Below are 288,358 nucleotides of genomic sequence, written 5' to 3'. Positions count from 1 at the left end.
GGATATTTATAATGTATTTTAAACATATTTTGTATTCACGAATACACTAAAACTATGCCGGAAATAGGTTCCTGAAATTTTATGCATGGTATTCGATATGTATTTTTAACATTTGCCAATAATAAGTCGCTTAAAGCATGCTTCGAGAATGTGCGTTTCAAACACGTGAAAAAAATATATGCGGTTTTAGAATCTTGTAATTATATTAAAAGTGTACTCTCGTAAATATGACATTATTTAGTCTGAAGTATACTTCAGTTTCAATAAACGGGCCGTCCTTGTTAACAGTATGAAGCACATTTTTAGCTGCTGCAGAACCATCTAGTGCTTGAAATCGCATTTCAGGAAATGGCCTTTGCGTGTTGGTAATGTATTGAAAGTATACTTTCGCAAAGTATACTTCACTTCTAACTAATCTGCTCTCTGCGTAAACATAATTACAGCACGCTTAAAGCTGCGGTTGAACATTTATTGCTCGAAATCGCGTTTCCAGAAGTGACATGCTGGCAATGTATTTAAAGCGTACTTTCGTAAATGCGAAATAAATTCGTCCAAAGTATACATTGCAGCACACTTCAAGCTGCCGTTGGACAGCTAGTGCTCGAATTCGCGTTTCGCGAAATGACATGTTGACAATGTATTTAAAGTGTACTGTCGCAAATACGACATTAATTCGTCAAACGTATAGTTCTGGTCTAACGAAAGAGCTATCCACGTAAACATATTTGCAGCACACTTCAAGCTGTCGTTGAACATTTATTGCTTGAATTCGCGTTTCGGGAAAACACATGTTGCCAATGTATTTACAGCATACATTCGTAAATACGAAATAAATTCGTTCAAAGTATACATTGCAACACACTTAAAGCTGCCGTTGAACAGTTAGTTCTTGAATTAGCGTTTCAGGAAATGACATGTTGACAATGCAGTTAAAGTGTGCTTTCATGAATACTTTGCAATCCGGCCTATGGCTCTCGAACCATCGGCGGCTGGCGCTTAAGGATAGACAGACAGAAAAACTTTATTTGGCAAGGGAGTTTTAGACCCTGCTGGGTCCCTGGGCCACTGCGCGATCCCGCACTGCATCAAGTAGGTCATGTCGAGACATGGCGTCAGCAGCCCGAGTCACCGCAGCAAGCTGCAATGTCGGGTCTGCAGACATGAGCAGGACCTCCCAGGCCTCCCAGCTTGAGATGGCGTGCTGTCCCTGCGGTGGAGAGACAGCAGGGCAGCCGAAAAGGATGTGAGAGAGTGTGGCGTGAAGGTCACAGCTTAGAAAGCATTCAAGGCGAGAGAACTAAAAAGGGTGGATGCAGCTGGCAAAGGATAGGGTTAATTGGAGAGACATGGGAGAGGCCTTTGTCCTGCAGTGGGTGTAGTAGGGCTGATGATGATGATGATGAAAAAGAAAGAGGGGCCAGTAAAAAGTAATAGTCACAACAAACACTGGAAAAAGCAAACAGAAACGAACAGTAATAACTAAACAAAAATAAACGCACAATATTCTACATAGTATGGCAGAAAAAAATTTAAGTTACAACGCGGGCATTACCAACACAAGATACAGGGTAAGTGCAGGTATCCCGCAGAAACCAAAGAAATGCATGACAACAGAATTTTCGGGTGTATAATTAATCATCAGAACAGGTGCATCTTGGGTTTAAAAATGGAAGAAAGAATGGGTGGCACCATTAGCATAGTTGGTTAAATTATTTTTTCACTCAAACCGCTGTCTTGGTCTTGAAATTTATTTGAGTGAGATTTATTACCGATATTTGATAGAAAATTGTTATATTTGATGATCGAACAGGCAACGAATGACTTCGCGGAAAAGAATTTGTGGCACGTGGGGCGCTCAAACCTGTAAGGATGAGCAAGGCGAGGAAAATTCCCGGAACAAATCGTCACGTGGCGGGAAGACAGTTCCCGTAACGAAGTCAGTTCGCGGAGGGAGGGTAGTTTCGGCAACTACAAGCACGTGTTTTTAGTGTTGTGGCACAAATATGGGGTAAGTAGAAGGACTAACTGAAACGCACCGCATGGTTTTGCAACGATTTAAATTATTAGTGATGTAAGCTTGGACAGTATCCCAGATGGCAGATGCGCACTGTATTTTAGGGCGGATCAGAGTGGTGAAGGCAAAATTGTGTGAGCAAGAGCATGGTGAATACTCCGTTTAATAAAGCATAGCGAGCGGTTATCTGCTGCAAGCATGAGATTAATGGGGTGATTCTAGGACAAATCTGACTGGAAATGGTGTCCAAGGTACTTTTATGTATTTGTAAGTTCAACTGACTCAGTGTTAATCCTGTAGGAACTTTGAAACCGGCTTACACGATAGGCAACTGATATAGTTTAAGTTTTAGATAGATTTAAAGCATTAGCCAGGAAGAGCGCCATTCACCTATTGCAATTAGATCAGATTATAAAACGGAGCTGCGAGTGCCACTGAAAGCATTGCGATGCAGCACACAATGATCAGCGAATAGACTAATACGGGAAGAAACACGTGCAGGCAAATCATTATTGAAAATTAAGAGTAACAAGGAACCTGTCTCACTACCTTGATGTACAGTAGACGTTGCAGAGCCAAAATCAAAGTTATAATTGTTAGAAATGGTGATCTGTACTCGATATTAGTCTTTTCTATAATCAGGCACGTGAGTGCGCTGATGAAAACTTATAATTTTTTAGCAGTCGCTGGTGTGGTACACGGTCAACTGTTTTGGACAAGCCTAGAAACATAGCGTCAATCTGAAAGCCAGCTTTTATTGATAAATATATGCCACGATGAAACTACGCGAGCTGTGTTCCAGACAAAAAACTTTCTCCAAAAACCATGCTGGTACCTATGTATGATGGTATATTCTTCTGAGGAGTGAATTACTTAAGTTTGTATTATGTGCACTAATAGCTTGCATACGGCACTTATGAATATTGGGCTCATATTCCCAAGCGCGTACTGAAACACGTGCAGCTCGAAAGCAGCCAGCGTTTCTGCCAGCCTCTTGAGCTGCTCAACCGCTTACGTGGCCTAGCATGTCAGAGACCTGCGTTTGTTCCCTCAACCACTCTGTCCGGCTCCGGTCTCTTAACGTTGCATCTATGATTTTTAATTTCCATGGCCCTCTGCGTTGTCCTAAACTTAAGCTGAACCCTTTTCATTAACCTCCACTTTCCTACACAATAGGTGAATGTCTTAAATAAGCGTCCGTCGGAAATAACATTTTGCAGAATTCTTTCCTACATACAGTGCTCAGTCACTCGCAGGCATTAACTTGCCACAGTATAGGTGGAAAATTTTAAAACAATGGAAAATAACAAGTGATTGCAGGAGATATAACACATGTATTTCATTAAAACAATGAGAACAAAAGGTGATTTGGCATACACCGTGTATTCTTTCGTGAAGTCAAAAATACGTTGAAAATGTTACAATTCGGAAAACTATTCGCCGGTTATATAACTGTTTTCGTCAAATGGGAGAAGGCACATAGTACGCCATATAACCGAGAGGGGTGAGAGGGATGGATTAGGGGCGCTAAAGACTTCTAAGAAATACGGAGATTTGTGAGGGCACGCTGAGACAACGGCGGTTGTGTCTTACAGAGGGTATGTTTCGCAATTCTGTTTGGTAGAGAAATATGTTTCCAGCGGAATTATAACTGATGGAACACAAAAGTAGACTCTCTGTAGGACAAAACTTGGCTAGCCGAAATGGGGCTGCTCGCAGAAAAAAGCTGTTGGTCCATCGTTGGTTGTTCCGGTGCTGAAAAAGCCGGCATGTCTGCATTCCAATAGGCATGCGTTTATTGAAATGGCTGACCGCCATAATGCATGGCCATAATAAGTTACTGTTACAGAGGATTCATGTTATAATTGTAGGCTTCTATACTCCACTACAAAATTTATTCGTCATTGGCTCTCGCTGTCACGCAAAATGCGAAAAACAGTAATGTATTTATTGGTTTGTGGTGATTTTTTATGATGGCTTACGTCCCAAACTGACTCAGGCCATGAGGTGAGGCACAGAGAAGGGCTCCGGGGATTTCAGCAACCCGGGAATCTTTAATGTGCGCTGACATCGCGCAGTTGACATGCCTCCAGTTTATTGCCTCCATCGAGAGGCGACCGTCACAGCCGGGATCGAACCCGCGTTTTTTGGGTCTTGAGCTGAGCGCGATAACTACTGAGCTACCGCGGCGGCTCTACTAATGTACTACTAATCATCAAACTCGCTTGCTTATCTGTTCAGAACTGCGACATAGACGACTGGGCCGCTCTAATGTTTTCTTTTTATTTCAAAACCTCAAATGGCATTTGAACGGGTTTTGCATGAGATATGGCCGTTCGTAATGACAAATGAGTTGATCAATTAAACAGCTTAAGTGGTTTTGATTGCAATCGATAAAACGAGGAGCAGGAAGGTCATTCCAGTCCTTGGGCGCTGTTACAAAAAATGAGGAACGGTGGGCTGATGAACGGGCTGAAGTTAGTACCAGGTCTTGTCAGGGCTGAGGCGGCTCAACTGGCGATGTGCTGTTAAAATAACAAGATTACGAGGGAATTTAAGACATCCTTTATAGAAGAGAGTGATGAGATCGACGTTTCTGTTATTTAGAAGGTTTTGTAGGTTTTTTGCGCTTTGAGTTTAGTAGGGCTTCACGTATACGCTTAACCAGAAAAGAAAAGGCGCGCAGCACGCTTTTGGACGAATGCTATTAAGTTTATGTGATTTTACTGGTGCGTGTCGACTATAGCGCATGCGTATTCGAGCTGACGGCGAATGAAGATGCAGTATGCCTGAAATTTAACGAAAGAAGGCGCTAATGGGAGGATGCTGCGTAAAAAGCCCGGGGCCCGGTTAGCTTCTCTGGTGAGTTTGGTAAGTGAACTATGCATGAAAGGTCGGCAGATAAGGTGATTCCTAAGTACCTTAAAAACTTGCGGACCTGAGGTGCCGCCCCCGCGAAACGCAAATAGAAGACGGCCTTCTAGTCGTTACTGTACGTGGCTTATGCCGATAAAAGCACACGGAATCACTGGCTGCCTTTTTTACCTCGTTTTTTCCTCGTGTCGTGGCTTGGCAAATTCCGCGGCAGTGGAAGTTTTTCACATGTGGTCTTTCACTGATGTGATGGAACCCCCCTTATGTAATGCCCCATTTGGGCTTTTAGGGGAAAATGAATGATGAAGATGATGAGAACATGTCATTCATGCGAAACGTCGTGCTGGCTTGAGCAGTCTTCGAACAAGCAAGTCGGCCGGGACTCTGGCGTCGACAAAAATACATATTGTTGGCCGTTAGCGGGGCAGCCTAGTGTTTGCTTGCGCCGCAGTGAGGAGGGCCCTTTAAGAGCCCAACGAAAGCACGTCTTCCCGAAATGCAATCAGAAGGCAGTGGTGAGAGCAGCGATGACGAGGAGAAGTGAGCGGGCGCAGATTCGTCGAAATAAATGCCGATTGCGGGCTGTCCCTGCTTTCGTCCTGATTTCTTCGGCCGGCTTACATGCCAGAAATGTTTTTTTTTTCTTGTAGCGATAGCTACGTTACGATAGCCTTTCGAGCATTCAGCGTGGCGGCGCGCCAACCTGCAGTGCGCAACCCTGCGGCGGCGCCGCCACACGCTGTCACAGGGTTGGTCACGTGGTGTGGAGCAGCTGCCGGCGGAGCGGCGCCGCGGCAAATAACGAAATTCATCACGTGATTGGTCAGGTGACGAATTTCCACTCGGCCAGCGGTAGCTATAGCGTCACTCCACCTTTAACCAGAGCTAAACCACCGGCAATTTTTATTGCCTTCAAAGTTCAGGCGTCGGCATAGAGTTGTGGCCGCTCGAGCTTCGAGAAAATATGGTAAGCTGCATTTGGCGCCAAGTTTGGATGCTCGAAGATTGTTCTCACCCCACTAACATCGGTTATGTTCATATAGAGCGATGGATCACGCCTTCATCTCTTTATGAATCGATACTTTGGGAAGTTATATGGACGATCATTAATATGAATTAAGTATAGTAGAGGACCGAGCAGTGTGTCTAGTTGCGCGCCTCAGATAAAGGCGGACAAGAGACAGGAGCCATCTTTAGTGCGTACCAATTAGTAAAGGTTAGTTTAAAAGTGTCGTATTCAATTAAAAACTAAGTCATTCAGGGAGAGGTATCATAGCTTTAGGAAGAGATGTTTCAGGGGTAGTTTCCCGAATAGTTCTTCAAAACTAGGCAGAACGATGTGAACCAGGGTGTTGGGGCGAAGGTTACAGATTACATCATTTATAAGAGGGCTAGCTGAGTGGCGTAATTTAATGAGAGGAACCACGTAATGTTAGCACAACGGCGCATTTATATACATGGTTATGGAAGATGAACAATTTGTTTCAGGAATGAAGAAAAAGATGGCATTCAATTTCTGCCATCTAACAATTGGCATTTAAAACAGTAGGATAGATATCAATATCAATGCCAATAAATTTAAAGGAAACAAAAAGGAGGCGCAAAGCATCTTTTAGCACATTGCGGTAGGTAAATACTCAACATCAGCTGCCTCTGGTGCATTGCAAAAACCCAGTGCCAAAAATAAAAGCAAAAAATGGCGGTGGTTTATCTCTGTTTAGACCTGGAGTGAAGCGATAGCTACGGCTGGCCGAGTGGAACTTGTTCACGTGAACAACCACGTGGCGAACCACGTGGTCTGCGTGGCGGTGCAGCCACAGGGTGGCGGCGCCGAGCAGCGTTGAGCCCAGCCACGCTGAAGGCTCGAAATGCTACCGTAATGTAGCTATCGCTACAAAATACCAGCACACGGCATGAAGCGTTTTCCTGTCAGGCGTATTGCTTACAGATTCTCGGCAACAAACCCGACATTTGCTTCCTGATAAATAAAAGCGTAGCCGCGTGGAGCTTAGTTAACAGATTTGCTGACTGAAAACATTTTACGTCGCAGTCCTCAGCATCCAGTTAGTAGCGACGCCGCACCTATTCAATTTTCGTAACCAGAAAAAAGAGTGGAGGAGAACAGTGAACCAGCATTTCGTTTTCACTTGCATTGTCAACTCTCAGCCGTCGACAACAAAATTCGCACCCAATAGCAGCTGGTCCTTCTTCTGAATCGGCGAAAGGTGCTTGTGGCATTAGGACGTTTCAAGAAACAGCTGTAATACGGGGCTAGCATTTCCTTGCGAATGTACTTTCCTGTGTTAGGACATTCCGGGGTAAAATGCTAAATTTACAGAGGTCAGTGACAACCAGCTACTTTAAAAACGCCCATCACTGAGAAAGCGTGAGTGATGTTTGGTAGAAAGTATTGATTTTATTTTAAACAGTACTTTCTAACACATAGAAAACCGTATCCAATACCACAAACAGGAGCGCACAGAGAATAAATGCAAAGAGCTGAACATGAATTTAAAACTAACTCCGAGAAAACACAGAAGGAATGGAAACATACTCGCGCGAAGGTAGAAGTCTTCGGTGGCACGCGAAATTATGTACCAGAGCAGCGCCAGCTTTAAAAGCTGAACATTTTATGGTTACTTTTCCCCTAGATAATCAGTGATGCGACTAAAAATATATTGGCGCGGTTCTATTGAACTCCCTGTCTTTGGTGGACACCTGATAAGTAAATCTAAAGTAAATTGTTGGATAACAGGCAAGGTCTACATCGTTGTTTCATAGAGAAAAGGGTAGACTGTCTTTTTTCATATTTCAGGAAAGCAAGCTAGTTGCTGCATGGCAAAATTCGAGGATATTTAACAATCGTAAGATCTTTATAAATTAACTTAAAGGCTACTATAAAATTGCGCCGAGTCCGGAAACACACACATTAGCAACAGGCGAAAAACGCACACAACATGTGCGACAAATTAAACATGGAGTCCTTATTGCATCCGTAATAAAGTGATTATTAAGCGGCTAACGACTCCTGTGTAAGTCAAGCTCACATTCTTAAGCTTAACGCACCCTACAGCTAGAAGATAATAAAGAAAAAAAAACCTCCTATACGAAAAGCAGAGCGTGTGATCGCCTTTCATTCATTGCATTCGAGTTAGCGAAGTGCCACTTAATCGTGACAGGCAGAGCGACTTAGTTCACGCGCTGAATGCCCTTGCAAGCCTGGAAGTAAGCTATCTTCAACGCATTTCCAAGTTTCCTAACAAAACACATTTCTTACGGTGCAGGCACGCTTCGTCAATCTTTTCTTTTTATGTAACATTTTCAAAGTTAAAATGAAGGAATCGATCACTGCTCAATTTTGCGTGGGTTGCATAGAACTGAACGTATTTCGTTTAGATAAACGCCAAAAAGTTGAGCATTCATATTGAACCGACAGTAAAATAAAGATCACAAGCGTTGAGATTTGGAAGTCCAACGAAATATAAAAACTTCAGTTCAGCTCACTTTAACGCGCCGGGGTCAAATCGAACAACCGGCCGGCGTATGCATGTTGACCTTCGTACAGTAGCGTTGGCAGGGGCAGGTTCTTCGTTCTTCGTACTACAATTGCCTTTATTTCGCTGGACCCGGGTAAAACTTGTTGATTTGTTAATCTGAAATTCAGGAGGCGATATCTCGTTGTGCTTGTTCCTTGGATGAATTTGCGGTGGCTGTCGAACCTTTCGGTCGTGTTTTCCATGAGGTGACTCGGAGCGGACTTTCTTAACAGAACTGTGAAGTGGCAACGAAAGCAGAGAAAGAATGAAAATCACGCCACAATTAGTGAAAATGCACTTTTAAATCATAAGCTTGGCAGACACGCGCACGTTTTGGTCAGTGATCCGACTGTTTTCTCAGGGGTGCAAACATGGAATGTGGCAGCAAAAATAGAGGACCCACGATTCAGCATTGGCCCAAGCACTCGCAGAGTGGGGCTGCATATCTGATAAAGACGCAGTGCTATTTTGAGCGAGGGGAATAATCATAACATTGTTCGAAAATCATGGCCGATGCTTAACCTACTCTGAAGAGTACAATGCGATAGCATTAGACATTGAGTAGATGAGGCGCACAAAACACAGCACACAGGTAAAGAATAACACGAGACAGGTTATTCCTGCAACTGTTTATTGAATTATTTGTAACCAGGAGAAGGCGTGGTGGGAGGGGAGGCAAAAACAATATAACAAACGATAGGTAAATGAAATGTGCGAGGGCAAGGATACTACAATAGAGGGTACAAAAGCGATTCAACTCTTTCTAGACTTATCTAAAACTGTATTTTCAGTCTTATGAATGACAAGAGATGGAGTGCTAATTGAAGAACTCTCGCTTTTTCTAATCCGATGGGCTTCTAGCAATTCACGGGCAGTCTTATCTTTGCTTCTACATAATATCTGAGTGTCTTGGAGCTTCGTTTCACAAATATCTCCTCTTCTTTGCCACAGTCCTAGCAAAGAACGCGCAAATGTGACCCGATACCAGTTCTTAGCGAACGTTTATGCTACATTAGACGTTCATTAATACATCGGCCTGTCTGGCCGATGTACACCTGTCCACAAGTCAGTGGGATGCTATAAATTACCACCACAACACATTTCACATTTGACATTTCAAAAATGTGAAATGTGAAAGTGTCGGAAGGGAACAGCAGTTATCAATTGGTACCGAAGTTGTCGAAATGGGGAGAGAATACGTCTAGTTTGGGCGGGTAGTCCCGGGTGATCCGGATCATGAAAGGAAAATACCTAGAAGAATTACAATGGGGTGGAACGAATATGGCATGTTCTCTCAGATCATGAATGGCAGTTAACCAATATGCCTCAAGTGAAAAGTATGCAGCAGCTGTATCTTATTGGTAAACACCTATGGGCCAGAAACGTGAGGGCTAACGAACTTTTTCATCATAAGTTGAGGAGAGTGCGGCGAGCTATGGAAATAAAAATGATAAGTGTAACGTTAAGCTCTCGAGACCGAAAGCGGGCAGAGTGGGTAAGGGAAGAAACTTGAGTTAATGACTTCTTAACTGAAATTAAGAGAAAGAAATGGGCTTGGGCAGGTCGTGTAATGTCATGAGAGCGTAGCCGCTTGTTCGTAATGGTAACAGAGTGAAGTTGAAGAGAAGGCAAGCGTAGCAGGGGTCGGCAGAAAGTTGGGTGGGTGTGTGAGATCAAGGGGTTGGCGCAGATACGGTGGCCTTAGCTGGCAAAGCACAGTGTTAATTGGAGACACATTTTGGGGGCCTTTGCCTTCCAGTGGGTCTAGTAAGGCCCATGATGATGATGATGATGATGATGATGATGTACTCACCTTTCACGGAGCGCATTCGAAAGATTTTAAGGCGATAGCATTTCAGTTGTCATCTCACCAAAATTGCCGCCTTGTATGTCAAAAAATTCCCTGATTGGCAAAGAGAGGTTACGCTACGTTGTGAAATCACCACAACCTCCCCACTGTTGAGGTGCCAGTAAAATTATTGATTCGCCGACAGATGACACGTGACCTTGTGTTGCTGCGGCAACCTGGCCACTTCGGCACGCGGTAACCCGGAGGGAGATTCACCTGAATATTTCTGTTACTTGGCCTATATATGTTCGAAGCTTTTAAGGAATGGTGGTGTTTTTATTATTCTGCTGGGGGATTCAGATGTCCGCTTACACTTCACCCCAAGCTGAACGTGCCCTTACAAACACAGGTGCGGCGCCGCGGCCACAACCTCGGCGGACTCTCTCCGGCCTGGACAGCTCTTACTAGAAACGTTCAATTACTGGAAGTCACCGTCCCACTCTTCCCCCGTCGAGCGCCCGCCGTCGGTATTTTCTTGCGATAAAGCAGACAAAGGGAAGGTCAATCGCACCGAGCCGAGCGTGGTAGGAATTCCACAAGCTGCTTCCCAGGGAGGCATCCTTCTCTTTGCGGTCGTCGGCCACATGACGCTGTAGAAATTTCCGCTGCTGCGGCCGCCACCGTGGTCATCCCGGTCGATGGAATCTACGCTTCAATCCTATTCGGCTGGGGTGGATCCCGTTCATACCAGCACCAAGTGCTGCTTTTCCAGAGCTTTTACGGGGGCATTTATTAGAACTTACCTCTATCTCTGCTGCCAGTTATGCAGCGCAAATGCAAACAGACATCCAACAGTAGTATCTAGAGCTAGTAAACGCTGTGTGTGCTGTATTTATATTTTGCAGCATCCGAGCTGTCGCTGACATGAGATTCGTGGCATTATCAAAGGAATGACCATGTGTTGAATTCTTTCGTTCGATCTCCGTCTACGAGAAGCAGAACAAAAAAGCAAGAAGGTATTCGAAGATTCTTTTTCTTTCACACACTTGCCGTAAAAGCATAATTTTCGTTCACTGTGTAGTATTGCACATTGTGTAAGGTATCTTCGCGCAGAAACCCCAGAAGGCTCCTGCCCGTATTGTTGCCGGTCAGCCACATGAAGACATCCTCCTCCCTTGTCGCCATTAGACCCACTTGCTGTAAAATCTACGCTTCCTCTTCTCAAATGGTTTGTTTACCGATAAGTGGTAATTTCGTTGGTTCTCCTGGCATTGATAATACTCTGCAACCGTTTAAATTTCCGAGCTTAGAACAAATTCACATTGAAAAATCTACAGGTCGAATATGGTAGTTTCAAGCGGTTCTAAGTTGCATTAAGTACAGCGCACTCGATCGGCCAGGCATATTCGCTCATGCATGGGCTTTGGACCTGCATAAAACTAAAGTGTCAAAACCAATACACTAATTTCGAACGAGCGCATTCCCAATGTGCTTTCTATTCTAATAAGCCGAATCTAAAAAGTACTAAGGCATACTTTCTTGTACAACAGCCTGTCTCATGGAGTTCTGATTCTCCTCTGCTGCTCCTTGTAGCCGTTTGAGTGCTCGCAATTGAGACAACTGTTTAGCACAGACCTCAGGGCAGAGGGTCTTGTTTCGCCGAAGCGTTAGCATAGAAAGACAGGGACAACAGAAACAGAGAAGACAGGAGAAATCACCACACACTGTACGTCCATGTCCAGCCGATAGTTTGCATCCACCAAACAGGGCTAAGACTTTCGAAGGGATTACCTTCTTCCGGATATAGAAACCGGATAGAGAAACGCGTACAGAAAAGGAGGGATAACTGATGCGTTTCATATCTTGACGAAGATGAATTGATGCGTTAGTAAGCCAGCTGTGACGTTTTTCTTCTAGGGAAATGAGCCTCTTGCCCAGTGGACGGCTGTTCACGGATAGCTTCGCACACGTTTTGAAGCGGTTTCGCTGTTTTGAGCAAGTGCATGTGCGTAGTGTTGGTATTGTATTAATTGACGTGCTTACTTCCAATAAAATTATGTCATAGGTTCCCCACTGTGCGTGTGTCTCATCTCGTTCCCTGCCCTGGTGCTGAGGCGCTGTTTGAAAATTGTGAAGAAATTGCGTATCTCCAAATAAACCGCTTTTCTACAGAAATCAAGGTACTTTCACTTACAGGACACTGAAATTATGACGGGGCAACGCGACTAGAATTTTAAGGCATAATACAAACTAACACGCACGAAACTAGAAATACGTCTCAGAGATCACATTATTGCTGCATAGTTTCACCGAACTCTTGGCTTAATATGACAGGGTCAATGGAAACGAACGAGAAGGGCCAGAGGGCAACACCAACTGCACTGCGCGCTTTGGGGCTACATCGCTTTCTGCCGGGCGAAAAACGTTTATTTAAAATTTCGGCGAACGATTGGCAGCCACTAGTGAACTTACATCGAATTTACACCCTATACATTTTTAACTCATAGACATATTGGATTCATGGTCGTTGCGCAAATAGCAAATCCTCTGTTTTCGGTAAAGTTGGCTGCGAGCAAGAATGCCATGTTCGGGTTATGACAAGGGGATTAAGTTCCAGCTGCGTGGTTGTAGTGCTGAACGTGAATAATCGCGTTGCTCCCAAAACTGCTCTCCCTTTACCAGTGTAACATAACAGAGCCGGGAAAAATTATGCTGTTTCAGCAAATTTGAATTCTATCGTTCGGCTTGCACGCCAGCATAGGGTGCCTAGAGTAATTGGGGTAAACTAAGCTTTCTTTTGAGTACAGAGTTTCTCGTCTCCAGGATAATAAAGCCGTATGTATATTCCACATTGCAATAGCGTAAAGAATAACGGTGCTCACGGCTAACCATATTGCCGCGAATATTTGCAGTGTTTATTCGTTTTTCAAATCTGCCACGACACCACCTTATCGCTTTGTTTGCGACGCAAGACGCGACTAGATTTATCTCGATTGATCGCAGCCAGGCAAAGCTGATTATACGTTGTTCCGGAATGTTCTAGTAACTTTGCGCCCTTTATCTCGAATGTTCGCTATCAGCTTTAAATTGAGCACGGCCGACAGCGGCGGGCATTCTGTTCGACGACCGCCGAGCACGCTTGTCGCTTCGCCACCGCCGAGTGATTCAGTCCATTTTGGGTGCAAGTCAGCCCAATAAACAGTTCTTTTAGAAGATCCTTTCGTCGTATTCATCGCTGGTTCGACTGCCGTCACCACTACGTGACATCTGGTGGAGGTGCTGGGTAGCCTTCCATGTTCCGGACGCCCCCTTCAAGTCGTGAAGCCAACCCTGAGCGCTTCGCACCCGAGGACGAGCCAGCAGCTCAGCGAGCCAGCCGACGTCTCCAGGGAGAGGAGCCTGAGTTCGGGAAACTGCCGGACCGCACAAGACAGCGAAAAGACGCGGCTACGAGCACCGCAATCTCGCCGAAGATGTCGACACCGATTATACTGCAGCAGCCGCGGGTGCAGCCAACTTTCAATGGATCCCTAGGCGAAGACACTGAAGAATGGTTGGATCAATTTGAGCGCGTGGCGTCATTCAACAAGTGGGATGATGCGGCAAAGATTGGACACGTTTTTTTCTCATTGGATGGCTCCGCACGCACGTGGTACGAAAACTACGAGTCGTCCCTTACGACATGGGAGCTATTCAAGAGAGAACTATTGAAGGTATTTACCAGCGTCGTGAGGAAAGAAAGAGCCGAACGACTCCTCGAGTCCAGGATCCAGCTTCCGAATGAGCCCGTCCGCAGCTACGTCGAGGAGATGAAGCGCCTATTTCGCCGCGCCGATCCCGGGATGACCGAGGAAAAGAAAGTTCAGTTCTTAATGCGCGGCGTAAAAGAACAACTCTTTGGCAGCCTCGTCCGTCAGCCGCCAAAAACGGTCGAGGAATTCATGCAGGAAGCCTGCACGATTGAGAAGACCCTCGACGTCCGAGCTCGGCAGTACAACCGCCCTTCCTCTGCCTATGCAATCCGTTCGGACACGCCGGCCACCACCAGCGACAGCTTGCGGGACGTTATCCGCGAAATCGTCCGAGAGGAGCTACGCCGATTACTGCCATCCTCCCCACAGCCACAAGCATCGACTCTGATGGACGTGGTACGGGAAGAAGTGCAGCAGGCACTTGGCACCCCGACGGCCACAGAACCCCAGGCCATGACCTACGCCGCTGCAGTAAGGACTGCTCAGCCCCAACGACAACCCCCACGTCCTCCCCGAGATGAGCCACTTGGTCCACAACGCCGCCTCCCAGCCCCCGCCCGCCCAGCCTATGACCGACCCTCAAGCCCCAGGAAATGCGACGCCTGGAGGACTTCCGACAACCGGCCGTTGTGCTTCCATTGCGGTGAGGCCGGCCATATTCTTCGTCACTGCCCGTACCGACGTATCGGTCTTCGAGGATTTGCCGTTAACGCCCCACGACCACGCTTCGGACAACGTCCGCACGAAATAGACGAGTACCTGCGTCGAGAAGAGTACACGCCGAACCGCTTTTCGCGCTCACCATCGCCGTCAACCTCGCGCTTTGCGTCGCCACGCCGCAGCTACGCAGCCGCGGTACGAGGAAGGTCGCCCAGCCCCCGTAGGGGAAACTAAAGGCAGCAACCTCTGGAGGTGAGGTTGCTCACGAGCTAAACGCCGAAGATCCTCCACCGACCACGCCCCATGAAGACGCTGCACCCCCGACGCCGCATGAAGAACCGACACTCGCTGCACCGACGCCGCACACAATGAGAACCTCGACCACGACGCAAGCTACCTTGAAATCGACGCCGCCACCCAGAGGAGCTTCGACCACACGCCCAACCCGTGACTCGCATACGCGACGAAGCCGTGACCCGACGCCGAGAGCGACATGCAATGCAAGAGCCAGGACCTCCGACCTAGAAGTGACTATCGACGGCCGGAAAGTTACCGCTCTAGTCGACACAGGAGCCGATTACTCGGTGATGAATGGAACATTCGCTGCGCAGCTCAGAAAAGTCACAACGGCTTGGGACGGCCCACAAATTCGCACCGCTGGGGGCCACCTCATTACGCCATCAGGACGATGCACAGCGCGAGTGACTGTCAAAGGACATACGTATCCTGCGACCTTTGTTGTGCTACCGCAATGCTCCCGCGAAGTGATCTTGGGTATGGATTTCCTTAATGAGCATCAGGCGATCATCGACCTGCGATCCAAGCTGATCACGCTTTCGACGGACGAAGCCATCGCTACGATGAAAACTCGGGAAAATCACGTTTCCCTAAGTGTCCTGGAGGAAGAAGTGAGCGTCCCACCCCGTTCAAGCGTTATCGTGACCGTAGGCGCCACGAAAGCCATAAACACTGAAGCCATTATCGAGGGGAACATGCAGTTGCTACTAGACCGAGGAATCAGCATCGCAAGAGGCATCGCACATTTCCGCAATGGCCAGGCCGAAGTACTGCTGACTAACTTCAGCGAAGAATACCGGCATATTAACAGAGGAACGACGATTGCTTTCTACGACGAAATATCTGACGTACGAGATTCCTTCGCCCTCTCCGACCCCTCCGCAGAAGATCCGCCTGACCAAGAGAACTCGCCCACTTTCGACATCAACCCAGCCCTGCACCGGAACAGACAAGACCAGATCCGCAATCTGCTTCAAAACTACAGTGAGTGCTTTTCGACATCGCCGAAGGTGCGACAGACGCCAATTGCCAAGCATCGCATTATAACGGATCAACACGTCCGACCTCTCGGTCAAAGCCCCTACCGTGTGTCTCCGCGAGAACGACAAGCCATCCGGGACCAAGTCGAAGAAATGCTTCGCGACGACGTCATCCAGCCTTCAAACAGCCCATGGGTGGCACCGGTTGTTCTAGTGAGAAAGAAAGACGGCGCACTTCGATTCTGCGTGGATTACCGCCGCTTGAACAACATAACAAAGAAGGACGTCTACCCCCTCCCCCGCATCGACGACACACTGGACCGCCTCTGCAACGCCAAATATTTCTCATCGATGGACCTCAAGAGCGGCTACTGGCAAATTGAGGTCGACGAAAGAGATCGCGAGAAGACAGCATTCATAACTCCGGATGGGCTGTTTGAGTTCAAGGTGATGCCATTTGGTCTCTGTTCCGCACCAGCGACGTTTCAGCGAGTAATGGATACAGTGCTGGCAGGCCTGAAGTGGCAGATTTGTCTGGTATATTTAGATGACGTCGTCGTCTTCGCCTCGAACTTTGAAGAGCACCTCAAAAGACTTCGAACAGTACTAGACGCAATCAAGTCGTCTGGCCTAACCTTGAAAGCAGAGAAATGCCACTTTGCCTACGAAGAGCTGCTGTTTCTAGGCCACATCGTTAGCAAGGAAGCAGTACGCCCAGATCCGCAGAAAACAGCCGCTATTGAACAGTTTCAACCGCCGGCCGATAAGAAAGCAGTGCGCAGATTTCTCGGACTATGCGCATATTACCGACGATTTGTGAAAAGCTTTTCGCGCATCGCCGAGCCCCTGACCCAACTGACGAAGGCAGACGTGCCGTTTAAATGGGAAGCGCCGCAAGCAGAAGCCTTCAAGGAACTTCAGCGTCGTTTACAGTCCCCACCGATCCTTGCGCATTTTGATGAAAACGCCGATACTGAAGTTCATACCGACGCAAGCAGCGTGGGACTAGGCGCCGTTCTCGTTCAAAAAAGTGACGGGCTGGAGAAGGTCATCGCATACGCTAGCCGTTCCCTTTCCAAGGCCGAGGCTAACTATTCGACCACTGAGAAGGAGTGCCTTGCCATCATCTGGGCTACGTCGAAATTCCGCCCCTACCTCTACGGACGGCCGTTCAAGGTGGTCAGCGACCACCACGCGCTCTGCTGGCTTGCCAATTTGAAGGATCCCTCTGGCCGACTCGCTCGATGGAGTCTGCGTCTCCAGGAGTTTGACGTCACCGTCGTTTACAAGTCCGGACGCAAGCACACTGACGCCGATTGCCTCTCACGAGCCCCTGTAGATGCACCGCCGCTGGACGGCGATGAGGACGCCTTCCTGGGACCCATCAGCGCAAGCTCTTTTGCTCAGCAGCAACGCTCGGACCCCAACCTAAAAGGCCTCATCGAGTTCCTGGAAGGCAAGGTTTCTTCACCCCCCGCTTCATTCAAGCGAGGACTGTCTTCTTTCTGTGTGCAGAATGAGGTTCTTGTGAAGAAGAACTTTACAGCGAACAAAACAGCCTACCTCCTTGTACCTACTTGTCTCCGCGAAGAAGTTCTACAGGCTTCACACGACGAGCCGACAGCTGGACATCTCGGGTTTACTCGCACCCTCCGCCGCATTCAAGACAAGTATTACTGGCCCCGACTGTCTGCCGATGTCGCACACTATGTGAAAACATGCCGAGATTGTCAGCGACGAAAGACTCCTCCCACACGACCAGCAGGATTTCTGAACCCCATTGAACCTCCCTCAAGACCCTTTCAGCAGATTGGCATGGACTTGCTTGGCCCTTTTCCAACGTCAACATCTGGAAATAAGTGGATCATCATAGCGACCGACTACCTGACCCGCTACGCCGAGGCGAAAGCCCTACCGAACGGAACGGCAGCAGAAGTGGCCAAATTTTTCGTGGAGTGCATTCTTCTTCGACACGGCGCCCCCGATGTGCTCATCACGGACAGAGGAACAGCATTTACGGCGGAACTCACGCAAGCCATCCTGCGCTACAGCCAAACCAGCCACCGGAGGACAACTGCATACCATCCGCAGAGCAACGGACTGACCGAGCGCCTGAACAAAACCATCGCCGATATGCTCGCTATGTATGTCGATGCCGAACATAAAACCTGGGATGTCATCCTGCCTTACGTCGTCTTCGCCTACAACACCGCAGTGCAGGAGACCACCCAGATGACGCCTTTTAGGCTCGTCCATGGCAGGGATGCCACGACCACGCTAGACGCCATGCTGCCCAACGTTACAGAAGAAGAGAACGTCGACGTTGCCGCCTACCTTCAACGCGCAGAAGAAGCTCGAAGGCTTGCCCGATTACGGATCAAAGATCAGCAGCGGTCCGACGCCAGACGCTACAACCTACGAAGACGCAACGCGGAATACAAGCCAGGAGACCAAGTCTGGGTGTGGACGCCCATTCGCCGCCGTGGATTGAGTGAAAAGCTTTTGCGCCGCTATTTCGGCCCGTACAAGGTTCTTCGTCGGTTGGGTGAACTGGATTATGAAGTCATCCCTGACGCAATGACTGCATCCCAGCGACGCCGCGTACGACCAGAAGTTGTCCATGTAGTCCGTCTGAAGCCGTATTATGCGCGCTAAAGGCCGCTGCATTTCCATGCTTTATTTTCGCAAGATCCGTTTTTTTTCCCTTACTAGTCGCATTATTTGTTTTAATGCATCGGGTCGATGCTTCTTTGAGAGGGGAGTAATGCCGCGAATATTTGCAGTGTTTATTCGTTTTTCAAATCTGCCACGACACCACCTTATCGCTTTGTTTGCGACGCAAGACGCGACTAGATTTATCTCGATTGATCGCAGCCAGGCAAAGCTGATTCTACGTTGTTCCGGAATGTTCTAGTAACTTTGCGCCCTTTATCTCGAATGTTCGCTATCAGCTTTAAATTGAGCACGGCCGACAGCGGCGGGCATTCTGTTCGACGACCGCCGAGCACGCTTGTCGCTTCGCCACCGCCGAGTGATTCAGTCCATTTTGGGTGCAAGTCAGCCCAATAAACAGTTCTTTTAGAAGATCCTTTCGTCCGTATTCATCGCTGGTTCGACTGCCGTCACCACTACGTGACAATATATACAAGCCAGGCTACACGCATTTCGCTAGCAACGAAGAGCACGACAAACGCAAAGCTTTTTCTTGCCTCAGCACAAGAACATAATGGTCGACTTTTGACCTCACTAAGAGTGCAGTTCGCTTAGTGTGAGATTACAGGGGACCCCATTTTGGGCTAAGCATAATTGCAGCCGCCTGCAGGGCATCAGATTTTACAGATAACGCCCCACGTGTCTGGAGTGCGGCAGTAGCAGAATGGTATTAAGTGCACCGCGAATAATAACATGTAAATAGGGCCGTGATATTGCACAAGCGCCGCTGCACGGCGGTGAACGCATGGAAATTTGGTAGTGAATACTGCCTGTGCCATTGGTTAGGAATTCTCTCTAAGCCCATCGCATTCTTCATTGTACAGTAAGATGTGCTAGCAACCCAAGGCGCAAAACAGGCTTTGGGGCTCTGCGGTGCCCGCAGCATCGAATTCCAAGAGCGACGGAGATAACTGCCGAAGAGGAGAGCGTGGAGAGGGAGACTACCGGAACTGCCTGCCGAGGCGCGCGGACGCAGCAGTGTAGCTCAAGCAACCTTATCTCGAGGACCCGGACCATGACCCGGAGCGCCGTGCTGGATCACAAGGGTGACATATTCCGAACCTAGCGAATCCCAACGAAAATGCATAACGATCCATTGAAACTGGGGGGAAGTGGAGTCGCCGTTGTGACCACTCCTGTGCCCCTGCCGGGTAGGAGCACCGTCCGCATTCACAAGAAGTTTGGACCTGTGCTCACGCTACGTTAGCGGGAATAAACGTGATCAAAACCAGCATCGCGCATCCAGTTCTTCAGTGGCGAGATAGTCTGGTGCGACGGTTACTCGACTGCTCTCGGGAAACTTCGTTGCCCCACCAGTCGATGTCTCTTCAGCGCGACGCTGGTTAACTATTAAGCGTTTTTTAATCTGGAAACAATAGAGCTCCCTTCGACGCTAAGAGAAACAAACACGCAGCATAGTTGAATAGAAATTGTAGAGCTAAGCTTACCGGCTTACTGCAATAATCATGAAATTTAAATTAATCATGAAATATGTTATACTTTTGGTTCAACTGTATCGCTCCTCTGCATCTGGCCATGAAATCTACATCTCCAGCCTCAAGAGAAAACGTAGCCGTGCTAATATGCGCATAGCAGCAAAACCTGATCTGGCTATCCGTCGCCTCTCTCCATTTTCCCTTTCGCATCTGCACCCTCCCTCCTCTGCTTCTGTCTTTTTACTCTACCTCCTACCAGAGTGTTTGGCAGGTGGTGACTAAAAGCAATTCAATAAAAACAACCTTAAATTTGTACATTCCCTTAGTTAAGGAAATTGGAATGGTCATTAAGTCATGAAAGTCTTAGAGCTGACGCTGTAGCGTTCACGGTACAATGCAATCCTATGTGGCTAAACAAAGGCTATAAACGCGTATGACGCGACAGCGTTAATGAGCCATTCTGATTTGGGAATTAGGCGGAATTGGCTCATTCTCTACATTTTCTTTCGTAGACCCCTGGGAGGCCTCATCCCACTCGTGACACAGCGGTGCTGCGGGTAAATGGTCCGACAGGGCCCTACCACGGCAGGTGCGGCCACTGGTGGAGCTTGAAACACACAATTCACTATTGCCGAGCAACCTTGTGTCACAAGTAATTAACTTACCTGCACAGTGGGCAGCTTCATCACAATCTGGTGGAGAGGTTGCGAGAACATCACAAGGCCACGCGACCTTGGTGGTCAACCGAAGTTGAGCCACCGGGGATTTTTCCTCACAACGCCGACGACGGGTTTTTCTACAGAACGGGAGCCTTGAAGATGTAGCGCCAAAACAATGAGTAGCGGGCGTTAGCGCCCTAAAGATTTATTTATTGATTGATTTCAGGTATCCTAAGGAACCTGCAGGGCATTGCATAGGGGGGGGGGATCTGATGAAAACATGAACATGATCTCAGAAAACGAGAAATTAAGGGGTACAGCATTTTGAGAAAAGAACAATAACGCATATCTAAACACCTTTTAGGAACGAAAATTTCTCAACATGACACATAATTCACGAGTAAGCAACTGCACTAAGATATATACACCTGCATTCACTAGAAGTATTCAGCGCACTGTTAGTACAGATACTGCAAACACACTGCTGGCAAGAGCAGTAACATTCCCGAAAGAGCGAAGGCAAAAAGAAAACATTACAAGAGGAAGAGTCGCGGGTACGAAGAAAAGGTAGTAATGAACATCGGAACTGTGGCAAGTCTGGTATTGCCACCGATGCAACTCGTAGGTTGCCTCTGCATCACTATGCCATGCAAGGCTGCTTTGTCGGGGCACGAATCGAGGGACACTACAATTTAAGCGGGTGTCTCGCATACTTTGCAATCTGTCAAAGCGGTCTTGTCTCCCTGATTCCGGAAGTCTTCAACAGAGTATGCGGGAAAAGCTCTGGCTGATCGACTCGACATCCAAAGAACGCTGCTTTTGTTGTCAGCATTTACAAGCCTTGCATAGGCTTAATATGCAAATAAGCTACTTCCTACGCATGCCGCACGTGTTTGCCTCATAGTGAATCAGCGAATGTGCATTTATTTCTTCTCGAAAAAATATAGCAACCGGAGGATCAGCAGAGCACAATGAAAACTTTACAATTCCACTTGACGAGCTTCGAGTATTTTCGAATGTCCTATATTGACAGGCCAGAGTAAACACAGAGCTCTGAACAATACAAATCGAACATAAATATATATATTAGCTTCTTAATATATAGTGAATCTTAAGCGGCAGAGAAATCTTTCACCATGTAGTTGCGAATGGTAGTTATGTTATTTGTTTCTCCATAAAAATGGTTAAGTAAGGCAGAAACGGCTAGACGAAGCATTTTTTCAGTGAATTTCAAACGCGGAAAGGAGTTTTTTTCAAAACTGAATACTCTGCGTCTTGTAATTCCGTGTTGGAGGGGTCAAGTTTACAAGTTGGCGGTGAGATTCACCTGAAACGTGTTTATCTTTTTATGTTTTGGTTTTGGAAGACAGAATGAGTAATAGTGCATTAAAACAAAGTTATAACTAATTAAGCGTTGAGATAAAGAGCTTAAGGTAAAGGTAAGTCATGGTAATTACCTGCTACTCTCCCTATGGACATGGTCACGTGGCTAGCATCCAAGACCCAAGCTATACTTTGTAAACCTAGACACTAAGAAATTTAACAACGTCTGCAGCTTGAATGCCCGCTCTTTCATAGCTCATAGTTTCCCGACTAATACCTGGAGCCACAAAGACAGTCTAAACATAAAAACAAACCGCGTATGCCTTTCATTATGGCTGTCTCTTATTATGCAATACATTTCTGTGTCCTAAAAACAAAGTTTAAAACGTCATTCAATCAACAATACCATACTAACCATCGTTTATTGACGCCTTATTGCAATATTGTAAGCTTGATGCATCTTTTGCGGCGTTCAAAAGAAAACGTTTTTTTCGCTAAATTGACATCCGGATCAATTTTTTTTCACCAGTATTCGTGTATGAAGCAAAAACACAGGGGCTAACAAAATGTTTGTTAAATCGACTAATGTGGCCACACTTGGAAAATAATATCATAGTGATAAAACTAGGAGAGAAGAAAAGAGCTCAGGGGACTTTGAACGAAAGATAAACAGTAGACATCCAAGCTCAAATAGATCAGAAGGGACCGACATGGGAGAAGAGTGCAACTCACAGGGAAACTATTCAGTGACCTCTTACGGTAAACAAGTGTATTTCAAGAGAAGGCACAGGTAGCAGAGGGCGGCAGAGAGCCTCACGGACGCATAGAAGTACGATGTTTTAAGCAACAAATGGCTGCTGCTTGCACCTAAAGGGGCTGATTTCAGATCTGTAGCCGCGGACATGGTTTTGCATGGAGCGTATTTAGCGTCGCGATGATAATGATTTGAAACCCCTCTCGTGGCACGTAGAATAGCTTATCTAGCGTTCAGCAACAAAACTGGCTATCAGATACTGCGATATGAGATACTTTACAGTTTTTATGTAGTTGCGGATATCTCACGCATCCACGATTAATGTTATCGTGGTGTTAGCGTGAAATGTGTAAGCACTAGAATAAAAATAAAAAATACTGTTTTCAGTAAACTGTTTTTCTTTAGATTTTGGTAGCACAGTGATGTTCAGTTACGCCTCCTTTAGCTCTCTAGAACAGATCAGCATGTGTGCGAGCCTTGTGAGGGCACCAAAGGTTGTGCTTGTCCGCTCATGGCGCAGAATGCCTTATGCCTTTTGGTCGGATGCTCCACACAGTGGCAGACCTCTGTGCGTAGAGACCGCGTATGACGAGGTCGACACTGAAAAATAAACCCATCATGCCTGGGCAAACTGAATGTGAGTAGTCTTTAAAGCCAAATGTATAGACTTCTTTAGCGTAAGCAAATGATGATGAAACACGATTTGTAAGAAACATGGAAGTACTTTTCAATCCATCGAAGCAGGTGCGAGTAGCGCAAACAGATATGAACAGACAGGGAAGTGACGAACACAGCGATGGTTTACAACTGAGCTTTATTGAAAAACATTGGTATATGTATACACATATTTTGTTTCGTGTGATGCAGTCAAAGTCAAAACATCATGAGACATGGGCCGTCCTCTACTATCCACAAGAAAAAAAAACAAAATCACTGAAGCGCGAACCGCGAGATAACACTTGCGTGAACACGCCTAAACAATCAACAAGAACAGGATGGAATCAGTCTAGGATAAACTGGGTTAAACTGTATAAGGGCTTCTGTTGTCAGAATGTAAAAGTTAAAAGTAAAAATGTTTCGAACCTAAGAAAACATAAAAAGACATTATTGAAGCATGTTTGCTGGCACCATTAAGGAAACCTGCAGAAATAATCCCGCAAAGCACCCACGTAACTTCACGTTCTGTTTGCGTAACCCTACGCTGCCTGCAGGAACAAAAGTTCTTTCTCATGGAGCAAGACCGGCGCTGCGCTGACGCACAAGTCCCTTTTCTGTTTGATGGCATTTGCCTCCAGAATCTTTCTTGTTATCTGACTGTTGCTTATACCTATTATCTTCCTTTAGCGAAAAATAACGCGTTTGTAATATACGGCGGGATATTTATAATGTATTTTAAACATATTTTGTATTCACGAATACACTAAAACTATGCCCTAAATAGGTTCCTGAAATTTTATGCATGTTATTCGATATGTATTTTTAACATTTGCCAATAATAAGTCGCTTAAAGCATGCTTCGAGAATGTGCGTTTCAAACACGTGAAAAAAATATATGCGGTTTTAGAATCTTGTAATTATATTAAAAGTGTACTCTCGTAAATATGACATTATTTAGTCTGAAGTATACTTCAGTTTCAATAAACTGGCCGTCCTTGTTAACAGTATGAAGCACATTTTTAGCTGCTGTAGAACCATCTAGTGCTTGAAATCGCATTTCAGGAAATGGCCTTTGCGTGTTGGTAATGTATTGGAAGTATACTTTCGCAAAGTATACTTCACTTCTAACTAATCTGCTCTCTGCGTAAACATAATTACAGCACGCTTCAAGCTGCGGTTGAACATTTATTGCTCGAAATCGCGTTTCCAGAAGTGACATGCTGGCAATGTATTTAAAGCGTACTTTCGTAAATGCGAAATAAATTCGTCCAAAGTATACATTGCAGCACACTTCAAGCTGCCGTTGGACAGCTAGTGCTCGAATTCGCGTTTCGCGAAATGACATGTTGACAATGTATTTAAAGTGTACTGTCGCAAATACGACATTAATTCGTCAAACGTATAGTTCTGGTCTAACGAAAGAGCTATCCACGTAAACATATTTGCAGCACACTTCAAGCTGTCGTTGAACATTTATTGCTTGAATTCGCGTTTCGGGAAAACACATGTTGCCAATGTATTTACAGCATACATTCGTAAATACGAAATAAATTCGTTCAAAGTATACATTGCAACACACTTAAAGCTGCCGTTGAACAGTTAGTTCTTGAATTAGCGTTTCAGGAAATGACATGTTGACAATGCAGTTAAAGTGTGCTTTCATGAATACTTTGCAATCCGGCCTATGGCTCTCGAACCATCGGCGGCTGGCGCTTAAGGATAGACAGACAGAAAAACTTTATTTGGCAAGGGAGTTTTAGACCCTGCTGGGTCCCTGGGCCACTGCGCGATCCCGCACTGCATCAAGTAGGTCATGTCGAGACATGGCGTCAGCAGCCCGAGTCACCGCAGCAAGCTGCAATGTCGGGTCTGCAGACATGAGCAGGACCTCCCAGGCCTCCCAGCTTGAGATGGCGTGCTGTCCCTGCGGTGGAGAGTCAGCAGGGCAGCCGAAAAGGATGTGAGAGAGTGTGGCGTGAAGGTCACAGCTTAGAAAGCATGCAGGGGACGTGCCAGAACAGTGGGATAAAAGCTGAGAGCATGACAGAGAGCGGGTCTGGAGAGATCTGAAGAGGATCTGTTGGGAGTGCGCAAGAAAGGGGTGGGTAGGGGGGTAAGTACGACGGTCCAAACAGGGTATTTGTGTGAGCTCCGCAAAGGTGTGCAGCCGCTCCCTCGAGAATCTTGGATCGAGACTGTCCTGAGCACGGCAAATCAAACCTCTTCCGGCAGCCTCGTTTCCAGTGTTCCCAGAGTGAACCGGCACCCACTGGAGCTCTACCCTGCGCGGTAAATTTTGGGTAGGGGTGTTCAACAATTGCCAGGCAGGGTGTGAGTCCTGCCCCTCGCAAAGTTGGACAGAGCCGTATTGGAGTCGCCGAAGATGTATTGGGGCGTACGAATGTGAATAAGAGCTAGGGCGATAGCGGTCTCCTCTGCCTCCTCGGATGTAGAGCCCGAGGGAAGACGGTGAGTTAGGGGTGGGGTAGGGTTTGATTGTAGGCAATTTCTACCGCTTTATTCGCTGTACATGCGGCGTCTACCAAAACTGCATCGTGGGCTTGCCCGTAATACTTAAGGAGGGTATTAGCGCGAGCTACGTGGCGAGGGATATGATATTGGGGATGGACGTTTCGAGGAAGGGCTTTCACAACAAGAGGTGTATGTATGTGTCGAGGGATGGCAATAAGGATTAACTTGGCATGTTGATGCGAAGGGAGGAAAGTATATGGCGGCCAGTGGCGCTCGTGGCAAATCTAAGGTACTGTGTCTGAAGGTGCGCGTCAACTTGTTCCTGAATGGCGTTATGCATGAATAGTCCAAGGAGTTTGGCTGTGCTAGTGCTACGAGGTAGGTTTAGGGCTGCCTTAATCCCAAGGCGGATCATGGCGTTCACGCGTTCGGTTTGAGTGTGGTTCAATTTCAGATATGGGGTTGCGTATAGAATGCGGCTAATTAGAAAGAATGCGGACTTAGAGGGGGAACATTCGAGCCCGATGGATGACGCGTGAGAGAAGATTGTGTCTGCTGCTAACTGAACAGTTTCATCAATTTCCCCGTCAGAGCCATGAGTGGTCCATGTGGTAATATCATCAGCGCACAGGGTATGCTTTAGGTGTGGGATTAGAGCCGATTTGTGAGCTAGGGGCATGAGAGCAACGTTAAAGAAAAGGGGAGAAAGGACCGCGCGTTGAGGGGTTCCGAGCTCTCCGAGTGTATAAAAGGATGTGGTAATCTGATCTGTGTGCAGGAAGGCAGTGCGCCCGAGAGAAAGGCGCGAGAGTAGTTTTATGTTTTAGGGCCTACCTGTAGCGCCTGCAGTTCCCGTAAGACGGCATCGCGTCGAATTCTGTCAAATGCCTTGGTGAGGTCAACTGCCAGGATAGCTTTAGTGTGGTGGGGGATATTATCATCAAGCACGTCTTGAGTAATTTGAAGTAGGGCGTCCTGCGCAGATAGATGCGCACGAAAGCCGAGCATACTGGTGTGGGGGGGGGGGGGGGGGAAGGTGGTTGTCTTCTATGTAAGTTGTTGAGCCGAGCACAAATCATGTACTCGAAGACCTTGCCTAGACAGGATGTATGAGAAATTGGGCGGATGTTTTCTAGGGTGATAGGCTTGAGGGGTTTTGGAACAAAGATGAATTTTCTATGCTTCCAGGAGGCAGGGAGAGTACCTGCCTCCTAACATTCGTTAAAATAGTTGACTAAGTCAGAGATGAAAGATTTCGGATAGCTGCATTGGTAATTTTATCTTCTCCGGGAGCGGTATTCCGCAATTTCAACAGGGCGGCGCGAAATTGATTCTGCAATAAGGGCGTCAAGCTCGGGCTGGGGTGGGCCCCGCATAATCGGGGGTATTTCCAAGGGAGAGACCGGGGGTGGTATAGGTGCATTTCACCTGCGCGAGGAAGGCGTCGGTGTCCTGTCGATGGTTGTGTGCGAGGCGGCGAATGCTAAGGCGCGTCTGGGATTTCGATTGCGTGGGGTCTAGCATGTGCCGTAACAGGTGCCAAGCGCGGGTAGAGTGGGAATACTTAATGTCATTAGGTTGGAATGACATTCGCCATTGAATGAGTTTGGGGAACTCATTCGCATTCGATCTCGAACCGAATGTGTACCCTGGACACCAGATACGCAGCAAAAACACGCGACACAAAAAATAGCATGCGCACTGCTAAAGTTAGAAATTGTATTTATTTAGTTATGCTAAGAAATGTTAATTTTGGTGCGAACCTCTTGACACTAGAAGCTGTCGTGGATAGTTGTTGCTCTCAGTCCCAGCAGCAGCCAAAGGCAGCGGCCGACAAGCACGGCCTTTCTCGCGACCCCCAATCATTTGGGCTGCGTGTTCCTTGTTCGTTGGCGTTTCATGTTCGTTTAGCTCTGATGTTGGGTCACATGTTGGGTCACACGTTGGGTCACACGCGCCGGTCGCGTATACAGCGCGCTATGCATGTGGCGTAGTTTTTGTGCGGTTGCGTGGCGACTGCCATGATGCGAATGAACTGGAAATTGACGATACGTGGTTGTTTCGCTTGTGGCAGCAATGTTCTGTCAGTTTTGAATGTTTTTTTTTGCATGATGCAGTCGCTGTGAATGTCCGCCGATCGAAAGGTTATGACTGGCCGCTGCGTTCCCCACTCACTGGCTACACCGAAAAAGAGCCTGCGGTTATTGGCGCCTCCTTTGTAGTCATAATTTACAGTATCAGGGTCGCCGAATGCTGCTGGATTATGCTACATTTGCTGTTCTAACGTAAAAACTGTTTACTAGATCCCAAGACTCTCACGTATGCCAGCAGCGCGGAGAATGACCTGCCGAACATAACTATTTTTTGCGTGGTTAACACCCGCTTGTCCAACATTAACTGGGATCACTTTGTCTTATTACTCCTCCATATGTAAGGGATTCCAAGCAGTGAAGGGCAATTTCTTCTCCAAATGATCCGTTGCCACACTCTTCTGGGGCGGACAACTGAGGACATGTCTGAAACAATACGTTCACATTTTCTCGTTTGCTAAAGGCTTGTTCCGCAATAAAATTATGCACATCGTCAGAGTTTCCCACTGTATAGTTTTGAATAGACGTTGATCGATAGTACGATGCGACACCTTGCTGATTATTCAGCAAGACATCTGTCGTTTTTATTGGAAGGAATTAAAAATAAACGGTTCAGTGAAATTTGTAATTGAATAAGGCAAAATAGCAACAAAAAATTTCAGTTGCTAAGCATACAAAAACGTTAGTTTTTCATTCTGTTCAAAGCACGAAGGAAAAACAATAAAAGCGACCAATTCACAAAGAAACCTGAAAAATTCAACTCTATATTACGGTTTCATTTCAATGCCACTATTCACGCCAAACTCAACTAAGGGGAGTCGGAGCAACTCAGGCCGCCTTTCTCGCTTCAGCGGAATTGTCTGCTCCAGTTGCCAATAAAAGACGCTGGCTTACCGCCTTACTCCATAGTCGCTGGCTAAGGCATTAGACCTTTCATTAGGTACTGGTCCGGGCTAGTTGTAGTAAGTGGTTTTGTTAAAATAATAGATAGCAGACAGAATGGAGAATTGAAATGAAAGAGGTGAAGGGACCAGAGGAGAGGATTTGACTCATGTTGAGCAGAAAGACGCGCGGCATGCAAGGTGTCATCCCCGCTGCTGTCATCGAGAGAAAAAAAAAGTAAGCTGCAGGACATGCCTGCCCAGAAGCACGCTTGACGAATTTTACTTATCTCGTGGCTATACGTGACGGCAACCAAAGTAGCATATTTTCCCCAGTAGGAATTTACTGAAAAGCGATACCAAAAATAAGGCGCCTCTTCTTGACGAGTGTAATTCGTCACGCATGCTCTCTCCCAAAACTGAAGTCAAAATTTCATCGCAAATAAGCAGTGGTTGCTATCACGCTCTTGTGCAAAGTGGATCGTACACACGTACAAGTTAATTGTAGACTACGAAAGAAAACCACGCAGTAGCGGATTCAACAAAGGTGACCGTTTCACACATTTCTTGACAGCAAGACAAATTATGAAATAATGTGATTCAATTTTGTGCTGCCATTAAACAGTGAGACACCTACACAGTTCACTGGTCAGTTTCAACAACACCCCAAACACGAGGTGGACAGTGTATGTCAAAATCTTCTGACAGTTGTTGTGCTTTCATGTATTTATCTCTTATATACTGCCACTGATTTGTCGCAGCAGCAACAGAGGACCAAGTTAATGCGCAAACATCCTCGAAACTGTCGTTGACAGCAAAGCTTGATATTCTCATTAGAACTGCCCGAGTGGCAGTGTTTGGCGATTATCAAACTCCAGCTCTAAATAAGCAATTCTGACTGTTGGAAAAGCAATCTAGATGTAGAGTGTCCGGGTGTATGGTAGCGCTGGAAATATTACAACCGCTGTAAGGATGTAACGAATGTTCGCAAGGCGCCGAATTTCTCAGCAGATGAGCTGCGAAACATGACATATTTTAGCTTAACTCCGATGAACTGTTTGAAACATCTCTGGTACCACCTTTTCTTGTTAGAACAGCAGGTTCGCGGATTTTCACGCGGTAGTGGCAGTTTTATCTTCCGAACGGTCACCCGCCACATTGCGCTCTATGCAGCCGAACCGGAGAGCGTGACCAAACATGTTGCCGTCGCGGGCGGTGTCCTCACCCTGAAAGCGGAGGCTAACGGGCATCGAGGCACCCTAGTTTTCCGAGCTGCGCCACCGGCTGCGTGTTGTATACCACTTTTGCTCACGACTGTACATAAACGTGTACGATGTGCATGTAAGCGTTTAAGAGCGATGTCTGGATGCATATATTACGACTAGGACCTGCGCCGCCACAGGAGCATTAAACTTGCCGTGTTAAGTAATAACGATAAAAAAATTCAGCAAAACCTTCAGCGGATGCAAAAGACAACCATTCAGGCGATCAATGCGTTGGCTCGAAGAGGCGGAGAGCTGAGCGGCTCACCGCGATATGCAGTCCGATCACGTTTTCACGCCTCAAGTGTTTAAATTAGGGCTCTCACACATCCTTCGAAGCCTTGGCCAAACCATAGTGTCGTCTTCCCACTCCTTTACGGCCGTATTAGCCGAAACACTGCCTGTCGGAGCCGATCGCCACCAGACGCAGCAGCCGTAGCGCTACAGTGAAATAGAAGCGGAGAGGCGCGCGCCGAGCAAGCAGGAGGCGTGTAATGGCGGCCTCATCACGTGATCTAAGATGGCAGTCCCCATGACACGGCGCTGCAACCGCTCGCCTTGGGAGAAGGCGCAGTGGGAGAAGATGACGCGGATGGTGCCAGCGTGTGTAGCAAGCGGAATCTTCGAGCCTACGGGAAGCTGCTTCTTCTACCGACCCCAAAGTCAAAGCCTGGCGTGAGGCTGACGGCCTACGGAAGAATGAAGCGCGGAGAGCTAAGCGCGTACCGGAGAAGCCACGTGAAAAACGTCTCGCCGTGCGTCTTCACCTGCCACAAGACGTGTCTTCTTCCATTGCGTCTTTTCCCAAGGCTGAAAACTGAAAACAAAACATTTTTACAGATTTGCCTGTCTGGGTGGGTTTGAAGACTTATAAACTGCACATCTCCAACCAAAAATTTTAATTTTAATCCAACGTTTCGAAGCCGACTGGGCTCCTTCATCAGGGGTGACTAAGGGCAGTAGCTAGCGTCTTCAAGTATTGAGGGGACGAGGGGGTCAAAGGAACGAAAGTTGTGTTTCGAAAGCCGTGGGGGAGGGGGAGGAAGGGGGGTTAAATTGTTAGTCACGCTGTCACACTGTGGGGAGGTGGTCAATGGCGACTTTTTTTCGTTGAGTTGAAGAGCCAAGTCCCTGGGCAGGATTCTTTTTGTGCGGTTGATGTTGTTCGGGGTGATTTGGATGTGCCAGGATTCCAGAAGGAGCTTTTATGGTAACTTGTTTCGCTTCCGAGGATGCGGGTTTCTTCGAAGTTGATTCCATGGTCCGAGTCCTCGGAATGTTCGGCTAAAGGATTGCGCTCTCTTGCGAAGCTGTGGACGTCGTTTTTATGTTACGGAATTCTTTTTTGAGATTTTTGGTTTCGCGATGTAGCTTGCATCGCAGTCAGCGCAAGGAATTTTCTTTGCGCTGACTAAGAATTCGGCAACAAGTGAAGCTCTGGTAACGCAGCGGAAATATTTATTCCAAGAAAGAAGAAACATAAAACCAGACGCTATAGCTCAGCGCCAAAAAAAGGAAATAACACAAAAAGATGCGATAAATATTAGAGCACCAAGCAGTCCTGAAACGACACTTAATCACAGAGATCACTGAGTCACTCATCTGGTAACTACAGATAAATACAAAATAAACGAAACTTGCGACACCAAATCACCGAACACTGTACACGAACAAGATGAATTTTTTTGCACTCAGCAATTATCACAACTCACATTAACGAAATTCTAGTGGTGGCTGTATAGAAATATCACCTCTAATTTTTCTTGTACTCTACGATAAATGCGACGCTTTGGAGGAACTTGACTCCACATTTAACTTAAACGTCAAACACGAATAAACTTCAAGCACAGGACAGCCAGGTTCTATAGTGCATATCGCAAAAATTTCGAGAAAACGCCAACCACCTGGGACATCTACAGTACGTCTAATGACACAACTCACAGATCCTTCCAGAAGACATTCAGTCTACTGAATGACAAATTCAGAAGATCAAATGGTACAATGACACACCTGTCAGACAATCTCTTAATCACACGACCGGAATTTCAGCTCTGTACCTTAACATTCAGTGAAACTCAACCAGTGGTGACAATCTTGCACTATTATACTTTACCATAATCACGACGCCTTTGAAAGGCCTTAACACCAACCCCCCAAAACCACAAAACCCAAGAATCAAGGCAAACTTGCCGTTCACTCAATGGCCTGTAATGGGGGCATCTTGCAAGCACCAATTTTAATTTCCAGTGGAAATTTTAAGGCTATTTAACCCAGCAGCAAACTCTGCAGCCCAGCCTACAACCCACACCCTCTGGGAACTTACAGAGCACACAAACGCATCTCCCCTCATAGCCGCTTGTAGATCCCCATGAGTAGCCACTCCTGAAACTGAATCAGAACGCGGCGTGTTTGCACAGAAATGACTTAAGAGATCAACAACCATAGCACCGCAGTAATCAATAGGGGCTCAGCATGCACTCTGGTGAAGCTTGGCCTGTGACAAGCTGATGCTTCGAACTGTTCACTTGAGATCAGCACAAACCAGAAGTTGACAGGGTTCATGCGAGATCAGCACAGGCCAAAGGTTGATATGATGGCACAAATTGAGCGCAATGTTTGCCTCCTATAAGGCACTGAAGTGGCAAGAAAACTAGGAAAGCGTTCCAGAAACAACACCCAGTGTGAGGTACCTGTGCACAGCGACCTGCCACCTACCAGTCATCTGGGCTTGACAAGGGGCACCAATACAGTGATCACCAGGCTGGAGCTGGTTTCTTGGTCCCTCAAAAATAGCTAATGACTTGGCAGTGCTAGGACGACTATCACAGACCAAGACGACATGACTATTATAGATGCAGATATTCCGCTGTACACGCATTTTGTGTGCCATACTGGTAGCCTACCTGCCAAAAGTAAGGAGAAAATCTTTTCTAGAAGCAATATCACAGTATAAGCGCAAGATAAAATCTCTCATAGAAATCATGCACAGTCCGGGAGTCCAGGTTTCCGGGATTCCAGGTACAAATTGGCAGTTGCTGGGTTATCACAGTGGGTTGATGCGACAAGATCAAGGCTTTGCGAGTCGGCCATTAATGCTGGCGGCTCCTGTACGGGGCATTCTTGAAACCAGGAGGTTAGGACACAGTCAGAGATGCGCCCAGCACCACTGCGGCATAAGAGCGCCGTCACCACGAAAAGGGGCAGACAACGCACAAAGTTTCTAATGTTGCTTAGTTGCACAGGCTTCATGAGTTTTTCAGGCGCTTTAAAATCTTGACACCCCCAGATGCTCGCAGAAGAACTTCAACAGGTTGTTCAGTAACAAAAATTCATGAAACACTGGATGGTATGACTAGGTCGTAAAGGAGAGTGTGAAAGTCGGCCGTAATGAAGTGTGAGCGTGCAGCAGTGTTGCAATTTTCCTCAGCGCAGCATTTCAGATGAGAAGCAGCATTGGTTGTGCGGGGAAAAGACCGTCGTGAGGCCACGTGGAGGAACGGAGCCCGTTGGTGATGCGGTCCCTCAGACACCTTGGCGACCGCCGCGCACCTTTGCAGGGTCGTAGTAGATGCCCTGGCCGGCACGCTCCACCTTGGTCCATTCGCCCAGCAGGAATGCAGCCACCGTATCTTCTTCGGCACACTCGGGAACCGCCTTTAAGGGAAGGGAAAAGCGTGCAGATTTAGGATATTTGATACGTCAAAGCAATACCAGAAACTAGTTTGAACAAACTGACCACCACTGACCAAGTTAAAGGTAAAAATTCCGAGATGTTTTAACTGCATACAGGTCCCTTCATCATTGACAGGACCAAGAGCATGTCGCCACTCAAGTGCAAGAGAATTTGACCTAATGGCTGGGAGTATAATAAATGTCGTTGCAAGCAGTGGTCCTCTAGGAACCATCAGTGAAAAAGATATGTGCATGCATTCTTTAAGCTTCTCAGAATGTTTGCCTTTGACTTGGCTAATAGTAGTCAATTTGTTTGGTATTGCACCTGAGAAGAAAAACTTGACATATCCTCAACTACGCCAACTGGTTCACATGTTTTGCAAGCACAATGGCACAATGGGATGTCTCAGAGTAAGGCAAGACAACGCTTTCATATCACTGTTTTGTCGTCTCGCCCTGTGCCATTCCGTAGCCTTTAAGAACCATTTGATGTCAAATAGTTTAAATCACAGAAAACAAGCTCAGCAAGCATATACTTGGCCAATTTGCAGCAGCATTCATCAAGTTCAAATAAGAGAGGGCACCGCACTTAACCCATCTCCACATCAGGCAGTAATGACACAGTGCCACATCAAACAACCCACGCTAAAATGAGGACCGCAATCTGAATACGAAGGTAACCCTTGGCAGCTCCTCACCGGCACACTGATCATTTGCGCTGAAAACAGTCTCAGAGCTGCTCACACAAATCACAGCGGTAAACTTTTTAGTGCTCAAACTACAGGCATCAACAAATTGATCATACCCATCAATGCCAGATGCCCGAAGGCATCGGTGGTAATTGCGCAAAAAAAGAAGAGGGGGGAAGGGAGGAACTTCAATGGCAAATGAGCCAGCTGTCTCAACATTGCTCACTGCCACCAAATAGTATATGGCAATTCCTGTTCAATTAATGGCAGCACTCCGAGATGTACAGCCGCTGTTTTGCAATGTACTCGTATCAAGCTCAACTGCTAGTCGGGTAGTTCAGTGTGCCTTCAGGTAAAGAAAAACTGGTCAAACACAAAGCTGGTTTCGCTGGAAGGTTTCTAATGTAGGAATGGATTGTAGAGCTAGCTTGTTACATACTCACAGCAAAACTTTTGCGTCCGCACTGCAGAACTCTCTTGAATAACAATGAAACTCTAAACTCAGCTGGATAATGAAGAGCACCCACATCTCCGTAAGCGTACACCACGTAAATGACCACACAGGAAAGAGTACAGGTTGTGCAAGTTATCCAACGAAACTTGTAAAAAGACGAAATTGAAGAAGAGGGAAAACAATGATGACTGTCTAGATATTACATCGGGTTCTACAGGAGCTCAATCTGAAAGAAAAGTTGCGGTATTTAGTAAAACATCTACGGCACAATCGGTCAGAATATTATGCATTTCTACAACAGTTGCACCCAATGTTTCACTAGTGCACCCATGTTTCTCTTTGTGCAATAGCTACTTTTAAGTAGCGCATTTTCCGGGCTAGAGTTTGCACCTAGTCTGCAAGAAAAATTTCAGCTTAAAATAAAAGGTTTTTGCTTAGATAGCCTGTACCTGGTGTATAGTCCGTAGGAAGGAATTTTGGCTGAAAATAAGATTTATTAGATTTTTCGCAAGTAGTGTACAACAGGTACACAAAACTTCCATTGTCAAGGAGTAAAACTCTGCGCCTTTCATAAGACCAACTAGAGATCAGTTTTCAAACCTGTCAAAATGACTTTCTCAGGGGCTGTCGGAATAAATAAAAAAACTAAGCCTGTTTTATTCTACAAATCACTCATCAGGGTCTTCGTCTTCAGAATCCTACATCTCTGTTACAGTCCAAATCTGTACTTATACCATCGAAGTCAACTTCTTTCGCTGCTGCTCACATTGTCTTTGGTCCTTGCGCATGCTTGACTATACTGAGCTTGAATGCTGCTGTGAAGTCTATTCAACAGTTTTTTATGCCATTGTAACTGTTCACGGACTGCGCCGCCCTTGGTGTGGCTTCTACCTTTAAGAGTTCAATATTTATTCATTTATTTATATTCACCAGCGTTTTGCGCATGTGCTCACTAAACCAAGCACTCGAAGCTAATTGTCACAATGTGATTTAGCATGGTACAAAGCTGCAGGCGCAGTCATGTGACTTTCTTTTTCTATCTGACAGCCATTCTAGGCTTCTTTGGCTCAAAAGATCTTAAAAAATCTTCACGTATATATAGTCCGCGCCCATAAATTGTTCACATTGCGCGAAATTTAAGCTTTCAAAACATGTACACCCCGCGGACTACACTCCAGAAAATATGGCAAGAGCACCTAGGATATGGCAGCGGCCATTTTTGTATTTTCTTTCCTCAGTTACAAATATGTTCATTGGTTTTTATTTTCTTCCCTTCGCACTAGCCTAGCCTGAAAATGCATTCTGTACTCTGGGACAGCTTTCTGTGGCTATGCAGTGGTAGCTACGAGCCTGAGACACTGGCTTCCATGAGCGCACTGCCCGTACTCACGCGGGCACGGCCCAAAGACACAGGCCTGAGAGCTAGTGGTGCACGCTCATAGCTTCCACTGCCACAGGAAGCTGTCCCTGAGTGTAGTCTGAAGATATTGAAATATGGCTTAGCGAAACAAGTAACCTGACAAAACCACGCGAGCCCCGCTGAAGACACAGTTCACATACCCGAACCTCCGGGGTCCTCTGAGCTGGCTGGGCAGCTGCCGTCGCGGCTGGCCGGGGGTGGCGGCACATGCTTGTCACTGGATGCTGGCTTTGGCAGCACGGCCGACTGCCAACCGCAGCTGTCGCCTCTGGTGGCGGGCCCACTGGGGTCGAGACTCCCGACTTGGAGACGGTGTGCACCCTGAGCTGCTCAGCTGGCGATGTGTGCAGGAAAAAAAAAATCTGTCTGGACGAGTTCGTACGGAGGCAAGCCCACTTCAAAGTGAGATTTGAATGATTTATTTGTAAAGCCTAACCTGAAGAACAGTCAGACACATTTATGTTCACGACGGATGGTTGCGACGCAGGACAGGAATTAAATAAACCATGCAGGGCTGCGGTGGCTACAGCAAGTGGGCGCTGCCGTGTGCCCCTTACAGGACTGTTCATCACTCCATTCATCCACCAGATACCTGAGTATGGTTCCCGTGCACTTCACGGTACCTCACCTGCGCCGCTGCCCTTGAGCGCAATCCGGTGAGGATGTTCTGCGCCTGCTGCGATGAATATCCTCGCTAGTATTGCAGCGTTCGGGGGTGGGTCGATTATTATGCTGATTATTTTGAATTAAACGGTAAAAGAAAATTGTACGCTGCAGTTGCTGACTGTGTGAAGAAGTCGCAAGCACCGAATGCTATTCAGCTTTTGTCCCCCCCGTCTGAAACAAGATGCTTACACAATATGCCACAAAGCGGATCTGAGAAATTACAGTCCAACTTTCACATGCCTGTATTCTGCAGCTGCGGTTGTAGCCATTGCAGGCCACATGCCAAGTATTCGCGCTTTCGAAGAAACTCCCTGTCCTGTATGCGCAGTCAACTACAAGACACCATGTCGACTCTTTTATCCTTTCCCAATGACACGTGAGCAAACGATATTTCCTGTATCTGAGCCTGGTGGCGAATTAGGTGGGCCACTTAACTTTCATGGGCCTTCAAACAGGACGGTTATCCATCACGAATAGGTGGCGAGGGCTGAGAAAGGCAGTAAAATCGACCGAATAAAACGGTTTAGGGCCGCATCATGGGCCCAGACATTGAGGGATCAATTCATCGATTCCTCAAATAGCCTTACTGATTATTAATCAATTATCAGTTTTGCAGCAAAAGCTACTTTGGCCACGAACTTGCAGTTTCGCCATGCTCGCATTCCCACCATGGCCGCACCGTACCACGTGACCAACCGCGTAACGAACCACGTGACCAGCCACGGCGCGGGCAGCTGCTCTGCACCACGCGACCAACCACGTGGTCAGTGGTGGGAACCGCTGAAACCCTCGCACACTCATTGAATAAAAAAAACGAACCAGGGCCTTTGGCGTTTGAGGCGGAGACGCTACCACTCCGCCACGACGGCGCACCTAATGAATGCACAGGTTTCATATATTAACTCTTGCGAACCAGATATCACCGCGATTTCGCTGCGTACATCCTGGCCAAGCAGAGCTATGCCATAAAGCGAAGGAATGCGCTAAAAACGACCCAAGAAGACAAACACACACACACACGACACAAGCGCAAACTAACAACTGTTTATTCCTTACGGAATAAGTACCGTAATTTCATAAGGCATCGCACGGATTGAAGAAAGTGGTGAACAAACACCAAGTGAAAGTTGTATTTAGCTCACCAAAAAAGCTGATACGCCTCTGCAGCAAGGTGAATGCGAAAGGAAAAAGTCAAAAGTGCAAAGAATGTGACATTGCCCATAGGGAAAGGTTCATACCATGCCAGAAAGACATCATCTATAAAACAACAATATCATGTGGAAAACAATACATTGGGCAATCAGGTAGATGTGTCAACTCGAGACTTCTAGAGCATAATAATGACTGCGACAAAATTAACCACCCCGGGAATCTGGCGCAACATTGCAGCAGCTGTATGAAGAAATGCGAACCAATTTTCCACAGGACCACAATTGTAGGCAAACAGAAAGAAAGGCTTGAAAGAGAGATAGTCGAAGCATTTTTAATCGAAAAGGCGGAAAATGGAACGTGTGTAAGCACTCCTTCTATTGCACTTACAAAAACTGAAATTGACATAAGTGCAGATGCTGTGTCGTGGTGATGGTCACGTGTTTGATGATGGGAAGGTTGCATTTTTCAAAAAACTCACGTTGTGTATATAAACACATCTTCCGTAAGGAATAAACAGTTGTTAGTTTGTGCTTGTGTCGTGTGTGTGTATTTTTTATCTTGTGTCGGTTTTAGCGCATTCCTTTGCATAATGATCAACCAACTGGCCCTGGTAATAGCTTTGCTAGGCCATAAACAATTTTTCTGCTGAACGATTTATAGATCCATCACCTCTTTCAAATACATTGATTGATCGAGTGATTCATAGATAGATTCTTCAACTGATTTATTGATTTGTTAATTACAACTGTTGTACTGATTGATTCATTAATCTGTCGATCGATTCTCGCAAATGCAAAACCAGGGAATGAACGATTCTCGTTCCCTGGGCGATCACTTACCCATGATCGCAAAGCTCTCAAGGGGAGCGTCACACAGAGCCCCTCCTTCGGCGTAGACTCCAGCGTCCTCGGACTGCTGGGCGGCAGCCTGCGGGAAAACAGGCAACCAATAATGCCAATACCACAATACTACTCGTTTTGCAGGTCCGCGGTATGAGAAAAACTTTTTTTTTTGGTGCACGATCAAACATGCATGCCGGAGTACACAAAATAGCTGCCATGTCGCTGGTGTGGGCGTATATCATAGTAGAGGCATTATCCTATGTCCCCAGAACCAATGACGCACAACCGCATCCTTTAGGACTACAGAACATATGTACGGACAAAACGGCAGCGAGGCTTCAGCTCGAAGGGGACCTACAGGTCGCAGTACAGCTCCTCACTTCAGCATGTAAGTTCCAAATATATCAGTAAATAAAATGTAAGCGCACAAATACAGCCACTTGAGTGACAGGATACAGCAGATTACCTCCAAGTATATCTTTCGGGGTCACCTTGTCATTTGTGTTCTAAATGAAGACGTAGTCTGAGGCGGTCTCTACCAGCGTTGCACGTAACTTTAAGCGAAGTTAAAAAAATGGTGCACAACGCTGCGCGTGCATCAGGCCACCTGCGTATCTTCGGAAGCCGCGCTGTGTAAGTCTGCATTTTTGCATAGCAAGGGGCTGAGTAAAAGACCATGCTGAAGTCCTACAAATTATGCCCGGCCACTTAGGAGAATTAAAAATTTTGAAAACCAGCACAACTCAACCAGAAACATCCTACCTATTTTGTCACAGCAAGATGAGTTTGAAAGTGAACTTCTCATGCACTGTAAAGAAAGCCGCTCCATTGCAAAGAGCCATCAATGGCAGCTCTCTCACTGTGACACAGTTTTCCAGGAGTTTCAGCTCTGGGAAATCCGAGCATATGGCCCGGGGATATTTGTGCCCTTCATATAACTGGAGAGTCCTCGAGCATACTGGGACCCGAACGTGGCACCTTTCACGCACAAAACGCAATGACCAGGCAAATGTATCGCTCATGTTTTACAGCGACAGCTGTTAAGTGCCTGTTCCTGGATGTCGCGTCGTAATAGGATGTCGTCGTCAGTGTAACCAGTGGGTGTGTTGCCATGCACTGTGCAAGGAGGAAGGAGTGTGCACTTTCACCGACCAAGGAGGGAATCATCGGCCACGCTGTGCTTCTAGAACGCGGACTAGAGAGCACGTAAGTGAAAAATGACTATGTGTGGAAAAGTATAAAAAGAGCGCCCTAGAATTATATAAGGTCGCTCTTATAATCACTACAACAAGTTATCATAAAGTATGAATGCATTGACAGCTGTCGCTGAATCTGGTGTTAACCGGTGGTAATCGTCCTGTGAATTTCTTCATTGGTGTTTCCAATTACCCCTCCCCCTACTGTACGGCCCTCGGCAGATCGCGTTAAGTCTACAAAAGCAATAAAAATAATGGCTGTTACGAAACAATAAACGCAGAAAATTAGCACTGCAGAAAGAATTACTCAAGCGGAAAATTGACGAAATGAGGCAGACAGCTAGGGCACTCGTGAACAAGCTCTGCATCCTTAAAAAAAATTGCAGTGTCATCAAGTAAGAGATTAGAATTTGCGTACCTAAGCGTAATCACGCAACCCAACGGGACCATACAAAAAATATCCTCTGGCTTGCGCAAATTCTCTCTGAACAATGTACTGTCGGCTGTGCAAGTGAGCAACAATGTGCGACTTGCTTTTAAGAGCTTGGATCGAACAGCTTGATATGCCCATTTGAAGAAAAGTTCTGCACACCTCCGCCCGCACAAAGCTCGCATACTGCTCTCAGCAGTCAGCTTAGGCGAAAAACATTTCTAAAAGGCTCTTAACATATACAAGAAGGTATTTTTTGGGGTTCAAAATGAGCCAATTCTACATTGACCTGAATGAGGAAGAATCTCGAGACATTTTGCAATAAGTTATTTAAACTTTCAAAACAAGCTAGCAACATGTCACAAAGAAAATATACAGATAAACCTCGTTATAACAAAGTTTAAGGGGTCCAGCGATCACTTCGTTATAGCTGCAGCTTCGTTATTGCCCGTGTTGACCGAGATTCCAAAGCGAATGGTCATTCCTTTTGTTGTTATATCCATTATTTCTTTAGAAACCGTTTGGTTATTACGAGGTTTGACTGTATTACGAGGATAGTTTCGAATTACTGTATACATGATTTGGCTATTATATAAAATAGCATATCTGGCACATCGAAATCTTGTTCCAACATTTTATTTCTTGATCTCCATGTCTTACACAACAAAAGGAAAACTTTAGCGCAGACTTGTGCCTTCAATCTAAAGGGTAAACCTAAAAACATGAAAGGCACATTTCACTTCTATTGGCCTTAGCGAACCTTTTGACTGAAAGCAACCTAGCCCTGGTTTATTTAGGTGAGCAGGGCTCACTGCGAGGAACAGAATGTAAATGTGCCTACCACCAATTGTTTCTCGTAAATTAAAGCAACCTTGGAAAGGATGCTGTGCGCTGGCTCGATGGTTATGGCGTTCCATTACTGAGCCGGAGGACCTAGGCCTAGCCCCAGCCGCTGCTGTTGCAATTCTTCGATGGAGGATAAACACAAAAAAGCACTTGTGTACTCTGCGATATGAGCGCTCATTAAGTACCCCAGGGTGCCTAAATTAATCCAAAGCCCTCCTCTATGGCACACCTTATAGCCCTTGCGTCGCTTCATTATGCAAAACCCCACATTGTGCAATTATTTTTGAACCTGGGCAGGACTAGGTTGGGCCACTATCTTATAAGAATGCCAGTATCATTATTCTCGTCTCTGCTCGGGATGTTAAAAAATACTGCAGCGAAGTATTCTGATTTCATGGCACCCTATAATTCTTTGGGAGGAAGTCATCCAGGGCTTGCAGCACAGAAAATCTTTTGCCATCACGAAAAAAGGCACGTCCTTTAAAATGATGCACATTCATCATCGCCACGACCTATTTCTTCGCACCAGCTTACTTCTGCCGCAAAGTGTGCCCCACAAGCAGAGTAGCCCGCTCCGAACCAAGTATTCATACGACAGATCCAAATCGCAAGCACAACGGGGCGTTCTTTGAAATACGTGAGATTGTAATAATGCTAGAAAGATAACATCACATTACGGTTCACTGAACTTGACTGACATTTACTCGTCGAATACAACTTAAGTCTGTAGCGAGGCTCCGCCCACGTTCAGGGCCGCTGCTCAGAATTCCTGCGCGACAAAAAGTAGTCCGTTGGCGAAACTTTTCTTGTTACCAAAACAAGAAGCTAATCAAAGGAAAAAACATAAGCTCTCAAATTTTGATGTCTGACTTGTTTGATATAGTCAAACAAGAAACAGCTGAGTTGGTTTACTGTTGCAAATGGCCACCGGAGTAATAAAGGACGCCGCGGGGCATTGCCAAATCCTGCTTCTAGTGCGAAACTATTTCACTAGCAATCCGGAAAAAAGGCGAGGTTTGTCTAAACCCTTTCAGCTACCTGAAGAAATAAAACATATATTGCCGCCACTTGGTTTCGAGCCCATGGCAGTGCAAACAGATCAGCTTCACTGCTCACTGCACGAGAGCACTATGCAGCCGATCACGCCTTGTGTTAAACTGCAACACCCTCTTGCACTGCATGTGCATTGCATGTAGTTGTCTTCACCAATTTTGATTTGTGCACAAATGTCACAAAAGGAAATCAAAGGAAACGTGCATAACTGGCTCCCTAACACCTCAATCACGTTTTGAGCTATGTGGCTGGGAGTAGTGACAGAAAGGTTTGCACCGCTTGCATTGCGTTGACAATATTTTGGCAGAAACGTCGCACTGGAGCAATAGGCCACCGGCATTCATTGCGCTCAATGGCGTTGCATTAAAGTTTTAGGTTGTGCTGATTTTGAGGTAAGGAAAGGTACATAACTGACAATGTTACTGCCAGCAATAGGCCATCGGCGTTCATTCGGTTCAATGGCGTTGACATTTAAGTTTTAGGCTCCGTTGATTTTGGGGAAAGGGAAGGCGCATAACTGGCTCCCTGGGCCAGTGGACATATCTATCCTCCTTTTAGGTATGTGGCGGCGTGGCGGTGGTGTCCGTCTGCAAAACCCCGCTTCCACACACTATTTTCTGCTTAGCAATGCGAAACCACAAGCAATTTTTTTCAAAATTTATCCTACTATATAATTGGCTTTCTACTGCCGCGATAAAAAGAGATGCGAATAACCCGATGCTCACACGCTCCGCTGTTTCAATTTCTTTTCACAGGACAAAACGATAGCAGAAAGATAGCTTGGGTGATAGCAAAAAGACCCTAGACTCGCCCATGATACATTATAGTATGACTCTAATGTCTCTTTAGTGCCACCCAGGTAAAAGCGCGATGACAATAAATTCCAACAGAGGGGCATGTTGGCGCCATGTTGATCGCGTTTCTTTCCATTGAGGTAGTACTCGGCTTTTTCTGCATGATTATTAAAGCATTCCTAAAGGCGTGGTGTACTTTCTTCCTTATTTTGACCTGACGGTCGTGCTGGTCACCTTTGGGCGCATATCTCAAGCTTGGATATATAAATATAATACCAGTCGGGGGGTACGGATGCATACAACCCAGATATTTTAAACTATTGGCTATATTGAGAACACATTAAGCGATTGCCTCTATTTATAGCGTACTGGTACATAAATAGACTATCTTTTGATAGGCCTGTTCCATAGCGCAGTCGGTTTTACTGCGGAGCAGGTTACAGCTAGCAACGCCTAGTAAGCGGTGCGCCTCCAGCACGTTTCGTGTGCGCCCCATCCCTGCAATAAGTGCATCGCTAGCGTGGGTGCAATGTATTCTTGCTTCTAGGTTACAGATTAGCTTCTCTATTTCATATTTTGTGTGCGTGTTTTCGCTTTAATGGCGCATAGGCAGCCAAGGCCATCATGCACCAAACACAAGGTATAGCCAAATTTTCTGCAGAATTTTATAAAAAACCGAAAAATGATCGGTGGTGTAGACGGCCTACAACGTTAGTTTTACTGCCAAGTGATGCCAAAGGAAAGACATATAAACTATAAAAAATGACCACTAGTAAAAGTTTTAAAGAAAGGCGGGTAACCTCTGCAACCATCCTTGACTGGGCAAGGACGTCGAGGCACCCAACCAATCGAATAAATACTTTAGCCTTTTACTCATGTATCGAGAGTGTGGCTGAGGTGTGGTTAAAATGTCTGCTTGTCGTAATAAGATGGCCCTATTTAATTAAATATACAATTTGTTTAATGCGCCTGCTATCTTTAAACACTTAAAAAGAACGTGTGAAACTTCAACAAGTGCATGTTCACCAAAGAGCAAAGTTGGATGGAATGAGATGGGTTCGTTGTAAAAAACTGTACAATGCTTTTTCCTCAATGCTTCGAGTTTATCTGGATGAAAATAAAACGTGGTTTACGGTTAGCTGATCTTTGCATAATTCACATTGGGGCTTGTCTTGTTTTGCTAGTAGGATATTATGTGTGAGATGCGTGTGTCCTATACGAAGATGGCAGGTACCGTATATATTCGCATAATGAACCCATTCGCATAATGAACCCGCCCACCTCGCGCCGTCCTCAGCGCAGACCTTTGAAGCGTGCCCCGATAACATCACCACTTGTTTATCTTTCGAAGAGAGCTCCTGCCTAGGGGCTGTGAGAGGGGGGAGGGACGCGGTTCGGCGCACTCGGCGAACTTGGCAGAGCGCCAAGGCATTGTGTTCTGCAAGCTACAGCTTAAACGTTCCCATTACACACTCATCACTGTCATGGGGCGGTGGTGGTGTTTAAAACTTTAATGGACACAAGGGAGTTCAGAACACTTAGGTCCTTGGGCGCCCTCACGGCTTCACTGCACACAAACGTTCATGTCCCGGAGGCTCATGACGATGGCAGCCCGGCCTGTGGCGATGGCTTCCTTGGCCTGGTCCTCGGAGCGCAGTAGGGTCTTCCAAGCCTCCCAAGTAGTAAGGCGCTCCAGGCCCCGCGGGGGAGGATCCGTCGGGCAGAGGAAAGGGATATGATCGAGAGTGGCTTTGGGGTGGTGGCAGAGGGTAGAAGAGGGGTCTGTGTGGATTTGGTGATAGCGCGAGCGTACATAAAGGGAGGGTAAGGTGTATGTTTGGAGCCAAAGTTTTCTGCTGTTTTTTAACCTTGCCTAAGAAATGCGCGGCTGACTTTTGGGCTGGTGTTGAGCATGTTTGCGTTACCTCAACGCAATTCGCGGGCGCCGCCGGCGACCACAAAATTGCCGGATCGCGTCAAAGCGAACGATGCTAAACACCAGTGGCACGAACACGTTAGACCACGTTTGTTTGTTGACGACGGAAGGATGGACGGAGATATATGAAATTAATCTTGACCCTTCGAACGAAATCTGTTGAAACTTTTTTCCACGTAATGGATCCTTGTAATGAGCAATCGCAGAAATCATAAGTATTTGAGCCAAGCTGCAGGCATTGTAGACAAAATCCAGCATGATTTCTGGAACCAGTGGCTGTTTTGGTCCGCGGTGCATGACAGTACGAAAGAATACTGGAGGGGGCTGAAGCCTCATAAGCCCCTCCCTTAGCTGGCTATGTATGCCTTTGCACTTACATCCATAGTCCAGGGTAGAGCGTACTACAGAGTGGTAAATTTGCAAGAGACATGCCCTGTTCGCACCCCAGTGTTTTCGAGACCACTTTAAGTATCTCCAAGGATCAAGAGGTGTTCTTTTTCAACACGTTTATATTAGGTGGGAAAGTGAGCTTTCTGTAAAATATTATGTTTGGAAATTTATGATCATTTTTCACTATTCAGTTTAGGTGTAGGGTGGGATCTGCCTGTACACCTCATTTGAGTGAGAAAAAACACCGCCGATTTCTGTAGAGAAAACCGGAAACCATTTCTGTCTGCCCATGTTGCCAGTTTATTTATTGTTAATTGTGTTTGCCTTTCACATACGTTGGTACATGTGAAGATATGCAAGCTATATGAAGGTCATCCACATAGACTGAATACATAACAGACCTTAGGATCATTTTACCAAGAGTTAATTTTTACAACAAAGAGATTTGTACTTAAAATACACACTGAGGTGCTCTTTTCCTGAATGAAATTCCTCGAAAGGGTTGTATCTAGGCATAAATGGCATGAACAGTTAGATAAGAAATGTTTTAGGCAGTTCAACATTCTGCTTCGGATGCCAAGCTCGGCAAGGTCTTGAAGAATCCAGAACCTCCAGGCCGTGTCGCATGCCATCTCTAAATCGAAAAATACAGCAAGACAGTGCTGTTTATAAACAAAACCTTCTTGGACAGTATTTTCAAGACGAACTAGGTGATCTGTAGTGCGGCATACGTTTTTAAAATCGCACTGGTGGCTGTCAACAAGTTCACAGCATTGAAGGACAAAAGTTAACCTTGTATTCAGGGCACTTTCAAAGGATTTGGTGAAGCAACTGGTAAGGGCCATGGGTATATAACTGCTAGGGAAGGTTGCTTTTTTCCAGACTTCAGGTATTTTCCCTCATACACAAACTTTGTTAAACAAGTGCCTCTACGGCGGGCTGGGTAAGATTGGCCAGCATTTCATAGTGTATTTGGTCGGGTCCAGGAGAAGTTTTTTTGCCGGCAGATAGTACTTTATTGATTTCCTGGAGCGAAAATAATCTATTGTATTGTTCGTTAGCTCCTCGATTTGGGGGGGCCTTTGTTTTTTGGCTATATTTTAGTATTTTTTTAAATTACGGGGTATAATGTACCTGCAACAAAGTGCTCCGTTAACATGTCTGCCTGTTCCCTTGTACTTGTTTGTGTACATGATGTTGTCAAAAGTGGCATTGTGAACGGTGAGACGCTACCATTTAATTTTCTTACGAGGTTGTCTTGTGTGAGGGACCTGTGAAAAATACCCCAAGCTTTATTTTGTTGCTTGTTTTGCATCATTAGAATCTTGTGCCCACCACACTTCGCAATTTTGCAGTACCATTCCCGAAGACTTAGGAATAGACAAGTGTGCGGCGGTTAAGAAACAATCTACTTTTCATTTATCTCATTGATATCAACATTTTCTAAAACTATTTTTTGTAATGTGGCTTTTGGTCTAAACAGTTTGCCAGTCTGCTAAAGGAACCTTCCTACGCGCGGTTTTGTTGGGATGTCTTCTGGCATAGATGTTAAACTGGTTGTTACGGGGAAGTGATCGCTGCCATATGCATTGTCAATCACATCGCACTTAAAGTCGCTAAACACAGACTGTGAACTAAAATACAAATCTAAGCAGCTCATTTTCCCTGAGATTGAAGAGCAGGACGTGGTTTTACCATAGTTCAACAGACAAATAATATCATTGCTTAGAATAAAATCCTCTATAATTTGACCTCGGGTGTGGGAGACCTCTAGGGGGCCGGCGAGTGCGAATGCGCTTTGCATCTGCTCTGTACAAACACGGCGATTTCGTCCGAATTTCGATCCAAACAGTGCCCATCTCTTTACAGCACCGTTCGTAAAGGGGAGCGCTACAATCTGTTCAAATTTGGTGGCCGTTGGTCCCCTCTAAGTGGGCCCACGGGCTGAAAACCACCCTTTGTCGATCAGCTGCAGCATTAGGCCTCGGGCCACCATACGCTAAGCCTAAGCCGCTTCGACCTCCCCTACATCGACAGTGTGGAGGTCCAAGTGATCGGAGAGACCATCAACCCAAAGGACTATGATTCCAGGGACTGGAACCATATCCTGAGCTTACCCACCCGTCAGAAAGGAGCACCGAAAATCCAGGACCAGGTGAACGCCACCACCGGCTCACGACCTGCAGATTCGCAGATTCCGTACACCAAGCGTTCCAGCTGCGCGCGACGCGCAACGCGGCGCAAAGGTCGCAACGCCAGCCGCGGCTGCCTGAGGATGCCTATAAAATATGTTTCGTTCAAACGCAGGACATAAACGACTTTCAACCGCGCCAGCTTCGACTGGCCCTGATAACTGCAGGCAAAGACCTCCAAACCCCAGATGCCACGAACTTGTGTATCCACCCCCTAAACAACACCTGCTTGATGAGTGAACAAGGACGGGGTCCTTATGGAGCGACAGCTCCTCTCTATGAGCTGAGACGTTCAAGTGAACAATGTTTCACTTTGACCTTGAGCCAGGACTCACATGCCTGACGTCATACCACGTGACTGGCCATAGCTAGAGTCGAGCTCCGCTGCGCTGCTCAACGCTGCGCCGACCCTCCGCCATACCAGGTGACATCACCACTTCATTGGCCGTATATGGCGCGCGGCTCGCCGCGCTCACTTCAGTCAGAGCCATTGGGCCTTGACTGGGCGGAGTGATAGAGACCGGTCTTTCGCTCGCCACATTAGCTATAGCTGAGTTAAAGCTCAGCCATTTTATTTCGAGGGCGCTACGACTCGCGCACGACGGGTTCAATAGATATCAGCTGATAATAATAACTCTTCAAGATTAGGCGAAACAAAACGTTTGGGCTGACGAGGCATTTGGTGTGCAGGTTCGTCAATGCCCTCCCGAGAAAGTCAGAGATCGAACAAAGAATATATAGACTAATCAAGCATCGCGGCGGCCTACATATATATTAACCTCCAGAACCCTCTTACGCTACGTATGTCATCAAGGCTGCCAGATTCGAGTTTTGCAGCCTCGAATCTGGCAGCCTTGATGGCATAGGTTGCATAAGTGTTCTCGCACGGCTTCCGCCCTCAGAGTTCGATCACATTCCTACGTGGCACTCGCGGTAATGCAGGATATACTACGTACGCCGCTATGGATGTGTGTGGCAATGGTGAACACTCACAAGGTTAGGTTACACTACACATAAATACCCCCGATAGCTTACACTGCATATAAATACCCTCGAAAGCAGAAGATAGGACAGCTGTCGCCGTAGTTCAGGTGGTAGAGTACCGGACGCGAAATTTGTAGGTCGTGGGTTCAGATTCCACCAGCGGCATGTGGTTTTTTCTTCTGCTTTGGTTATTCTCCCATTCATGAAAAACTAGAAAAAAAAGAGATCCCCTGTGCTCCTTGGTCACGGGGGCGGTTGCTTCTCTTGTCTGCTATGTATATGTATATATACATACATACATACATACATACATACATACATACATACATACATATATATATATATATAAACCGAATATCTCTTATGCTTAAAACGAAATCCTGCGGTACATGGTGTGCTGCCGTTACAGGACAGTGTGCTGTGCTCCTCTGTAATAGTATAATGTATGCATAAACCGAATACCCTTCATGCTTAAAACGAATTCCTGCTCTAAATGGTGTGCTGCCATTACAAGACAGTGTGCTGTGCTCCTCTGTAATAGTATAATGTATGCATAAACCAAATACCCCTTATGATTAAAACGAATTCCTGCTCTAAATGGTATGCTGCCGTTACAGGACAGCATGCTGTGCTTCTCTGTAGTAGTATTGCAGCCACGACCATAATATGGTGGCCTTTTCTGGTTACAAGTATGAGCTATCCCATTGTTGGTTTTAATATATGTAGCTTTACTGCTGTTTACAAAACTAGAAAACGCACTTCTCTGCAATCACCTTTCAGCCCATTATGTCCACATAACCTTCAAGTGCCTTGTTTATTTGAGTTTACGACGACATCAACTACATCCACACTGCGGCAAAAGCTGCGGATGAGCGATGCCACGTAGAATAATCAGCGGATGCTTAATACCGGGTCTAGCTACCAACGGTTCCCAACTGATGGTGCACATATTTGGCATCTCGCCTAACTACGCAAGCCGACCATTTTTTTTTGTCTTACCCACTGCAGACTTCAAGATGATGCACGAACTGGGTGGCCTGGATAAGTTCGGCGGCCTCAAAGACGACATACTCATAAGTTCCCCAAGCCGTGGCAATGGTGCATCTCAGCCGTCCTCCTCTCTGCACCTGCCAAGAGGCCTTGAACTTGAAGATCACGGGCAGTATGCGACCACTACTGCCGAGAGATTTGTCTCTCGATCGTGTCGACCTCCTCTGCGTCACTCTGCTGAATGCCGGATTTCGGTGCATGGTGCGTAAGGTGAGCACCGGAAGATGTGCTAGTGCTGAACTCTTAATTACTAGGGGTGTGCGAATATTCGAAATTTGGAATACGAATCGAATATGTGTGATGTTCTATTCGTATTCGAAAATTGATATTCGTGAATTTCCGAATGTTCGAACATTCCCGGATACTCGCCAGAGATCGGATACTGCGCATACTTTCATAAATTCGACCGTGGCAAAACCACAATATCTGGGCAAATTAGCCGATAATCGAGTTAAAAGTTCCAGGAAAACAATACAGAGGTCCTATCCGCTTCCTTCTCCGCCGTTTATCACGTGGACCGACCGCATCCCGACGCAGCAAGGCTTGACCTCGTGAGGATTTCCCCAAGTGGGCTTTCGCACATATCACCCGTTCTGCGAACATGATGGCCGACGGCCCGCTTCGAGCAATCGCAACGCGAAATCGCGTTATTTTTAATCCTTCGGTAATACGTTACACATTTAATGCCCGCATTAGAAGAATGCGTCCTGTCGCCTTCATACCTCTCCGAGCGTGACTTCCGCCATCCCGTTTTGTAAACTACGCTATGCGGGAAAGCCTACATGCAGAATGCAGCGGGAGCCTCCTGAAGGGGTGCGTCGAGTAGTCACAACTGGGCAAGCGATCCTGTTTAAATCGCGCCTATTGCATGCTGCGTTGTAACTTGCACACCTCTTTAGCGGGCGTAAAAGCAGGCGTGGCAATAATCGGAAGGGCTTTTGCTAGGGCAAAAAAATAGCCTGGCTGCGTAGTTTCGGTTTCTGAGCTTCCCCGCTGCCCCTCGGCAACTTCAAATGTCGGCCCACGCATTCGCCGATAGTCCAATCCACGCTCCGCGCGGCTTATTTCTTTTTCCTTTTTAGAAACCGCCTCGCCGCTCCGATGGCAGTGTGTTCCCGCCCTTGCTTGCATTTGTGTTGTTCTTCCAGCACTCCAAAACGGGTGGCTCGTCACGGGCTTGCAGGTGTTAGCGCGATGGAGCCACCTTATAAGGCCTTACTGCATCTTCAGCATTTTCGGCAGCATTTTTTTTTCAGGGGGGGGGGTTGGGGGCAATTCAATAACAGAGGCCTTCGGATTAACCGGGCATTTCTTCTGGTCCCTTGAACTCCGAATGAATGAGGTTTAATAGTCATCATGTTATTTTTTTGTAGCCAGTGTTGTCATTTTATGAATTTTGTATTGCGTGACCTCATTATAATTTGGATTTTTTATGCTGTCTAATCAAATAGTATACATTTCTGTGCACATCATGTTTTTTATATGGTACTGAGGCAGTCTTGTTTTGTTTAATTTGGTTGCAAAGACCATACACCATTTTGGAAAAAATAAGGGCAACAGCGTTTGCTTGCTCATTTTTTCTGAAATTTTTTTGCACTGAACAGATATTCGATATTAGATTCGATATTCGAAGCCATTTTTTCCTCATATTCGTATTCGATTCGTATTCGAAAATTTCAATATTCGCACAGCCCTACTAATTACTGAAGGCAGGATAACTTCATCTTGTGGAGAATGGTCAGCATGAGTAGCTGGCATGCGTTCCTGATGGCTAGAAGCTCACTGTGGCGTACCAATCTCGATTCGGATCCCAATATTAACCGGCCTCCCACCTATATTATGTGTGGTTTTCTGACTATTCACTGGGCACTGGCTTTCACAGCACTCCTGTCTTTTTTGGTGCCTTAGCTGCAGAACCTCCATGTCGGTAAAACTTGAATGCCATAATTTTGAAAGCGCCGCGCAATTTCTTGAACGCGGATTTTCTGGCTGCGACGCAAAGTGACGCGGCACAGGGCGCATAGGGAAGAAGTGGCTACACGGGATTATGCAAATGCTGCATCATGATCAACATCAGCCTCACTCCACCCACTGCAGGGCAAAGGCCTCTCCCATGTCTCTCAAATTAACCTATCCTTTGGCAGCTGCGGCGAACGTATCCCTGCAGACTTCTTTATCTCATCTGCCTACCTAACTTTCTTCCGATCCCTGCATCGCTTGCCTTCTCTTTGTAACCAGTCCGCTGCCTTTAATGACCAGCGCTTATCTTCCCTTCGCGTTACATGCCCTACACAAGCTCATTTTTTGCTCTTGATTTCGACTAGGATGTCATTAACTCTATCATTTTTCTTTTCATCGCTCGCTGCATTGCATATACAATCAAAACTCGATTTAACGAAACCCAATTTAACGAAAATCTCGATTTAACGAAGGTATCCTAATTCCCCCTCAGACGCCCATAGGGTTCAATGCTTTGACTAACCCGAAATAACGAAACCGATTCCGTGATCTGTCCCGATTTAACGAACCTTTTTTCGACAAATAAAGGTGAAAAGTGTTAATTTTTGTTCTATTTTGTAGACAGCACCCCAAAATCTATTGATTGCGAGTCAGCGGTAACAGCGCGGAGCATCTTCATCCCGTCGCTTTTTTCAAACTGCGCGGCGCAAAACGAGTTTTATTTTGAGTCGAGTTCACGAGATGGCGCCAGCAGTAAAAAAGTTTCGTGCCACATTTCATAGATGGCGCTGTTGCAGTTCGCGTGTTTTTTTTGTGCGTGTTTGTGTGTTGTGCTCTGTGTTCGCTCTTGTGCGGATTTCCCCGTGCCTTTGAACGCACGTCTTCGTCAAGCTCAGCTTGTTAGGCCTCCATCAGTCTAGCCTTGCTATCGTGAACGCGGACGTGGTGTGTGCGAGCAAGCGCGACGCTAACCCTCCTGACTAGCAGATGGAGCCCTGCAAGAAACGAAAAAGGCTTACCCTGGACGAGAAAGCGGACATAATTCGTGCTGTGACAAGTGGACAGAAGAAATGTGACGTGGCTGCATCACATGGCATTCCAGCGAGTACTCTCTCCACAATATTGAAAGGGAAAGATGACATCCTCCGCGCCACTTCGTCGGGGAATCTCTCGCGCAAAAAAACGCTGAAGACCACTCCTCAAAGCAAAATGGAAGAGGCCCTCTTCGCCTGGTTTATGGATTTGCGGGCGAAGAATAGTATTCCCGTGAGTGGAGACCTGCTCCAACAAAAAGCTCGCTCTTTCGCGTGCTTGCTGGGCGACAACGAGTTCAAGGCAAGTCCCGGCTGGCTGTCGCGCTTCAAAGAACGACACGGCATCGTCGGGAAAGTGCTTAGCGGTGAAGCGAGCTGCGTAAGCATGGCTGTAGTCGGCGACTGGCAGTCTGAAAACGTGCCCGACATTCTGGGAAAATATGCCCCCAGCGACGTCTACAACGCCGACGAGAGCGGTCTATTCTACCAAATGCTGCCTAAAAAAACACTCGCCCTGAAGGGGCAGGGGTGCCACGGCGGCAAACACAGCAAACAAAGGCTGACTCTTTTGCTGTGCGTCAACATGGACGGCACCGACAAACGAGACCCGCTTGTCATCGGAAAGAGTGAGAGGCCGTGCTGTTTTAAAGGCACCAAAAAGCTTCCTGTGAAGTACGTTGCCAATTCAAAGGCGTGGATGTCGCGTGCCATTTTCGCTACATGGCTGAAGGAATTTGACAGCGACATGTGTCGCCAGAAAAGGAAAGTGTGCCTGTTGCTGGATAACTGCACGGCCCACTACGTTGCAGAGGTCCAGCTGACCAGCGTGGAGCTCCGCTACTTCCCCCCAAACGCAACGTCCGTGGTTCAGCCCTTGGATCAAGGGATAATTAATAGCGTGAAGTGCGCATACAAGCGTCGAGTCGTCGACAGAGTTCTCCTCAACCTGGAGCTGAAGCGCGAGACGAAAATAGATATTTTTATGGCGGTTGAGATGGTGGCGGCGGCTTGGAGAGCATTGAGGCCGTCGATAATTGTCAACTGCTTCAGGACTGCCGGTTTCGGTACACTAGGCCCTGAAACTGCCGAAGCTGGTCCGGACTGCGCGAGCGCCGTGCACGAGGATGAAGATGCCTGGGAACACCTTCGCTCAGTGGATGAAGTGCCCACAGGCATAAGTTTCTCAGACTACGTGAACGCCGACGCAAACGCAGTCACAACGGAAGTTTTGACTGATGCCGATATGTTGCGGCTTGTAGGAAGCGTGGAGGGAGTGACGGCTGAAGACGCTGCCGACGACCCTGCAGGTGCCGAAGCTCCCGTGCCGACACCAGGTCAGGTGATGGATGCTCTAGATCTGCTGCGACATTTTGCCGGCGCACACGAGGGGACGGAAGACGCGCTGGACGCACTTCAGACCTACGAGAAATCGGTGCGGCCGTTGCTCACAAAGCGCACGCAGGCAAAGATCACTGACTTCTTTGGCGGAAAATAAATTTGTAGTCTCCTCGGGCCTTTCTTGTCGAGTAAGAATTTTTGTTGTTTCTTTTCATATGCGCTAGCGGCGCCGGTCGTGGTGTTGGCGCTACCCACTCGAAAGTAGCGCGGGGGGTCATGACGATGACCATACGGACCCCCAAAGATTGCGCTAGTTGTATGATTACCAACTTTGGCGCCAATTTGTCATTAGCTGTGTGGCTTGCCGTCCCGTCGGCGGTATTTAGGGAAGATTGTTGCGCCGCTAGCCGAACCGTGATTGGGTCGTTGCTACCGGCGTGAATTCGGCACGCGCGAGTGCGAGGAAAAATGAAAATGGTACGTGCTAACCGATACAACCGCGATAAGCTGGTACGGTTTATGCGGATGCAAAATGCATTATGTTCAATGGGTGCTCAGTCGGGGATTTGACTTTACTACTTTTAAAACGAAAGTACTGTTAAAGCGGGTACGTTTTAACGAGGTTTTACTATAATCGAATGTACTGAATTATGTGCCCAAGAAATGCCTCATTCAATTTAACGAAGTTCTCGATTTAACGAAATAGTTCACGGCTCCCCTCAACTTCGTTAAATCGTGTTTTAACTGTATGGACATTATCGCATTATTGCTAACTCAGCAACTTCCATTCGTGAACAGTGAATCTGAACGGCAGAGCCGAAGTGAAAACCGAACTTCTAGGGCACCTAGCTAATTCGCGTCTCGCCGAAAAACGCAAAAGGACCATCATTTTTTTCTCTTATCCACTGCAGACCGCAATATGATGCATGAACTGGGTGGCCTGGACAACCTCTGCGCCTTCGACTCTTGCCCGCCGTCCGCCTCTCACCGATGCTCACGCAATGGTGACTGGGCACAAAAGTGACTACGTCGTGAACTTGGGCAACTGGTACCGGTCGGCAGACAATCTCGTCCTCCAATACGAGCTCAGACTAGAGACGCTACCGGAAGGTTGGGAAAGGCTTCGCGTCTCCAGCCAGGCGCAGTTGAAGAGTCTCATTGCAAGTGCCCCTGACGCTGGAATAGACAACTTGCTCATAGCCCCAGAGGCCTTGCGTACCTTTGTCTCTAGTTGTCCGCAAGTAAGCATCTATCGTTTCTGACATGTTTGGGCATTTTGCGAAATCAGAACCAAAAAGGAAATCAGGTTTATTTAGGATTGAGTTTTGGTTGCTGCTGAGAAGGTGGCACTAGCTGCGGCGCGTTGATAAGTGACGAGAATACGGAGATATGGCACGACGCGAAGATTGGGGGCTTTGCCGCTGTGCCTATACGTAGCAGTTCCTTCGTTGCATACTTTTGCAGTGTATTGACTAGCTAGTTTGGTTTACCTCTTTTTAATGTAATCTAGTTGAAGAACTGGCCATGCACAAACCAGAGTGTCAATTGTTTTTTTCCACTGGTTGTGAATCTAGATCAACACCCATTATCATTCTTTGGGACAGAAGTGGACAGCTCCCGTAAAAGTGAGCGCTCAATAATGCAAGTGATAAAGGAGCCAGAAATTAAACTACGACAATCCTTCTCCACGCAGGCAGTCCATTTTTGTTGAGAATCCTCTACACCATATCCTTATGTGAGGCGTCAGCATTTAAATATAAATATATGCCACTAGAAAAACAATGAGTAGAGCATAACGGTGGGCCCTTGGCGTTGTCGAGAAAACGCGAAGCCAAGTCGATGCGGCAATTGCTTCCTTACAGGGCTATGTGCGATGTGGCGGGATTCGCACGAACTAAGGTCGCTCCTCAGATTTATGGAGACGTAAATTTGTTTTCTGGGAAAATGAGACAACCCAGCAAAAATCAGGAAATGTAGCTGATAATCCGCTTTCAGTGGTACTAATTTACTCGGTTTGGGTTTTGTGTAGACACAGCGCCACTGATGAAGTGGTCAGATGCTAAGCATTTGAGCAAATACACCTGCGATCCATTTGGTTTAAAACTGGTTTGCAGTGCATAAACCGAATACCCCTTATGCTTAAAACGAGTTCCTGCTCTAAATGGTGTGCTACTTGAATGGAGTCTACTTGATAAAATCAAGTTCTATTGGCTGACCTTATCATAAGTGATTGAGCTTTGTACAGCAAAGTCCGTTTACCTGCTTCGCAGAAATGCATTCCCTTTGCGCAGTCTGTTAGATTACTGGACACGTCTGTTCCTCTTTGGCTGCCAAGCACTTTATAAATCGATTCTCATGTCCCGACATGCCCAACGTTCCCGGACAAAAATTTTCAAGATTGAAAAACTGTAAGACACTGTTCTAGAAATATTGAAGGTCATGGTTCCTTTTACTGATGAGTAACAGTAGAACGTTAACGTTTCCATCGATCGCATCGAACAGTGAAGACTAGCATTGAAACACAAAAGGGAACGCTTTTGCCTATAGCAAAAGCGGTAATAGGAAAAAAAAACATTTAAGACTGCCGACGAGTGTTCGGGGGTATACTGATTGTTATACTGGAATCTTATATGAAAAAATTACGTTCATAAACATTTCTCGTTTTAAAATGATTCTGTCCAGAATTGTTGCGTATTGTAGTGGAAGTTTGAGTTTGGACAGAGTGATGTTGAAAAAAGGCAGGATAAATTATGTGTGAGTAAACACTGATAATGCTGATGATGGGTGCTGAGATGCTTCCATTTCTGTAATGCCTGCTACTGCAACGCTGGCGCCTACAACTGATGCGGCGAGAGTTCCTGCTATTCAAAGTGGGTGAGGAGCCACTGCTCCGCACGAGCGAGGAGGGCAAGGAGCTGCTAATCGAAGCCATGCGCTACCACCTGATGCCCGAGTGGCGCGCCGCCATGGCGGGGCCACGCACCTCCGCTAAGCAGCTGGGTAATGAATCGCACTGATATTTTGCTGAGAACGAGGTCATATTACAACCAGCTGACATTTAGCGCGTTTTCTCACCATGATGTTTCCTGCAGCTCCGAGAGATGCAGACACCCATGCACGACCTTCTGGAGCCTGATGATCCACTGCTTAACGCATGGTGTTGACCAGACATCCCTGTTTGCTGACATCGCCAAGCATATTCCTGGGCTTGAGTTTTGATAGTCTTCGTGGTAGGAAGACCACCGTGGAAGACCAGCGATGTGGAAGACCAGCGAAGTAACGCCAAACGTCATGGACCGCGCAAGCAAGCTGTTCTCGGGTGTGCTACGTCTGGAGGTAAGCCAGTCTCCCAATGTTAGCCCTGATATTATAGTGTTGGCATTAAACAAAGTGTACACTAAGGGGGTAATTACTCTTAGCACCACCCGTGCTCAGCCCTTCAAATCGTTGATGCACACGGACCGGCCCTGCCATCTGCTAGGCTTTCAGGTTAGCTGAGATGGTAGACTGCCTGCCGTGGACAGGAGGTGGATCTGGGTTCGATCTTCGCGACAGGACGAATTTCTTCAACTACGAAGTTTCGGAAAAAACTGTTTAGCTTCCTTTTGTAGCTGTATGGCGGCGCACGGCTGGATACTGGTGTGTTATTACTTAGGGATTGCCTTATGCTATCAGTTAAACTTTAAAGTTCGGGCTTGGCCTCAGTTCCAGTTCTTTCATTTGTTTTCTCTCGACTTGCGACCCGTGAGAGAACGACCGTCTCACTCAGCCCCCTACTGGAGTAAAACAGTAAACCAGCGAGTTGAGCTAGTTGGTGAATGGTCACTGACTGCAAGAACGCCTACGGGAACGGAGCTCTTGCCTTTGGTAACGCAGTTTCAGCCCCTAAGTTGAGTGCCAGCGCTGGTTAGGGCAACCGCAGACTTCCCCAAGTCCTCCCCAATTCCGGCTACAGAATTACGTCACTGTGACAAGAAGATAGAGCTGCCGCGAACAAGGACGGGGCCCTTATGGAGCGGCAGCTCCTCTCTCTGAGCTGAGACTTTCAAGTGAACAAGGTTTCACTTTGACCTTGAGCCAGGCCTCACACGCTTGACGTCATACCACGTGACTGGCCACAGCTGGAGTCGAGCTCCGCTGCGCTGCTCAACGCTGCGCCGACCCTCCACCATACCACGCGACATCACCACTTGATTGGCCGTATATGGCACGCGGCTCGTTGCGCTCACTTCAGTCGGAGCCATTGGGCCTTGACTGGGCGGAGTGATGGAGCCCGGTCTTTCTCTCGCCACATTAGCTATAACTGAGTTAAAGCTCAGCCATTTTATCTCGATTCTACCGGGGGCGCTACGAGTCGCATACGGCGGGTTCAATATATATCAGCTGATAATGATAACTGTTCAAGATTAGGCGAGATTAGGCGAAACAAAAAGTTTGGGCTGACAAGGCATTTGGTGCACAGGTTCGTCAATGCCCTCCCGAGAAAGTCAGAGATCGAACAAAGAACATATAGACTAATCAAGCATCGCTGCGGCCTACATATATATTAACCTCCAGAACCCTCTTACGCTACGTATGTCATCAAGGCTGCCAGATTCGAGTTTTGCAGCCTCGAATCTGGCAGCCTTGATGGCATAGGTTGCATAAGTGTTCTTGCACGGCTTCCGCCCTCAGAGTTCGATGACATTCCTACGTGGCACTCGCGGTAATGCAGGATGTACTACGTACGCCGCTATGGATGTGTGTGGCAATGGTGAACACTCTCAAGGTTAGGTTACACTACACAAAAATACCCCCGATAGCTTACACTGCATATAAATACCCTCGAAAGCAGAAGATAGGACAGCTGTCGCCGTAGTTCAGGTGGTAGAGCACCGGACGCGAAATTTGTAGGTCGTGGGTTCAGATTCCGCCAGCGGCATGTGGTTTTTTCTTCTGCTTTGGTTATTCTCCCATTCATGAAAAACTAGAAAAAAAAGAGATCCCCTGTGCTCCTTGGTCACGGGGGCGGTTGCTTCTCTTGTCTGCTATGTATATATATATATATATATATATATATATATATATATATATATATATATATATATATATATATATATATATATATATATATATATATATAAACCGAATATCTCTTATGCTTAAAACGAAATCCTGCTGTACATGGTGTGCTGCCGTTACAGGACAGTGTGCTGTGCTCCTCTGTAATAGTATAATGTATGCATAAACCGAATACCCTTCATGCTTAAAACGAATTCCTGCTCTAAATGGTGTGCTGCCATTACAAGACAGTGTGCTGTGCTCCTCTGTAATAGTATAATGTATGCATAAACCAAATACCCCTTATGATTAAAACGAATTCCTGCTCTAAATGGTATGCTGCCGTTACAGGACAGCATGCTGTGCTCCTCTGTAGTAGTATTGCAGCCACGACCATAATATGGTTGTATCAGATAGCAGCTTATCAGCCCGAGAACGGCGGGCCGCATCTTTCCCTCCCTCGTTCCCCTTCCCCTCTTTCGTTTCGTGGCCTTTTAAAAGGAGAGGAATAAACTGCCGAGGGGCTTTTTTCTTCGTCGGCACAGCACCTTGCTGCAATGTGTGCCTATTCCCTTTAGACGCACGATACATGGTGTCAGAAGTGCCGAAGCCCCGCCGATATGGATATTGTCAAGCCTCCAGAGCCGCTACAGTTCTCCGGAAACCTACGAAGAAACTGGCACACGTTCAAGCAAAAACTGGAGCTTTTCTTCACGGCTACGCCCACTACACCGCCCAGATCGGAAGCCGCCAAGACGGCAATCCTTCTCAGCGCCGCGGGTGAAGAGGCTCTCGACGTCTATAACAACTTCTCCTTCGAAGCAGGTGAGAGCAAGGAAGACTACCAGACAGTGCTGCGCAAGTTTGAGGCGTACTGTGTGGATGAAGGAAACGAAGTTTACGAAAGACACGTTTTTCGCCTCCGCGTGCAGGATGAAGGAGAGCCTTTTGAGCAATATCTGCGGCAGTTAAAGAAACAGGCGAAGCTATGCAATTTCGGCACGCTGGAAGAATCTATGATAAGAGATCAGGTTGTTTTCGGCACTAACAATCCGAAGATAAGGGAGAAAATGCTACGAGAAAAGGACCTAACCTTACAGAAGGCGGAGCAGATGTGCAAAGCGGCCGAGGTCTCGGCGCGGCAAAATGCTGCTTGGTCGAATGACACCCTACAAGTAGACTACGCCCACAAACGGGAGCATGACCGGAAACCTTTTCGATGTCGACAATGCAACAGGGCTCATGCGCAAGGAGACGACTGCCCGGCGTATGGAAAGATATGTTATGCTTGCAAGAAGCCGAATCATTTTGCGGTATGCTGCAGGCGCCGCCAGAGCAGACAGGTAGATGAAGTAAAAGAAGATAAGATGGAGGACGGGTTCGATATTTTAGATATCGGAGTGTGCGGAATCAGCGACGGGGCCGGTGCAGACTGGACGGTCAGCGGAAACATACGCGGCAAAGAAATTAGATTCAAAGTTGACACAGGCTCACAAGCAAACATAGTTCCTGTAACTCTTTACCGTCGTTTGAAAAACACCGCGAGCCTCCAGAAAAGCACTGCAGTGCTGAAGGCGTACAACGGCAGTGCTATCAAGCATGTCGGAGTGGATAGAGAGATCCTTGTTCTCAACGGTGTGGCACACGTTGTGACCTTCTTCGTGGTCAAGAAGGGTCGGCAGGCCATACTAGGGCTGCAGACATGTCAGCAGTTTGGGCTAGTGCCGAAAGCTGTGGATTCGGTGGAATGGAATGAGACAGCACCGGAGAAAGCCTTTCCAGACTTGTTCCAGGGTACGGGGTGTGTTGGACGGCAGTACCGGATGGTCCTGCGGGCGGATGCTGTCCCAGTAGTGCATCCAGCACGAAGAGTACCTTTGGCCCTCCGGGACCCTCTTCGACAAGAACTGGAGCGCATGGAAAAGGCTGCCATTATCAAAAAGGTGGATGAGCCCACAGAATAGGTAAGCCCTTTGGTGATAGCGCGTAAGAAAGATGGAGCGCTTCGTGTCTGCATGGATCCAAGGGAAATCAACAAGAACATCAAACGTGAGCACTATCCAATGCCAACAAGGGAAGAGATTGAGGCAGAGCTGTCGGGTGCAAAGTTTTTTTCCCGGCTAGACGCAAATGCAGGTTTCCATCAAATCCCATTAGACGAAGCTACATCGCGGGTGTGTACTTCTGCGACACCATTTGGGCGTTACCGATTTTTGCGTCTTCCTTTTGGAATTTCATCAGCGAGCGAAGTTTTCCAGAAAACGCTAACTGAAATCTTCGAGGGACTGGAAGGCGTCCGCATATACATTGATGATATTCTAGTGTGGGGTGACAGTGAGAAGCAGCATAACGAGCGCCTCCATGCCGTGCTAACGCGGGCAGCACAGGCGGGCTTGACGTTTAACAGGCAGAAATGCGTGTTTGGGTTGAAAGAAATTGCATTCTTGGGCGACGTAATAGGTGAGCAAGGCGTTCGTCCCGGTCGCAACTTAGTTGAAAGCGTCCTTTCGCTGCCGGCGCCGCAAGATAGGCATTCAGTGCGCAGAATGATGGGCGTTGTTAACTACTTTCGCAAGTACGTCCCGTCACTGAGTGATAAGACAGTCTTACTGCGGACACTCTTAAAAGAAAACGTCATGTTTGAATGGACGGCGGCGCATCAGCGTGAATGGAGAGAAATTTGCGACGCACTGACAAACCCTCCATTACTCGCGCTTTTTGATGAAGCAAAGGAAACCAAGATCACTGCGGACGCTTCGGGGACTGGTTTGGGCGCTGCACTACTGCAGCGATATGGCAGTGACTGGCGACCAGTGTCGTACGCATCAAGGACCCTAACAGATAGCGAAACCCGCTATTCGCAAATTGAAAAGGGAACGCTTGCGGTAGTGTTCGCATGCGAAAAGTTCCATCATTTTGTTTATGGCCGCAGGGTACTGATCGAAACTGACCATAGGCCCTTGCTTGCAATTTCCCAAAAGAACATTGCAGACATGCCTCCGCGATTGCAGCGTTTTTTTATTAGGCTGCTACAATATGATTATACGTTGCAGTTCGTTCCTGGCAAAGACTTGCTGCTGGCGGACATGTCACGTGCACCGGTGCCAACGCAGGCGTCGAGTGCCTCATCGGAAGCAGACTGCGACATCCATGCCGTACAGGTCGTCTCCAGCATCGTAAGCACGCCAATGAAAGAGCGTCTGGAAAAGGAAATCAGGGATGACCCGTACTTAAGCGAGGTGAGACAGCCTGGGAAAACAGTGTCTCAGCGACAAAGACCAGGATAACGACCGCCCGGGAGGACACGCACATACAGACCGACAAAACATGGTGCATCCGACGCACGCGGCTCAGGAGACAGGCCGGGACGTCGACATCTCGCAAGAACAATCTCCACGGCACAGACAGAACATCGAAGATCCAAAAGCCGCTACGCATGAAAACGATCTCACCTCGTCAGGTCCGCGGAAATCAGCCAGGCAACGTGCGGAACCTCGACGACTTCACTATGACTGCACTTTCCGCCAAATATCGTAGTTTGTCTTTTTGTTTTTTGTTTTTTATACAGAAGAGAAGATGTATCAGATAGCAGCTTATCAGCCCGAGAACGGCGGGCCGCATCTTTCCCTCCCTCGTTCCCCTTCCCCTCTTTCGTTTCGTGGCCTTTTAACCTTTTACTTGCCAATGTTCCAAAAGTGGAACATACGATACTTGATTTTTTATTTCCTTCCCCATCTATCGCAGCTTTTTCTTTTTGTTTTCGCATACTCACTGATACTTGTAGAGAACATAGCAATTTTAATTTTTATTATCAGCCTATTTAGAAGCTTTGGATAAATGCTCACAAACAAGCATATTTTGCGTTCCTTCAGCGCTATACGTTTGTTGAATTATTTCGCAGGAAAAATGTAATGTTGCAATGAGCAAACCAGAACCAAAATATCGCCATATAGTTAGGTATTACTGTGAAAAAATATAAAACATGATAAAGACACTCTAGTTTTCAGTTTTTAGAGATTTATGCGAATGTTCCATTTTTGGAACATTGGCGTTTTACGGTGTCAAAAGTAGCGTAGACTCGCGCATGCATTTCGCCGTGTTTTTCTTCTTTTTCGGCATGTTGATGGTGCCCTCTAGGTGTCGTTTTGCACAAACTTGAAGACTATCTTCCCTTGGCATTATTTTGACTGCGCTTTTGCGTGGCACGTGGATGGAGCAGCCTACAACTGCACCGCATAGCTGCTTCAATCGTCGTGAATGTAAGTAGAAAACGACTTCGCGGCTGGTTTTATATTGTAGTACTTTACTTCTGAACGCAATAACTCTCTTTGTAGGTCATGGCACAACGCTTCCTCACACTGGAGGCCGCAATTGACCTTTTCTTCAGCCTTCCCGATGACGAACGCGAAGGTGCGTCTATATGCCAATTGCCGCCTGATGAAGATGGCAATATTACTGATGAGGAGCACGTGAATGAAAATGACTTTTCTGAAGTTGTTCCCGATGATGTTTGCGGGCACGTTGAAGTTATGCAGTGCTGTGATGAAGAAGTTGATTCGCCTACTGCATGTTCGAATCCTGAGCCACGACGAAAGAAACCAGCGCGGAGCCAGTCGACTGCTGGAAAAGGGCGCAAGTCTGCAAACAAGGCTGGAAAAACAAAAACTCCAAAGCGCTCCCTTAGCGCAGTATGGGGTGACCGTGCTACGTTTGACAAAACACTTCCCAGAGAGGACCCTCTGTTGTTGCTAGAGGCATTTCCTGAGCTAGCGGACATGAGCCCATTTATGCTGTTCAGCAAAATTATTTCTCCAGAATATCTTGGTTCACTGGCTGAACTGACTGCAAGGTACGCACTTCAAAAGGGGGAGGAGGTGGACGTCACAGGAGCGGACATAGGTCAGTTTTTCGGTCTCTTACTTTTCAGCGGATATCACTCCGTTCCATCTGAGGACTCGTATTGGAGCACCGCTGAAGACCTTCGTGTGCCTTTAGTCGCGACAGTGATGGCCCGCAATAGGTTCCGGCAGCTGAAAAGGTTTTTTCATGTAGTGGACAACAATCAGTTGAAAGCAGGCGAGAAGATGGGCAAGATTCAGCCGTTTTACGACGAAATCTCCAAATGTTTCCTCCAGTTTGGAGTGTTCCACGAAAGCCTCAGCATTGACGAGTCAATGGTGCCCTATTATGGCCACCACTCGTGCAAAATGTTCATTCGCGCTAAACCTTTTCGATTTGGGTATAAGATATGGATGATGTGCTCTTCGAATGGGTACCCCTATGCAATGGAAATATATTGCGGGAGAAACGAGAAGGACGAGAAGGCACCTCTCGGGCTGAGGGTTGTTAGCAATATGGCATCGGTCCTGCCCGCTCCTGAACAGCACGAAGTGTACTTTGACAACTTTTTCACTTCGCACGGTCTCCTGACAAAACTGGCTGACCAGGGGATTCGAGCGACGAGGACTGTACGAGATACAAGAACCGGTGGTTGTCCACTGAAGAGCTTGAAAGACGTGGGAAGAGAGGAAAGAGGTTCTTTCTACTACAAGTGTGACGGGGTGGTCTACACATGCAGGTGGAACGACAACGCAGTCGTCACAGTTTCTTCAAACCACCTCGGCCATGAGCCTCTTGGAACGGCAAAACGCTTCTCACGACGCGCGAAAAAAAAGGTAGACATTCCTCAACCATATTTGATCAAGAAATACAATGAGGGCATGGGGGGAGTAGATGTTCTCGACCGCCTCCTCGGAAGTTATCGCCCAAGACTTCGAAGCAAAAAATGGTGGTGGAAGCTTTTCAGCAATGGTCTGAACATGGCTGTCGTCGCAGGATGGCTCCTTCACTGCGAGCTTCACAAAGGAACTGATGCCGCCATGACGCACATAGCATTTCGGCGGGACGTCGTCATGTCTTTGCTGCACCTCAAGCAGATAATCACTGTGCGGCCTGGACCTCGGGTTCATCCGAGACGGGAGGATAGAAAAACTGATGGCCACTACATCATCTCAGTAACCCAGGGCAGGTGTGCAGAGTGCAAGAAAAATACCACGAACCAGTGTCAGCAGTGCAAAAAGCGCCTGCACACGAAGTGCTTTGCAGCATACCATGGCTTGTAAAGGGTTCACCGACCTACAGCAAGTAGGATGGAAAAAAGAAATTTTCGCAAGCTTTGTTATAAACATTTATACTTTTGAAAGGCCTTGTATGACTCTAATATTTATTCTTCTGTTAACATGAGTAAGCAATACCCATATAGCAGCCAATAAAAGTTGTTCTAGACAAATTTTGTGTTTTTCATATGGGAAACGCCAATGTTCCAAAAATGGAACATGCAAAAAAACCTACTAAGTCTTTATGAATGCGGCTGTATTTTTTTTCATAGTTAATTTAGAAGGCCAATGCAAATTATCAACATCAATTTCAGTTTTTGAACTATTGCTTCATAGTGCGGCGTTTAAAAGGTTAAAAGGAGAGGAATAAACTGCCGAGGGGCTTTTTTCTTCGTCGGCACAGCACCTTGCTGCAATGTGTGCCTATTCCCTTTAGACGCACGATACAATGGTGGCCTTTTCTGGTTACAAGTATGAGCTATCCCATTGTTGTTTTTAATATATGTAGCTTTACTGCTGTTTACAAAACTAGAAAACGCACTTCTCTGCAATCACCTTTCAGCCCATTATGTCCACATAACCTTCAAGTGCCTTGTTTATTTGAGTTTACGACGACATCAACTACATCCACACTGCGGCAAAAGCTGCGGATGAGCGATGCCACGTAGAATAATCAGCGGATGCTTAATACCGGGTCTAGCTACCAACGGTTCCCAACTGATGGTGCACATATTTGGCATCTCGCCTAACTACGCAAGCCGACCATTTTTTTTTGTCTTACCCACTGCAGACTTCAAGATGATGCACGAACTGGGTGGCCTGGATAAGTTCGGCGGCCTCAAAGACGACATACTCATAAGTTCCCCAAGCCGTGGCAATGGTGCATCTCAGCCGTCCTCCTCTCTGCACCTGCCAAGAGGCCTTGAACTTGAAGATCACGGGCAGTATGCGACCACTACTGCCGAGAGATTTGTCTCTCGATCGTGTCGACCTCCTCTGCGTCACTCTGCTGAATGCCGGATTTCGGTGCATGGTGCGTAAGGTGAGCACCGGAAGATGTGCTAGTGCTGAACTCTTAATTACTAGGGGTGTGCGAATATTCGAAATTTGGAATACGAATCGAATATGTGTGATGTTCTATTCGTATTCGAAAATTGATATTCGTGAATTTCCGAATGTTCGAACATTCCCGGATACTCGCCAGAGATCGGATACTGCGCATACTTTCATAAATTCGACCGTGGCAAAACCACAATATCTGGGCAAATTAGCCGATAATCGAGTTAAATGTTCCAGGAAAACAATACAGAGGTCCTATCCGCTTCCTTCTCCGCCGTTTATCACGTGGACCGACCGCATCCCGACGCAGCAAGGCTTGACCTCGTGAGGATTTCCCCAAGTGGGCTTTCGCACATATCACCCGTTCTGCGAACATGATGGCCGACGGCCCGCTTCGAGCAATCGCAACGCGAAATCGCGTTATTTTTAATCCTTCGGTAATACGTTACACATTTAATGCCCGCATTAGAAGAATGCGTCCTGTCGCCTTCATACCTCTCCGAGCGTGACTTCCGCCATCCCGTTTTGTAAACTACGCTATGCGGGAAAGCCTACATGCAGAATGCAGCGGGAGCCTCCTGAAGGGGCGCGTCGAGTAGTCACAACGGGGCAAGCGATCCTGTTTAAATCGCGCCTATTGCATGCTGCGTTGTAACTTGCACACCTCTTTAGCGGGCGTAAAAGCAGGCATGGCAATAATCGGAAGGGCTTTTGCTAGGGCAAAAAAATAGCCTGGCTGCGTAGTTTCGGTTTCTGATCTTCACCGCTGCCCCTCGGCAACTTCAAATGTCGGCCCACGCATTCGCCGATAGTCCAATCCACGCTCCGCGCGGCTTATTTCTTTTTCCTTTTTAGAAACCGCCTCGCCGCTCCGATGGCAGTGTGTTCCCGGCCCCTTGCTTGCATTTGTGTTGTTCTTCCAGCACTCCAAAACGGGTGGCTCGTCACGGGCTTGCAGGTGTTAGCGCGATGGAGCCACCTTATAAGGCCTTACTGCATCTTCAGCATTTTCGGCAGCATTTTTTTTTCAGGGGGGGGGGGGGGGGGTTGGGGGCAATTCAATAACAGAGGCCTTCGGATTAACCGGGCATTTCTTCTGGTCCCTTGAACTCCGAATGAATGAGGTTTAATAGTCATCATGTTATTTTTTTGTTGCCAGTGTTGTCATTTTATGAATTTTGTATTGCATGACCTCATTATAATTTGGATTTTTTATGCTGTCTAATCAAATAGTATACATTTCTGTGCACATCATGTTTTTTATATGGTACTGAGGCAGTCTTGTTTTGTTTAATTTGGTTGCAAAGACCATACACCATTTTGAAAAAAATAAGGGCAACAGCGTTTGCTTGCTCATTTTTTCTGAAATTTTTTTGCACTGAACAGATATTCGATATTAGATTCGATATTCGAAGCCATTTTTTCCTCATATTCGTATTCGATTCGTATTCGAAAATTTCAATATTCGCACAGCCCTACTAATTACTGAAGGCAGCATAACTTCATCTTGTGGAGAATGGTCAGCATGAGTAGCTGGCATGCGTTCCTGATGGCTAGAAGCTCACTGTGGCGTACCAATCTCGATTCGGATCCCAATATTAACCGGCCTCCCACCTATATTATGTGTGGTTTTCTGACTATTCACTGGGCACTGGCTTTCACAGCACTCCTGTCTTTTTTGGTGCCTTAGCTGCAGAACCTCCATGTCGGTAAAACTTGAATGCCATAATTTTGAAAGCGCCGCGCAATTTCTTGAACGCGGATTTTCTGGCTGCGACGCAAAGTGACGCGGCACAGGGCGCATAGGGAAGAAGTGGCTACACGGGATTATGCAAATGCTGCATCATGATCAACATCAGCCTCACTCCACCCACTGCAGGGCAAAGGCCTCTCCCATGTCTCTCAAATTAACCTATCCTTTGGCAGCTGCGGCGAACGTATCCCTGCAGACTTCTTTATCTCATCTGCCTACCTAACTTTCTTCCGATCCCTGCATCGCTTGCCTTCTCTTTGTAACCAGTCCGCTGCCTTTAATGACCAGCGCTTATCTTCCCTTCGCGTTACATGCCCTACACAAGCTCATTTTTTGCTCTTGATTTCGACTAGGATGTCATTAACTCTATCATTTTTCTTTTCATCGCTCGCTGCATTGCATATACAGTCAAAACTCGATTTAACGAAACCCAATTTAACGAAAATCTCGATTTAACGAAGGTATCCTAATTCCCCCTCAGACGCCCATAGGGTTCAATGCTTTGACTAACCCGAAATAACGAAACCGATTCCGTGATCTGTCCCGATTTAACGAACCTTTTTTCGACAAATAAAGGTGAAAAGTGTTAATTTTTGTTCTATTTTGTAGACAGCACCCCAAAATCTATTGATTGCGAGTCAGCGGTAACAGCGCGGAGCATCTTCATCCCGTCGCTTTTTTCAAACTGCGCGGCGCAAAACGAGTTTTAATTTTGAGTCGAGTTCACGAGATGGCGCCAGCAGTATAAAAGTTTCGTGCCACATTTCATAGATGGCGCTGTTGCAGTTCGCGTGTTTTTTTTGTGCGTGTTTGTGTGTTGTGCTCTGTGTTCGCTCTTGTGCGGATTTCCCCGTGCCTTTGAACGCACGTCTTCGTCAAGCTCAGCTTGTTAGGCCTCCATCAGTCTAGCCTTGCTATCGTGAACGCGGACGTGGTGTGTGCGAGCAAGCGCGCCGCTAACCCTCCTGAGATGGAGCCCTGCAAGAAACGAAAAAGGCTTACCCTGGACGAGAAAGCGGACATAATTCGTGCTGTGACAAGTGGACAGAAGAAATGTGACGTGGCTGCATCACATGGCATTCCAGCGAGTACTCTCTCCACAATATTGAAAGGGAAAGATGACATCCTCCGCGCCACTTCGTCGGGGAATCTCTCGCGCAAAAAAACGCTGAAGACCACTCCTCAAAGCAAAATGGAAGAGGCCCTCTTCGCCTGGTTTATGGATTTGCGGGCGAAGAATAGTATTCCCGTGAGTGGAGACCTGCTCCAACAAAAAGCTCGCTCTTTCGCGTGCTTGCTGGGCGACAACGAGTTCAAGGCAAGTCCCGGCTGGCTGTCGCGCTTCAAAGAACGACACGGCATCGTCGGGAAAGTGCTTAGCGGTGAAGCGAGCTGCGTAAGCATGGCTGTAGTCGGCGACTGGCAGTCTGAAAACGTGCCCGACATTCTGGGAAAATATGCCCCCAGCGACGTCTACAACGCCGACGCGAGCGGTCTATTCTACCAAATGCTGCCTAAAAAAACACTCGCCCTGAAGGGGCAGGGGTGCCACGGCGGCAAACACAGCAAACAAAGGCTGACTCTTTTGCTGTGCGTCAACATGGACGGCACCGACAAACGAGACCCGCTTGTCATCGGAAAGAGTGAGAGGCCGTGCTGTTTTAAAGGCACCAAAAAGCTTCCTGTGAAGTACGTTGCCAATTCAAAGGCGTGGATGTCGCGTGCCATTTTCGCTACATGGCTGAAGGAATTTGACAGCGACATGTGTCGCCAGAAAAGGAAAGTGTGCCTGTTGCTGGATAACTGCACGGCCCACTACGTTGCAGAGGTCCAGCTGACCAGCGTGGAGCTCCGCTACTTCCCCCCAAACGCAACGTCCGTGGTTCAGCCCTTGGATCAAGGGATAATTAATAGCGTGAAGTGCGCATACAAGCGTCGAGTCGTCGACAGAGTTCTCCTCAACCTGGAACTGAAGCGCGAGACGAAAATAGGTATTTTTATGGCGGTTGAGATGGTGGCGGCGGCTTGGAGAGCATTGAGGCCGTCGATAATTGTCAACTGCTTCAGGACTGCCGGTTTCGGTACACTAGGCCCTGAAACTGCCGAAGCTGGTCCGGACTGCGCGAGCGCCGTGCACGAGGATGAAGATGCCTGGGAACACCTTCGCTCAGTGGATGAAGTGCCCACAGGCATAAGTTTCTCAGACTACGTGAACGCCGACGCAAACGCAGTCACAACGGAAGTTTTGACTGATGCCGATATGTTGCGGCTTGAAGGAAGCGTGGAGGGAGTGACGGCTGAAGACGCTGCCGACGACTCTGCAGGTGCCGAAGCTCCCGTGCCGACACCAGGTCAGGTGATGGATGCTCTCGATCTGCTGCGACATTTTGCCGGCTCACACGAGGGGACGGAAGACGCGCTGGACGCACTTCAGACCTACGAGAAATCGGTGCGGCCGTTGCTCACAAAGCGCACGCAGGCAAAGATTACTGACTTCTTTGGCGGAAAATAAACTTGTAGTCCCCTCGGGCCTTTCTTGTCGAGTAAGAATTTTTGTTGTTTCTTTTCATATGCGCTAGCGGCGCCGGTCGTGGTGTTGGCGCTACCCACTCGAAAGTAGCGCGGGGGGTCATGACGATGACCATACGGACCCCCAAAGATTGCGCTAGTTGTATGATTACCAACTTTGGCGCCAATTTGTCATTAGCTGTGTGGCTTGCCGTCCCGTCGGCGGTATTTAGGGAAGATTGTTGCGCCGCTAGCCGAACCGTCATTGGGTCGGTGCTACCGGCGTGAATTCGGCACGCGCGAGTGCGAGGAAAAATGAAAATGGTACGTGCTAACCGATACGACCGCGATAAGCTGGTACGGTTTATGCGGATGCAAAATGCATTATGTTCAATGGGTGCTCAGTCGGGGACTTGACTTTACTACTTTTAAAACGAAAGTACTGTTAAAGCGGGTACGTTTTAACGAGGTTTTACTATAATCGAATGTACTGAATTATGTGCCCAAGAAATGCCTCATTCAATTTAACGAAGTTCTCGATTTAACGAAATAGTTCACGGCTCCCCTCAACTTCGTTAAATCGTGTTTTAACTGTATGGACATTATCCCATTATTGCTAACTCAGCAACTTCCATTCGTGAACAGTGAATCTGAACGGCAGAGCCGAAGTGAAAACCGAACTTCTAGGGCACCTAGCTAATTCGCGTCTCGCCGAAAAACGCAAAAGGACCATCATTTTTTTTCTCTTATCCACTGCAGATCGCAATATGATGCACGAACTGGGTGGCCTGGACAACCTCTGCGCCTTCGACTCTTGCCCGCCGTCCGCTTTTGCCGCCCAGAGTTCCTCACCGATGCTCACGCAATGGTGACTGGGCACAAAAGTGACTACGTCGTGAACTTGGGCAACTGGTACCGGTCGGCAGACAATCTCGTCCTCCAATACGAGCTCAGACTAGAGACGCTACCGGAAGGTTGGGAAAGGCTTCGCGTCTCCAGCCAGGCGCAGTTGAAGAGTCTCATTGCAAGTGCCCCTGACGCTGGAATAGACAACTTGCTCATAGCCCCAGAGGCCTTGCGTACCTTTGTCTCCAGTTGTCCGCAAGTAAGCATCTATCGTTTCTGACATGTTAGGGCATTTTGCGAAATCAGAACCAAAAAGGAAATCAGGTTTATTTAGGATTGAGTTTTGGTTGCTGCTGAGAAGGTGGCACTAGCTGCGGCGCGTTGATAAGTGACGAGAATACGGAGATATGGCACGACGCGAAGATTGGGGGCTTTGCCGCTGTGCCTATACGTAGCAGTTCCTTCGTTGAATACTTTTGCAGTGTATTGGCTAGCTAGTTTGGTTTACCTGTTTTTAATGTAATCTAGTTGAAGAACTGGCCATGCACAAACCAGAGTGTCAATTTTTTTTTTCCACTGGTTGTGAATCTAGATCAACACCCATTATCATTCTTTGGGACAGAAGTGGACAGCTCCCGTAAAAGTGAGCGCTCAATAATGCAAGTGATAAAGGAGGCAGAAATTAAACTACGACAATCCTTCTCCACGCAGGCAGTCCATTTTTTTTGAGAATCCTCTACACCATATCCTTATGTGAGGCGTCAGCATTTAAATATAAATATATGCCACTAGAAAAACAATGAGTAGAGCATAACGGTGGGCCCTTGGCGTTGTCGAGAAAACGCGAAGCCAAGTCGATGCGGCAATTGCTTCCTTACAGGGCTATGTGCGATGTGGCGGGATTCGCACGAACTAAGGTCGCTCCTCAGATTTATGGAGACGTAAATTTGTTTTCTGGGAAAATGAGACATCCCAGCAAAAATCAGGAAATGTAGCTGATAATCCGCTTTCAGTGGTACTAATTTACTCGGTTTGGATTTTGTGTAGACACAGCGCCACTGATGAAGTGGTCAGATGCTAAGCATTTGAGCAAATACACCTGCGATCCATTTGGTTTAAAACTGGTTTGGAGTGCATAAACCGAATACCCCTTATGCTTAAAACGAGTTCCTGCTCTAAATGGTGTGCTACTTGAATGGAGTCTACTTGATAAAATCAAGTTCTATTGGCTGACCTTATCATAAGTGATTGAGCTTTGTACAGCAAAGTCCGTTTACCTGCTTCGCAGAAATGCATTCCCTTTGCGCAGTCTGTTAGATTACTGGACACGTCTGTTCCTCTTTGGCTGCCAAGCACTTTATAAATCGATTCTCATGTCCCGACATGCCCAACGTTCTCGGACAAAAATTTTCAAGATTGAAAAACTGTAAGACACTGTTCTAGAAATATTGAAGGTCATGGTTCATTTTACTGATGAGTAACAGTAGAACGTTAACGTTTCCATCGATCGCATCGAACAGTGAAGACTAGCATTGAAACACAAAAGGGAACGCTTTTGCCTATAGCAAAAGCGGTAATAGGAAAAAAAAACATTTAAGACTGCCGACGAGTGTTCGGGGGTATACTGATTGTTATACTGGAATCTTATATGAAAAAATTACGTTCATAAACATTTCTCGTTTTAAAATGATTCTGTCCAGAATTGTTGCGTATTGTAGTGGAAGTTTGAGTTTGGACAGAGTGATGTTGAAAAAAGGCAGGATAAATTATGTGTGAGTAAACACTGATAATGCTGATGATGGATGCTGAGATGCTTCCATTTCTGTAATGCCTGCTACTGCAACGCTGGCGCCTACAACTGATGCGGCGAGAGTTCCTGCTATTCAAAGTGGGTGAGGAGCCACTGCTCCGCACGAGCGAGGAGGGCAAGGAGCTGCTAATCGAAGCCATGCGCTACCACCTGATGCCCGAGTGGCGCGCCGCCATGGCGGGGCCACGCACCTCCGCTAAGCAGCTGGGTAATGAATCGCACTGATATTTTGCTGAGAACGAGGTCATATTACAACCAGCTGACATTTAGCGCGTTTTCTCACCATGATGTTTCCTGCAGCTCCGAGAGATGCAGACACCCATGCACGACCTTCTGGAGCCTGATGATCCACTGCTTAACGCATGGCGTTGACCAGACATCCCTGTTTGCTGACATCGCCAAGCATATTCCTGGGCTTGAGTTTTGATAGTCTTCGTGGTAGGAAGACCACCGTGGAAGACCAGCGATGTGGAAGACCAGCGAAGTAACGCCAAACGTCATGGACCGCGCAAGCAAGCTGTTCTCGGGTGTGCTACGTCTGGAGGTAAGCCAGTCTCCCAATGTTAGCCCTGATATTATAGTGTTGGCATTAAACAAAGTGTACACTAAGGGGGTAATTACTCTTAGCACCACCCGTGCTCAGCCCTTCAAATCGTTGATGCACACGGACCGGCCCTGCCATCTGCTAGGCTTTCAGGTTAGCTGAGATGGTAGACTGCCTGCCGTGGACAGGAGGTGGATCTGGGTTCGATCTTCGCGACAGGACGAATTTCTTCAACTACGAAGTTTCGGAAAAAACTGTTTAGCTTCCTTTTGTAGCTGTATGGCGGCGCACGGCTGGATACTGGTGTGTTATTACTTAGGGATTGCCTTATGCTATCAGTTAAACTTTAAAGTTCGGGCTTGGCCTCAGTTCCAGTTCTTTCATTTGTTTTCTCTCGACTTGCGACCCGTGAGAGAACGACCGTCTCACTCAGCCCCCTACTGGAGTAAAACAGTAAACCAGCGAGTTGAGCTAGTTGGTGAATGGTCACTGACTGCAAGAACGCCTACGGGAACGGAGCTCTTGCCTTTGGTAACGCAGTTTCAGCCCCTAAGTTGAGCGCCAGCGCTGGTTAGGGCAACCGCAGACTTCCCCAAGTCCTCCCCAATTCCGGCTACAGAATTACGTCACTGTGACAAGAAGATAGAGCTGCCGCGAACAAGGACGGGGCCCTTATGGAGCGGCAGCTCCTCTCTCTGAGCTGAGACTTTCAAGTGAACAAGGTTTCACTTTGATCTTGAGCCAGGCCTCACACGCCTGACATCATACCACGTGACTGGCCACAGCTGGAGTCGAGCTCCGCTGCGCTGCTCAACGCTGCGCCGACCCTCCACCATACCACGCGACATCACCACTTGATTGGCCGTATATGGCACGCGGCTCGTTGCGCTCACTTCAGTCGGAGCCATTGGGCCTAGACTGGGCGGAGTGATGGAGCCCGGTCTTTCTCTCGCCACATTAGCTATAACTGAGTTAAAGCTCAGCCATTTTATCTCGATTCTACCGGGGGCGCTACGAGTCGCATACGGCGGGTTCAATATATATCAGCTAATAATGATAACTGTTCAAGATTAGGCGAGTTTAGGCGAAACAAAAAGTTTGGGCTGACAAGGCATTTGGTGCACAGGTTCGTCAATGCCCTCCCGAGAAAGTCAGAGATCGAACAAAGAACATATAGACTAATCAAGCATCGCTGCGGCCTACATATATATTAACCTCCAGAACCCTCTTACGCTACGTATGTCATCAAGGCTGCCAGATTCGAGTTTTGCAGCCTCGATTCTGGCAGCCTTGATGCCATAGGTTGCATAAGTGTTCTCGCACGGCTTCCGCCCTCAGAGTTCGATCACATTCCTACGTGGCACTCGCGGTAATGCAGGATGTACTACGTACGCCGCTATGGATGTGTGTGGCAATGGTGAACACTCTCAAGGTTAGGTTACACTACACATAAATGCCCTCGAAAGCAGAAGATAGGACAGCTGTCGCCGTAGTTCAGGTGTTAGAGCACGGGACGTGAAATTTGTAGGTCGTGGGTTCAGATTCCACCAGCGGCATGTGGTTTTTTCTTCTGGTTTTGTTATTCTCCCATTCATGAAAAACTAGAAAAAAAAGAGATCCCCTGTGCTCCTTGGTCACGGGGGCGGTTGCTTCTCTTGTCTGCTATATATATATATATATATATATATATATATATATATATATATATATATATATATATATATATATATATATATATATATATATATATATATATATATATATGCAAAAACCGAATATCTCTTATGCTTAAAACGAAATCCTGCTGTACATGGTGTGCTGCCGTTACAGGACAGTGTGCTGTGCTCCTCTGTAATAGTATAATGTATGCATAAACCGAATACCCCTCATGCTTAAAACAAATTCCTGCTCTAAATGGTGTGCTGCCATTACAAGACAGTGTGCTGTGCTCCTCTGTAATAGTATAATGTATGCATAAACCAAATACCCCTTATGATTAAAACGAATTCCTGCTCTAAATGGTATGCTGCCGTTACAGGACAGCATGCTGTGCTCCTCTGTAGTAGTATTGTAGCCACGACCATAACATGGTGGCCTTTTCTGGTTACAAGTATGAGCTATCCCATTGTTGTTTTTAATATATTTAGCCTTACTGCTGTTTACAAAACTAGAAAACGCACTTCTCTGCAATCACCTTTTAGCCCCTTATGTCCACATAACCTTCAAGTGCCTTGTTTATTTGAGTTTACGACGACATCAACTACATCCACACTGCTGCAAAAGCTGCGGATGAGCGATGCCACGTAGAATAATCAGCGGATGCTTAATACCGGGTCTAGCTACCAACGGTTCCCAACTGATGGTGCACATATTTGGCATCTCGCCTAACTACGCAAGCCGACCATTTTTTTTCTCTTACCCACTGCAGACTTCAAAATGATGCACGAACTGGGTGGCCTGGATAAGTTCGGCGGCCTCAAAGACGAAATACTCATAAGTTCCCCAAACCGTGGCAATGGTGCATCTCAGCCGTCCTCGTCTCTGCACCTGCCAAGAGGCCTTGAACTTGAAGATCACGGGCAGTCTGCGACCACCACAGCCGAGAGATTTGTCTCTCGATCGTGTCGACCTCCTCTGCGTCACTCTGCTGAATGCCGGATTTCGGTGCATGGTGCGTAAGGTGAGCACCGGAAGATGTGCTAGTGCTGAACTCTAATTACTAGGGGTGTGCGAATATTCGAAATTGGGAATACGAATCGAATATGTGTGATGTTCTATTCGTATTCGAAAATTGATATTCGTTAATTTCCGAATATTCGAAAATTCCCGGATACTCGCCAGAGATCGGATATTGCGCATACTTTCATAAATTCGACCGTGGCAAAACCACAATATCTGGGCAAATTAGCCGATAATCGAGTTAAAAGTTCTAGGAAAACAATACAGAGGTCCTATCCGCTTCCTTCTCCGCCGTTTATCACGTGGACCGACCGCATCCCGACGCAGCAAGGCTTGACCTCGTGAGGATTTCCCCAAGTGGGCTTTCCCACATATCACCCGATCTGCGAACATGATGGCCGACGGCCCGCTTCGAGCAATTGCAATGCGAAATCGCGTTTTTATTAATCCTTCGGTAATACGTTACACATTTAATGCCCGCATCCGAAGAATGCGTCCTGTCGCCTTCATATCTCTCCGAGCGTGACTTCCGCCATCCCGTTTTGTAAGCTACGCTATGCGGGAAAGCCTACTTGCAGAATGCAGCGGGAGCCTCCTGAAGGGGCGCGTCGAGTAGTCACAATGGGGCAAGTGATCCTGTCAAAATCGCGCCTATTGCATGCTGCGTTGTAACTTGCACACATCTTTAGCGGGCGTAAAAAGCATGCGTGGCAATAATCGGAAGGCCTTTGCTAGGGCAAAAATATAGCCTGGCTGCGTAGTTTCGGTTTCTGAGCTTCACCGCTGCCCCTCGGCAACTTCAAATGTCGGCCCACGCATTCGCCGATAGTCCAATCCACGCTCCGCGCGGCTTATTTCTTTTTCCTTTTTAGAAACCGCCTCGCCGCTCCGATGGCAGTGTGTTCCAGGCCCCTTGCTTGGATTTGTGTTGTTCTTTCAGCACTCCAAAACGGGTGGCTCGTCACGGGCTTACAGGTGTTAGTGCGATGGAGCCACCTTATAAGGCCTTACTGCATCTTCAGCATTTTCGGCAGCATTTTTTTTTCAGGGGGGGGGGGGGGGGGTTGGGGGCAATTCAATAACAGAGGCCTTCGGATGAACCGGGCATTTCTTCTGCTGTCTTGAACTCCGAATGAATGAGGTTTAATAGTCATCATGTTATTTTTTTGTTGTCAGTCTTGTCATTTTATGAATTTTGTATTGCGTGACCTCATTATAATTTGGATATTTTATACTGTCTAATCAAATAGTATACATTTCTGTGCACTTCATGTTTTTTATATGGTACTGAAGCAGTCTTGTTTTGTTTCATTTGGTTTGAAAGACCATACACCACTTTGAAAAAAATAAGGGCAACAGCGTTTGCTTGCTCATTCTTTTCTGAAATTTTTTTTGCACTGAACAGATATTCGATATTAGATTCGATATTCGAAGCCATTTTTTCTTCATATTCGTATTCGACTCGTATTCGAAAATTTCAATATTCGCACAGCCCTACTAATTACTGAAGGCAGCATAACTTCATCTTGTGGCATGAGTAGCTGGCATGCGTTCCTCATGGCTAGAAGCTCACTGTGGCGTACCAATCTCGATTCTGATCCCATTATTAACCGGCCTCCCACCTATATTATGTGTGGTTTTCAGACTATTCACTGGGCACTGGCTTTGACGGCACTCCTGTCTTTTTTGGTGCCTTAGCTGCAGAACCTCCATGTCGGTAAAACTTGAATGCCATAATTTTGAAAGCGCCGAGCAATTTCTTGAACGCGGATTTTCTGGCTGCCACGCAAAGTGACGCGGCACAGGGCGCATAGGGAAGAAGTGGCTACACGGGATTATGCAAATGCTGCATCATGATCAACATCAGCCTCACTCCACCCACTGCAGGGCAAAAACCTCTCCCATGTCTCTCGAATTAACCTATCCTTTGGCAGCTGCGGCGAACGTATCCCTGCAGACTTCTTTATCTCATCTGCCCACCTAACTTTCTTCCGATCCCTGCATCGCTTGCCTTCTCTTTGTAACCAGTCTGCTACCTTTAACGATCGGTGCTTATCTTCCCTTCGCGTTACATGCCCTGAACAAGCTCATTTTTAGCTCTTGATTTCGACTAAGATGTCATTAACTCTATCATTTTTCTTTTCATCGCTCGCTGCATTGCATATATGGACATTATCCCATTATTGCTAACTCAGCAACTGCCATCCGTGAACACTGATTCTGAACGGCAGAGCCGAAGTGAAAACCGAACTTCTAGGGCACCTAGCTAATTCGCGTCTCACCGAAGAACGCAAACGGACCATCATTTTTTTTCTCTTATCCACTGCAGACCGCAATATGATGCACGAACTGGGTGGCCTGGACAACCTCTGCGCCTTCGACTCTTGCCCGCCGTCCGCCTTTGCCGCCCAGAGTTCCTCACCGATGCTCACGCAATGGTGACTGGGCACAAAAGTGACTACGTCGTGAACTTGGGCAACTGGTACCGGTCGGCAGACGATCTCGTCCTCCAATACGAGCTCAGACTACAGACGCTACCGGAAGGTTGGGAAAGGCTTCGCGTCTCCAGCCAGGCGCAGTAGAAGAGTATCATTGCAAGTGCCTCTGACGCTGGAATAGACAACTTGCTCATAGCCCCAGAGGCCTTGCGTCCCTTTGTCTCCAGTTGTCCGCAAGTAAGCATCTATCGTTTCTGACATGCTTGGGCATTTTGCGAAATCAGAACCAAAAAGGAAATCAGGTTTATTTAGGATTGAGTTTTGGTTGCTGCTGAGAAGGTGGCACTAGCTGCGGCGCGTTGTTAAGTGACGAGAATACGGAGATATGGTACGACGCGAAGATTGGGGGCTTTGCCGCTGTGCGTATACGTAGCAGTTTTGTTGAGAATCCTCTGCACCATATCTTTATGCGAGGCGTGAGCATGTAAAGATAAATATATGCCACTAGAAAAACATTGAGTAGAGCATAACGGTGGGTCCTTGGCGTTGTTGAGAAAACGCGAAGCCAAGTCGATGCGGCAATTGCTTCCTTACAGGGCTGTGTGCGATGTGGCGGGATTCGCACGAACTAAGGTCGCTCCTCAGATTTATGGAGACGTAAATTTGTTTTCTGGGAAAATGAGACATCCCAGCAAAAATCAGGAAATGTAGCTGATAATCCGCTTTCAGTGGTACTAAGTTACTCGGTTTGGAATTTGTGTAGACACAGCGCCGGTGATGAAGTGGTCAGATGCTAAGCATTTGAGCAAATACACCTGCAATCCATTTGGTTTAAAACTGGTTTGGAGTGCATAAACCGAATACCCCTTATGCTTAAAACGAGTTCCTGCTCTAAATGGTGTGCTACTTGATAAATGGTGTGCTACTTGAATGGAGTCTACTTGATAAAATCAAGTTCTATTGGCTGACCTTAACGTAAGTGATTGAAATAGGAAACATTGGTTGCGCTTTCTAGACAATCACATGTAAGAAGACTGGACAGGCGCAAACTAACAACTGAGGTTTATTCCAGAAAACACACTTATATATCATACCATACCAGCGCAGGCGCATCAGGGTATCAGCAGCGTAACAAAAGAACAACCCAAAATCAGAAAAAAACCAAGGGCGTGGCTCACCTAAACATACTATCAAGAAAACGTGCCTCCCTATTGTAAAATATGACTGATGTGTCACTGATGCATGATTGTCCCTTCTTTCTTATATAATATGACTCAAGAAGTTCACGTGCTTTTTCATTACTGCACTTGCGCAGGATCTTAACTTGGTGGAGCAGGGGCCTGCATTTATGTTCTAAGTAGTGCATGGGTAAATTACGTTGCTCCTGGTTTTTAATTGATCTTTCGTGTTCTCGGATTCGCACGTTCAAACATCGGCCCGTCTGGCCTATGTAGGTTTTGCCGCATGTCAGGGGAATCTGATAAACAACGCCAACTTGGCAATCTAAGGGCCGTTGTACGATCATTTCGGAGCGCCTTCCGCCTCGTCCGCTTCGCGAGCGGTCCGCCAGTTTTCGGCCGCCAGGCGGACGTGAGGCGGAAAGGTGTTGTACGATCACTTTGGCGCTTGCGAGCGAGGCGGATGGTCCCAGCATTCCGATTGGCGCGCCCGGCAGTGCCTGTCGTCTAATCACGTGTGGCGGTACAGGCATGCATGCTTGTAGAAAAACACGCAGATATCTTGCAGTAGGGATAGCCCGTATTAATTGCGGCGTAATCGAGACATCCGTTCCGTCAACGCTTTTTTTTTTTGCCGCAGGATTTTCGTCGAAGGTACAATCGTGGTCGGCTGTGATATGTATGGGAAACGACATGTAGACCATTTATATCCAAGACACCAAAAAATATCGCGATCGCGAACTCTTCCTCGTTTGATCGCGATATTTTCACAACGGTCGACGATTTGCGAAAATAACAGAAGGCTGCCCCCTCTGAAAGTTAGGCAACCCTCAGGATTTCAGAACAACGACGCAATTCTTATTGCGAATTCTCCATATATATGGTCAGGCCACAGTACAGGCTGCTATCAACCGACCGTAATTATAACCGGGATAATCACGTTTTTCAAATAGTTCAGATTACATACTTAATATTTTAGTCAGTTATCCAAATTGCACACTGCAGTGTTAATGCACTGCTGACAGAGAAAAAAATAATGGCACTTGCAGCCTTTCCTAAGGGGCCTGTCACACTAGTTCGACACGACAACGATGATCGGCCGACCGGGTCGGCACACCGTGTCTGTGGCAGACCAACCTGTCACACTAGGCCGACAACGACACCAACGCGTCCGACGACCAGATGTCTTCGTAGTGTGACGTGCTTTGACGACCGCGACGCCGACAAACCCAGACTGCCGACCGTGTCGACGCGAGATCGGTCGCCGAGCTAAAACATTCACCAGACACGAACACGATTCCGCTCTAGTGCTGTTTGTTTAAGTTCATAACAAGCTCTGGGATAGATGAATGTTCAAAAAGTATCATTACTGAGGATCGTTGGCCAATGCGAATGTGCTGGTTGATGTGATAACTACGATACAAGGAAATTTCAGCCGCCAGCTGCTGCTGAAGGCGTCGCGGAAATCGAGCATAACTTTTTTTATTATGGGACAGGTTGGCAGTAAAGGGGTGACTAGAGAAGTTTCGTTATTACGGCGCTGGCTAGTTCCAAAGCGCCCTGAGCTGCGGCATCGATGCGAAACCAGCTAGGCTTAGCGACGAGCACGGCAGCCGGGAAGCAGCGCAGTTCGTCGCACTGGAGCTGCCGCAGGCGGCGTCGTTGACGAAAGCGCGGCTGTTTTGCAGGCATGCTGTCGTTGCTCGAATATAGCAGGCGGCCTTTCTGATAGCATGGCTGTTTTGTCTTTTTTGGTGCGAACGTGAAGTAAACCGAGCCTGCTCGCCGGCAGGCCAGCCTGGATACCGTACGCCGCCGTAATAAAAATCAGCTTAAGATTGTTTTTGACGTAAGCAATAAACGCTCAGACAGAGAAATGTGCCAAATGTATCATTCCTGAGGATCGTTGATCAACACAGAGTTGCTGGTAAAAGCAACAACTCTGATAGGAGCAAAATTTCTCGCCAGAATCGCCTCGCAAGCTGCCGCTGGCCCGCCGTTGCGGTCCGGCTCGCCTTTCGCCCGCAGCGGTCCGCTGGCTCCGCAGCCGAAGGTGTCGCGGAAATTGACCATAACTTTAGTTTATGGTAAGATTATACTGCTAACAGGAAAGCGATATTAAGAGATATTATAGCGCAGGCTACTCGCGAAGCGGCGTGTGCTGCGCCAGGCAGCAGCGCAGTTCGTCGCCTGGCGCGACCGCAGGCGGTGCCATTGCCGAAATCTCGCTACTAGCGCAAGCATGCTTTGTCGCTGCTCGTGTATAGCAGGCGGTCTTTCTGATAATATTTCTATTTTGTCTTTTATGGTGCGAACTTCAACACCAAGCCAAGCAGTAATCAGACCGCTGCGAGTGGCAAAGCGTACGCTTTGAGCTCGAGTGCTTGAGTCGAGCGGCGCAGCGATGCTTGCTGCTCCGTGTGTCCCTGCTTGCAGTGGGGCTACAATTCGCAAGCAGCGACCGGTGCAGCGCGCCGGCCGAGTTTTCGCACATGGGTCGCCTGCTTTTTAGTTCTATCGTCACACTGCTGAGTGTTTCTTATCAGCACCTCTGAAAACCGCGGATGGCTTTGTGCTCCATGGTGTCGTGGGTATAGCAGTAGTTTCGCATTCCAGAGGTTCCTAGTTCGAATCCGCTTGGTCGGGAATTTTTCTTCTTTTTATTATTTTAGTTTTAAATAATCTCTCCTGCCTTGTTTACCCGCAAGCGACTGGATTTATTTTTCGAGCCATGCCTTTCTGACCCAGCAATAAGTGCCGCTCAGTACTGGGCTGCACTCAATATAGGTTCATATAATCACGAGTGTTAAGAGTTTGTTTTACTATGGTGAGATTTATTTAAAACAGTTAAAAATGCAGCGTCCAGGCCCATGAATTTCGCATAGCAGGAAATGACAAAAGAAGAGTGAGAACGAGAAAGGGCCAAGTCGGCGGGAGGTCTCGCACGTTGTCTCGCTGGTGTGACATGGGAATTGGCGAACCATCGGCCAACTGTCGTCTTGTGGGAGACGTGGCGCCGACGCCGACAGTCGACCGACTGTTTTCGTCGGCGCAGTGTGACATAGAGCCAGACATCACGACGACATGGTTTTGGCAGACCGAATCGGCCGGCTGTTGGCCTGTCTTTTGCACAGTTGTCATTTTAATATGTAAACAAACCCCCCACCCCCAACTACGTATACAGCCAGCTCACTGCTAATGCAAAAGACATGCTTATCTGTTCAATATATAAGTTGTGTGTGTCTGAATTGTGTATGCATTAAAAATTCACATTTTAGCCCACTGCAGTCAAACACAAATGCACATAAGAAATTATGACTTTTCCAGTTGTTTGGAACAGGTAAAATCAGTTCTAATTAAAGCAGTTCTACATTTTACAGAACAGTGACAATGTAACAATAGTGACTTATTTTTGTTGTTTTTCAGTCTATTATTAAAGCCAAAATAGAAATAGCACTGTGTGGCTGCAAAGGGGCTTAGACATGCATCACTTGGTTGTAGTGCAAGGCGCTTTGTTCTCCACAGAGACAGCGGGCCATCAGGTAGTCCTTTAGCACATCTTCATGAGCTGATATTGCCGTTGCACAAGTCAGACTACAGAATTGAAAACAAGTATGGGAAGTTCTGCTGAAGGCCATGTCATTGTTGCCATGTACAAAATAAGCTGGCATATACTTTGTTCAACTCCAAAGCATTCTCAAATGTCGCTGTGAGTGGAAAACAATATGGGTGCCTTTGTATTGCATAAAAGTCTACACATGTCTTTCTATTACTATAAACATAATGAGATGTGGGAGCCAGTAAAGTGGATTACAGGTAGAGGAAATGCAAGAACCAATTTGGAGGGCTTACATTGCAATGGCTCCTGGCTTAGGCTGGGAAAGAATACTTTGTACAGTCAGGGAAACAGGATACAATGACCCTATAATCTGCTTATCTCGCGCAAACACCAACATCTCAAGAAGAATGTGTAAACTTGGATTTCCAGTATGAGGTCTATAATGTTGCACAATAAAATGAAATAAAAATTGAGCCATTTAAGTATGTGACAGGCATATATGCGTATGTTCTCTGATACAACTTTTAAGCAATGTTTAAGAGTTATTTTCACTCATTAGTAAAATATAGACTGATTGAATGTAAAGGTGATCAGTTCACAATCTAGCTAGCAAAAGTGAGCATTGCTCACTGTTAACTGATGTTTATACAACTCAACATGTGTTGAATTTTAAAAAGAGTGTGCTATTAGTTGCTGACTGTCAACATTTTCAGCAAAATATATCTATTTCACTGCAAGTCTGGTTTTGAAAGAATGAAATTAATTGAGGCATAGATAGGCATCAGAAACTTGGAAAAGACCAATTTGAAGTTAGGCCGAAAAAAGCAGAAAAAGAAAACAGAAAAGCAGTGGTTACTTTTGTCTTTACTGGTGCCTCTTTGCTGCAAATTGAAGTTGACGGCTTTTGTGTTCAAGATGAACCAACAGCCCTGTTAACACTATCCTGAATATATAAAAGTCACATGCATAAACATGCATTCGTAGCATTCTCACTGAGCCATGTTATGAAGGCGGTGTGTTGCTTAGCTGAAGAGACTATAAGAGAGAAACCAAGAAAAATCTGACCTAGACAGGCACAGTAATGCATGCGTAGCTTTTGATTGCACACGTTCAGTTTGCTAGACCTAGCTTTTGAACAGTGTGCAAGTAAGCGTAAATGCAACTGTATGCCGTCCAACAAAATTATTGTGTAAATGTGCCCCAATATTACTTGAAATAGATTGTGAGGAAAGTTCTTACGCGTAAGATAACACTGCATTGGCTTGCCGAGCTGAGCAAGCGACTAAGCACTTCATTAGAACAATTTATTTTAACATTTATTATACCTAAATAGTACTAAATGACAATACTTGAGTGGTAAGCTTTGTGTAGAAGTAATCAACCATTAGAATCCAAGCACAGCCATACGGCTACAAAGGAAAGCTTTGTAGCTCTTCTTTATGGCCTTATGACTGCACTTGGGTGGACATTAATGAATATTTACTCCCCTATTTCAAATATTCTCTGCCTTGGGGAAATCACTTTGATCAGTGGATGGACATCATCATTTGCTGGGTGGATTTCTGCAGTGACCAGCTCAAAGGACAAGAGGCTAGTAGGCCTTGTGAGGTGGAAGGCCATTAGAGCCTTTCGAGGCAAAAACAAAAATCAATCTTGAAATGCAGTGGCATGAGCTAACTGAGGCACAACAGTACTTGTGCGGCTAGTGCAGAAGGAAAGATGAGTCAGAACAGATTAGTTGGTTATGTGATGGTAAAGAGTTCAAAAACCCTGCAGTTTCTGCCCGACATGAAGAAATTTGAAGATACACCTTTGGTGCTGTGAAACTGGAGCTTCAACAATAGTCTGAGCAAATAAAACAAGGGCTCAGGTCTGAACTCATTCTAGGATTTTAGTTAAGTTCGGTTTGTGCCATGTGCCAGATGGTGCCACACAGGGGATCTGAACGCAAGTAACTTGGAAGACGGCGATGCTAAGTACATGTTATGGTGTAAATATCCTAGGCTGTGGGAGGGCGTACAAGCATTATGAGGTGAGACCATGCTACTTTGCGAGCCATGTGAACGGCTGAGTATTTCAACCAGTATCCAGTGAAAATACCTTTCTCGGTAAGCCCTTATAAGTAGGCAAAATGTAGTTTTGCTGACAATAAAAAAAGACGTGAGCACATTCTTAGTAACATTAGCAAACAGGCCATTCTAGAGCATGCAAAATGTTGTTTTGGAGAACTAAAACATGGGTATTTATTGCAAGATGGCAGACCCCTTTATATAGCCATCAGTGAAGGCATGTAACAAAACACTGAAGGGAAAGCCATAATGTAGGCAGTAAAAAGCTGAGGCTCAAGGGCAATGCCTTGGGGGATATCCAAGACTGCAGGAAAAGGCAGGATGCTTAAGGATTGGCAAGGGAAATCTGCCGACGGCTGGCTTGGATCTAGTTTAGAGCTATTGGATACAGGTTAAAGCACGACAAAAAAACGCCATACATAAATAAGGGAATCACATGCTTTTTCAAAGCCAAGAAGAAAAGCATCGAAGGGGATATTGCAGTCAAAGTGCATGTCGTGAAGAACAAGAGCAAGTTGGCTATTGCAGGAATGTTTTCTAAAAGCTTGCCAATTTGGATGAAACAACTTAATGGGCCAAAACAATCTAGCAGGGCAAGAGTACAAAATGTGTTTGGTGATTTGCAGCACATGACAATGGCATAAATAGGGCCATAGGTGCTGGGTAATGATGGGTAAGAAACATAGAGGGGCCAAGCTATGATGAGGCAGGAAGCTATCTGCACAGTATGCACTAGATATTCGTACACCGTGCTTCCTGTGCTTCCTGTCCCGTTGATGTTTGCTACAAATTTCACAAAACTTGGTACGGGTGTACTGTCGGGTGAACCGGCAGTAAGTTTGCATATTGAAACTGCGCTAAGGGAGGAGGACAACAGAGCAAGAATTGTTACTATGTGTAGTGGTGCTGTTTTCCGTCGACTTTGTTCCTAACATACATTTACCAGCTCTACAGGGCTCATTTTGCAGTCTGCTGTTTTAAGTGGTGTCAGGTAAAGCCAATCGCTATTCTTCAACCAACAAACTGCTGTGCCATACAACACATCCTTCTAATCATCTTCATAAGTTGCAAGATAAATGTACTTCTTTAGTCTCATATTCCAAATAACACAGATTAATTGCTTGTGTCATCATCAGAAGTAAAAACATTAACCATACTTTCACATATACAGCCATTCCTCATAAGTGCAGTCCTCGTTAATATGGACTCAAACTATTAGCAGCGTTTCTGGGGAAAAAACTTTTTTCAATGCACTTACGCTTTGCTAACATAGAAACTTGCTGATCATAGTGGACAGAGTGAAAATGCGTACGGCCCATTGTTGCATATGTTCTTGTCCCATTAATGTGCAGAGGGGAAAGACTTAAAATTTTGGATTTGAGCAGATAAATCGAACGCTGCCTGAATCATATACCTATCTTGCACACTGGAATTGCCATCACCATGCTTGCCCCACTGTCTGCACAGACTGTTATGCTAACCCGTGGACTGCCAGGCACACTGACTTCTAACCAGCTCACACACTTTCTGGTTGCCAAAGAGCTTCTCTTTCTAGTGTAAAAATCCCTGTCAGGGCTCGGCGACTCAGATCCTGGCTTGGATTGCTCATTGCACAAAATGAAATAACCTGCTTAAAATTAAAACAACAGCATCGCTTGCTTATATTATAACTTCACGTATGCCTACCCGCAGCCCGCAATTCTAGGTTAGCACTTTTTATACTGAGTACACCGCAGAAGAAAAGAAAAATGCAACACTCCTGATTCAGGCATGCGCAGCGGGCAAGAACAGAACTAGGCACCGGTGCAAAGCAGGGAATCTGCTAATGCAAGCAGCAACAGCTATTTCATTCAAGTAAAGGAATGGGTTCAAATTAAATGTGGTCTTTGCCTTGGCAGGTCAGTGGTTCCATTGATACTACAGGACTCTCAGAAACAGGGCGCAGAACCAACCACCATGCAACAATGCTTAGCACATTTCAAAGAACTGAAATAAGCCTTGCTATTGTAGCTTTGAATCTGTGCAGAATTGGCACTGTCGTGACCACACAAATGTGAAAGGATAAGTGGGCCAGACAACCTAGCCGATCACTGGGGAAGGTTCAAATATGCGTCTATATGTCAGCAAATAAACTTTTGTTAGTGTAAAATGTAAGGAGGATTAAGGAAATCTTGGAAGCGTTCTACACTGTCGATACACAGCTGATTGTGCTCGCCATCGCCGTCACTCAGCAGACAAGTAATCATGTCCGTAGCACGCAGTCACAGGCAAATGAAGGTAGCAAGGTGCATGTGCATTCTGACATCACCTTTTCAAGGCTTCAAAACTGTGCTGTTAAACAAACTGGTGCGGCTGTCCCAGGGAGTGCTGCTGAATAACCACTTAACACCAGTAAAGCAGAGTTCACGAGCTGCTCTGCAACAATAGCATTGTGCACACATCCACTTTCGTACCGCTGATCTCCTGATCGAAAGGGACCGTGAGTAAAATCAACAACAAACAGTGTCACGGTTCATGAGGCGCTTCAAGGTCACCGAATTTTTCTGATAACAGAGGAAACCAAGATCCCACTTCAACTTCACATTGCCAAGAATTTGTCAAAGCAAAAAGGTAAAAAAAGCAATGGGGAAATACTTTCTTAATATATATATATATTTTTTTTTCAAGACTTGTTATGCACAACTTGTTCTGTGGACAATTTTTACCCCATAAGTTGCTGCCGGTTATTTTTTTTTTGCATAACAGAATAGAATGCTCATTGAAAAGTAGACTCATGAGTTAACACATATGAGAGATTCTACACTGTGAACTACCCGTGATTTAAATGCGGCAATGATTCTTGTTCGTAATCGCGTAATACCATGTCAACACCTAAACCGAAATGGCTAGAGGAAGTGTTCAGTCACCCATTCATCGCGCAAATATTTATTGCAGACAAATATCCGCACAGCGGGCAGGAAATAAAAAGAAATGACACCCCCAAAGATACATCTGCACTGCACACCCATGTTTTCACACAAGTCACACACTGCCGCCGGCCACTCGTAACCCGAGCACCCATAATCACAAAATATATTGAATCGAGCACCAAGACGCAAAATGATGGCAGCGTAGCTTTTGTCGCCGCGGAAAACAGTCCGACGGCCGTGCAGCAAAGATAGTGTCACGTCGCACACACTGCAGTACTCGAGCACAGCGCCCGCACGAATCGCGGTCAAAATGGTAATGGATACGTAGCAGAAATAACGTAGTGTGGTAGCGATCACTGCAACCATCGCAACGAATGCGACTAGCTGCGCAACGCCACGATCACTTCATCATTCGGAAAGCACAGCGTCCGTCGTGAGCTTTCGCAGGCACACATTTCTCTGCCTTGACGTAAAAGCACTCGCTCCGATCGCAATCACGTTCACTACGCGGACACTTGTCATTGTGCTATGCAGCTCATGCACGCACAAGAAATTCACCGTGACTCGCCGCTGTCCGTGATGATCCTCGCACGAATTACAAACGCTTACAACAACCACAAACAGCTCGAAATAAACACTTCGTGACACCGCCACTGCACAGGCCTTGCATCGGTTTGAAGCGGCGCTCTGTCAACTCCGTCAGCGTAGATGATTACAGAATTCAACTAGTGGAACTATCGCTCGCCACTGCTGAACGCGGCGAAGTTTGCAGTCGCTCTGAACACTGGTGATATCAAGATGTGTACAATATAATATGCTTCGCGACATCGCTGCCACTGCCCAGGCCGCGCTCCCCAGTTCAGTCGACGGATGGCCATCTTGCCCCGGCAGGCCGGGGCAGAGCAGAACCGAGGCGGAGGGAGGAGGGGCTCGGATGTCACTGACGTCACGGGAAAAGCAGCCAATAGCTGCAATCCGGTCCCCGGCCGGATGCGCTCGTCCGCCAGAAAGTTGAAGTTCACCAACTTTCCATCCGTTCGCCGAACGAGGCGGATCCGCCAGCCCCGCTCGCGAGGCGGACGAGGCGGAAGGCGCTCCGAAACGATCGTACAACGGCCCTAAGTAGCGGTTCTTGTGTTTCACGCCGCAGCCACCTTGCTTCGTTCTGGCGTGAAGTCTCCCAATGCGGGCGCAAAGGCGACTCAGCTTGCAGGGAACCGAGAAAACAAGTGGGACACCATGCTTGGTTGCTATCTTCTTCAGATTATGTGCAGTTCTGTGAACATATGGAATTACAACTGGCTTTGAAGCTTTGTTGGCAACATCAGAGTTTACTTTTTGGGGCGCTTTTAGCCTCTTTTCGAGCGTTTCAACCACTGCCAGCACAACCACATCGGGGAAGCCAGCCTCTTTAGCCTGGAAATTTGCATGTCGAAGCTAGCCTGCATGGCATGCGTACATGACTTCTTCAAAGATTGCTCAATAATCTGTTTAGCAATGGCCCTTTTGGTGATTTTAGAGTGGGCTGAATCATATGGTTATAGTTGTTTTTGTGTGCGAGGGCAGAAACAGCTACAAACGTGCTCTTTTCCAAAGGTAAGTTTGAGGTCAAGGAACTGAAGAGTGTTATTAACAGGGAGCTCATGTGTAAAGGTTAGACCTAAGGCATTATTCTCAAAGAGATTTAAAATGTCTGCAATGGCATCGTCAGCAAAGTCCGTTTACCTGCTTCACAGCAATGCATTCCCTTTGCGCAGTCTGTTAGATTGCTGGACACGTCTGTTCCTCTTTGGCTGCCAAGCACTTTATAAATCGATTCTCATGTCCCGACATGCCCAACGTCCTCGGACAAAAATTTTTAAGATTGAAAGATTGTAAGATACTGTTCTAGAAATATTGAAGGTAATGGTTCATTTTACTGATGTGTAACAGTAGAACGGTAACGTTTCCATCGATCGCATCGAACAGTGAAGACTAGCATTGAAACACAAAAGGGAACGCTTTTGCCTATAGCAAAAGCGGTAATAGGAAAAAAAACATTTAAGACTGCCGACGGGTGGTCGGCGGGTATATTGATTGTTATACTGAAATCTTATATGATAAAATACGTTCATAAACTTTTCTCGTTTTAAAATGGTTCTGTCCAGAATTGTTGCGTAAGGTAGTGGAAGTTTGAGTTTGGACAGAGTGATGTCGAAAAAAGGCAGGATAAATTATGTGTGAGTAAACACTGATAATGCTGATGATGGGTGCTGAGATGCTTCCATTTCTGTAATGCCAGCTGCTGCAACGCTGGCGCCTACAACTGATGCGGCGAGAGTTCCCGCTATCCAAATTGGGAAACGCTTCGCGTCTCCAGCCAGGCGCAGTTGGCCGCCATGGCGGGGTCACGCACCTCCGCTAAGCAATGAATTGCACTGATATTTTGCTGAGAACGAGGTCATATTACAACCAGCTGACATTTAGCGCGTTTTCTCACCATGATGTTTCCTGCAGCTCCGAGAGATGCAGACACCCATGCACGACCTTCTGGTGCCTGATGATCCACTGCTTAACGCATGGTGTTGACCAGACGTCCCTCTTTGCTGACATCGCCAAGCATATTCCTGGGCTTGAGTTTTGATAGTCTTCGTGGTGGGAAGACCACCGTGGAAGACCAGCGATGTGGAAGACCAGCGAAGTAACGCCAAACGTCATGGACCGCGCAAGCAAGCTGTTCTCGGGTGTGCTACGTCTGGAGGTAAGCCAGTCTCCCAATGTTAACCCTGCTATTATAGTGTTGGCATTAAAGAAAGTGTACACTAAGGGGGTAATTACTCATAGCACCACCCGTGCTCAGCCCTTCAAATCGTTGATGCACACGGACCGGCCCTGCCATCTGCTAGGCTTTCAGGTTAGCTGAGATGGTAGACTGCCTGCCATGGACAGGAGGTGGATCTGGGTTCGATCTTCGCGACAGGACGAATTTCTTCAACTACGAAGTTTCGGAAAAAACTGTTTAGCTTCCTTTTGTAGCTGTATGGCGGCGCACGGCTGGATACTGGTGTGTTATTGCTTAGGGATTGCCCTATGCTATCAATTAAACTTTAAAGTTCGGGCTTGGCCTAAGTTCCAGTTCTTTCATTTGTTTTCTCTCGACTTGCGACCCGTGAGAGAACGACCGTCTCACTCAGCCCCCTACTGGAGTAAAACAGTAAACCAGCGAGTTGAGCTAGTTGGTGAATGGCCACTGACTGCAAGAACGCCTACGGGAACGGAGCTCTTGCCTTTGGTAACGCAGTTTCAGCCCCTAAGTTGAGCGCCAGCGCTGGTTAGGGAAACCGCAGACTTCCCCAAGTCCTCCCCAATTCCGGCTACAGAATTACGTCACTGTGACAATGAGATAGAGCTGCAGTGAACAAGGACGGGGTCCTTATGGAGCGACAGCTCCTCTTTATGAGCTGAGACTTTCAAGTGAACAATTTTTCACTTTGACCTTGAGCCAGGGCTCACATGCCTGACGTCATACCACGTGACTGGCCATAGCTGGAGTCGAGCTCCGCTGCGCTGCTGAACGCTGCGCCGACCCTCCGCCATACCAGGTGACATCACCACTTGATTGGCTGTATATGGCGCGGTGCTCGCCGCGCTCACTTCAGTCAGAGCCGTTGGGCCATGACTGGGCGGAGTGATGGAGCCCGGTCTTTCTCTCGCCACATTAGTTATAACTGAGTTAAAGCTCAGCCATTTTATTTCGATTCTATCGGGGGCGCTACGAGTCGCGTACGACGGGTTCAATAGATATCAGCTAATAATGATAACTCTTCAAGATTAGGCGAGATTAGGCGAAACAAAACGTTTGGGCTGACAAGGCATTTGGTGCACAGGTTCGTCAATGCCCTCCCGAGAAAGTCAGAGATCGAACAAAGAACATATAGACTAATCAAGCATCGCTGCGGCCTACATATATATTAACCTCCAGAACCCTCTTACGCTACGTATGTCATCAAGGCTGCCAGATTCGAGTTTTGCAGCCTCGAATCTGGCAGCCTTGATGCCATAGGTTGCATAAGTGTTCTCGCACGGCTTCCGCCCTCAGAGTTCGATCACATTCTTACGTGGCACTCGCGGTAATGCAGGATGTACTGCGTACGCCGCTATGGATGTGTGTGGCAATGGTGAACACTCTCAAGGTTAGGTTACACTACACATAAATACCCTCTAAAGCTGAAGATAGGACAGCTGTCGCCGTAGTTCGGGTGGTAGAGTACGGGACGCGAAATTTGTAGGTCGTGGGTTCAGATTCCACCAGCGGCATGTGGTTTTTTCTTCTGCCTTTATTATTCTCCCATTCATGAAAATCTAAAAAAAAGAGATCCCCTATGCTCCTTGGTCACGGGGGCGGTTGCTTGTCTTGTCTGCTATATATATATATATATATATATATATATATATATATATATATATATATATATATATATATATATATATATATATATATAAACTAAATATCTCTTATGCTTTAAACGAAATCCTGCTGTACATGGTGTGCTGCCGTTACAGGACTGTGTGCTGTGCTCCTCTGTAATAGTATAATGTATGCATAAACCAAATACCCCTTATACTTAAAACGAATTCCTGCTCTAAATGGTGTGCTGTCGTTACAGGACAGCGTGCTGTGCTCCTCGGTAGAAGTATTGTAGCCACGATCATAATATGGTGGCCTTTTCTGGTTACAAGTATGAGCTATCCCATTGTTGTTTTTAATATATGTAGCCTTACTGCTGTTTACAAAACTACAAAACGCACTTCTCTGCAATCACCTTTCAGCCCCTTATGTCCACATAACCTTCAAGTGCCTTGTTTATTTGAGTTTACGGCGACATCAACCACATCCACACTGCGGCAAAAGCTGCGGACGAGCGATGCCACGTAGAATAATCAGCGGATACTTAATACCGGGTCTAGCTACCAACGGTAACCTACTGCTGGTGCACATATTGGCATCTCGCCTAACTACGCAAGCCGACCATAATTTTTTTTTCGTCTTACCCACTGCAGACTTCAAGATGATGCACGAACTGGGTGGCCTGGACAAGTTCGGCGGCCTCAAGGACGACATACTCATAAGTTCTTCAAGCCGTGGCAATGGTGCATCTCAGCTGTCCTCGTCTCTGCACTTGCCAAGAGGCCTTGACCTTGAAGATCACGGGCAGTATGCGACCACTACAGCCGAGAGTTTTGTCTCTCAATCGTGTCGACCTCCTCTGCGTCACTCTGCTGAATGCCAGATTTCGGTGCATGGTGCGTAAGGTGAGCACCGGAAGATGTGCTAGTGCTGAACTCTAATTACTTGGGGTGTGCGAATATTCGAAATTTCGAATACGAATCGAATATGTTTGATGTTCTATTCGTATTAGAAAATTGATATTCGCGAATTTCCGAATATTCGAAAATTCCCGGATACTCGCCAGAGATCGGATACTGCGCATACTTTCATAAATTCGACCGTGGCAAAACCACAATATCTGGGCAAATTAGCCGATAATCGAGTTAAAAGCTCCAGGAAAACAATACAGGGGTCCTATCCACTTCCTTCTTTGCCGTTTATCACGTGGACCGACCGCATGCCGACGCCGCAAGGCTTGAACTCGTGAGGATTTCCCCAAGTGGGCTTTCCCACATATCACTCGTTCTGCGAACATGATGGCCGACGGCCCGCTTCGAGCAATCGCAACGCGAAATCGAATTTTTTTTTAATCCTTCGGTAATACGTTACACATTTAATGCCCGCATCCGAAGAATGCGTCCTGTCGCCTTCATAACTCTCCAAGCGTGACTTCCGCCGTCCCGTTTTGCAAACTAAGCTATGCGGGAAAGCCTACTTGCGGAATGCAGCGGGAGCCTCCTTAAGGGGCGCGTCGAGTAGTCACATACTAATCCCACAGAGTTGTGAAAAACATTGGTATCATCCAAAGTGAATAAAACCTGTATGCATAAGCATCAGAAGTTAGGCTCGAATCGAAGATCGATTCGAATCAAGAAAAAGTTCCAAGTATCGAATCGAATATCAAATAGTAACAAACTTATTTAAGGGGGGACGCGGCTTTCAACTCGCGGAAAATGGTCAAAAAAACGATTTTTTGAAATATTTATTTTCTGCTTTTACAAGTCATATTTTGTGTGATTACAAGTTTTCATCGTCGAAAACCATCAAGAAGTGCGCCAAATCATTGTTTTGATGATCAAGGGTGGCGGAAAATTTCTTCCAAGTAGCGAAAAAATGCCGCTTTTCAAGCCCCGATCTCTCGGCAACCGCCCAACGTAGCGCGGCCATCTTGGTCTCTATGGAAAGCGCGTTCCTCCGATTTCAATTTTCCCGCTTCCGCGGTCTCCTCAGAGCGGAAAAAAACGCATAAAAAGCAAAAGTTTCATGGTCGCGCGGTGATTTCCGATTGGCTCCGCAAGTCACGTGACAGTAGCGCGCTGCGCAATTGGTCTCCTTGGCGGGTGCGTCGTCTGCTACGCGTGCCTCTCGACTCTGCGGCTCCGCTGCTCGTCGTGTACGATGGGGTTTAGTCATTTGAGCAGAGAACCTCAGCTCGCCGTGACTGTCTCTTGCGCAGAGCTTAGTTTCGAATACGGATTACGCGGCCGCCATGTTCGTCAGTACGCGCGGAGCATAGTTTCGGAAGCGGCTTTCACTGGCGGTCATGGGTCGACGACCTCTGAAGTACAAGACGGCGCGTGCCTATGGCACCCGTAAGCGAAAATCGCCGATGGTGAAGAAGAAGTCGTCTGCTTCAATTACTTCTGATGTGCAGCGCACTGACTAAGTTATGGGCTCGCAGGCGAGTACTTCGTGCGCGGCTACGACTGTTGGTGGTGCCGCTCCAGAGCCACTGCCGAGCACTTCACACACGGACGAAACATCGTGTGCGAGCACGGAGGACTCTTCCGAACTTTCTACTTCGCGCTCTGCATCGCCGGAAGCATCAAGCGATGAAGGCACCGCGCGTGTCGCGGGTTCTCTTGGCACTCTTCACGCGACGACGGCACGCCGTCCACGAGCACCGGGCGCACCATTCAGGCGCACCTGGAGCCGCATTTTGTGTCGGAAACATCAAGTGATGAAGGCACCGCGCATGTCGCAGGTCCTCTTGGCACTTCACGCGACGACGCCACTCCGTCCACGAACACCAGGCGCACCATTCAGGTCCACCTGGAGCCACGTTTTGTGTCGCCAGAAGCATCGCAGGAAGCCGCTTCAAAAGTGCAAGCAAAGCTGAGTGCCGTGCCCGCGACCGCGCGGAAAATGGAACTGACGGGTGATGGCGAGGCGCTTGCTACTACAGAACAAACGGATGAGTTTGTTGTTGTGCAAGTCACGGCCCTAAACGCGCTTCTCGAGAATGCCAAGTGCCAGCAGTGCTCTCAGCCAGGACTTTCGGTTCAGCTGGGAACAAGGTTTGGGTTGGCAGCACAATTGGAGCTAACATGCGCTTTGTGCGGTACCGTCGCAAAGCAGTGGTCATCACCGCAGAAAGAAGGCCTGCTGCCAAAAGCTAAAAACGCATCTTTGACTGCAACAGAGACAGCTCTCAACGAAGCGGCTTGCAAGTTCAATGCAGGGACCCGCCGTGCTTACACAGAGTACTTCGACACTTGGGCTGCAAACTGGCCAACATGCTCTTCGCAGAGCAGCGGATAAAGGACGCCTTGCGGAAAATAAAGGCAGCGAAAGCACTTCAATCTTGAGGCAAGGCATCCAAGAAGCCCCGTGTTAAAAAGGACACAAAAGACTACAACCCCGGTGCCTTTTGATGAAATACAAGGTGCAACTTTGGAAGCCATTTTCTCAAAACTGTTTTTTTTGTCATTTGCTCTGATTGTTCCGCTGATTTCTTCACGACCAATGGGGCTATTTAGATACGTTTTTTTTCGCTGCATTCCTTGAGAAATGTTTCAGGTCGTGACATTCTTGGTTTTCCGGCATCCCGTTTGCTGACTTACTGATTCGACTAGTTCACTGTTTAGGTGCCCATTGTAATGTCTGCTCATAAAATAATAAAACTAAAAACTTTTACATTGTAAATAAAAAAAAATATAAGAATGTCACGACCTCATCCATTCATTTTGGAATGCAACACACTTTGAAGAAGTCTTCTATCTTATTTTGTAAGTCGCTCAAGCCTGGTACAAGATGAAAAGGAGAGAAATTTTTTAAATAAAAAAGTTGTTGAGATATCAGTTTGAATTTTTTATGGTGATATCACAGAAACATTACCAGTAACCCTGCCAATATTTATCAGAATCCATGAAGAAATAGGAAAGTCGATCCCGAATGCCACGTCCCCCCTTAAACATGTGCTGAAGTGCTTGTAATTTATAAGCTCTCATTTAAAAAAACAGCTGTTGCACATGATCCGGCAACAGCTTTTCTCGCCTGTTGGTGAGAATGTTGCCAGCTGTAGGAAATAGTTTTTCACTTGGAACTTGCGTTGCTGGTATAGCCAGGTATTTCATGGCCATTCTGCAAAGTCCGGGAAAGTTCTGCTTGCCTGTTTTCCTCTAGTATGCAAAAGGGCCTACATCCCTGCTGCAAATTGGCTCTTGAAGGTACCGCCGAAATTCATCATGTTACCTGGTTCACGGTTGTGCCTTTTCCCAGATGACGTTGCAAGTTTGTCGTTATTGTCCCATATGCTGGCACTATGCTGCTTTTGTGCTATAAATATTGAGCGCTCAGCACAGTCACTGAGTGGTGGTGTTGACGAGCTCTGCAGCTCACTCCATGCAAGTTCCCGAAGCATTGTTTCTTGTAATGCTTCAGTACAGAAGATGTTTTTGCATGTTGGGTCACATGCCGTTGCCATGATGTACTATCGCGATTGAAAGTTTACGGCATGCGAGTGTACGGAAGAAAGTTTATTTCGGAGGATTCACGTAATCCACTGGCATGAAATGCCACTAGGTATGAAGGGGCATGCACGCTCTATCCGCTGTAACCAAGCCTGGCTACTGGGTAGAGAGGTTGAGCTGCAGTAAACTTCTTTACAAGAACACGTGTCCCACAATATTTTGATCGTGATACAGTAAAAGCTCGTTAATTCGACAATGACGGGACCGCGAAAGATTGTCGAATTAACCGAATGTCGAAATATCGAATGAACCACAAAAAAAAACATTAAATTTGCCCCAGCATGACATACCTTTATTTGGCAAAGAAGTTTATCGTCGTCTGCTTTTTCGGGCGAATTTGAGCAGCTACAATAGCTCTAACGGCTGCCAGATGCTCCGCGGCACGCGAACCATCCGGAATTTGTTCACAGAAGTCTTCCAGCACGGACAAGGCTTCTGCGGCTTCTTTCACTGTGCGCTTCGGCGTTTGGGGCAGGTGCTCACATACGTCATCTTCTGACGAATCATCGTTGTCGGCGCCTGTCACTTCTTGGATGATTTCGTCCTCGGTCAGCTGACCGGCAATGGCGACACCATCATCGATGGACAAGTAATCCGCGAGCCGCACGGCAGGAGGCAAAACGCTGTAGAAACAGCTGTCGTCTTCTGTGGTTGCGTCAGCTGCTTCTGTCGGCAGTTCCCCACACCGCAGTTCGGTGGCACAAAACCGCTGTGCCGAAAGCAGTTCGCAATAACTGCTGTAGGCATGTTGGCCCATTCGTGCGCCAGAATGTTCAGAGCGCTGAGGAGCGTAAGGTCGTACTTCTTCCCAGCTTCCATACAGAGAAGCATGCGCTGCAATACATGCTTTCTGTACTTGCATTTTATATGCTGGATTATGCACTGGTCCATGGGCTGAAGGGCTGCGGTTGTATTCGGCGGGAGGAACACAAGCTTAATCCATTCCAGGCCCGACACCTTGCAGTGAGCACTGCAATTGTCCACAACCATGAGGACCTTCCGTTTCTCAGCTCGAAAACGCCGATCCATTTGATGAAGCCAGGACTGAAATATGCTGGACGTCATCCAAGCCTTCCTGTTGGCTTGGTATTCAACCGGAAGGCGCCCCGCGTTCTTGAAGCACCTCGGCTTCGGAGCCTTTTCGATCACTAGGAGAGGCAGACGCTCTGTTCCCCTCATGTTGGCGGCAAGTAGCACAGTGACCCTTTCTTTGCTTCTTTTCCCTGCTGTGCAGGGGTCACCTTTAAAGGTGATGTCTTATCCGGGAGTGCTTTAAAGAAAAGCGCTGTTTCGTCGGCGTTAAATATATTCGGAGCGTCGTACGCAGCTAGGTGTTCACGAAGCCCGGTGATCCGCCACTCCTCTATCCTGTCTTCGTCCACGGATGCTCTTTCGCCACACACACTCTTAAAAGTCGGATTGTGACGGCTTCTGAAGCGAGCAAGCCAACCTTCAGAAGCTTTGAACTCTTCAAGGTTCATTTTTGTGGCGAACCTTTCAGCCTGGGCACAAATTAATGGCCCACTCACAGGGAGGTAGGCCTCACGTGCGTTTCTAATCCATCGCATTACGGCTTCTTCTAGTTCCGGGTGGGCCGCAGTCCGCAGTCGTTTCCTTTTGTCACCGTAGGCTTCACTGTCAAACGCCTCCATAATGCTGTTTTCATTCTTCACGTAAGTGGCCAAGGTGGTTCTTTTAACATCATACTTGACCATCACGTCAGAGCGTGAAACACCATCCTTCAGCACCTTCAATATTTCCACTTTCGTGGCTAGGTCCTTCGCCTGGTTGTACTTCGGCCGCTTTGCCGGTGTCGCCATAGGAACAGGACGCGATGGCGAGGCGCGCAGGCACGGCGCGCTACGCACTCAAAAACAGCACAGTAAACACGCTGGCAAAGCACGCAATATCCAGAAAAGGCGTTTTAGGGTTCAATAACCGCGATCGTAGCAGCAAGAAACACTGGGCAACGACGACACATGCCAAAACGAGACTTGCTGAAGATAGGGTTAACACGACGACTGAGCGCGACTGCAAGAGGCAACGAAGCACAAAGAAAGACACCGGGCGCTTCGGCCACTGCTAACCTTGCTTCCCTCGCCCTCTCTCGCACTGCTGATGACGATGACCGTACGGATGGCCTACGCTACATTCTTTTTTTCCAACTTTACAGTAGCGCCGCTCTTGGCGGGCCGTGGAAGTAGGTCGAATTAACCGACGGGCGGTAAAATGTTTCCGAATTAACGAGAGTTTTGCCCCATAGACTCCTATATATAATTGTAGGGACCATGCGTGCAGGTCGAATTATCCGATTGTCCGAATTACCGGGGGTTGAATTAACGAGCTTTCACTGTAGTACTCTTTTTGCTCATTGTGGCTAGGAAATCTTGCCTTCGCACATTTCTGCAAGTTTTCCGCGAACAGTGACTTGTCGACATCCGCTGCAGCACAGTCATTCAGCACTATGTGCGTTCCGTAAAGAATCACTGTAGTGGTATCACCGAAGACAAGGTTGCATACTTTCTGTCTACTCAGGTCTCTTGTTGATGATGCAATTGGCTGAAGGGCCTTGAACAGTCCAGCTACCGTTTCCCATTCCTGTGGTGTCAGGTTGGGTACCACTGTCTCAGAGGTAGCGAGTTCAATGCAAACTGCCTTTTTAAGCTGAAAGAGACATGATAGCATGTCATGCTCGCTATTCCACCTGGTGTCTACATTCTGGACGAGCTCCAGGGGGGGTAGCTCCAGCCACCGCTGGCAGTCATTTAGTCTTGCTGCAGCTTGGGCACTTTGTTTGTAATGGCCCACTATTGCACGCCATTTAAGAATGGCGGGCACTCCTGCAGTTTCTTCCTTGGCACCCTTGCAGGCAATTGCAGTGTATGGCCCAAACGCTGCATGGGGGTACACTCAAAGTCCCGAAGAGCTGCGCGGAAATTTCGAGCATTGTCCATCACAATGCTCGAAATTTCCAAAATAGGTACCTCTTGCAGTGGCAGATCCCATTCACATGTCATTGCTTCCAGGTGTGCTAAGATGTTGCATGCAGTGTGATTGTCAATCACATGCTGGTTGCCCAGTGTGAACGCCTGGATTTCGAAGTTCGAGGTCAAGTAATGGCACACGAGACTAATGTAGCTCTGGTTTGACCTCGATGTACACATGTCACTGGTGAACGACAAAGACTGTACGCCTTCCTGCAGGTCGGCGTGAATTCGGCGCTTGACAGCACTTAGTGTCCCCATACAGGTCGGGGATGATTGTTCTTGAAAAAGTTGTCCGCGAGGGGATCTTGTACAGTGGCTCCTCGTCACGCATTAACTCCTCGAACCCTCGGCTTTCAACCATGGCCGGTCTCGAGGGAGGCGTGCGCTCTTTTATATGGCCTTTGCATTCGCCGTGGAAGCAATGTGTTTTTTTTTCTCCGGGAGTTATGCCGCCCGCCGCCAATAGAGGTGCGACGATCCTACCGATGGCTCCACGCCTGCATCTATGGCGGCGCGCTGTAGCCTGTTGGTTCAATGTGAGCCCAGCACCGAAATCAAAGGAAACTAAATGCTGATGCTTAAGCTGAGTATCTTCAATACAGTCCACATGTGCACAGATTCTTCATCACAAACTTGGCTCAAAAACATTTAGAATGAGGAATCACTCTCCCATTCCTCAGACTGTGTCGAGCATTTGTGATTTTAAATCCAGAAGGAAATACTCTGATCACTTTCTCTCGTATGTCTCATGGTCAGTGATTAAATGACGAGGTAATTCTAAGGGGAAGAGAACGGAAGTTTTGCGCTCGTCCTATAGAAATGTACTATATTTGTTGCACTTAAACCCTCTCCCCCCTTCCCGCTAACATTCACAGCGCAAGACGAACACGGACACGAGGGGAGACACCACAAAGCGCCGACTTCAACAAAAGTTTATTGCTGTGCGAGCGACTATATATGGTGTACAGCGGACATGCGCAGCAACGAAAAGGTACAATCATTCATGAGCATCTGGTAGCGGCGCCACATCGCAAGCGAACACATCATTTTCTGCACACGACAAAAAAGCTAAAAAACCTAAAAAGCAGTACGCGCACTCTCTCACCAGAGCAGGATTTGGCCACCCTGGTGTAGTACATGGCCACAACCGTCTATGATCAAACCAATATACCCCCGGCCCTCAGTCCCCAGAGGCTGCGGAGCAACTCACCACGGCGGCGGTCAGACCTGTGACGCAGCGGAGGGTGCTAAGAATCTCTGGCTCCGGACAAGCCGCCATTGGAATCTGAACCTGGCAACGTTTAGCGCTAGAACTTTAGCTAGTGAGGCTAGCCTAGCAGTGCTGTTCGAGGAACTAGCGGGAAATAAATGGGATGCGATAGGGCTTAGCGAAGTTAGGAGGACAGGTGAGGCGTATACAGTACTAAAGGACGGACACATACTGTGCTATCGCGGGTTAGAGGATAGACGAGAACTAGGTGTGGGATTCCTCATTAATAAGGATATACCTGGCAACGTAGAGGAGCTCTACAGTATTAACGAGAAGGTAGCAGCTATAGCAATTAGGCTGAATAGGAGGTACAAGCTGAAAGTGGTGCAGGCCTACGCACCCACATCCAGCCATGATGACCAGACCGTTGAAAGTTTCTATGAGGACGTAGAATCGGCAATGAATAAAGTAAAATCGCAGTACACTGTACTGTTGGGCGACTTCAATGCGAAGGTGGGCAAGAAGCAGGCTGGCGACCACGCGGTAGGTGACTATGGGATAGGCTCTAGAAATAGCAGGGGAGAGCTATTAGTCGAATTCGCGGATAGAAATAATTTACGGATCATGAATACCTTCTTCCGCAAACGAGAAAACAGGAAGTGGACCTGGAAGAGCCCCAATGGTGAGATTAAAAATGAAATCGACTTCATACTATGCGCTAAACCTGGCATCATTCAGGATGTGGCCGTCCTCGGAAAGGTGTGTTGTAGCGACCACAGAATGGTAAGGTCTAGAATTAGCTTAGACTTGAAGAGGGAACGGAAGAAGCTAGTGAAGAAGACCATTAACAAGTTAGCCGTAAGAGGGAAAGCACAGGAGTTTAGGATAGCGCTGCAAAACAGATGATGTTTGGCGCGTAAGTGGCATCGGCAATGATCTTAATGAAGATCCGAAATAAAACACCAGTGAATGAATACGGGGGGGGGGGGTCTACTCCTCCAGCTTATAATGATCAATATGAACTTTTTCCTAGACCACACAGCGCTACAGCAGAATCAAATCAGACCTGCGCGCTGCCAGCACGTAATTAAGGAGGACACACAGAGCTGTGCCGGCCTGGTTGCACGTCAAGACGTCACCTTTACGTTTCTCGCGGCTCGTTCAAAGATAGGCCAGTGGCGGAACTGATCCCAAGGATGCTGCGCCAATCTTTTAATTTGCGGAAACTGAGGGCAAACAAATACACATTTACGATGGTGCATCGCGGAAGTGAATCGCGCAAGCCGACGAGCGAATACTGATATTGGTTAAAAGGAAAGGTGACTCTCGGTGGACACCTACAACGCGCCGTCAAAAAGACAGAAATTTAGGAGGAAGCTAAGAAAGTTACATCGCCGAGGAGGAAGAGAGGATGCAATAGCTGAAATAGCTGTCCTTTATTATTGTGACTGCAGTCGAGCGGGAAGTGTTTACCACGCAGATTGCCAAAGCCATTTTTAGTGCGTAGTTACTTTTTGCCGCAACCACGGATTTCGCCGATGGAAGTCAGAAACCTGGGCCGGACGGTATAAAGCCTCTCTCGCGTATGTTGTTTGCTTTCAAGCACATAGGCCATCAATACCAGCGCACCACGAATGCCCACTAAAAGCTGGGAATAAACTTGGTTTTTTTAGGAATTAAATGGCATGGTAACTGTCTCACATACCTCGGTGGACACCCGAAGCGCACCGTAAGGAAAATGGATAAAGGAGGGAGTGACAGAAGAAAGGAAGAAAGAGGTGCCGTAGTGGAGGTCTCCGGAATTAATTTCGATCACCTGGGTATATTTAATGTGCACGGACATGGCGCAGCACACAGGCGCCTTTTGCGTTTCGCCTCCATCGAAACGCTGCCGCCGCGGTAGGGTTCGAACCCGGCCACTGTGCAACTCAGTGTTTTTGTCAGCCTTCGTGGCGCCCTTGAGGCGTCCATCGACGTGAACTAGCTATGCTCCTTTCCGTTTCTCAAAACCGAGAGAGGTCTACACGCCGCGAATAAGATTAAACTTCGAGTAGGACTGTCTTATTTGCTACGTGCATGCCGCCCTTACTCTAGCGCTCAGAGGAGGGGGTGGTTGGTTGGTTGGTTCTGATTTAAAATCTGCTACGGGTCCCATTTGGACCCAAGATATTAAATTTATTTTTGGAGCAATGCAATACGAACAATACACGTTACTAGAAATTGCGCCCAGTAAAAAGGGAGACGCAAATCTATTCTGAACTTCTACAGTTCCCCGAAAGACAGAGGTTCAGGCATTCCCGACCTACTGCTTAAAGCCACGCACCTGGCTGCCAGGGCACAACTCCTGGTGGTAGGCGACTTTAACGCCCAACATTCAGCTTGGGGTTATCGCAGAAACAGCCCCAAGGGCACCAAGCTGTGGCAAACGATCCAAAAAATGGGCCTCACCATTCTTGACGATCCCCAGGAAAACACGGGGTCGCAAATAACGTTAGCATAGATACCTCACCGGATCTTAAACTCTCCAAAAACATTTGCGACGCCAACTGGTCCAACACGAAACACACACTGGGAAGCGACCATTACATACTAGCCACGACATTTGACACGAAATTGCACAATCTGCACCCCATGCGCACTCGCATTACCGACTGGGATAGGTTCAGACGCATACGAAAGTAGACTGCCCCTGGTCAGATCAACAACCTGAGGGAGTGGATCGCTGCACTCAAAGACGACGTCAAGACCGCCACGGTCGAGACGCCTACTGAGGAGCCGCATCAAAAGAGAGACTCTAATCTCCTCCACATGTGGGAAGCGCACGCCAGCCTGCTAAATCGCTGGAAGAAACAGAGGCACAACAGAAACTTACGCAAGCGTATGGCGCAACTTGAGCGCCAAATCAAAATATACACGCTAGAACTGCAAGAAAAACACTGGGGCAAAACTTGTGATAATATGAATGGGAAAATGGATGCAAAAAGATATGGCTCTTGCTCCGCCACCTGCTCGACCCAACACACACAAAATCCACACAACGCGACCAACTCACGAGACTAATTCGCCAGTATCAGAGTACAGACGCGGAGCTACTCGCCGAAATGGAAAAACGCTACCTGAACACTACACGCATACTAAGGCCTCCCCAGTGAGACCCTGGACGCGGACATAGTAGATGCCGAGGTCTGGTATGCTCTGGGTCAGCTCCGTACCACCTCCGAGGCGGGACCGGACGGATTGTGGAACAAGACGCTCAGAAACCCATACCCCAAGTCTGTCGCGGCTCTGACAGACATAATGAGCACCTACTGGAGTGAAGGCGAGATCCTCCAAGAATGGAGGCATGCACGGGTGAGCTCCATCCCCAAACCGGGAAAGAAACTCTCGATCGAGAATCTGCGGCCCATCTCCCTCACGTCTTCCATCGAAAAACTCATGGACCACGTCATCCTTAACCGACTACAAATTTACGCGGAAGACCGCGACTTACTTCCTGCCACAATGATTGGCTTTAGGGCTAGCTTGTCCACGCAAGCCGTGACGCTCCAGCTTAAGAAGGACGTGCTGGACCCTCCACGCGGGACTGGGACGAAGGCTGTGCTCGGGCTAGACCTGAACAAGGCCTTCGACAACGTCTCGCATGAGAGCATCCTCACAAACCTCTCTAAAATAGACACGGGAGAACGGACATTCAATTACGTCCGATCATTCCTATCCAAGCAGACCGCACAGCTTGCATTAGGTGGCCTCAAATCAGAGCCCATTCATCTGGGAAGCCGAGGCACGCCACAAGGCTCGGTGCTCTCTCCTTCCCTCTTTAAACTTGCACTCGATCATAACACTACCCCCCAAACTCGCCGCCTTGCCGGGGCTACAGCACTCCATATACGCGGACGACATCACCCTGTGGGTAACCACTGGGAATGACGGCCAAGTAGAACATACCCTCCAGCAGGCGGTTGACATAATCGAAACTTACGCGTCGGAAGCGGGCCTTGAATACTAGCACTCGAAATCGGAACTGCTGGTTCTTAGGGCCAAGCCACGTCCGATCATTCCTATCCAAGCAGACCGCAGAGCTTGCATTAGGTGGCCTCAAATCGGAGCCCATTCATCGGGAAAGCCGAGGCACGCCACAAGGCTCGGTGCTCTCTCCTTCCCTCTTTAAACTTGCACTCGATCATAACACTACCCCCCAAACTCGCCGCCTTGCCGGGGCTACAGCACTCCATATACGCGGACGACATCACCCTGTGGGTAACCACTGGGATGAAGGCCAAGTAGAACATACCCTGCAGCAGGCGGTTGACATATTCGAAACTTACGCGTCGGAAGCGGGCCTTGAATGCTAGCACTCGAAATCGGAACTGCTGGTTCTTAGGGCCAAGCCACGCGGTAGAAACGCAAGCCAGACCCCGCCGACCCCTCTGAATGTATATGTGCAAAGACTACCGGTCAAGGAGGTCCAAACCATACGCATACTGGGCAGGAACATACAGAACAATCGCAAAAACATCGAAACAATCAACAGACTCAAGGCTACAGTCAATCAGATTGTGCGGCTAACCAGACGGATCTCCAGCAAAAGACGAGGCATGAAAGAGAAAGATCTATGTCGACTTGTGCAGGCTTTCGTGCTAAGCAGGATCGTCTACTCCCTCCCTTACCTGCAACTGCAGCTCGCGGCAAGTAGTAGGAGTAGTAGAAAACATTTATTCCTAAAAGGTAGGATAGAGAGGCGAAAATACAGATTTTGGGTGGAGTCCTTATTTCAGGACCCCAATGTCTACCGCAGTTGCTCTTGCTTGGGTTATCAGCGTTCGCTACGTCGCCAAGTCAGAGCTGAGCAGGGCAGACTCCCACTGTTCCTCGGAGTGATGTTTGTCTAGTTCGGGGGGCTTGGGACAGGAGCAGCCCCATGTTACATGATATGTTGTTGGAATTCCGCCACACCAGGGGCAGATTCTGTCATATCTGTCGGGGAAGATGATGTGGTACTTGTGTAGGTTAGGAAAGGTGTTCGTCTGTAGTTGTCGCCATTCCCTCGCCTTTGACACCGTTAGCTTACGGTGTGGTGGGGGATAGACTTGTCTTTGTGTTCGGATAAGGAGGAGGCGCTCGCCGTACGTAGAGGGGAGAGGGGTGAGGTCGAGGAGGTTAGTCGCTCGGTTAGTATATCCTCTAGCTAGACTGTCCGCGGCCTCATTTCCCTCGAGTCCCTCGTGCCCAGGAGTCCAAGTGATTTGGTGCTTGCATGTGGAATTTTGAACTTGTGGGGTAGTCAGAATGGGAGCGACGGAGTGTGGAAGTCTGCCAGAGAGGAAGAGGCGACACGCGGACTGGGAGTCGGTATTAATTTTTAGCTAATTTCCCGTAGCATCGCCGTGCTGGATTGCGAGGGCAATTGCAGCAGTTTCTGCTACTGTGGGAGAGCAGTTTCGTAGGGAGGCGCTGGCGATTTCCTTGAAATTGGTGTCCAAGACGACCGCCACCGCGTTTGTTGAATCGTGGTACATGGCTGCGTCGACGTATACAGCATTTTATGCCTGTCGATGTGTGCGGTGCAGATAGTCCACTCGCGCCTTTCGTCGTCCCTTTTGTGAGTCCGAGTGCATGTTCTTTGGGAGTGGAGCTACATACACGCGAGTTCGCAGAGTTGAGGGTAGGTCTCGGTTGTCCTGGACGGCGCGTATGTCAGCAGGGGGAACCCACTCTTTCTAAGATTTCGCTTCCAGCTTTGGTGGTGAGGAGGCGTTCCTTTTGCGATGCTAGGACGGCTTCTCGAATTTCTTCTATTGTGTTGGTCAGTCCCAGGTACTCGAGGTGGCAACTGGCCGTGTACATGGGGAGGCCTAACGCATGTTTGTAGTCGGTACGGATGATGGTGTCTGCTTTGTCTCGCTCATTCCCCAGAAGTGGTAGGAATGGGAGACCGTATGACAGGCGGCTCATAACTAGAGCCTGTATCAGTCGAATTGTATCCTCTCTCATGCCTTTTCGGTTGCGGGTGATGCGCCTAATCATGCGGGAGATCTGGAGGGCAGTTGTCCGGAGACGCTGTAACGTGTGGTTGGCTTTCCTGTCGCTCTGAAGCCAAAGGCCCAGGATGTGAATAAGAGGGACTTCCTTTATTCTAGTGCCTTCGAAGTAAACCTCGATGTCGCCGGGAGATTTGTAGGCATAGCCCTGAATGCGAATAATTTCGGATTTGTCGGATGCGCAGCGGAGGCCGCAATTTGCTGCTTGTCTTTCTACGCAATTGACTGCCTCTTGTAGGGTGTTTTCTTTGTCGGCAAGGGAACCCCAGGTGAACCAGATGGTAATATCATCGGTGTAGATTGTATAGCCGATGCCTTCAATAGCCTCGAGTGCTTTTGCCATGCCGATCATAGCTATATTGACGAGGAGAGATGATAGAGCCTTGGGGAGTGTCTTTGTTGGGTGTCTGCTCTGTGCATGAGCGGACATCTCCCATGCCAATCGTGGCCGTGCGGTTGCTGAGAAAGTTTTTGATGTAGTTGAAGGTCTTGGGTCCGCAATCGAGGGCGTTGAGCGCCTTCAAGATGACGTCGTGAGAGACGTTGTCAAAAGCGCCTTTCAGATAAAGTGCCATAAATAGGTGCTCGCCGCCTCTCGGGATGTTACTGAGTACTTCTTCCTTGAGAAGGAGGAAAGCGTCTTGCGTAGAAAGACCTTTCCTGAAGCCGATCATAGTGGGTGGAAAGAGGTTGTCCTCTATGTAGTTTTGGAGGCGGGTCTGGATAACGCGCTCGTATAGTTTGCCCAGGGAAGAGGTGGGGGAGATGAGTCGTAATGCTTCCAGGCTTGGTGGTTTGCCTTGGTTTTGGGATAGTAACGATTTCGGAGTGTTTCCACTCCGCAGGGAGTTCTCCCGCCTCCCATAGGGTGTCATTTATGTAGGCAGTGGGGACCTCGATCTGCGACTTTCCCAGGTTTCGAATCATCCCATTTGTGATCTTGCCCGCGCCAGCTGCCATGTTGCGTGTGGCAGATCGAATCGAGCAGCGGCGTAAACCTCGGCAGTGGTGATGGGGGCGTCCAGCCTCTCATTTCGGCCTCCCGTGTAAGAGATTGTGCTGGGAGGATGGGGGGTGCCGATGTATTTGGTTTTGAGGGCGGTGAGGAGGGCCGCGTCGTCTCCGGGGTACAGATGGGCGATTTTCTTAAGTGTACGGTTAGTGGCAGACCGCGATGTTTGCGGATCGACGAGGCTGCGGAGGATCGCCCAGGTGCGGGAGGTTCCCAGCGTGACACGTAGTGACTCGCAAAATTCCTGCCAATTCTGTTGAGAGACGTGTTGTGCATACTCTTGTGCTTCTGCCGTGATCTGTGATATGCGGAGTCTCAGGGCACGATTGAGGCGTTGGCGTTTCCATCTGCGAACCAGAGTCCGTCGGGTCAGCCACAACTTCAGAAGGTGACGATAGACCGCCGGATTATCGGGTGTGCATTGTACTTCGGTGGTGGCCTCCTTGCGTGCTTTCCGAATCTGTTCAGTCCATTCGCTGATTGATTGAATGGGGTCTTCCGGAACGGGCTGTGGACGGTATTTAGTCCAGTCCGTGACTTTGGCTGTTCCCAGGTTGCGACGAATGTTTGCGGAGGTGATAGACGTGCTTACGATGTAGTGGTCGCTACCTAAGCTCTCTCCGAGATTTGTCCACGTAGCGTTATGGATGTTCTTGACGATTCTAAGGTCAGGGCATGAATCGCGCGTGACGCTATTTCCTTCGCGAGTTGGGTATAAAGGATCAGTATTTCCAGGCCCAGGGCATCCCGAGCTCGTACCACGCTCAGACCACGCAGCGAGTTCGTTTTGTAGCCCCATTCCCTGTGTGTGTGGGGTGGGGGGGGAGGGGGGCGTTAAAGTCACCGAGTGCGATAAGCTGATGCAAAACAGCTAGTTGATCTGCCTCTTGAAGTATGTTAGAGAAATCGGGGTGATACACGTTCAGAAAGAAGGTGCTCTTGCGGCCCCTCTTGTTGGGAATGACCTCGATCATGTTGTAGTTGATCTCCTGTTCTCTCAAGGAGTGTTCGACCACCGTGATGTCCTTAGAAACAAGGGTGGCAACTTTTGGCGAGCTCGCGTTGTGGACTGTGTAATATCCTGGGAGAGTCGGCGCCGGGTCGGCTCCTACCTCTTGCAGGCAGATTATATCGAGTCGAATGGGGGTGACACATATGTATTGTTTCAAGGGGCTTTGTTTTCTCCTGAAACTTCGGCAATTCCATTGCCAGATCTATAGGCGGTCAGGAGTGCCTGATGTAGAGAGCGGAGCCATCCTGGTGGCTGGTAAAGCTCCTGACAGATTCGTTGTCGCTACTCATAGCGACCGCCGCGGTCGCGGACCGGTAGGTTTTTGCTCGAGGGTTGTCAGAGCTGGTAACACGTTTTCTGCTAGGGGCTTTGGTGTTTATCAGTGCTTGTAGGGTAACAAATTGGGCGTCATGTGCGTCCAGATGCGCGCCTTTATATTTGTGCGATTTGGGCTGAGAGCTGGGAGGTGAATGTTGTGAGAAGGGGGTTTAAGTTGTTCATAATGCTATTCAAGAGACGTCCCTCTTTCTTCATATTTGTTGGGGAGGGTGGTGGTTGTCGGTTGGCGAGGTGTGGGAGTGGGTGTCGCCACTGGTGGTAGAAGTGGTTTGGGGGAAGTCTCAACGTCCCGGGGCGCGGGAGGTGGGGGAGGTTGGACATGGGGGGTGGTGAGAGGAGTGCACTTGCGGGCTAGCTCCGCTACCTGGGATTGTAGCTTGTCGATAGTGTGTGCCATTTTTGCGCAGTCTGAGCATTTGGGTGGAGTGGGTGTGTTCGAAGGAACAGTGGGAGAGTTCTTAACGAGCTCTGCCAAGCTCACCTTTTTGTCCGTGGCCTTGGCTTGCCCCTGGTGTGGCCGGCTAATTTCCTTTTTTTGCTTGGGTGCAGGCGGAGGAGGGGTTGACCGGTTGGTGGTGACGGATCTCGATCTGCTCCTACTGCTGCAGCTTTCGCTGGATGACTCGTCGTCCGTGCTGAACCAGCGCGGCGTCCGAGTTCGGGCCTGGTTGTCTTTCCTGGACCGGTGTTATTCCTTGATGGCTGGGGTGGAGGATCGGACGGATGGTGGCTTTTGCTTGAGTGGTTTGAACCGATTGGGGCACTCCTTGCTGCCGGTTTCGTGTGTTCCTCCGCTCAGAGCACACTCCGGCAGGCACTGATGTCCGTGAGGAGGATTTTGGGCCCCGCATTTCCGGCAGGCCGCCAGGTCTGGTGTGGGGCACACATCGGAGCGATGACCCGGCTGCATGCACACATAGCAGAATTGTCGTGCTGGGTGGTACAGATGGCAACGAAACTCCGCGCTCTTGAAGCACACAACTTTGGGGGTGGTCGGGCCGTTGAAAGCGATCACCATTGACGATGTTTTTCCCATGCGTCGTACGTCGAGTAAGGTGGTCCCGCGTGAGCGGATGTATATAGGCCCGTCTGGAGAGCTTCCGGTGTCACGTGGTCCGGAATTCCGTGGATTACGCCCCGTCTGTCGTGCTCTGTGAAAGGTATGTAGGCGTTCACGTCATGAGTGAGGTCTCCAAGGGACCGTGTCTTGATTTGTCGAAGTTCGTTGGCAACTTCTGCGTGCGGAGTGCTCGCTACGAGGATATTTGAACCGTAGTGGGGGCGGAGGAGGTACCTTCCTTCCACCTGCTGCGGTTCTGGACCGGCGTTGCTTACTGCTTGAGCAAGATCGAGATTTGAGAAGTTCTTTAAAGGGAGTCTTCGTCGAGGTCGAATCACGATTTTGATGTCCGTTTGCGGTAGAGGCGGGAGGCGGACTCGAAGGCCGCGTTCCTTTGGCGTAGGATGTTTTTGATTTGGTGGGGGGTCCTGGGAGTCGGTGCTGCCCTGCACTTGGTTGTTGGTTTCAGTCCGGGCTGCTTTGCGCAGCTTCCTTTTTTGATGTCTGCTCAAGGCTATCTTCCAGCCTTTGTGCAGAGGGGTAATAGGCGGTGGCGAGGCCGGAGACGAACTGGCCGTCGGACCGTTCTCCGTTCGGTTTTGAGAGTCGTTTAAGTCCATGTCGGAATCCAAGACTTCATTTGTTGTGGGTGGCAGGGACGCCTCCGAGCTCATTTTCAGCGCCGCGCAGCGTGGCGCGGGGCGAGGCGTGGGCTGGAGGACCGCCTTTGTTATGCTAGGCACAACGCTTGTGCTAGGCAAGGAATATGGTCGACGCTGCTATCCGGCACGCCTACAAGGCGGCCCATGGGCTCCCGCACAGTGCGTCCACGGATAGGCTGTTGGCCCTTGGGGTACACAACACACTCGGAGCTGTGCGAGGCGCACCTCCTTTCCCAGCTCGGACGACTCACTCGTACTAGCGCGGGAAGGGGCATGCTATACAGACTAAAGATGTGCGAACAGCTCCCAGAAAAGGGCTCGAAAACGCAGTTACCCACGCACATCAGGAAAGCTCTCTTGGTTAAACCCCTACCCAAGAACATGCACCCCGCGCACCACGAAGGCCGACGCACAGCGAGGACTCGCGCCCTACACACCACACACAACCGGAACGACAATGTGGCGTACGTGGACGCAGCGGAATACCGGAAAACCCAGATAAAAGCGTTTGCACTTGTCGCGGTGAACGGGAACGGCGCCCCGTTGGCGGCCGCGTCGATAGAAACCACCTCCTCCGAGACGGCGGAGGAAGCGGCAATAGCCTTACATATAGCGAACACGCGTGCTGATATTATATTCAGCGACTCCAAAACAGCCATTCGCAATTTCGCAAGGGGCCGTATCACATCTACCTCACTCCGCATCCTTCAAAACACCCCCCTTCCGATTAGAGAAATTGAATTGATCTGGGTCCCGGCCCACTCGTCTAATCCAGGGAACGAGGCGGCTCACGCGCAAGCCCGAGGATTCGTCGACCGGGCAGTGAGCGCGCCCTTCGACCCGAATTTCACGAGGGACGGGTTGATCTCATTTCATGACATCACCCATCACTTTAGGCTGGAGAGGCGCGCATATGCCCCTCCCCACAAATCATTAACACAAGCGCAGGAAGTTACCTGGCGCCGACTGCAAGCACGCTCCCTTCTGAATCCGGCAGTGCTTGCCCTCATGTACCCTGGCCAGTACGACCCAGACTGCCATAAATGTGGTGAAAGGGCCACATACGACCACATTATCTGGAACTGCGTAAATGATCCCCCTCCGGCGGAGTTGATACAGCTCCCTTCTTCCGAGCGGTGGGAGGCCGTGCTGGTCAGCTCGGACCTTAACATTCAAGTACGGGCAATCGAGCGGGCCAATGAGGTCGCCGCCGGCCATGGGCTATCGGCCATCTAGTATGTGTCTCCTGCAACCTGCCCTCGACGCAATAATTGTTTTACAATCCAATACGGAGCCCTCCACTACGGCACCTCTTTCTTCCTTTCTTCTTTCACTCCCTCCTTTATCCCTTTCCTTACGGCGCGGTTCAGGTGTCGGTCGATACCGCGCCATTTGCTTTCCCCAAAAAACCAATGTTCATTTCTCAGGTGCTCAGGTATCTTTAATTTAATCGATGGCAGATGCCTTGGCTAGCAAAAATATTATTTTCCTTCCTTTTTACTATTATTTTAATAAAAAAACCACTACCACCACCACCATTTTTTCTTATATACCGTCGGCGTCCTTTGGTATACATTGGCGTTAGCGTTGACAACATTCTAGAATCCGATAATTTTGAGAAAAGGAAGACGCATAAATGGCTCCCAGGGGCAGTGGATTCCTCAATCGCGCTTTGAGGTACGTGGCCGTAGGGAGAGAGAGGTGTGGGGTGCCTACATTTGCGCTGACCGCAATTTGCAATACATTTGCAATAGGCCGCAGCGTTCATTGGGTGACCAACCTCTCGCGATCAACCATTAATTTGACCTCCACCTGGAACGCACTCAACATTAGAGAGGCCAAGCCGCGTCTACTTGCCTGATACACCACTTCAATATAGTCCTTAATAATAATAATAATAATTGGTTTTGGGGGAAAGGAAATGACGCAGTATCTGTCTCATATATCGTTGGACACCTGAACTGCGTCGTAAGGAAAGGGATAAAGGAGGGAGTGAAAGAAGAAAGGAAGAGGTGCCGTAGTGCAGAACCCAGCCGCGGCGGCTCCGTTTTTATGGCGGCAAAACGCTAAGGCACGCGTGTGCTGTGCGATGTCAGTGCACGTTAAAGATCCCCAGGTGGTCGAAATTATTCCGGAGCCCTCCACTACGGCACCTCCTTCTTCCTTTCTTCTCTCAGCCCCTCCATTATCCCTTCCCTTACGGCTCGGTTCAGGTGTCCAACGGTATATGAGACAGATACTGCGCCATTTTCTCAAACACCAATTATTATCAACGCATTTTGACATTATGTATATTGATACACCATGCACCAATCAAGGTGATGCCATCATACCAGGTGTTCCAGAGAAGACTTTAAAAAATTTTCAAATAGAGGCTTTTCGGGGCAAAAATGTTGCTCTTGCGGCATAGTATTACCGATGTCAGGGACAACAGAATGCTGGTGAACTGTGTTAAGTAGCAAGCTGGTAAACTACTTTCTGATAACTAACTTTTTAGCTATCACAGAGAGGCAACTTGCTGCAATAGATATTTGTAGCCGGTCGATAGTAATAGCGATATCAGTTTCAGAATTTCGAAAATGCAGTTACCGTCGCCGCTGTTTCTGGACAAAATTTGGCTCAATCATGCGAAAATACATGCGCTTTCGAAAGCATGCAGGCAAAGCAGCCCCTCCAGCGCACGTAACTAGTCGAAAAAGCCAAATTTTGTCGAGCCGCAGCTCCAAGGGTATTCGCGTTTTCGAAATTCTAAAAACTGATATGGCTATTGCTAACGACCGGTTACAAATTTCTAATTGCAGCTAGACGCCTAGCTGTACTAGTTAAAAGTTAATGATTAAAAATTGGTTGGTGTATGGTTTATGGGTGTTTAACGTCCAAAGAGACGCCGTAGTGAAGGGCTCCGGGAATTTCGACCACCTGGGGTTCTTTAACGTGCACTGACATCGCACAGTACATAGGTCTCTAGAATTTCGCCTCCATCGAAATTCGACTGCCGCGGCCGGGATTGAACCCGCGTCTTTCGGGCCGGCAGCCGAGCTGATTAAAAATTAGTTAACCAGCTTACTAAAGACGATTCACAGGTTTTTTGATGTCCATCAACACTGGTAATAGCATGCCGCAAAAGCCATAGTTTTACCCCAAAAAGCTCATTTTTGAATATTTTCGATCCGGAGTTCCCGGATCGGCTACTGATCCGGAGTTGCCGGGTTCGAACCCGACCGCGGCAGCTTCGTTTTTATGGAGGTAAAACGCTAAGGCGCCCGTGTGCTGTGCGATTTCAGTGCACGTTAAAGATCCCCAGGTGGTCGAAATTATTCCGGAGCCCTCCACTACAGCACCTCTTTCTTATTTCACTCCCTCCTTTATCCCTTCCCTTACGGCGCGGTTCAGGTGTCCAACTATATATGAGACAGATACTGCGCCATTTACTTTCCCCAAAAGACCAATTATTAAATTATTATTATTAATATTTCCGAAAGTGTTCGCTGAAACACCCGGTATGCAGGGCTGCTACCCCTATTCCCCATCCCCAGTGTAGGGTAGCAAACCGGAGACTCACATCTGGTTAACCTCCCTGCGTTTCCTTTTCATCCTCTCTCTCTCCACATAATTGTGCTGTCAGATTTATGAATCAGTAGTACAAGTTAGCTCTCTGCTACGTTGTGCAATTTAATTCTAACCGGAGGAAAAAGTTTAATAATTCAGTTCTCTCATGGTACCAAAAAAAATAATATTGTTTTCAGTTATAGAGGGGCGTTGCGAGCAGCCGAGGAGAGCGGACGCACTTCACACATGCGCTCTGCAGTTTTCGAGACTTTTGACCCGGTTAACTCGACTGGACTGCCAAAATTTTGATGGGAGGCGGCGCCGAAAGCGAAGCGGGCCACGAGGACACCGCTTTCAAACCGGTGGGTCCAATATTTTTGGATTTATACGGTTTTGAAAATATCCCACGTGGCCGACCGAAGCTAGGCCTGTTAGGAATAACACAGTAGCGGGGCTCTGCGGCCCTCCCGGCCTCGGCCAGCGGTACAGGCGACGGAGCGATGACCCATGCACTAAATCCCAGCGTAGAACGCGCACCGCTAAAAGACCAGACGAATTTTATGGCGGAAACCCAAGAAAATATTGCCGCGAAGCTTGCTTTTTTGTCTGATCTTCTTATCGCGGCAGGCACGCCGCATTATCAATTTTCTGGGACGCGAGACGCGACCAGAGTTATCTCGATTTTTCCTAGCCTCGCGCAAGTGTGCATACTATGTTCTGGAACTTTCCTTGCCGCCTTTAAAATCGAGCACGGCTAAGAGCGGCGGCGGGCATTCTGTTAGTCGACGACCGCCGAGCACGTTCGCTGCTATCGCCGCCGCTGAGTTTTCAGAGCTGTTCTTAGTGGGCGTAAGCCAGCCTATTAAAGTATTCTCTTACGAGCTGCTATGTGCCTTCCTCAAGACCGGACCCCAGTCGGTGCTACGTGACCCCGGCGGAGTTCCCGTCACCACCTCGTGACATCTGGTGGAGGTGCGGGGTACATGCACCCAACCCAACCTGGAAGATCCACCGTAGAGAACGAGAGCCAAGAAGATCCCGAGGTACGACACAGCCGCCGTCTTCAAGGCCTGCAAGCTCAGCACGGATTACTACCGGATCCTACTCGACAACGACAACAAGCTCCAGCGCCCACCATGATCGAGCCAGCGACGTCCACCCCTGTCATGCTCCACCAGCCACGGGTGCCTCCAACCTTCCACGGCTACCCTGGCGACGACCCGGAAGATTGGATAGACAACATTGAGCGCGTGGCTACATTTAACAGGTGGGAAGATGACATGAAGCTCCGCTATGTTTTCTTTTCCCTTGGCGGTCCTGCAAGAACGTGGTACGAAAACCACGAGACTACCTTGAAGACCTGGAAATTATTCAAGTCTGAAGTCGTGAAGGCGTTTACCAACATTCTCTGGAAGGAAAAGGCGCAGATGCTGCTGGACGCACGGATGCAGCACCCAAACGAAACTGTCAGCATGTACGTCGAAGAAATGCAGCGTCTTTTCCGCCGAGCTGACCCGAATATGACGGAGGAGAAGAAAACCGGATATCTAATGCGGGGCGTAAAGGAGTCTCTTTTCGCTGGCTTCGTACGAAATCCGCCCAAGACTGTCGCCGAATTCGCCGAAGAAGCGTCAACGATTGAGAAGACCCTGGACGCCCGCACAAGGCAGTACAACCGAGCACCGCAGGTCTGCTCCAGCTTTCCGGACACGACGACTACAACCAGCGACTTGCGGGAGATCATCCGTGAAATCGCCCGCGAAGAACTACGCCGGCTGCTGCCATCATCTTCACAACCTCAAGTAGCGAGCCTGACGGAAGTCGTCCGTGAAGAAGTGCGGCATGCGCTTGGCTCCCCTTCTGCGACGACTGAACCTCAAGCTCCAGCCATGAGTTACGTCGCTGCAGTACGCAAGCCCGCGCCTCGACGTGCCACCCCAAGCCCTATTCGACGTGAGCCAGCAGTGCTGGACCGCCGCCCTCCGGGCCCCGCCCACCCGACCTACGAACAACGTTCGGGCCCAAGGAAATGCGACACCTGGAGAACCCGTGACAACCGTCCGCTGTGCTTCCACTGCGGTGAAGCCGGTCACGTCCTGCGTCACTGCCCGTTCCGACGCATCGGTCTTCGCGGATTCGCCGTTGACGCACCACGACCACGCTTCGGCCAACATCCACAAGAAATCGACGACTACCTGCGCCGCGACGAATACGTGTCGAGCCGATTTTCCCGCTCACCCTCGCCGCGAGCCTCGCGCTTCACGTCGCCCCGCCACAGCTACGCAGCGGCTGTGCGAGGAAGGTCCCCCAGCCCCCGTAGGGGAAACTGAAAACAGCAACCTTAGGAGGTGAGGTTGCTTCCCGGCAAAAAAACGAAGACCCTCCAACGACGAGAACTCACGGCGACGCCGCACCGACGACGACACGACGCAACTTAGAGACCCCCAGGCCACCGACATCGACAAGCCCCTGCAGCCGCAGTCGCAATCACCGACCAAGCCGTGACCCGACGCCGAAAGTTACGTGCAACGCAAGAGCAAGGACTTCCGATCTAGAGGTGACTGTCGACGGCCGAAACGTTACTGCTCTAATCGACACGGGAGCTGACTATTCCGTGCTGAGTGGTTCCTTCGCCGACCGGATCAAGAAAGTGACGACGACTTGGGATGGCCCGCAGATACGCACAGCAGGCGGACACCTCATCACGCCATCAGGAAGGTGCACTGCGAGACTGACTGTCAACGGACACACATATCAGACAGTATTCGTCGTACTTCAGAAATGTTCCCGTGACGTCATTCTGGGGATGGACTTCTTGACACAGCACCGCGCAGTTATCGACCTCAAGTCCAAGTCCATCACACTTTCGACGGACGAAGCTTTACCTCCGAAAACGACCCCAGAGCAGTCAAAGGCCCTCAGTGTTCTCGATGAAGAACTAACCATCCCACCCCGGTCCAGCGTCATCGTCCCCGTCTGTGCAAGAAATTTCGAAGACGCAGAAGGCATCATCGAGGGAAACACGCAGTTGCTCTTAGACAGACGACTTGGCGTCGCAAGAGGCATCGCTCATTTGCGGCATGGAAAAGCCGAGGTACTGGTCAAGAACTTCAGCGAAGTGTACCGACACCTCAACAGAGGCACAATTGCGTTCTTGGACGAAGCAACTGATTTACTGGACGCCTTCATCATCTCCGACGAACCTGCAAATGACAGCCTAAAGCAAGACCATGCTCCCACGTTCGCCATCAACCCAGCATTACCCCGGGACCGACAAGAGAAAATCACCCTTCTTCTTCTAGGTTACAGCGAATGTTTCGCCTCGTCATCAAAGGTGCGACAAACGACGATAGCCAAACATCGAATTATAGCCGACGAACACACCAGACCTCTCCGCCAAAGCCCTTACCGTGTGTCGCCGCGAGAACGACAGGCCATCCGGGACCAAGTAGAGGAAATGCTCCGCGACGACGTCATCCAACCTTCGAAGAGCCCATGGGCGGCACCGGTCGTTCTAGTGAGAAAGAAAGACGGCGCTCTTCGATTCTGCGTCGATTATCGGCGACTGAACAAGATTACGAAAAAAGACGTCTACCCCCTCCCGAGGATCGACGACACTCTGGACAGGCTCTGCCACGCCAAGTATTTCTCGTCGATGGATCTCAAGAGTGGATATTGGCAGATTGAAGTCGACGAAAGAGACCGGGAAAAGACTGCCTTCATCACACCGGACGGACTGTACGAGTTCAAAGTCATGCCATTTGGGCTTTGCTCCGCACCCGCAACTTTCCAAAGGGTAATGGACACAGTGTTGGCAGGCCTCAAGTGGCAAACCTGTCTCGTCTATCTAGACGACGTTGTAGTCTTCGCAGCGAGCTTCGAGGAACACCTCCGGAGGCTGAAGGCAGTACTCGACGCAATCAAGTTATCCGGACTTACCCTGAAGCCTGAAAAGTGCCGGTTTGCCTACCACGAACTATTGTTTCTCGGCCACATCATCAGCAAGGACGGCGTGCGCCCCGACCCGCAGAAGACAGCCGCCATTGCCAATTTCCCGCAGCCTCATGACAAGAAGGCGGTCCGCAGATTTCTGGGATTGTGTGCTTATTACAGACGCTTTGTGAGGAATTTTTCGCGCGTCGCGAAACCTCTGACCAAGCTCTCCAAGGCAGATGTACCATTCACATGGAATTCGGCACAAGCGGAAGCCTTCAACGAACTTCAGCGTCTCCTGCAGTCTCCACCGGTGCTAGGGCACTTTGACGAAAACGCCGAGACAGAAATCCATACCGACGCAAGCAGCTTTGGTCTAGGCGCCGTGCTCGTCCAGAAAAACGAAGGAGTCGAAAAAGTAATAGCATATGCAAGTCGTTCATTGTCGAAAGCAGAAGCGAACTATTCGACCACTGAAAAGGAGTGCCTTACGATCGTCTGGGCTACATCGAAGTTCCGTCCCTACTTGTATGGACGCCCGTTCAAGGTTGTGAGCGACCAGCATGCATTGTGCTGGCTGGCTAACTTGAAGGACCCCTCTGGCCGTCTCGCTCGATGGAGCTTGCGCCTCCAAGAATTCGACGTCACGGTGGTCTACAAGTCTGCGCGAAAGCACTCCGACGCTGACTGCCTGTCACGAGCCCCTGTCGACACGCCGCCAAAAGACGATGACGACGACGCTTTCCTTGGACTGCTAAGTTCCAGCGACTTGACACGACAGCAGCAATCTGATCCTGACCTACAGCGCCTGCACGAGTATCTTGAGGGGAAGTCTTCACCTCCTGCCCTCTTCAGGCGTGGACTATCGTCCTACTGTCTGCAACAGGGAATCGTCGTGAATAAGAATTTCTCACCGAACAAGGCCGCCTACCTTCTCGTCGTCCCGAAGAGCCTTCGGGAGGAAATTCTGCAGGCTTCGCATGACGAACCAATGGCTGGCCACCTCGGGTTTACTCGCACCCTCCGCCGAATCCAAGAGAGATATTACTGGCCTCGTCTATCCTCCGACGTCGCGCACTACGTTAAGAGTTGTCGTGAATGCCAACGCCGGAAAACGCCACCGAAAAGACCAGCAGGGTTCCTGCAGCCGATTCGACCGCCATCAAGACCTTTCCAGGAGGTCGGTATGGACCTACTTGGCCCCTTCCCAACATCAACGACGGGTAACAAGTGGATTATTGTGGCGACCGATTATCTCACCAGGTACGCCGAAGCAAAGGCCCTCCCGAGCGGCACAGCAGCAGAAGTCGCCAAATTCTTCGTCGAATCCATTCTTTTACGACACGGCGCCCCCGAAATACTGATAACAGACAGGGGGACAGCGTTCACGGCGCAGCTAACCCAGGCCATTCTGCAGCACAGCCATACAAGTCACCGGAGAACAACTGCGTACCATCCGCAGACAAACGGGCTTACAGAACGCCTCAACAAGACCATCGCCAATATGCTTTCTATGTACGTAGACGCAGAACACAAGACATGGGACGTCATTCTTCCCTATGTGGTGTTCGCCAACAACACCGCTGTGCAAGAGACCACCCAAACGACACCATTTAGTCTCGTCCACGGGAGGGAGGCCACGACCACACTCGACGCCATGCTCGACATCAATTTTCTGGGACGCGAGATGCGACCAGAGTTATCTCAATTTTTCCTAGCCTCGCGCAAGTGTGCCTACTATGTTCTGGAACTTTCCTTGCCGCCTTTAAAATCGAGCACGGCTAAGAGCGGCGGCGGGCATTCTGTTAGTCGACGACCGCCGAGCACGTTCGCTGCTATCGCCGCCGCTGAGTTTTCAGAGCTGTTCTTAGTGGACGTAAGCCAGCCTATTAAAGTATTCTCTTACGAGCTGCTCTGTGCCTTCCTCAAGACCGGACCCCAGTCGGTGCTACGTGACCCCGGCGGAGTTCCCGTCACCACCTCGTGACAATATGGACGAAGACTATCAAGACGCTACCGGGGAGACCCTCGCCCACGGACCAGCGACAGCCTTTCAAGCCCTAAAAAGCAGCACCCCAGCGACAACAACGCTACAGGCAAGTCAGAACAAGGTTTTGGACGCGGACTGGGAGATAGCCATGTCCAAGCGGCAAAAGAAACGCCAACGTGGAAGCCAAGCAGGAGATTTGGCGGGAAAAGCGCTAGGGAACGAAAATTCCCTAGGCGCGGCGAAGAGCACAGGTGGCACGCCAGCTGCACCTAAACAAGGAGAGGGGGAAGGAGCGCCGAGGAGAAGGCTGCCTCCGCTTTCCAGGGATGATTTAAAAGAAGTCCTTCGGCCGAAAGTACTGGCAGTGAAGAACCAGCAGACGCACCAAGTGGCGCGGGCGGTGGTCGCGGCTACCGGACACGGATGCAAGGCAGATCTCATCATCCGACTGCGCACCGGCTCGAATATCATAATAATCAGTACCGATAACGAAAGCGCTGCTCAAAAAATCAGGCGCATCACGCAACTGAAGTTTGGAGAACATAGCTACGGAATCAACGCACACGTGGCAGCGCCGGAGGGAACGCTGCGCGGGGTCATCCACGGAGTGGACCCGGGGACCCCGGCCGAAGAACTCAAGGCGAATTTACGAACCCGCACACAAGGGGTGAAGATCCTGGCGGCAAGGATGCTAGGCCGATCGAGCACAGCCGTCATCACCTTTGTTAGCCCCATCCTCCCCAAGCAAGTCTTGTACTACTGGGGAGAGATGTGGTGCAACCCCTATAGGCCGACGCGGCAAATATGCTACGTTTGTTACCAACACGGACATCGATCGGACGTCTGTCCGAACCCGGGAATCAAGGCATGCAGACCATACGGCCAGAAAGATCCGGAAGAACGACATCAATGTACACCCAAGTGCCTGCTATGCGGGGGCTCCCACGCGGTGGGCACGAAGGACTGTGCACAACGACTGAAGCCAATCAACGAACTGCGATGGGCACCCCAGAGCCAGCAGCGACGCGGCCGCAGCCGAAGCAGAGGCGGAGACGGAGACCGCGCTGGTTCCGGAACGAGGACCAGGAGCGGCAAGGTGACTACCGGAGCGAATCCAGGAGTCGCAGCCGGGAGCGCAGCAGCAGCCAGGGCCAGGGCCGGAGCCGGGAGCGGGACGAGTGCTACCCACCCCTGGGCGGCCAGCCGTCCTGGGTGAAGCCGAAGCAGCAACAGAAGAAGAGCGGCGGAGTCAAGGTGAGCTGGGGAGCCGGCCCTCCCAAGACTCTTTTTGCTCCGCACAACAACAATAACACAAACACACAAACAGAAAATGAAAAAAGGCTTACAGCCGAAATTAATAACACCAGGAAGGAACAAGAGCAGACTCGAGAGGAAAACAGACAGCTTAAGAAACAAATAAGCGAATTAATAGCGGAAATGCAAGAGATGCGAAAGGCAGGCTGCTCGCCTGTCGGGGCACCCTCACCCCCACAACAGAGTGTAGAAGGAGAAAACTCAACAATATACGATCTAAAGACATTCATGCAGCAGCAAATGCAGCAAATGCAGCAGCAGATACAGCAACTAAATCAAAAGATAGCCCTGCAAGATCAGAGCTTCCGCAACTATGTAAAGAGTCAAAACACACAGAAGACAGTAAATGACGCTAGGGACCGCCTCTACAATGAGCGCAGGTTTGGATCAGAATCCCAGGGAACAAACAACAGTACAAATACGATAACATGGCAGGACAACAACAACTAGAGATACGGCAGTAGAATTGCCGGAGCTACAGGCGTAAGCAAGGGCTCTTACAGCAATTCATTAACACTAGAGAAAACCCACCAGATCTAATACTTCTACAAGAGACAAATTGCACCCCAACCCTAAAAGGATACTCATGTCAGGAGAACGGAAGAACAGCAACTCTCATTAGCAACAAAATCACAACCATAGCTCATAAGGAGTTTGAAGACACACAGCTAGAACACATATTAACTGAAGTGATTCCCAAGAGAAAAATAAAAGCTAAAAGCACTTCTATAGTAAATTTGTACAGCCCACATAAAAGTAAAGGAGACTTCAATAAGCTTTTTGCGGAAGCAAAGAAGCTTGCAGGGCAGAATACCCTTATAATAGCAGGGGATTTTAATGCAAAAAGCCCACAATGGGGCAGCAGGATCGAAGATAAAAAGGGGCGCGGCATCTGCACAGCAGCGGAAAACATAGGCTGCGAGTTACTCTCAGATGAAAGTCAGCCAACTAGACAGGGTAATAGCGTAAGCGTGGACACATGTCCCGACCTAACCTTTGTCAGGGGCGCTAAGCAAGTCGAATGGGAGAACCTGCAAGAAAATCTCGGCAGCGACCACTACATCATTAGGGTCAGCACAGAGGCAGAAAGCATCAAAAGGAAGATCGGCAAGCAAACCTAACTTACTGGGATGCCTTCCGCACCCACTGTAAACAACTTAAGGACGACATAACTTCGGCAGAAGATTGGAGCCAACAGCTTAGACAAATCAGGGATCTCTACACTAAAGAAGTGGATCGAACAGAACAAGCACCAGAAGTGGACAAGCGACTCCTCAGGCTCTGGGAGGCAAGACGAGGCCTGACCAAGCGGTGGAAGCGCCAAAAGCTAAACAGAAAGCTAAAGAAGATTGCCGAAATCACCAGGCAAGCAGAGGAATATGCAACGCAGCTGGCAAGACAAGGGCGGCAGCAGTTTAGTACCTCGCTGTATGGCACCCTCAGCACGGCTAGAACGTGGCAGATCCTCAGACCACTCATGGATCCGAGCAAAAGCAAGGCGGAAAGCAGCAAATCCATCCAAAGGCTAATTCATCAGTACGAAGGTACAGAAGAACAGCTGCTCCAGGCAGTACGAGATAAATGCTACGGGAAGGACCAGGTAGACGGCTACCAAGGCGACTACCAGGGCGAAGAAAACCCAACCACGGACAGACCCATCACAAGAGAAGAGGTCGTCGAGGCCATAAGGGCAACAACGAAAAATACGGCAACAGGGGCGGACAAGATTCATAACTTGTTAATCCGAAATTTAAGCGACGAAGCAATCAGCCAACTCACCCTATACCTAAACAAACAATGGGAAGAAGGGACGGTCCCAGCGGAGTGGAAACACGCCGTAGTCGTCATGATCCCCAAGCCCGGCAAGAAACTCCAAATTGAAAACCTCAGACCAATCTCTCTAACATCATGCCTAGGCAAGCTGTACGAGAGAATAGTTACCCGACGAATACAAACGCATCTAGAAGATGGAGAATGGTACCCCAACACCATGTTCGGATTCAGGGCAAATTTATCAACCCAAGACATCTTGCTACAACTAAAAGAAGAGGTACTCGAAACAATGCCAAAGAACGGGGAGAACGTTGTCATGGCCATCGATATTAAAGGGGCCTTTGACAATGTATTCCATGCCGCCATTATAGAAGGACTTAACACCACCAACTGCGGGAAGAAGGTCCATGACTACGTTAGAAGCTTTCTCACGGACATAACAGCGACGGTAGGCCTAGGAGACCTGCGGAGTGACACCTTTCAAACGCCATGCAAGGGCACTCCGCAAGACTCAGTAATCTCGCCAATACTCTTTAACATAGCGATGGTCAACCTCGCCAAGAAACTCAGCCAAGTCCAGGGGATTAGTCATGCAATGTACGAAGACGATATCACCATCTGGACCACCCAAGGCTCACTGGGGGAGAAGCAGGAGGCGCTACAAGAGGCTGCCACCTGCATTGAAGAATACACAAAACAAAGAGGACTTAAATGCTCCACGGAAAAATCTGAGCTCCTCAGAGTGGGTAGGCACCCTACGGATGCTCCACTCGAAATAAAACTAGAGGGCCAGAACATCCCGGAACAAAAGATGATCAGAATCCTCGGCATGTGGCTGCAAGGAAGCCGGAAGTGCAGTCATACACTCAGCCTGTTAAGCAAAGCGGCAGGACAAGTAGGCCGGATGGTCAGCAGAGTAGCGCACAAGAGGTATGGCATGAAGGATGAGGACACACTCAGGCTAGTCAACAGCCTAGTGGTCAGCCGGGTAACATATCCATTACCATACCAGTGACTATCAAAGCAGAGAAGGCGCAAGCGGAGACAATACTCCGGAAGGCATACAAAACAGCTCTTCATCTCCCAAGAAATACATCCAACGACAAGCTCATGTAACTCGGAATCAGCAACACCTTCGAAGAATTAAGAGAATGCCAGCTCAAGGCACTAATACGAAGACTTAGCAACACAACGACTGGAAGGGCGCTCCTGACAAAGCTAGGTCGGGAAATAGAAAAGCCACAAAATAGCAGGGCCGCAATACCAGACCCGCTAAGAAAGAAGCTATGCATATAACCTATCCCCCGAAACATGGATCCAAACCTCCATGCTAACAGGAGACAGGTTAGGGCAGAATTTTATGAGAGGAACATGGGGCATCGGGACAACACAGTCTACACTGATGCCTCCCTACACCCCCAAACACACAAAAATAGCGCGGTAGCAGTAGTTGTAAATCACCACGGAGAACACATCACAAGCTTCACAGCCGAAGTATCTAACATAACGGAAACAGAGGAGATTGCTGTCGCCCTGGCAGCGAATGAAGGGTATAGGACAGGGAGATCCCTTAACATCTTAACGGATTCACAAGAGGCGTGCCGGAACTATACTAGAGGCAGAATTAGCAGCACGGCACTCAAGATCCTCAGTAGAGCTCTGCTCCCTGCGGGACGACCAATACACAACATAATCTGGATACCGAGTCACTCAGGGATCAGGGGCAACGAAGGGGCAGACAACCTAGCTCGAGGAATGACCAGCCGAGCAGGAACGTCATTAACACCGGAGGGGCCCCAGATTAATTGCCGGGACAGCTATTCGGAATTAAACCTATATTAAGGGCTAAGATTCCAATACCCCCACCACATAAAGCATTATCCAAGGAGGAAGCCACAGGATGGCGAAGACTGCAAACAGGCTCCTTCCCAAACTTATACATATTAAACAAGATGTTCCCCACACAGTATAGCGCCAACTGTCCGTGGTGCGGAGCAAAACCAACACTATATCATGTCACATGGGCGTGCGGAAGAAATCAAGCATACCACAAACACAAAACACCAAGTGCGGAGCAATGGGAGAGCCGGCTCACCAGCTGCGAGATAGGGGTCCAGAGGGCCCTCATAGCACACGCAAGCGAGGTGGCCCGACTCAGTGGAGCCCTGGACTAGGGGCCCACCCACGGCCAAGGAGGACCCAAGCTTCAAGACGAAGACTTCGTCCTCTACCGCTACTACTTCCTAAAGGAACCAATAAAGTTTTTCATTCATTCATTTCTGTTATACGTTGAATTCTACATTGCCAAGAGACTTCAAGAGCAATATTTTTCAAGTCACCAGCTACGACCAACTTCAACACGCTGACTTCTACCATAGCTGATATAACATGAATAAAATCTGTTCAGCTGAAATGGGAATCGTTTGAGCTGTGGTTGCGGCTGGTTCCATAATCAGTAATCAATCGGCTGTAACTTTGATTTTTGTTGCTTAGTTTCAATTACGTTGTGGTAAATTAACTTTCTCTTGGGTCATATCGATCAAGAACATAGACTTTTAATGACGTGAGAAATCGGCTGTAAATTTATTTTTTATTGCTTGAGTTTTAATTCACTTCATTTTTGTAAGTGCGCGCCGTAAGGGAAGGGATAAAAGAGGGAGTGAAAGAATAAAGGAAGAAAGATGTGCCGCAGTGGAGGGCTCCGGAATAATTTCGAACACCTGGGGATCTTTAACGTGCACTGACATCGCACAGCACACGGGGGGCGCCTTAGCGTTTTGCCTCCATAAAAACGCAGCCGCCGCGGTCGGGTTCGAACCCGGGAACTCCGGACCAGTAGGTCTTTCGTACGCCACTTGCCAATTGAGCCTCGTCTCCGTCCCTCAGAGGCTTCGGCCTCCGCTGCATTGACTGATTAGGCCTGCGTTCCCAACTTCACCGACATGGGTCCTCAGTTTTATAATTAGGTCGCACGGCAAAAGCCGCTGCACAATAATGGCCACTAATATTCCTTGGGTCCTTATGCTTCGGGTGCTACTTCAAGCTTCGTCGGCACAACTTCTACAGCAAATGCGAGTCGTTCGTCATTTTCCTTTGTTCGACTGGACTGAGCGTCGCCCTCCAGCAGGGATCAAAATGATCTATTACAGGGATGATCCGTTTCAAGTAATTTGCTCATCCACATTCTTTTTGACGGAGTTTTTTATTCGTTTTCACGTTTTCGCGGTTGCCTTGGCAGGCATCGTTAGTACTTGGTGGTAACCGCGGTGCGAAGGCATCACTTCGAAATACATGAACATCGGGAAAAAGAGCCGGCTTACAGCATAACCTAGTAAGAGGATATAAAAGGCCTACTGTCTAGCTACAAGTATTTACAGTGGAAACCCCTAAGTTCCGGAATAATTTCGACCACCTGGGGATCTTTAACGTGCACTGACATCGCACAGCAGACGGGCGCCTTAGCGTTTTTCCTCCATAAAAACGCAGTCGGTTTCGAACCCGGAGGCCGCAGATAGCGAAAGCTATTTTTAGTGCATAGTAAAAATTGGAAAATGGGATTTTGGGGAAAGGAAATGGCGCAGTATCTGTCTCACGTATCGGCTATACGGCGTTATATAGGTATACCCGTATATATCACGGAGCCAGTTATTCGCCTCTCCTTTCGTGACTCTCTAAGATGCTCTAAGCAAACAGTCGGTTTTGGCACGGTGGGAGGCTAACAGTGCTTTTGCACCTAGTGTGCAACTCCTACCAGTAATGTGGGTCAGGCTCGACATGCGGAAACCTGCCCCAGTGGTTCGGGTGCTCTGCTACTGAGCCGGAGTACCCAGGTTCGAACCCGACCGCGGCGGCCGCGTTTCGATGGAGGCGAAACGGAAGAAATGAGCCAAAGCGTTTAAACGCTATTTTTTTTCAGCTACCGTTACTTCAAAAAGAGCCCGTTATAATAAAGCGTGTTCGAACAGATCGCGATATGCCGGAATGCAACTCTGGCATCTTATCAGCACATTTTCCGTGGACCATAGCCTCTGCAGTGAAGGTGCAGACTTGCTTTTATCTGATGTGGCTGGTGTCGGGTAGACTAGATCCTCGATTAAACACCAAAGGAAAAAATCCAGGAACGTTAAATCTGTCTATAGGCCGGACTCATGCCGCCCTATCCACTGCTGCTGCGGGAAAACTTCAGCCTAACCACTCGTTCTGCGTTCTGCATCTGCACTTTTCGGCCGCGCTTTCCGCCTTTGTTCAAGCCAGAGGACACTCAGATCCGAACTAAAAATTGTGAGGAAGGATCTTGCCAACAACGGGTACCCGAAAAATATGATAATCACTGCAGAACGCCGCTGTTCACGTCGAAACGCGGAAACAACGGCCACCAAGAAAATCAAGCGAGCAAGCATCCCCTACGCTCCAGGAATGAGCGAGGCCTTAGCCAGGGTCTTCAAGGACTACAATGTCCATATCGCCCACGTGCCACGAAGTAAGCTGAAGCAAAAACTTGTCAGAGTTAAAGACCGGGTTGAAAGAAACAGATTCCCCGGAGTGGTGTACAAGATCCCCTGCAAGGACTGCAAAGCTGCATACATCGGCGAATCAGGCAATTTTATCAGGCGCTTAAAACAACATCAAAATGACGTCGCCAAAGGCCGCACGAAAGAAAATGCCTTGGCTGAACACTATCAAGTTGCATCCCATGCCATCGATTGGAACAACGCCTCAGTCATCGCGACGGAGAAGTATTTATCGTCCCGTTTACTTCTAGAATCACTTCACATCCAAACGACACCAACCGAACGAGGGGTAATCTTCCCGAGATCTACGCATGCTCATTACGTCACCTGCACCGTACTTAAGTAACCACCTTCGCCCATCCGCTGCCATTGTGAACAAGGGACCCGTACGGGCCCCGAAACGTCTTTGTTTTCCCCTTTTTCTTTTTTGGCGAGTGCTCCTCTCTTTCTGCTATTATGTTCCCTCCACGCCAGACGGGATTCCGTCAAACGCTCGACTACACTCGTCACTGTCCTGTTTTTAACCTCGCAGTAAGAAACGGGCGCCTGACCTTCATGGCCGGTGTACAGCACGTCGAACTGAACGATGCTAAAGACTAGCGGCACGAACGCGTCTGACCGCGTGCGTTTATTGATGACGGAAGGACGGACGGAGATATATGAAATCTCGACCCTTCCAAAAATATTTGCTGGAAACTTTTTCCCACGTAATGAGCCCCCCCCCCCCCCCCCCCCAACTGATGTCAACTTTTCTGGAAAAAGTGGGTCCATTGCGCGAGTAAATACGGTAAATACTCGTTAATTCGAGCCCCGTTAATTCGGAAAATTTACGTGCGAAAAACTTTTTTCCCCTTTGCGAGTGTCGTCCATCCTTCCACCCATATCAGTCGCCAACGGAACCACGCGGTCAGCCGCTATCATGACGCCGGCTTTTAGCATCGTCCGCTGCAAAAGGCTGGCTGCTATCGCGCCTTCCAATGACTGAGTGGCAGTAGACGGCGTCCGCCCCAATCGCCCATGGCACGATAAGGCGAACATAGTGAAAACGAGGCTTGCGCAACCGGAGAAGCGCTGGCACTCTGCCAAGTTCTCTCCCCACCCCCCATGATAGAGCTAGGGTCAAAAGGTCGGTGCGCAGCATCTTGGCGCACTGCCAAGTAATGCGTTGTGGACCGTGACGGTGCGAAACGGAGGGAAGCATTAAGGAATGACGCTTTTTTATTTTAAATTCTTAGGCAAAAATCGGCGGTGGGTGGGTTCATTATGCGAGTGGATCGTTACGTCAGTAAATACCGTACAGGTACGGCAATGCAAATGGCTATTGTCAGTTTTTTCGAGGCCATTCGATAATTCGAACATCGGATAATTCTAACATTTTTCCCGGTCCCATGAAGTTCGAATTAGAGCTTTTACTGTATACATATATTGTCACGTAGTGGTGACGGCAGTCGAAGCAGCGATGAATACGGACGAAAGGATCTTCTAAAAGAACTGTTTATTGGGCTGACTTGCACCCAAAATGGACTGAATCACTCGGCGGCGGCGAAGCGACAAGCGTGCTCGGCGGTCGTCGAACAGAATGCCCGCCGCTGTCGGCCGTGCTCAATTTAAAGCTGATAGCGAACATTCGAGATAAAGGGCGCAAAGTTACTAGAACATTCCGGAACAACGTAGAGTCAGCTTTGCCTGGCTGCGATCAATCGAGATAAATCTAGTCGCGTCTTGCGTCGCAAACAAAGTGATAAGGTGGTGTCGCGGCAGATTTGAAAAACGAATAAACACTGCAAATATTCGCGGCATTACTCCCCTCTCAAAGAAGCATCGACCCGATGCATTAAAACAAATAATGCGACTAGTAAGGGAAAAAAAACGGATCTTGCGAAAATAGAGCATGGAAATGCAGCGGCCTTTAGCGCGCATAATACGGCTTCAGACGGACTACATGGACAACTTCTGGTCGTACGCGGCGTCGCTGTGATGCAGTCATTGCGTCAGGGATGACTTCATAATCCAGTTCACCCAGCCGACGAAGAACCTTGTACGGGCCGAAATAGCGGCGCAAAAGCTTTTCACTCAATCCACGGCGGCGAATGGGCGTCCACACCCAGACTTGGTCTCCTGGCTTGTATTCCGCGTTGCGTCTTCGTAGGTTGTAGCGTCTGGCGTCGGACCGCTGCTGATCTTTGATCCGTAATCGGGCAAGCCTTCGAGCTCTTCTGCGCGTTGAAGGTAGGCGGCAACGTCGACGTTCTATTCTTCTGTAACGTTGGGCAGCATGGCGTCTAGCGTGGTCGTGGCGTCCCTGCCATGGACGAGCCTAAAAGGCGTCATCTGGGTGGTCTCCTGCACTGCGGTGTTGTAGGCGAAGACGACGTAAGGCAGGATGACATCCCAGGTTTTATGCTCGGCATCGACATACATAGCGAGCATATCGGCGATGGTTTTGTTCAGGCGCTCGGTCAGTCCGTTGGTCTGCGGATGGTATGCAGTTGTCCTCCGGTGGCTGGTTTGGCTGTAGCGCAGGATGGCTTGCGTGAGTTCCGCCGTAAATGCTGTTCCTCTGTCCGTGATGAGCACATCGGGGGCGCCGTGTCGAAGAAGAATGCACTCCACAAAAAATTTGGCCACTTCTGCTGCTGTTCCGTTCGGTAGGGCTTTCGCCTCGGCGTAGCGGGTCAGGTAGTCGGTCGCTATGATGATCCACTTATTTCCAGATGTTGACGTTGGAAAAGGGCCAAGCAAGTCCATGCCAATCTGCTGAAAGGGTCTTGAGGGAGGTTCAATGGGGTTCAGAAATCCTGCTGGTCGTGTGGGAGGAGTCTTTCGTCGCTGACAATCTCGGCATGTTTTCACATAGTGTGCGACATCGGCAGACAGTCGGGGCCAGTAATACTTGTCTTGAATGCGGCGGAGGGTGCGAGTAAACCCGAGATGTCCAGCTGTCGGCTCGTCGTGTGAAGCCTGTAGAACTTCTTCGCGGAGACAAGTGGGTACAACAAGGAGGTAGGCTGTTTTGTTCGCTGTAAAGTTCTTCTTCACAAGGACCTCATTCTGCACACAGAAAGAAGACAGTCCTCGCTTGAATGAAGCGGGGGGTGAAGAAACCTAGCCTTCCAGGTACTCGATGAGGCCCTTTAGGTTGGGGTCCGAGCGTTGCTGCTGAGCAAAAGAGCTTGCGCTGATGGGTCCCAGGAAGGCGTCCTCATCGCCGTCCAGCGGCGGTGCATCTACAGGGGCTCGTGAGAGGCAATCGGCGTCAGTGTGCTTGCGTCCGGACTTGTAAACGACGGTGACGTCAAACTCCTGGAGACGCAGACTCCATCGAGCGAGTCGGCCAGAGGGATCCTTCAAATTGGCAAGCCAGCAGAGCGCGTGGTGGTCGCTGACCACCTTGAACGGCCGTCCGTAGAGGTAGGGGCGGAATTTCGACGTAGCCCAGATGATGGCAAGGCACTCCTTCTCAGTGGTCGAATAGTTAGCCTCGGCCTTGGAAAGGGAACGGCTAGCGTATGCGATGACCTTCTCCAGCCCGTCACTTTTTTGAACGAGAACGGCGCCTAGTCCCACGCTGCTTGCGTCGGTATGAACTTCAGTATCGGCGTTTTCATCAAAATGCGCAAGGATCGGTGGGGACTGTAAACGACGCTGAAGTTCCTTGAAGGCTTCTGCTTGCGGCGCTTCCCATTTAAACGGCACGTCTGCCTTCGTCAGTTGGGTCAGGGGCTCGGCGATGCGCGAAAAGTTTTTCACAAATCGTCGGTAATATGCGCATAGTCCGAGAAATCTGCGCACTGCTTTCTTATCGGCCGGCGGTTGAAACTGTTCAATAGCGGCAGTTTTCTGCGGGTCTGGGCGTACTCCTTCCTTGCTAACGATGTGGCCTAGAAACAGCAGCTCTTCGTAGGCAAAGTGGCATTTCTCTGCTTTCAAGGGTAGGCCAGACGACTTGATTGCGTCTAGTACTGTTCGAAGTCTTTTGAGGTGCTCTTCAAAGCTCGAGGCGAAGACAACGACGTCATCTAAATATACCAGACAAATCTGCCACTTCAGGCCTGCCAGCACTGTATCCATTACTCGCTGAAACGTCGCTGGTGCGGAACAGAGACCAAATGGCATCACCTTGAACTCAAACAGCCCATCCGGAGTTATGAATGCTGTCTTCTCGCGATCTCTTTCGTCGACCTCAATTTGCCAGTAGCCGCTCTTGAGGTCCATCGATGAGAAATATTTGGCGTTGCAGAGGCGGTCCAGTGTGTCGTCGATGCGGGGGAGGGGGTAGACGTCCTTCTTTGTTATGTTGTTCAAGCGGCGGTAATCCACGCAGAATCGAAGTGCGCCGTCTTTCTTTCTCACTAGAACAACCGGTGCCGCCCATGGGCTGTTTGAAGGCTGGATGACGTCGTCGCGAAGCATTTCTTCGACTTGGTCCCGGATGGCTTGTCGTTCTCGCGGAGACACACGGTAGGGGCTTTGACGGAGAGGTCGGACGTGTTGATCCGTTATAATGCGATGCTTGGCAATTGGCGTCTGCCGCACCTTCGGCGATGTCGAAAAGCACTCACTGTAGCTTTGAAGCAGATTGCGGATCTGGTCTTGTCTGTTCCGGTGCAGGTCTGGGTTGATGTCGAAAGTGGGCGAGTTCTCTTGGTCAGGCGGATCTTCTGCGGAGGGGTCGGAGAGGGCGAAGGAATCTCGTACGTCAGATATTTCGTCGTAGAAAGCAATCGTCGTTCCTCTGTTAATATGCCGGTATTCTTCGCTGAAGTTAGTCAGCAGTACTTCGGCCTGGCCATTGCGGAAATGTGCGATGCCTCTTGCGATGCTGATTCCTCTGTCTAGTAGCAACTGCATGTTCCCCTCGATGATGGCTTCAGTGTTTATGGCTTTCGTGGCGCCTACGGTCACGATAACGCTTGAACGGGGTGGGACGCTCACTTCTTCCTCCAGGACACTTAGGGCAACGTGATTTTCCCGAGTTTTCATCGAAGCGATGGCTTCGTCCGTCGAAAGCGTGATCAGCTTGGATCGCAGGTCGATGATCGCCTGATGCTCATTAAGGAAATCCATACCCAAGATCACTTCGCGGGAGCATTGCGGTAGCACAACAAAGGTCGCAGGATAGGTATGTCCTTTGACAGTCACTCGCGCTGTGCATTGTCCTGATGGCGTAATGAGGTGGCCCCCAGCGGTGCGAATTTGTGGGCCGTCCCAAGCCGTTGTGACTTTTCTGAGCTGCGCAGCGAATGTTCCATTCATCACCGAGTAATCGGCTCCTGTGTCGACTAGAGCGGTAACTTTCCGGTCGTCGATAGTCACTTCTAGGTCGGAGGTCCTGGCTCTTGCATTGCATGTCGCTCTCGGCGTCGGGTCACGGCTTCGTCGCGTATGCGAGTCACGGGTTGGGCGTGTGGTCGAAGCTCCTCTGGGTGGCGGCGCCGATTTCAAGGTAGCTTGCGTCGTGGTCGAGGTTCTCATTGTGTGCGGCGTCGGTGCAGCGAGTGTCGGTTCTTCATGCGGCGTCGCGGGTGCAGCGTCTTCATGGGGCGTGGTCGGTGGAGGATCTTCGGCGTTTAGCTCGTGAGCAACCTCACCTCCAGAGGTTGCTGCCTTTAGTTTCCCCTACGGGGGCTGGGCGACCTTCCTCGTACCGCGGCTGCGTAGCTGCGGCGTGGCGACGCAAAGCGCGAGGTTGACGGCGATGGTGAGCGCGAAAAGCGGTTCGGCGTGTACTCTTCTCGACGCAGGTACTCGTCGATTTCGTGCGGACGTTGTCCGAAGCGTGGTCGTGGGGCGTTAACGGCAAATCCTCGAAGACCGATACGTCGGTACGGGCAGTGACGAAGAATATGGCCGGCCTCACCGCAATGGAAGCACAACGGCCGGTTGTCGGAAGTCCTCCAGGCGTCGCATTTCCTGGGGCTTGAGGGTCGGTCATAGGCTGGGCGGGCGGGGGCTGGGAGGCGGCGTTGTGGACCAAGTGGCTCATCTCGGGGAGGACGTGGGGGTTGTCGTTGGGGCTGAGCAGTCCTTACTGCAGCGGCGTAGGTCATGGCCTGGGGTTCTGTGGCCGTCGGGGTGCCAAGTGCCTGTTGCACTTCTTCCCGTACCACGTTCATCAGAGTCGATGCTTGTGGCTGTGGGGAGGATGGCAGTAATAGGCGTAGCTCCTCTCGGACGATTTCGCGGATAACGTCCCGCAAGCTGTCGCTGGTGGTGGCCGGCGTGTCCGAACGGATTGCATAGGCAGAGGAAGGGCGGTTGTACTGCCGAGCTCGGACGTCGAGGGTCTTCTCAATCGTGCAGGCTTCCTGCATGAATTCCTCGACCGTTTTTGGCGGCTGACGGACGAGGCTGCCAAAGAGTTGTTCTTTTACGCCGCGCATTAAGAACTGAACTTTCTTTTCCTCGGTCATCCCGGGATCGGTGCGGCGAAATAGGCGCTTCATCTCCTCGACGTAGCTGCGGACGGGCTCATTCGGAAGCTGGATCCTGGACTCGAGGAGTCGTTCGGCTCTTTCTTTCCTCACGACACTGGTAAATACCTTCAATAGTTCTCTCTTGAATAGCTCCCATGTCGTAAGGGACGACTCGTAGTTTTCGTACCACGTGCGTGCGGAGCCATCCAATGAGAAAAAAACGTGTCCAATCTTTGCCGCATCATCCCACTTGTTGAATGACGCCACGCGCTCAAATTGATCCAACCATTCTTCAGGGTCTTCGCCTAGGGATCCATTGAAAGTTGGCGGCACCCGCGGCTGCTGCAGTATGATCGGTGTCGACATCTTCGGCGAGATTGCGGTGCTCGTAGCCGCGTCTTTTCGCTGTCTTGTGCGGTCCGGCAGTTTCCCGAACTCAGGCTCCTCTCCCTGGAGACGTCGGCTGGCGCGCTGAGCTGCTGGCTCGTCCTCGGGTGCGAAGCGCTCAGGGCTGGCTTCACGACTTGAAGGGGGCGTCCGGAACATGGAAGGCTACCCCGCACCTCCACCAGATGTCACGTAGTGGTGACGGCAGTCGAAGCAGCGATGAATACGGACGAAAGGATCTTCTAAAAGAACTGTTTATTGGGCTGACTTGCACCCAAAATGAACTGAATCACTCGGCGGCGGCGAAGCGACAAGCGTGCTCGGCGGTCGTCGAACAGAATGCCCGCCGCTGTCGGCCGTGCTCAATTTAAAGCTGATAGCGAACATTCGAGATAAAGGGCGCAAAGTTACTAGAAGATTCCGGAACAACGTAGAGTCAGCTTTGCCTGGCTGCGATCAATCGAGATAAATCTAGTCGCGTCTTGCGTCGCAAACAAAGTGATAAGGTGGTGTCGCGGCAGATTTGAAAAACGAATAAACACTGCAAATATTCGCGGCAATATCATAACAAGCCCCTCCATTCCTTGCCCTAGTGTGTTCTCTAGGAGAGAAGTGGGATTTTAGGCAAGAAATTGGGTTTAACTTGAGTTTTACAAAGTGTGCTTTGGGTGCAAGAATGGGTAAAATCTGGTTTAACCCCAATACGAAAAGCTCTACCTGCATACGGTTACAACACCCGGAACTACCCTTCTTGAAGTAAATGGATAATGATTGGCACAGCAAACAGTACTGGCAGTTAAACAGATTGAAGTGTCCTTATAAAGGCTATTATACAACTGATGAAAATACATGTTTGCCTTCCTTATTTCAGAGTCAAACAGCAATATCAAATGCTTTACGCGACACTGCCAGCAGCCAACACCTTGTCCTCAGAGTCTGTGTGGAGCGAGGAGAGGCTTTATCCTCGCCTCTCACGACCTTCTGGCAGTGCCAGTTTGGCTCCGCCATCTTTGGGGCGAGGATGGTACATTTGGTGTTTTACATGCTCTTGAAAGTGTACGTCATCAGCAATTACTCTCGGCCATGGGTCTTTTTATGGTTTTATGGCCATTTACAACTTTTACGTGTCAATTTCATCAATTTCTGAAGGAATCTTTTTTTCTAATCCTTATCGCTTTCTATTTTATAACCTTTGCATTCCATCGCATTATATATAGTATTTTTTTATCCATGTTGCTTTGTATTGTATAATGTTATTCTCACTGTATGTTCCTTACTGCAAAATTGTTCCATTTACAGCTTTACCTTTACTGTAGGCATGAAGGATCAGTTCCCAGGAGACAGGGTAAGAACCTTGTCATCCTGCTCCTGTATCAGATTTTTGTTCTTACCCATGCATTTGTTTCTGCAATTTGTTTCTGAAATGCTAAATAAACTGAATTCATGAAAAACAGCCAAAGCCATGAAAAGAACATTACACACCATACACAAACAGTACCTTTAATGCAGAAAAACCTCAGACAAGAGACTGCTTTTATGAAAACTGCTTCTGCAGCGTGATCCAAACAATAGGAATCTTCAAAAACACGGGCATGTGCCAGTCTTGTTTTTTGAGAATGAACGCAAAATAATGCAGCAGGTTCTTCCTGAACATGATTTAACAATAACAAATATGATACACTTTTCTGCCAGTGTTTATCGGAACTGAAAGTTGAAACCTCCAGGGAATCCACCAAATCCTGAGTTATGTTGAAAAGAATTGGCATTTGTCGAGAAGGAGAATCCAGGTGTCTCAAAAAAGAATGTCCGGAAAACATGGGGGTTGGGGTCTGTGAAAGTGAAAAAAGCAGTTATTACCAAATGTACAACTAGTATATCTCTCGACACTGCCTACAAAAGCTTCTTCACCATACCTGGAGAACAGCCTTTCATCTCATCCAAGTATCTCCCTTCATCATAACGCATTCGCTTCTTGGGGTCAGAAAGAATGTTGTAGGCCTCGCCAAGCTCTTTGAATTTTTTTTCCTGTTCACGCTTCATGTCCTCGTAAGCATTGGAATGCCGATCTGGGAGTGAGAACAGAATGCTATCAAAAGAAATCCCACCAACAAAAACCTACCACCTATAGCAGGAAAGCCCAAAAACAGCAACACTTGTTTAATAGCACTGTTTTGCATTAAGGTGTTTATACCGCATACTTCATTCACGTTCGCTGTTTTACATTTCTCTTCTTATGATCTTGCAACTTTAAAATGGAGCAACAAGTATGTGGAATTAAAGTAGAAAATTGAGTTTGCAAACAAATCAGATAATCATGCACTCTAGGTTTAACCCACATACACACGAATGAAGCTAGATAAAGAAAAGTTGGTGGATTTAAGCCAACTACTGTAGAATCTCTATAATACGATCACAGCAGATACAATTTTCGGGATGGTACAATGTGTAAAATTCCCTGGCCAGAGTGCAAAAGGAAGTACAACGTGCAGAATTTCAGATGTTACAAACACACTCCATGCCACTACATATGACGTGATTACATGAGCTGTGACACCAATATCACAGACTTGAGCTTTAAATGAATATCGCTGATGCCATGATCGCCAGTTACACAGTACGCACGAGTAGTGAGCAGTGGCATGGCTGTAAATAAACCCAAAACAGCCATAAGATCGGCATAAATGCATTTCTGATAGGGGTGTGCAAATACTCAAATTTGAATCAAATAGCAAATGTTGAAATTATTCGATTCGCGAATCGAATATCAAAAAGTCAGGTGGCCGAATGGTATTCGGGTGACCGTGCCGGTGCAAGATCTGCCATTCCTCCTCCTCCCAATTCTCCAGTGCAGTCATTGGTTTTCTAATCGTGCAATGCACATTTTAAACCTACAGCCGCCACACAGCAGGCGGAAATAAATTCTCAATAGCACAAACCTGACAGCACTCGTGACGCAACCGAATCATGAACAGCTGCAAAAAACCACTTCATGCGGCCGGAACGTCGCTAGCGGAGCAGGAGCGACAGCAACCACAGCAGAACACAAGCCACGGTAGGTGTGCACCTTTAAAGACTTTAAGACGTCATTTATTCTGCTGTTGACACGCGTGAAACTAGTTTTCCTGTGAAATTTTGTGGTGAATGCCAATACGCCGGCCTGTGAGGTCACTATTAGCGACTACGATAAGAGCGCCATCTACTTCTATTCACCATTTTGTTCACAAGCCATCCTACTCCAATAAAGATTCATTCATAAGACAGGCAGTTATGTAGAAATGTTGAGTTTTCAGAAGAGAGCAGCATGCCACAACTAGAAAACAACAGCACTAAACTGAACAAAACAGGTGGTGGTGATGAATGCACGCAGCGCCACCTGTCAAGTGCAAGAAGTTTTCTAATCCTGGTTGTACGCGCACCCACACCGCTGCGCTGTCAGCGCTTCACAGTTCCATGTCTCTATAGTTTTGTTTTCCGCATCTCTGCGCTGTCTAGTTCAGCTCAGTGGACCAAAGGCGCAATAGGATTGTATCTGTATGCAGTGCCTGTCTCAGCAACATGGCTGATCGCACGAAAAGTGCGATCTGGAAACATTTCGTCAAGCATAATCCGCAGGAATCGACATGCAACATGTGCAACGACAAACTTGGGACGCCATTGGGCACAACGACACCGCTGGCAAACCACCTGGGGAATAAACATTACCCTTTGCACAGAGCGTTTTTGGTGGCAAGTGAGAAGTGAACAAGTTTTGGCAGGGCATCGCAGCCTTCTATCAAATGTAAGTTTGACACGGCCAAGGAATTGGCACAGCTCCGAAGACAAATCATGATGCGGATTGCTCGGATGCTGGCACTAGACCTGCAGCCAAACCACTGTTGAAATGCGGCTGGTCTCGAGGGAAGCGCACGCTTTTCTTCTTATGGCCTTCGCAATGGAGTGTTTCCACAACTCATTTTTTTGGCAGTGCGCCAAGATGCTGCGTAGCGACCTTCTGACCCTAGCTCTATCATGGGGGGCGGGGGGGGGGAGAACTTTGTAGAGTGCCAGCGCTTCTTGGGTTGTGCAAGCCACTGGCCCACCCCTCCGCCGCTCTGACCGCCGTTCACATGGAAGAACGCGCGCGCGCTCCTAGTTCGGCCTGCCTCAGTGGTAACCAAGCCTTTATATATTCCACCTCTTGCGCTCTAAGCAAACGCTGCGTAGTCAGCCTCTTTGACACAGGAGAAATCTGAAACAACGGATTAATGTTTGCGCGCTCTCTCCGTTAGCCCGACTGTGTATAGCCGAATATATGCTTCGAGCACAAACGTCAACACAATATACCCTTATAGTCTATTAGCCTCTGTAGTTAGTCTTCCGGCAGGCCTGAACGAGTGTGCAGAATGATATGCACAGCCACTGCCATGATGGTCAGACGAGTCAACGGGATATCGGGAGAGGCAATCTACATCGGTGTGTAACTGACCGGACTTATAGACCACTGTGTAGTCGTAGTCTTGTAGACGTAAAGCCCAGCGATCTAGCCAGCCAGTAGGATCTTTCAGTGAGGAGAGCCAGCAGAGCGCATGGTGGTCTGTGACAACCGTAAAAGGGCAGCCGCATAAAACAGGCGAACTTTTCCACTGGCCCACACGAGGGTTTCCAAGGACCCACACGAGGGCCAAGCACTCGCGTTCCGTGATGGAGTAATTGTGCTCTGATGTAGAGAGGTGGCAGCTGGCGTAGGCGATGGCACGGTCAGCCCCATATTGCCGTTGAGAAAGGACAGCGCCGATTCCTTGACCGCTGGCGTCAGTGCGGACATCAGTGGGAGCGGCCACATCGAAGTGTGCCAAGATGGGCGAGGTGGTGAGCTTCGAGCTTAAAGCGGCAAAGGCGTTTTCTTGTAGGTGTCCCCAGGTGAAAGTCGTCCTTTTTTAGCACATCACCGAGGGTGTGGGCGATATCAGCAAAGCCGGGCACAAATCGGCGGAAGTAGGAGCCCAGCCCCAAGAAGCTGCATACATTGTTGCAGGAAAGCAGCACCGGGAAGTCTTTCACAGCTCGGATCTTAGCTGGATCAGGGTGAGCAGATTGTGATCTGACGACGCGAGAAACGGCATTTGGAGGAGTTGAGCTGCAGGCCGGCATGACGGAAATGTTGAAAAATCTTGGAAAGGTCATCGAGGTGAGAGGAAAAGCTGGGGGAGAAGACAATGACATTGTCGAGATAGCAGAGGCACGTGGACCATTTGAATCCATGCAGAAGGGTGTCCATCGTATGCTCGAAGGTGGCCGGTGCATTGCATAAGCCAAAGGCGTATCTCTGAACTGATACAGCCCATCAGGCGCCAGAAAAGCGGTGTTCTCAGGGTCCTGGCCATCCACTGCTATCTGCCAATAGCCGAAGCGAAGGTCTATGGAGGGGGAGAATTTGGCACCGTAGAGGCAATCAAGGGTGTCTTCGATGCATGGGAGGGGGTTATACATCCTTTTTGGCTATCTTGTTCAGGTGGCGATAGTCAACACAAAAACACCATGAGCCATCCATTTTCTTCACAAGGATGACTGGCGAGGCCCAGTGGCTGTAGGAGGGTTCGATAATGTTCTTATCAAGCATCTTTGTAACCTCAGCACGTTAATGACCTTGCGCTCAGCATGGGAGACTCCTGTATGGTCGACGACGGATAGAAGAGGCATCCCCGGCGTCGATGTGGTGCTGCACAAAGAGGGCTTGGCCCAGTGCAGTTTGGGCGGGACGTAGGTCGGAGGGCATCATGGTCGCAAAGGCGTATGTAGAAAAAGAGGTAGGCTGGGGATGACCTGCGTGATCTTGAGAAGGGGTGGTGTCAAATGTAGCGACTTCACACAGTGTGAGTGGGGAGATCGTAGCAACGCAAATGCCGGATGGAAGAACTTGAGGAGAAAAGCCGAAGTTGACGAACAGCAGAGACAGTGTATTCGCCTTGACCGAGGCGATGATATAAGGCAGAGCAACGTTGCGGGTCAGCAGGAGATCGGTACTAGGCGCAACGAGGTAGTCGCCAACGGGAACAGGGGGAGAGGGTGTAAGTGCAACAAATATAGTACATTTCTATGGGACGAGCACAAAATTTCCATGACTTCCCCTTAGAATTAACTCATCATTTAATCACTGACCATGAGACATACGAGAGAAAGTGATCAGAGTATTTCCTTCTGGATTTAAAATCACAAATGCTCGACACAGTCTGAGGAATGGGAGAGTGATTCCTCATTCTAAATGTTTTCGAGCCAAGTTTGTGATGAAGAATCTGTGCACATGTGGACTGTATTGAAGATACTCAGCTTAAGAATCAGCATTTAGTTTCCTTTGATTTCGGTGCTGCGCTCACATTGAACCAGCGGGCTACAGCGAGCCGCCATAGATGCAGGCGTGGAGCCAGCGGTAGGATCGTCGCACCTCTAGTGGCGGCGGGCAGCATAACTCCCGGAGAAAAAAAAACACATTGCTTCCACGGCGAATGCAAAGGCCATATAAAAGAGCGCGCGCCTCCCTCGAGACCGGCCGTGGTCGAAAGCCGAGGGTTCGAGGAGTTAATGCGTGACGAGAAGCCACTGTAAAAGATCCCCTCGCGGGCAACTTTTTCAAGAACAATCAACAATCATCCCCGACCTGTACCGGGACACTAAGTGATGTCAAGCGCCGAATTCACGCCGACCTGCAGGAAGGCGTACAGTCTTTGTCGTTCACCAGTGACATGTGGACATCGAGGTCAAACCAGAGCTACATTAGTCTCGCGTGCCATTACTTGACCTCAAACTTCGAAATCCAGGCGTTTACACTGGGCAACCAGCATGTGATTGACAATCACACTGCATGCAACATCTTAGCACAGCTGGAAGCAATGACGTGTGAATGGGATCTGCCACTGCAAGAGGTACCTATTTTGGAAATTTCGAGCATTGTTCATCACAATGCTCGAAATTTCCGCGCAGCTCTTCGGGACTTTGAGTGTACCCCCATTGGGCCATACACTGCAATTGCCTGCAAGGGTGCCAAGGAATAAACTGCAGGAGTGCCCGCCATTCTAAAATGCCGTGCAATAGTGGGCCATTACAAACACAGTGCCCAAGCTACAGCAAGACTAAATGACTGCCAACGGTGGCTGGAGCTACCCCCCCTGGAGCTCGTCCAGAATGTAGACACCAGGTGGAATAGCGAGCATGACATGCTATCATGTCTCTTTCAGCTTAAAAAGGCAGTTTGCCTTGAACTCGCTACCTCTGAGACAGTGGTACCCAACCTGACACCACAGGAATGGGAAACGGTAGCTGGACTGTTCAAGGCCCTTCAGCCAATTGCATCATCAACAAGAGACCTGAGTAGACAGAAAGTATGCAACCTTGTCTTCGGTGATACCACTACAGTGATTCTTTACGGAACGCACATAGTGCTGAATGACTGTGCTGCAGCGGATGTCGACAAGTCACTGTTCGCGGAAAACTTGCAGAAAAGTGCGAAGGCAAGATTTCCTAGCCACAATGAGCAAAAAGAGTACTACAGTGAAAGCTCGTTAATTCAACCCCCGTTAATTCGGACAATCGGATAATTCGACCTGCACGCATGGTCCCTACAATTATATATAGGAGTCTATGGGGCAAAACTCTCGTTAATTCGGACAAATTTTACCGCCCATCGGTTAATTCGACCTAGTTCCACGGCCCGCCAAGAGCGGCGCTACTGTAAAGTTGGAAAAAAAGAATGTAGCGTAGGCCATCCGTACGGTCATCGTCATCAGCAGTGCGAGAGAGGGCGAGGGAAGCAAGGTTAGCAGTGGCCGAAGCGCCCGGTGTCTTTCTTTTTGCTTCGTTGCCTCTTGCAGTCGTGCTCAGTCGTCGTGTTAACCCTATCTTCAGCAAGTCTCGTTTTGGCGTGTGTCGTCGTTGCCCCGTGTTTCTTGCTGCTACGATCGCGGTTATTGAACCCTAACATGCCTTTTCTGGATATTGCGTGCTTTGCCAGCGTGTTTACTGTGCTGTTTTTGAGTGCGTAGCGCGCCGTGCCTGCGCGCCTCGCCATCGCGTCCTGCTCCTATGGCGACACCGGCAAAGTGGCCGAAGTACAACCAGGCGAAGGACCTAGCCACGAAAGTGGAAATATTGAAGGTGCTGAAGGATGGTGTTTCACGCTCTGACGTGATGGTCAAGTATGATGTTAAAAGAACTACCTTGGCCACTTACGTGAAGAATGAAAACAGCATTATGGAGGCGTTTGACAGTGAAGCCTACGGTGACAAAAGGAAACGACTGCGGACTGCGGCCCACCCGGAACTCGAAGAAGCCATAATGCGATGGATTAGAAACGCACGTGAGGCCTACCTCCCTGTGAGTGGGCCATTAATTTGTGCCCAGGCTGAAAGGTTCGCCACAAAAATGAACCTTGAAGAGTTCAAAGCTTCTGAAGGTTGGCTTGCTCGCTTCAGAAGCCGTCACAATCTGACATTTAAGAGTGTGTGTGGCGAAAGAGCATCCGTGGACGAAGACAGGATAGAGGAGTGGCGGATTACCGGGCTTCGTGAACACCTAGCTGCGTACGACGCTCCGAATATATTTAACGCCGACGAAACAGCGCTTTTCTTTAAAGCACTCCCGGATAAGACGATCACCTTTAAAGGTGACCCCTGCACAGCAGGGAAAAGAAGCAAAGAAAGGGTCACTGTGCTACTTGCCGCCAACATGACGGGAACAGAGCGTCTGCCTCTCCTAGTGATCGGAAAGGCTCAGAAGCCGAGGTGCTTCAAGAACGCGCGGCGCCTTCCGGTTGAATACCAAGCCAACAGGAAGGCGTTTTCGAGGTGAGAAACGGAAGGTCCTCATGGTTGTGGACAATTGCAGTGCTCACTGCAAGGTGTCGGGCCTGGAATGGATTAACCTTGTGTTCCTCCCGCCGAATACAACCGCAGCCCTTCAGCCCATGGACCAGGGCATAATCCAGCATATAAAATGCAAGTACAGAAAGCATGTATTGCAGCGCATTCTTCTCTGTATGGAAGCTAGGAAGAAGTACGACCTTACGCTCCTCAGCGCTTTGAACATTCTGGCGCACGAATGGGCCAACACGCCTACAGCAGTTATTGCGAACTGCTTTCGGCACAGCGGTTTTGTGCAACCGAACTGTGGTGTGGGGGAACTGCCGACAGAAGCAGCTGACGCAACCACAGAAGACGACAGCTGTTTCGACAGCGTTTTGCCTCCTGCCGTGCGGCTCGCAAATTACGTGTCCATCGATGATGGTGTCGCCATTGCCGGTCAGCTGACCGAGGACGAAATCATCCACGAAGTGGCAGGCGCCGACAACGACGATTCGTCGGAAGATGACGTATGTGAGCACCTGCCCCAAACGCCGAAGCGCACGGTGAAAGAAGCCGCAGAAGCCTTGTCCGTGTTGGAAGACTTCTGTGAACAAATTCCGGATGGTTCGCGTGCCGCGGAGCATCTGGCAGCTGTTAGAGCTATTGTAGCTGCTCAAATTCGCCCGAAAAAGCAGACGACGATAAACTTCTTTGCCAAATAAAGGTATGTCATGCTGGGGCAAATTTCATGTTTTTTTTGTGGTTCATTCGATATTTCGACATTCGGTTAATTCGACAATTTTTCGCGGTCCCATCAGTGTCGAATTAACGAGCTTTTACTGTATCACGATCGAAATATTGTGGGACACGTGTTCTTGTAAAGAAGTTTACTGTAGCTCAACCTCTCTACCCAGTAGCCAGGCTTGTTTACAGCGGATAGAGCGTGCATGCCCCTTCATACCTAGTGGCATTTCATGCCACTGGATTACGTGAATCCTCCGAAATAAACTTTCTTCCGTACACTCGCACCCCGTAAACTTTCAATCGCGATAGTACATCATGGCAACGGCATGCGACCCAACATGCAAAAACATCTTCTGTACTGAAGCATTACAAGAAACAATGCTTCGGGAACTTGCATGGAGTGAGCTGCAGAGCTTGTCAACACCACCACCCAGTGACTGTGCTGAGCGCTCAACATCTATAGCACAAAAGCAGCATAGTGCCAGCATATAGGACAATAACGACAAACTTGCAACGTCATCTGGGAAAAGGCACAACCGTGAACCAGGTAACACTGATGAATTTCGGCGGTACCTTCAAGAGCCAATTTGCAGCAGGGATGTTGCCCCGCCGCGGTGGCTCAGTGGTTAGGGCGCTCGACTACTGATCCGGAGTTCCCGGGTTCGAACCCGACCGCGGCGGCTGCGTTTTTATGGAGGAAAAACGCTAAGGCGCTCGTGTGCTGTGCGATGTCAGTGCACGTTAAAGATCCCCAGGTGGTCGAAATTATTCCGGAGCGTTCCACTACGGCACCTCTCTCTTCCTTTCTTCTTTCACTCCCTCCTTTACCCTTCCCTTACGGCGCGGTTCAGGTGTCCAACGATATATGAGACAAATACTGCGCCATTTCCTTTCCCCCCAAAACCAATTATTACTAAGCAGGGATGTAGGCCCTTTTGCATACTGGAGGAAAACAGGCAAGCAGAACTTTCCCGGACTTTGCAGAATGGCCATGAAATACCTGGCTATACCAGCAACGCAAGTTCCAAGTGAAAAACTATTTCCTACAGCTGGCAACATTCTTACCAACAGGCGAGAAAAGCTGTTGCCGGATCATGTGCAACAGCTGTTTTTTAAATGAGAGCTTATAAATTACAAGCACTTCAGCACATGTTTAAATAAGTTTGTTACTATTTGATATTCGATTCGATACTTGGATCTTTTTCTTGATTCGAATCGATCTTCGATTCGAGCCTAACTTCTGATGCTTATGCATACAGGTTTTATTCACTTTGGATGATACGAATGTTTTTCACAACTCTGTGGGATTAGTATGTGACTACTCGACGCGCCCCTTCAGGAGGCTCCCGCTGCATTCCGGAAGTAGGCTTTCCCGCATAGCATAGTTTACAAAACGAGATGGCGGAAGTCACGCTTGAAGAGTTATGAAGGCGACAGGACGCCTTCTTCGGATGCGGGCATTAAATGTGTAACGTATTACCGAAGGATTAAAAAAAAAACGCGATTTCGCGTTGCGATTGCTCAAAGCGGGCCGTCGGCCATCATGTTCGCAGAACGGGTGATATGTGGAAAAGCCCACTTGGGGAAATCCTCACGAGGTCAAGCCTTGCTGCGTCGGGAGGCGGTCGGTCCACGTGATAAACGGCGTAGAAGGAAGTGGATAGGACCCCTGTATTGTTTTCCTGGAACTTTTAACTCGATTATCGGCTAATTTGCCCAGATATTGTGGTTTTGCCACGGTCGAATTTATGAAAGTATGCGCAGAATCCGATCTCTGGTGAGTATCCGAGAATTTTCGAATATTCGGAAATTCACGAATATCAATTTTTGAATACGAATAGAACATCAAATATATTAGATTCGTATTCGAAATTTCGAATATTCGCACACCCCTAGTAATTAGAGTTCAGCACTAGCACATCTTCCGGTGCTCACCTTACGCACCATGCACTGAAATCCGGCATTCAGCAGAGTGACGCAGAGAAGGTCGACAAGATCGTGAGACAAAACTCTCGGCTGTAGTGGTCGCATACTGCCTGTGATCTTCAAGGTCAAGGCCTCTTGGCAAGTGCAGAGACGAGGACAGCTGAGATGCACCATTGCCACAGCTTGGGGAACTTGTGAGTATGTCGTCCTTGAGGCCGCCGAACTTGTCCAGGCCACCCAGTTCGTGCATCATCTTGAAGTCTGCAGTGGGTAAGACAAAAAAAAAATTATGGTCGGCTTGCGTAGTTAGGCGAGATGCCAAATATGTGCACCAGCAGTTGGGTACCGTTGGTAGCTAGACCAGGTATTAAGAATCCGCTGATTATTCTACGTGGCATCGCTCATCCGCAGCTTCTGCCGCAGTGTGGATGTGGTTGATGTCGTCGTAAACTCAAATAAACAAGGCACTTGAAGGTTATGTGGACATAAGGGGCTAAAAGGTGATTGCAGAGAAGTGCGTTTTCTAGTTTTGTAAACAGCAGTAAGGCTACATATATTAAAAACAACAATGGGATAGCTCATACTTGTAACCAGAAAAGGCCACCATATTATGGTCGTGGCTACCATACTACTACAGAGGAGCACAGCATGCTGTCCTGTAACGGCAGCACACCATTTTGAGCAGGAATTCGTTTTAAGCATAAGAGATATTCGGTTTACACACACGCACGCACGCACGCACGCACACACACACACACACACACACACACACAGCAGACAAGAGAAGCAACCGCCGCCGTAACCAAGGAGCACAGGGGATCTCTTTTTTTTGTAGTTTTTCATGAATGGGAGAATATTAAAAGCAGAAGAAAAAAGCACATGCCGCCGGTGGAATCAGAAACCACGACCTAAAAATTTCGCGTCCGGTACTCTACTACCTGAACTACGGCGACAGCTGTCCTATCTTCTGCTTTCGAGGGTATTTATGTGTAGTGTAACCAAACCTTGAGAGTGTTCACCATTGCCACACACATCCATAGCGGCGTACGTAGTACATCCTGCATTACCACGAGTGCCAAGTAGGAATGTGATCGAACGCTGAGGGCGGAAGCCGTGCGAGAACACTTATGCAACCTATGGCATCAAGGCTGCCAGATTCGAGGCTCCAAAACTCGAATCTGGCAGCCTTGATGACATACGTAGCGTAAGAGGGTTCTGGAGGTTAATATATATGTAGGCCGCAGCGATGCTTGATTAGTCTATATGTTCTTTGTTCGATCTCTGATTTTATCGGGAGGGCATTGACGAACCTGTGCACCAAATGCCTTGTCAGCCCAAACTTTTTGTTTCGCCTAATCTCGCCTAATCTTGAATAGTTATCATTATCAGCTGATATATATTGAACCCGCCGTATGCGACTCGTAGCGCCCCCGGTAGAATCGAGATAAAATGGCTGAGCTTTAACTCAGTTATAGCAAATGTGGCGAGCGAAAGACCGGGCTCCATCACTCCGCCCAGTCAAGGCCCAATGGCTCTGACTGAAGTGAGCGCAACGAGCTGCGTGCCATATACCGCCAATCAAGTGGTGATGTCGCGTGGTATGGCAGAGGGTCGGCGCAGTGTTGAGCAGCGCAGCGGAGCTCGACTCCAGCTGTGGCCAGTCACGTGGTATGACGTCAGGCGTGTGAGGCCTGGCTCAAGGTCAAAGTTAAACCTTGTTCACTTGAAAGTCTCAGCTCAGAGAGAGCAGCTGCCGCTCCATAAGGACCCCGTCCTTGTTCGCTGCAGCTCTATCTTCTTGTCACAGTGACGTAATTCTGTAGCCGGAATTGGGGAGGACTTGGGGAAGTCTGCGGTTGCCCTAACCAGCGCTGGCGCTCAACTTAGGGGCTGAAACTGTGTTACCAAAGGCAAGAGCTCCGTTCCCGTAGGCGTTCTTGCAGTCAGTGACCATTCACCAACTAGCTCAACTCGCTGGTTTACTGTTTTACTCCCGTAGGGGGCTGAGTGAGACGGTCGTTCTCTCACGGGTTGCAAGTCGAGAGAAAACAAATGAAAGAACTGGAACTGAGGCCAAGCCCGAACTTTAAAGTTTAATTGATCGCATAAGGCAATCCCCAAGCAATAACACACTAGTATCCAGCCGTGCGCCGCCATACAGCTAAAAAAGGAAGCTAAACAGTTTTTTCCGAAACTTCGTCGATGAAGAAATTCGTCCTGTCGCGAAGATCGAACCCAGATCCACCTCCTGTCCACGGCAGGCAGTCTACCATCTCAGCTAACCTGAAAGCCTAGCAGATGGCAGGGCCGGTCCGTCTGCATCAACGATTTCAACGGCTGAGCACGGGTGGTGCTAAGAGTAATTACCCCCTTAGTGCACACATTGTTTAATGCCAACACTATAATAGCAGGGCTAACATTGTGAGACTGGCTTACCTCCAGACGTAGCACACCCGAGAACAGCTTGCTTGCGCGGTCCACGACGCTTGGCGTTACTTCGCTGGTCTTCCACATCACTGGTCTTCCTACCACGAAGACTATCAAAACTCAAGCCCAGGAATATGCTTGGCGATGTCAGCAAACAGGGACGTCTGGTCACCACCATGCGTTAAGCAGTGGATCATCAGGCTCCAGAAGGTCGTGCATGGGTGTCTGCATCTTTCGGAGCTGCAGGAAACATCATGGTGAGAAAATGCGCTAAACGTGAGCTGGTTGTAATATGACCTCGTTCTCAGCAAAATATCAGTGCGATTCATTACCCAGCTGCTTAGCCGAGGTGCGTGGCCCCGCCATGGCGGCGCGCCACTCAGGCATCAGGTGGTAGCGCATGGCTTCGATTAGCAGCTCCTTGCCCTCCTCGCTCGTGGGGAGCAGTGGCTCCTCACCCACTTTGAATAGCAGGAACTCTCGCCGCATCAGTTGTAGGCGCCAGCGTTGCAGTACCTGGCATTACAGAAATGGAAGCATCTCAGCACCCATCATCAGCATTATCAGTGGTTACTCACACATAGTTTATCCTGCCTTTTTTCAACATCACTCTGTCCAAACTCAAACTTCCACTACAATACGCAACAATTCTGGACAGAATCATTTTAAAACGAGAAAAGTTTATGAACGTAATTTTTTTATATAAGATTCCAGTATAACAATCAATATATCCGCCGACCACCCGTCGGCATTCTTAAATTTTTATTCTTCCCTATTACCGCTTTTGTTATAGGCAAAAGCGTTCCCTTTTGAGTTTCAATGCTAGTCTTCACTGTTCGATGCGATCGATGGAAACGTTAACATTCTACTCTTACACATAAGAAAAATGAACCATTACCTTCAATATTTCTAGAACAGTCTCTTACTATTTTTCAATCTTAAAAATTTTTGTGCGAGAACGTTGGGCATGTCGGTACATGAGAATCGATTTATAAAGTGCTTGGCAGCCAAAGAGGAACCGACGTGTCCAGCAATCTAACAGACTGCGCAAAGGGAATGCATTTCTGCGAAGCAGGTAAATGGACTTTGCTGTACGAAACTCAATCACTTATGTTAAGGTCAGCCAATACAACTTGATTTTATCAAGTAGACGCAACCACAGAATTCACTCCAAACCAGTTTTAAACCAAATGGATCGCAGGTGTATTTGCTCAAATGCTTAGCATCTAACCACTTCATCAGCGGCGCTGTGTCTACACAAAATCCAAACCGAGTATATATTAGTACCACTGAAAGCGGATTATCACCTACATTTCCTGATTTTTGCTCGGATGTCTCATTTTCTCAGAAAACAAATTTACGTCTCCATAAATCTGAGGATTGACCTTAGTTCGTGCGAATCCCGCCACATGGCACACAGCCCTGTAAGGAAGCAATTGCCGCATCGACTTGGCTTCGCGTTTTATCGACAACGCCAAGGACCCACCGTTATGCTCCACTCATTGTTTTTCTAGTGGCATATATTTATCTTTACATGCTGACGCCTCGCATAAGGATACGGTGTAGAGGATTCTCAACAAAACTGGACTGCCTGCGTGGAGGATTGTCTTAGTTTAATTTCTGCCTCCTTTATCACTTGTATTATTGAGCGCTCATTTCTACGGGAGCTGTCCACTTCTGTCCCAAAGAATGATAATAAATGGGTGTTGATCTAGATTCAGAACCAGTGGAAATAAAAAAACTAACACTCTGTTTTGTGCATGGTCAGTTCTTCAACTAGTAGATTACAATACCAAGAAGTAAACCAAACTAACTAGCCAATACACTGCAAAAGTATGCAACAAAGGAACTGCTACGTATACGCACAGCGGCAAAGCCCCCAATCTTCGCGTCGTGCCATATCTCCGTATTCTCGTCACTTAATAATGCCCTGCAGCTAGCGCCACCTTCTCAGCAGCAACCAAAACTCAATCCTGAATAAACCTGATTTCCTTTTTGGTTCTGATTTCACAAAATGCCCAAGAATGTCAGAAATGATAGCTGCTTACTTGCGGACAACTGGAGACAAAGGGACGCAACGCCTCTGGGGCTATGAACAAGTTGTCTATTCCAGCGTCAGGGGCACTGGCAATGAGACTCTTCAACTGCGCCTGGCTGGAGACGCGAAGCCTTTCCCAACCTTCCGGTAGCGTCTGCAGTCTGAGCTCGTAGTGGAGGACGAGATCGTCTGCCGACCGGTACCAGTTGCCCAAGTTCACGACGTAGTCACTTTTGTGCCCAGTCACCATTGCGTGAGCATCGGCAAAGAACTCTGGGCGGAAAAGGTGGACTCGAAGGCGCAGAGGATGTCCAGGCCACCCAGTTCGTGCATTATCTTGCGGTCTGCAGTGGGTAAGAGACCAAAAATGATGGTCCGTTTGCGTTTCTCGGCGAGACACGAATTAGCTAGGTGCGCTAGAAGTTCGGTTTTCACTTGGGCTCTGCCGTTCAGATTCAGTGTTCACAGATGGCAGTTGCTGAGTTGGCAATAATGGGATAATGTCCATATATGCAATGCAGCGAGCGATGAAAAGAATAATGATAGAGTTAATGACATCTTAGTCGAAATCAAGAGCTAAAAATGAGCTTGTTCAGGGCATGTAACGTGAAGGGAAGATAAGCGCCGATCGGTAAAGGTAGCGGACTGGTTACAAAGAGAAGGCAAGCGATGCAGGGATCGGAAGAAAGTTAGGTGGGCAGATGAGATAAAGAAGTCTGCAGGGATATGTTCGCCGCAGCTGCCAAAGGATAGGTTAAGTCGAGAGACATGGGAGAGGCCTTTCCCCTGGAGTGGGTGGAGTGAGGCTGATGTTGATCATGATGCAGCATTTGCATAATCCCGTGTAGCCGCTTCTCCCCTATGCGCCCTGTGCCACGTCGCCTTGCGTGGCAGCCAGAAAATCCGCGTTCAAGAAATTGCGCAGCGCTTTCAAAATTATGGCATACAAGTTTTACCGACATGGAGGTTCTGCAGCTAAGGCACCAAAAAAAAAAAAAAACAGGAGTGCCGTGAAAGCTAGTGCCCAGTGAAAAGTCAGAAAACCTCACATAATATAGGTGGGAGGTGGGTTAATAATGGGATCAGAATCGAGATTGGTACGCCACAGTGAGCTTCTAGCCATGAGGAACGCATGCCAGCTACTCATGCTGACCATTCGCCACAAGATGAAGCTATGCTGCCTTCAGTAATTAGTAGGGGTGTGCGAATATTGAAATTTTCAAATACGAATCGAATACGAATATGAAGAAAAAATGGCTTCGAATATCGAATCGAATATCGAATATCTGTACAGTGCAAAAAAAAATTTCAGAAAACAATGAGCAAGCAAACGTTGTTGCCCTTATTTTCTTCAAAATGGTGTATGGTCTTCAAAATGGTGTATGGTCTTTGCAACTAAAATAAACAAAACAAGACTGCCTCAGTAGCATATAAAAAACATGATGTGCACAGAAATGTATACTACTTGATTAGACAGCATAAAAGTATCCAAACTATAATGAGGTCATGCAATACAAAATTCATAAAATGACAAGACTGGCAACAAAACAATAACATGATGACTATTAAACCTCATTCATTCAGAGTTCAAGGCACCAGAAGAAATGCCCGGTTCATTCGATGGCCTGTTATTGAATTGCCCCCAACCCCCCCCCCCCCCCCTGAAAAAAAAATGCTGCCGAAAATTCTGAAGATGCACTAAGGCTTTACCAGGTAGCTCCATCGCGCTATCACCTGTAAGCCCGTGACGAGCCACCCGTTTTGGAGTGCTCTAAGAACAACACAAATGCAAGCAAGGGGCCGGGGAACACACAGTGCCGTCGGAGCGGCGAGGCGGTTTCTAAAAAGGAAAAAGAAATAAGCCGCGCGGAGCGTGGATTGGACTATCAGCGAATGCGTGGGCCGACATTTCAAGTTGCCGCGGGGCAGCGGTGAAGCTCGGAAACTGAAATTACGCAGCCAGGCTATTTTTTTCCCCTAGCGACAGAGGCCTTCAGATTGTTGCCACGACTGCTTTTACGCCCGCTAAAGAGTTGTGCAATTTACAACGCACCATGCCATATGCGATATTTTAACAGGATCGCTTGCCCCATTGTGACTACTCGACGCGCCCCTTCAGGAGGCTCCCGCTGAATTCCACAAGTAGGCTTTCCCGCATAGCGTAGTTTAAAAAACGGGATGGCGGAAGTCACTCTCGGAGAGTTATGAAGGCGACAGGACGCATTCTTCGGATGTGGGCATTAAATGTGTAACGTATTACCGAAGGATTAAAAAAAACGCGATTTCGCGTTGCGATTGCTTGAAGCGGGCCGTCGGCCATCATGTTCGCCGCACGGGTGATACGTGGGAAAGCCCACTTGGCGAAATCCTCATGAGGTCTTGTGGCGTCGGGATGCGGTAGGTCCGCGTGATAAACGGCGGAGAAGGAAGCGGATAGGACCTCTGTATTGTTTTCCTGGAACTTTTAACTCGATTATCGGCTAATTTTCCCAGATATTGTGGTCTTGCCACGGTCAAATTTATGAAAGTATGCGCAGTATCCGATCGCTGGCGAGTATCCGGGAATTTTCGAATATTCGGAAATTCACGAATATCAATTTTCGAATACGAATACGAACAGAATATCAAACATATTCGATTCGTATTCGAAATTTCAAATATTCGCACACCCCTAGTAATTAGAGTTCAGCAATAACACATCTTCTGCTGCTCACCTTCCGCACCATGCACCGAAATCCAGCATTCAGCAGAGTGACGCAGAGGAGGTCGACACGATCGAGAGACAAAACTCTCGGCTGTAGTGGTCGCATACTGCCCATGATCTTCAAGGTCAAGGCCTCTTGGCAAGTGCAGAGACGAGGACAGCTGGGATACACCATTGCCACGGCTTGGCAAACTTATGAGTATGTCTTGTTTGAGGCCCCCCAGTTCGTGTATCATCTTGAAGTCTGCAGTGGGTAAGACAAAAAAAATCATGGTCGGCTTGCGTTGTTAGGCGAGATGCCAAATATGTGCACCAGCAGTTGGGTACCGTTGGTAGCCAGACCCGGTATTAAGCATCCGCTGATTATTCTACGTGGCATCGCTCATCCGCAGCTTTTGTCGCAGTGCGGATGTGGTTGATGTCGTCGTAAACTCAAATAAACAAGGCACTTGAAGATTATGTGGACATAAGGGGCTGAAAAGTGATTGCAGAGAAGTGCGTTTTGTAGTTTTGTAAACAGCAGTAAGGCTACATATATTAAAAACAACAATGGGATAGCTCATACTTGTAACCAGAAAAGGCCACCATATTATGGTCGTGGCTACAATACTACTACAGAGGAGCACAGCACGCTGTCCTGTAACGGCAGCACACCATTTAGAGCAGGAATTCGTTTTAAGCATAAGGGGTATTCGGTTTATGCATACATTATACTATTACAGAGGAGCACAGAACACTGCCCTGTAACGGCAGCACACCATTTAGAGCAGGAATTCGTTTTAAGCATAAGGAGTATTCGGTTTATGCATACATTATACTATTACAGAGGAGTACAGCACACTGTCCTGTAACGGCAGCACACCATGTACAGCCGGATTTCGTTTTAAGCATAAGGGATATTCGGTTTATACACAAATATATATATACATAGCAGACAAGAGAAGCAACCGCCCCCGTGACCAAGGAGCATAGGGGATCTCTTTTTTTTAGTTTTTCATGAATGGGAGAATAATAAAAGCAGAAGAAAAAACCACATGCCGCCGGTGGAATCCGAACCCACGACCTACAAATTTCGCGTCCGGTACTCTACTACCTGAACTACGGCGACAGCTGTCCTATGTTCTGCTTTCGAGGGTATTTATGTGTAGTGTAACCAAACCTTGAGAGTGTTCACCATTGCCACACACATCCATAGCGGCGCACGTAGTACATCCTGCATTACCACGAGTGCCACGTAGGAATGTGATCGAACGCTGAGGGCGGAAGCCGTGCGAGAACACTTATGCAGCCTATGGCATCAAGGCTGCCAGATTCGAGGCTCCAAAACTCGAATCTGGCAGCCTTGATGACATACGTAGCGTAAGAGGGTTCTGGAGGTTAATATATATGTAGGCCGCAGCGATGCTTTATTAGTCTATATGTTCTTTGTTCGATCTCTGACTTTCTCGGGAGGGCATTGACGAACCTGTGCACCAAAGGCCTTGTCAGCCCAAACTTTTTGTTTCGCCTAATCTCACCTAATCTTGAACAGTTATCATTATCAGCTGATATATATTGAACCCGCCGTATGCGACTCGTAGCGCCCCCGGTAGAATCGGGATAAAATGGCTGAGCTTTAACTCAGTTATAGCAAATGTGGCGAGCGAAAGACCGGGCTCCATCACTCCGCCCAGTCAAGGCCCAATGGCTCTGACTGAAGTGAGCGCAACGAGCCGCGTGCCATATACGGCCAATCAAGTGGTGATGTCGCGTGGTATGGCGGAGGGTCGGCGCAGTGTTGAGCAGCGCAGCGGAGCTCGACTCCAGCTGTGGCCAGTCACGTGGTATGACGTCAGGCGTGTGAGGCCTGGCTCAAGGTCAAAGTGAAACCTTGTTCACTTGAAAGTCTCAGCTCAGAGAGAGGAGCTGCCGCTCCATAACGACCCCGTCCTTGTTCGCTGTAGCTCTATCTTCTTGTCACAGTGACGTAATTCTGTAGCCAGAATTGGGGAGGACTTGGGGAAGTCTGCGGTTGCCCTAACCAGCGCTGGCGCACAACTTAGGGGCTGAAACTGTGTTACCAAAGGCAAGAGCTCCGTTCCCGTAGGCGTTCTTGCAGTCAGTGACCATTCACCAACTAGCTCAACTCGCTGGTTTACTGTTTTACTCCCGTAGGGGGCTGAGTGAGACGGTCGTTCTCTCACGGGTTGCAAGTCGAGAGAAAACAAATGAAAGAACTGGAACTGAGGCCAAGCCCGAACTTTAAAGTTTAATTGATCGCATAAGACAATCCCCAAGCAATAACACACTAGTATCCAGCCGTGCGCCGCCATACAGCTACAAAAGGAAGCTAAACAGTTTTTTCCGAAACTTCGTAGATGAAGAAATTCGTCCTGTCGCGAAGATCGAACCCAGGTCCACCTCCTGTCCACGGCAGGCAGTCTACCATCTCAGCTAACCTGAAAGCCTAGCAGATGGCAGGGCCGGTATGTCTGCATCAACGATTTCAACGGCTGAGCACGGGTGGTGCTAAGAGTAATTACCCCCTTAGTGTACACTTTGTTTAATGCCAACACTATAATAGCAGGGCTAACATTGGGAGACTGGCTTACCTCCAGACGTAGCACACCCGAGAACAGCTTGCGCGGTCCACGACGCTTGGCGTTACTTCGCTGGTCTTCCACATCACTGGTCTTCCTACCACGAAGACTATCAAAACTCAAGCCCAGGAATATGCTTGGCGATGTCAGCAAACAGGGACGTCTGGTCACCACCATGCGTTAAGCAGTGGATCATCAGGGTCCAGAAGGTCGTGCATGGGTGTCTGCATCTTTCGGAGCTGCAGGAAACATCATGGTGAGAAAATGCGCTAAACGTGAGCTGGTTGTAATATGACCTCGTTCTCAGCAAAATATCAGTGCGATTCATTACCCAGCTGCTTAGCCGAGGTGCGTGGCCCCGCCATGGCGGCGCGCCACTCGGGCATCAGGTGGTAGCGCATGGCTTCGATTAGCAGCTTCTTGCCCTCCTCGCTCGTGGGGAGCAGTGGCTCCTCACCCACTTTGAATAGCAGGAACTCTCGCCGCATCAGTTGTAGGCGCCAGCGTTGCAGTACCTGGCATTACAGAAATGGAAGCATCTCAGCACCCATCATCAGCATTATCAGTGTTTACTCACACATAATTTATCCTGCATTTTCAACATCACTCTGTCCAAACTCAAACTTCCACTACAATACGCAACAATTCTGGACAGAATCATTTTAAAACGAGAAAAGTTTATGAACGTAATTTTTTATATAAGATTACAGTATAACAATCAATATATCCGCCGACCACCAGTCGGCATTCTTAAATTTTTTTTCTTCCCTATTACCGCTTTTGTTATAGGCAAAAGCGTTCCCTTTTGAGTTTCAATGCTAGTCTTCACTGTTCGATGCGATCGATGGAAACGTTAACATTCTACTCTTACACATAAGAAAAATGAACCATTACCTTCAATATTTCTAGAACAGTCTCTTACTATTTTTCAATCTTAAAAATTTTTGTCCGAGAACGTTGGGCATGTCGGTACATGAGAATCGATTTATAAAGTGCTTGGCAGCCAAAGAGGAACCGACGTGTCCAGCAATCTAACAGACTGCGCAAAGGGAATGCATTTCTGCGAAGCAGGTAAATGAACTTTGCTGTACGAAACTCAATCACTTATGTTAAGGTCAGCCAATACAACTTGATTTTATCAAGTAGACGCAACCACAGAATTCACTCCAAACCAGTTTTAAACCAAATGGATCGCAGGTGTATTTGCTCAAATGCTTAGCATCTAACCACTTCATCAGCGGCGCTGTGTCTACACAAAATCCAAACCGAGTATATATTAGTACCACTGAAAGCGGATTATCACCTACATTTCCTGATTTTTGCTCGGATGTCTCATTTTCTCAGAAAACAAATTTACGTCTCCATAAATCTGAGGAGTGACCTTAGTTCATGCGAATCCCGCCACATGGCACACAGCCCTGTAAGGAAGCAATTGCCGCATCGACTTGGCTTCGCGTTTTATCGACAACGCCAAGGACCCACCGTTATGCTCCACTCATTGTTTTTCTTGTGGCATATATTTATCTTTACATGCTGACGCCTCGCATAAGGATACGGTGTAGAGGATTCTCAACAAAACTGGACTGCCTGCGTGGAGGATTGTCTTAGTTTAATTTCTGCCTCCTTTATCACATGTATTATTGAGCGCTCATTTCTACGGGAGCTGTCCACTTCTGTCCCAAATAATGATAATAAATGGGTGTTGATCTAGATTCAGAACCAGTGGAAATAAAAAAACTAACACTTTGGTTTGTGCATGGTCAGTTCTTCAACTAGTAGATTACAATAACAAGAAGTAAACCAAACTAACTAGCCAATACACTGCAAGAGTATGCAACAAAGGAACTGCTACGTATACGCACAGCGGCAAAGCCCACAATCTTCGCGTCGTGCCATATCTACGTATTCTCGTCACTTAATAATGCCCTGCAGCTAGCGCCACCTTCTCAGCAGCAACCAAAACTCAATCCTGAATAAACCTGATTTCCTTTTTGCTTCTGATTTCACAAAATGCCCAAGAATGTCAGAAACGATAGCTGCTTACTTGCGGACAACTGGAGACAAAGGGACGCAACGCCTCTGGGGCTATGAACAAGTTGTCTATTCCAGCGTCAGGGGCACTGGCAATGAGACTCTTCAACTGCGCCTGGCTGGAGACGCGAAGCCTTTCCCAACCTTCCGGTAGCGTCTGCAGTCTGAGCTCGTAGTGGAGGACGAGATCGTCTGCCGACCGGTACCAGTTGCCCAAGTTCACGACGTAGTCACTTTTGTGCCCAGTCACCATTGCGTGAGCATCGGCAAAGAACTCTGGGCGGAAAAGGTGGACTCGAAGGCGCAGAGGATGTCCAGGCCACCCAGTTCGTGCATTATCTTGCGGTCTGCAGTGGGTAAGAGACCAAAAATGATGGTCCGTTTGCGTTTTTCGGCGAGACACGAATTAGCTAGGTGCGCTAGAAGTTCGGTTTTCACTTGGGCTCTGCCGTTCAGATTCAGTGTTCACAGATGGCAGTTGTGAGTTGGCAATAATGGGATAATGTCCATATATGCAATGCAGCGAGCGATGAAAAGAATAATGATAGAGTTAATGACATCTTAGTCGAAATCAAGAGCTAAAAATGAGCTTGTTCAGGGCATGTAACGTGAAGGGAAGATAAGCGCCGATCGTTAAAGGTAGCGGACTGGTTACAAAGAGAAGGCAAGCGATGCAGGGATCGGAAGAAAGTTAGGTGGGCAGATGAGATAAAGAAGTCTGCAGGGATATGTTCGCCGCAGCTGCCAAAGGATAGGTTAAGTCGAGAGACATGGGAGAGGCCTTTCCCCTGGAGTGGGTGGAGTGAGGCTGATGTTGATCATGATGCAGCATTTGCATAATCCCGTGTAGCCGCTTCTCCCCTATGCGCCCTGTGCCACGTCGCCTTGCGTGGCAGCCAGAAAATCCGCGTTCAAGAAATTGCGCAGCGCTTTCAAAATTATGGCATACAAGTTTTACCGACATGGAGGTTCTGCAGCTAAGGCACCAAAAAAAAAAAACAGGAGTGCCGTGAAAGCTAGTGCCCAGTGAAAAGTCAGAAAACCTCACATAATATAGGTGGGAGGTGGGTTAATAATGGGATCAGAATCGAGATTGGTACGCCACAGTGAGCTTCTAGCCATGAGGAACGCATGCCAGCTACTCATGCTGACCATTCGCCACAAGATGAAGCTATGCTGCCTTCAGTAATTAGTAGGGGTGTGCGAATATTGAAATTTTCAAATACGAATCGAATACGAATATGTAGAAAAAATGGCTTCGAATATCGAATCGAATATCGAATATCAGTACAGTGCAAAAAAAAATTTCAGAAAACAATGAGCAAGCAAACGTTGTTGCCCTTATTTTCTTCAAAATGGTGTATGGTCTTCAAAATGGTGTATGGTCTTTGCAACTAAAATAAACAAAACAAGACTGCCTCAGTACCATATAAAAAACATGATGTGCACAGAAATGTATACTACTTGATTAGACAGCATGAAAGTATCCAAACTATAATGAGGTCATGCAATACAAAATTCATAAAATGACAAGACTGGCAACAAAACAATAACATGATGACTATTAAACCTCATTCATTCAGAGTTCAAGGCACCAGAAGAAATGCCCGGTTCATTCGATGGCCTGTTATTGAATTGCCCCCAACCCCCCCCTCAAAAAAAAAATGCTGCCAAAAATTCTGAAGATGCACTAAGGCTTTATCAGGTAGCTCCATCGCGCTATCACCTGTAAGCCCGTGACGAGCCACCCGTTTTGGAGTGCTGGAAGAACAACACAAATGCAAGCAAGGGGCCGGGGAACACACAGTGCCGTCGGAGCGGCGAGGCGGTTTCTAAAAAGGAAAAAGAAATAAGCCGCGCGGAGCGTGGATTGGACTATCAGCGAATGCGTGGGCCGACATTTCAAGTTGCCGCGGGGCAGCGGTGAAGCTCGGAAACTGAAATTACGCAGCCAGGCTATTTTTTTCCCCTAGCGACAGAGGCCTTCCGATTGTTGCCACGACTGCTTTTACGCCCGCTAAAGAGGTGTGCAATTTACAACGCACCATGCCATATGCGATATTTTAACAGGATCGCTTGCCCCATTGTGACTACTCGACGCGCCCCTTCAGGAGGCTCCCGCTGAATTCCACAAGTAGGCTTTCCCGCATAGCTTAGTTTAAAAAACGGGATGGCGGAAGTCACTCTCGGAGAGTTATGAAGGCGACAGGACGCATTCTTCGGATGTGGGCATTAAATGTGTAACGTATTACCGAAGGATTAAAAAAAACGCGATTTCGCGTTGCGATTGCTTGAAGCGGGCCGTCGGCCATCATGTTCGCCGCACGGGTGATACGTGGGAAAGCCCACTTGGCGAAATCCTCATGAGGTCTTGTGGCGTCGGGATGCGGTAGGTCCGCGTGATAAACGGCGGAGAAGGAAGCGGATAGGGCCTCTGTATTGTTTTCCTGGAACTTTTAACTCGATTATCGGCTAATTTTCTCAGATATTGTGGTTTTGCCACGGTCAAATTTATGAAAGTATGCGCAGTATCCGATCGCTGGCGAGTATCCGGGAATTTTCGAATATTCGGAAATTCACGAATATCAATTTTCGAATACGAATACGAACAGAATATCAAACATATTCGATTCGTATTCGAAATTTCAAATATTCGCACACCCCTAGTAATTAGAGTTCAGCAATACCACATCTTCTGCTGCTCACCTTCCGCACCATGCACCGAAATCCAGCATTCAGCAGAGTGACGCAGAGGAGGTCGACACGATCGAGAGACAAAACTCTCGGCTGTAGTGGTCGCATACTGCCCATGATCTTCAAAGTCAAGGCCTCTTGGCAAGTGCAGAGACGAGGACAGCTGGGATACACCATTGCCACGGCTTGGCAAACTTATGAGTGTGTCGTGTTTGAGGCCGCCCAGTTCGTGTATCATCTTGAAGTCTGCAGTGGGTAAGACAAAAAAAAATGATGGTCGGCTTGCGTAGTTAGGCGAGATGCCAAATATGTGCACCAGCAGTTGGGTACCGTTGGTAGCCAGACCCGGTATTAGGCATCCGCTGATTATTCTACGTGGCATCGCTCATCCGCAGCTTTTGTCGCAGTGCGGATGTGGTTGATGTCGTCGTAAACTCAAATAAACAAGGCACTTGAAGATTATGTGGACATAAGGGGCTGAAAAGTGATTGCAGAGAAGTGCGTTTTGTAGTTTTGTAAGCAGCAGTAAGGGATAGCTCATACTTGTAACCAGAAAAGGCCACCATATTATGGTCGTGGCTACAATACTACTACAGAGGAGCACAGCACGCTGTCCTGTAACGGCAGCACACCATTTAGAGCAGGAATTCGTTTTAAGCATAAGGGGTATTCGGTTTATGCATACATTATACTATTACAGAGGAGCACAGAACACTGCCCTGTAACGGCAGCACACCATTTAGAGCAGGAATTCGTTTTAGGCATAAGGAGTATTCGGTTTATGCATACATTATACTATTACAGAGGAGTACAGCACACTGTCCTGTAACGGCAGCACACCATGTACAGCCGGATTTCGTTTTAAGCATAAGGGATATTCGGTTTATACACAAATATATATATACATAGCAGACAAGAGAAGCAACCGCCCCCGTGACCAAGGAGCATAGGGGATCTCTTTTTTTTAGTTTTTCATGAATGGGAGAATAATTTAAAGCAGAAGAAAAAACCACATGCCGCCGGTGGAATCCGAACCCACGACCTACAAATTTCGCGTCCGGTACTCTACTACCTGAACTACGGCGACAGCTGTCCTATCTTCTGCTTTCGAGGGTATTTATGTGTAGTGTAACCAAACCTTGAGAGTGTTCACCATTGCCACACACATCCATAGCGGCGTACGTAGTACATCCTGCATTACCACGAGTGCCACGTAGGAATGTGATCGAACGCTGAGGGCGGAAGCCGTGCGAGAACACTTATGCAACCTATGGCATCAAGGCTGCCAGATTCGAGGCTCCAAAACTCGAATCTGGCAGCCTTGATGACATACGTAGCATAAGAGGGTTCTGGAGGTTAATATATATGTAGGCCGCAGCGATGCTTGATTAGTCTATATGTTCTTTGTTCGATCTCTGACTTTCTCGGGAGGGCATTGACGAACCTGTGCACGAAATGCCTTGTCAGCCCAAACTTTTTGTTTCGCCTAATCTCGCCTAATCTTGAACAGTTATCATTATCAGCTGATATATATTGAACCCGCCGTATGCGACTCATAGCGCCCCCGGTAGAATCGAGATAAAATGGCTGAGCTTTAACTCAGTTATAGCAAATGTGGCGAGCGAAAGACCGGGCTCCATCACTCCGCCCAGTCAAGGCCCAATGGCTCTGACTGAAGTGAGCGCAACGAGCCGCGTGCCATATACGGCCAATCAAGTGGTGATGTCGCGTGGTATGGCGGAGGGTCGGCGCAGTGTTGAGCAGCGCAGCGGAGCTCGACTCCAGCTGTGGCCAGTCACGTGGTATGACGTCAGGCGTGTGAGGCCTGGCTCAAGGTCAAAGTGAAACCTTGTTCACTTGAAAGTCTCAGCTCAGAGAGGAGCTGCCGCTCCATAACGACCCCGTCCTTGTTCGCTGTAGCTCTATCTTCTTGTCACAGTGACGTAATTCTGTAGCCGGAATTGGGGAGGACTTGGGGAAGTCTGCGGTTGCCCTAACCAGCGCTGGCGCACAACTTAGGGGCTGAAACTGTGTTACCAAAGGCAAGAGCTCCGTTCCCGTAGGCGTTGTTGCAGTCAGTGACCATTCACCAACTAGCTCAACTCGCTGGTTTACTGTTTTACTCCCGTAGGGGGCTGAGTGAGACGGTCGTTCTCTCACGGGTTGCAAGTCGAGAGAAAACAAATGAAAGAACTGGAACTGAGGCCAAGCCCGAACTTTAAAGTTTAATTGATCGCATAAGGCAATCCCCAAGCAATAACACACTAGTATCCAGCCGTGCGCCGCCATACAGCTACAAAAGGAAGCTAAACAGTTTTTTCCGAAACTTCGTCGATGAAGAAATTCGTCCTGTCGCGAAGATCGAACCCAGGTCCACCTCCTGTCCACGGCAGGCAGTCTACCATCTCAGCTAACCTGAAAGCCTAGCAGATGGCAGGGCCGGTCCGTCTGCATCAACGATTTCAACGGCTGAGCACGGGTGGTGCTAAGAGTAATTACCCCCTTAGTGTACACTTTGTTTAATGCCAACACTATAATAGCAGGGCTAACATTGGGAGACTGGCTTACCTCCAGACGTAGCACACCCGAGAACAGCTTGCGCGGTCCACGATGCTTGGCGTTACTTCGCTGGTCTTCCACATCACTGGTCTTCCTACCACGAAGACTATCAAAACTCAAGCCCAGGATTATGCTTGGCGATGTCAGCAAACAGGGACGTCTGGTCACCACCATGCGTTAAGCAGTGGATCATCAGGCTCCAGAAGGTCGTGCATGGGTGTCTGCATCTTTCGGAGCTGCAGGAAACATCATGGTGAGAAAACGCGCTAAACGTGAGCTGGTTGTAATATGACCTCGTTCTCAGCAAAATATCAGTGCGATTCATTACCCAGCTGCTTAGCCGAGGTGCGTGGCCCCGCCATGGCGGCGCGCCACTCGGGCATCAGGTGGTAGCGCATGGCTTCGATTAGCAGCTCCTTGCCCTCCTCGCTCGTGGGGAGCAGTGGCTCCTCACCCACTTTGAATAGCAGGAACTCTCGCCGCATCAGTTGTAGGCGCCAGCGTTGCAGTAGCTGGAATTACAGAAATGGAAGCATCTCAGCACCCATCATCAGCATTATCAGTGTTTACTCACACATAATTTATCCTGCCTTTTTTCAACATCCCTCTGTCCAATCTCAAACTTCCACTACAATACGCAACAATTCTGGACAGAATCATTTTAAAACGAGAAAAGTTTATGAACGTAATTTTTTCATATAAGATTCCAGTATAACAATCAATATATCCGCCGACCACCCGTCGGCATTCTTAAATTTTTTTTCTTCCCTATTACCGCTTTTGTTATAGGCAAAAGCGTTCCCTTTTGAGTTTCAATGCTAGTCTTCACTGTTCGATGCGATCGATGGAAACGTTAACATTCTACTCTTACACATAAGAAAAATGAACCATTACCTTCAATATTTCTAGAACAGTCTCTTACTATTTTTCAATCTTAAAAATTTTTGTCCGAGAACGTTGGGCATGTCGGTACATGAGAATCGATTTATAAAGTGCTTGGCAGCCAAAGAGGAACCGACGTGTCCAGCAATCTAACAGACTGCGCAAAGGGAATGCATTTCTGCGAAGCAGGTAAATGGACTTTGCTGTACGAAACTCAATCACTTATGTTAAGGTCAGCCAATACAACTTGATTTTATCAAGTAGACGCAACCACAGAATTTACTCCAAACCAGTTTTAAACCAAATGGATCGCAGGTGTATTTGCTCAAATGCTTACAATCTAACCACTTCATCAGCGGCGCTGTGTCTACACAAAATCCAAACCGAGTATATATTAGTACCACTGAAAGCGGATTATCACCTACATTTCCTGATTTTTGCTCGGATGTCTCATTTTCCCAGAAACAAATTTACGTCTCCATAAATCTGAGGAGTGACCTTAGTTCGTGCGAATCCCGCCACATGGCACACAGCCCTGTAAGGAAGCAATTGCCGCATCGACTTGGCTTCCCGTTTTATCGACAACGCCAAGGACCCACCGTTATGCTCCACTCATTGTTTTTCTAGTGGCATATATTTATCTTTACATGCTGACGCCTCGCATAAGGATATGGTGTAGAGGATTCTCAACAAAACTGGACTGCCTGCGTGGAGGATTGTCTTAGTTTAATTTCTGCCTCCTTTATCACTTGTATTATTGAGCGCTCATTTCTACGGGAGCTTTCCACTTCTGTCCCAAAGAATGATAATAAATGGGTGTTGATCTAGATTCAGAACCAGTGGAAATAAAAAAACTAACACTCTGGTTTGTGCATGGTCAGTTCTTCAACTAGTAGATTACAATAACAAGAAGTAAACCAAACTAACTAGCCAATGCACTGCAAAAGTATGCAACAAAGGAACTGCTACGTATACGCACAGCGGCAAAGCCCCCAATCTTCGCGTCGTGCCATATCTCCGTATTCTCGTCACTTAATAATGCCCCGCAGCTAGCGCCACCTTCTCAGCAGCAACCAAAACTCAATCCTGAATAAACCTGATTTCCTTTTTGGTACTGATTTCACAAAATGCCCAAGAATGTCAGAAACGATAGCTGCTTACTTGCGGACAACTGGAGACAAAGGGACGCAACGCCTCTGGGGCTATGAACAAGTTGTCTATTCCAGCGTCAGGGGCACTGGCAATGAGACTCTTCAACTGCGCCTGGCTGGAGACGCGAAGCCTTTCCCAACCTTCCGGTAGCGTCTGCAGTCTGAGCTCGTAGTGAAGGACGAGATCGTCTGCCGACCGGTACCAGTTGCCCAAGTTCACGACGTAGTCACTTTTGTGCCCAGTCACCATTGCGTGAGCATCGGCAAAGAACTCTGGGCGGAAAAGGTGGACTCGAAGGCGCAGAGGATGTCCAGGCCACCCAGTTCGTGCATTATCTTGCGGTCTGCAGTGGGTAAGAGACCAAAAATGATGGTCCGTTTGCGTTTTTCGGCGAGACACGAATTAGCTAGGTGCGCTAGAAGTTCGGTTTTCACTTGGGCTCTGCCGTTCAGATTCAGTGTTCACAGATGGCAGTTGTGAGTTGGCAATAATGGGATAATGTCCATATATGCAATGCAGCGAGCGATGAAAAGAATAATGATAGAGTTAATGACATCTTAGTCGAAATCAAGAGCTAAAAATGAGCTTGTTCAGGGCATGTAACGTGAAGGGAAGATAAGCGCCGATCGTTAAAGGTAGCGGACTGGTTACAAAGAGAAGGCAAGCGATGCAGGGATCGGAAGAAAGTTAGGTGGGCAGATGAGATAAAGAAGTCTGCAGGGATATGTTCGCCGCAGCTGCCAAAGGATAGGTTAAGTCGAGAGACATGGGAGAGGCCTTTCCCCTGGAGTGGGTGGAGTGAGGCTGATGTTGATCATGATGCAGCATTTGCATAATCCCGTGTAGCCGCTTCTCCCCTATGCGCCCTGTGCCACGTCGCCTTGCGTGGCAGCCAGAAAATCCGCGTTCAAGAAATTGCGCAGCGCTTTCAAAATTATGGCATACAAGTTTTACCGACATGGAGGTTCTGCAGCTAAGGCACCAAAAAAAAAAAAACAGGAGTGCCGTGAAAGCTAGTGCCCAGTGAAAAATCAGAAAACCTCACATAATATAGGTGGGAGGTGGGTTAATAATGGGATCAGAATCGAGATTGGTACGCCACAGTGAGCTTCTAGCCATGAGGAACGCATGCCAGCTACTCATGCTGACCATTCGCCACAAGATGAAGCTATGCTGCCTTCAGTAATTAGTAGGGGTGTGCGAATATTGAAATTTTCAAATACGAATCGAATACGAATATGTAGAAAAAATGGCTTCGAATATCGAATCGAATATCGAATATCAGTACAGTGCAAAAAAAAATTTCAGAAAACAATGAGCAAGCAAACGTTGTTGCCCTTATTTTCTTCAAAATGGTGTATGGTCTTCAAAATGGTGTATGGTCTTTGCAACTAAAATAAACAAAACAAGACTGCCTCAGTACCATATAAAAAACATGATGTGCACAGAAATGTATACTACTTGATTAGACAGCATGAAAGTATCCAAACTATAATGAGGTCATGCAATACAAAATTCATAAAATGACAAGACTGGCAACAAAACAATAACATGATGACTATTAAACCTCATTCATTCAGAGTTCAAGGCACCAGAAGAAATGCCCGGTTCATTCGATGGCCTGTTATTGAATTGCCCCCAACCCCCCCCTCAAAAAAAAAATGCTGCCAAAAATTCTGAAGATGCACTAAGGCTTTATCAGGTAGCTCCATCGCGCTATCACCTGTAAGCCCGTGACGAGCCACCCGTTTTGGAGTGCTGGAAGAACAACACAAATGCAAGCAAGGGGCCGGGGAACACACAGTGCCGTCGGAGCGGCGAGGCGGTTTCTAAAAAGGAAAAAGAAATAAGCCGCGCGGAGCGTGGATTGGACTATCAGCGAATGCGTGGGCCGACATTTCAAGTTGCCGCGGGGCAGCGGTGAAGCTCGGAAACTGAAATTACGCAGCCAGGCTATTTTTTTCCCCTAGCGACAGAGGCCTTCCGATTGTTGCCACGACTGCTTTTACGCCCGCTAAAGAGGTGTGCAATTTACAACGCACCATGCCATATGCGATATTTTAACAGGATCGCTTGCCCCATTGTGACTACTCGACGCGCCCCTTCAGGAGGCTCCCGCTGAATTCCACAAGTAGGCTTTCCCGCATAGCTTAGTTTAAAAAACGGGATGGCGGAAGTCACTCTCGGAGAGTTATGAAGGCGACAGGACGCATTCTTCGGATGTGGGCATTAAATGTGTAACGTATTACCGAAGGATTAAAAAAAACGCGATTTCGCGTTGCGATTGCTTGAAGCGGGCCGTCGGCCATCATGTTCGCCGCACGGGTGATACGTGGGAAAGCCCACTTGGCGAAATCCTCATGAGGTCTTGTGGCGTCGGGATGCGGTAGGTCCGCGTGATAAACGGCGGAGAAGGAAGCGGATAGGGCCTCTGTATTGTTTTCCTGGAACTTTTAACTCGATTATCGGCTAATTTTCTCAGATATTGTGGTTTTGCCACGGTCAAATTTATGAAAGTATGCGCAGTATCCGATCGCTGGCGAGTATCCGGGAATTTTCGAATATTCGGAAATTCACGAATATCAATTTTCGAATACGAATACGAACAGAATATCAAACATATTCGATTCGTATTCGAAATTTCAAATATTCGCACACCCCTAGTAATTAGAGTTCAGCAATACCACATCTTCTGCTGCTCACCTTCCGCACCATGCACCGAAATCCAGCATTCAGCAGAGTGACGCAGAGGAGGTCGACACGATCGAGAGACAAAACTCTCGGCTGTAGTGGTCGCATACTGCCCATGATCTTCAAAGTCAAGGCCTCTTGGCAAGTGCAGAGACGAGGACAGCTGGGATACACCATTGCCACGGCTTGGCAAACTTATGAGTGTGTCGTGTTTGAGGCCGCCCAGTTCGTGTATCATCTTGAAGTCTGCAGTGGGTAAGACAAAAAAAAATGATGGTCGGCTTGCGTAGTTAGGCGAGATGCCAAATATGTGCACCAGCAGTTGGGTACCGTTGGTAGCCAGACCCGGTATTAGGCATCCGCTGATTATTCTACGTGGCATCGCTCATCCGCAGCTTTTGTCGCAGTGCGGATGTGGTTGATGTCGTCGTAAACTCAAATAAACAAGGCACTTGAAGATTATGTGGACATAAGGGGCTGAAAAGTGATTGCAGAGAAGTGCGTTTTGTAGTTTTGTAAGCAGCAGTAAGGGATAGCTCATACTTGTAACCAGAAAAGGCCACCATATTATGGTCGTGGCTACAATACTACTACAGAGGAGCACAGCACGCTGTCCTGTAACGGCAGCACACCATTTAGAGCAGGAATTCGTTTTAAGCATAAGGGGTATTCGGTTTATGCATACATTATACTATTACAGAGGAGCACAGAACACTGCCCTGTAACGGCAGCACACCATTTAGAGCAGGAATTCGTTTTAGGCATAAGGAGTATTCGGTTTATGCATACATTATACTATTACAGAGGAGTACAGCACACTGTCCTGTAACGGCAGCACACCATGTACAGCCGGATTTCGTTTTAAGCATAAGGGATATTCGGTTTATACACAAATATATATATACATAGCAGACAAGAGAAGCAACCGCCCCCGTGACCAAGGAGCATAGGGGATCTCTTTTTTTTAGTTTTTCATGAATGGGAGAATAATTTAAAGCAGAAGAAAAAACCACATGCCGCCGGTGGAATCCGAACCCACGACCTACAAATTTCGCGTCCGGTACTCTACTACCTGAACTACGGCGACAGCTGTCCTATCTTCTGCTTTCGAGGGTATTTATGTGTAGTGTAACCAAACCTTGAGAGTGTTCACCATTGCCACACACATCCATAGCGGCGTACGTAGTACATCCTGCATTACCACGAGTGCCACGTAGGAATGTGATCGAACGCTGAGGGCGGAAGCCGTGCGAGAACACTTATGCAACCTATGGCATCAAGGCTGCCAGATTCGAGGCTCCAAAACTCGAATCTGGCAGCCTTGATGACATACGTAGCATAAGAGGGTTCTGGAGGTTAATATATATGTAGGCCGCAGCGATGCTTGATTAGTCTATATGTTCTTTGTTCGATCTCTGACTTTCTCGGGAGGGCATTGACGAACCTGTGCACGAAATGCCTTGTCAGCCCAAACTTTTTGTTTCGCCTAATCTCGCCTAATCTTGAACAGTTATCATTATCAGCTGATATATATTGAACCCGCCGTATGCGACTCATAGCGCCCCCGGTAGAATCGAGATAAAATGGCTGAGCTTTAACTCAGTTATAGCAAATGTGGCGAGCGAAAGACCGGGCTCCATCACTCCGCCCAGTCAAGGCCCAATGGCTCTGACTGAAGTGAGCGCAACGAGCCGCGTGCCATATACGGCCAATCAAGTGGTGATGTCGCGTGGTATGGCGGAGGGTCGGCGCAGTGTTGAGCAGCGCAGCGGAGCTCGACTCCAGCTGTGGCCAGTCACGTGGTATGACGTCAGGCGTGTGAGGCCTGGCTCAAGGTCAAAGTGAAACCTTGTTCACTTGAAAGTCTCAGCTCAGAGAGGAGCTGCCGCTCCATAACGACCCCGTCCTTGTTCGCTGTAGCTCTATCTTCTTGTCACAGTGACGTAATTCTGTAGCCGGAATTGGGGAGGACTTGGGGAAGTCTGCGGTTGCCCTAACCAGCGCTGGCGCACAACTTAGGGGCTGAAACTGTGTTACCAAAGGCAAGAGCTCCGTTCCCGTAGGCGTTGTTGCAGTCAGTGACCATTCACCAACTAGCTCAACTCGCTGGTTTACTGTTTTACTCCCGTAGGGGGCTGAGTGAGACGGTCGTTCTCTCACGGGTTGCAAGTCGAGAGAAAACAAATGAAAGAACTGGAACTGAGGCCAAGCCCGAACTTTAAAGTTTAATTGATCGCATAAGGCAATCCCCAAGCAATAACACACTAGTATCCAGCCGTGCGCCGCCATACAGCTACAAAAGGAAGCTAAACAGTTTTTTCCGAAACTTCGTCGATGAAGAAATTCGTCCTGTCGCGAAGATCGAACCCAGGTCCACCTCCTGTCCACGGCAGGCAGTCTACCATCTCAGCTAACCTGAAAGCCTAGCAGATGGCAGGGCCGGTCCGTCTGCATCAACGATTTCAACGGCTGAGCACGGGTGGTGCTAAGAGTAATTACCCCCTTAGTGTACACTTTGTTTAATGCCAACACTATAATAGCAGGGCTAACATTGGGAGACTGGCTTACCTCCAGACGTAGCACACCCGAGAACAGCTTGCGCGGTCCACGATGCTTGGCGTTACTTCGCTGGTCTTCCACATCACTGGTCTTCCTACCACGAAGACTATCAAAACTCAAGCCCAGGATTATGCTTGGCGATGTCAGCAAACAGGGACGTCTGGTCACCACCATGCGTTAAGCAGTGGATCATCAGGCTCCAGAAGGTCGTGCATGGGTGTCTGCATCTTTCGGAGCTGCAGGAAACATCATGGTGAGAAAACGCGCTAAACGTGAGCTGGTTGTAATATGACCTCGTTCTCAGCAAAATATCAGTGCGATTCATTACCCAGCTGCTTAGCCGAGGTGCGTGGCCCCGCCATGGCGGCGCGCCACTCGGGCATCAGGTGGTAGCGCATGGCTTCGATTAGCAGCTCCTTGCCCTCCTCGCTCGTGGGGAGCAGTGGCTCCTCACCCACTTTGAATAGCAGGAACTCTCGCCGCATCAGTTGTAGGCGCCAGCGTTGCAGTAGCTGGAATTACAGAAATGGAAGCATCTCAGCACCCATCATCAGCATTATCAGTGTTTACTCACACATAATTTATCCTGCCTTTTTTCAACATCCCTCTGTCCAATCTCAAACTTCCACTACAATACGCAACAATTCTGGACAGAATCATTTTAAAACGAGAAAAGTTTATGAACGTAATTTTTTCATATAAGATTCCAGTATAACAATCAATATATCCGCCGACCACCCGTCGGCATTCTTAAATTTTTTTTTTTCCCTATTACCGCTTTTGTTATAGGCAAAAGCGTTCCCTTTTGAGTTTCAATGCTAGTCTTCACTGTTCGATGCGATCGATGGAAACGTTAACATTCTACTCTTACACATAAGAAAAATGAACCATTACCTTCAATATTTCTAGAACAGTCTCTTACTATTTTTCAATCTTAAAAATTTTTGTCCGAGAACGTTGGGCATGTCGGTACATGAGAATCGATTTATAAAGTGCTTGGCAGCCAAAGAGGAACCGACGTGTCCAGCAATCTAACAGACTGCGCAAAGGGAATGCATTTCTGCGAAGCAGGTAAATGGACTTTGCTGTACGAAACTCAATCACTTATGTTAAGGTCAGCCAATACAACTTGATTTTATCAAGTAGACGCAACCACAGAATTTACTCCAAACCAGTTTTAAACCAAATGGATCGCAGGTGTATTTGCTCAAATGCTTACAATCTAACCACTTCATCAGCGGCGCTGTGTCTACACAAAATCCAAACCGAGTATATATTAGTACCACTGAAAGCGGATTATCACCTACATTTCCTGATTTTTGCTCGGATGTCTCATTTTCCCAGAAACAAATTTACGTCTCCATAAATCTGAGGAGTGACCTTAGTTCGTGCGAATCCCGCCACATGGCACACAGCCCTGTAAGGAAGCAATTGCCGCATCGACTTGGCTTCCCGTTTTATCGACAACGCCAAGGACCCACCGTTATGCTCCACTCATTGTTTTTCTAGTGGCATATATTTATCTTTACATGCTGACGCCTCGCATAAGGATATGGTGTAGAGGATTCTCAACAAAACTGGACTGCCTGCGTGGAGGATTGTCTTAGTTTAATTTCTGCCTCCTTTATCACTTGTATTATTGAGCGCTCATTTCTACGGGAGCTTTCCACTTCTGTCCCAAAGAATGATAATAAATGGGTGTTGATCTAGATTCAGAACCAGTGGAAATAAAAAAACTAACACTCTGGTTTGTGCATGGTCAGTTCTTCAACTAGTAGATTACAATAACAAGAAGTAAACCAAACTAACTAGCCAATGCACTGCAAAAGTATGCAACAAAGGAACTGCTACGTATACGCACAGCGGCAAAGCCCCCAATCTTCGCGTCGTGCCATATCTCCGTATTCTCGTCACTTAATAATGCCCCGCAGCTAGCGCCACCTTCTCAGCAGCAACCAAAACTCAATCCTGAATAAACCTGATTTCCTTTTTGGTACTGATTTCACAAAATGCCCAAGAATGTCAGAAACGATAGCTGCTTACTTGCGGACAACTGGAGACAAAGGGACGCAACGCCTCTGGGGCTATGAACAAGTTGTCTATTCCAGCGTCAGGGGCACTGGCAATGAGACTCTTCAACTGCGCCTGGCTGGAGACGCGAAGCCTTTCCCAACCTTCCGGTAGCGTCTGCAGTCTGAGCTCGTAGTGAAGGACGAGATCGTCTGCCGACCGGTACCAGTTGCCCAAGTTCACGACGTAGTCACTTTTGTGCCCAGTCACCATTGCGTGAGCATCGGCAAGGAACTCTGGGCGGAAAAGGTGGACTCGAAGGCGCAGAGGATGTCCAGGCCACCCAGTTCGTGCATTATCTTGCTGTCTGCAGTGGGTAAGAGACAAAAAATGATGGTCCGTTTGCGTTTTTCGGCGAGACACGAATTAGCCAGGTGCGCTAGAAGTTCGGTTTTCACTTGGGCTCTGCCTTTCAGATTCAATGTTCACAGATGGCAGTTGCTGAGTTAGCAATAATGGGATAATGTCCATATATGCAATGCAGCGAGCGATGAAAAGAATAATGATAGACTTAATGACATCTTAGTCGAAATCAAGAGCTAAAAATGAGCTTGTTCAGGGCATGTAACGTGAAAGGAAGATAAGCGCCGATCGTTAAAGGTAGCGGACTGGTTACAAAGAGAAGGCAAGCGATGCAGGGTTCGGAAGAAAGTTAGGTGGGCAGATGAGATAAAGAAGTCTGCAGGGATATGTTCGCCTGAGCTGCCAAAGGATAGGTTAATTCGAGAGACATGGGAGAGGCCTTTCCCCTGGAGTGGTTGGAGTGAGGCTGATGTTGATCATGATGCAGCATTTGCATAATCCCGTGTAGCCGCTTCTCCCCTATGCGCCCTGTGCCACGTCGCCTTGCGTGGCAGCCAGAAAATCCGCGTTCAAGAAATTGCGCAGCGCTTTCAAAATTATGGCATTCAAGTTTTACCGACATGGAGGTTCTGCAGCTAAGGCACCAAAAAAAAAAAACAAGAGTGCCGTGAAAGCTAGTGCCCAGTGAAAAGTCAGAAAAACACACATAATATAGGTGGGAGGTGGGTTAACAATGGGATCAGAATCGAGATTGGTACGCCACAGTGAGCTTCTAGCCATGAGGAACGCATGCCAGCTACTCATGCTGACCATTCGCCACAAGATGAAGCTATGCTGCCTTCAGTAATTAGTAGGGGTGTGCGAATATTGAAATTTTCAAATACGAATCGAATACGAATATGAAGAAAAAATGGCTTCGAATATCGAATCGAATATCGAATATCTGTTCAGTGCAAAAAAAATTTCAGAAAACAATGAGCAGGCAAACGTTGTTGCCCTTATTTTCTTCAAAATGGTGTATGGTCTTCAAAATGGTGTATGGTCTTTGCAACTAAAATAAACAAAACAAGACTGCCTCAGTACCATATAAAAAACATGATGTGCACAGAAATGTATACTACTTGATTAGACAGCATAAAAGTATCCAAACTATAGTGAGGTCATGCAATACAAAATTCATAAAATGACAAGACTGGCAACAAAATAATAACATGATGACTATTAAACCTCATTCATTCAGAGTTCAAGGCACCAGAAGAAATGCCCGGTTCATTCGATGGCCTGTTATTGAATTGCCCCCAACCCCCCCCCCCCCCCCTGAAAAAAAAATGCTGCCGAAAATTCTGAAGATGCACTAAGGCTTTACCAGGTAGCTCCATCGCGCTATCACCTGTAAGCCCGTGACGAGCCACCCGTTTTGGAGTGCTCTAAGAACAACACAAATGCAAGCAAGGGGCCGGGGAACACACAGTGCCGTCGGAGCGGCGAGGCGGTTTCTAAAAAGGAAAAAGAAATTAGCCGCGCGGAGCGTGGATTGGACTATCAGAGAATGCGTGGGCCGACATTTCAAGTTGCCGCGGGGCAGCGGTGAAGCTCGGAAACTGAAATTACGCAGCCAGGCTATTTTTTTCCCCTAGCGACAGAGGCCTTCCGATTGTTGCCACGACTGCTTTTACGCCCGCTAAAGAGGTGTGCAATTTACAACGCACCATGCCATATGCGATATTTTAACAGGATCGCTTGCCCCATTGTGACTACTCGACGCGCCCCTTCAGGAGGCTCCCGCTGAATTCTACAAGTAGGCTTTCCCGCATAGCGTAGTTTAAAAAACGGGATGGCGGAAGTCACTCTCGGAGAGTTATGAAGGCGACAGGACGCATTCTTCGGATGTGGGCATTAAATGTGTAACGTATTACCGAAGGATTAAAAAAAACGCGATTTCGCGTTGCGATTGCTTGAAGCGGGCCGTCGGCCATCATGTTCGCCGCACGGGTGATACGTGGGAAAGCCCACTTGGCGAAATCCTCATGAGGTCTTGTGGCGTCGGGATGCGGTCGGTCCACGTGATAAACGGCGGAGAAGGAAGCGGATAGGACCTCTGTATTGTTTTCCTGGAACTTTTAACTCGATTATCGGCTAATTTTCCCAGATATTGTGGTTTTGCCACGGTCAAATTTATGAAAGTATGCGCAGTATCCGATCGCTGGCGAGTATCCGGGAATTTTCGAATATTCGGAAATTCACGAATATCAATTTTCGAATACGAATACGAACAGAATATCAACATATTCGATTCGTATTCGAAATTTCAAATATTCGCACACCCCTAGTAATTAGAGTTCAGCAATAACACATCTTCTGCTGCTCACCTTCCGCACCATGCACCGAAATCCGGCATTCAGCAGAGTGTACACTTTGTTTAATGCCAACACTATATTAGCCGGGCTAACATTGGGAGACTGGCTTACCTCCAGACGTAGCACACCCGAGAACAGCTTGCTTGCGCGGTCCATGACGCTTGGCGTTACTTCACTGGTCTTCCACATCACTGGTCTTCCTACCACGAAGACTATCAAAACTCAAGCCCAGGAATATGCTTGGCGATGTCGGCAAACAGAGACGTCTGGTCAGCACCATGTGTTAAGCAGTGGATCATCAGGCCCAGAAGGTCGTGCATGGGTGTCTGCATCTCGCGAAGCTGCAGGAAACATCATTGCGAGAAAACGCGCTAAACGTGAGCTGGTTGTAAGATGACCTCGTTCTCAGCAAAATATCAGTGCGATTCATTACCCAGCTGCTTAGCGGAGGTGCGTGGCCCCGCCATGGCGGCGCGCCTCTCGGGCATCAGGCGGTAGCGCATGGCTTCGATCAGCAGCTCCTTGCCCTCCTCGCTCGTGCGGAGCAGTGGCTCCTCACCCACTTTGGATAGCAGGAACTCTCGCCGCATCAGTTGTAGGCCCCAGCGTTGCAGCAGCTGGCTTTACAGAAATGGAAGCATCTCAGCACCCATCATCAGCATTATCAGTGTTTACTCACACATAATTTATCCTGCCTTTTTTCAACATCACTCTGTCCAAACTCAAACTTCCACTACAATAAGCATAAATTCTGGACAGAATCATTTTAAAACGAGAAAAGTTTATGAACGTAATTTTTCAATATAAGATTTCAGTATAACAATCAATATACCCGCCCACCACCAGTCGGCAGTCTTAAATCTTTTTTTTGTCCTACTACCGCTTTTGCTACAGGAAAAAGCGTTCCCTTTTAAGTTTCAATGCTAGTCTTCACTGTTCGATGCGATCGATGGAAACGTTAACATTCTACTCTTACACATAAGAAAAATGAACCATTACCTTCAATATTTCTAGAACAGTATCTTACTATTTTTCAATCATAAATATTTTTGTCCAAGAACGTTGGGCATGTCGGGACATGAGAATCGATTTATAAAGTGCTTGGCAGCCAAAAAGGAACCGACGTGTCCAGCAATCTAACAGACTGCGCAAAGGGAATGCATTTCTGCGAAGCAGCTAAACGGACTTTGCTGTACAAAGTTCAATCACTTATGTTAAGGTCAGCCAATAGAACTTGATTTTATCAAGTAGACGCATCCACAGAATTCACTCCAAACCAGTTTTAAACCAAATGGATCGCAGGTGTATTTGCTCAAATGCTTAGCATCTGACCACTTCATCAGCGGCGCTGTGTCTACACAAAATCCAAACCGAGTATATATTAGCACCACTGAAAGCGGATTATCACCTACATTTCCTGATTTTTGCTCGGATGTCTCATTTTCTCAGAAAACAAATTTACGTCTCCATAAATCTGAGGAGTGACCTTAGTTCGTGCGAATCCCGCAACATGGCACACAGCCCTGTAAGGAAGCAATTGCCGCATCGACTTGGCTTCGCGTTTTATCGACAACGCCAAGGACCCACCGTTATGCTCCGCTCATTGTTTTTCTAGTGGCATATATTTATATTTAAATGCTGACACCTCACATAAGGATATGGTGTAGAGGATTCTCAATAAAACTGGACTGCCTGCGTGGAGAAGGCTTGTCGTAGTTAAATTTCTGCCACCTTTATCACTTGTATTATTGAGCGCTCACTTTTACGAGTGCTGTCCACTTGTGTCCCAAAGAATGATAATAAATGATCTAGATTCAGAACCAGTGGAAATAAAAAATTAACACACTGGTTTGTGCATGGTCAGTTCTTCAACTAGTAGATTACGTTAACAAGAAGTAAACCAAACTAACTAGCCAATACACTGCAAAGGTATGCAACGAAGGAACTGCTACGTATACGCACAGCGGCAAAGCCCCCAATCTTCGCGTCGTGCCATATCTCCGTATTCTCGTCACTTAACAAGGCCCTGCAGCTAGCTCCACCTTCTCAGCAGCAACCAAAACTCAATCCTGAATAAACCTGATTTCCTTTTTGGTTCTCATTTCGCACAGTGCCCAAGAATGTCAGAAACGATAGCTGCTTACTTTGCGGACAACTGGAGACAAAGGGACGCAAGGCCTCGGGCTATGAACAAGTTGTCTATTCCAGCGTTAGGGGCACTTGCGATGAGCCTCTTCAACTGCAGCTGGCTGGAGATGCGAAGCCTTTCCCAACCTTCCGGGAACATCTGCAATCACAGGTCGTGGTGGAGGACGAGATCGTCTGCCGATCAGAACCAGTTGACCCAGTTCACGACGTAGTCGCTATTGTGCCCAGTCACCATTGCGTGATCATCGGCGAGGAACTCTGGGCGGCAGAGGTGGACGGCGGTCAAGAGTCGAAGGCAACACAGGCAGCAAAAATGGCCGCAACGACGTGGTCTACCGCAGAGGATGTCGCAACCAGGGGCAAAACTCTAGGCTGTAGAATGTGGTCTTCTAAGCCGCAGAAGTGGCCCAGGCCACCCAATTCGTGCATCATCTTGACATCTGCAGTGGGTAAGATAAAAAAATGATGGTCGATCAGCGTAGTTAGGCGAGATGAGAATTAGGTGTGCTAGCAATTCGGTTTCCACTTCCATTCTGGTTTTCAGATAGAGTGTTCACGGATGGCAGTTGCTGGGATAGCGATAATGGGTTAATGTCCATATATGCAACACAGCGAGCCATGAAAAGAAAAATGGTAGGTGTAACGTTAGTAGTGGCCTGAAGAGGGCAGAGTGCGTGAGGGAACAAACACGGGTTAATAACACCCTCATCGAAATCAAGAGGGAAAAATGGGCTTGTGTAGTGCATGTAATGCAAAGGGAAGATAACCGCTGGTCCTTAAGGGTTACGGAGTTGATTCCAAGGGAAAGCAAACGCAGCAGTGAGGCTGATGGTGATGATGATGCAGCGGTTGTCTAATCCCGTGTAGCCACTGCTCCCATATGCAAGAGAAGGCAAGGGATGCGGGGATCAGCAGAGTTGGGTGGGCAGGTGAGATTAAAATGCTTGCAGGGATAATGTGGGCGCGGTTAACGCAGGGCTGGTTTAATTGGAGAGTAATGGGAGGTCCTTGCGCTGCGCTTGGCATAGTGAAGCTGATGATGATGACGTTGATTATTATTATTGTTATTATTATTATTATTATGGCATAGCATATGCAGCTAAGTAGCGCTTGCCGGCTTGTTATGCGATGAGAATGGGCATTACTGGGAATTGCAATGAGTGCGGACACGCAGATGATGTTTGTAGAGGAAAGAAGCAAAGAAAATAAACATATGCACGCTGACTACTCTCAGAAGTAAGAACTAGAGCGCAGCGCCTCTAAGGGCGTCTTACAGCTTGTCGGGATGGCGCGTCGGCTAGGAAGACTGGCGACGGCAAGGCAGCTCTCAGTGACCACAGTACGCAAATGCTCGGTTCGTGAGCCCTTTAGACGGATTGCAATACAAAATAGGAATACTGTTGTGTTGTGTGCCCATATACCGTCCGCACTCCTAACCATTCCGTTGAGTCATGCTCAGAACGGATAGTGTCTCTGAGTGATATCCCCGTTCGGCTGGCATTCTCTCAAAGGTGAGCTGAATGCCTGCACTGTAAAAAATTTCACACCTTTAAAGGGTCCCTGAAATGCTTGCACTATGTTGAGTACAGGACACCAAGCGCCCGTGCCGCGTACCAGACCTCAAAAGTGAACGGAAAATTTACAACACATTTTTAAAAATACCCGCTTTCACACCTGGTGGCGACACGCAGTGCCAGGCTTTCGTGCGAAAATATGGCATTCAGCATCACGTCATGCAACTGAAGTCAGGAGCTGGGGGTTCTCATTGCTTCACAGCGCCAAACTCTTTTTCAGACGGCACGCAGTACTGCGGCAGCAGTGACTCGGCGCGCGCCGCAGCTGGTGGAGGTAGGGCAACACCCTCAAAAGAACTAAATGCCTGCTGGCTCTTCCTTCCCCGCTGAGCTATGTCACGGAAAAGAGGCCTACATAAAGTTTCATGCAGCACATTCCGAAGCTACGAGCGAAACAGGAGTGTTGCAGATGAGGCCAGGAAGGTATACTATGGTTAACTCCATCTATTCAGAGAAGTCGGAGTGGGGGACGACAGAAACGACAATGCGATCAGTTCCGCAAACACGTGACGTTCCTTTGATTACCTCGGGGAAAGCAAAGTCGTGGCACGTTGCGACACGTTTCCGAACACACTTTTTTTCTATACACTGACAGTGCATGTAGAGTCGACGCCTTAAGCTGCGCTTGCGGTTGTGTGTCCGTCGAGGTGATGTGGTAGTGCCTTCATTGGAGACAAGTGCTGCGTGCCCAATTGTCAGATTAAATGCAGATCGGGGCCCAAACACCACGTTTTGAAGTTTCTCTGGGTTGAAGAACAGAACAACTGGATTAGGGCTATACCACGTGGAAATTTCGTTGTCACCGCACTCTGAGGCAAGATGTTTGGAACGTTTTCAATTATAATAGTCTCTTCTGAAAAACAGGATTGACTTGGCGCTACACTTTAGAAAAGTGTCTGTAAACCAGGAAGCTTGTTCCAGTCATAAGCAGTGAATCCAGCACTTTAGGAGATAGCTGTCTTGCCATGCTACAGCTATTTAAACAAAATTAAACTTCCCTCTAGGTTTGCGAACTTCACTCGTGCGAGAGGTCTACCCCATCGCCGAGCTTACAGAGAGCACCACAACTGCGCTGCTTTCACACGGCCACAATCCCAACTAAGTTTCCAGAATGCCCGTCTGGTCTTTCTAAGCCATGCACCTCAAGTGATGTCCTCAAATCGAAGCGATGCCGTCTTGAGTCTGCTACTTTGAAAAAAGCGCTTGAAGAGTCTGCCGAAGTATTCCGCAAAGAGCAAGAAGTGGATGAGATTCTAAACTTGACAGAATATGTAACCGGCAAGATAGATTCTGGCATATTATCTAATGAAATGAATGTCTTATTTACTGCCCATATTGAAGACCAAGCTCCAGAACTTGCAAAAGATAAATGTTTTTACACATGGCTGAAACTTTTTTGCATAAATAAAAGATGTGCTTTCATATCCAATAAATTGAACTCACCTTCTGTATTTATGTTTTAAATATAAAACATAAAAGATACAAAAATATGGAAATTTGAAATTTTTTATGCAATTTATGTTCTTATAGTAGTCATTTGAACTATATTTCTGAGGTATCAAAAGGCAAAGAAGGTGATCAAAATGTTTTAGAAACATCCCCAGGATTCTGGACCATGCGCCTCGAAAAACCGGTCGCGCCATCTCGCGACAGCCGGCGGCGCGGCGGCGCGTAACTCAATGGCGACGAAAAATAAAAATTGATATTTCGTCGCGCATAACAGTTAGAAATTAGCTCTCTCGCCTAGATGTTAAATGCATCTTAAATTTTCATTTAGTCGAGTTTCATCGATGTAGCTTACATATTGCGTTTGCCATGAGCAATGATCTATGACTGCATGGAGCCTATGGCGAGGTCCTGAAAAATACCCCACTTGACTTCAATTTATCGCTCACTACAGCCCTATTTTAAAATATATCGACAAGCTCTAGCAGGTTCAGTAGGGTAATGTCCTACCTTTAAGGAAGTATAAGGTATTTTACATTTCAATGGCGTAAAAGTCTTCCTGCGCTATTTCACTATTGATCATGCATCATCAGCTTTTTCATGAAACGTGTGGCGCCCTCTCTCGGTGCGTTGGAAAGGCACACGTCCCTGCTCGCGGCCGGGCTCGAGTAGCGGAGGCGGCTCGATTCCGGCCGTGCCCTGCTACAGTGTCCCTGCTTTGGTAGGTTGCTTTGGGAGGTTGAGCCTGCCGTACGAATGCGCAGTTTTATAAAAATTGCCCCCATCGGAGGGAGGCTATGGCCATGGGCTGCTACATAAAATGCTACAAGAAAGCGTGTGCCTTCTATGAGGTATATAGAGGAAATTATAAAAAGACTCTTTTGCTTGACAGGTACATTTTTCATTAAGCGCGTACAGTGACCACACCGGCATAGATGATAGTGGAATTGCGTACACAATAACAGTGCAAAGCAATGAAGCTTCTAGGTACTTTCGTTCAAGCAGTGAAATTTGTAATTCCCGGACACTCATACTTAGAGCTCACTCACCGATACTTGCATATGGTTCTTGCACTGTGCATTCAAAATTGTAAAATCGTGTCTTAATGTCTACATTTCAACACTCATGTTATTAGCCTCAATAGCAGAAAGCTCTTCCAATCTTTTGTCGATGTGGTGCAAGTGCACCAAGGATGCGTTGAAGTGAATGTTGCATGTGTTGCACATAAGAGGCGGCAAACCTGATGCTGCGTTTTATGCCAGTAGGTTATTTGTCCAATGTAACAATTAGTAGTGTTGTAGTTCACATTTTTGTCTAGGTTGGTAAAGTGCTTCTCACGATTCGATCGTTCGCCGTCGAGAAGGGGTTTACCATTGCTGTAATCGATGCTTGGTTCGGCAATTCTGTCAAAGATGTACGTGAAGGATGAACCGCTAACGAAGACTTCATAGAGTGGCATGCTGGGAACTATTCTGAAGAGTGTGCCATCAGTTCGGCAAGCCAGTAACTACGCCGTTACCCAGAGCAGCAATCAAGAGTCAAACTCTAGTTAAATGTTCTTGATTATAATTTAAATCTGCTAAGAAATGAACAGAAGTTATTGTCGGATAACACGATGTTTAAAAGATTACTGGTTTTCTCCAGTACGGTGACTCGGCGCTCCACCCAACCCGTTTGTGCAATGCGCCGCTAGCGCGATTCATTAGCGACAGGACGCTACATGCTCGCGGCCCTGAATATGCAGTGAATTTACCGTGTTGCGAATATGTGCAACAATACCCATAAGCACTTTCGCACGAGTGGCGCGAACATATTTTTTTTTTGCTTAAGTTCCAACCTACCGTCGTTTTTTTTTTCTGCAGCTCTCCTATCTACGTTTCGCTGTCCTCTCTCTTTGCTTTTAATTCCACCGGTTGCAGTTCCAGTGCTTGAGGGATATCATAGCAATCGCTGGGCCGGCAACATTTTTAGCTTCCTTTTTGTATTCTCGTCAGTTGTTGTTGCCTCTGAAGCTCTTGGCACACTACTACTTCTTGGATGTGTGACTGCCGGGGAGTTAGCGCGGCTTTTTAAGCGCACAAACCGCGGGAGTCAGAAGAGGGAGCCGTTTCCACGGAACGATCCAGCGACTTTTAAATGTGCCATGCATCTCCATGTTCCTGGTGCTGGCTCCCTTCCCCTGTCGAGCGGACGGAGAGAATTTCAAGCCGTGGAGAGAAGGGGTTGGGGGGCGATGAAAGAACAACTTAAACCGCGAAGAAAAGTTCGGGGAACCTGAAATAGCTTCAAGCCATGAAGAGCCACCGAGAGCCCGGCGATCCTTCCATTGTTATAAACCGGACCCCCCTTCCAACGCGTACACGAGCGCCCGCGCGCTGATGCCGACATCTAGCACGGACGCCTCACCTAGGCTTGCTGGCGTCTCCTGCAGTGTGCATGCGCAGACCGGTTTCGGCTTACGCTAAGAGCGCGGACGCTGAGCGCGTACGCCCAGGAAGGGCCATTTGAGTTGGCGCCTCTAGCCCTTTTTTGGGGTGGGATGACTGTCTTTGAAGTGGCACAGGAGGCCTCCGATAATGATGTCCGGCTTGTGTGTAGTTTGCATCCCTTCCTTTCTGAGAACACTGGCCAAGGTTTCGCAGACACCCTTTACGTACTAACTGCATACGCGTTCTTGCCACCAGCGTGTCCTTAGCATAAGCATATCGAGTTGTTTTCGTTGCATCCTTTTCAGTTTTAGATGATACATCGAGTGAAGAATCTTGGGTATCCATTGCCTAGAAATGTTTTCTTTTGCTGATGATGAGTTTTAATGGCGCACTGGCAACCTCGCACCAAGCGCAATGGGTTGAAGTGTTTTCTTCAACACAATGTTAGGTGGAAGACCATTTTCCGAGCACTTCAACTCAAAGAAACCAAGCGCCAGGCTTCGAGAAAACTTCTACCCATTGGAAATCATTGGGTACACGGCGACACTGCGGAACGAATCACACACCGTCCTCGAGCCGCATGCTCAAAGCGATGTGTCATTGCTGTTGTCGCTGATTTTAAAACAAATATGCAAGAATTGGGAATCGTCTTAACCAAGACTTGCTTGAATTCCACCATTCCCTTAGGGCACAATTTTCAGCACTGTTCCTCCCAAAAAGGCTACGGGAACAAGACGCACAACACGCAGCATCAAACGGATGAAGAACGTGGAGAGGCGGTAACGGAAAGGGCCAAGGATGATTTGAGCAGGTGCATAGGTACGGAGAAATTCTTTTTCAAGAGCTACACGGGCAGCCGGTAGCAGGGTGGTAAGAGGGAGGAAGAAAAGGACAGTGGGGAGGGGTCTCCTGCTGTGCCTTTGCCTGCCTTTCTTGTTTTTTCTCCTTTTACTTTTCCTCGAATCGTGGAGCGCAGTCCATGGTTGCTTTGGATGCGCTATGTTTCTGTTCCCTATGGTGCGAAGCACGAGCTGCACGACATAGTCGGCGCCTCTGCGAAAACGGCCCGGAAAGGTCATGGACGCACTCTTGCCTCCAGGCTGTCACAAAAAAAAACTTACAACCACTAATGTGTCAGTCCTGGCAAAGGGTTTCTCCACACGCAGACAAAAATCTCCCAAAAAAGACATCAGAATTTCTGCAAAAGATTCTTTACTGCCTTCCGCCAAACTAAGGAATTCCACCAGCCTTGTTAAAAGCACAGCGCATGACACAGGTAGACAGTGCCACCAAAATCAATTTCGGACGAGTTAGCGTGGTTACGCCAGTTGCAACTAGGAGTGCTAGCACTTCGGTTTTCAGTGCTGTTTCAGTGTTCGGTTCCGTTGCGCACAGATGCAGCTGATGAAGACGACGATATCCAAAATACAGCGCAAGAGACTGGTATTTTATGACGCAGAATGTTCGGCTGCGGCGGTGTGGCAGTCGACGGCGGCAAAAAAGCGCTCCGCTGCCGCCGACGCCGGCGAATCGCCCGGAAAAACGCTCCATGCGGGCCACGCTTAAAGCCCGGGATACATGCGACGTTTTTTCCGACGATGTTCGCGCGGCAGAAAACGGCGCGGCGGCGCGACGCCCGGCCGGAGATACATGGAGGGAAACAGCGGCAGCCCGCCGCCGCGTATCTCTCAGCGCGAAAGCAATATGATCAACAAGTGGCAAATACCATTGAGCGAGGAGCTCTTTGAGAGCAGCGACGCTGACTCCTTATTCAGAATAACGAAATTGTTCATTTAGACAACACTGTACTGATTGCAGCACGCGTGCATAGATATCTACAAGGTTTTCTGCGCTCGAATGCATGCGGTCGCGTACCTTTCGATGCCCGCTCAGCCGTGGCTACCATCGGCTGCGGTTTTATTCGGCACCTTCGCTTCAGGGAGGAAAAGCGGGCATTTCGATCCAAGATTCTGCCGTGTTCTCCAAAAAAAGTGACATTTCATGTCTCGTGAAGCGTTTATTTTCACGATAACAACATTTTCGTGCAATAAACACAGGAGAGCTCGTCGGCCATGGCGGCCATGTTGGCGGCGGCGGCGGCGGAGGCAGCCAAACCGGAAGAGCGGGCTTTCTGCGCTGCTATTGGCTTGCCCCGGCTGCCGCTTCTGGTCTCTCCGGACGCCGCGCGTCAATATCTGGCGGGGCCAGATCGGCGGCGGCGGGCGTTTTTTTCGAGACCGGGCGTCAAATGCGCGCCGTCGGGCGAAAATCGCCCAAAAAACGCTCCATGTATCCCGGGCTTAACGCAGTAACCAGCAAAACGTATGCGTTCTCGCCGCCTCGGGTTCGAAACTCACTCGCGGCCGTAAAACATTTTCGATTATTTTATTTCAGGTCAAGTAAATTTCAGACATACAAAGAGGCCACGTCGAAATCCAAAATTGAAGCCTCAGTGCTGCAATGAAAAATGCGACCCCGTTAGCCCGCTGTTCTACCAGCTTGTGGAGGCAACGGTTGGTACCAATGCGGCCACTCGATGGAACCGCATCACCGAGTGGCCGTGGCTCTCATTTGCTCACTCACTGAAAAATGCAGCGCGTTGGAAATGTTTTCCTTAAGCCCCATCTCGATGGGCACATCCTAGGCGTACGGCAGAGCGCCTGCGCGCCCAGCCCCGCGCCGCGACGAGGCAACACAAAGCGGACGTCCGACAAACGAACCGTGGCCGCAGCGCTGCGGCCGAACACTGCGAGGCATGCGACCACCGAATGGACGTTGACGGCACTAATGTACTGGAAACCGAAGCTAACCCGCACAGGAGGCTTCTACTTGAGAAGTGGCACATCCAACAGACAGGGAAGAATGTTAATTGCTCCCTGGGGACACTTCCCGCTTCTTACATCCATGGTTTGCAGCCACTGACCCGGATGTCTTCAACACGAGGGCTTAAAAAGCCGAGGTTCGAACCATCCGAGGGTTTGTCGACAGCCCGGCGCCGAGATGCGGCGATTTCCATGTTAATCCCCGTCAGCAGGAAGCGTGCATGGCGAGGCAAGCGGGCGTAGACCGGCGAAGGCAAAGACCGAGCCAGAGGAAAGGAGCCAAGACGTTTTCCCGAAACCGCCCGCCCCCCTTCGCCCGTCTAAGGAAACCACCGCAGTGATAGCGTAGCATAGCGCATGGTCAGCGCGGACGCGGCAAGCAGACGCCGCGTCCGCCGCGACGGCGTCGAAGTCAGAGGATGGGGCATACCAACGGGTCCCGAGAAGCGGGCCTGCTTAACGAAACGCTGAAGCGTGTTCAGAGGCAGCAACGACAGGCTGGCGCCTCTTTCCAGATTTTGCGGGGACGCCTGTCAACAGTCGTCCCGAAGACGAGTAGTCTACTACTCGCAGCGGTAGCGATCGGTTGAATATCGGTAATTGGCGTAAAGCTGGGAGCCGCATGGGAATGTTTTGATGTATTTTCATATGTTTCTCTTTTTACTTTTTAAGGGAGAGAGTTTGAGTAATACTGTGGAAGAATGGGGCGTGGCATGTAAACCTGTTGGCCCAAGCATTTCGAGGGTTCATTCCCGGAATTACATTTTCTTATAGCAATTTAGATGTGCTGTGTATTTCAGGGAGAGGGTTTGAACCTTGCCGAAATTGGAGGGCGTGCCATGAAGTTTTTAAACCAATGATGGGTTAGTTTGCTGTTGATTGGGCGATGCAAGAGGTGGGCCGGGTTTCTAGGTCTTTAAAACCAGGGTCCGGAGCCATGGGAGATCGTTCTGAGCTAGATTTAGATCCCTTGCATCTTCGGCGGTGCCAATGAAGGAAGATTTTCTCTTAGCCAGTTCCATGTAACCGCCATCGCCCCCCCATACACCTTGCCCTCGTCTCCCGCATCCTTTAAGCTCCTCAGGACCTGGCTGTCTCGCTACTGTCTGTCATCAGCTGCAACTGGTTAGCCAGTTCCCTGCGTCCATTGACTTTCTTCTGCTGAAGTTTTGATGTACCACCTGGTCGAGAGAGTCATTGCCAAAACGGTAAGCAACAACCTTCCCAAGCCATTTCTTTAAGCACCTCGGTCCATGTTACGTTTTGTGTTTGTTTGCATGTCCTGATTACACAATTCAGGGCGGTCTGTAGAGCTTGTTGGTAACTTTTTTTTAATTCCTACAGCATGACAAGCGTAGAGCTTACATGCGTGTGCAGTCACTGTGGACTTGGTTTGTGTGGAAGGATTGTCACGGAAATTCAGTGTGGGGTCATCGTTTCGATTAAAGAAGATAGGAGGCTTAGGTAGAATTCGACACAACCACTAGGTTGCGAACCAAACGCGCTCGAGGCCACAAGCACGCTTTGGTGTTTTGGGGAAAGGAAATGGCGCAGTATCTGTCTCGCATATCGGCGGACACCTGAACCGCGCCGTAAGGGAAGGGATAAAGGGGGAGTGAAAGAAGAAAGGAAGAAAGAGGTGCCGTAGTGGAGGGCTCCGGAATAATTTCGACCACCTGGGGATCTTTAACGTGCGCTGACATCGCACAGCACACGGGCGCCTTAGCGTTTTTCCTCCATAAAAACGCAGCCGCCGCGGTCGGGTTCGAACCCGGGAACTCCGGCTCAGTAGTCGAGCGCCCTAACCACTGAGCCACCGCGGCGGGTAATGATCTGGGAACAAGAACAAACAAAGGACGCGTCTTCGTTTGGAGCTATCCACGAGGGCCACGATTAAACATTAATTCTTTCGCATTCCATGATTTCACAAGCAGTCTTCAGTGTCCTCAAAATTTCTTCGTTTTTTTCTGACATATAACTGCGAATTTGTAAAGCTAATACTTGTACATAGTTCCTGACCACTCTCCCTCCTATAGTTTATGGCTATAGTTATTTCATTTCTCTAATCTGCCTGATATCCCTTTATTTGCGCTGCCCCAGCTCAAGTGCTCGCAGCAGGAAAAATCTTTCCCTTCTTTTCTTTTATTATTTGGATAAAATCACCGCTACTACTACTACATAGAATTGCCACCCATCACAGTTAGCATTCAACATTGCACATGCGACACGTGACACGCCGCCGCGGTGGCCGAGTGGTTATGGCGCTCGTCTGCTGGCCCGAAAGATGCGGGTTCGATCCCGGCCTCGGCGGTCGAATTTCGATGCAGGTGAAATTCGAGAGCCCCGTGTACTATGCGTTGTCGATGCATGTTAAAGAACCCCAGGTGGTCGAAATTTCCCAAGCCCTTCACTACGGCGTCTCTCATAGCCTGAGTCGGTTTGGGGCGTTAAACCCTCATAAAACAACGACCATAAAAAATGTACACAACGACCGGTCGTTCATGTTTATAGCATGCAAACAGCTTAAGGCCCTTGCTTACATGGTGCTAATTGCGGTTTACGTAGTGCTCTCATATTTTATTAGGTAAAAAGCAGTACAGGGAGACGTCAGAGCAAATGTATTATTATTCCAAAGGATATGCAAGGCACTGCAGATAATTTAGCGAAGCTTAAAGAGATAACATGCAAAGGTTCGAATAATGCAGAAATACAGCAGGCGCCTTCTGCTGGACATAATATTTCTGAAGTACGCAATTAACAAGTAGCGCTATCTCTCTTGTTATTCATAACTTCAGCTCAACATTTTCAACATAAATGTAGACCAAGTGAGGACTTTATTTACTAATGTACGCATGCCAGTGTTACCGGATACGTTGTCATTCACAAGTAGACATGATGCAAAGCATGCAAGGCGAGCGAATTAAAGAGGAATCGCTCGTGGGCGATGTAAAACGGTATAGCATACCTACTGACAGAGGAGTGAAGCGGCAAGATTTGACACATAAAAAAAAACATGCAGCTGGTTCGCTTTCCCATCTCGAGGAATAAAAATAAGCGCACAACAATATGTTTGGATAGAACAGATGACAACCTAAACCTTGCAAGTGCAGAATATTTGCAGCGCGCGCATTTGTTCCTTCAAGCTTTCCTTAGCATTAGCTGAGCGACTCTGAATACCAGGTGTTACCTGGAAGACGTTTCAAAAATATGCGTTTTGGCTTTAAAATATGGCTTTTACGGCACAGTATTACCAGTGTGAATTGTTTCCGGTGAATTGTTTTAACTATTCAGCTGGTTAACTAGATTTTAATAATTAACTTTTAACAATTGCAGTTAGGCGCTTAGTCGTAATTTTAGACTTGTAGCCGGTAGTTAGTAATAGCCATATAAGTTTTTAGAATTTCCAAAACATGGTTACCTTTTGCCATATGGATCGACAAAATTTGGCTGTTTCGACTAGTTGCGCGCACTGGAAAGGTTTCTTTGCTTGCATGCTTTCGAAAGCGCATGTATTTTGGCGCTAACTGGTTCTTGAAAATTGGCTTTTGAGGAGAGGAAATGACACAGTAACTGTCCCGCCTATCTCGGCGGGCACCCGAATTGCACCGTAAGGGAAGAGATGAAGGAGGGAGTTAAAGAAGAAAGGAACAAATAGGTGCCGTTGTGGAGGGCTCCAGAATAATTTCGACCAACTAGGGATCTTCAAAGTGCAGTGATATTGCACAGCGCATGGGTGCCTTTTGCGTTTCGCCTCCATAGAAGCGCAGCCGCTGCGGTTGAGTGCCAACACGGGTACTCCGGCTCAGCAGATGAGCACCTTAACCACTGAGCCATCGCATGATGTAGCCAAATTTTGTCGAGCCACTGCGATGAGGGTAATCGCGTTTTCGAAATTCTAAAAACTGATACGGATATTAGTAACCTACCTCTAACTGCAACTAGGCGCCTATATAATAGTTAAAAGTTAATATCAGAATTAGTAAACCAGCTTCCTCCCGGTTTACTGCCTGTTAACTACTGGGTAACTACCGGTTAGCTACAGTTTGCGGGCACTGGTATACTATGCCGCAAAATCCATATTTTAAAAGCGAAAGCTTCTCCTGCTTTCGTCGGAGCGATTTCGCCGTCACCTCACGTTTGATCTTGAACGTCCTTGCTGCGCCGCTGCCATAGCAACCCAGCAAGTGACTTCGCCGCGCCGCAAAGCCTAGTCTTCGCCGTCTCTGCGCAGGGGCTCCACAGCCGTGCAGCGGCTGCTGCCTGACCACGTTATCTAGCCGAGTATCAGCTGGATAAAAAAATATTAGCTGTTGCTCAACTACTGCTGAACCTTGTTAGACAGGGAGAGCTGTGATGTATCGTGCAAGCAGACGGGGCTTAGCGTCTGTAGCGTTGAGTGCGTTCCGCACACTGGATGAGCAGTGCGCGCAACCTGCCACCCTGGCAGGTGGCATTTGAATTAATGGCTGATCGCGAGAGGTTGGTCAGGCTGCGGCCTATTGCTGCAGTGCCGCGTCTCTGCCACAACGTTGTCAGCGCTAATGCATGCAGCCCACATCTTTCTCTCACCACCATCACGTACCTCAAAGCGCTATTGAGGCGCCCACTTACACAGGTGGCCAGTTATATGCGCCCTTCCTTTCCACAAAATCACCAAGAAAGTTGTCAACGCCAACACCAATGAACACAATGAACGCCGACGACTTTCGCTTTGTTAGCTGAGCTAATCCGAGAAAGCTTAATTTTGATGATGACTTAGTCTTCTCTGTAACACCTGGTATGTGTTACTGCTGTTATCTGTATAAGAGAGCCCAGAAAAATTCAAACCTTTTTCTTTTGCATTTGTTTATTGATGTTTGAAAAAATGTTGTTAGCTTGCATATAAATAAGCTGCGAGGAATATAAACTTAAGAGGTGTCTTGATCACGTTTTCTTTAGGTTTTTAGGTTTTCATTGACTAAAATGTGTTAGAGAAATTGGTAAAATTGCACAGTAGGAGGCCCCAAAGCGCGGCAGTCAGGGAGACTTTCTATAACAAATTCTCTCCGCAATTGGTATACCGCCAGTTTTCACTCGGACTCACAAAAGGGACGACGAAAGGCGCGAGTGGACTACCTGCGCCGCATACACCGACAGGCACGAAATGCTGTATACGTCGACGCAGCCATGTACCCCAATTCCACGAACGCGGTGGCGGTAGTTTTGGACACCAACTTCAAGGAAATCGCCAGCGCCTCTCTACGCAACTGCTCTCCCACAGTAGCAGAAACGGCCGCAATCGGTTTCGCCATCCAGCACGGCGATACCACGCGAAACGGACTAAAAATTGTTACAGACTCCCAGTCGGCGTGTCGGCTCTTCCTCACTGGCAGACTTCCACACTCCATCGCTCCATTCTGACTACCCCACATGTTAAAAATTCCACATGCAAGCACCAAATCACTTGGGCTCCTGGGCACGAGGGGCTCGAGGGAAACGAGGCCGCGGACAGTCTAGCTCGAGATACACCAACCGAGCGACTAACCTCCCCGACGTCACCCCTCTTCCCTCTATGTACGGCGAACGCCTCCTCCTTCTCCGAACGCAAAGGCAAGTCTATCCCCCACCACACTCGAAGCTAACGGCGGCAGAGGGGAGGGGCTGGCGACAACTACAGACGAACACCTTCCCAAACCTACACAAATACCATATCATGTTTCCCGATAGATACGACGGAATCTGCCCCTGGTGTGGCGGAATTCCAACAACATACCATGTAACATAGGGCTGCTCCGGTAGCAAGTCCCCCGAACTAGACAAACATCAATCCGAGGAACAGTGGGAGTCTGCCCTGCTCAGCTCCGATTTGGTGACCCAGCGTAGCCTGATATCCCAAGCAAGAGCAACTGCGGTGGACATTGGGGTCCTGAAATAAGGACTCCACCCAAAATCTATTTTTTTCCCGCCTCTTTATCCTACCTTTTTATGAATAAATGTTTTCTACTACTACTACTACTACTACCGCCAGTTTTGAACACTCGACTTCCAAACTTAGTGATGATGCCAGAGACAAAGCATTTTTCATAAATATATTTTTTCGCGCTAAGCGGGCAGCCTGAGTCCAGTAAGGTAGATAACGCGGTCAAGATTTTGAGCATACCCTTCAATCCCCAGTAACTTAAGTCCTCTAAGGCACTCATTTCGTCACAAATGGATATGTTAACATTTGCATAAATTACCATTCATGTTCATTGGCTCTTCATTTCGTAGTGACATATCTTTCCTTTGTCTTTTCTTTGGTTCACTTGTGCTTCGTTTTGTCGTTCCTCGGCGTGTGTGAGTTTTCTTGCGCTAAATGTTTCACCATGCCATCTTTTTTTACAGAGCAAGGGATACCTTATAAAATGGAAAGGATATTCCAAGTGGCATTGCTCCGTTGAACCAAGAACCAATCTGAACGGCGCCTGTCTCCGGGAATTTAAGCACCCAAGCAAGCCATCGCCACAACGACTGGAAGCTGCTGCTGAGGAATTAATTTACGCTGTGCAAAAGAAACTTTCCAACAGCCGTCGATCCAGCGGGCGTGTCAAGGTGAACATAGACCTGGACATCTTTAGAGGGGTTTTCAGTAGGAAAGAAAGGCCGCTCGAAAGGGGTTGGATTGTTTGCAATGAGTCAGACTTTTCAAAGCTGAATCTTCTCTTTGGGTGGCATACTCGAGAAACGAAACTTGGCACTGTAGTGGCAATTGAGTTCCCAGTGCGTGTGAAGGCTGCTGTGACACGACAGAAAGCTTGCAAGCTCTTTCCAAACGGCTATTCTGTGGAAAGTCTGCAAATGTTCCTTGTGTCAAAGGTTGTTGCATGCAGAACCTAACCCACAGAAATAGTGAGCCTTCCGCCTTTCACATATATGTTGCCAGCAAACGTTTTGGAACTTTGTTTTTTTTTTCGATATAGTATTGATTCTTGCATTTCAATTTGTGTTGTTTAGAATTTCTTAAAAATGAGTTCGGGAGCTTTGCGCTTAGAGATTTCTGAATTTGCAATTTCATTTACATTGACAAATAAGACAGTTCTGGAAATCTTTAGCAACAAAACGGTTTTGGAGAAATCTTATTTTGAGACAATAACATCTTTTATTCCACTTGGCATGTCCATCCCAGAGAGTTTAAAGGTTGCAGTAGAGACAAGATTTAGAAGCCTCTGCTCCTCGGTAGATACTCAGTAAAGAAAAATTAATGGCCGAGCAAAAGAGGGGTTCCTTAAAAAAGAGCGCCATGTAAAAATTCCCTTCGATAAGGAAAGTTCTGTTCAAAATTCAAATAACAGTATCAAGGACATCATTATTCAAGCTTTACAAGAAGAAGTGAAGCGAATGGAGGGTGTATCAGAACGGTCTCTTTCTGAACTACGCAAGTCCATTCAGGATTTTGAGGCGAAATGCCTTCAGCTGCCAAAAGGAAACAAAAGCCTGTCATCACAGGCAAAAAACTGCCGCTTGCTCAACAACTGCAGAAAAAGGGTCGGGGAAGGTTCGAAAAGCACCGATAGAAGAAAGCTGCATCTGTAGGCAAGCGTGATAGTTCAAGGGCTAGAAGAAATTTTGAAAGCTATGGCTTGGACTTATGCCAGTTGGTTGTAGAAGACCTTCGAGGGCTACTGCACAAAATCACTTTTTCTGACATTGACGGAATCTCCGTGGAGCGAGGAATCAAAAAAGAATACCGCAGTAATGATAAAACTGACTATCGGGGATCTTTCTTCCCCCGAGATGGCTGTGTAGTCAGCACACGAACAAGCAGGAGAACTCTATCTTTTCTCCTGATTGACAGCAGCCGGAGGCTGCAGAGCCATACCTTACATCGCCTGCTCGCAGTCGTCGAAGTCTCTGAAAACTATTTTCAGATTAGAGAAAGTTTGAAGGATTTGATAGACGAAGTTAACAGTGTTGTGAAAGGGGCAGTGTCAGCTTGGAAGGACAGGAAGTTCCCGTCATAGTCTGTCTGGGCTCAGATCTAAAATTCTTGCTCATGGTTCAAGGATTGCAGTCAGCGTCTTCTAGGCACCCATGTCCTTTCTGTCGTATTAATTTAAAGGAACGAAGCAGAGCTGGGCCAACACAGAGGAGTGTAATAAGCCGCCTCTCTGCGCACTCTAAAAAACATGAGGGAGGACGGCATTGTTGAAGAATTCGGAATGAAAGTCGTTCCCCTATTCAACATTGAACCTGCATTTGTGGTTCCAGACATTTTACACATGCGCATTCGAGTCGTTAATCGCCTGGTTGATGGATTGATTGTCGAAGCAATGGACAAAGACAACCGCGATAAAGTTACGTTAAACACCAAGAGCACTCACGTGGAAGCAATTGTGCAGGCAATTAATAGCTGTGGTGTAAAATTTGAACTGTTGGCAGGACGAAAGAAAAGGAAAACATTTCACCTGTATTCAAGGAGACTCCTGCGAGAACCTGCTCGAAATGCTGCCAGAGAGCTCACTGGAAAACTCAGCCCGGAACAGAAAAAAAAATCATCTCACTTTGGAAAATGCTTAGTCGCATTTTTGATCATTTTGAACATAACACGACCGGCGAAAGCATCGAGCAAGAAATAGCCAAATTCCATAAAACGTACTTAGAACTTGGAGAACGAGGGCATAAGGGTTACGGGGCTGAAAGAATGACGCCATATATGCATATTCTTGTCTGTCATGCCTCAAATAAGCATAAAGAATTCAAGTGTTTGGGGTGGTTTTCGAGCGAAGGCATTGAGAAAAAGAATGATATTCTGAAGCATTTGCATCATGCAAGATCCAATAAATGGAATGTGGCCGCCGATGCGCTGAAGCTGGCAAAACGCCTTGAGAATAGCGCGCACGTCACAACAAGTCGAGCGTACAAAAAACCACGATCGTTCATACTGGGTTGAGGGTAATGATTGAAGAGAGTCGCACAAATAGGGCTCGAAGCGCTCCTGAAATGGAGCGCGAGGATACACCTCCCGCTTGCATCGAGGATATGGACGCGGTTGAACTGCGGACCGAATTGAAAGCTGCTGGCATTTCAACGAAAGTAAAATCAGTTCCCAAACTGCGTGAAATGATTCGCAAAGAAGAGAAAAACGATGTTTTCAGCAGTCGACTTGACTTCTATTAGCCAAAATGGCCTGCAATTAGCAATTGCCTGCTCGCGATGTTCCACAAGTCTGTATGCCTCAGTTTTTATCATTTCTTAGTTTTTTAATGAAATATTCATCAAAAATTTTTGTAGTGCAGTATGTGCACACTTGCAGCTTGAACGGTTTACTATGTCTCTTCACTCAATGCTAAATCTCGCATTCTCGCTGGTACGACTAAACGAGAATGAAATGCTTTGTTTGTGCTTGTGGCGACTTATATGTGCAGTAAATGTTCTTCGTTCTTCGCCATATTTGTGATAATCTTCCTTGATGTGCAATATTTACACGCTGCTATCTGATTCCATGTATGATATGTTTATATTTTTTGTGTCACGCCACGCTGTGTTGTTTGTGTTTTTTTGGGTTTCATCAAGATTAGGCAAATTGTGTTTTATAATTACTGCAGTGCACGCTTGAAATGCCTTCGCAGTGCACCTCTGGCTGCTATGTTCCCTGCGAAACGGCGCGGTTCATGTGGCTGACTCATTGTAGCGCGAATTGTTGCACCTCTCCTTTCCTCACAACCAGCCTAGTGATGTGTGGCGGTTGCAAGTGGTACACGTCTATGTAGAAGGTGTAAAGTTTTGCCATACTTAATATTTACTACCGACACTTTCTCAAGCTGGTTCTGTGCATAAGTGCATTGTGTATTTCTAGCAAACGGTCGAAATGTATCGTTTAGACTTTTTCTGCGCCATGATGTGATGCGATAATAAATGTATTCGGTCATGTCAAGTAAACTGCCGCTTTGATTTTTTGTACGAGTTTTTTTGTAGCGATTATTACGGCAGCATTTCGAGCCTTCAACGTGGCGGCGCCGTGGTGGTGGCGGCACCGCCACCCTGTGGCTGCGTTGACACCCTGTAGATGCGCCGCCACCCCTGTCACGTGGTTGGTCACGTGGTGCGGCTGATCACGTTGTTGGTCACGTGTTTGGTCACGTGACCAAGTTCCACTCGGGCAGCTGTAGCTATCGCGTCACTCCAGGTTTAACCAAAGCTAAACCACCGTTATTTTTTTTTTTTGCAACTTGCACAAAAGGACAGGAACAAAGAATTGAGCAAAACACTCAACAGGTTAGGAATTCGGTAGCTGAAGAAGTTAAACTGAATGTACGCATTGCTAAATTTAATTTTCGCTATTTTCAACTTCACTCCTGACCTAATATGGCCTCCTTTTGGTGATTCTCATTTGCGATGGCATGTTCTATCTGCGGCGCCTCAGCATTCACAGTTGACGGCGAGAGGACCGAATTCCCGGGGTATTCAGCGTCGGTAGTAATCGAGTCACGTCACCATGCTGGTGAGTAACGTCATGTAGATCCGGGCGTCAGGGTACGTTAGTAAATTTCAGCTTTAACATAAGTGATGTGTCTCCACTTGGATCCCAATTTAGATTAGTACGAAAAACAACAGAAGGAACGAAGAGGACCGGGTGGGACGCATTGCTGCCGTTATATGATCTCTAATCGTCCTTTGAACATTTGGTCAGGCAGTGCTTTCAAATACGTGAAAAGGTATGTTTGGCGCATCACAGCTCCAGCTGCCGCTGAGCGAGTTCTTATAAACGTGAAAAAGCAATGCTTGCTTTCCGATCCCTCATATTTATGTCACACCCAAAAATAATTGTGGAATCTCCTTCATCACGCTTTTCCATAAGCCGTATAATATTTCCATGCGTTATGGTGATGGTTTATCGTCCCAAAGCGACTCAGGCTATGAGGAACGCCGTAGTGAAAGACTCCGGAAATTTCGACCAGCTGAGGTTCTTTAACATGCACTGAAATCGAACAGTACACGGACCACTATCATTTCGCCTACATCAAAATCCAAGCGCTCCATAACGATCGCCAAAGTACAACATTGATGACTTGACTACACAACTCCTCATTGCGGCAGCACTATGAGCAGTACTTTTGAACAAAGAAAAGAAATCGCGCTGAAATTAAGAAATTTGGGGAACACTTAGCTCCGCCTTGTTGGTATGATGCTATAGCAGTAACAGGTCTTTTCTGCGGCTTGGTGTCCTCTGCATATTTTGTATTCGAAATTTCAGGCTATTCCGCATGGTCTCATGACGTAACATTTAGCCCGGCGAGCAATGAGCACTCGACCGTATACCAGCCAACAGCCACCCGCTAGGTGCACCTCCCATCTCGGACATGTGACGGCGCTTGGTCATGTCGCCAGGTATCGTAATCTAGTATCTTAACCCCGCTCAGCCACAGCGTTTAATGCCGGGATGCATGAGGCGTTTTTATGGCGTGAGGCCGGCGATTTTCACCCGATGGTGAGCGCCGCCACCAATGTGGACCTACCGATAATTTTCGCACGTCGTCCGACAACGGTTGATGAGGCGGCGGCTGACGCGAGCGAATAGGTGCGCAGAAAGCCCGCTCTTTTCCGATATGACTGCTTGCGCACGTCGCCGTCGACGAGGCCGCCATGGCCGACGAGCACGTGGCGACTTGGGGGGCGGGCATAGAAACGTGACTGTCTTGACGATAAACGATTCATCAAGCATAGCATGTCTTTTTTTTATGGGGACATGAATTACTGTCGTATGAAAATGGGCGCGCGCGTTTCCTCAAGGCCGGTGGAAGAAAACCACGCGCGCAAAAAGCCTGTGTTGTCTCGAGCGTGTGGTTCTCGATATCTGGACATGTTCATGCGGAGTAATGTGATAAAAAAAAATCCGAGGGATCTGGTTGCATGTTACATTCTCGAATTTCCTGTTTACATTATCCCTACGTCATAAGACAGGCCGGTGATCAGCCATGGAACTTAAAAGCTTCACATCCTGAGCCGGCCCTCGCCCTCCTAACCAAGCCAAACTTGCGACAAGCCAAGTGGGAGCTCCGCGTTTTTGCGTCACTGCATGCAATGGACTCTACCGTGGCGCGCGCGCGCACACCCACACACTCAGCCCAACACACACACACACACATGCAGAAAAAGGCAGTGAACTAGGGCGCCAGAAAGTCACGTGCATGCAGGTACAATTCCTATACAAGCGCATCCCGAAAATGGTTACACGTTTAAATGGTATTATTCAATAATTTGTACGCTGAGCAACCTGTCACCATACTTCTGTATAAATGCGGGAAACATGTTGTGTGCAAGCAGCCTAGGTAAAATGATCAGCGCCGTTCGTAAGTAGAAGGCAGCATATTTTCATTTTGCGAAAGCATAGCAGCTCATAAGGAGGAAAATCAGGCGTTGTCCTCCCCAGAGGTTTGGAAAAACCACGTGACCTAATCAGAAAAAGAAAAATTAAGTTTCGTAAATAAAATACTTTCCGAAGTGGGTTCCGCACCCACGAAGGGAACCCGCCGCATTGGCTCAGTGGATAGGGCGCGATGTCAGTGCACGCTAAACATCCCCAGGTGGTCTAAATTACTCCAGAACCCTCCACTACGGCGCCTTTTTCTTCTTTTTTTTTCACTCCCTCCATTTTCCCTTTACCGCGCGGTTCAGGTGTCATCCGATATGAAAGACAGATACTGCGCCATTTCCTTTCTCAAAAAACCAATTTTCAATTTTTACTTTCAAGGTTAGTTTCTAACATTGGTATTGAGGAAAGGAAATGGCGCATTAACTGTCTCACATATATCGGTGGACGCTCGAACCACGCCGTGAGAGGACCGACCTCTGGCCCACTTGAAGGTCAAAACCGTAAGCACCGCGAAATCGTTACGAGGTAGCATAGTGAAGCTTTCGCATCAAAAGTGAAGGAAAATAATGTTGCCGGCCGTGGCAATTGCAATCTAATATCTTAACCACCCGAGCTGCAGCCGGCGGAGGAGAAAGGGAAATGATATCGAGGAGAAATATAAAGGGGAGCGATAGCAAGGAAGCACAGGATCGAGTATTCGGGTGTGGCTAAATCCCCGGTCCGCTTTCGAAGGGGGATGCTATTCACATACCTGGCTTAATATCTCATATAGGCCCTTGAGGCTTGGGTGTTACGCATATTTTTGAAAGTATGGCGGAGTGCTTGGCGTAACGCACTCTGGCACAGGTCAGCCCGGTATTGCACTGCCTCCGGGATTGGCCCGTGGCCTACGGGCTATTGCGCGCGCTTTTCTTCTGTCTCTTTACTCCCATCTTTCACCTCCTACTATCAGCACACAGGCAGCTGGGCGTGGCTCCGCACTGAGCCAGTAAGCAAGCCCGTGCTTTTCCTTTCGTCCTTCGGTCGACAACTCAACTCAACTCGAAAAAAGGAAGCACAGGGGCTCGAGCTGGGTTTGGGTATCGTCGCCTTCATCAACTTCCATTCGGGCGGCGTGAACTGATCAGCTTGGCTGGCCATTGCATTAGAGCAGCACGCCATCGCCGCAGCCGAACACCACGCTGCAAGCTTTCTCCTTCACAGCTCGTCAGTAGACTTAATTGTTGTCAGTAATTTTTTTCCCCGTTGCGAAAAACTTGACAATTATGGTGAGTCAGGTTATAACTGCAACCTCTTTCGAAAAAATAAAAACACTGACGTGTAAACAAATGCGCAACACAAGGTTCTTACTGATGCTTATACGGCCGCTAGTTCTGTTCTGTCACCATTCATCAGATTTTCTGTACAGCAAAACACCATTTACCATGAAGACACAGACCGTCCCACGGGGAGAAGTTGGGTGCAGCGCTAAAAAAATTCTATTCCACGCATTATGCTCTGGACTCACTGAGTGATAGCTGGGCCTTGGCACAATTCTGGAACGTTTAGCCATATCTTGTGTGATGTGCATATATACCGCCAGTAGTTTTTGACAAATGGCCCCTCAAAGTCGGACAAAGACGGGGCGTGTACACCGCTTCAACCCCAACCCGACTTCTTTCTTTTCTTGCACCGCAGTAAAGGAACAGACTAGGGGAGCCGCACAGTCAGCCCGTTTCGAACACGCTGGGTGGAAAAAAAAACAGAAACGCGAAGGGTGCCCCCCTCCCGAGGAGCTTGGCTTGAGGGGAGGACACACAAAGCGGACAATGGGCGAAGCTTACTAGCGTCTCTCTCTCAAACCGGGAGGAAGAATGTAAGAGAAGGAGGAGGAGCTCAACTTCATGCGGCCCGTGGTGGCGGCGTTGTGAACTAGGAGCGGATGAACCAGAATCCTGGCCATGTTTGCAAAATTGTGAACTCCAATAAACTCTACCAAGTCCTTCCACTAACTTGTTTTCTTTGGTTTTTGAGGAAAGGAAATCGCACAGTAACCATCTCACATATCTCAGTGGACACCCGAACCACCCCAAGAAGGAAGTGATAAAGGAGGGAGGGAAAGAGGAAAGAGAAAACAAAATTGAAAGTTGGATTTTGAGGAAAGGCAGGTGGAACACCTGTGGCTCAGTGCTACTAGTGGGGCATGCACAGTAGTGGGTAGAGAGCGAAAGACAGAAATGCCATGTGTCATTACTGCTCCACGTGCTCTCCAGGAATCATGCAAAATTGCTCAACCTGTGGCCAGTAAAGCTTTCACTTTAAAAACAATATTTCATACGCTGGCAACAAAACACTCGGCCGCCGGCGTACAAGTAGTTAACTCCAAGGCTAAACCTGACGACGCACCAATTGCTTGAGCCACCTTTTATCCAGGTGAGACTAAGGCCCTGAACCTCACAGAAGAAACTGTGAAAATTGAAAATTGATTTTTGGGGAAAGGAAATGGCGCTGTATCTTTCTCAAATATTGGCAGACACATGAAACACCCTATAAGGGAAGGGAAAACGGAGGGAGTGAAAAAGGAAAGGATGAAAGAGGAAAGGAAGAAAGAGGTGCTGTAGTGGAGGGCTCCGGAATAATTTCAATCACCTGGGGATCTTTATTGTACACTGACATCGCAAAGCACAGGGGTGCCTTAGCGCTTCGCCTCCATCGAAATGTATTGCAGCTGCCCGGTCTGATTCGAACCACTCATTTAAGTACGGTCTTTACATCACAAACTTCGGTTTTAAATTTCAGCCACTCGCCTTGTCCTCCTCATTGTTGACCAAGGAACCCGTAGCGGTTCCGAAGCGTTGTTCTCGATCTAGGCATTGTCAGCAGCTAAATCTTACGTTTCACTTCCAGAGCGCCCTATACGTCATGCACTACCACGATGCTTGCTACCCACAGCACTTTTCAGCAGTAAAAACTAAGCCCTGTAGTCGGCTGGAACTCCAGAAAGAAGCGACGGATGCACTTCAAAGGACGCCATGCAGCCTACGGCGTCGGCCGATTCTCCGGGCGCCGCTGTCAATCTGATCAAGCGGTGGTTCATATCCTTTCATATGCCACTCCCTGAGATGTCACACAGGTCCAAGAGGATTGAGTAACCATGACGTCAGGGGAACCAGTCGACGCCATTGGCTGGAGGGCCTCTATCGAGAGGCACATGCTGCTTCTTTCTTCAGTTGTATTATACCGGAGTTCGGTTCTCGTACCGTCCACTTAAGTCGATGTTTTGGAGAGGTGAGGTTTCCTCTTGCCTTGAAGCTAACAGCTGAACCTCTTTGTAACGAAGCGGTTTAATACGAAACAACTTATATAACGAAGAAATTATGATTGCACGTGGAAGCTCGGCCATCAGGGGCTATAACGAAGCTACAGCTATAACGAAGTAACCGCCGGAAACTTTCAACTTCGTTGTAAAGAGGTTCAAATGTATTTGGACCGCTGGCATAACGAGATGCACAGCATGGTTTATAACGAAATAATGAATATAACGAAGGAATTACGATTCCCCTCGGGAGCTCCTTCAACAGTGCATATAACGAAGCAACAGCCGTGAACGAACTTTCAGCTTCCTTATAACGAGGTTAAACGAACTACATGGCATAGCTCAAGATGAAGCCCTTTTCGGAAAACAGTACGCACCTTGATCCTGACATCGTCGCCTGAAGTGGCCTGGTCGCCAGCTGCGGGGGTCTGCTGTGTCACCGCGACGGGCGGCGTGCTTGGTGGCGACGGTGGTAGGGCAGCTGCTGCCGGCTGAGTGCCACTCACGGCGGCTGCTGCGGATGCAGGCCGGGGGCTGCTGGAAGCTACCTTGGCGGAACCCGCGGCGGCGGCGGCCCCGTAGCTGGGACGGGAGGCGCTGGGCTGAGCGGTGGGGTGAGCGCTGGGATCCGCGGCCGTGGTCGGGCCGCCGCTGACGGCGCGCGGCTGCGGGCTGGCCGCGGCGCCCTGCTGGAGTGCTTGCGCGAACGAAACCCACGAGGGACCGGCGGGCGACGGAGCAGGAGGTGTGGCTTGGTTGCCACCGCTGGCCGAAGGCACTGCTGCGAGCCGAAAATGCCCATTTAACGCCGGCTCTATATATCGGCTGCGTTTGCGATCATATCGATCGTTACGACACGCATATATACACTGCCGAAAGCAGAAGACTGGACAGGCGTCGCCGGAGCTCCGTTGGTAGAGCACCGGACGCGAAATTCAGAGGTCGTGGGTTTCGGATCCCTCCGGCGGCATGTGGTTGTTTTTCTTCTGCTTTTTAATGAATTATCTTTAAAAAGTTTCGCTTTTTATGGGGGTTTAAGGTCGCAAAGAGACTATTTAAAAAGTCATTGCCATATTAAGCCCCCACTGATGAACACCACAAAATATTTTTTTTTAAATTTCCCTATGCTCCTTGGTTCGGTCACTGTTGGCTTGCGTCATGTATTTCTTAACGAGCCCCTCTCGTCCCTTCCCTTGTCTGCTCAACGGGAAAAAACAGCTGGTATAGAGTACTTAGTCGATGGTTTGATGGAATGCCGTCTGGTCAGGTCAGCAGATTGAATCTTCGGTTTACTGACCATGTGAAAGTGGTCAGCTGACTGCAGTTAACATAGTTGACATGGTCAGTGACCGAAAACTCAGTATACTGTGGTCGAGAGAACAGGTCGGAACAGCCGTCCCAACTCAGACAGCTGTGTAAGCCGATAATGGCATGCTCCGTGACTAAACGCGACTAAACATGCAGCTCCCCCAAACAGCGTCGTATAGCCCTTGCACTGAAGAACTTAGTGCGAGGCAATAGCTGTCGCGCAGGGTCTTAATTTTCAGACAAAAGTGATCAGCCCTCCCCCCACAGCAACGAAGAAGCGGCAAACGACAAACCCCGGCGCGCATTCAATATACTTGAGACACACGCGCACGCTTTTCGTCTAGCTGTATACGTGAGAATAAAAACAATTTTCTAAAACAACAAAAAAAACAACTTGGCTAACCCTGGAATTCAGCGAAAAGCAAGGACGCTTGCAAAGTGCCTCAGGCTCGTCCATGGCAGCGCCTGCATTCACGGCCGTTCTATATTATATACACACATGACATGGCTTAGACGTAGTATCACCCAATGTCAAAGAGCAGAGGTGAACTAAAGGTCATGGGTAAAGGGTCAAGAGCGACGCCATAACTGTACCACGTACGGTCATACACGGCTAACGTGGTTGGGCTGAAGGTCGCCCAAGGTTATTCTCCGGCCTATGCGATGAATGCTTTACCAAACGTGGTGAAACTTTTCGCTTCGTGTTCAACTGCAGTGACTTCTTCAGTTTCATTCCGTTTAGGGCGCAGCTCGCCCGTCCCTGCGTTCCGCATCGTAGTCGCTGTAACATGCTACCTGACAGATGACGTGTTACGGAGTGTGACAGGTGACGTGTTGGCACGTAGTAGCAGAGCGAAGCGCCACCTGACACGGCGAGAGGAATGGACAGCCGGAAGGCGGCTGCTACGGGACGATGCCGGAGGGGGGCTAGCAACGTAACACGACACCTGCCAAGCGGTAGCTGGCGGCTTGCGGAGACCTGGGCTGAACTTTCGAATTACCGTACGTCGAATCAGCCTTCAATTTTTTTCATTTATATATCGGGCGTAAAGAATGCACGTTTCTTGCCGCGGATAACGCTTGCTGTCACGGAGAATGTCAGCACATGCTCGCTGTGGGAAACGCGCTTCCCCAATTCCCTTCCTTTCTTCAAAATCGACGGAGTCCGCAACATCGTGAACGACAATGCCAATGATCACAATGAACGCGACGGTGGCGGCTGAGTGACGTCATAGCTCTCACATGGTTTCTCCTCGGTTCAAGGTCAAACTCGTCAAGCTGTTAAGCCGCCTTGACTTCACCCGGCAGCCCCCCCCCCCCCCCCCAAAAAAAAAACAACAAAAAAAAAACACGCAGTCGCGAGAAATAGCGACCACAATCCGGGGAGAGGTATTTTTTGAAAATTGGCTTTTGAGGAAAGAAAATAACGCAGTAACCGTCTTGCATATCTCGGTGGACACCTGTACCACGCCGGAAGGGAAGGGATAGAAGGAGCGAGTGAAAAAAGAAAGGAAGATAGAGGTGCCGTAGTGGGGTCTCCGAAAAAGTTTTGACCACCAGGAGATATTTAACCTGCACTGACATCGCACAACACTCGAGCGCCTCTGCATTTCGCCTCCATCGAAACGCGGCCGCCGCTGTCGGGTTCGAACCCGGGTACTCCGGAACAGTAGCCGAGCACCCTAATCACTGAGCCACTGTGACGGGTAATGCGGATAGCCCAAGCCAAAAATGCGGCGGTAACAGAGTAATGAAGCAGAAACACGATACCCGAAAGACGCGGGTTCGGTGGCCGCGGCGGTCGAATTTCGATGGAGGCGAAATTCATGAGGCCCGTGTTCTGTGCGATGTCAGCGCACGTTAAAGAACCCCCAGGTGGTCGAAATTTCCGGAACCCTTCACCACAGCGTCCCTCATAGCCTAAATCTCTTTGGGACGTTAAACCCAAATAAACCATAAAGGAATCGTAAATGCGCTGAGGGGACTGGGGTGCGGAGCTGCAGAGAGGTTGCTGTGCACCAAGAAGAACGGGCTAAAACGAGACAGCAGCGGTCGGAAACGTGCCGTGGATCAACTGACCAAGCTGAAGAGCGTTCCACAGCACCCATCCCGTGTCAGGTCAGCAGCATGGACGGAACACACAGGCGCACGGGCGACGCGTGCAGCAGCGCGTGCTCGAGGAGCGTCGAGACGAACAGTGCGCGTGCGCAAGGCGAACGTTCGGCAAGGCATTCACGGCAGGAACGCGCCGCCGGTCACAAATGTGCGGCTCGGCTGGAACCCCTTTTATGGGTCCTCTCAGAAAAAATTAAAAACAAAAGATGACGTGAAGCGAAGCGACGCGATCTTTTGTATTGGGTTATGCGCTTCTCTTGGGTATTTCACATAACCTGTTAGCACTGACGTTCGTAGCATGCCTGGAATTTGGTAATTTTCTTCATTCCGCATACATTCTATCGTATAGCAATGCTACCGCAACATCAAGTATTCCCGAGACTGCAGCATCAATGCAAAACGTTGGTTGTCATAACAAAATAGCCTAATATTAATGATATCTAAAGAGTGCATTGTCCACAACGCAGGTTGGAGCTTGAGCAAGCTGAAGGCTTCGCGATTTCACTAAGCGTGCGGGCTTTGTTCGAACAAAGCAAGGCTATTGTCACAGCCTGAGGGCATCGAGCCCAATACTGGCGTTGCATATGGCGACACTGTACGAACCACGAGGACCGGAGACGCGAAGTCGTACGCAGTCCAAAGGCCACTTCACATAGGAGCGGAAACGCTAGCAATTTGTGCCGCCGCGGCGCACAAAGCCGTTTCGAGCGGTCGCGGCGCATCGAACGGCCAGAGGAAAGAGGTTCAATAAATGTGCAAATTCTTCGATGCAACGCGCCGCTCTATCGCTCTGCTCGCTCATTTGCTTGCACGTGAACCCACCTTAACGCGATTAGAAGGCTGCCGAGGTCGCTTCGGCTCAACCGAACCAGGTTCTTTTTTTCTCTCAAGTCACGGTCACTCACGCTCACGTAAAAACGATGGTGCATAATAGCGAAAACAAACGGGTAACGAAGCTCGTGCATTTCGTTCAGCCTTCTCGCAAAAATATGCTTTAGAACACAATCATCGTAGCCCACGAGGTTAGGCCTAAAGCGACCACTATGTGACGCCAGATGAACAAAGGGATCGAGCACCCAAACGAGACAGCGGCGGAGGCCACAGAACCGGAAGGAAATTCGCTACGCACCTGGAGGTCCAGCAGCTGAGTCGTTTTTCTTCTTGTCTTTGCGCTTTCCTTTCCCCATTTAGAGAGCGGGGCCACAAACACAACTGGCAATCAACGGAACGGACGTCTTGACTGCCTGTCGAGCCCCTAGAGAAAGGCAAAATGGCTGCGCTGTTTCTCTTTTATAGAGGCCTTTTCCGCTCTGCGATTGGCTCATATGCGACGCCACGAGCTGCACGTGTTCCGCCGTCATTGGCTACGCTTGGAGACGTCATGCGCGTGCCGGCGCTTCTGCCTCCATGTACGCATAAAGAAAAAAAGACTGCATGGAACCAAAGGGAATTGTACGATAACGCTTTACCACTGCTCCTTATGGGAACGCAAGGTCCCGGCGCGTCTCGAACACGCGCGCTGAGGAAGTCGAAGACAACAAGTGAAGGGTGACTCCGCTTCGAAACCCAATTATTCCTAGAAGCTACTTTGCTCAGAGGGTGGTGGTGGTAGTGGTTTTATTAAAAATAATAGTAAAAAGGAAGGAAAAGTTTTTTGCTAGCCCCGGCATCTGCCATCGATACTGAAGCACCTGAGCTGGGGCAGCGGAAATAAAGGACAGCAGGCAGAATGAAGAAATGAAATGAAAGAGGTGAGGGGACAGGAAGAGAGGATAGGGGGAGAAGTAATATGTACAAACTATATACACAATAAGAATTCTGTCCAGGTTGTGCGCGTGATTAGTTCATTTTAGAGGAATTAAATGACACACGCGCACATCACTGTGTTGGTTACAACTGGAGTGGGGCGTCCAGTTATTAATCGTTCAATGTAGAACTTGCGGAGCGTTCGGTCACTGCGTGTAACTACCTGACGGAGAACAGACGGGACGTAAAGCCCGTGTGTTCGCTCACGAGTGCGCGCACTGCCCTACGGCCACAATAGCGTCTTGATGGAGTCAGGTAGTATGCCCTGCGCCCTATAGGCCGCGAGCATATCGCGACGAGCATCGGCGAACGCGGCACAGAGAAGGAGCAGGTGTTCTAGTGTTAGCACCGCATCCGTCACACACAACACTCGTCGCGATTCTGTGATGCACCCGTCGTTCCCCGGGCCACTCGCAGCCAATGCGCGCGCGGAGGATCATTGCACGTTTTGACCGTGTAAGTGCGCGACAGCCGGTGACACTGTCGACGCGCTCACCTCCCGCGATGCGTGGGTCGGGGTGCTGCTTTCGGAGATGGTCGTGGATGGCCGCACGCACGTCCTCCAGCGCAAGGGGCAGATCGCTGGCAGGTAGTTGGTGTGCAGCGGTCGCGAGGGCGTCAGCTTCTTCGTTGCCGGCGATGCCGCAGTGACCGGGCACCCACTGTGCACGCACAACACAACCTCTCTGCGCGAGGCGCTCGATGCGCAAGCGAATTTATCGCACTAGTAGGGTACCGCGGCCGTTAGATTGCAGGCGGCTGAGGGCGGCGCGGGAGTCGCACAGCAGAGCACTCCTGGGCGGCGGAGGGCCGATGGTGAGCAGCAGGTCCAGCCCGAGCCGGATCCCCATCAACTCCGCCGTGGTGGAGGAGCCCAGGAAGGCTGCGTGTTGCTGGCTGTGCAGTCGCAGGGCGGAGATGGTGGCCGCAGCAGCAAGGGAGCAGCTGTCGTGGGCCACTGAGCCGTCGGTGTACACGAGGAGATGGTCCTGGAGCTCCTCGTGTATGACGTCTCTGGCCAGCTGCTGCAAAGCACAGAGGGGTGTGCTCCGCTTTCCCGATATGCCAACGATCTCTCGCTGTACCTCCGAGGCAGCAGGCCAGGGCGCGCAGGAGCCGTAGGGGGGGTGGGCCTTGGGTCAATTGCTCATACTCGAGCAGCGCCGCGCCCATTCGTGAGCGCGGCTGCGAGCGCATACACTGCAGCAGCAAGCCTCCGTCCGGTGCGCGGTGAAGCCAAGCGACACTGAAAAATTTTTTTGGGGGGAAAAGAAATGGCGCAGTATCTGTCTCACATATCCGCGGTCCCCTGAACCGCGCCGTAAAAGAAGGGATAAAACATGGACTAAGCGAATCATTGAAGAAAGAGGTGCCGCAGTGGAGGGCTCCGGAATAACTTGGACCAACTGGGGATCTCTAACGTGCACTGACATCGCACAGCACACGGGCGCCAATCTCAGAGTTTATGTCCTGTCGTTGCGGTGGCCATTGCTCTCAAAGGAGGCCCCGATGCGCGATTCGCGGTCACAACCTTAGCACTCGCTCGATAAAGAGAAGCCGCCACACTTTGACGTCCCCCTGAGTGCGAGACGACAAAAAAAAATCAAGTCGGCGACGCTAGCCCAGGCTTAGCTCAGTCGGAATAACTAATACGCGTCTCGCTGGCGATCTCCGACATCGGCGTTTGGTGGTATTGTAAGATTATCGCAGACATCCATGTCTGAGGATATACATTCCCTAAGGTTTCCATGTTGTTGCGATTACAGGATGATAGAGGAAAGTGCACGGGCCTGCCGACGGGCTCCAGCTATGCCTAACCACTGCCGCGTGCAAACAAAGGGCAGTTCAGAGTGTTGTCAGGGAAACTACTGAGAGGAAAATGGTTCGCTGCATCAACTGCGTCCCCAGAAGCGGCAACGGCTGCATCTGCAAAAGATCCTCCTTTTCATCCCTGCTCTTCAATGCCGGAAACAGCTGTGGTGTAGGGCGTTTGGAACACTGTAGTGCTGCGTTTGTATCTAGTGTATCGGCGCCCCTTGGATTGTTACGCTGTTCAATCGAGTAACTATAATTATTTCGGACACCTCAGGGGCTGTTTATATCGAAAAACGCCCGTGTGCTGCACAACATGAGTCCTCGTTGAACAACGCCAACCGATCGAAATTACTGCGTAGCCGTCAATTACGCTGCCTCTTTTGCACTTCTTTATTTTTCGCTTCCTCTTTCGTTCCTTCGCTTACAGCGCGGAGAAGCCACGGAGGAGTGTGTTATCTAACCGTTCCCTTTCCCAGCCTACGCTAACTATACCGACACCCTGCCTGTTCAGAATAGTATAGCGGGGTTATGCGGCCACAGAAGTTACAATCTCCGAGGCACCGTTTGCCAGGGCCACGGGTCACTTTATCGCTCAAGGACATGTGGATGTTCCCTGGTCTGCAACTTTCCTGTTATCCAATATTGCGCCGACAGCAACACCGTTTGCGCAAAGGATAGCCCTCCACAAATCTACAGCTGAAAACACCCACCACACATGCGATCCAGAGAAAAACCAAGAGGGAACAGCACGGCATTCGAAGCTAGGGATGACGGGTAGAATTGAATCTGAACAGTGTTGCGGCTACTGCGAGAGATTCGAAGAAACGCACAGTTTAAAGTGGCGTACTGTAGGTTTAACGAACCGGATGACGGGATACCTCTCGGGAGCGGACGCCCCCGCCGAGGCGCCTCGCCGTACGCGGAGATTACAAACTTTCATCGCGGGCTAAGTTGCACGTATCCCGCTCTTCACCCCGACCTGGACAGGGCGCAAGCCACACTCAGACGCCTACAAACAAAGGCCATTCTTGGCCCCTACCGATTACGTTTAATCACCAACGGTGAATATGACCCTGCATGCCCGCACTGTGGCGACGGGACGCATGCCACACAAGACCATATATTATGGGAATGCGCTAGCAACCCCGCTCCGACGACACTCTTGCCTGCCTCCTCGGCGGATGAATGGGACAAACACTCGACCAGTTCAGGAAAAACAACGCAGCTGGCCCTCATCACGCGAGCTCAAGAGGTCGCCCTCGGCTTGCTGCCACCCTGGGCTCGCGCCTGCCCCAACTAATCCCTTCCATTTTGTGGCAATAAAGTTGTAACCACCACCTTATTGTAGTAGAACCCACGCTTCCAACGGTACCAACGCTTCTAGTTTCGAATGGACGCTGGATTGAAAGCGGGTTGTTCCACCGAGAAGTGAGATGATTCTTGAGTAATAATTATTGCGTTCTTTTTTTTGGGGGGGGGAGGAAATTGTGCATTATCTGTCGCTTATATCGTTGGAAAAATGAACTGCACCGTACGGGAAGAGATAAAGGAGGGAGTGAAAGACGAAAGGAAGAAAGAGGTGCCATAGTGGAGGGCTCCGGAATAATTTCGACCACCTGCGGATCATTAACGTGCACTGACATCGCATAGCGCACGGGCGCCTTAGCGTTTTTCCTCCATAAAAACGATTACTTCACCATTTCCTTTGTGGTGGTAGTAGTTTTTTATAAAATAATATAAAAACGAAGGAACAGATTTTTGCCAGCCCCGGCATCTGCCATCGATACTGAAGCACCTGAGCTGTGGCGGCGGAAATAATGGATAGCAGGCCGAATTGAAAAATGAAATGAAAGAGGTGAGGGGAGAGGAAGAGAGTATAGGGGGACCGTTTCCTATCGTCAAAAACAATTTTTCATAGCGGCATAGGGTCTCAGCACCTTGCGAACTACACGACATTCGAACAGGAACCGTCTGGAAGGGTGTTGCGGCAGCACAATGCTGCGCCATTGGAGTTCCACCCTTATGTAGCGTTCCTAACGTCAAAATTAAAGCAAGAAATCAACACTGCGGCAATGATGTTCCACCATAATCTATTGTTCCTAACATTTAAAACTAAAGAAAACTTCGTCACATGGCGCTTCCTTGAAGCTGGCTTTGCTGTAGTAGGCAGGAGTGTTGGATCAAGCTTCATCTCTTTCCCGAAAACGAGCGGCCGAGTCTGCGAGCTAATTTCGACCACCTGCGGATCTCTAACGTGCACTGACATTGCATAGCACACGGGCGATTTAGCGTTTTTCCTCCAGTGTGCTTTTTCGATGTCAGTGCCCGTTGAAGATCCCCCGGTGGTCGAAATTATTCCGGAGCCCTCCACTGCTCTCTGTGCTCATCTCTGTGCTGATAATAATTTGTTTTGGGGGAAAGGAAATGGCGCAGTATCTGTCGCATAAATCGTTGGACACCTGAACCGCGCCGTAAAAGAAGGGATAAATGAGAGAGTGAAAGGAGAAAGGAAGAAAGAGGTGCCGCAGTGGAGGGCTCCGGAATAATTTCGACCACCTGGAGATCATTAACGTGCACTAACATCGCACAGCACACGGGCGCCTTAGCGTTTCTCCTTCATAAAAACGATTACTTCGCCGTTTCCTTTCTGGTAGTAGTCGTTTTTTTATTACAATAATAGTAAAAAGGAAGGAAAAGATTTTTGCTAGCCCCGACATCTGCCATCGATGCTGAAGCACCTTAGCTGAAGCTGCGGAAATAAAGGATATTTGGAGGAATTGAAAAATGAAATGAAAAAGGTGAGGGGAGAGGAAGAGAGGATAGGGGGACGGTTTCCATTCTAAAATTTTGGATTGAATTGGAAAACGTTTATTATCGTCTTGAGTTATAAATCGGTTTGTTGATCTTGTTAGGTGGCCGTCAGTGGAGGCTGGCGGCGACCTCTTCGGCTCTCGTCACCACCTGTACTTGGGTTTCCAGGTTAGAGCTGAGCAACAAGGTCTCCCACGGGCCCGGGAGCGCGAGCCTCTTGAGCGATATTGGTTGGGGATCTCTCGGACAGTCCCAGAAAATGTGGTCTACGGTGGCTTTGTCGCCGCATTTGCTTCACTCCGATTTATATCTATCCAGGTACACATGGCTTAGGACAGCTGGATTAGGGAGAGTTTTTGTTTGAAGTTGTCTCCACAATACCTCCTGTTCTTTGTTTATGCTTTTATGCGGAGCAGGGAAGGTTAGCCTTTCTAGTCTATAATGCTGAGTAATCTCATGGTAAGTATTAAGACCATCTCTCGTGATTTCGACGTCCGAGTTAGCCTCCACAGCTCGGCCGATAGATTCTCGAGCTTTATCGTGGGCTGCCTCGTTCCCCGGGTTTGACGAGTGAGCCGGTACCCAAACCAATCACACGTCTGTCCTGTCTTCCGGGTAATTCCTGAGAATTCCCAAGGAGATGGGAGATATTCTGCCCTTGGCGAAATTGCCAATGGCTGCTTTTGAATCCCTGGCAATCACTTCTGCTCGCGGGTTTGTCAACGTCAAGGTGATTGCCGCTTCTCCGGCTATTTCTGAAGAAAATTTTTCATAGCGCCATAGCACTATTCGAACAGAAGCGGTCTGTAAGGTTGTTGTGGCAGCCCAATGCTGCGCCATTGGAGTTCCACCCTTATGTAGCGTTCCTAATGTCAAACATAAAGCAAGAAATCAACGCTGCGGACAGGAGTCCCACCATAATCTATCGTTCCTAACATTTTTAAAAAATAAAGAAAAAGTTGCCCCGTGGCGCTTCCTTGAAGGCGGCGTTGCTGTGGTCGGTAGCAGTATTGGACCCAGCGTCGCCTCTTTCCCGAACACGAGGTAACGCCCGTGTGCTGTGAAATTTCATTGCTCGTTAAAGATCACCAGTTGGCCGAAATTATTCCTGGCGGCTGCGTTTTTATGAAGGAAAAACGCTAAGGCGCCCGTGTGCTGTGCGATGTCAGTGCACGTTAAAGATCCCCAGGTGGTCGAAATTATTCCGGAGCCCTCCACTACGGCACCTATTCTCCCTTTTTTCTTTCACGCCCTCCTTTACCCTTCCCTTACGGCGCGGTTCAGGTGTCCAACGATACATGAGACAGATACTGCGCCATTTTCGTTTCCCCCCAAAAACCAATTATTATTATTATTAAATTATTCCGGAGCCCTCCACTACGGGCTTTCTTTCTTGCTTTCTTTTCTCAGTCCCTCCTTTATCCCTTCACTTAAGGAGTGGTTCTGGTTTCCGCCGAGATTTGATACATACTGCACCATTTCCTTTCCCCAGCAGCCAATTTTCAATTTTAATGGATTGGATTGGATTCTAAAACATTTACCCGCCGCGGTGGCTAAGTAGTTAGGGAGCTTGGCTACCGATCCGGAGTTCCCGGGTTCCTTCCCGACCGCGGCGGCTGCGTTTTTATGGAGGCAAAACGCTGAGGCGCCCGTGTGCTGTGCGATGTCAGTGCACGTTAAAGATCCCCAGGTGGTCCAAATTAATCCTGAGCCCTCCACTACGGCACCTCTCTCTTCCTTTCTACTTTCACTCCCTCCTTTATCCCCTCTCTTACGGCGATGTTCGGGTGTCCGCCGATATATGAGACAGATACTGCGCCATTTCATTTCTCCAAAAACCAATTATTATTATTATTATTATTATTATTATTATTATTATTATTATTATTATTATTATTTATATTATTATTATTATTATTATTATTATTATTATTATTATTATTATTATTATTATTATTATTATTATTATTAATATTATTATTATTATTAAAAACATTTATTGCGTCGAGGGCAGATTGCAGGAGACACATACTAGATGGCCGCTAGCCCATGGCTGGCGGCGACCTCATTGACCCGCTCGATTGCCCGTACTTGAATCTTGGGATCCGAGCTGACCAGCACGGCGTCCCATCGCTCGGGAGATTTAACTGTATCAACTCCGCCTGAGGCGAATTATTTGCGCAGTTTCACAGAATGTGGTCGTATGTGGTCCTTTCACCATATTTATGGCAGTTTGGGTCGTACTGGCCAGGGTCCTTGAGGGAAAGCACTGCCGGATTCTGAAGGGAGCGTGTTTGCAGTCGGCGCCAGGTAACTTCCTGCGCTTTTGTTGAAGATCTGTGGGGAGGGGGATATGCGCGCCTCTCCAGCCTAAAGTGATGGGTGGTGTCATGAAATGAGATCAACCCGTCCCTCGTGAAATTCTGGTCGTAGGGCGTCCTCACTGCCCGAATGCGATAGCCCACCCTCTTCGATGACATTATTGCAACCTCCCTCGGCGGAGGAATGGGACAAGCTCTTGGCCAGTTCAAGAAAACAACGCAGCTGGCCATCATCACGCGAACTCGAGAGGCCGCCCCCGAGTGGAGGTCACACTGCCTCGCACCATCCCCAAATAATCCAGGCTTCCATTTTGTGGCAATAAAGTTGTAACCACCACCTTATTGGGGCAGAACGCTACGGCGGTGCCAGCGCTTCTATTTTCGAACGGGCGCTGGTTTGAAAGCGGGTTGCTCCGCCGATAAGTGAGACCATTACTTCGCCGTTTTATTTCTTGAAAACAAATTTTTCGTAGCCCAGCGCTACGGCATCATATCTCATACTTTGCGAACTACACGACATTCGAAAAGAAGTGATTTTGAAGACTGTGGCGGAAGCACAACGCTGCCCTAACGGAGTTTCGTAGTCATCTAGCGTTTCTAACATAAAAAAAAACAAATAAAACGTTGTTTGGTTTGTTTTAAGGTGTCCAACGTCCCAAAACAACTGAGACTATGAGGGACGCCACAGTGAACGGCCTTTGGCAAAAGTATCCAAGAAACTCAGTTTGTTTCTAACACGTGTGGTGGAGCACTTGTGACGTCCTTTCAGCTCTAATTTAGTGCAATGACGACCCTATTCTCACCTTTTGCGGACTTTTTTCGTCTGGTGGTACCCTAAGAGCTTCAATATGACGCTGAAAAGCAAACCCCTTTCCTTAGTTATACACCTCTGGCTAAGAAGACATGTCTGCAGCGAAGCTCTTTGCACGGCCTGTGTGTGTGTGTGTGTGTGTGTGTGTGTGTGTGTGTGTGTGTGTGTGTGTGTGTGTGTGTGTGTGTGTGTGTGTGTGTGTGTGTGTGTGTGTGTGTGTGTGTGTGTGTGTGTGTGTGTGTGTGTGTGTGTGTGTGTGTGTGTGTGTGTGTGTGTGTGTGTGTGTGTGTGTGTGTGTGTGTGTGTGTGTGTGTGTGTGTGTGTGTGTGTGTGTGTGTGTGTGTGTGTGTGTGTGTGTGTGTGTGTGTGTGTGTGTGTGTGTGTGTGTGTGTGTGTGTGTGTGTGTGTGTGTGTGTGTGTGTGTGTGTGTGTGTGTGTGTGTGTGTGTGTGTGTGTGTGTGTGTGTGTGTGTGTGTGTGTGTGTGTGTGTGTGTGTGTGTGTGTGTGTGTGTGTGTGTGTGTGTGTGTGTGTGTGTGTGTGTGTGTGTGTGTGTGTGTGTGTGTGTGTGTGTGTGTGTGTGTGTGTGTGTGTGTGTGTGTGTGTGTGTGTGTGTGTGTGTGTGTGTGTGTGTGTGTGTGTGTGTGTGTGTGTGTGTGTGTGTGTGTGTGTGTGTGTGTGTGTGTGTGTGTGTGTGTGTGTGTGTGTGTGTGTGTGTGTGTGTGTGTGTGTGTGTGTGTGTGTGTGTGTGTGTGTGTGTGTGTGTGTGTGTGTGTGTGTGTGTGTGTGTGTGTGTGTGTGTGTGTGTGTGTGTGTGTGTGTGTGTGTGTGTGTGTGTGTGTTGTGTGTGTGTGTGTGTGTGTGTGTGTGTGTGTGTGTGTGTGTGTGTGTGTGTGTGTGTGTGTGTGTGTGTGTGTGTGTGTGTGTGTGTGTGTGTGTGTGTGTGTGTGTGTGTGTGTGTGTGTGTGTGTGTGTGTGTGTGTGTGTGTGTGTGTGTGTGTGTGTGTGTGTGTGTGTGTGTGTGTGTGTGTGTGTGTGTGTGTGTGTGTGTGTGTGTGTGTGTGTGTGTGTGTGTGTGTGTGTGTGTGTGTGTGTGTGTGTGTGTGTGTGTGTGTGTGTGTGTGTGTGTGTGTGTGTGTGTGTGTGTGTGTGTGTGTGTGTGTGTGTGTGTGTGTGTGTGTGTGTGTGTGTGTGTGTGTGTGTGTGTGTGTGTGTGTGTGTGTGTGTGTGTGTGTGTGTGTGTGTGTGTGTGTGTTCTATCCTCCTCTCTTTGTCTCTCTCGCTCGCTCTTGATCCAGCTCTGGACAGCGTAACTATAGGCTAGCTCCGTGGTTTAATCTCCCTTCCTGATCCTCCTCCATTCCAGTTACATTATACTTATTGCACTGGCAAGTAAGTATAGCCTTCAGTACACCATGGAATGCATTCTGAGCACAGAGATGATGTCAACGCCGCGGTGGGTCAGTGATTATGCGCCAGAAAACTGATCCGGAGTTCCCGGTTTCGAACCCGACCGCGACGGGTGCGTTTTTATTGATGAAACACGCTAAGGCGCCCGTGTGCTGTGCGATCTCAGTGCATGTTAAAGATCCCCAAGGGGTCAAAATTATTCCGGAGTCCTCCACCACGGCACCTCTTTCTTCCTCTCTTCTTTGAATCTCTCCTTTATCCCTTCCCTTACGGCGCGGTTCAGGTGTCCAAAGATATATGAGACAGATACTGCGCCATTTCCTTTCGCCCAAAACCAATTATTATTATTAGCACAGAGATGAGCACAGAGAGTAGTGGAGGGCTCCGGAATAATTTCGGCCACCGGGGGATCTTCAACGGGCACTGACACCGCACAGCACACTGGAGTAAACACGCTAAAGCGCCCGTGTGCTGTGCAATGTCAGTGCACGTTAAAGATCCCCTGGTGGTCGAAATTATTCCGGAGCCCTCCACTACGAAACCTATTTTTTCCTTTCTTCTTTCAATCCCTCCCTTATCCCTTTCCTTAAGGCGTGGTTCAGTTGTTCAACGACATATGAGAGAGATGCTGCGCCATTTCCTTCCCCCAAAACCAATTATTATTATTATTATTATTATTATTATTATTATTATTATTATTATTATTATCGCAGAGATTCTCAAGAATACCTGTAGAGTCAAAAATGGCGTTGCGGTAGATCGCACAACGTACACGAAACATTGTATTTTTCTTGGCTGGATACTGGCCGAGAAAACGAGGATTCAGTAGGAAGAACTAGACTCCTTGAGACAACGCACCTGGCAATACGCTGGTAATTTCCATGCACGGCTGGTACCAAACCTCTGGTCACATTAAAGGACCCCAGGTGGTCGAAATTTTCTCAGCCCTTCACTGTGGCGTCTCTCATAACCTTAGTTACTTTGGCACGTTAAAAACACCCATAAAAAACCATACCTTTGCTTACAATAAATTATAAAAGGACTGAAAGACGTACAAGTGAGATAGTTTCATCTGTCCTCTCGGCAGCACCGAAGCGCAGCTGTGTTTAAGGAGCCGGCTCGATCGCTTCGGCCAAGCACTAGCCAAGCCTAGTACGGAGTTCATATTTCCCGACGTCCCCTAGGTGCATGTTATCAGACGTCAGCGTCTCTTTTCTCTTACGGTAGTGATACTGAGAAGCTCCGTGATTTCGGCTGCTGGCTGTGTCTTGGAAGCAGGCAAACCCTCTCTGCACATAGGCAGGCCTGCGCCAGGATGGCGGGTCGTGCTTCTGGGAGGGCCAGACGGCCGACGGAGAGGCTGTCTTGGTCTCCCGGCTGAGGGCGCTATTCCTCCGGCGCCAAGCAACGTACCCGAACTGTGCGCATGGGGCGACGCGGCCAACGCGGTAGACAGGCGGACGAGGAATCCGTACGACACCCGCAGGAGTCCCGGAGGGAGTAGCGGCGGGCGGATCTGGTATGCCACGGCGTTCTTGTTATTATTAATGCGAAAGCATTAGATGGTTATGTGGCGTGTTTCGTGTCAGCAAAACATTATCCGCACGATTACTTCGTTCTGTGAACATGGATGTGCAAAAGTTTGGTAATGTTAGAGAGTAAGTGATGAGGTCTTGCTGTGGAAAACATTTGGTTGACGAATTGTGATTAGTTAATTAGCTACACTTCGACGACGCGATAGACACGTACGGACGCCGACATAGCACCTGGGCGAGGAAAGTAAATTAAAGTAAAAATAAAACAGAATAAGAACAGCAAAAATAAAAATATTTTAAAATAAAATAAAATAAAAGTACAAATAAAAAGGAAAATAAAAACGGCCGTGGCTTAGCTTGGTTACGCCTGGTGATTGCGAAGCAATAGCGTGTCATTCTCGGATAAGCTGGTAGTGTGGCTGGTGGTAGTCTTGGGTTACGCTAGTGTTACGGCTTACAGAGAATCATCTAAGAGGAAGTCATCCCTCGAATCCGTGTATGCCGACAAGCATTTCCCTCACCAGCGTGCCCATTACAAAATCTTCCAGCATCGATTGGCCGACGGTGCGGTAACACTCCATTTTCTCCGCGTAGTAAGATATGCCCACTCGGTGCTTGCAGTAGCTTTCGTTAAAGTACGGTAGCGTTACGCCGTAATAAATGTTGGGGTTATTGTCCCCGTCCAAAATGCGATACAGTTTCTTCTTCTTCTTCTCCTCAAGTAATATGGCACATACCCACGTGGGGGGATTGGCCAAGGTATAGAGTAGAATGCCAATGAAGCATTTGCGCGGGGAAGGAAACGTCAGAAGACTGAATCAAGATTAAAAAAATTGGAAAAATAAAATGAATTCAAGAGGTATGAGTCATCCGGAATAGAATCAATCTAGCCTTTTTTGGACATTCGAAAGAATTTTGTATATAGCTAACAAGATAATCGATTAGTTGCACTTATGTAATCGTGAAGGTAGCCGCATACACTGCTTAACGGGAATCCCTTGGCACTCGCACCGAACGATAGAAGAACTGTAAGAGACAGAGGCAGTCCTAGTCTCGAGAGAGGAACCTCCAGATATTGCTTTCTCTGAACCGCGAACCGCCGGCAAGAGAGGAGAAAATGATCGATTGATTCAACTTGCCCGCATGATACACAAAGGTTTGTGGCAGCGAACCCGCACCTGCATTAATACAAGTTTAAGTGAGGGATTCGACATCGAAGGAGCGTCATGGACACTTCACAAAGCCTTGACTTACACCACCGGATATTCCATGGGTACTTTAGGTGTTGAAAGTCCACGGTATTGAGCAACGGATCACTCAAAGTCGCTGAAATATGTTAGAACCGCTGGAAACGTGAAGCTGCTAACAGAATGAGGTGAGGGACGGGATATATTACAGGTGCGCTGAGAGGTGACCTTGCCAATAAATCAGCCACCTCGGTAAAATAGACGCCTGAATGCCCAGGTACCCAGACCAAACGGATCTCGCGCACTGTGCTCGGAACAAAAAACCTAAGTGAACGAGTCAAGAAAGATTTTTCCTAATTTTGGAGAGAGACAATAACTGAAAGGCAGTCTGTAAGAATAAGAACCCGTGCGACATGTCTGAGAATTTTGAGAAGAGCCAAACCAATGGCCAAAAACTCTGCGAAGAATATAGGAGTATAATCAGGGATACAAACGGAGTAGCTCCAAGCTAGATCCTGCGAATATATGCCAATCACCGCCTTCTCACAGCTGCCGGAGGCATCAGTGGAGAGACCAGTATGATGTGGAAAATTCTGTAGGTGTTCAGAAAGAAGACCATTTAGGGTATGTGCGGGCATATGCTTCGCATGGGACGGGAAAATAAAGTCGTAATAGAAGACGGGATCAGCCTGCGTGTCAGCAACTCGTTGCAAGGAGATCAGATCAACCTGAAGCGGAGCTAACAGATTCTGCGTGAAACTAGCTTGCGGAAGCTGATAACGTGGCCAGTGATTAGTCAAAAAAGGTGTGGTTGGGATACAAAAATTGGAATACTAACGCCTGGGGCCGGGTCAAAAGACTTGAGGAAAGTACGCACTGTTAGAAGTTGGAAGCGGGAATAGAGGTTGGGGATACGGGCTTCCAGATAAAGGACAGCGTTGGAAGTTGATTTTGGGAGCCCAAGGCATAGCCGTAGGGCACGCCTTTCCAGTAAGGCTAATGACTGCAGCTTGTAGTTCGCTCTACCAGAGAACAAGGGGCAACCAAATTCCAAAATCGGTCTCATATAAGCCTTATAGAGAAACAGTAGCGTGTCACGACGCATGCCAAACTTTTTATTGCCAACTCGGGTCAAACGGCCCAGTGCACGTTCCCCTTTAATAACATTATTCTTAATATGGTGTCGCCAGTCCAAATTTTGGTCATAAGTAACACCTAGGTATTTAACCGACTCCACCTGCGGAATTGGAGTGGAGCGGTAGGCTAGCGAGATGTACATAGGAGCGTCGGGTGGAAATACCAGCACGCCACATTTGGTGACATTAAGTGATAAATTGATTTGGTCCAACCAGACTTCAAGAGCATTCAGATACACCTGCAAATACCCGTAGAGCACATGAATATCCTTTGCTGATGCGAAAAAAGCTATATCATCTGCGTATACATGAACTGTAACGTTAGGATGAATGGGGATGTCCCGAACTAATATGTTGAAAAGCAGCGGAGAAAGAACAGAGCCTTGCGGCACACCTCTTGATTGACCATAGGTATTAGAACAAAAAGATCCGTCTGTACAGAAGAAAAATCTATCTTTTAGAAATTCACAAATCCAGGCGTAGAGGTAATGCGGTGGTTGTAGTTGAGCAAGCTTGTTAATGAGGACTGTGTGCTCCACGCTGTCATAGGCCTTCGCAACGTCAAGCGTCACCAAGGCCGAAACTTCTCTCTGGCGCAAACGAGAGCGCCCAAACGAGAGCGGCGGAGGCCACAGAACCGAAAGCAAATTCGCTACGCACCTGGAGGTCCACCAGCTGAGTCGTTTTTCTTCTTGTCTTTGCGCTTTCCTTTCCCCATTTAGATAGCAGGCCACGAACACAAATGGCAACCACCGGAACGGACGTCTTGCCTGCCTGCCGAGCCACTGCAGAAAGGCAAAAAGGCTGCGTTGTTACTCTTTTATAGTGACCTGTTCCGTTCCGTGATTCGCTCATATGCTTCTCCACGAGCTGCACGTGTTCCGTCGTCCTTGGCTGCGCTTGGAGACGTCATGCGCGTGCCGGCGCTTCTGCCTCCAAGAACGCATAAAGAAAAAAAAACTATGGAACCAAAGGAAATCGTCGTACGATACCGCTTTTCCACAGCCCCTTATGGGAACGCAAAGTCCCGGCGCGTCTCGAACACGCGCGCTGTGGAAGTCGAAGACAACAAGTGGAGGGGGACTCCGCTTCGAAACTCAAGTAGTCCTAGAAGCTGCTTTGCTGAGAGGGTCTAGTTCAGAAAATACAGAGGCGCATACCAAGTTCACGGGCGTAGAAAGTGAGAAAATGGGACGATGCTGCTAGCATTCATTTCCCATTTTGTCCAAGTCCGTGGTTTCAGCTCAGAGATCCACATAAATGAGCCACCAGAATGCGGCAAATAAAGAGCTGTAGCGATTTGTCAACATTTCTGGCTTTTACCTATGTCTCTATGTATTTGTTATTGCATCCGTTTAATTCATTTTATTCCCACGTGCTAGCGTGGATAAGCCCCGGAGTAAGGAGTATGTTTTACTGCCCACATGTGAGGCGACAGTCTGAAAAATCGGATTTGGGGGGAGGGGGGGGGAATGGCTCAATATCTGTCTCACATATCCGCGGAACCCTGAACCGGACCGTAAGAGTAGGTATAAAGCAGGGACTAAGAGAATGAAGGAAGAAACAGGTGCCGTAGTGGAGGGCTCCGGATCAACTCGGACCACCTGCTGATCTCTAACGTGCACTGACATCGCACAGCATACGGGCGCCAATCTCAGAGTTTATGTCGAGTCGTTGCGGTGGCCATTGCTCTCGAAGGAGGCCCCGATGCACGGTTCGCCGGTCACAACTGTAGCACTCGCTCGGCAAAGAGGAGCCGCCAAACTTTGACGTCTCCCTTTGTGCGAGGCGAAAAAAAAAACTCAAGTCGGCGACGCTAGCCCATGCTTAGCTCAGCCGGAATATCTGATACGCGTCTCGCTGGCAATCTCCAACGCCGGCGTTTGGTGGTATTGTAAGATCATCGCAGGCATCCATGTCCGAAGTTATACATTCCATAAGCTATCCATGTTGCGATCACAGGTAGAGGAATGTGCACGGGCCTGCCGACGGGCTCCAGCTATGCCTAACCACTGCCGCGTGCAAACAAAGGACAGTTCAGAGGTGTGAGGGGAACTACTGAAAGAAAAATGTGCTTTGCATCAACTGCGACCGTAGGAGCGACGGTGGTTCTGGTGGGGAGCTATCTGTAGAGTCAGTTGTGTGGCGTTTGCAAGACAGCGACAGCACGCGTCACAGCACTCATGTAAGGATGGTGCCGAGCGTGTCTTCGTGATCAGGCGTTAGGTGCCTTAGCCAGAGGACGTGGGAACAAAGCCTGACAGCGACGGCCCCGTTTCGATGTATACGCGAAATTATTTAAAGAACCCTGTGTGTTCGAAGTTACTGCAGTACCCCTCTATACGACGGCCACGTTTGACTTCAACCTGTGTTTAATGCTGGCTATCAAATTCAGGCAAAGCGCCGAGTAGAATGGCAATGCAGTCGCCACGTTTCACTTGATGAGCGCGGACGGCAATTGTAGTTTAAATATTTAGCTTAAACGCTTGTCGTTACCTCGTGTTCGGGAAAGATGCCACGCTGGGTCGAACACTGCTGCCTACCACAGCAACGCCAGCATCAAGGAAGCGCCACGTGACAAAGTTTAGCCGCCGCGGTGGCCCAGTAGTTACGGCGCTCGGCTGCTGACCCGACAGACGCGGGTTCGATCCCGGCCGCGGCGGTCGAATTTAAATGGAGGCGAAATTCTAGATGCCCGTGTACTGTGCGACGTGAGAGCACGCTAAATAACCCCAGGTGGTCGAAATTTCCGGAGCCTTCACTACGGCGTCTCTCATTGTCTGAGTTGTTTTGGGACGTTGAACCCCTCACACCAAACCAAACAACGTTTTCTTCCTTTTTTTGATGTTAGGAACGCTAGATGATCATTGAACTCCGTTACTGCAGCGTTGTGCTGCCGCCACACTCTTCATGGGCGCTTCTGATCGAATTTCGTGTAGTTCGCCAAGCGCTGAGACCCGATGCCGCAGCGCTGGGCTACGAAAAATTGGTTTCGAAGAAAGGAAACGGCGATGTAATTGTCTCGCTTCTTGGTGGAACAATCCGCTTTGCAAACCAGCACCCGCTCGATAATAGAAGCGCTGGTATCACCGTAGCGTGCTGCTACATTAAGGTGGTGGTTACACCTTTATTGCCACAGAATGGAATTGATTAGTTGGGGCTGGTGCGAGGCAGTGTGGCGTCCAGTCGGGGGCGGCCTCTTGAGCTCGCGTGACGATGGCCAGCTGCGTTGTTTTCTTGAACTGGCCAAGAGCTTGTCCCACCATTCCTTCGCCGAGAGAGGTGGCAAGGATGTCATCGAAGAGGGTGGGCTATCGCATTAGGGCAGTGAGCGCGCCCTCCGACCCGAATTTCACGAGGGACAGGTCATCTAATTTCATGACATCACCCATCACTTTAGACTTGACAGGCGCGCTTATGCCCCTCCCCACAAATAGTTAACAAGAGCACAGGAAGTTACCTGCAGCGCCGACTGCAAACACGCTCCCTTCTGAATCCGGCAGTGCTTCCCCTCAAGGACCCCCGGCCAGTACGACCCAAACTGCCATAAATATGGTGCAAGGGCCACATATGACCACATTATGCGAAACTGCGCAAATGATCCGCTTCAAGCGGAGTTGATACAGCTCGCTTCTCCCGAGCGGTGGGACGCCGTGCTGGTAAGGTCGGACCCCAAGATTCAAGGATGGGCATTCCAGCGAGCCAATGAGGTCGCCGCTAGCCATGGGCTAGCGGCCATCTAGTATGTCTCCTGCAATCTGTTCTCGACGCAATAAAAGTTTTACAATCCAATCCATAAAAATTGAAAATTGGCTGTTGGGGAAAGGAAATGGTGCAGTATGTTTCAAATCTCGGCGGAAACCTGAGCCGCGCCGTAAGGGAAGGGACAAAGGAGGGACTGCGAAAAGAAAGCAAGAAGGAAATCCAGTAGTGGAGGGTTCCGGATTTATTTTGACCACCAGGGGACCTTTATATATTACAATTCGTTTTTTGGGGAAAGGAAATGGCTCAGTATCTGTCTCATATATCGTTGGACACCTGAACCGCGCCGTAAGGGAAGGAATAAAGGAGGGAGTGAAAGAAGAAAGGAAGAGGAAGGTGCCATAGTGGAGGGCTCCGAAATAATTTTGACCACCTGGGGATCTTTAACGTGCACTGACATGGCACAGCACACGGGCGCCTCAGCGTTTTTCTTCCATAAAAACGCAGCCGCTGCGGTCGGGTTCGAACCCGGGAACTCCGGATCAGTAGCTTATGATTAAAATTAGAGCCGGAGCTGGAGTTTGTTGTTTCCGATCAAGCCACGTTTGTTGAATGCGTCAACCGTAATGTTAGTGTGAGAACTCCCTACAAACACAACTTCTTTTTGGGAGTGGACAAAGTGAGCTGCTTAATGCCAGTTGCCTTGTGCAGTCGCAAGGATTGATTAAAAGTAGCTTCACCTTCTTCTCTATGGGCCACTTCAGGAACTTGTCAAACAAGCCTTCAATTATATACACACGAAACCAAACATAGACACGGCTAAAGCATAGCCTCGGAACTAACAGGTATCCATAGTGGTAACTAGGCCGGCCATCGTTGCCTGTGAAATAACGCAAACGATCAGACGATTTCCTGCAGAATCCATTCCAGTCATCTATGGTCCATACGTACGGGACGGATTTGCTGAGGACGTCGCTTCTGATGCTGAGAGACGCTACGGCCAGCAGTTCCAGAGATTTCGCCTCGTCCTCTACTGAAGCCGCCTCATTTTAGCTGCTGTCATCTCCGAAAGTGAAGATCCGGCATTTGCCGGCGTGCGTTCTTCACAAACGGCTTTTACGACCCTGTCCTCCAAACGCGACACGTTACGCTCACACCCCTCGCTGTTCTTCTCTTTCATGGTCCGCTGGATGTAAGCCAGCGCATTCCTGATCTCTGCGATGACTTCGCGTTGGTCTTCAGCCAACGCTGCCTCCGCTCCGGTCGTCAGCTCCGAAAACTTGGGCGGCTGTCACTGCGTCGGCAATACTGGTGCGCTGCGATGCAAAGGCGCCACTGGTATCAGGGTGCAGACGGTCCTCGAACGAATCCATCTTCGTGCGCAGGGCAGCATTTTCTTCCAATATTTTGCCAGCGTTCCTTTGACTTCCATAAAGGCGTTCGAAAAGTTGTCCTCTGATGCTTGGTCGCGTGCGCGCGGTGGTTCACAGTCACGCGCCAGATGTTCCGCAATGTCTCGGTGTCGGACACTCTCGCTGCATTCGGGGCATCTCACGACGTGGAACTGGCAGGCGTTGGCGAAGTGCTCCAACATGGCGGATGCGACGACCTCCGCGTCGCAGCCGTGCTCAGCGTTCCAGCAGCGTACCTTGCGGCCGAGGATACTGTCCCTGGTGAAGGCTGACCACACCACGTCTTCTTCCTGGAAGGGCTCCTTGTGAAAGGGGCAGTGGTTGCGTTTGGCACCGGCGCCCTCGGAGCAGGACTGGCAGAGCAGGTGTAGACAGGGTAACATGGCTGCCGATGAAGGAACGAGACCGCAGACTATGCACACTCTAGTTGGTGGGAACGGGTTCACAAAACACGTCGGCCTCCAATCGAAGCCTCTGTCGAAACCGAACACTGTCTGCAGGCTCGTGGGCGCCATCGCTGGAGGCACGCACTCAAGCGTCCTAACATGCAGCGTCTCGGCCACAGTCGGCTGAGGATGCAGTCTGCGTGTGCGACTGTTATCACGTTTCCGCCGTCCTTGTCACACCAGGGTATGGTGTAAAAAGAGAAAACACTAGACTGCGAAGCTTTGCGCGCGGCAGCAGACGGTCAGACGGAATCCCGGCCGGTCTGCACTGCGTTGTCAATATTTCCAAGAAGTTATATTTACCCGGTTTACCTGATGAGAAACGCGACGTTCTTCTGTTGGTCGTTTTCACCTCCTCGCTGGCCACAGCTACTCCCTAAGCAGAATTCTTTTCGTCTATCTGTCTCGAAAATGAACATGGAACAGCTGGCGACACCTGGTGTGTGCTGCGGATATCAAGACACGGCGCGAACTTGGGAATCGAAACTGCATTGAGGAGAACAATGCTTTATCTTAGGACATTGCAACGGAAGAAGGCGCTTGTTGATGTAAATTGCGTGGACAGCGGAGTAAGCCGGTAGAATGGTAAGTTGATTACATATATATTTGTTTGAAAAGTGAGGGCTGCGAATGACCGGAAAGGTTTTCGAAATGCCACTACATTAAACGTATAGTTGTTATTCCGGCGGGTGACGCTCTAAGGGAGTTCAAAAGTGGCGTTCGGTAGGGCTGGGCCAGTAGCGTCAGTTTAGTTCCGGTGTTCCAGCGGGAACCTTGCGTGGTCCAGGCTTCGATTACAAGGCAGTACTAGAGCGCCGCCATAGTGAATTCTTCTGAAGAACTCTGTTCATTACCTCGTGCGTTTCTGACGGCTATGTCTAGGCTTAAAGCCCATCGACGATGAAAGCAACGCATCCGCTGCAGCAGTGGCGAAGTACCCCGCGCTCTTCCAATCAACGTCTCCTGAGCTAAGAGAAATTTTTCTTGCATAAGAATTTGTCCACAGTTTCATGAAACAATGCCACCATTTGTACTAGATTAGGAAACGTGTGCTCCGCGATAAAGCCTAACAAATGATTTGTGGTGGAGCTAGTCGAGGCGAAAACCGGTGCTACAAGTGTACAATAGCGAGGCTGAGCATCCGTCTAGCATGCATGAGGTGAGAGGTTCGATCCCCAGTGTCGCTGGGTACGCAGCTGTGATACAGTGAGTACAAGATTCACCTGGCCTGGTGCTCGGCTTAAACAGGGTGAAATGCTTAGAAAATGGGTCTTTGACCCCACCTTGAGCAAACGAAAATACCTTGTGCCATGGTCGCAGGCAACGTTACTATTAGCTCTACTCGGATGCGACTCAAGAACAAAGCGACAAATGCCCCTCAGAGGAGACCCTCCAGCCAGTGGTGTCGGCCCATTCTCCGCATGACCGTTCCCTTCGGAACTGCCAGCTTGAACTCGGAGGCGGTGGCAGAAGGATGGAAAATAAACAAGGGTAAATCAGATTAACCGCGGCGTCTTGAAAATCGGTCGACGCCATTGGCTGGAGGGCCTCCCTTGACGGGCGTCTGCCGCTTCCTTCTTGAGTTGTATCCGACTATAGCTGGCGTCACTGGCGTCAGGTCCATTCAGCAAACCCTACCTTAATACCCGATCTCGGAGGCCTTGGCTTAGTATAAATGCTACTCGCCTCATGCCCTGAAGTGTGGCTCTAATTGATTGTCTTTCGTCGCTAAAATTATTTTGTACGTATAATTTGACGGTCATAGATATAATACATTGACTTCGCGTTGAGAAGACCTCTTAGTGGAGACTAGTGTTGCTGTTGACTTCGCGTTGAGAAGACCTCTTAGTGGAGACTAGTGTTGCTGCTGTTAACAGCTGTAGAATTCCTGAATGTTTACAAATAACCGAGGTGGCGCTACAATCGCTAGCGGGCTCGCGGTAGGAAAGGGGCCGGGGGCGTCATCGTGGGGTAGACCTGAGCACCAGTTTTTCAAGGCCTGTAGGCGCGTTTTCCGTCTCTGGAAATCACAAAAGTGGTCGATGCTTTTCATGGGTTCCTGCTGCCCTCCCCCCGGCCCTCCTTTTCTAATTCGCCTTTTATCAACATAGGGTCCAAACCTCATAGGGTTGACACGCTCATAGGATGTCAACCCTCTGTAAGACGGCCGCCAAGCCTATCCTTATATCTACTTGCAACCCATACGGAGACGAACACTGTTTCAGGGCTGCAGTGCAAGGACGTCCGTGACTCGAACCATGCGCTGCTATAGCGATCCGCCACCTAACACGGGACAACGGGTTTTTTAACGGCTACACTGTCACCTCTCTGTCCGCAGGTTTCTATCTGTCCGCCCGTCCTCAGCACAAGACAGCTCGAGGAAATAAAAGCTGTGCAAATAGATATGTTCGACTGGGATTCGAACCTGCACCTTTGAGGTGTCAGTGTGGGTATGCAACGCCACGCGTTGGGTCGTTTGCGCAGACGCGAGAAGACAGCGCTGCTGCCACGTTGATCTAGCTAAGCGTTAACGCTTATGCACGGGCACTTCCTCATGTAAGTGTTGCCATTCAATTAGTGCGACTGTACAACACCGCTGCTAAAAACGGACTAATTTCGAGCAGCGAAGTACAAAGGGGATAGCAGGGATTTTTACAAAAGAGAACTTATATGAGAGATAAACTTTTCTTATGATTGCTCACTATCTTCACGAGATAACTGAACGTATTCCTTGACAGCACTGTGCATTTATATCCGTTTAAAATGCGCATGTGTTTTCTTGTGATGCGTACTCCGTAGCGTTCGAGCACCCGTTCTTCAACGCCCTCGTATGTCCTCTTGTAGTACGCAATCACACGTCGTTCTGCACTGGGGGACAGTGCCCGCGTTCTTTCTTTCGCGTGAGCGATTTTTTGTGGGTCTGGTTGGCTTGTCGGGTGCACAAAATGGCTCTAAGTGTGCTTGTGTCAACGCTAGCGTGCTGGTTCCTTGAATCCGCCTGAACGATCTCACCTCGAACGCGTGACACCATTGGGAGGTAAGTGAAATTAAAAAAAAAGAATGGCGCACGATTTAGCACGATTAGGCCACCTACGAATTAAGTCTGCTAGAACTTTGGTTTTCAATTCGATTTAGGTTCCAGGCTCGGTTTTCAATGTCAAGCAGGTGCCTCAGAAAAAGGTGGGAGAAATCGGACTTAGGTTCCGCCTTAAGGATGTGACGCGATAGAGTTAATGGGCTGATGCCCATGTATGTGGAAATGGTCATTCTCTACTTTTAATTCATAGATCGCTAGCAGTCCTTATACCAGTGCCAGCGGAGTGGCGCAGCTGTTAAGCGATGCGCCAGAGCCGTGCGATGGCAGGTGCTGCCACCGGTGAGGTTAGCGCGACCCATGTTTCTCTTCCCGAGCAAACTCAAAGTTTCGTACAGACAAGCGTCGGCGACATTTGAAATTGGGGGTTTCAGTCCTGGCGTACCAAAAAGGTGCTTGCGCCGCGACGCCGATAACAGGCGATAATTCATAGCGGACATATCGTACAGCCTACGTCATCGCTGAATGCTTACAAGCGACGTAACGTCCAAAAGAAGTGCAAATATTGTAAATGCTCGCCAAAGTTGACCAATATAAAGATTCTAGGCAGAAGTCGAACGGTACCTACTGGTAGCGTTTATCAGAATAAAAGGCTGATATATGTATCAGCGACATTTCACTGCGCTTGAAGCGAAAATATAATTTCTCTGGAGACGTACCTAATATTATGGAAATTTTGATATGATGAATCACTGCATGACTGCATATATGTACGTGCGTTCTTTCTGAATAAACAGTTGTGAGTTCACGCCTGTATTGTTCCCTTCATGTGCTGCGTTAAATTTAATTCCATCTTGGCAAAGAAACAAGTGCATAAAGATTTTTTTGCTGACAATGTTCATTGTGTTGTTGCTTGCGTGTGGATGAGATCAAACCAATGAACAGTAGGCATGCATTCCTGCAGTGGGGTAATATAGGCGTAGCACGGATTAGCCAGCAATTTTTTAATCGACCAGGGTCGGCTGCATTAATTATGATTAAGCTGGAGGATAAATGTCACATAACCTCGTACTCCCGTACAGCTTTTCTTCAGAGTTCTCTGCTTTCTGCTGCTGCCCACCCACACCTCGCCGTATTTCACTATTTCGAATGGAACGACAGCCGAAGAAGCGTGTTGGCGTAGTGCTCATGTCACAACGAGGCAAGGCTTTTCGTGGACAGAGATACGAGTCGGTAACCAGGGGCAGATTCATGTGTTACTCTTGGAAATGCTGGTCGCATTTCAACAGCGTATTTCTTGGACTTTTTTTCGTCCACATAATGGGGTCCAGCCGAGATAAGGGGGGGCTCCCTTTCCTCCCATAAATACGCCCCTGTCGGTAACCCCGAAGATGTGCCATATATAGCGCCCACAATCTATACACGAATAAGCCGATAAAGGTGTAAAAACAAAGTAAGCTGTCCTCTAGCGCGCTCACATTTAGGGGCAGGGTATTTTTCCCAAGTTCCGTAGGAGATTTCAGTCACTAAATATACGGAATGCTTACTCTTAGCAACGGTAGTATATTCCTACTGCAAAGCATGGTAACTTGATGCAGTTGGCAAAGGCAGTAGGCATACAAGCGCAGCGGCGGACTGGTCGAATTGCGTTCCTTACAGTTAATTGTCTCGTGCAGTCGCTAGGATCGATGAGAACTAGCTTAACCTTCTTATCCATGGGTCAATTCAGGAATTTGTCGCACAAGCCCTCGAGTATGTAAACACGAGGCCAAACACGGTGGCCGTGAAAACATTGGCCCGGAACTATAAGGTTTCCATGGTGGTAGCTAGGCTGGTCATCGCTGCTTGTGCGGAATGGCGAAGAACGTGCTTGGGAGAGAAATTCATCCCAGTCATATATGGTTCATTCGAACGGAACCTACTTGTCCAGAAAATCACCACCGATGTTCAGGGAAGCGATGATCAGCTGTTCCTCAGCTTTGGCCTCGTCGTCTACTGACGCAGCCTGTTTTCCAGCAGACGCCGCCGAAGCTAAAAATCCGGCATCTCCCAGCGTGCGATCTTCACACAAGGCTTCTACGACCTTGTCCTTCATAAACAGCGCTGTCCGCTCACACTCTGGCATGACTACCTCTTTCATGGACCTCCCGTTTCCAGCCAGTGCGTCCCTGATTTCCGATGCGACTTCGCGCCTGTGTTCAGCTAATGCCGTCTCGGCCAAGGTCTTGAGCCCCAAAACCTTGTTTTCTAGAGCGTCCGTCACTGCACTGGCGATAGTAGTGGACTGAGATTCTACTGTGTTTTAAGTCTCAGGGCGCAGACACTGCTCGAATGAATCCAGCTTCATCCGCAGGGCACCATTCCCTTCCTGTATCTTTCTTAACGCTTCTTTTATTTGCATGAATACGTTGCCAAATTTATCGTCTTGTTCGCGTGCGTGGGACGATAAACAGTCGCGCTCCAGATGTTCCGCAATGTCCTGGTGCAGGACCATCTGGATACACAAGGGGAGATCATGGCGTGGTACTGGTAGGTGTTGGCGAAGTGTTCCAACATGGCGGACGCCACGCACTCGGCATCGCAGCCGTGCTCAGAGTTACAGCGGCGTACCTTTCGGCCGAGAACGTTGCCCCTGCTGATGGTTGTCCACGCCATGTCTTCCTCCTGGAAAGGCTCTTTGTCCAGGGGGCAGTGGCTGCGCTTAGCAGCGGCGCCGTCGTAGCAGGGCTGGCATACGGAGTGACGCCAACTCTGCCGCCAAAGCAGTGACGAGACCGCACACTCTGCTCGAAGGGAAAGGGTTCAAGAAGAACGTGGGCCGCCGATCGAGGCCGGTGCCGAAACCGAACACTACCGGCATGCATGCGGGCGCTATAGCCTGAGGCATGCAGTCAAGTGTCCTCAGAGGGAACATCCGGGAACATTGACATGCGCGCACGCACGACTCCCGGGAGAACACCACTCGACCAGCCACGGACCACCGAGGTAACGTGCGCCAGTCTGTGGATCGGCCCTGTCGTGCTCCTCAGGTCGTCTACTCTCCCAGTGCCCGGGGAACAAATTGTGTTTCTTTTCTCTCTGTGTTAGTGCGCTTTAAATGCAGATTCTGTTGAATTGTAATCTCTCTCGATTCTTAATTTGCATGAGTTGCACTGTATTTGTAAATCACTTTGTATGTGCTCGTACGAATGATTGCGAAATCCTCTGTATCGTCTCTCTGCTGTATAAGCTTTGTTTGGTTTTGTGAACCTTTGGCTCCGACCCATTCTCTGGCTTGCGACCGGCGAAGGCTGGGCACCAAACGACCAACCCCCTCGGCTCTTGGTAGCTGGTCTCCGGCTGAGCTTGGCACATTGAGTCAATGGCATCTCTTTTGGCACCGAGACCGCTACCCCCACACGCTCTAAGGGTGTCTCGGTGCGCACACAAAGGTGCGCGAAGTACTGACACCCAGCAGCACAACTAATCGGCCCAATATTGAGAATATACTGGCAAATTTTTATCACCAGAGTGAAATCAGTCATTCGCAAAATTGGCCCATTTGCCTGCGCTGCTTGGGAAGGGACTAGCTCACGAAGTCTAATCGGCTGACCGAGTTTGCGCGGAGCTTGACTTTGAGTGTCAACCTAGGCGCATGAAGAAATAAAATATAAGTATTGCTGCGACTGGGCGATGAACCCTCGGAGGCCCGAACAGATCAGATTCGCTCGCCACTACACAAGGAGCACTGTGCTATCTCCGCAGCCGATCACGCCTCGTGTCAAAAAACCACACTCACTCATGCTGTCCATTGCACGTCATCGTCTATATCAACTTCCATCTGCGGCGTGAACAGATCAGATCAGCCTAACCTCTTTCAGAGCTTAACCTTAGCCCAATATCACAGCAAAGCAAAACACAACCAGCCAAGCAAAACCTTGAGCCAACCTAGCCAAACACATGCTTTCGCACCTCTACTCGGCTTAACTACGTTTCAAAACCCTATCACTTTTTTAGCATGTGTTGTAGTTGAAAAGACTGGATCCGGACAACGCTGGCCAATGCAAGCGCCAGTGACTGCAAGACAAGGAAACCTCATGTAACGGCCAACTTTATCGACCTTTTTTTATTAGAACTTAATAGATTTCAAGGCACAAGAACAGCAAACAACAATGTAGGCTCCCGCACTCTTCGGACAGCACATGAAAGAACAAAACCAAGGAAATCCTTCGCCTTGCGAGCCTGCAAGAAAACAAAAAGTGCAATTAGTGGCGGCTTGGCTGACTTACGCTAACCTGGAAATTGTTCCGTCGAATTTGAATCAAAGCCAGCCCGAGCCTCTAACAACGAAAACCACCGATTAGTAGTTGCTCATACCAGGCTTGCGGAGCTACAACTGAAAGATACTGATCATACATCTCTTCCAAGAAAATAAATCCGTTATTTCATAGTCTCCGATTTTTTGCGATTGTTTCCGATCACAAAGAAAGATTTTTGATCTCTATGTTCATCACACTGGTATCTATAGAGAATGCTGAAAAACAGTGACAAATGGCATATACAGCGATCTCACAGAACGAACTCCGAGATCCATGCATCCGCTCGAAAAGGCCAATGTCGCCTATATAGGCAAATAGAAAACAACTCACCGCTATGAATTGAAGTCTCACCACTATGCACTATTCATGCAGTGAACACTGATAGCCCCTTTGTAGGACATACTGCGCATCACCATTTAATATCTTGTAGCATTACTTGTCCATGTACCTCAGCGCAAATTGACTGCCCATTTATGCTTAGATTATATTTATTGTTTTTTTTTATTCTTTTACTGCTATAAAGATATTTTCCGCGCTTCTCGCCTTACGATATTTTTGCCACAATACTCTTCCCCATGTAGAGTATGCTCTAAACAGAAAGAAGTAAAAAGGGAGTAAGAAAGGGAAGTAAGCTGTCCTATCCGCTAGGAGGCAGCTTACTCTCTTTCTTACTCCCATATAGGCGTTTGTTTGTGTTTAGAGTGTAGCATGCGAGCTAAAATCTCTTGTTTAAATTAAAGGGCTTCTCGCTCTATCTATCGCAAAGGGACACCCGCGGGGCTTGACAACTAGCTGACGGCTATGCAGTTGAACGTCGCGAAGGCTGCGGTTTTTAAACTTAGATCGCATTTTTGTGCAGCTATGAAATGCTCTCAAGGTGCAGAAAGCCGGTTAAATTCAGTTCAGGTTCTTCTCTGCCTGCAATACATACAGCATATATGAGTATAGCAAGTCGGGGCGCAGGCAGCGAGAAAAAGAGAAAATATCGCCGGACAGTGGTCAATAACATTTTGTTAGGACGACAAAAAAAAGCATATTAGGTGCATATATATTTAACAGAAAATTTTGGTTGTGCGCTCATAGAAGATGCACAGCTGAACTAAGCGCAATTAAACACGTGAAAGGCACACAACACAGGGCAAGCGCTTTGTGTTCATGTTCCTATTCAGTTGCGCATCTGTGATGTGTAGCTTACAATGAACCAACTGTAAGTTCCGATCATAGAATTTGGATCAAAATTCTTTCGTTTTTAATTTCGTCTGGTGGTAAACTTCTAGTTTAGGTAACACAAAATGAATTTATAACCGATTAATTTTTTCCTCGTGGAGGAATTCGATGCAGCGGCCCTAATGTGGGCGGAGCAGCACTTAACAGTTAAGTCGTCTCTCACTACAACAAAACGCATTAAAAAATGTTGCTATACGGCATTCGTAAAGCGGTGATCTTTATCGTCCATCCCATGCATACCACTTCACCTGCGCCTTGAACACACGACAGTGCAACGCCAAGAGGGCCGGGAGAAGATGCCCACTGCGTGTCACGTATATCTTGTCCTCTACGTCTTGCGCACATGTCCAACATTCTTCGACAAAAAAAATTGAAATTTGGGAAAGTGTAAGATTCTGGTATTGAAATATTCAAGGCCCATTCTTCTGATATCTGGAAAAATCTTCCTTTTATACTGTTTCCATTGCTCGCATCGAGCAGTTATGACTGTAATAGAAAACCAATGAGGAACACTTTGGACTTTAGCAAAAACGTTAATAGCAAAAAAAAATGCAAGCCTGCAGGCGTTAGGTTGGGGATATATTGATCGTTGTAGTAGAATTTTACAATATATGAGGAACACTGCGCTCATAATACCCTCCCTATACCCTATATAACACCCTCCCTGCAAATGCCTTTAAACGTTTTCCCGTTCCAGATTGCTTTTCTCCAGAACTGTTGGGTATGACGTCAGTGGTGCGCCTCCAGGCTCACCGTAACCGGAATGCAGGGGCAGCGGAGAACCTCCTCCATTACACGAAGTACATGGAGGCCTGCAGTTCCTGCAGCACCTTGACGGCCTCCACGTATTGGGCAGTGGTCAACACTGTGTCACCGCCGCCCTCAGACGACTGGCTGACCGCGCCGGACGTCTCCAGCTTGCTGGCGATGTGGTGTTTTGCACGGAAGGCGGCCAGGTGCGCGTAGTACACAGGGGCCGGGATGCTCACGCTCCTTGCACATCGGGAGTATGTGTGGCACAGGTAGAAGCTGAGCTTCTGCAGGTCGTCCGCGCTGAACATGGAGTCATCCCACACGACATAGTAGTGGGCCGGCCGGCTGGTGCCCTGCGGGTGCGCCGAGGAGTACACTTATTCACATGCGAGAATTCCAAGGGCCGTGTCATGTTGTGTCGCGTCGTGTCGAGGTATGTGGTGGTGCGGTGTGGTCCTGCTTGTGGTGCGATGTGGTGTGGCGTGGTGTTTGCGGTTTAAATGCGCCATTACGTGGGAAGGACAGTGTTTAAACGCAATATACAAAAACCGGAAGTGCCCATGAGCAACCCATGCACTTGCCCTGCTCCTAATGCCGCATGCACAACATGTTTCCGGCTTTATTTGGCCTTAGATGCCCTCGCGCCAATAAATACAGTGAATAACTATTATTTCCTGGCTGGCTGTCATCAGCGCATTGGTCGGTCATCGTCATCTATGTCGGTGTCCCGACTTCGGGACAGCATAAACACCGAGGCATACAAGCCGACACGACTATTTAAACAAAAATCAATTTTTGACCGTTTTTTAAGACTTAAAAGCCGCTTCCATCTTTTACGTACGAGCTAAACATCAAGCGCTTCTCTTTTCACCCAACCTTCTGCAATCATGTCTCAGTAGACGCCACCTCGAGAATAAAAACCAATGACCATATCCACATGACAGCATCACTGAGCACTCGCCATAGAGGCCCCCCATGCGCAACTTCCGATACCGCTTCCCCAAAGGTGAACGATGACGTCACAGTCACACACAGCGCTCCTGATGGACTCAATGTAAAGCGGAAATCTTCCGTCACAGTTTCGCGCGTAGGTGATCTCGAAAACCATGCTTCCGTTTCCTCAAGATGTGGAAGGCCTACACCGCAGGCGCTCCTGGAATTTGTAGCGCATTAACGACGCGACACGACTTTGGCGATGCCGGCGCCCGGACTATTTCCTCCGCAAATTCATAAACGAAAACACCGCAGACCATTTCTTCCCGCTGACAATCGCAACAAGAGCGGAGAAGAGGACGCCTACCTGGATGCCGAAGTGGCTGCAGAGGAAGAAGTCGAAGTCCAGCGGGTGCGTGACCACCGAGTCTACGGTCGTGCCTGGTGGGACGTTGCGACACTTGCCCACGCCGTCGCGGTCGTTGGCGGGCATGAACCTCGTGTGATGCCGCTTCTGGATCACGATGAAAGTAATTGCTGGCTCGTAGGTCTCGTTGGGAGACAGTTCCTTGCACGCCAGCCGGATGGCGCTCACCTGCGAGATTTGAGAGCGGAAACAAAAAATGTCGGTCAAGGCTGAAAGGCCATTCGAATCATCACGATATCTACCTAGTTCAGAATGTAAACCAAACAATTTGGATGTTCACGAACTATGCTGTCGTATCTTATACAATTGTCGTTTCACAAAGAGTGTACGGCGAAGATCACCGTTTTTTTAAGCAATGCTATTATCGGTTGTACTCTGGTTAAACGAGCCGTTTCAGCTACCGTTCAGTTCAACGGAAGTGCAGCTTTTCCAACTGACGCTTAAATGAATAACAGTCGGCTGCAGTTACTCGGCATACTCCTCTAAATTGAGTTCACGCGGTCCACATTCCGGATCACGTGATCGGTTTGCACATAACTCTGCGCATTGACCACCTAGTTGACTTCACTCAACAAAAATTTCTGTGCAAGCTTGGCGTTTCAGTATACCTGTAGTGAACAACCACACAGAGCCAAAAAAAATTCAGTACAGGAACGTCCGGCTTCACCGCTCAGCCCTTGTTTTACTGGTGCCACTTCGCGGGCTTTTTTTTTCTGGTTACACTAATCCGAATATAGTCGGATACACTCAAGAATGAAGCCGATTTTCTCCGTAAAAGGACCCCCTTCCAGCCAATGGCTTCGGCTTATCATCACGAACCCTCAAGGCTGACAATGCGGTGTGCGCCGTGGCAGTGACAATAGTCTTCCCTGTGAGGGGGGAGACTAACCCCTTTCATCTAGCATTCGCCACGTGGTTACCCAAGCAGGCTCATGAGAATTGGTCTATGCCATTGGCTGCAAGAGAGTCCATTCAGGGTTCTTGAGTTACTGGGTTCTTGAGTTGTATCCGACTATAATGGAAGTTGTAGTTGTACTTATATTAGCCAAGATAGCAAGATGTGGCAGCCGGAAATGCCGCCGACTCGGCCGATGCAGCGGGTCAGTAGACTGGTCCAACTGCGTATCTCCACTGAGCTGAGATCTCAACAGCAGGTGGCGCTGCCTTTTATTACCCGTGCCACACGCGCACTTTCTAGATGTTTGTAGCCTTAAGTTTGCCTATGCCATTATTTTCGGAGCTGGTGCTACACGTCCAGATTTAACGACATTATTATTTATTGGCAGATTTATTGACAATACTGATTCGCAACTAAACAGAGGAGATTACAATCCAATAAATGACGAAATTCAAATGTTTTCTGATAATATTCTGACACCCTCTTTTCAATATAAGTCAGTAGAATATAACCGCGGGTTCAATTTAGAGGCAAGCTCGCCGAAATAGTAGCCAAACATGTCCCGCTTATCACGCTATCAAATCATAAACCTAACACTTGCTTTACAAGAAAGCATCAATGCATGAGAAATAAGAAAAAAAACGGTTGTACAAAAATACAAAGCACGAATGTTCGCCCTGCGCGCCGGGTAAATATAAAACCTACCTAAACCTCTGTTGTTCTGGCCTTTGTGACGAAAATTTTTTTTTTCAAAAAGCCCTTCCTGCGCTACTTAAGAGCAATAAAAGCAAGTCCTTCAAAACAATACGTCCGAACAGTGTCAGTAATGATATATCAATACATGATATTGACAGCACCCCCTACTTCGATGCTGAATGTCCTAAAGCATTTAACTCGTTTTTCGCATATATTTTCACCCAAGAAGATAATCCTAACGTCTCGTATGTACCTGATTTTGGTTACCCGTACATGGCGCCGGTTGACATTACACTTGATGGCTTAGTACACCTGATAAATAACCTAGTACCCTCTTTTTCTGGTGTTGATTAAATCAATTCAAAATACTAAAGAAATGCCATTTCTGTCTCCAAAATCATCTTCCTTCATATCTTTAAGCAGTCATTATCTACAGGTGAGGTTTCCACCGGTTGAAAAATAGGAAAGGTTGTACCGGTTTTCAAAAGTGGCAACAAACACTCGCACGAAAACTGCCCACTTCCACCTTTTTGGACTTTGCCAAAGAATTTTATCGGGTAGAACATTGCCGACAAATATCTAAGCTTTGTGCACTTAAATTACATTCTTTAACTCTGTCATGGGTCCGTAGTTTTCTTTCTAATTGCCAGCAGTACACCGTTGTTAACAAGTATTAATTTCCTGTTTGCGATGTTACATCGGGCGCGGCGCTAGAAGCCTCCTCTGTCCATTACTATTAATAATTTACATTATTAACCTGCCAGCAACAATCTCATCTTAGATACACATATTTGCTGACGTCTGCATTATTCATTGACCAATAAAATTTACTAATGGCCACCTTGAACTTCAATGTCACCTCGATTGCATAAACGACTGGTGTAAAACGTGTCTAATGACTAAACATTTCTAAGTGTAATATAATTACTTTTAGCCAAAAATGCGCAACTTCGAATTTTCCATACCGCAATAATAACGATACATTGGCTCGCAATACGCAGTATAAGCATCTAGGCGTCCATATTTCACCAAACTTTTCTCGGGCTGAACACACATCCACCACTTTCGCTAATGCTTCCCGGTCACTAGTTTTCTTTCGCCGTAACCTGCTATGCACTACCCCTGACATGCGTAAACAAGCCTATATTACTTTTGTAGCACCGCAGCTAGAGTACACTTCATCCATCTGGTCACCTTATCAGAAATATCTAATAGAGAAGTTGGAAGCTGTCCAGAATCGGGCTTGTCGTCTCATTTTGGCAAAATTACAGTTATCAGTCCAGTGCAACCCAACTGAAGATCAAACTTTCGCTCCATGCATCCTTTGCAAATTCGTCGCGAGACTGCCCTTTTATCTATCTTTCACAAATACGTCCATGCCACTGATTCACCGCCAGCACATCTACAACGTCCCTCCTACTTATAACTGCAGCTATGCCGAATTTATGGCAACACACATGATTTCAACTTCTCGTCACTCCCGCGTGCCATTCGTCTCTGGAACGATCTTCCGGACTGCACCGCCCTGCAGGCTAATCAAGACCCCTTTCGCGAACATCTACCCAAACATTTCGTTGATAACGGTTAGCACGTCATTTAAATACTCAGGATTCGTACAACTTCGTTTTCAGCAGCTTGAGACTATTGCCTCTTCGGTTTCGTGATGCGCAGCTTTGCTCATTTATGCCTGATATGTTTTCTTTGGCTTTTGTATAAATCTTCGTGCATTTCTCCTGTTTTTGTTTCATGAAGCAGAGTGGTTTTTTTACTTTTATCCCTGTTAATGAATTGCGATATCTTATCTGAACTCACCTGTTTTTTGTGTGTTTTGCTGTACTTTTAATATGATTTTTGGATTTCTGGCCTATTTCTCACTAACTTCTGTATCGCCCCCTTACACAATGCCTCTCCAGAGGCCTATAAGGTATCTGTATATAAGTAAATAAATAATTTAACTAGTCACGGTGACGATACCGCCTTCAAGGCAGTAAAAAAAAGCCCTGAATATAAACAGTGTTAATGAGAAAGTATAACAGCAATGCCCTTCAAATATAATATAAAAATTATTTTGTAGAAAATGCCACTGTTCTTGCTTGACAAGTGTGTAAAAGTAGAACTCGTGTGTCAGCTCACAGGATAACAGTACATATGAATTCCTATTAAAAATAGTGTTGTTTATGAATAAACGATTATACTCTGGGTAGTGACTTCACACAAAAAAGTTGCATGTCTTTCCGCATGCGGAATGGCGAAAAGAGTATACAGATCTCGGGCGAATGAGGTGTGGCGAACTCAGAAGGTCGCAAACGCCAGTTAGTCTGTCTAATGTCATTAAATACAAGTGTGTGGCACCACGCCAATTGCGTTAAAAATTGATTTACTAAGTAATTAATGACATAAAACTTGACCGTGTGGCACGGGTATAACACCTCGAACTGTCGTTCAGCTCAACGGACGGTCAACTGCACAGCAGTTATAATCGCCCGTGTGTAAGAAGGATGGCAGGCGGAGCGGATACGTACAAAACCGCGCCAGAGGCCTCAGTCTTGGATGTTTACCACCTTTTGAAGAGAAACGATCAAGCTGAGGTCAACTAACGCCGACAAGACGTCTCCAGAAATGAATATCCTGGATGTCCTGAAATTATATCCCTGTGGAGATCAATTCGGTGTCGTTACGTATATGCACAGCTAGTCGGCTTCTCCAAAGACAAAGGTTATCCAATGACACTAGTGACATTGAATGCGGGAAAAACTGTCTTAACAAGATGAGCGTTTAGTGGGCACAGTATAGTAGTAGGCGCAGTTACTTACCTCATAGTTACGGACTTCCAAGAACTGCCCCTCGCTCACTCCGTCCCTGTAGAAGACGATCCGCTCGGGCTTGTGCCTGGTGGCGCGGTGGAAAGCCAGTAGCAATTCTTTGATCATGTCCTTCAGGTCTCTAATGATTTCCACACGCGCCTTAGCCTCGGAGTCTTCAATCTGTACCCGAATGGTGGCGTGAAACTTGGACGGTACAGTGTCTAGGCTTCCGACGCACGCGGCGATGGATGGCCTCACCTTGTCTCCAGGCGATGGGTGCGACACGTCTGCTCCAATGACGATCACGGGCCTATGAAACAGCTTCGGCTTCTCCTGCATCAGGAGACTATTGTTGATACCGCCCATCTTGGCGTTGATCTTCTGGCACAGGTTTTGGATGAGCGCTGCGTTGCACTTTTGGACCACGTTGTTGTCCAAGATGCATTGTGTGCGCAGAGAGAGCTCAGTCTCTGCCACCTGCTTGATCTCAGCGTAGTTCGTGACTTTTGTTATCACTGCCACAACCATCTCCAACTGCGGGTACTGCTTGCGCTGCTCCGTGAGAACGGTCCGCATGGGCTGGCGGTTTGTGTCGAACGTGATGACCGCAAGCGGCTGCGCAATGCGCATGCCCAGTTCTTGGCCGATGCGGATCAGCATCCTGATGAAGTTTTCCAGGGAATCCTTGTGCGCGAAGCGGCTCACGTTGAGAACAATCCACTTTGTCATGGACATCGCCTTGTAGAAGCGCTGCCCTCGGAGATCCCACGTACCGTCGCGCGGCTTGCACATGGTGTTGTTCTCAAATACCAGAGATGGCGGGTCGAGCACTCTGCCCACAACCTGAGTGGGCTCAGTGTTGATCTTGACGCCGAACTCTCGCAGGTACTTGTCCGAGCTGCTGACCATGTCGCGCACAGACTGACGAATCTTCTGGAAGCGCTTGGCTGGCGGCTTGGCCGTGCGCTTGATCATCTCGGCGGCCTGACTCTCGTCGAGCTTCTTCCGACAGTGCTGGCCTTCGGCCAGCTCGCACACCTCCAGAGGAATGTAGACCGGATGCGTCGGGCTGCCACTCTGCACGCAAGGGAAGTTCGGGTACGACAAGCGCCTGTAGCGGCTCTGGAAGTAGTCGGCGACGGAGATCTGACTACCTTCTGATTCAAAATAGATTTCCTTCGCAGGTTCCCTCGTGATCTTGACCACTTTGTACTTGCGCGGGTACGGAAGGTGCGTCACTTTGACACGGAGTCCCTTGAGCTCCCTATTCAGGCGCACGTACTGGTTGTCGCGCAATGACCGGAAGTCTGCGGGCGTCAACACACGACGGCTGTCGCTTAAGAACCTGCACATGAAGTCGACCAGTGGAAGCGACTCGTAGAATGTTGTTGCTGACATGTCGACGTTAAGCATGGGCTTCCATTGGGCGGGTCGAACACTCGTGTAGTAGCCAAACCACACCTCCCGGCCTCCTCCGAGGTCATTGTACTCGTTGGGTTCCGGCGGTCTGAAAAACGAGCGTCCAACCGGTGCAAGGTTGATCGAGGGGCTGTGCCTCAAGACGATGTCTATGGCCTGGAGGACTTCCTGGGGCACAGTTTGTACGCGCTTTTGGAAGACGCCATGCAGGGCGTCCAGATTCACTGTGGCCGCGTACTGGATCTTGATTATAAACTTCTGGGATCTTTGGTCTTCCTCGAGGTCGACTGTGAATGTCCGCTCGCGGAAGTTGAGCTGGCGGCGCGTGTACAGGTTCTTGCGGCCATCGAAAGCCGGGATGCAGTTGGCCAGGTCTTGCCGGTACTTCTTTACTAGGAGCTCGATGACAATCCTGTTGATCTTTGTACTGAGGCATCGGTACTTTTTCTGCTCAGGAACCTTGGTCTCCTTGGCAGTTTCCGAGGAGATGTCGACGTCGTAGTGGTAGACGCTGCCAGTCGGTATCTCGATGCTGAAGTGGTTGGCAAGAAGTTGTATGGTCCGGCCCAGCTGGCCGTGGGCAGGCCGCCGTGGGAAGTGAGAGGGTAGGGTTCGCTCGAGCTCCTGCGCCGTGTTTGGAGGTAATTAGAGCAGAGCATGAACAATTAAGTATGGACGCACTGTTTCGTGTGTTGCGCGTCACATAAGTTTGGCCGAATGGTCTTCGATCTACACTACAGCGCAGGACCGGTTCCGGTGAGTCTTAATGGAAAAAGCCTCCTGCACCCCGTGCATTATAGCGAGCCCTTTAAAGGACAGCGCTTGAACAAGAATATCCTCCAGTGACAATGTTTAAAATGTTTTGTGCAAGCGAAGTTATGTGCAGTCAAAATTTAAATTTCAGCGTCTTCGAGCCTTTCTATATCTTTTCATCACTCTTTTCATGCTCACAGGTCGGCACTGTTCAGCCAGCCCTACCCACTCGGCCCCACCGCCGGCTGCCTATGCGTTCGGGATCCCCCCCCCCCCCTGTAGAATGGGGTCGGGGGGGCTTCCTGAACCGCCGAAGCGACGCTTATTACTGGCAGCGGCCATAGCAGCTGCCTTACTTCTGAATCTAACCGACAGACACATCTGAACAAAAATACGCAGGAGCGCGAGGCGGAGAAATGCGCGGGCGTGAAAAAGTCACTGGAAAGAGCTCGCCAACCTTCGCTCGGGATTGTGGGTTCTGAATATTTGGTTCCGATGTTTATGACGAGAGAACGTAGTGATTGAGCGAGGTTCTGTACCCGGTTGGTCAAAAGTTTCGGGGCCAGAGGGCTTGCTTGTTTCATCGGTATATCATGGCATTTAAGACGCGAATAAAGCTATCAAGGTTCCCAGAGCACAGAACGATACCTCTTCCGCTTTCTACGGATATTCTGAGTCTGGTGGTGTCATGTCTGCCTGATAATACAGCTCAAAAGCAGACCCTTTGGCCTGAGAACTTTTAACCGACCCTGTACTTTCCTTGGATTATATTTCAGAGCCTTGTGCTATTTTTAGCGCATATGACAGGGACGATCGGGACGATTGCAAAATCAAGGAACCGCACTGCGTAGTCGCGGTGTTCATCAAAAGCGCGACCGTAATTACTTGTTCTTTTTCTGCCTTAAATTATTTATACAGTGAACCAAGGCCATGATGGTGCCACAGCTGTAGAAGCATTTCTTGCAAGGTTTCTGAACCACTCAAAGGGAAAATGTAGGCTATTTTGAATATGTTTAGACGTGGTATTGTGTTCCCATTCGCATCACATTTCTTAAGAGTCCCTTCTCTGTGCCTCAAAAACCGTTTTTCAGAATCCTGAGTAGAAGCTCTTTAAAACAGGAAAAACAAAGAACGCCGAAACCAAAACTCGGTTTCTCCCCAAGTATGACGCCGAGATCGAGGCTTGTCGTCATGCATACTGTCACAGAACCTCTCGGTGCGTTGACTGACTAAACTGGAGACTGTAAGCGACAGACCACTGTTTGTGTGAAATGGCCAAAAACAAAGGTCTTATTTTTTTTCTTCTTGACCAATCTCCGAGCAAATATCGACGGGCATGCAGCTGGTGACGTCACATGTCCAAGGTCGCCCACAGAAATGGTCCCGATTGGGGTGAAAAAAATTGGAAAAATTTAATTATTCATGATGAAACAAACCGGCGCCCGGCACCGAAGCTCGGCACAAGGAACTACAGTGGAAATTTCGGCATTCGTGGAGGTCGGAAAGACGCACCAGCCGCTCATTAACAGTGAAAGATGAGCAACATACGGGAATCTTTCTATGAATTGACAATGTGCAGACGCGTAATTTATAAGAATCAACAGCTACAGCCCAAGGAAACATCAGTTTGCCAGAGTGGAAGTTTGGGCTCGAGAGTGCAACATTTCGCTTGGAGTAAAAGCGCATTTAACGCGTGAATAAAAAAGACAATGCACTCACTGCGGTGGCTAAGTGCTTAGTGCGCTCGGCTGCTGACCCGGTGTACGCAGGTTTGAACCCGACCGCGGCGGCTGCGTTTTGATGGAGGCGAAAGGCGCCCGTGTGCTGTTCGATATCAGTGCACGTTAAAGATCCCCAGGAGGTCGAAATTATTCCTCAGCCCTCCACTACGGCACTACTTCGTTTCTTCTTTCACTCCCCCCACCCTTGTCCCTTCCCTTACGGGGGCGGTTGGGGGCACTGCACCATTTCCTTCCGCCCCCCCCTCCCGCCAGAAAAGTTAATGTCGATTAGCCCAATAATAATAATAATAGGAATAATAATAATAATTGCTTTTTGGGATAAGGAAATGATGCACCATCTGTCTCATATATCCCTGCACACCTGAACCGCGCCATAAAAGAAGGGATAGAGGGAGTGAAAGAAGAAAGGAAGAAAGAGGTTCCGTAGTGGAGGGCACCGGAATAATTTCGACCACCTGAGGATCGTTAACCTGCACTGACATCGCACAGCACATGGGCGCCTTAGTGTTTTGACTCCATAAAAACGCAGCTGCCGCGGTCGGGTTCGAACCCGGGAACTCCAGATCAGTAGCAGAGCGCCCTAACCACTGAGCCACCGCGGCCGGTTGGATTAGCCCAGCTAATCCAGGATATACAAAGGGGAAGCGAGACTGAGCTCTCCACTGTCCCGCAGAGCCGGTTGTGCGCCTTTCCTGGTTGTGCGCCTTTCCTTTCGTGAAAATGAATGGTCCATCCCCAGGATTCTGGACCATGCGCCTCGAAAAACCGGTCGCGCCATCTCGCGACAGCCGGCGGTGCGGCGGCGCGTAACTCAATGGCGACGAAAAATAAAAATTGATATTTCGTCGCGCATAACAGTTAGAAATTAGCTCTCTCGCCTAGATGTTAAATGCATCTTAAATTTTCATTTAGTCGAGTTTCATCGATGTAGCTTACATATTGAGTTTGCCATGAGCAATGATCTATGACAGCATGGAGCCTATGGCGAGGTCCTGAAAAATACCCCACTTGACTTCAATTTATCGCTCACTACAGCCCTATTTTAAAATATATCGACAAGCTCTAGCAGGTTCACGTAGGGTAATGTCCTACCTTAAAGGAAGTATAAGGTATTTTACATTTCAATGGCGTAAAAGTCTTCCTGCGCTATTTCACTATTGATCATGCATCATCAGCTTTTTCATGAAACGTGTGGCGCCCTCTCTCGGTGCGTTGGAAAGGCACACGTCCCTGCTCGCGGCCGGGCTCGAGTAGCGGAGGCGGCTCGATTCCGGCCGTGCCCTGCTACAGTGTCCCTGCTTTGGTAGGTTGCTTTTGGAGGTTGAGCCTGCCGTACGAATGCGCAGTTTTATAAAAATTGCCCCCATCGGAGGGAGGCTATGGCCATGGGCTGCTACATAAAATGCTACAAGAAAGCGTGTGCCTTCTATGAGGTATATAGAGGAAATTATAAGAAGACTCTTTGGCTTGACAGGTACATTTTTCATTAAGCGCGTACAGTGACCACACCGGCATAGATGATAGTGGAATTGCGTACACAATAACAGTGCAAAGCAATGAAGCTTCTAGGTACTTTCGTTCAAGCAGTGAAATTTGTAATTCCCGGACGCTCATGCTTAGAGCTCACTCACCGATACTTGCATATGGTTCTTGCACTGTGCATTCAAAATTGTAAAATCGTGTCTTAATGTCTACATTTCAACACTCATGTTATTAGCCTCAATAGCAGAAAGCTCTTCCAATCTTTTGTCGATGTGGTGCAAGTGCAGCAAGGATGCGTTGAAGTGAATGTTGCATGTGTTCACATAAGAGGCGGCAAACCTGATGCTGCGTTTTATGCCAGTAGGTTATTTGTCCAATGTAACAATTAGTAGTGTTGTAGTTCACATTTTGTCTAGGTTGGTAAAGTGCTTCTCACGATTCGATCGTTCGCCGTCGAGAAGGGGTTTACCATTGCTGTAATCGATGCTTGGTTCGGCAATTCTGTCAGAGATGTACGTGAAGGATGAACCGCTAACGAAGACTTCATAGAGTGGCATGCTGGGAACTATTCTGAAGAGTGTGCCATCAGTTCGGCAAGCCAGTAACTACGCCGTTACCCAGAGCAGCAATCAAGAGTCAAACTCTAGTTAAATGTTCTTGATTATAATTTAAATCTGCTAAGAAATGAACACAAGTTATTGTCGGATAACACGATGTTTAAAAGATTACTGGTTTTCTCCAGTACGGTGACTCGGCGCTCCACCCAACCCGTTTGTGCAATGCGCCGCTAGCGCGATTCATTAGCGACAGGCCGCTACATGCTCGCGGCCCTGAATATGCAGTGAATTTACCGTGTTGCGAATATGTGCAACAATACCCATAAGCACTTTCGCACGAGTGGCGCGAACATATTTTTTTTTTTGCATAAGTTCCAACCTACCGTCGTTTTTTTTTTTTCTGCAGCTCTCCTATCTACTTTTCGCTATCCTCTCTCTTTGCTTTTAATTCCACCGGTTGCAGTTCCAGTGCTTGAGGGATTAGATAGCAATCGCTGGGCCGGCAACATTTTTAGCTTCCTTTTTGTATTCTCGTCAGTTGTTGTTGCCTCTGAAGCTCTTGGCACACTACTACTTCTTGGATGTGTGACTCCCGGGGAGTTAGCGCGGCTTTTTAAGCGCACAAACCGCGGGAATCAGAAGAGGGAGCCGTTTCCACGGAACGATCCAGCGACTTTTAAATGTGCCATGCATCTCCATGTTCCTGGTGCTGGCTCCCTTCCCCTGTCGAGCGGACGGAGAGAATTTCAAGCCGTGGAGAGAAGGGGTTGGGGGGCGATGAAAGAACAACTTAAACCGCGAAGAAAAGTTCGGGGAACCTGAAATAGCTTCAAGCCATGAAGAGCCACCGAGAGCCCGGCGATCCTTCCATTGTTATAAACCGGACCCCCCTTCCAACGCGTACACGAGCGCCCGCGCGCTGATGCCGACATCTAGCACGGACGCCTCACCTAGGCTTGCTGGCGTCTCCTGCAGTGTGCATGCGCAGACCGGTTTCGGCTTACGCTAAGAGCGCGGACGCTGAGCGCGTACGCCCAGGAAGGGCCATTCGAGTTGGCGCCTCTAGGCCTTTTTTGGGGTGGGATGACTGTCTTTGAAGTGGCACAGGAGGCCTCCGATAATGATGTCCGGCTTGTGTGTAGTTTGCATCCCTTCCTTTCTGAGAACACTGGCCAAGGTTTCGCAGACATCCTTTACGTACTAACTGCATACGCGTTTTTGCCACCAGCGTGTCCTTAGCATAAGCAAATCGAGTTGTTTTCGTTGCATTCTTTTCAGTTTTAGATGATACATCGAGTGAAGAATCTTGGGTATCCATTGCCTAGAAATGTTTTCTTTTGCTGATGATGAGTTTTAATGGCGCACTGGCAACCTCGCACCAAGCGCAATGGGTTGAAGTGTTTTCTTCAACACAATGTTAGGTGGAAGATCATTTTTCGAGCACTTCAACTCAAAGAAACCAAGCGCCAGGCTTCGAGAAAACTTCTACCCATTGGAAATCAGTGGGTACACGGCGACACTGCGGAACGAATCACACACCGTCCTCGAGCCGCATGCTCAAAGCGATGTGTCATTGCTGTTGTCGCTGATTTTAAAACAAATATGCAAGAATTGGGAATCGTCTTAACCAAGACTTGCTTGAATTCCACCATTCCCTTAGGGCACAATTTTCAGCACTGTTCCTCCCAAAAAGGCTACGGGAACAAGACGCACAACACGCAGCATCAAACGGATGAAGAACGTGGAGAGGCGGTAACGGAAAGGGCCAAGGATGATTTGAGCAGGTGCATAGGTACGGAGAAATTCTTTTTCAAGAGCTACACGGGCAGCCGGTAGCAGGGTGGTAAGAGGGAGGAAGAAAAGGACAGTGGGGAGGGGTCTCCTGCTGTGCCTTTGCCTGCCTTTCTTGTTTTTCTCCTTTTACTTTTCCTCGAATCGTGGAGCGCAGTCCATGGTTGCTTTGGATGCGCTATGTTTCTGTTCCCTATGGTGCGAAGCACGAGCTGCACGACATAGTCGGCGCCTCTGCGAAAACGGCCCGGAAAGGTCATGGACGCACTCTTGCCTCCAGGCTGTCACAAAAAAAAACTTACAACCGCTAATGTGTCAGTCCTGGCAAAGGGTTTCTCCACACGCAGACAAAAATCTCCCAAAAAAGACATCAGAATTTCTGCAAAAGATTCTTTACTGCCTTCCGCCAAACTAAGGAATTCCACCAGCCTTGTTAAAAGCACGGCGCATGGCACAGGTAGACAGTGCCACCAAAATCAATTTCGGACGAGTTAGCGTGGTTACGCCAGTTGCAACTAGGAGTGCTAGCACTTCGGTTTTCAGTGCTGTTTCAGTGTTCGGTTCCGTTGCGCACAGATGCAGCTGATGAAGACGACGATATCCAAAATACAGCGCAAGAGACTGGTATTTTATGACGCAGAATGTTCGGCTGCGGCGGTGTGGCAGTCGACGGCGGCAAAAAAGCGCTCCGCTGCCGCCGACGCCGGCGAATCGCCCGGAAAAACGCTCCATGCGGGCCACGCTTAAAGCCCGGGATACATGCGACGTTTTTTCCGACGATGTTCGCGCGGCAGAAAACGGCGCGGCGGCGCGACGCCCGGCCGGAGATACATGGAGGGAAACAGCGGCAGCCCGCCGCCGCGTATCTCTCAGCGCGAAAGCAATATGATCAACAAGTGGCAAATACCATTGAGCGAGGAGCTCTTTGAGAGCAGCGACGCTGACTCCTTATTCAGAATAACGAAATTGTTCATTTAGACAACACTGTACTGATTGCAGCACGCGTGCATAGATATCTACAAGGTTTTCTGCGCTCGAATGCATGCGGTCGCGTACCTTTCGATGCCCGCTCAGCCGTGGCTACCATCGGCTGCGGTTTTATTCGGCACCTTCGCTTCAGGGAGGAAAAGCGGGCATTTCGATCCAAGATTCGGCCGTGTTCTCCAAAAAAAGTGACATTTCATGTCTCGTGAAGCGTTTATTTTCACGATAACAACATTTTCGTGCAATAAACACAGGAGAGCTCGTCGGCCATGGCGGCCATGTTGGCGGCGGTGGCGGCGGCGGAGGCAGCCAAACCGGAAGAGCGGGCGGTCTCTCCGGACGCCGCGCGTCAATATCTGGCGGGGCCAGATCGGCGGCGGCGGGCGTTTTTTTAGAGACCGGGCGTCAAATGCGCGCCGTCGGGCGAAAATCGCCCAAAAAACGCTCCATGTATCCCGGGCTTAACGCAGTAACCAGCAAAACGTATGCGTTCTCGCCGCCTCGGGTTCGAAACTCACTCGCGGCCGTAAAACATTTTCGATTATTTTATTTCAGGTCAAGTAAATTTCAGACATACAAAGAGGCCACGTCGAAATCCAAAATTGAAGCCTCAGTGCTGCAATGAAAAATGCGACCCCGTTAGCCCGCTGTTCTACCAGCTTGTGGAGGCAACGGTTGGTACCAATGCGGCCACTCGATGGAACCGCATCACCGAGTGGCCGTGGCTCTCATCTGCTCACTCACTGAAAAATGCAGCGCGTTGGAAATGTTTTCCTTAAGCCCCATCTCGATGGGCACATCCTAGGCGTACGGCAGAGCGCCTGCGCGCCCAGCCCCGCGCCGCGACGAGGCAACACAAAGCGGACGTCCGACAAACGAACCGTGGCCGCAGCGCTGCGGCCGAACACTGCGAGGCATGCGACCACCGAATGGACGTTGACGGCACTAATGTACTGGAAACCGAAGCTAACCCGCACAGGAGGCTTCTACTTGAGTCGTGGCACATCCAACAGACAGGGAAGAATGTTAATCGCTCCCTGGGGACACTTCCCGCTTCTTACATCCATGGTTTGCAGCCACTGACCCGGATGTCTTCAACACGAGGGCTTAAAAAGCCGAGGTTCGAACCATCCGAGGGTTTGTCGACAGCCCGGCGCCGAGATGCGGCGATTTCCATGTTAATCCCCGTCAGCAGGAAGCGTGCATGGCGAGGCAAGCGGGCGTAGACCGGCGAAGGCAAAGACCGAGCCAGAGGAAAGGAGCCAAGACGTTTTCCCGAAACCGCCCGCCCCCCTTCGCCCGTCTAAGGAAACCACCGCAGTGATAGCGTAGCATAGCGCATGGTCAGCGCGGATGCGGCAAGCAGACGCCGCGTCTAAGCCGCGACGGCGTCGATGTCAGAGGATGGGGCATACCAACGGGTCCCGAGAAGCGGGCCTGCTTAACGAAACGCTGAAGCGTGTTCAGAGGCAGCAACGACAGGCTGGCGCCTCTTTCCAGATTTTGCGGGGACGCCTGTCAACAGTCGTCCCGAAGACGAGTAGTCTACTACTCGCAGCGGTAGCGATCGGTTGAATATCGGTAATTGGCGTAAAGCTGGGAGCCGCATGGGAATGTTTTGATGTATTTTCATATGTTTCTCGTTTTACTTTTTAAGGGAGAGAGTTTGAGTAATACTGTGGAAGAATGGGGCGTGGCATGCAAACCTGTTGGCCCAAGCATTTCGAGGGTTCATTCCTGGAATTACATTTTCTTATAGCAATTTAGATGTGCTGTGTATTTCAGGGAGAGGGTTTGAACCTTGCCGAAATTGGAGGGCGTGCCATGAAGTTTGTAAACCAATGATGGGTTAGTTTGCTGTTGATTGGGCGATGCAAGAGGTGGGCCGGGTTTCTAGGTCTTTAAAACCAGGGTCCGGAGCCATGGGAGATCGTTCTGAGCTAGATTTAGATCCCTTGCATCTTCGGCGGTGCCAATGAAGGAAGATTTTCTCTTAGCCAGTTCCATGTAACCGCCATCGCCCCCCATACACCTTGCCCTCGTCTCCCGCATCCTTTAAGCTCCTCAGGACCTGGCTGTCTCGCTACTGTCTGTCATCAGCTGCAACTGGTTAGCCAGTTCCCTGCGTCCATTGACTTTCTTCTGCTGAAGTTTTGATGTACCACCTGGTCGAGAGAGTCATTGCCAAAACGGTAAGCAACAACCTTCCCAAGCCATTTCTTTAAGCACCTCGGTCCATGTTACGTTTTGTGTTTGTTTGCATGTCCTGATTACACAATTCAGGGCGGTCTGTAGAGCTTGTTGGTAACTTTTTTTTAATTCCTACAGCATGACAAGCGTAGAGCTTACATGCGTGTGCAGTCACTGTGGACTTGGTTTGTGTGGAAGGATTGTCACGGAAATTCAGTGTGGGGTCATCGTTTCGATTAAAGAAGATAGGAGGCTTAGGTAGAATTCGACACAACCACTAGGTTGCGAACCAAACGCGCTCGAGGCCACAAGCACGCTTTGGTGTTTTGGGGAAAGGAAATGGCGCAGTATCTGTCTCGCATATCGGCGGACACCTGAACCGCGCCGTAAGGGAAGGGATAAAGGGGGAGTGAAAGAAGAAAGGAAGAAAGAGGTGCCGTAGTGGAGGGCTCCGGAATAATTTCGACCACCTGGGGATCTTTAACGTGCGCTGACATCGCACAGCACACGGGCGCCTTAGCGTTTTTCCTCCATAAAAACGCAGCCGCCGCGGTCGGGTTCGAACCCGGGAACTCCGGCTCAGTAGTCGAGCGCCCTAACCACTGAGCCACCGTGGCGGGTAATGATCTGGGAACAAGAACAAACAAAGGACGCGTCTTCGTTTGGAGCTATCCACGAGGGCCACGATTAAACATTAATTCTTTCGCATTCCATGATTTCACAAGCAGTCTTCAGTGTCCTCAAAATTTCTTCGTTTTTTTTCTGACATATAACTGCGAATTTGTAAAGCTAATACTTGTACATAGTTCCTGACCACTCTCCCTCCTATAGTTTATGGCTATAGTTATTTCATTTCTCTAATCTGCCTGATATCTCTTTATTTGCGCTGCCCCAGCTCAAGTGCTCGCAGCAGGAAAAATCTTTCCCTTCTTTTCTTTTATTATTTGGATAAAATCACCGCTACTACTACTACATAGAATTGCCACCCATCACAGTTAGCATTCAACATTGCACATGCGACACGTGACACGCCGCCGCGGTGGCCGAGTGGTTATGGCGCTCGTCTGCTGGCCCGAAAGATGCGGGTTCAATCCCGGCCTCGGCGGTCGAATTTCGATGCAGGTGAAATTCGAGAGCCCCGTGTACTATGCGTTGTCGATGCATGTTAAAGAACCCCAGGTGGTCGAAATTTCCCAAGCCCTTCACTACGGCGTCTCTCATAGCCTGAGTCGGTTTGGGGCGTTAAACCCTCATAAAACAACGACCATAAAAAATGTACACAACGACCGGTCGTTCATGTTTATAGCATGCAAACAGCTTAAGGCCCTTGCTTACATGGTGCTAATTGCGGTTTACGTAGTGCTCTCATATTTTATTAGGTAAAAAGCAGTACAGGGAGACGTCGGAGCAAATGTATTATTATTCCAAAGGATATGCAAGGCACTGCAGATAATTTAGCGAAGCTTAAAGAGATAACATGCAAAGGTTCGAATAATGCAGAAATACAGCAGGCGCCTTCTGCTGGACATAATATTTCTGAAGTACGCAATTAACAAGTAGCGCTATCTCTCTTGTTATTCATAACTTTAGCTCAACATTTTCAACATAAATGTAGACCAAGTGAGGACTTTATTTACTAATGTACGCATGCCAGTGTTACCGGATACGTTGTCATTCACAAGTAGACATGATGCAAAGCATGCAAGGCGAGCGAATTAAAGAGGAATCGCTCGTGGGCGATGTAAAACGGTATAGCATACCTACTGACAGAGGAGTGAAGCGGCAAGATTTGACACATAAAAAAAACATGCAGCTGGTTCGCTTTCCCATCTCGAGGAATAAAAATAAGCGCACAACAATATGTTTGGATAGAACAGATGACAACCTAAACCTTGCAAGTGCAGAATATTTGCAGCGCGCGCATTTGTTTCTTCAAGCTTTCCTTAGCATTAGCTGAGCGACTCTGAATACCAGGTGTTACCTGGAAGACGTTTCAAAAATATGCGTTTTGGCTTTAAAATATGGCTTTTACGGCACAGTATTACCAGTGTGAATTGTTTCCGGTGAATTGTTTTAACTATTCAGCTGGTTAACTAGATTTTAATAATTAACTTTTAACAATTGCAGTTAGGCGCTTAGTCGTAATTTTAGACTTGTAGCCGGTAGTTAGTAATAGCCATATAAGTTTTTAGAATTTCCAAAACATGGTTACCTTTGGCCATATGGATCGACAAAATTTGGCTGTTTCGACTAGTTGCGCGCACTGGAAAGGTTTCTTTGCTTGCATGCTTTCGAAAGCGCATGTATTTTGGCGCTAACTGGTTCTTGAAAATTGGCTTTTGAGGAGAGGAAATGACACAGTAACTGTCCCGCCTATCTCGGCGGGCACCCGAATTGCACCGTAAGGGAAGAGATGAAGGAGGGAGTTAAAGAAGAAAGGAACAAATAGGTGCCGTTGTGGAGGGCTCCAGAATAATTTCGACCAACTAGGGATCTTCAAAGTGCAGTGATATTGCACAGCGCATGGGTGCCTTTTGCGTTTCGCCTCCATAGAAGCGCAGCCGCTGCGGTTGAGTGCCAACACGGGTACTCCGGCTCAGCAGATGAGCACCTTAACCACTGAGCCATCGCATGATGTAGCCAAATTTTGTCGAGCCACTGCGATGAGGGTAATCGCGTTTTCGAAATTCTAAAAACTGATACGGATATTAGTAACCTACCTCTAACTGCAACTAGGCGCCTATATAATAGTTAAAAGGTAATATCAGAATTAGTAAACCAGCTTCCTCCCGGTTTACTGCCTGTTAACTACTGGGTAACTACCGGTTAGCTACAGTTTGCGGGCACTGGTATACTATGCCGCAAAATCCATATTTTAAAAGCGAAAGCTTCTCCTGCTTTCGTCGGAGCGATTTCGCCGTCACCTCACGTTTGATCTTGAACGTCCTTGCTGCGCCGCTGCCATAGCAACCCAGCAAGTGACTTCGCCGCGCCGCAAAACCTAGTCTTCGCCGTCTCTGCGCAGGGGCTCCACAGCCGTGCAGCGGCTGCTGCCTGACCACGTTATCTAGCCGAGTATCAGCTGGATAAAAAAATATTAGCTGTTGCTCAACTACTGCTGAACCTTGTTAGACAGGGAGAGCTGTGATGTATCGTGCAAGCAGACGGGGCTTAGCGTCTGTAGCGTTGAGTGCGTTCCGCACACTGGATGAGCAGTGCGCCCAACCTGCCACCCTGGCAGGTGGCATTTGAATTAATGGCTGATCGCGAGAGGTTGGTCAGGCTGCGGCCTATTGCTGCAGTGCCGCGTGTCTGCCACAACGTTGTCAGCGCTAATGCATGCAGCCCACATCTTTCTCTCACCACCATCACGTACCTCAAAGCGCTATTGAGGCGCCCACTTACACAGGTGGCCAGTTATATGCGCCCTTCCTTTCCACAAAATCACCAAGAAAGTTGTCAACGCCAACACCAATGAACACAATGAACGCCGACGACTTTCGCTTTGTTAGCTGAGCTAATCCGAGAAAGCTTAATTTTGATGATGACTTAGTCTTCTCTGTAACACCTGGTATGTGTTACTGCTGTTATCTGTATAAGAGAGCCCAGAAAAATTCAAACCTTTTTCTTTTGCATTTGTTTATTGATGTTTGAAAAAATGTTGTTAGCTTGCATATAAATAAGCTGCGAGGAATATAAACTTAAGAGGTGTCTTGATCACGTTTTCTTTAGGTTTTTAGGTTTTCATTGACTAAAATGTGTTAGAGAAATTGGTAAAATTGCACAGTAGGAGGCCCCAAAGCGCGGCAGTCAGGGAGACTTCCTATAACAAATTCTCTCCGCAATTGGTATACCGCCAGTTTTCACTCGGACTCACAAAAGGGACGACGAAAGGCGCGAGTGGACTACCTGCGCCGCATACACCGACAGGCACGAAATGCTGTATACGTCGACGCAGCCATGTACCCCAATTCCACGAACGCGGTGGCGGTAGTTTTGGACACCAACTTCAAGGAAATCGCCAGCGCCTCTCTACGCAACTGCTCTCCCACAGTAGCAGAAACGGCCGCAATCGGTCTCGCCATCCAGCACGGCGATACCACGCGAAACGGACTAAAAATTGTTACAGACTCCCAGTCGGCGTGTCGGCTCTTCCTCACTGGCAGACTTCCACACTCCATCGCTCCATTCTGACTACCCCACATGTTAAAAATTCCACATGCAAGCACCAAATCACTTGGGCTCCTGGGCACGAGGGGCTCGAGGGAAACGAGGCCCCGGACAGTCTAGCTCGAGATACACCAACCGAGCGACTAACCTCCCCGACGTCACCCCTCTTCCCTCTATGTACGGCGAACGCCTCCTCCTTCTCCGAACGCAAAGGCAAGTCTATCCCCCACCACACTCGAAGCTAACGGCGGCAGAGGGGAGGGGCTGGCGACAACTACAGACGAACACCTTCCCAAACCTACACAAATACCATATCATGTTTCCCGATAGATACGACGGAATCTGCCCCTGGTGTGGCGGAATTCCAACAACATACCATGTAACATAGGGCTGCTCCGGTAGCAAGTCCCCCGAACTAGACAAACATCAATCCGAGGAACAGTGGGAGTCTGCCCTGCTCAGCTCCGATTTGGTGACCCAGCGTAGCCTGATATCCCAAGCAAGAGCAACTGCGGTGGACATTGGGGTCCTGAAATAAGGACTCCACCCAAAATCTATTTTTTTCCCGCCTCTTTATCCTACCTTTTTATGAATAAATGTTTTCTACTACTACTACTACTACTACCGCCAGTTTTGAACACTCGACTTCCAAACTTAGTGATGATGCCAGAGACAAAGCATTTTTCATAAATATATTTTTTCGCGCTAAGCGGGCAGCCTGAGTCCAGTAAGGTAGATAACGCGGTCAAGATTTTGAGCAAACCCTTCAATCCCCAGTAACTTAAGTCCTCTAAGGCACTCATTTCGTCACAAATGGATATGTTAACATTTGCATAAATTACCATTCATGTTCATTGGCTCTTCATTTCGTAGTGACATATCTTTCCTTTGTCTTTTCTTTGGTTCACTTGTGCTTCGTTTTGTCGTTGCTCGGCGTGTGTGAGTTTTCTTGCGCTAAATGTTTCACCATGCCATCTTTTTTTACAGAGCAAGGGATACCTTATAAAATGGAAAGGATATTCCAAGTGGCATTGCTCCGTTGAACCAAGAACCAATCTGAACGGCGCCTGTCTCCGGGAATTTAAGCACCCAAGCAAGCCATCGCCACAACGACTGGAAGCTGCTGCTGAGGAATTAATTTACCCTGTGCAAAAGAAACTTTCCAACAGCCGTCGATCCAGCGGGCGTGTCAAGGTGAACATAGACCTGGACATCTTTAGAGGGGTTTTCAGTAGGAAAGAAAGGCCGCTCGAAAGGGGTTGGATTGTTTGCAATGAGTCAGACTTTTCAAAGCTGAATCTTCTCTTTGGGTGGCATACTCGAGAAACGAAACTTGGCACTGTAGTGGCAATTGAGTTCCCAGTGCGTGTGAAGGCTGCTGTGACACGACAGAAAGCTTGCAAGCTCTTTCCTAACGGCTATTCTGTGGAAAGTCTGCAAATGTTCCTTGTGTCAAAGGTTGTTGCATGCAGAACCTAACCCACAGAAATAGTGAGCCTTCCGCCTTTCACATATATGTTGCCAGCAAACGTTTTGGAACTTTGTTTTTTTTTTCGATATAGTATTGATTCTTGCATTTCAATTTGTGTTGTTTAGAATTTCTTAAAAATGAGTTCGGGAGCTTTGCGCTTAGAGATTTCTGAATTTGCAATTTCATTTACATTGACAAATAAGACAGTTCTGGAAATCTTTAGCAACAAAACGGTTTTGGAGAAATCTTATTTTGAGACAATAACATCTTTTATTCCACTTGGCATGTCCATCCCAGAGAGTTTAAAGGTTGCAGTAGAGACAAGATTTAGAAGCTTCTGCTCCTCGGTAGATACTCAGTACAGAAAAATTAATGGCCGAGCAAAAGAGGGGTTCCTTAAAAAAGAGCGCCATGTAAAAATTCCCTTCGATAAGGAAAGTTCTGTTCAAAATTCAAATAACAGTATCAAGGACATCATTATTCAAGCTTTACAGGAAGAAGTGAAGCGAATGGAGGGTGTATCAGAACGGTCTCTTTCTGAACTGCGCAAGTCCATTCAGGATTTTGAGGCGAAATGCCTTCAGCTGCCAAAAGGAAACAAAAGCCTGTCATCACAGGCAAAAAACTGCCGCTTGCTCAACAACTGCAGAAAAAGGGTCGGGGAAGGTTCGAAAAGCACCGATAGAAGAAAGCTGCATTCTGTAGGCAGCGTGATAGTTCAAGGGCTAGAAGAAATTTTGGAAAGCTATGGCTTGGACTTATGCCAGTTGGTTGTAGAAGACCTTCGAGGGCTACTGCACAAAATCACTTTTTCTGACATTGACGGAATCTCCGTGGAGCGAGGAATCAAAAAAGAATACCGCAGTAATGGTAAAACTGACTATCGGGATCTTTCTTCCCCCGAGATGGCTGTGTAGTCAGCACACGAACAAGCAGGAGAACTCTATCTTTTCTCCTGATTGACAGCAGCCGGAGGCTGCAGAGCCATACCTTACATCGCCTGCTCGCAGTCGTCGAAGTCTCTGAAAACTATTTTCAGATTAGAGAAAGTTTGAAGGATTTGATAGACGAAGTTAACAGTGTTGTGAAAAGGGGCAGTGTCAGCTTGGAAGGACAGGAAGTTCCCGTCATAGTCTGTCTGGGCTCAGATCTAAAATTCTTGCTCATGGTTCAAGGATTGCAGTCAGCGTCTTCTAGGCACCCATGTCCTTTCTGTCGTATTAATTTAAAGGAACGAAGCAGAGCTGGGCCAAACACAGAGGAGTGTAATAAGCCGCCTCTTCTGCGCACTCTAAAAAACATGAGGGAGGACGGCATTGTTGAAGAATTCGGAATGAAAGTCGTTCCCCTATTCAACATTGAACCTGCATTTGTGGTTCCAGACATTTTACACATGCGCATTCGAGTCGTTAATCGCCTGGTTGATGGATTGATTGTCGAAGCAATGGACAAAGACAACCGCGATAAAGTTACGTTAAACACCAAGAGCACTCACGTGGAAGCAATTGTGCAGGCAATTAATAGCTGTGGTGTAAAATTTGAACTGTGGCAGGACGAAAGAAAAGGAAAACATTTCACCTGTATTCAAGGAGACTCCTGCGAGAACCTGCTCGAAATGCTGCCAGAGAGGCTCACTGGAAAACTCAGCCCGGAAACAGAAAAAAAAATCATCTCACTTTGGAAAATGCTTAGTCGCATTTTTGATCATTTTGAACATAACACGACCGGCGAAAGCATCGAGCAAGAAATAGCCAAATTCCATAAAACGTACTTAGAACTTGGAGAACGAGGGCATAAGGGTTACGGGGCTGAAAGAATGACGCCATATATGCATATTCTTGTCTGTCATGCCTCAAATAAGCATAAAGAATTCAAGTGTTTGGGGTGGTTTTCGAGCGAAGGCATTGAGAAAAAGAATGATATTCTGAAGCATTTGCATCATGCAAGATCCAATAAATGGAATGTGGCCGCCGATGCGCTGAAGCTGGCAAAACGCCTTGAGAATAGCGCGCACGTAACAACAAGTCGAGCGTACAAAAAACACGATCGTTCATACTGGGTTGAGGGTATGATTGAAGAGAGTCGCACAAATAGGGCTCGAAGCGCTCCTGAAATGGAGCGCGAGGATACACCTCCCGCTTGCATCGAGGATATGGACGCGGTTGAACTGCGGACCGAATTGAAAGCTGCTGGCATTTCAACGAAAGTAAAATCAGTTCCCAAACTGCGTGAAATGATTCGCAAAGAAAGAGAAAAACGATGTTTTCAGCAGTCGACTTGACTTCTATTAGCCAAAATGGCCTGCAATTAGCAATTGCCTGCTCGCGATGTTCCACAAGTCTGTATGCCTCAGTTTTTATCATTTCTTAGATTTTAATGAAATATTCATCAAAAATTTTTGTAGTGCAGTATGTGCACACTTGCAGCTTGAACGGTTTACTATGTCTCTTCACTCAATGCTAAATCTCGCATTCTCGCTGGTACGACTAAACGAGAATGAAATGCTTTGTTTGTGCTTGTGGCGACTTATATGTGCAGTAAATGTTCTTCGTTCTTCGCCATATTTGTGATAATCTTCCTTGATGTGCAATATTTACACGCTGTATCTGTATTCATGTATGATATGTTTATATTTTTCTGTCACGCCACGCTGTGTTGTTTTGTGTTTTTTTGGGTTTCATCAAGATTAGGCCAATTGTGTTTTATAATTACTGCAGTGCACGCTTGAAATGCCTTCGCAGTGCACCTCTGGCTGCCTATGTTCCCTGCGAAACGGCGCGGTTCATGTGGCTGACCTCATTGTAGCGCGAATGTTGCACCTCTCCTTTCCTCACAACCAGCCTAGTGATGTGTGGCGGTTGCAAGTGGTACACGTCTATGTAGAAGGTGTAAAGTTTTGCCATACTTAATATTTACTACCGACACTTTCTCAAGCTGGTTCTGTGCATAAGTGCATTGTGTATTTCTAGCAAACGGTCGAAATGTATCGTTTAGACTTTTTCTGCGCCATGATGTGATGCGATAATAAATGTATTCTGTCATGTCAAGTAAACTGCCGCTTTGATTTTTTGTACGAGTTTTTTGTAGCGATTATTACGGCAGCATTTCGAGCCTTCAACGTGGCGGCGCCGTGGTGGTGGCGGCACCGCCACCCTGTGGCTGCGTTGACACCCTGTAGATGCGCCGCCACCCTGTCACGTGGTTGGTCACGTGGTGCGGCTGATCACGTTGTTGGTCACGTGTTTGGTCACGTGACCAAGTTCCACTCGGGCAGCTGTAGCTATCGCGTCACTCCAGGTTTAACCAAAGCTAAACCACCGTTATTTTTTTTTTGCAACTTGCACAAAAGGACAGGAACAAAGAATTGAGCAAAACACTCAACAGGTTAGGAAATTCGGTAGGCTGAAGAAGTTAAACTGAATGTACGCATTGCTAAATTTAATTTTCGCTATTTTCAACTTCACTCCTGAACCTAATATGGCCTCCTTTTGGTGATTCTCATTTGCGATGACATGTTCTATCTGCGGCCGCCTCAGCATTCACAGTTGACGGCGAGAGGACCGAATTCCTGGGGGTATTCAGCGTCGGTCGCAATCGAGTCACGTCACCATGCTGGTGAGTAACGTCATGTAGATCCGGGCGTCAGGGTACGTTAGTAAATTTCAGCTTTAACATAAGTGATGTGTCTCCACTTGGATCCCAATTTAGATCAGTTACGAAAAACAACAGAAGGAACGAAGAGGACCGGGTGGGACGCATTGCTGCCGTTATATGATCTCTAATCGTCTTTGAAACATTTGTCAGGCAGTGCTTTCAAATACGTGAAAAGGTATGTTTGGCGCATCACAGCTCCAGCTGCCGCTGAGCGAGTTCTTATAAACGTGAAAAAGCAATGCTTGCTTTCCGATCCCTCATAGTTATGTCACACCCAAAAATAATTGTGGAATCTCCTTCATCACGCTTTTCCATAAGCCGTATAATATTTCCATGCGTTACGGTTGATGGTTTATCGTCCCAAAGCGACTCAGGCTATGAGGAACGCCGTAGTGAAAGACTCCGGAAATTTCGACCAGCTGAGGTTCTTTAACATGCACTGAAATCGAACAGTACACGGACCACTATCATTTCGCCTACATCAAAATCCAAGCGCTCCATAACGATCGCAAAGTACAACATTGATGACTTGACTACACAACTCCTCATTGCGGCAGCACTATGAGCAGTACTTTTGAACAAAGAAAAGAAATCGCGCTGAAATTAAGAAATTTGGGGAACACTTAGCTCCGCCTTGTTGGTATGATGCTATAGCAGTAACAGGTCTTTTCTGCGGCTTGGTGTCCTCTGCATATTTTGTATTCGAAATTTCAGGCTATTTCGCATGGTCTCATGACGTAACATTTAGCCCGGCGAGCAATGAGCACTCGACCGTATAACCAGCCAACAGCCACCCGCTAGTGCACCTCCCATCTCGGACATGTGACGGCGCTTGGTCATGTCGCCAGGTATCGTAATCTAGTATCTTAACCCCGCTCAGCCACAGCGTTTAATGCCGGGATGCATGAGGCGTTTTTATGGCGTGAGGCCGGCGATTTTCACCCGATGGTGAGCGCCGCCACCAATGTGGACCTACCAGATAATTTTCGCACGTCGTCCGACAACGGTTGATGAGGCGGCGGCTGACGCGAGCGAATAGGTGCGCAGAAAGCCCGTTCTTTTCCGATATGACTGCTTGCGCACGTCGCCGTCGACGAGGCCGCCATGGCCGACGAGCACGTGGCGACTTGGGGGGCGGGCATAGAAACGTGACTGTCTTGAAGATAAACGATTCATCAAGCATAGCATGTCTTTTTTTTATGGGGACATGAATTACTGTCGTATGAAAATGGGCGCGCGCGTTTCCTCAAAGCCGGTGGAAGAAAACCACGCGCGCAAAAAGCCTGTGTTGTCTCGAGCGTGTGGTTCTCGATATCTGGACATGTTCATGCGGAGTAATGTGATAAAAAAAATCCGAGGGATCTGGTTGCATGTTACATTCTCGAATTTCCTGTTTAAATTATCCCTACGTCATAAGACAGGCCGGTGATCAGCCATGGAACTTAAAAGCTTCACATCCTGAGCCGGCCCTCGCCCTCCTAACCAAGCCAAACTTGCGACAAGCCAAGTGGGAGCTCCGCGTTTTTGCGTCACTGCATGCAATGGACTCTACCGTGGCGCGCGCGCGCACACCCACACACTCAGCCCAACACACACACACACACATGCAGAAAAAGGCAGTGAACTAGGGCGCCAGAAAGTCACGTGCATGCAGGTACAATTCCTATACAAGCGCATCCCGAAAATGGTTACACGTTTAAATGGTATTATTCAATAATTTGTACGCTGAGCAACCTGTCACCATACTTCTGTATAAATGCGGGAAACACATGTTGTGTGCAAGCAGCCTAGGTAAAATGATCAGCGCCGTTCGTAAGTAGAAGGCAGCATATTTTCATTTTGCGAAAGCATAGCAGCTCATAAGGAGGAAAATCAGGCGTTGTCCTCCCCAGAGGTTTGGAAAAACCACGTGACCTAATCAGAAAAAGAAAAATTAAGTTTCGTAAATAAAATACTTTCCGAAGTGGGTTCCGCACCCACGAAGGGAACCCGCCGCATTGGCTCAGTGGATAGGGCGCGATGTCAGTGCACGCTAAACATCCCCAGGTGGACTAAATTACTCCAGAACCCTCCACTACGGCACCTTTTTCTTCTTTTTTTTTCACTCCCTCCATTTTCCCTTTACGGCGCGGTTCAGGTGTCAGCCGATATGAAAGACAGATACTGCGCCATTTCCTTTCTCAAAAAACCAATTTTCAATTTTTACTTTCAAGGTTAGTTTCTAACATTGGTATTGAAGAAAGGAAATGGCGCATTAACTGTCTCACATATATCGGTGGACGCTCGAACCACGCCGTGAGAGGACCGACCTCTGGCCCACTTGAAGGTCAAAACCGTAAGCACCGCGAAATCGTTACGAGGTAGCATAGTGAAGCTTTCGCATCAAAAGTGAAGGAAAATAATGTTGCCGGCCGTGGCAATTGCAATCTAATATCTTAACCACCCGAGCTGCAGCCGGCGGAGGAGAAAGGGAAATGATATCGAGGAGAAATATAAAGGGGAGCGATAGCAAGGAAGCACAGGATCGAGTATTCGGGTGTGGCTAAATCCCCGGTCCGCTTTCGAAGGGGGATGCTATTCACATACCTGGCTTAATATCTCATATGGGCCCTTGAGGCTTGGGTGTTACGCATATTTTTGAAAGTATGGCGGAGTGCTTGGCGTAACGCACTCTGGCACAGGTCAGCCCGGTATTGCACTGCCTCCGGGATTGGCCCGTGGCCTACGGGCTATTGCGCGCGCTTTTCTTCTGTCTCTTTACTCCCATCTTTCACCTCCTACTATCAGCACACAGGCAGCTGGGCGTGGCTCCGCACTGAGCCAGTAAGCAAGCCCGTGCTTTTCCTTTCGTCCTTCTGTCGACAACTCAACTCAACTCGAAAAAAGGAAGCACAGGGGCTTGAGCTGGGTTTGGGTATCGTCGCCTTCATCAACTTCCATTCGGGCGGCGTGAACTGATCAGCTTGGCTGGTCATTGCATTAAAGCAGCACGCCATCGCCGCAGCCGAACACCACGCTGCAAGCTTTCTCCTTCACAGCTCGTCAGTAGACTTAATTGTTGTCAGTAATTTTTTTCCCCGTTGCGAAAAACTTGACAATTATGGTGAGTCAGGTTATAACTGCAACCTCTTTCGAAAAAATAAAAACACTGACGTGTAAACAAATGCGCAACACAAGGTTCTTACTGATGCTTATACGGCCGCTAGTTCTGTTCTGTCACCATTCATCAGATTTTCTGTACAGCAAAACACCATTTACCATGAAGACACAGACCGTCCCACGGGGAGAAGTTGGGTGCAGCGCTAAAAAAATTCTATTCCACGCATTATGCTCTGGACTCACTGAGTGATAGCTGGGCCTTGGCACAATTCTGGAACGTTTAGCCATATCTTGTGTGATGTGCATATATACCGCCAGTAGTTTTTGACAAATGGCCCCTCAAAGTCGGACAAAGACGGGGCGTGTACACCGCTTCAACCCCAACCCGACTTCTTTCTTTTCTTGCACCGCAGTAAAGGAAAAGACTAGGGGAGCCGCACAGTCAGCCCGTTTCGAACACGCTGGGTGGAAAAAAAAACAGAAACGCGAAGGGTGCCCCCCTCCCGAGGAGCTTGGCTTGAGGGGAGGACACACAAAGCGGACAATGGGCGAAGCTTACTAGCGTCTCTCTCTCAAACCGGGAGGAAGAATGTAAGAGAAGGAGGAGGAGCTCAACTTCATGCGGCCCGTGGTGGCGGCGTTGTGAACTAGGAGCGGATGAACCAGAATCCTGGCCATGGAAAAACGTAAGGAATGTCAGCAAAAAAAAATTTTTTAGACATATCATGCCATCAGTTGCATAGTGAGGTGGCCCTTATTTTCTACTGACAATGCCATTTATTTCTAAAAGTTTAATTGGAATAATTTGTTTTAGGTGGGAAAATATTTTTGCAATTTCTGTCTCTGCATTCAACCCCAGCATTGGTCGCTGCACGGTGCTCCAAGTGGATGCTCCTCATATTTCGGTTTGAAAGGTCCGCTTACATGTTTATTCACATCTTGTCACTTTAAACTCAAGCATGACGCAAGTTCAGCATGCACCGTTGTGCGGGAGAGAAAGGCTTGATATGGTGAAACTTGTGTATTCTTTTTAATGGTAGCGCTCTTGTAAATTGCCTAGTGAGTTCACCTTCATTTTCTTTATAAAATTTGTTGGGGCACCCAGAGGGCTAATCACAATAGTTTTCTCCACCCATGTAAGCAGATCACAGAGGGACACGGTTAGTATTTGACCTTTGTATGGCGTCTGAATACTTTCTGTTGCTGCCAAGAGCCTCACAGTTCCACCAGTGCTGCCATAAGCACTCTTCCCTTGTGATGTCACGAGAAAGTCCATTTCATTGAAAAATTGAACTCAATTTCACGGTAGCAGAGATTTCGACTCTGATTGGTCAGACCGCAAAGTGTGCTTTCCGGCTCAGTACTGTTTGTGTTGAACAAAAGTCATTGTGCCATGCAGTCACTTAATTTTTACTTTTTGTAAACGTAGCATTCAGCAGGTTTCTGTACTGACAAAGCTGGTGGCATTGAAGCCTAGCATACCATTATATTCCAGCAGTGGAGTGCTGGTCTTGTGTATATTTACAGCCAACAGAAAAATGTGCTGCAGTGAAGAGGAAGCACAGAGCAATGTCGATGTTGAATGCAGGGACACAACTAGCAAAATTGTTTTCTCACTTGAAACAAAAAATGGTCCGATTAAACTTCTAGAAATAAATGCCATTAAAGGGTACAGTGCAACTTTCTGTGGTTCACAATTTAATTAAGATCACCTTATTATGCTATAGACTGCTGAATATATCTCAAAATAAAGCAAATTTTCTCAATATTCGTATTCTTTTGCTGGCATGCCTTACGCTTTTTGCTCTCTGAAACATTTTTATCACCTTCTTTTTCTTTGCCTTCTGGACAGCTTAGAAATATAGCTCCAATAATTGAAGTTACAGTAGTTACTGTAAGCACATAACATTTGATAAAAGATTTCAAATTTTCATATTTTGTACCTTCTTCCATGTTTTATTTAAAACAAAATAAGTTCAATTTACTGCATATGGAAGCGGAATGCCTTTTATTTATATAAAAAAGTTTCATAGTCATGTGTAAGAATGTTATTTTTACAAATTCTTTGCAAGGTTACGTTTGGCTACTGTTTACAAACATGATATGATGGCCAAGACACGAAAAAATTTATTCCACCAAAAAAAAGCTTGGATAATGTTTGTCAATAAGCCTTTTTTTTTATTGAAGATGGTCAAATGCTAAGTCTGGATCAGTTGGCATTGAATGACCCAATGACATTTAAATGCCAACTGTGTGCTGGTTTGAAGGAGCATTTATGATATTTTTGTACCTTAATTAATATTGCAGTGTAAGCAGAATGCAATTTGCACTGCCTGCATAATTGGAATGGTTCCATATCATGCCGTTTACTTTGCTCCTTGTGCGCAAACATATTGCCTTGAAACTAATTTTTGCTGCAGGCATTCACCCCATATGGATACTGCTGCTCCTGAGCAGCATACACAACTGGACCTGTGGAGTAGTATGACTGTGTGAACCCTTGGTAACTTTCTGGGAAAAATTTATGCACTCATTTGGCTGCTTGGTATTTTCAAGTTTCATATGTAATGGCAGATGAAATGTTGTCCTAAGGATGAATGTGGCCATTCGTTAACACCATTTTACAGTAGCGATATTTGCAAAATGATTCATTCTATTTATCTAGTTTGTACTTTTGTTCACTACATGCTGCACGTATGCCTTAAGAAAGAGAATCAGAACCCGTTCCTGAGTAAAAAATTAGCCTGATTTGTTTGTTGTGGATATTAGGATGCCACAGCTAGCATTTGTGATCTCCAAATACACATTTTTATGTGTCTGTATTTTTTCAAGGGTGGGTGCAGAAAGGAAACATCAGCTTGGAACCCCTTGGGGTCGTTATCCAGATCTAGACAATCTCTTAATGTCTGACAGTATTTCAGTCTTGGCAGAACAGAACGCAGGGTAACACGACACAGACAAGACAGATACAATGCTAACAACTGAGGAATTTATTGCCTTGCTCAGAATAAATGCAGAAGCATCATCCAAAATGCAGCGAAGGAAAGTCATGGAATCCTCATTTTGTCACATTTGTTGTGATTATTTATCCAGATATGATAGTCAATTTCTTTTTTTGTTAATGTAAGTGGTGATGTACTTATGCAGGTTAAACAGTTCTTGTGTATGATGTAGGCCTCGTATATCTCTTACATGAGCTAGCTATCAATCATATTTCCTCATAATTCTACTTCGGCGAAATTCTGGAAGGCACAGTCGGACATGTGTCTTGCTACCTTGCTGCCATATCCTGTCTGTATGCAAACATGTTCCATTAGATGAATGTTGACACACGGACCTTACTTCCCAACATGACACTCCGCATAAAGAGGGATATTGTAAACTAAGCCATTGTCACATGCCGTGACTTTGTATCTGTGCTCCATATTACAAAGGGCTGTCTTTGAAACACCTTTTCTGGGCGCGTTGCATACTAAGTGCAGCTACTTTTTGCAAAAACAAATGAAGCCATCGCAAAGAACTTCTGCACGCTGCAAAAGAAGGTGAAGCGCCAAACAGTGAAGAACGAAAAACTTGTGTGAAGCCAACAACTTGACCAAACTAGGGCTGGGTGTGAAGAAGAGTGACTGCCTATGCCTGAATGCCTCCTTTACAGCAAAAACACAAAAGGATAACTGGCCTTTCAATGTAATTGTCTCTGAACATAGATCGTGGCAGCAACCTTTAGGGTGGTATCTGCGAAAATGGCTCTCCTTGCTCACTGTGACAGACCCTTTCCTGGTAAAGAAGTCAGAAATGTCCGCATTCCTCTCGAACAGCTATCCAGAAGAAGTGTCTTCTCTATTGTAATCAAGGACTTATATTACAAGCTGCCACATACCGCCTTGTTTGAGATGGTAACAGAAGGCACTAATTCCATGGAAGCACAATTCCAGAACCAATGCGGATATTTCCTGGAATTGATAAGCATCTATCTGCGTTCTACCTATGTAATGTTTAATGATGATCTGTACACTCAATGGCAAGGAGTATCGACCTGTTCCTACATTGCACTGACTCTCAGCAACCTTCTGCTAGCCTGTCAACATAGCCAACTAAAAGAAGCTTTGCATGCACCAATATGATGACGACGTTCCTGCTTGTGGACGACTTCCAAGTAATCCACAAGCTTCCTGATCCAGGGCAACACAAGAGCATTGTTGACATCTTTAAGACCTTCTTCGATGTTCTTGCCAACTTTGAGCTAACCAAAGAAATGCCAGTGGAGGTACAGCTTCAGTTTCTCGATCTATGGCTATACGTAGGAGAGGCCGACATGTATTGATATTATTTCCCACGGTCGAAAAAAAGGCTGTGGCCGCAGATGCACTGAAAAATGCCCCAAGCAGATTGTATATTGACCGTCAGCAGGAAAGCGTTGAGGACCAACTGACACGGTTACGTGAAGCTGGTTTCCAAGATGACCTCATCTGCAGCCTTGGCTTCAAGATAATGAAAGGAATTTGCCAATCTACCCCAACGAGGCTTCAGAAAGAACAGAAGTTCTCTGTCATGCCATATGTGCACAATGTCAGCCACGCTCTAAAGAAACTGGTCGGGCGGGCTTGTGTGAACTTAGTATGCAACATGCCCAGCAAAGGTGCTTCAAAGACAGCCTAGTGTATGACAAAGCAAAGAGACAAATTCACAGCATGCGGCAGTGGCTTAGTTCACGAGATCCCTCTGTCATGCGGAGCGTCATATGTTAGGACATAAGGTTCGCGTGTGAACATCCGTCTAATGGAACATGTCGGCAACACAGACAGGATATGGCAGCAAGCTAGCAAGACGCGTGTCGGACTAAGTGCATTCCCCACTTTCGACGATGTAAAATTCTGAGGATATATAATCGACAGCTCATGCGCAAAATATACAAAGTGTACATCATACATAAGAAATGTTCAGCCTGCGAAAACACAACATCAGTAATGTTAAGGAAAAAAGAAATGACTATCTGGATAAAAAATGACAGATATGAAAATGACGATTCCATGACTTTCCTTCTCTGTATTTTGGATGATGGCTCCTGTATTTATTGTGAGCAAAGCAATAAATTCCTCATATGTTAATCAGTGCTGTAGCTATGTCTTCTTTGTGTACTGTTACCTGCGCAGTTTTGCTAAGAATCATGCACCAACTGGTCCGGCTGCTTTCCGTGAAGTAGTTTAGTGACCTCATACAAATTTTTCTTGACTGGAGATATGTTACTTAGCATAGTTGCCTGCCTTTCAAGATGTCGCATACTTGGGATAATAATGCATGCTTTGTGTTGCGCTGCAGCGGACCACTGCTATGGAAGGGGTTGCGTTGCTGACTGACACAGATAGTATGTTTTCTGCTGTCACAGTAATGTTACACCTGATTTGTTGTTGGTGCAACTAAAGCATTATGAAGTGCACTATTATCTTCGGTTTTGTTGTCATGGTGTTTTGTGCCATTTGTGGATCCTCTCCTGCAAGGCCAGTGGTTTGCACTAGCTTATAGCAGTTCGTGCAGTATTAATTGCATGGCCTGACAACCTTCATTCCAATTCCTCACAGGTATCTTTTTAGCTAAAATATTGTTTATATAATGCCGTTTGGAGCTATTATCTCCGACACCACAGCAGCCTCTTTGGAATGGTTCAGAGAATAACAGCTGGTGCTTGTTTGCCATATGGGCAGATTTTATTCTTTCTGTTAGGGTTAGCATGCATAACATCACACATGAGCAATATGTGATGAGCAGCAAGTTGTGTTGGCATTTTATAAGGATCATTGAGCAATGTAGGCTGATATGAAATGCTTTACTGTTTTTGTGTAAAATGCAGACTCGCATCATGCATGCCGTTCCCCAAAGAAAATTCTGAGGAGGCTGAGAACCTGTTCATCAAGAGAGGATGACTACTCAGCAGGCTCACCAATGCGTGAACGTTCAAACTCCACAACTGCCATAATGTCGGGATTAGGATGTTTAGCATAAGCTACCTTAAGTTTGCGCACAAGCTTATGCATCTGAACTCTTATTCCTGGCTGTAAGTGCCACGGTCGAAGCCTTCCTCAAGCTGGTTTGTAATGCTGCACAAGTGTGAATTTTTTATTTTGTTTGCACTGTTAAATTAGTAGGTAGATACAAGTGCGATGGAATCTTATTTTTGTGGCACCATAACACTGATAAAAGCAGATATGGTGCAGTTGTTCATGGAAATTATTGCATTAGTGCTCCTTGGATGGCAGTAAGAAATTCGTTGGTAAAGCTTCTTGCATTTTGTTTATGGATGTGTTTTGTTCTGATAACAAAAATTTCCACATTTCTGCGGTATTGTGATTTGCGTATCACTGAATGATTTCCGAAGATGCACACAGCCTGTCTACTGCTATGAAGAGCTCCAGTAGTACAGGTATATTACATTTTGTAGGCATTATAATGGTAAATTTAAAGAACCCTTAAGGAAAGTAATAAAAGTGGGAACAAATTATGAACCCATTGCACGCATATTTCCTGATGAGTGTAGGGGTGTAAGCAGCACCAAAATGCCAATGACTCTGCAGTAATAATGTGTGATTCACCCCAATTCGTTTAGGTCACGTTTTCTCCTTTTCGGGCTGGTTCTTTCGTGAAACAGCAGCGTGAATGATGTATGAAAGGGCAACACTCTCTTCTGGGCCGAATGCAAGGGTGCGAGATATAGATGCCTAAAAACGCCTTTAAAGGTGTTTTATAATTTAGTCATGTTCATTTCCATCCATGTCCATATCCACAGAAGCCCAGATAATCAGTCTCTCTTTGTCTGCTTGTAGCCAAGCTTGTAACTGTGCACTTTCTCTCACTTAGGTGTTCATTTCGGGTGGGGCATAAAGCCTTTATGTAGTCTGTGTGTGCGTTCAGAGAATTGTGGAGCGGAAATGAGATTGGCTTTCAGAAGCATTATTCACAATGAGTGCGCCTAATATAAAGGTACTTCAAGAGTCACAAAAAGTGCCCTAAGGTGTGTATACTGCGGTTGCAAGGGTTAGGAAAAATGAAGGCAGCAGCTAATGCTCCTCTGCATTTTGTCACAGGAGGTGTTAGCTAGGACGACTTTGGCTCTTAAAATATGTAGTCGCCTTTGGTGCAGTGCTTTTTCTATATTCCTTGAGGACGAAAGGGGTAAGGCCGCTATCGGTGATTCTATGGTAAGTCTTCTCATCTCCAGCTGTGCCAGGCTGAGCGCAGTGTACTCATTTTCGTCGCGTAAGTGGGCAGTGGGCAGCGCTGGATATTTGGATGGTGAGGTGCTGGGTTCAAACCCCAGTTTCCGTTGAGTACCAACTGGCTTTCTAATGGGTACAAGATTTCGCCCAGCCTGGTGCTCAGCTCTTCTGGGGCGAGATGATTGGGAAGAGGGCCTAGGACCAAATCGTTGCATTGAAAGGCCAGTGATCTGTTCCGCCGTCAGTCAACCCTAAGTGCGCCTCGTGCAGTAAAAGCTCACTTGTGACCCTTGCTGTCCAAACATTGGTGCCGGTTTGCATGCTGAGCATAAGCATTACGAGGAATTCGGCACAAGCGCCTCTTGTTCACATGACTGCCGCAACGTTGCTCATAGCTTTGAACATTTAAAAAATTGTGTGGCAACATCATTCGTGACGTAACAGAGAGAGAAAGTGATGGAGTGGTTGCAGAGCAGAAAACACTAGGCTGATAGGCGTAGCTGCACTGGCGGGGTACTGTCCCGCATACCTGGCAATGGATAGGCTTGAGGCGGTCATTTTCGAGTAACAGTCTTACCTGCGTATTTGGCAGTTCTAGTTGCCTGGGGGCGAGGTATTAGGGTAGGTCCAAGCAAAGACGGCTGCTGCGGTGTCCCGGTACGCTTTCCTGGGCTCCGTTGAGAAAGGGGAGGGTTCCCGGTTTCGTATGTTGAACTGTTTGTGGGCTCGTTTCTTGGTGTTGCAAGGCTTTGTGCAGGAATTAAATCCAGCAGACATCTCCATTCTTTCTCCTGGGGTATTTTCACTTATAGAAAGGAGGTCCTCTTGAGAGACGTTGGTCCTTTTCCTGTCTCACGAGGCATTCTGGGTCATTGGAACGGTGTTTCCCTGCACAATGAAAGCAGAGTAAGGAGCACCTATGATCCATGTCAGCATGTTCGAGTTGTTTGATGCAGTTACCACATCTTATAAGGGTGTTCGTGGGGCAGAGAAGGCAGTTGTTACAGAATTAGGCTTTCGGACGATGTGGTTCACATTGGAATGGTGAGTGTTCGTATAGCACCTCCCTGGGGAGAGTGCTCCCTGCAAAAGTAATCGCTGTTTTTGAGCTTCCTATCATTCTCGCTGCCAAGATCCTGGCTTCAGGCGATTCATGAGCCTTTCCGAGGGCGTACCCGGTGCAATTCCATGGATCACCCCTGTACAAGAGTTGATGGGGGTGGCGATGCATGCTTTGACAGGGTATTCTTTTTCACTAAGTACTAATTTGGTAATAGAAGCAAGCTTTGCCACCACCAATCTTTCCGGCGTCTCAAGGATGGCTAAATTTTCTTCCGTTCCAACACTCAGGGTAACGCCTCGCGCTTCATCGTGCGTGAGGCGAGCTCTCGCAACGGCTTACTTAGCAATACCACTCATGTAAAGCCCTCACCCAGGAGCCCTAGTCCGCAGTAAATAAATAATCCGTAAGGTGGTCGGAAAGACGAGGACCTTCTCGTGGTCCGATGGCGCCTATATGAGTTTGGGTGGGAGGCCAAGCATTAAAAATCCCTTCTGCTTGCACCGCTGTCCACTCATCGTCCCGCTGCTCGGGAACCTACTGCAGGTGTCCGCAACGGCGCTTCCGGGGACACCCGTAGACGAAGAGCATTGGTTGACACTATTTTCTACGAGGTCACAGTTCTCGCCGGTTGTATTCTATCGTGTTGCAGGCTCAGTGACTTGGGGACGGCTGCTGAGGGGGTCCATGGTGGAGACCATGGTGGAGACCATGGAGCCATGGTGCAAGCCATATGGCTTGCACGCGAGCGTCGACAGAGTACAGAGCTCCAGCGAGCGTTAAGACTAGCTCTTTGTAACGTGGTCAAAAGAAACTGAGCCTGCGCAACGTAGTCGAGGCACTTACCTAACGTGAAGCCTTCCAAGGCGATCCACGATCGAGTTTTTTAGGAGTCGGTCCGGTCCGATATGCTACAGCGAGGGTGGCTGTGCCAAAATGGGAAGCCTTGTCAGCGCCTTAAAATTTTAGCGTGGCCAGCTGGAGTGGGCGCCGTGTCTGGAACGCCAGCGCGAGCTCGAGCCGCGAGGCACGGAGGAGCGAGGCTCGCGTTGGCGTTCCAGACTCGGCGCTCACTCGTTGGCCACGCTAAAAGGCGCTGACAAGGCTTCCCATTTCGGCACAACCACTTAGTGACGGCTGCTGAGGGGGTGCATGGGGGAGACTGGCTTGCACACGGACGTCGACAGAGTACAGAGCACCAGCGAGCGTTAAGATCTACTCTTTGTGTCGTGGTCGGTAGAAAGGTAGCCTGCGCAACGTAGTCGAGGCACTTACCTAACGTGAAGCCTTCCAAGGTGGTCCACGAGCTTCTTCGGAATTGGCCCGGTCCGAAATGATAGAGCGAGGGTGGCTGTAAGCGCCTGTTAGCGTGGCCAGCTGGAGTGGGCGCCGAGTCAGGAACACCAGCGCGAGCTCGAGCCGCGAGGCACGGCGGAGCGAAGCTCGAGCCACGAGCCACCCGATCGTGCCGCCAAGCTGACAGTGAAAGCACAGCGCTTTGGTCAGGCTTTATATGAAACGACGGGGCCCATATGAATCAAAATGCGCTACATCGTGTTGGCAGGTTAGATGGAAAAATAGAGGAGGCGCTGGATGGGGCGCATCACGAGCCTCCTCTATTTTTTTCATGCCCGCTCAACCGCGGGGAACGCCGTGGCGGCGTTCGCGCTACTACGCGAAGCTGCCGAGGAGTGGCGCGCGCAGCCCTGGATGGAGCAGACGACGCGGCAGGAGTTGCACGCAGCGTAAAACGCGACGCGCAATTCTGCTACTGTGTATGGACCTCCTGCATGTTTGTAAACAAACGAGATGGCGCTGCAGTCGCTAGCGAGCTCGTGGTAGGCAAAAGGTCGGGGAGTGGCGTCGCGGATAGGTGTTGAGCGCGGGTTTTCAAGGCTTGTAGGCGCGTTTCCAGTTTCTGCGAATCATAGCAATGGTCGATGCTTCCAACTTAGTAATTTGTCGAAGTACACGAGCTGGCGTTGGCCACGTGTGGCCTATAAAGAGAAATAGTTTGCCACTGTGTATTGTATATATGGTTAGTAGTAAACATGTAGAAAGCGTTCCTGCCGTTTATTTATGCGCTAGGCATTGAATAAAACAAGTTTTGACACTCTGCACTAGCCGGAATGATTTTACTTCGGGACAGTAGTGAGGGGAAGTGCTGGCGTTGTTTCGTCGGAGCACACATGCGCTCATCGTCTGCTGACATACGTACGTGTCGCGCTGCGCGAAAAGTGGGGACAGCGTCGTGTCCCCGATCTCCTGTCTCGCTTAGCGCTGTTTTTAGCCGCATGACCACGCACCAGCCAGGCCGACTTGTCCTCTTGTTAAGCTGGTCGATTTGGTGAAAATTTTTGATTTCTAGAATTATTTTCTTTCCTAGCCCTGAAGTCTAGTTTCGTGACGAAAAATTATAGCAAAATATTGAGTGCAAATTTATAAATTACGCTTTTTAGAAGTGCGGTCGTCAAGAATTGTGAGGTAATTTCTTTGATTTCAGTGCCGCATTTCTTTGACCAAAGCGAAAGCGAAGATGCCATAAACGAGGGAATAAACTTTAAGGTTCGTTTTCTGACCTCTCACATTTTCTGCGACTGGATCACTCACCTTCGTAATTCGCATGAAAATCAATTGATTCAATTTGTCGCAATCTATTCCTGAGACGTTGAGGAGCGTAATAAATCTCTCGATTTTTTTCCCTACAGGTGCAGTATTGTGTTAGTTATTTTTTGTAAGAAACGTTTTCATGTAACTATGCATGCATAAGTACTGATCATATAGAAAAAGAACTAATCGCGTCATCATACAGAACAGGGCTTTATGTACATGCTGGCATAAAAAACTGCGCACTATCTACTCAATTATTTGAGACCTTGGGGGGACTTGACGACGGTGTTAATTATAATTGCCCAGAACTGCATCAGGTATAGCTATAAATAAAAGGAATGACTGAAACTAGCGTAGGAATTTTATATTTGCACCAAGTTTAGTTACATATCGCATGCATGAATAACGAAAACACTTTTCATGCCACGTCCCCTCTCAATCTCGCCACGTGTCTGTTAGTAGCACGCCTGCGGCTGCTTCTTTGCAAACAAGCTTCGCGATCATGTATTACCTCATGAAACATGACACATGCATGATACAATGAAAAAGCATATGGCGTTTAGCACACTTAAGGTACGTGCTATTCTAAGCACACCAACGCGACCGCGCAAGATTGACACAACTTACCAGACTTCTTTCTACTCGAATGAAATAATTACGTCGTCATATCAAGAAACAGTTTCAAGTAAATATTAAATGTCACAAAACGCGCCATTAAAACATGGTGTGCTATTAACAAAAAAAACGCATTCCTTGGGGGCGAGTGAACCTGTCGGCGCCCCGTGCACCCCGGCTCAAGGTGATAAGTACGTGTGCAGCTACATATGTCTTTTTTTCCTTGAGCAATTATCAGCCTATACTATCCTGAAGTTCAGGTGAATGAACGCAGTAACTTGCATGCTATTAAGTGCATTGAGTGGCAGTGCCTATCGACTCCCAGACTTCGCGTTTTACTACCGTGGCCCAATGCCTGTTAGCCAGTTTCCCAATGCGGCATTTATGCGCGAGAAACCTATCGAGGCTAATTTAATATTTTTTATGCTACTACGCGGATCAGCAGTGACGCAGCTGGTCAATATATGCTGCTTCTGCAGTGCACAGGCTTGAAGCAGCCGCCGGTAGCTGCGGCAGCTGCGGTAGGCACGGGCAAGCGGAACCTGTTTTGCCTACCATGCGAGAGTCGCTGCTAACATCAGCGCCACCGCAGTTGTTTTTGTTAAGCCATGTGCACATGCACTTTAATAAAAGCTGCTCATCAAAGAAATTATGAAAGCGGTTGCCCTGCATATATACAGATCGAACGTTGCTGCAGTATCGAGATGAATTCCTCAGTTTTCAACTTTATGGACGCTAATTATTAGTGTGCTTCTTTGCACAAAACACGCATTCTAAGAACAAGTCGTATCTGATCCAATAAATAAGCAGAAACATTAAGGAAGCATTTTTGTGAGCGATGAATTAATGAATGGAAAGAATTTTACTGTCGTACGTAGTTATAAAATAAAACATACATGCGCAAAAAGTTTTCACAGCTTTAACAGCTTTCTAGATTGAGGCTTTGATGTGAGCGGCTTCGGTACGTTGTTCCTGTCAGTCAGTGATAACACATAGTTCACAAAAACAGGCCGGAAAAACTTTGTGCAGATGAGTTTCAATAGCTGGCCGTGGTGATCACTGCAAGCAAGCTCACATTTCAGGGCTCGATGTTCTGCAAGAGCATCAACTTCATTGTTGACTGCAGCTTGCAGGGGTTTTGCTAAAAACCTTCTTTTGTTGAGCAATACCTCGACGTACACATAGTATACTGTAAATTTGTCTATATTTCTTTTCTCGCCATTAGTATGATGTGCTTGAGCAACTCGTTTGTAAATGTCCTTATCTACTCGATTGATTTTTTGTAACTGTTTTAATTTTGTTCTAATTTGATGTTACTGATTGTATTCGTTGTCCTAATTGCCCTCATTGTATGTCTATATGCATGTTTTACTAGATTTGTTTTTCTTTTATTCAACCTCTTTGGCTTTGTTCTTGTATTGTCCTACGTACGTCGCCCCCCCCCCTCCCCTTATGTAATACCCTGTGAAGGGTCCTTAAGAGATCAATAAATTATGATGATGATGATGACTCAGTTAGTTAATGTAGCTAGTACGTTCTTCAGGGCGTACAGAACGTACAAAAACTGCATTGAAGGATAAAGGAGGCCTTCTCTGTCTGACGACGGATCAAACTGTCACTGGGCGCAGATCAGGCTGGTCGAGTAAGAAGAGCAGTGCAGCTGCTGCAATCAATTTTTTGTTGAACAACGCGAGCCAAATAACCTCCTAACATCTCAAGTGCTGCAGTGCCATGGCGCTGGCAGCAACGTTTTCTGTATCCTGAGAAGGTCTTCAATGAGGCTTTTCCCCTCCGGTGGAAAGTCGTTCGCGCGCTGGGTGACTGCAGGTACGTTTGTGTGTATAATTGTTCCGGCCCCGAGCATGCTGGTAGTTGATTGTCTGTCTTGGGGAGGTTTCCCTTTGTGCTGTTTATGTTGTTCGGGATCGTTTGAATGTGTCAGGATTCGAGGAAGCGCGTTTTTGCTAACTTGTTCCGGCACCGAGTATGCTGGTTTCGTCGAAGTTTATTGTATGTCTTAGGAATACTCAGTTACAGGACTGCGCTTTCTTGCATATATAGTTGCGGACGTCGTTTTTGTGTTGCCGAGTTCTTTCTTTTATATATTTTTGGTTTCGCTGATGTAGCTTAATTGCGTCGCAGTCGGCGCAAGGAATTTTGTAGATAATACATTGGGCTCTTTTTCTCCGCGGCCGGCCGATTTTGGGAACACTTGGTATGCAAGCGCAGCAGTACTGTGCTTGTAGGCTTGGGCGCAACCTGGAGACCACCCTTTTCTCAGGACTCGGACGATGGTTTCGCTGGCACTTAGGCAAAAGGCAGAGAGGCGTATTTTTTGTGGTGACGTTGACTGTTATGCGTTGATTTCTCGGCAGTGAGCACAATGCATGTTCCCTCAGAGTCAGCCAGGGAGTGTTCTGCCATCGCGCTCCTTTCCCTGTTAATGAACAGGGCAGAACACTTCGAGGCATATATGAACAAGGCTGACTTCGAGAAAAGTATTGCAAAAATTTGAAAGAAGAAAACACACAAGAAAAAATTTGGTGTCGAGGTGCTCAGCGCTCCTGCCTCGCAATTAACAGGCGTTTATTTTCCAGATGATATAAAAGAGCGTTCCTCTTTGCTGTAGCTATGAATTGGTAATGGCTTAGGACGAGTTGGTCCTTTGCGAAGTAGGCAAAGCCCACGTTTATTCCGCGGCCGCCGAAGCCCCTGCAGCCGGCCGCAACTACGCGCGCGCCCATCCGATAGATGGATGGAAGGTAGGAGCGTCCCCTTTGAAACGGGGCAGTGGTACTTGCCATCATGCTGTTTTTTTATTTATTTTTGTTTAATTCTGCTGTAAGTTGTTAATAAAATTCGCCATTTTCTTTAAAATACGCCTTCCTGCACTTTAAAACGTATGTCACCTCTCTGCTTTTGTGCCACCAATCCTCCAATCGCTTTTTGCTAATTTCCACCGCAGATTTATTTACATGACTATTGTTATCTCTAAACCCTAAGGCCTGAGGAAGAGTGACTGTGCCTGCATCGACATCGGGATGGATACCATCACATTTTAGAATGAGGTGTTCCATTGTTTCTAGAGATTTACCACACACAGCACATGTGTCATCTTCTTCGTTAAATTTCTTTTTGTAGCTGCGCGTTCTAAGACACCCTGACCTAGCTTCAAAGAGGAGGTCACTGCCTCTTGAGTTAACATAAAAAGTTTCCTTCCTGATCTGCCTTTTCCAGCATCGATATAGTTCTACACTATGCTTCTTTTCCATTGAATCTATCCAATTTTTCCATCCAGGGCTGGCAGCGCCGCCCCGCGGAGAAACACGGCGGAGTCGGACAGCGCTTCAGCCTTCGACAAGGCATGGAATCAAGACCTGCTGAACTAGAGACCTGCACACTTGGCACTGCTCCAGCGCGCACCTTCTAGTTTATGCCTTTTGCCGCCAGGCAAGGGCATCTACGGGCAGCGTAGCGCTACAATTAACCTGTTGAACAAGATGGTGTCAGTTATGATGTAAAAGTTTTGTTATTTGTCTACGTTTTGAGTATTCAACATTCATTCATTGCCTTAGCAAAGATGCCTGAAAGTCTCAGGCATGCATGCGCGCAAATAGAATATTCACCGCTAGGATTTAAAGCAATGTCATATTTGCATCGTTCATTACTAGGTTTCCAAATAATAAGAGGACAAATGCGCAGGGAGGCAGTGAGAGGAGACAAATCATTTGTGATAAGCAGACGATGATGATGATAATGACAAACAAAAAAGTCAACCGAGCGTTCTCAACGGCCATAAAGTTAACGAAAGTTGGCGCACGCAGTCCCATAGGACCCCGCCAAGTGTGCAGGTCTCTAGTTCAGTAGGTCTCGCTGTAAAATGGTATGCACTGGCGCACAGCCGCGCCGCGGCGCTGAAGAAACTACCGAAATACAGCGTCACGGGGTGCCCGCTGAAGCAAACACCCGTTTCGTCTGCTTGTCGTCTGCTTTCTGACCTAATAATAATAATAATTGGTTTTTTGGGGAAAGGAAATGGCGCAGTATCTGTCTCATATATCGTTGGACACCTGAACCGTGCCGTAAGGGAAGGGATAAAGGAGGGAGTGAAAGAAGAAAGGAAGAAGAGGTGCCGTAGTGGAGGGCTCCGGAATAATTTCGACCACCTGGGGATCTTTAACGTGCACTGACATCGCACAGCACACGGGCGCCTTAGCGTTTTTCCTCTATAAAAACGCAGCCGCCGCGGTCGGGTTCGAACCCGGGAACTCCGGATCAGTAGTCGAGCGCCCTAACCACTGAGCCACCGCGGCGGGGCTTTCTGACTTGAGGAGAATAATAATAATAATTGGTTTTTGGGGGAAAGGAAATGGCGCAGTATCTGTCTCATATATCGTTGGACACCTGAACCGCGCCGTAAGGGAAGGGATAAAGGAGGGAGTGAAAGACGAAAGGAAGAAGAGGTGCCGTAGTGGAGGGCTCCGGAATAATTTCGACCACCTGGGTATCTTTAACGTGCGCTGACATCGCACAACACACGGGCGCCTTAGCGTTTTTCCTCCATAAAGACGCAGCCGCCGCGGTCGGGTTCGAACCCGGGAACTCCGGATCAGTAGTCGAGCGCCCTAACCACTGAGCCACCGCGGCGGGGCACTTGAGGAGAGAGAAAAAAAGTATTCCTACCCAGATGCGAGCCAGATGCGAGCGCTGGCCCCTCTCTCTCCGCTGCCGGCACCGCGTTGTCCGCGGCTTGTGGCGTCAAACTCAAACGTAGTTTGAGAGCGTTGCGCGACGGATCCTCTGAAACTTCAGGCGGCAGTTTTTCTGTATGTCTCAGCGTACTTTATTCTTAATGGGGCAAATTATTTACGTTACTGCAATGCCTCGTAAGCGCCATGGGATCGGCATGTGTTGATTTTGAGATCAGAGCCTGAGATGAATGAGGATCGAAGCAATGAAAAACAACTAGAACCACCAACCGACTGGTTTTGTAGGGCCCATTGACTAGTGCATATCAGTCCGTCAGTCCCATGGACAAATATGTATTGGTCTATGCGGCGAATATGAATCAGTCGATAAGGTGCACTGGATTCTGTATTGGTCTAGTGCTTTTCATATTCAGCCCATAGACCGATACAGTTAGTACCATAGCCTATAAGACATATCGATTTATATAGTATCGGTTTCTGTTTTGGTCCAGTACAAATGCAGATACAACCCGAAGATAAACTCTAGCACCAATGCTAACGAAGATATAAGACCAATAAATTTCCCTATGTTTTTTTTGTTTGCTAGAGCAGTTTCACGTCAGTGCCAGAAAAGCAATTTGCGCCATGACTATCCCAAGATCTGCAAAGGGGATTTCACCAAGCAATTGCGATCAGCGACCGCCAGGACGCCGAACGGAACTAATCACATTTCTCGCACTCCACTTTGGTGAGAACCGGAAGCTGAAGCAGCAGCAGCACACCACAACGGCGGCAGCAAAAGGGAGGCGGAGAGGCTTCGTTCAGTGCACGAGTAAATTTCACGATGGACAGCCAGCAGCAACTGCTGTATATTGATCGGTTTGGTGCAGCGCACGTAATACAGCCCCTGGGCAAGACTGGTGCCGAGGGTCCCGGTACTGCGACGATGGACCCGACATTTGACGTCGTTTACGAAGCGGATGCGGTCTACCTAAACCTGGACGGCGTCGACGTTGACGATACTACCACGTCCACAAGTCAAGAGCAAGGCACATCACCGGAAGCAAGCAGCGCGTCTAGCGCAGAAGTACCAGAAGACAGACGAGCGCGCCATAACGATGTAGAACGAAAGCGACGAGCCCGGATTAAGAGCGCTTGCGACACCCTCAGAACTCTGGTGCCGAGTTTGGATTGCAGCACGGACGCCGCCACGGTGTTTGAGAGTACTGTGCGGCACATTGAGCACTTAAAGCAAGGAATGTCCCACTAGGAACTTTTAAAGACATCCAAAGAGTTTGTTGCAACCCACTGCCTGTATATTGAGAAATATAGTGAGTGCTGAAATCTACACCATGGTGTGCTGTCCTTTTCAAAAGCTTCCATGCCATTGGGTTTGCTTCTGGGCCACATATTGCAACTTACGTCACTCCCAGCACTCCAAATCCCTGGAAGCTGGCAATAACTCTCCTCCTTATGATGTACAATAGCTATGGGCACTACTATTACTACTTAAACAGAAATGCGCAACAGTGGTCTATGGCGCACAAGGTGCTTCACACAGCAGCGAACGAAATCTTCCGTTCCGTTATATATGTCAAAGGCATCAAAATTTTGACCTCTCTACAGGAGTCTCATAAGTGGGGTATATACAGGGTGTTTCACAAAAGAATACACAATTTTTAAAATAGGCTTTTTGAGTTAGAAGAGCGCTGCTTTTGGCATCATTAGAATACAGTTAAGACATGCTATCCACCAGGCTGGTTAACTAATATTGAACAGTTAACTTTGTAACTTCAATTGTGAGCCTCCTCTGAGAGGCTTGTAGCCCACCGTAAGTAATATCCATGTCAGTTTTTAGAATTTCGAAAATACAGTTACCCTCAGCGCTGTGGCCCAAAAAATTTCGGCTGTTTCGACGAATCACGACCACTGAAGAGATCGTTTTGTCCGCAAAATTCTCGAAAGCGCATGCATTTTGGCGCGATGTAGCCAAACTTTGTCGGGACACAGTGCCGAGGGCTACAGCGTCTTCGAAATCCTAAAAACATATATGGATATTACTTACGGTGGGCCACATGCTTCTCAATAAATAAGGAGCCTAACTATGATAGTTAAAAAGCTATCTGTTCAAGATTAGTTAACCAGCCTGCTTGTTAGCACATTTCAGCTGTTTCCTGATGTACTACACAGCTGACGATGCCATCAAGAAAAAAGCGCTCGTCTAACTCAAAAGGCCTTTTTTTAATTGTGTAAAGTCCTAGGTGAAACGCCCTCTATATTGGACAGAAGTGTGCTCTGTGGATGCATACATGCAGCTAGTATGTTATTGGTGCCCGACTACAGTATGTTTCTTGTGAGCGTGCCTTCATTTCAATGACAGCATATACAATTCTCAGTTTCCATTCTCCTGTGAAAATGTTGGTACCGAGCTGGGCGCTGCCCTGCAGTCCTCACAAATAATTTTTCCTTTTGCACCTTAATATTATGTAAGGTGATTAAACGCATAACTGGAACCAATTTTTTGAACCTTGGCTCATTGGTTACGGTGCTCGGCTGCTGGTTTGAAAGATGCGGGTTCGACCCTGGCCATGGTGGTCGCAGTTCGATAGAGGTTTTCGAAATGCTAGAGGCCCATGCACTGTGCGTTGTCAGTGCAGGTTAAGGAACCACAGGTGGACAAAATTTTCCGGAGCCCTACACCACGGCATTCCTCATAGCCTGAGTCGCTTTGGGACATTAAACCCATAAACATAAACCTTAACAGATTGGAATTGTCTGAAAAAATCACTCGGTTCCAACCGAAATTTCCAAGGATTTTTTAAACCAGCAAGTTCCAAATGGTCTCTTCTGCCAGATGGTACCTCTTGCAAGACGCCCCTGTCCAATACCCCACTACATGTGTCCCCACTAATGAAATTTCCACCACTTTGAAAGCTTTACCCTGGCCTGGTGCTCTTGTTCACAGAGGTGAAATGCTTAAAAAATGGGTCTCTGACCCTGCTTTGTGGAAAGAAAAATGCCTCTTGCTATGGTGCTCTTAGGAAAAAGCTGCCCTTGCGCCATTAAAATTCATCATCCTAACATTATTCCAATATTCAGAGCGACTGGTACACACACTACATGATTTAGAATAACGCAGCATGCTATAAAAAGGAAAATAGCAGACGTAACCTTGAGACAGAGAGCAATGCTAATTAGGGCAAAAATTTGGAAATTAAGAAGAAAATGGACTTGGACGAGCACGAGTTCAAAAAGCTGTCTGGAATACTGTGGCCGCGGCGGATGCGAGTCTTGGAGGGAGAGAACTGGGGTACGTTTTTGTCCTGCAGTGGCGATAAGCCAGCTGTTTCGAGTTGAACCGAGTATGAAAAACCTAGCTACCATCTCGATTTCAACTGTGTGCGCAGAGGACATGTCCACACGAGGTGATGCGCGCACGGCAGCACCGCGCCTGCACAGGTCGGGCCGTCGCAAAATGTGCACTCTTTGAAATAGTGTTTGGTAGATACCAAAAGGCCTATAAGGCCAGTACGCTCACACACCCATAGCTGTCAGCAATCTCATAGGCTACTGGTTTCCTAATTGTTTTGTAGTTTTAATGGTGTATGGGTCTCATTGTGTCTACTGGTTCAGATTTCTGGAGGGTATGGGCAGCAATCTTCCTTGTCCCTCCAGAGTTCAGAAGTTCCAGGAATGGAGAGTTAGGCAGCAGTTTCATGTATACACAATTTAATACACAATGAGAGCAGCAACTCATAATGGAACATCACAAAAACTTTGACTGCAAGTAGAGCTGGGTTGCAAGATTGTGAGCTCCGGCCCATTGGTGCAGTCTCGCCAAACCTAGAGCACCTCAAAAATAAAAAAGCAGATTGTAGTCTGCAAAATAAAAAAAAACATTGATCACAAGGGCAGGACACCGCACCACCTGTACTAACAATTGGTACTTCCAACTGTACAGCAGTGACATGCCACTGATGCATGCATGTAAATTCCTTGGTGCATTAAAAAGATGAAACATCTCCAAAGCCAGGTCTACGCACCACTGGTCTCTCCTGCTGACGGCACCGTATGTTTGCAAGAACTATTCGAAAACTCTGGCAGGCAAATGAGCCTGGAAAAAGCCCTGTCCACTCTACTATGCGCAAGCCACGGTCGTCGATAACGCGCGTGGCTCGGCATGCTTGGCGTACCACGATCTGATACGCGAATACGCGTCGGTATAGTCTCTTGATACGACTTTTAAGCTTGGAACACACCTGTGCCAGCCGATTACACCGGCTATCGACCTCCGAGGCGGCGTGCGCTACCGGCGACCGCCGGCGGGAAGAGAGTCACGTTGGAATCGAAAGTAGAACATCCCCCGAACCTCGACAGCCGGAGTAATCGTCTCGCAGAGGTGCGCCCAAATCTTAAAAAAGGCACAGCAAAACTTTATATGGACGCGTATCCGCGTGAAGGGAGGGAGAGAGGGAGGGGTGGCGGAGCAACACCAACGAGGTAACTGCCGAGCTGTAGCTCGCGCGTCGCAAGAATAAAGCGAGACGCGGTGAACGCTTAGCATCTGGCAGGCCGGCGAAACGGGCGTTACATTGACTCTCGTGATTATGGAAATACAAAATGGGGCAGACAAGACGTACAGGTGAAGTCAAAAGTAAACGGAAAGTGCGAGAGTGTGGGAAACCGTGAGGCAGCGCTTTCTAACGCTGGCTCTGGTAATTCAGTAGCTCGGTTTCCAACAAGCAGCGCGCGCTACGAACCGACCATTATCTGGAACGTTTACGGTCATCACTTTTGACGGCTCGAACGGATGCTTGTTGCTTTTCAAATGAGACACTAAGGATTTCTCCGGCGCTACCTGCAATTTGTTTGATGAGAGATTCGAGCCGTTTGATAATACTCAGCAGCGAGCAATGCCACGACTGTTTGTTTTTGCCGTGAGCGGCGTGCTGTGGAGCACCCGTTTTATTTCTTGTGCTCAGGTCGGAGGATTGATTGCACCGTTTCCTCGAAACGCGATGCCGTCCAGAATACCTGAAGATGAACGGCGCAGCACAATTCGCCTCTCCAATTGAAGGTGTTCCTCAGCACACTATAAGTCGCCGAGTTGGCCGATCGATCGGCGCAGTGAATAGGATTTGCAGGCATATCGAGATGAGGATGCCCGCATTGAAGATGCCCAAAGTTCAGGAAGACCACGATCCACATCGACAGAAGTCTACGAACTCATCGTGGCAGCGGTGGTGGCTGATCCATTCGAGTACGCGAGAAATTCGAGAGACCCTATCTCTGAACATCAGTGTGGCTACAATCCGCCGACGCTTGCATGAAGCAGGACTGAGCGGATGCGTGGTCGCTCAGAAACCCTACTTTACTTAACATATCAGCAGAAGCACGCTCGACTGGGCTTTGCGCGAGCCCATGAAGAATGGTCGGTAGTCGATTGGGGTGAGGTCATATCTATTGATGAGTCTACTGTAATCTCAAGATGGGTCAACAGCGCCGGGTATGGCCCCCGTGCAACTGCCGGTAAGATTTAACCACATTCTCTTAATGATATCACGCTTTGCAATTGCCAGTGCTATATTTTCTACGTGGGTGAATACTTTCATTTCATTTTATTATATTAAAGGTCCCAAAAAAGGGGTTTTACATATGGGGCGGAAAGAATTAAAAGCACAAATTCCCAACAGCAAGAAAGTGTTTTCATTTTTAGTGAAAAGACTTGGGCAAGTGATGATGGCAACGTTGTTTGGAAGGCCGTTCCAGCCTGCGGCTGCACGAAGCAAGAAGGAATCCGAAAAAGTGACGGTGCGTGACCGAGGACAAAAACTTGTAGGTGATGGCTGGTGCGATGAGATATGCGTTCTGGGCGAAGTTTATAAGGTGGGATGTGCATAGGGCTGTGGAACAATTTGTGAAATAAAGACAGGCTGGCAAGGCGACGGCGGAGCGATAAGGGTGATAATCTGGATGCTGTTTTTCTGTGTGCAATGCTCGAGTGGGACTTTGGGAATTTGTTCCAGAGGCCTTTAACTTTGTCTGGACGCTAAGGATCACGTCTGCACGTCAGCAAAACGAGTTTTAGAAGGGCGCTTGCCCACATTTCTAACGATAACGTTTTGTTTTTGTTTGCACGTAGGTATCAGCCCGGGTACGTGCACAATGTGCTTAGCAGTGGTGTCACGGCTGTGAATGTTTGGGGAGCCGTCTGCAGAGATGGACTGGGCCCACTTGTGCAGCTTAGAGCGAAGATTAACGCGGCGTCCTACTACAAATGTCCTTGAGAGCTACCTCGTCCCGTTCGCCCTGGACGGGCCCTTTAAAGATGGCTTTTACTGGATTTAGCAGGACCACAGCCCCGTCCACAAAGCTAAAGTCGTCCAAGACTTTCTAGAAGAGTGAGGAGGTCGACAGCTGCAATGGATGCCAAAGGGCGCGGACTTCAACATTATATAAAATGTGTGGTGATTTCTGAAATCCAACTTGGAATACATGAATTTGGATGCAACAAGCAAAGAAGCATTGTGCCTCGCTGTTGCAGCTTAATGGGACCGCATTAAGCGATGCCGCGAGTTTGTACAATCTGTGTACGATTCTCTGCCCCGACGCATGGAAGCAACCATTCGCGTTAACGGCGGTCTCACACGCTTTTGAACCGCGTTCGCTTTTGCACCTTGTATTTTTTGTTCTTGTGGAACTAACTTGATGAAATTCTTCCTACTAAAAACAATAAGGATTCCCCTTGTTGCGATCGACGTGCTGATCGTGCATTACTACCTGGCCAATTCGAAATGCATGCACTTCGCGTATTTTACTTCAACTGTTACACAGAGCACACAGACTAAACCAGCATCGTGTCGTGTTGATTATTTTGAGCGTATTCGTTCTTACATACGCGAGGGTATATGCGCAACTTACAATAAACAAAATGAAGGCAGCAAAAAACCGAGGGCTGATCTTTGCTGGTCCTCATTTCTTGTGCGGACACTGGGGAAGCCACGATATACCATGTAAACCTAAGAACAAGAAGAAAAAAACGCCCCGCGACACGGCCCTCACGGCAAAAGCATAACTAAACAGTCGTGGCAGTGCTCGCTGCTGAGTACACTCATACGGCGCAAATCGCTCTTCAAATACTTCGCAGGTAGGGCCAAAGAAATCCGTGGTGCCGTATTTGAAAAGCAACAAACATCCGTTCGAGCTTCCAAAAGTGATGGCCGTACGCTCCAGATAAGGGTCGGCTGATACCCAGGAGAAAATGTTTAACTGGGACCAGTTGAAAATCCAACTGGTTTTAACTGGACCAGTTGAAAACCCAACTGGTTTCAGTTGGGCCAGTTACAATCCAAATGGTTCCAGTTAGAAGCCAGCTGGCTGACCAGTTGAAGTCAACAGCTTCCCAGCTGGGAGCCAACTGGCCCAGCTGGGAGCCAACTGGCCCAGTTCTGAGCCAACTGGTTCCAGTTGGTTTGAACTGGAAGTGTCAAGTTTAATATCTTGAATTACTGAAACGTAGTTCTCGAAAATGATGTATTTAGCATTGAGTCGGCATCAA

At 48.1% G+C, this 288,358-nt stretch overlaps 4 protein-coding genes and 1 pseudogene across 6 annotated transcripts; 2 read left to right on the top strand and 3 right to left on the bottom strand.

Moving 5' to 3' along the window:
- The first annotated feature begins 57,041 nt into the window (after positions 1–57,041).
- Positions 57,042–66,348, top strand: LOC144131766 (kelch-like protein 20). Its single transcript, XM_077664463.1, has 3 exons — positions 57,042–57,245; positions 57,338–57,581; positions 66,192–66,348. The coding sequence occupies exons 1-2, from the start codon at positions 57,089–57,091 to the stop codon at positions 57,379–57,381; spliced, it is 201 nt and encodes a 66-aa protein (XP_077520589.1). The 5' UTR covers positions 57,042–57,088; the 3' UTR covers positions 57,382–57,581; positions 66,192–66,348.
- A 7,059-nt stretch (positions 66,349–73,407) lies between these two features.
- LOC144131750 (kelch-like protein 20) lies at positions 73,408–91,077 on the top strand. The gene is made up of 4 exons (XM_077664462.1): positions 73,408–73,585; positions 73,678–73,921; positions 78,930–79,275; positions 91,035–91,077. Exons 1-2 carry the CDS (start codon positions 73,429–73,431, stop codon positions 73,719–73,721), a joined length of 201 nt encoding a protein of 66 aa, XP_077520588.1. The 5' UTR covers positions 73,408–73,428; the 3' UTR covers positions 73,722–73,921; positions 78,930–79,275; positions 91,035–91,077.
- Positions 91,078–137,331: 46,254 nt separating this feature from the next.
- Positions 137,332–157,317, bottom strand: LOC144112336 (uncharacterized). The gene is made up of 8 exons (XM_077645193.1): positions 157,091–157,317; positions 154,510–154,743; positions 151,806–152,139; positions 150,090–150,273; positions 149,767–149,997; positions 147,340–147,591; positions 137,761–137,913; positions 137,332–137,676 (listed from the first exon to the last, which is right to left on the bottom strand). Exons 2-5 carry the CDS (start codon positions 154,536–154,538, stop codon positions 149,954–149,956), a joined length of 591 nt encoding a protein of 196 aa, XP_077501319.1. The 5' UTR covers positions 154,539–154,743; positions 157,091–157,317; the 3' UTR covers positions 137,332–137,676; positions 137,761–137,913; positions 147,340–147,591; positions 149,767–149,953.
- A 4,550-nt stretch (positions 157,318–161,867) lies between these two features.
- On the bottom strand, positions 161,868–176,428 carry LOC144112343 (uncharacterized). Of its 2 annotated transcripts, XM_077645203.1 has the most exons (6): positions 171,656–171,791; positions 169,100–169,333; positions 166,406–166,739; positions 164,691–164,874; positions 164,372–164,598; positions 161,868–162,049 (listed from the first exon to the last, which is right to left on the bottom strand). In XM_077645203.1, exons 2-5 carry the CDS (start codon positions 169,126–169,128, stop codon positions 164,555–164,557), a joined length of 591 nt encoding a protein of 196 aa, XP_077501329.1. In that variant the 5' UTR covers positions 169,129–169,333; positions 171,656–171,791; the 3' UTR covers positions 161,868–162,049; positions 164,372–164,554. The 2 variants fall into 2 exon arrangements, with proteins under 2 accessions (XP_077501329.1, XP_077501331.1); XM_077645205.1 differs by lacking the exons at positions 161,868–162,049; positions 164,372–164,598; positions 164,691–164,874; positions 166,406–166,739 and adding exons at positions 171,975–172,158; positions 173,690–174,023; positions 176,389–176,428 and having other exon boundaries at positions 169,152–169,333; positions 171,656–171,882.
- Positions 176,429–176,792: 364 nt separating this feature from the next.
- On the bottom strand, positions 176,793–274,542 carry LOC144123943 (protein argonaute-4 pseudogene; annotated as a pseudogene). Its single transcript, XR_013313142.1, has 5 exons — positions 274,163–274,542; positions 272,405–272,715; positions 241,314–243,347; positions 236,977–237,074; positions 176,793–176,997 (listed from the first exon to the last, which is right to left on the bottom strand). The product of XR_013313142.1 is annotated as a protein argonaute-4 pseudogene (transcript).
- Between the last annotated feature and the right edge of the window lie 13,816 nt (positions 274,543–288,358).

The sequence above is a fragment of the Amblyomma americanum genome, chromosome 1, assembly GCF_052857255.1.
Source record: "Amblyomma americanum isolate KBUSLIRL-KWMA chromosome 1, ASM5285725v1, whole genome shotgun sequence".
Classification (NCBI taxonomy): domain Eukaryota; kingdom Metazoa; phylum Arthropoda; class Arachnida; order Ixodida; family Ixodidae; genus Amblyomma; species Amblyomma americanum.
The sequence above is the reverse complement of the archived record's forward strand: the minus strand, read 5'-3'. Positions and strand labels throughout refer to the sequence as shown.

Coding starts and splice junctions, on each gene's coding strand:
- LOC144131766 (XM_077664463.1), top strand. CDS start 57,089: ATGCGGCGAGAGTTCCTGCTATTCAAAGTGGGTGAGGAGCCACTGCTC. Junction 57,246..57,337: donor CACCTCCGCTAAGCAGCTGG/GTAATGAATCGC, acceptor TGTTTCCTGCAG/CTCCGAGAGATGCAGACACC.
- LOC144131750 (XM_077664462.1), top strand. CDS start 73,429: ATGCGGCGAGAGTTCCTGCTATTCAAAGTGGGTGAGGAGCCACTGCTC. Junction 73,586..73,677: donor CACCTCCGCTAAGCAGCTGG/GTAATGAATCGC, acceptor TGTTTCCTGCAG/CTCCGAGAGATGCAGACACC.
- LOC144112336 (XM_077645193.1), bottom strand. CDS start 154,538: ATGCTGGATTTCGGTGCATGGTGCGGAAG. Junction 152,140..154,509: donor TTCGGTGCATGGTGCGGAAG/GTGAGCAGCAGA, acceptor TACCCACTGCAG/ACCGCAAGATAATGCACGAA. Junction 150,274..151,805: donor TTGTCTCCAGTTGTCCGCAA/GTAAGCAGCTAT, acceptor CTGTAATGCCAG/GTACTGCAACGCTGGCGCCT.
- LOC144112343 (XM_077645205.1), bottom strand. CDS start 176,417: ATGCCGGATTTCGGTGCATGGTGCGGAAG. Junction 172,159..173,689: donor TTGTCTCCAGTTGTCCGCAA/GTAAGCAGCTAT, acceptor CTGTAATTCCAG/CTACTGCAACGCTGGCGCCT. Junction 171,883..171,974: donor CACCTCGGCTAAGCAGCTGG/GTAATGAATCGC, acceptor TGTTTCCTGCAG/CTCCGAAAGATGCAGACACC.